Source organism: Myotis myotis, unplaced genomic scaffold (assembly GCF_014108235.1).
Source record: "Myotis myotis isolate mMyoMyo1 unplaced genomic scaffold, mMyoMyo1.p scaffold_m19_p_39, whole genome shotgun sequence".
NCBI lineage: Eukaryota > Metazoa > Chordata > Mammalia > Chiroptera > Vespertilionidae > Myotis > Myotis myotis.
In genome coordinates this window covers 489111-776216 of record NW_023416345.1, presented here as the reverse complement: position 1 = coordinate 776216, position 287106 = coordinate 489111, and the positions used below count along the sequence as shown (strand labels likewise).

The following is a 287106-nucleotide window of genomic DNA, read 5'->3' as shown; positions in this document are numbered from 1 at the left end:
ATGCCTAATGGCATTCCCGGTTTCCACTGTCAACCACTTCCTGAAGCAGAACTTAAAGGTTTCCTCTATGGGTAACAATATGCCTTTTTGAAGCAACAGAGCACTGTGGTTAAGAAGGGTATGAACTCAGGAGCCAACCTTCAAGTTCAAATTATGGCCATGCCTTCATTAGCTCTGTAATATTGGCCACAGAGACTAACCTTTCTGCCCCTCAATTTTCCCATCTGTAAAATGGGCTACTAATAATCCCTGCCTCTGAGAATGTTGTGATGAACATATGTGTTAATACACATTACATATAAAGTATTTGGTATGTTCCCAGTGTCTTGTAATATACCAGATAAATGGTAACTATCCTGATGATGATAATGATAAATAGGGAAAAAACACACAACTGTCATGACAATATTTAACAATAATGAAAGCGGAGACCCTCTTCCTTAGTAAAGCCCCTCTTGTTTTATTCCAAACTTGTCATTGCAAAGATCATCTAAGGCCGTGGTTCTCAACCTTCCTCATGCCGCAATCCCTTTAACACAGCTCCTCATGTTGTGGTGACCCCCAACCATAAAATTATTTCCGTTGCTACTTCATCACTGTAATTTTGCTACTGTTATGAATCGTAATATAAATATCTGATATGCAGGATGTATTTTCATTGTTACAAATTAAACATAATTAAAGCATAGTGATTAATCACAAAAACAATATGTAATTATATATGTGTTTTCCGATGGTCTCAGGCGACCCCTGTGAAAGGGTCGTTAGACCCCGAAAGGGGTCGCGGCCCACAGGTTGAGAACCACTGAAGGTTCCTGTCCCTGGCGGTCATGCAGGAGGACCCAGGGCAGCTCGACTCCTCTGCACAGAGAAACCCCGACCCCGGGCGCCCAGGGCAAGAGCCGCCTTCGAGAGTTTGGCTGCTGTGTAACCCGCCATCAGAGTCAACTTTCCCATAGATTCAAGGACCCCGTTCTGCCAGCATCACCTTTAAAGGAATTACGTGCAATTTACATATTTGAAGATGGATGCGGTGCAGCGTACGTGTTTAATTAAGTGCTGCGCACACTGCCAGCAAGCCCATCTCCATCCGCTTTAAATTAAATCACCTGTGTGACTAGGAAGACGTGTGCACACTTCTCTTTTTTTAGATCTTCTGGCTCAGAGGAGGTAAATGCCAGGAGTGAAGGCCATCGGGGCGCTGTTTACTGCGTGTGATTTGAACTGTGTGCGTGCCTGCGAGGACCTGAGGTTCCAGTGTGAGCGCCCCTGGGAGGCAGTGTCTGTGAGTGGAGGCTGCTACTTGGGGGGGATCCCTGCTCCTTGTGTTACGGTCAGGCACGGGGAGTCGTCTTTCCTGTGAGGACTAAGCTGTGGCTCCTTGCTTTGCCCTGAACCGAACACACTCTGAAAGCCACGTACTGTGGACATCTGCCATTTAAAGGGCGTTGAGTCCCAGCATGGCCTCCCATGGCTGTGAAGGGCGGGGCACATACATTCCCTAAGAGGCACTACAAATTCTCTAGTGGAAGCTCACGTCAGATTACAGTGCAGTGTTTGCTTCCCCCGCTCCCCCCGGGCTTCAGAGCTGCCCCAGAATGCTGCAGGCAACTGATTTTCATCTGAATTGAAAGAACAAGGATACAACTTAGATGGCATCAATAGTCAGCATTAGTCCTGAATAAATTCTTTTCAATAACTTCAATTATTCCTGATTTCCTATTGTGGCATTATTATTATTATTATTGGTTCTCCGTTGTTCTTTTCGTTCTTTAATATTTTCTTGGTGTATTTGAGCTTTAGAATTGGAGAATGATTGAAATATATGTAAAATGTACGTGTGCATGTTTATATAGACAGCAGTGTCTCCGTGGGTGTGTATGAGATTGCGTGACTTATAAACGTCACTCCCCTGCTCCCCCTACCCCCACATCAAACCCAGAATCGCCTACTAAATACTTGTCCCAACTTTGTGGCTATCACCGTGACACCCTGTTAACATCAGATGAGGCAAAGGAAAGCGGCTATGTTAACCGTGCCAAAGCGAATTAAAAACTGCCTTTGCTCAACAGTCAACTCGCCAACTAAACAGTTAATGCGTTCTGTGTTGTTCTGTGTACTTTGCTCTATAGTTGGCATGCTCTGGGGCAGCCTTATATGGAAAAGGAGTAGGAATGAATGGAGTGAATTGCACGTAACTAATCCACAGCTTTTCTTATAGTCAATGGGATGGAAAGATAAAGTAACATAAGAATCACCTTTTAAGCACTCAAAATAACAATAAGCCGTATCATTGTGTTTATATTCAGGGACATTATATATGACTAGTGGCCCGGTGCACAAAATTCGTGCACATTAAAAGGGAATTAATTAGAGGAAATATTTTAATATCGCTATTTGCCCTTTCTCTATAATAGAAGTGTCAGAGATGAAAGAAAATTAGTAAAATGTATATGAAAATCTTCCTCCTGTCAGAGTCTGGGGCACGCCGCAGGACCCAGAGTCAAGTCCCCGCCCACCCGTGTATACCTTGAAATAGCATGAGACCCGGACCCGGCCCGTCCCACCCACATTGGGTGAGATCCAGACCCGGCCGGCCTCACCCCTGTCAAGCCCCGCTGGGTGGGGGGCGCATCCTCAGTTCCCTGCTGACCACTCATTACAGGTCGTTACGGGAACCCTGCCTCTGCTGTGGGAGCAGACATCTTGTGATGGTGTGATGGAGTGAGGGTCAATTTGCATATCACCTCTTTATTATATAGGATTATTATTAGGAGGGATTTATAATAAACTAGAGGCCCAACACATGAAATCTGTGCAAGAGTAGGCCTTCCTTCCCCCAGCTGCTGGCATCGGCTTCCCTCAGGCACCTGGGACCCAGGCTTCCCTTGCAGCCCCAGCTTCATAGGAAAGGTCATTTGGAAGGACGTTCAGTCTAGTTAACACATTACACTTTTATTATTATAGATATGAAGTCAAATGGGCCATGGTCCATGGGAGTCTGTCCATGTTCCATGCTCTCGTTGGTTTTTTCACGCAGATCTACCCTAACCATGGCTCCATGTCTCCACACATGGGTCTGCCAGTCATTCCCATGCTGGACGGCTTTCTGCACCTAAGGTTCTGCTCCAGCTGTGGGAACCTCTGGGGTTCATTGCCTGCTTTTGTTTTCAGGGGGTCAGTTGGCGTTGAGTCTGGGAGTCATTGCTTTGGCCGTGGTGAGCCACTGTCACTGTGTCATTCCCTGGCCAGACACAGGGAAGGGCAGCTCTGGCCACTTGCAAACTTGGGAATAAATGCACAGAGGCATCGTGATCACAAGCTAAGAAGTGAATGTGTGTGGGCGGTGGAGTGAATCTCTCAGGAAAGACACAGATTAATGCCACTGGAGGGAGGAGGACCCCGAGGTGGGAGCAGTGCCATGTTGCTGCGGAGGTGAGACTACGGAGATCACGGCCTTGTCCAGGGTCACCAGTGGTGCAGGACGAGGCCTTCTTCTTTCTTTTTTTAAAAAAATGTATTTTTTATTGATTTCAGAGAGAAGAGAGAGGGAGAGGGAAAGAAAAAAACATCAATGATGAGGGAGAATCATGGATCGGCTGCCCCCTGCACAGCCCACACTGGGGATGGAGCCTGAAACCCAGGCCTGTGTCCTGACTGGGAATTGAACCCTGACCTCCGGTTTCATGGGTCGACACTCAACCACTGAGCCACACTGGCTGGGCTAGAACTTGTTCTTCCCATGTTCCTTCTTCTACTCTCTGCTCTGCAGGGATAGTGGGAAATTGGTGGGACGTGGAGCAGTGATGGAGCCGCCCCAGCGGAGTGCAGAGCAGCTGTGTGTGAGGAGATACCTGCAGCGATAGAGGCAAGAATAAGACACTAACCAGAGGGGAGGAGAGCTTCTCCGGGAGAAATGGTGGTCGATTAGAGAGAAGGAGGGAAGAGGCTCTGTCTGAACGTGTCCTTGTTGATCTTACGTCCAACATCAATGGGTGAAACAATATGGGACAGGTTGCTGTTCACTAGTCATCTCAGGTGCGTGAGCTGTGGGCGATGGCAGGGGACGGTCACCTGCCTGCCTTCAGTGAGAACCCTGCCAGCTCCGCTTGTCAGAAGCCCCGGCCCCAGCGGCTTCCTCGGAGTGAATTCCCACCCATCCACCCTGCTCCTTGGATGCCAGTGTCCACTTCCCAGGCTGCACCTGGACTCGCCGTCATCTCTCCCCTCGGCCCCCCTCCCCCACTGTCACTCCATAGCCTTCCTGGTAGCTCCGCCCCCAGTCTCCTGAAGAAAGGCTCCCTTAGGCCTTTAACAATCCCTTCAGCTCAAAGTCCCGGAGGAATTCGCCAGGAGCCCATCACCCTGTCTGCAGTGTAAGGTCTGGAGTGGGTGGGACCTGTCTCCAGCTCTCCCTCAGCTGCTGGCTGCCTTGGTCTGGACCACCCGGCCCCCAGAGGGCCGCCTGGTGTCATGGCCATGGCGGTGAACTTCTCCAGGGAAATGATCCCAGAGGGAGATGAAAACCACAGTCTTTCTATAACCCGATCCTGAGAGTGACTCACACGTCACATGGCCATATCCTAGTTGGCACAGGCAAGGCCCGGGGCAGCCACAGTTCAGGGAGGTGGGTTAGAGAAGGTCCGGAGCCCAGGGGGCGGGATCCCGGGTCACCCTAGGTGCTCAGCGCCCTGCGGGTTGGTGGGTAGCTCTGCACTGCAGCTGAGCCCCCCTGAGCTGGGCTGCTGATTCCTTGTCTGTGGTTTGTGCCACAGGAAGGAGACGTGTGTGTTGTGCCTGGAGGTTGCGTGAGCTAGACTGGCGTGCCCAGTTTGGGAGCCACGAAGCGCGATCACTATTTGGACTTAAATTGTATTTAAAATTAAATTGAATTTGCCTGGCTGGTGTGGCTCAATGGTTGAGCATTGACCTATGAACCAGGAGGTCAGAGTTTGATTCCCGGTCAGGGTTGTGGGCTCGATCCCCAGTAGGGGGCGTGCAGGAGGCAGCCAATTGATTGACGTTTCTCTCTCATCGATTTTCTGTCTCTCCATCCCTCTCCCTTCCTCTCTTTCTGAAAAATCAATAAGAATATATTTTTTAAAAATTAAATTGAATTGATTAATGTTCTTGATCGCATTAGCCGTCTTTCCCATGCTCCGTAGGCGCCGGGGCCCGGGCTCCTGTCTCACACAGCGGCGACGGAGCAGCCACAGGTTCCTGTGACAATGGAGAGCGCTGGCGGGGCCTGGTGCTGGGTCCGGTGTGATACCATAGTTCTCAGGGAGCAGCTCTTTCTCACAAAGGCACGGGCACATCCTCCATGCTCTTCTGTTCCTGCCTCAGGTAGCGGCTCACCTGCTCACAGGATTTGCATGATAAACTGTCCCTGATGAACCTGTTCCTGAGAGGGGGCATTAAACAATGCGCATTGCTTTTCCTTTTATTTGGAAACATTATCTATTTTGTTGGTGGTATTAAGCTCTGATATTCAAATGCAGAATGCTGATTATTATATTATGCGGAAAAGAACACAACATCTAGTGTATTGCACACAACATAATTTATGTAAAAACATGCAGACAATTGCACTCAAGTATTGATGTAAGTAATGAGAGAATCACACATAATGGGCATTTTTTAATAAACCGAGATTTAGTTGATTTGTCTTATGAATGAAGTTACTCAAGCAAATTGGATTGTGAGCACACACACACAAAGAGGATAAATTAAAGAGATGGAAATCTCAGAAGCTCAGCTCAGATATGCCAGGACCAGCAACCAACTTGGCTGCAAATATTCTACCCATTTATCTGCTCAGGAAAGAATGGGCAACTCTGGGGAATTCTTTTAAGGAAGGATGTACTTAGTGGCAAGGTGTCACTCCACGTCCAAATGCTATTGGACACTTTGTACGTGTCCCCTAAAGTGACTGTGGGTGCAAAGCTTGGTCAGATGCATGTCTGTTCTTATGACCTCCACCCTCAGAAGCGGGGTGAGTCATGCAGAAAAATGATTGCAGTGCAAATGAGCAAGCGAGTAGTGCAGCCAGATTTTTATATTATACTAGAGGCCCAGCACACAAAATCGCACGAGACCCAGACCCGCCGCACCCGCGGGATCCATCAGTGCACCTCCTGGTGAATGTTCGTTTGGTCATTACGGCATTACAGCATTAGGGTCACTGGCTTTTTATAATATAGATAAACTCAAGGAGGGCAAGGAATTTGACCTTTTACTATCATAATGCCTACACCTGGAAAAGAGCCAGGCGTGGAGTCCACATTCAGCAAATGCAAGGTGAGCCTGGCCATGGTGGCTCAGTGGTTGAGCATCCACCTATGAGCCAGGAGGTCACGGTTCGATTCCTGGTCAGGGCACAGGCCCGGGTTGCGGGCTCCATCCCTAATAGGGAGCGTGCAGGAGGCAGCCGATCCATGATTCTCATCATTGATGTGTCTATCTCTCTCTCCCTCTGCCTTCCTCTCTGAAATCAATAAAAAATGTCTTTAAAAAAATAAATAAATGCCAGGCGAGTGAGTGAGGTGGGGAATCTGCACGGACTGAGGTAAAGTCAGCTGGGAGGAGGGAGTAGACTCGAAGGGGCTGGACATGCTGGACCCGTGGGCGGCTGGAGCCCAGGCCGCGAGCACAGGCGTGTGGAGACCGAGGCTGTCTGCGGAGAAGCGTGTGACGCAGGTAGAGGCAGGGGGAGTGGACAGGAATAGAGCGCTGGGGACGGAGAGTGGGTGGTGCCCATCACAGGAGAGGGCCGCGTGCCAGGCTGACGCGAGTGAACTTGAACTCAGGCCCGCCGCATAGCACTGGGAGGAGGGCTTTCCCTAACAGCGTACACAGACAGCGCCATGCACAGATGAGGGCGGTGTGCGTGCACTCTGGGGAAAAGGCTGGAAACAGGCGGGGGAGGCAAGCTGGCCTTAGAAACACGCACAGGCGGTGGCAGACCTCCGCCCTACCCAAGCAGGACGGCCGGGAGCTGTGTCCCCGCTGCCTCCACCTACAGCACAGCCAACTGGAAGCGCATAGACTCGTGAATGCGCCTCTCCTGTGGCCCCCGCCTCCCGGCGCCTCCCCTGAGCGGTGAGCTGGGCTAGGGCTCCCCGGATCTGTGCGTGGGGACCACGTGCGGAGGGGCCCTGAGTCACGTGGATGCCCACGCTCCCTCTTGGTTTCCCCTGCGGTGGCAGAGGTCTCCTCTCACAGCCGCCCTCACCCCCCTCACGGGGCAGGAGGAGCCTTCGGCCCAGAGAGCAGCCTGTGTAACCTGTGGCTCCAGCTGCAGACATGCTCCTTTCTCGGGTTGGACCTACCTCTCCTTTCTCACAAATCGTCTGAAGGGAGGGAAGCGCCTGCGTTAAGAGGGAGCGTGTTTCCCGTCTGTCGCTGAAATGCAGGTGGCAGAGGGAAGCGGGGCGGGGTGGGGGTGGGGGGAGGAGGGTGGTGGAGGATAAGGTGGAGGCGGCACTAAGCCCCGGTGGCCCTGCGGGGAGGGGAGCGCCTCTGCTGTCCCTTCAAGGAGGTCCTGGCGATGGTGACGGGCAGGGGGCTCCTGGAGGGAGGAGGTGACCAGTACGACGAAGGGCAGGAGGGTGGACATTGGTCATGGGATGACAACAGTGCAGTGGCCTGACCAGAGTCAGCCCATGCTGTGAGGATAGGGGCCTGGGCGGCCATTTAGCGGGAAATGAAAGAAGATCGGGTTTTGTTGTAAAGGAAAGAGGGGGAGTGGCGTTTCGTTCGAGGAGGAAGTGAGGTCACGGGCATTCCTGTTCACTGTTTTGTTGCATTTGCAACACCCAAGGGCGTGGTGCCCCAGGGATGTGTGTCCTAGCGACACAACGTGGACCCCGTGTCTCCTCAGAGCTCCCCTTCTCTCCCCTTTGATTGGCCGCTGGGCTCTGGGTCTATAACCGGTGCTGAGCCAGCCTTCCAGTGGAGGCCCCTTTTGGGTCACTTTTACTACATAACCATTTATTTATTTATTTTTATTTTTTTATTTTTTAAATATATTTTATTGATTTTTTACAGGGAGGAAGGGAGAGAGAGAGTTAGAAATATCGATGAGAGAGAAACATCGATCAGCTGCCTCCTGCACATCTCCTACTGGGGGTGTGCCTGCAACCAAGGTACATGCCCTTGACCGGAATCGAACCTGGGACCCTTCAGTCCACAGGCCGACGCTCTATCCACTGAGCCAAACCGGTTTCGGCTACATAACCATTTAAAACACAGAACTCTGCAATGTGTCACCGAATCCTTAAGACATGGAATACTCTCAATTACAGTCGGTCCTTTGAACCAAGAGCATTGATCATTTTAAGCGGGCCCTGTGGCCAGTATCCTTTCTCCTTGGCCAGCCTACGTCTTCCACACAGGCTCATGACCTCAGCCCTCTGCACACTCCTCTCCCGTCCACGTATCTTTACATCCTGGGATAGTGGCTGTTCAGGTCCGGGGGAAGCAGGCTTTGCTGCAGGCCAGAGGCATCTGGGTAAGTCTCAGAGAACCTGGTAGACTTGCTTTCCTGGACCCAGCCTCTCTGTCACCCCGTGGTGTGACCCAGCATTTGCATTACATTAATCTCCTGATCTGTGATGCTTTCCGACAGTTTCTTATTGAGATTGTAGTTACCTGGCAACCTTACAAAGCCTTATTTGGAGACCTCTGGCTCCCACGAAAGGCTGTTTTTTACAGAAACTAGCAAGGTATTAAGTAGAGAGAGAGTGTGATTTATGGACCCATGGTCTCCAAGCTGCTACAAGAACCCAATTTTCTGCCATGCAAAGAAAATCTTTTCTGAAAATTAGAGCTTCAGGAATTCCGAGCACAGGTCCTCTGCTGCTTCAGAGGGAGACGGAGACAGTGATGCCGGAGCCACACCACGGGCTGTGCGTGAACTGAAGTGTTTGACGTTTACATCCACCTGTTTCAAGAGTGACCTCTCCTCTCTCCTTTCCGCTTCCTCACACGCACCTGCCTTTCTGCGGTGAACACAGAGAACGGCATAACCCCCACGGGTGGCTGGAGAGAGGACGCTCCCTCCAGAAGGATGCTCTCCAGGGTCCAAGCAGACACCTCTGTCGGCCGAGCACTGGAAATGGGACCGGTGTGTCCGAGGAACTACATTTTGAATGTTATTTCATTTTAATGAAGATTAATTCAAATTTTATGAATATATCTTTGGATGTTGATCTCTACCATTTTTATTCCTTTTGCTCAAAATTTCTGTTTTTCTAACTGCTCTCAAACATCAAATATTTTGACTATATCTTAACATATTTTCTTCTAAAATGCTATATTAATTCATTAAAGTCATAATAATTTTTGAAGTTTAAATTTTAGAATGTAACGATATAATAAAATTTAAAAATGATTCTTTTTCATAGTTTAGTTGAAATGTTTTGTTTTATTTCTTGTTCTGTTTTTGTTTGATATGTTTTAGTGAAGTTATTCGGGTAACCTTGGCTAATAGCTGTATGAAGTCCAGATGGCAGCCTTATAATCCACCGCCTCCTACTCCACCGTGCGCTGCCCCCGCGGGCCCTGTCTCCGGCTGTCACCAAAGACTGGGCCCCCTTTGCCCCCTTTTGGCAATTTTGTTAGATTTCAAGAACCAAAACTGTTCACCCACCTGGTTTAAAACTTTTTGTAAATACTGACTTCACCTTTCCTGTCACTTATTCATGTCTCATCAATTCTGCTACATTCTCAAAGGCTGACTATTAAGTTAGCACTGAAAACATTTGTAGATCTAAATTTACTTAAGAAAAATAAGAAATAAGATTGTATTTGTTGTCACGCCCATCCATTAAACTCGGCTGAGTTTTCTGAAGCAAACTTTATCATTAGGAAATCTCCTACCATCCACTGAGGGATGCTTCTTAGATGAATGCTGCTCAAGTGACAATTAAAAAGCATACATCAGACTCGGGGGGGGGAAATGGACTCAAAGCAACACTGAAGCTAATCATGATGAGGTCCCAGGCTGAGTTTATTTAGGGTCCTTTTCCATGTGTCACTTCAGTGTTTTGGTGTTGCCTGAACGCTTACTTGTTCTTCAAGGTGGACATTAAAGACAGTTGCTCAGCTGAGCGGAGTCGTGTGCAGACATAGGATGGAGAATCAACGTGCAGGATGCCACATAAAGAAGCCACTTCCCAGGCACGGCCGTGCCACAGTGACCAGATATTTCACTGCGAGGAGTATAAGCTGGTGACGTCCTGATGTGGAGAGCCACTGTCACATCTTCTAAAATAAAGATCGAAGGAATAAATCAATAAAGATACACGGTGAGGCATCTCATAAGAAATAGGTAAAAACAAATAAAACGTGTCTGTTTGACACCGATCGTAACTGTGATTGGATCGCTTGCTCCTCCTATCGGAACCAGTAAAACGTTACGCCCGCAGTCTTTTCACACACTGCACTACAGATCGTGTCTGCAGCGTGGGAGTCGTTCGCATGGTGTTGTAGTTGGAAGGAACGTGTTAAAAGGTTGATGTTTCAGAGTCAGGGGTGTATCCAGACGCGCCCACTGCAGAGGGGTCCCCACAGGAGACCAGGCCCGGTGGGAGGAGGCCACCGACATGGTGACTCAGCTTGAATGTGTTCCTTTTCTTTGGGCTCAACCACTGCAGGGCCTAGACCAGCCGTGGGCAAACTACGGCCCCGCGGGGCCCGTTTGAAATGAATAAAACTAAAAAAAAAAAAAAGACCGTACCCTTTTATGTAATGATGTTTACTTTGAATTTATATTAGTTCACACAAACACTCCATCCATGCTTTTGTTCCGGCCCTCCGGTCCAGTTGAAGAACCCATTGTGGCCCTCGAGTCAAACAGTTTGCCCACCCCTGGTAGAGCAAGCCATTGAACACTTTCTCGGTTTCAATTTTCTCTTCTCCAAAGTGAAGGAGGAATGACAAGGTGACCTCCAGGCTTCCTGCTGATTGTGGCGAAGAGCCTACACCAGTGATGGCAAACCTATGACACGTGTGTCGGAGGTGACACACGAATTCATTTTTTTGGTTGATTTTTCTTTGTTAAATGGCATTTAAATATATAAAATAAATATCAAAAGTATAAGTCTTTGTTTTACTATGGTTGCAAACATCAAAAATTTCTATATGTGACACGGCACCAGAGTTCAGTTAGGGTTTTTCAAAATGCTGGCACGCCGAGCTCAGAAGGTTCGCCATCGCTGGCCTACACGCTCACCGCCAGGGCGACACGGGGCGGTCCTCATCTGTCACCTGGTGGTCATGTAACCTGGAACGTGACGTCACCTGGCTGAGGCCCAGGCCACGGTGGTGTTCCTAGTGCCCGCCCTGCGGGGCTCTGGGGGGACTGAGTGAGACGCCGGCAGTGCCGCCCTGCAAGCCCCCCTCAGGCCTCTCGTCATGTGGGTCACAGGTTGTCCTCCACGCTGGGGGCATTCCTTGGAGCCCGGGGTGGGGGGGGGGGGGTCAGTCTCCAGGCTGGGCTGCAGCTGCCTTAAATTGGAAGAGAAAAGGGAAAGGAGTGAGGTTTCTAAGGAACGACAAATACTTTTAAACATAGATATTGATGTCAGAGAGGAAGGGAGAGGGGGACAGAGAAACATCAAGGATGAGAGAAGCATGGACCGGCTGCCTCCTGCACGCCCCACGCTGGGGATGGAGCCCGTAACCCAGGCCTGTGCTCTGACTGGGAATGGAACCGTGATCTTCTGGTTCATGGGTCGATGCTCAACCACTGAGCCACACGGGCCGAGTGGGGAGGGCGAATCCTTGAATTGCCATAATATTTGCACAGAATGGTTGATCTTACAAATACATCTGGTGGTGTCCGTGGTCACTGTGATGATTCGCCGTTTCCTCAGTGGGATCTCTGCAGAGCCTCCGTGCCAGGCAGCATCTGTAACCGATGTCCTGGCCTTTCTTCGCTTCCGGGGCCGAGACTGTGCCGCTAGCCCTGGTCAAGTGAGACGTCCGTGAGCCGGGGACTGACGGCGTTCAGCCTCAGGCTGCGGAGAATCACTGCCACTCCCCAGCGAAGTCAGAAACATACGGCCGTAGGGAATGTTTACAACAATGTATTTGAGCCAAACAGGGCTCACCTGGAAGCCAGGGCTCACCAGGTAGAGGAAAGAGCTTCAGGACATGACAGTTTGCAGCTTCTTTTATGCTTGTGAGATGAAGGATGAAGGAAGGAACCTAAGGGAGATGACAGGTGGGAGGGGAGGGCAGGTGGGACTCTGTGCTCTCAGAGTGGTTGTGGCTGATTTCAAAGGTGTGTTACCTCCATGCATAGACCCAGTGGGTGGGGCCTGCTTATGGCCTTTTACTGAGTTACCTGCCTGGGGCCTCACGACTCACCGGGACCTGCCTCACTAGGAATTTTATTTTATTATTTTTTAAAATATATTTTATTGATATTTTACAGAGAGGAAGGGAGAGGGATAGAGAGTTAGAAACATCGATGAGAGAGAAACATCGATCAGCTGCCTCCTGCACACCTACTGGGGATGTGCCTGCAATCAAGGTACATGCCCTTGACCAGAATCGAACCCGGGACCTTTCAGTCCGCAGGCCAACGCTCTATCCACTGAGCCAAACCGGTTACGGCTGGGAATTTTATTTTCGTTACTCCTCACCCGAGGATATCTTCCTATTGGTTTTTAGGGAGAGTGGAAGAGAGAGGGAAAGACAGAGAGAGACACCGATGTGAGAGAGACAGACCCACACACAGGGGACTGGTGGGCTGTCACCAGCCCGATGCGAAATGAGGCCCGGCTCCACCCAGGACGGGAACTCTGGACACGGGCTGTGCCTCTAGCTCTCCTGAGACCCCGGCTGCATGTCTTCTATGGAACACACACCACTGAGACACACCAGCCGGCTGGAAGCCATTTCTTAGCTTGGAGATTAGGAAGTCACATGACAACCCTTTCTTATTGCACAGGCAGAAGACAAACAATTGGAGTAAGCCCGGCCGTGTGGCTCAGTGGCTGAGCATTAGCCTGTGAACCAGGAGGTCAGGGTTCGATTCCCGGTCAGGGCACCTGCCTGGGTTGTGGGCTCCATCCCCAGTGGGGGGCCTGCAGGAAGCAGCCCATCCATGATTCTCTCTCATCATTGATGTTTCTTTCTCTCTCCCTCTCCCTTCCTCTCTGAAATGAATAAAAATGTATTAAAAACCATTGGAGAGAGAGTATAAAACGTGCAAAGGATCTTTTGAATGTACCAAGTGGGAGGAAGAGGCAGTCCCAGATGGCGTCTCGAGGGCGACTGCGGAGGCTTTATCAGCACCCTGCCTTCGCCTCATCCCCTTTCCTGGGGATGGCAAGCTTGGCCTTTGCAAAGCCCTGCGGAGCCTGCGCAGGGAGCGGGGAGCGTCTTTAGTGCCATCACCGTTTCAGTGCTAATGAAACTGCCAGGAAAAGCGGAGGGTGTGCTGTGGCCATGGGAAGCCTGGCCGCCCCCCCGTCCCCCCCCCCGCCCGCCAGCCCCCTCGCCTCGCGGACCTGCCTCTGGGTGTGCGGCCCGAATCCCAGGGCCGGCGTTCATCACGCTCTGATAATCCGCAGCCCGGCCGCCCCATCTGCGACAGTCTCTGCAGCTCAGCCTGGGAACTGGGCCGCGGGTCCGACTTCATTAGGCTCCGTGATGAGCACCCGCAGACCGACCGACCGCGGGCTCCGTGACAAGATGTGCCATTTCGGGCACCTGGGGCCGCGCTCCTTCCCAGCGCATCCCTGCCAGGATCGGGGACACGGAGGCTCCGAACGGCACTTTCTTTCTTCTTGCCCTATTTTCAAAGCTCTCACTTAATTTGCAGCCCTGCCTGTTACCATTTGCGGTTCTTAGGACACAGCGTGGAGTGCAGAGCGGGTGGCGGGAGCCGACCAGCGAGGATGCCTGTGACTGGATCAGCCTCCCGCCCCCGATGGGAAATTAGCTGGCGATCCCACCGGGGCTGGACTGTGTGCTGCGAAGGAGCCAGTCGGGAGGGCAGAGCCGTCAAAACGTGTCTTTATTTGCAAAAGGATATTAACAGAGAAAGCCTTCATTACGAGACCTGGCGCGAGATTAGTTATTTCTTAACCATTTAAGCTTTGCCACGGAGACTGGCACTTCCTGGCCGAGGAACTAGCGGGACATGATTATCAGTCATATGTTCGTTTCCTGAGCAAGGTCCCTGCCAGGCGGGGGCAGCTTCTCATTTGAGAAATGAAGCAATCGCCGGGCTGCGTGGCTCCCTGGTTGAGCGCCGACCTAAGAACCAGGAGGTCACGGTTCGATTCCCGGTCAGGGCCCAGGCCCGGTTTTCAGGCTCGATCCCAGTGTGGCGTGTGCAGCAGGCAGTCAGTCAGCGATTCTCTCTCAGCATTGATGTTTCTCTCTCCCGTCCTCTCTGAAATTAATAAAAATATATTTTAAAAAATAAAAATAAATAAAAAGTGAAGCACGGGGATAGGCCCATGTCTCGCTTATAGGAACAGAAAGAACTCCGTTTCTAGAACATTCCGCTCATGTTCCCAGTTCCCGCAGCCGGCGCCCGGGGCCTGGGGAAAGGCCCGGCCGTTGTCCTGAGCTTACTGCATGGAGAGAAGTGTGTCCGTGTGACTCCCAGGGGCAGCCAGCGGGATGACGGCCGGTGACCGCTGCCCACGGACAGACAGGGACCAGCTGCGATTTGAGGAGCGTGCTCCTTGCAGGAGCTCGAGGCAGGGGACGCCCGCAGTGAGCACAGGGTGTGGGCCGGGCGGCGTCACATGGTGGATGCTGAGGGTGGGAATGGCCCTATGGCCCGGCCGGCGTGGCTCAGTGGTTGAGCTTTGACCTATGAACCAGGAGGTCACGGTTCCATTCCTGCACAGGGCACAGGCCTGGGTTGCGGGCTCAATTCCCAGTGGGGGGCGTGCAGGAGGCAGCCAATCCGTGATTCTCTGTCATCACTGATGTTTCTCTCTCTCCCTCTCCCTTCTTCTCTGACATCAATAAAAACATATTTTAAAAAAGAGCCCTGTGTGCCTATTACGAAAGGACAGACGCCTCAGGCCCAGCTGGCTCACCCCCAGCCCCGAGGTACTTCAGTTTCTCCCCTGTGCTGTGTAACCTTCCAAGTTACAATCCCTAAAAAGTTCACTTCATTCACCTTCTCACTGGCAGCCACAGGCGTCTTCGAGCTGCAGCCGGCGGGGTTCTGTGTCATCCGTCCGTCCTGCTTCCCTCCATGGCTGCCCGTTGACCCGATCGCAGGCCCCTTTACCTGATCGCAGGCCCCTTTACCTGATCGCAGGTGTGCCTGGTGTTTGCAGCTAAGTCCAGCAAAGCTCTGAGCGGTAGATCACCAGTCATCACCATGGACCTGGGCAGCCTGCACAGCCATGGTCACACTCCTGATTTACAGAAAGAAGGACTCCACGAAGTGGGCATTTTAATGGCAAATTCTCAGCTGCCCTTCCCTTCTCTGTGGCCAGGCGGCCTGTGCACCTGGCGGCCCCAGGGGCACTCTGGCCAGCTTTCTGGGTGCTCTGGCCGAGGGCGGTGAGAACATATTTCTGCTGAAACGCAGCATCTCTTAGTGGTTTGCCCTTTAGGGTCGGCCATTCCCCAGGGTGAAGAGGTCGCTGGCTCTGCAGCTGAAAGCCTGCTGTGCCCCCTCCTGGCAGGACCCCAGTGGGGCTGTGGTTGGGTTCCCGGAGCATCGAAGGGCAGTCCTGCCACCAGTAGAGCTGGCGCTTGTCGAAGGCTTCAGTCAGGGTCGCATCACTCACTCCGTCCCAGGAAGCATCCTGAATGTCTGTGAAGTGTGTTTTCTTTGCAATTGTATGGAAATAACTGTTAACCTCGCTGAAAGCTCTGGAAGTTATTACCTAATATTTTTATTAGATCAGATGTTGCCTGTATATGGATGGGAGCTGCACTGGTTTTTCTTTAGAAATTCAATGAATCCGAGCTTTCTTTCCATTTCCCTCTGGAATGAGGAAAAGTGAATGCGTAGGTTTTCTGACCCGGGCACCGGCGCCGGTGGTGCGGGGGCCAAGCCTCAGGAATGCTCACGTTGGGAAGGTGTAGGCACAGCATGCGCACGTGTGACCTGGGCCCCAGGCGCCAGGCCAGGCCGAGGGGTCTCATTACCGTGATGCACACAGCGCTGCCCTGGCCATCGGACATGCCAACTGGTCTTCCCCCAGCGAGAGGCGCGTGGCCCCAGCGGCCATGGGGCTTCACGTCATGAAGGTCACACACAGAGGAGTGGCCAGGACTGACCCCAGGTGCACACACAGAGCCTGGCTTCAGACACACCGTCTACGTGCGACTCTACCGCACCCAGGGTCAGAGTGTCCAGAGGAAGGAGCCAGGAGGACGTGTGTCTGTATGTGTGTATATGTGTCTGTGTGTAAGTGTGTCCGTGTAAGTCTATGTGTCTGTGTCTATGTGTGTATGTCTGGGTGTGTCTCTTTGTGTGTGCATGTGTGTGTATCTGTCTGTGTGGAAGTGCATATTTGTCTGTGTGTACATGTATGTGTCTGTGTCTAAGTGCGTACAAATGTATGTATATGTGTGTCTGAAGGTATGTGTGCATCTCTCTGTGTGTCTGTGTGTACATGTGTGTATATGTGTGTGCATCTTTGTGTGTATGTGTCTCTCTGTGTGCATGTGCATCTGACTGGAAGTGTGCATGTGTATGCCTGTGTGTGCATGTGCATGTGTGTACGTGTGTGTGAAATGTGTTTGTGCATGTACATGTGCACATGTGCAGAATGAGAACTGGCTCAGGTGACCGTGGAGGCTGAGGAGCCCAGGATTGCCGTCCACAGGCAGGGCCCAGGGAGGTGCTGGCGTGCCTGTGGGTGAGGGCAGGGGGAGGAGACAGGGCATCCGGGCTCCAATCGTGGATGGGGAGGGGCGAGTGCTCCTCCCTCCACGTCGGCCCATTCGGGTCCTGGCAGCCGATGCCGTCCCCTCCCTGGGCGGGGTCCCTCCACCGAGGCTAGATCCACCACTCACCTCCCCAGAGATGCCCTCCTGACACCCTGAAGCCATTTGACCTGGGCGCCCCACGGCCAGGCAGGAGGCCCCATGAAGGATCCCTCACACCTGCCACCTGCTCTCCATGCACCAGACAGGCCCTTCCCATGTGCCCTAGGCCCGTGGTCGGCAAACTTCGGCTTGTGAGCCACAGGCGGCTCTTTGGCCCCTTGAGTGTGGCTCTTCCTAAGCCTTAGGAGTCCCCTCATTAAGTTAATAACAATGTACCGACCTATATAGTTTCAGTTTAAAAAATTTGGCTCTCCAAAGAAATTTTAATCGTTGTGCTGTTGGTATTTGGCTCTGTTGACTAGTGAGTTTGCCGACCACTGGCCTAGGCTGTGCCTGGGAGCGGCTCAGCCTGAGAAGAATGACAGCCCCGGGTCCCCGCGGCCGTCGGTGTCCCGGACGGAGACGTGTGCGTGGTGTTTAGTGCGCGGATCTGTATCCACCCTTAGGTTAGGCCGCGCCGTAAACCTTCCGGGACCTGCCCACATCAAGACGCTCTGTGACCACCCGCTCTCCACCTGTAAAGGCCACGACGATGCTGAATGTGTTAGAGAAACAATGAGTTCCCAGCGAGCCGGCGCTCACGGTGACTGCAGACCCGCAGCCCGGTGCAGGCTGCGCCGGTGACTCAGCTCCGTTATTATTGTCGCTGCGGTTCCTCAGGAGAACGCTATAAATCCCCAGGAAAATGCCAGAGAAGGCGGCTTCGGTTTCTTTTTTCTGAGTGGAAAGCAGAGAGGAGGTGTTTCCTTTAGAGAAAGTGAGGACCTCCTATCGGCCAGCCGGTGTGGCTGCCTCTCCTTTCGCACAGAAGTGGCGTCCAGGCTCCGGACTCTCCCTCGCTGACAGAGCCCAAGGCCCATGCACTGCCCCGGGGCCAAGATAATGCCTCGAGCCCCCTCCCGTGTCTGCGCACAGCTCCCTGGCAGACAGGGTTTGGCGCTGCTCTTCCTGCCGCCCACCTACCCGGCCTTGTCCCTCCTCCTGCACCCCAAGGCGGCTCTAGACCAGCAGTTCTCAACCTGTGGGTCGTGTCCCCTCTGGGGGTCAAACGACCCTTTCACAGGGGTCGCCTAAGACCATTGGAAAACACATATATAATTACATATTGTTTTTGTGATCAATCACTATGCTTTAATTATGTTCAATGTGTAACAATGAAAATACATCCTGCATATCAGATATTTACATTACGATTCATAACAGCAGCAAAATTACAGTTAAGAAGTAGCAACGAAACTAATGGTTGGGGGGTCACCACAGCATGAGGAACTGTATTAAAGGGTCGTGGCATCAGGAAGGTGGAGAACCGCTGCTCTAGACGGTGGGAAAGCCCGTGAACAGATCTGTGCAGGTCCCTCCCATGTCCACATCCAGGGAGGCGGGGCTCAGAAGTGCCCGGGAGGCCCCCAGGACAGAGGCCCCAGGAGAGCAGGTCAGGGCTGTCCTCCGGCCTCTTCTCGCTGTGAGTGACAGGGAGGAGGTGGATGGCGATTCGGAGAATCTAACCCGACTGGAAGGGAGAGACGGATGTGAAGGCTGGAGACACGTGTGCCCGTCCAAGTCAGAGGAACCCTACTCACAACTTGAAGACGAAACAGGAAAGAGAAATGAAGTTATGAAGGGTGGGAATCCGCATGTGAAGGGTCGGGATCATCAAAATGCAACAGACTAGGAAGACAGAACAGCAAGCGCGTCTCTTCACATGGCTGACAGCCCGCATCCCACCGGCAGACAACCTGTGAGGACGGCGAGGGCCGCGGACTCTACCCAAACTCGAGGGCTGCGCGGACTACCGAAGGTAAACCTCCTCTAAACTCTGGATCCTTTCACCAGAGTTAACAATGGGCTGTGCTTTATCTTAGAATAAAACCATTTCCACAGATGTTACGTGTCTGCCTGGCGCCACCTGACCAGCTCGCTGGTGGCCGAAAGGGGCAGAGAATTTCTTTCCAGAAGGTCATGATGCAAATCTGAAAAAGCTGGAAATACTTTCAAGTTCTGCAAAGTGAAGCTGTGACCCAGAGGACGAGTTCACGCAGCCGGCGGGGAGCAGGGCTGAGCACAGCATGGCTCCCGCCCGTTACCCGGAGGGTCCCGGCGCCAGGGCTGTGCACACACACGGCTTCACCATCCACCTGCCCGGCCGTGTCCCCCACGGCCGCCCCAGGAGAGGGCGCGGGTGTTCCAGGCCTCCGCTGCTGTCACGGATCCATTTTATTTGTAATTGAGGTGGAACTGAACCCTGCGTCTTGATTGGAGAACTCTTTTCATTCAGTTGCTTTGAAAATGCTTAGGCATCGGACATGTTCTGTCTCTGATGAAAATACTTCAACAGATGACCTCAAAATCATGGCTCTTCTTCGTTTTTATGTTTCATCAGCCACAGATCGTATTAGCAAACGATCGAGGGTGAAACAGCATGGCTCCTTTAAAAATAACTCATCGTCCCGTGTTGGACGGGGCCCAGTGCACGAATCCGTGCACCTTGAAAGGAACTGTGCGCCTCGAGGCTGTGGTGGGCACAAGGGCAGGTCTCAGCACATCCTCCGCACCCCTGTCTGGCCCCTCCTGCTGTGTCCCCCAATCCCCTGTCTGCCTGTGGAGCCGCTGCTCACACCCACTGACGGTGTGGAGCAATTGGGGCTGGCACCAGCAGCAGGTGTGAGCAGTGGCTGCTGCCCCGATAGCCCCTCAGAGCAGGGGGAGGTGGAGAAGCCTTCAGGGGCGATGGGGACCGGTGCTGGGCACCAGGCGCCAGGCACCAGCAGCGGGTGTGAGAGGTGGCTGCTGCCCCAGTCACCCCTCACACCCGCTGATGACGCCGAGTGATCAGGGCTGGTGCCAGGCGCCAGCAGTGGGTGCAAGCGGGGCCATCGCCAGCAGTGGGTACAAGAGGTGGCTTCTGGCCCTGATTTCCCCTCAGGAGCAGGGGGAGGTGGAGAAGCCCTGAGGGCCGATCGGGGCTGGCAGCCGCCACTTGTACCCGCTGACAATGCTGAGTGATCAGTACCAGTGCTGGGTGCCAGCAGTGGGTGTGAGGGGCAGCTCAGGTGCCAGCAGCAGGTGCGAGTGCCAGGCGGGACCGTGGCGCATGAGAGCCAAGAATTTTCAGTAATCACCAAAGGCTTGCCCTGATGACAGCGACCAGTGCCCCGCCTTGGTCTGGTGCCCCCGCTAACTTGCTCCACCATCCCACCTCGGCCGACACCTGCCATGTTCTGCATGCATCCCCGGTGGTGAGTGCAGGTCATGGTGACCGGTTCGGTTGTTCGGTTGTTCTGCTGTTCGGTCTATTTGCATATTAGGCTTTTATATAGAGAGCTAAGGCTTTGCTTGGGCCTCGCTGGCATTCAGCAAGCAATTAGCATGGTTAGTGTGGTCTACACAGCAGGTCAGTGTTGTCTACACAGCAAGTCCGCCACTGGGAAGGCGGCTCTCTGAGGACGCGAGGAGCCGGGGGACCCGACCCTGGCCTCTTCCTCAGGATTTATGGTGGAGCCGCCCATGCAGGCAGCTGTTGGGAACACACCCTTTCCACTCTCTAACAAAGATGGTGACATCACCGTCTGCTAAGGTAGCTAGACTGGATGGCACCTCGGACAGCTCACCTCCACTGGCCTGTGACTGGAGCAAGTGCCACGTGGAGGACCCCCGGGGGAGGAAGAGAAACATGGCCTCTGTGGTCGCAGGCAGGACTGTGGACCTGAAGGAAACCCTCGCTCCCTGAGCCTCAGATCTTTGCCCACAGGTGGGACCAGAGCCTCCGGTGGAACATGCAGGTGGAGAAAGAGGGAAGGCGTGGGGCGGGAAGCGGCTTTGTGTGAGCTGCACCTGGAGTGAACCACGCTTCCTGGTCACATGGCTCATTATGGAAATCACTGCTTCACGCGGGGTATTACCGCCCGTCGTCGGACGGCCTGTCACCACCCTCTCTGCCGTGTGAGCCTCGGTGGCGCTCGGTGACACGGCTGCTCAGCCCCAGGAAATGGCCCAGAGCGGACGGGGCTGCCTGTGTCCCCACAGTAAACTGTCACCTGTGCCAGGGAGGGAAGTGGAACTTCCCCGTTTATAAATGAGTTAGTAGAGGCTACGAGTTAGTAGAGGCTACTATTTGGGGCTGTGCCCCAATATCACACATTATATCAACTTCTCATTAGCCCTGCCAGTGTGGCTCAGTGGTTGAGCATCTACCTGTAAACCAGGAGGTCATGGTTCCATTCCCGGTCAGGGCACATGCCCGGGTTGTGGGCTCTATGCCCAGTAGGGGGCATGCAGCAGGCAGCTGATCAAAGATTCTCATCATTGGTGTTTCTATCCCTTTCCCTTCCTCTCTGAAATCAACAGAAATATAAAATAAAATAAGACAATAAAATAAAGATGGGAGGTTCCCACTGCCGTTTCTGCCTCCTTCACCGATGGTGCTGTCTGCCCCTGAGTGGTGTCCTGAATCGGGATGAGCACGGCTCACATTTCTAAGTCAGCACTGGAACCTCCAGTTCACACACGACTCCCTCGTATCATGTCGGCAGCGTGGGCTGAGGTGCTGCCTTGTTAACTGGAGAGGTGGACAACCAGAGTTGCCAATTACATTTACTTCCAGACAATTTCTGGAGAAGCTTAGAGACTTGGGAGAGTGAAAATAACTGTCGAAGTAAGGTTGCGTGGAGGAGGAATCATTCCGGCTCGGCCTCTCCTAGAATCACCCGCGGTGAAGTGTGCACACCTGAGAGCCGTGAGCAGCCACCTGGGTGACAGTGACACCAAGGGCACCACGCTCACCAAGGCTCCTCACACCGGGAGGCGCTGTGACGCGCTTTCTTCCTTTAGCTGCTTAGTATGCGCGAAGGATACGAGCTTTTTAAGGCTCTGACTTTGTAAAAAAGTAATTTCATTTCCCCCTAATTTTCGATGTTCTGTGTGTGGCTTGCCCAGTCCTTGGCGACGTCTGGAATTGGGATCTAGCTCACTCTCTGGCATCGTTTTGAGGTGAGGCGTCCGGTATCACAAGTCTAGAAATAGGTCTGAAAATTGGGGGACTCGGGTCCTGAGGCACCTGGCACCCGGGGGAGGACGCATAGCTGAGTGACATCTATGGGGTCTGAAAAGGCCTCGTTTCCCAGCTGCTGGAGACATTTGGCAATTTGTTAGGACTCAGTAAATAACAGACACTTTCTGTAAGAAGTATCCTCTTCTTTCTTTATTGGCCGTTCATTTGTTCCCATTTATAGAGGTATCATGTTTTTCAGTTATTTTTTCTATTAAGTCCTTGCACTACTGAGCAAGGGGATCGGGCCACTTACAGGCGCTCAGCACCCTGGGACAGGGATCCCACTGGAAACATAGACCAGGGTGCCCAGCGCCCCCTACAGGCAGAAGAGAAAAACCCACAAAGGGCACAGCCCTGGGGATGAGGGTGCTCGGAGGGAGGCTTGGGGGTCCCGGGAAGTAAGCAGAGGTTGCTGCCGTATTTTAAGAGTGCAGTTTCCTCCCTTAGGTCCCTGCATTCCCACAGGAGGAGCTCCACTCAGCCACAAGCCAGGCTGACAGCTGTGAGTGCACAGTGGCAGTGGCAGGAGCCTTCTCCGCCTCCTTGGCAGCTCTAAGGATGTCTGACTGACAGCTTAGGCCCGGGAGCCTTGGGGGATGTCCACCTGCTGGCTTAGGCCCGCTCCCTGAGGGCTCCTGGGCTGCCAGAGGGATGTCTGACTGCTAGCTTAGACTTGATCCCCGGGGGAGCAGGCCTAATCCAGCAGGTGGACATCCCCTAAGGGGTTCCAGAGTGTGAGAGGTTGCAGGCTGGGCTGAGGGGAACCACCCCCCCCCAGAGTGAACGAATTTCATGCACTGGGCCTCTAGTACTGTAATAACTACATCCAATGCCAGGTGGGCACGGGGAATATCTGGGGAGCACTGAGTAAAGTACATGGTTGTCTAATCACCGTGCTCTCCAGCGAAACTAATGAAAAACAACACTGAATGAAACCGTGATGGAAAATGTTGAGATAGATTAACCTTAAACATCGAATGCACTAGAGACACATATACTTTAAAGTTCTCCTTCTGAAACTTCTAAATAGTTTTGATTCTATGAAGACTTTGTCAGATGAACGTCAGGATATGCTGACCTCTAGTGATGGGTGTAGTCTACCATATTGGCATTGACTATATCGGCATCACTCTCATCGACTGGCCCCTCATTCTAGCAGAAGCAGCTGTTCACTCACACCCTGCCGAGTCCAGGAAGTTATCATCCGTCCAGTAAGCAAAGTCCTTGGACTTCCTCCTCCTGCATCGTCCCGTCCCCGGCCACTGCCAGGGCCCTGCTCCTTCTTCCCAAGCTCCCTCCTTCCTACCCCAGAACCAAGCTCCCCCTTCCTACCCTAGAACCAAGCTCCCCCTTCCTACCCTAGAACCAAGCTCCCCCTTCCTACCCCAGAACCAAGCTCCCCCCTTCCTACCCCAGAACCAGGCCCTCCCTTCCTACCCCAGAACCAGGCTTCCCCCTTCCTACCCCAGAACCAAGCTCCCCCTTCCTACCCCTGAACCAAGCTCCCCGCTTCCTACCCCAGAACCAAGCTCCCCCCTTCCTACCCCAGAACCAGGCTCCCCCCTTCCTACCCCAGAACCAAGCTCCCCGCTTCTTACCCCAGAACCAAGCTTCCCCCTTCCTACCCCAGGACCAGGCCCCCCTTCCTACCCCAGAAACAAGCTCTCCCCTTCCTACCCCAGAACCAAGCTCCCCCCTTCCTACCCCAGGACCAAGCTACCCGCTTCCTACCCCAGAACCAAGCTCCCCCTTCCTACCCCAGAACCAAGCTCCCCCTTCCTACCCCTGAACCAAGCTCCCCTCTTCCTACCCCAGAACCAAGCTCCCCCCTTCCTACCCCAGAACCAGGCTCCCCCCTTCCTACCCCAGAACCAAGCTCCCCGCTTCTTACCCCAGAACCAAGCTTCCCCCTTCCTACCCCAGGACCAGGCCCCCCTTCCTACCCCAGAAACAAGCTCTCCCCTTCCTACCCCAGAACCAAGCTCCCCCCTTCCTACCCCAGGACCAAGCTACCCGCTTCCTACCCCAGAACCAAGCTCCCCCCTTCTTACCCCAGAACCAAGCCCCCCCTTCCTACCCCAGAACCAAGCCCTCCCTTCCTACCCCAGAACCAAGCTCCCCCTTCCCATCCCACGCTTGTTCCTTGTCTCCAGAGCATCGTCAGCTCTTCTTCCTTGGCCTTTTCTGAATGCTTGGTTTTATATTTTGGGGAAATTCTGTTGAAGGTACATCTCTTTGCTCCTATAATTCCCCTTCCTCCCTTTCCCCTTCTTTCCTTAGTTCAGCGGTCCTCAACCTGTGGGTCACGACCCCTTTGGGGGTCAAACGACCTTTTCACAGGGGTCGCCTAAATACATCCTGCATGTCAGATATTTACATGACGATTCATAACAGCAGCAACATTACCGTTATGAAGTAGCAACGGAAATAATGTTATGGTTGGGGGTCACCACCACATGAGGAGCTGCATGAAAGGGTCGCAGCATCAGGAAGGTGGAGAGCCACTGCTTTAGTTGCTTCCTTTCTTCCATTTATTCACCTTTGGCTCAGAAACTCTGATGAGAAAAATACTCCCGTGGAGGAGCCCGCTTCTCCACGGGCTGGTCCGGAGGGCGAGGTAGCAGCTGTGTCCTGAGCACGCCTTTCCCTCGAATTCCAGTCACTTTTAGCATCACTGAACCTTCATGTGTGATACGCCGTGCGGCTCAGACACATTCGTGCAAGGCTTCCTTACGAAGACGTTGTTCAGGGGGCACCAGGTGAAGGCACTGTGTTGACACTTTCAGAATGGCCGCCCCTCCCCAGCAGAGTCCCAGTGCATTCTGACCATGGGGCCAGGGGGGCGTTCCTAACTTGAGCTCCTCTAGACCCGCATGAGGGAGGCTGGTGTTGAGAAATAAGACACAGATGTTCACAGTGGCCAGGCCATTAAGACGGCCAGGGCATCTGAGTGACTATCTTGGGAGTAATTGGAAGCTATTGGTGATTTGAAACTGTCCAGTTCAAGGGTTCGCTTGATGGTAAATACATCCCTCTGACCCCGTGCTGAGCGGCCAGAGGCACAGCCAGAGGCAGGGAGGCCGCTGAGGAGCCCCACACCCTCCAGGGAGCAGGATGGTGGGCAGGTAACTAGGGCGACGGGGATGGGACGTCTTTCAAAGGGGGAATCAGAGAGCAGGTGGCGTGTGGTTTATTGGTGGGAAGGTGACTGCGTTTGCTGGGCTGTGTAACAGGATCCCACGGAAGTGTGTTGCCTCATGGTCTGGAGGCCGGAGGTCTGCAATCCGGGGCCTGGGGGGCTGTGTCTCCTGGGGCCTCGCTCCTGGGCTTGTCGACGGCCGTCTTCCTGCTGTGACATCACATGGCCTTCCCTCTGTGCACATGCACGTCTGTGTCCAACTTTGTTCCGATTTTAAGGGCACCGGTCATTGGATCAGGGCCCATCCCAAAGGCTTCTCTTTACTTACTTACCTTTTAACAATCCTGAGTCACTTTTCTGGGCACTGAACGCCAGGGTCTCAGCATGTGCCTGGGGGCGGGCACAGTTCATCCATGGCAGCCGGACTGTTACACTCTACGGAGAGAAGTGAAACGAATGCGCGTAGTTAGTGTGTAAATTAATTCAGCCATGAATTCGGGGTTGATGCTCTCCCATCACTAGTGGTAATGCTGATAACACAGTAACTGTATTATAATATTTGCCCTCGTCTTTTATTAAGGGGTCCTCGTCTTTAAATGTTTTTAAAAATCATGATGAGGTATCCTCGCCCTTACCTTATGCATAAGGCACGGAGGCTGGGGAAGGTTGGTGACTCGGTCGTGCCTGGCTAGGAAGCAGAAAGGCCAGCTTTTCTCTGATTTCCCCGGAGAACTCTCAGCTGAGATTCTCATAAAAACTTAGCTCCCTGCAGGTCATACTGGTCGTCAGTGTGGCAGGTATTTCAGTCACATTATGTGAGACATCCTCTAACTTGGTGGAAACTAGCTGTGCTGTTGCACGGCCCGGGCAGTGCATGGACCACGTGGGAGGGAACAGCGCTCTGCACCTTCATTCCTAAGTAACCCTCCCTGGAGAGTTTGGAGCGGTTTCCTCGGCCGGCACCGTGCTTGGCACCGGGAACGCGTCTGCTACCCACGTGGCCCCGATCCTGGCTTCCCGTCACCGTGACGCGCGGAAGGGAGGGCGGACGAAGGCGCCAGCAGGGCGGGCTCTCCCTCCACTGGCCGAGGTGGTGCCAAGAAACCTCGTTCCTAGAACATTTCTGTAAATTCACCTTGGGAACTAGCCACAGAGGGGAGCGTCATCTGTGCTGTGAGGTGCTCCTTCCATGGGTTACAGGAGCGCTTACCGTGCCAGGCAGCGGACATTACCAGGAGGGTCACCGTGCCAGGCAGCGGGCATTACCAGGAAGCTCACTGTGCCAGGCAGCTGGCATTACCGGGAGGGTCACCGTGCCAGGCAGCGGGCATTACCAGGAGGCTCACTGTGCCAGGCAGCGGGCATTACCAGGAAGCTCACCGTGCCAGGCAGCAGGCATTACCAGGAGGCTCACTGTGCCAGGCAGCGGGCATTACCAGGAGGCTCACCGTGCCAGGCAGCAGGCATTACCAGGAGGGTCACTGTGCCAGGCAGCGGGCATTATCAGGAGTCTCACTGTGCCAGGCAGCGGGCATTACCAGGAGGCTCACCGTGCCAGGCAGTGGGCATTACTGGGAGGCCCACTGTTTCAGCGGGCATTACCAGGAGGGTCACCGTGCCAGGCTGGGGGCATGGCTGGTCCTCAGTCCGGGGTGAGCTGAGCTTTGGGAGCAAAGGGATGTCTGCTAAAATCTTTATAGCACCGTGTGACATCAGCATGCTCTGCGGTTTTCATGACTAAGCTGTAATTTTATAGAAATGTAATATTTCCACTATTCCATGTACTTCAGTTATATGTCTATGGATTTTATATCTAAGTCTATATCTGTATCTATCATCTATCTATCTTCTATTTCTATCTGTCACCTATCTACTTAAAGCTATCATCTATCATCTACCTATGTATTCCTATCATCTATCTGTCACCTATCAATACATTTCCTCTTTATCCTCAGACATACTGTATCGGTGCCTCTCTGAGCCAGCCAGCATCACCCCGTATCTCTGTTAAGATTCTGACTCGGGACTGAGGACGCCGGCACATGGAGGGTCCAGGTCTCGTTGACATGCGCGTCAGGTTGCCGTGAAGTGTGAAAATGAAATATTTATTTGGCTTCGGGATAAATGCCAACGTGTTTGCTACAATACATTATAAGCCGCTGCTAATGTATGCCAGATCACAAAAGGTCTTGTTTACCGCCACCTTTACATTTTTAAACTATACCCAGGGATGGGAAAATGCATCATAACGTGTATCAAATCACCCAAGTTCTTGTTAAATGTGAAAATTAATTTCGCTTTTTTAAACTGTAGTTTCTATAAATAGGCTCCTTTTCAGACACCGTGCTGGAGACTAGGCGTGAGGAACAGACTCATTTTTTAAGAAATAAAAAAGGTCATTTCCATTCTCCTGAGCATCCGACTCTGATTTTACCTCCAAAATATAAACGTCGCCTGGGATGAGGTTGCTATGATCCCCTCGTAGTCGATGTCAGGCCACACGGTGGTGGGTAGCTGGGGGTGAAGGGAGAAGGAACCCCCTGACATTTTTAACCAAAATGTTTGTCTAACTTTACACGTATGTTTTTAGGGATAACGTCTAAAGCTTTTGTGTAATTAAAAAAGAATTTTGTGACTAGAAAAAAAATTAAAAGCAGACACACATACAGAACATGAAGCAGCAGATGCGGAGAGAAACGGCAGATGGTTGAAAGGTTCGCGTTTCTCCGCGCACGTGTGCAAAGAACCTGATCGGCAGGCCAAGGGCAGAGCCACCGCCTCCAGGGGTGAGCGCTCTCCTGCCGGTGACAACTAAGCAGTCATTTCCAGGGGCTGAAATTAGAGCGAAACCCATCAGCTTGGGGGAAAGCGTAGCTGTCGATTAAAAATGCGTTTGGTTGGCCAATTGCGTCTCATTCCCTTTCATTGCCACCCCCGCCGGGTGCTGAGCCGCGTCCTGCGGCTGTGTGACCTGGAGGAAGCGGTGCATTTGCGTACTCAGGACCTGTTATTCTCAACGCGTCTCCATCAGCCGGAGGGAACGGTTCTCCGTGACCATCGGGAAACCTCACCTTCCCGGGTAGCCGAAGCATTTCCTCTCCGCCCTTTCACTCCGCACAGCGGGTTTCATTCAGCCCCCGATGGACTTCGCTGCAGAGTGTTAGTCCCCAAATTGTCTTCTTGATTTCTTTGTGTGTGTGTGTAATTCACATTGCCCAGAATTAGATTTTTTTTTTATTAATCCTCACTCGAGGATATTTTTCCATTGGCTGTTGTTAGAGAGAGTGGAAAGGAGGGGGAGAGACAGAAAGAAAGAAACATTGATGAGAGAGAGAGAGAGAGAGAGAGAGAGAGAGAGAGAGAGAGAGACATGTCAATTGGTTGCCTTCTGTGTGCTTACCAGGATCAAGCCTGCAACCAATGCATGTGCCCTTGGCCGGAATTGAACCTGGGTCCCTTCAATGCGTGGGCTGACGCTCCAGCCACTGAGCCAAATTGGCTCAGGTTTGGGAATTAGAGTTTAATGATCACAATGGGGATCCTTTCCCTGCCCTTCCTCCTCCTTTGTGTGTGTGTTCTCTCTCTCTTTCTCTCTCTCTTTCTCTCTCTCTTTCTCTCTCTCTCTCTCTCTCTCTCTCTCTCTCTCTCTCTCTCTCTCTCGTTCTATTAAAACCTGTGTGGTTTAGCCCATCCATCCAGGAACACAGAATCCAACCCGTCTCACGTTGGTATATCACACTTTAAAAATAACAGACAGCAATAGCTGAAGACGTTTCACAGCATTTTCTGCTCGGGAGCCTGGTGACAGATACGGCTGACACTGAAAAGCAGAGACATACGTTTGATGGTGTCTAGGGCTTTTCCTCCTGACAGCGTGGAGGACAGAGGCTTCTGGGCGGCCCCTGGTGTTGGTGGGAGGCCGGGGTGGGTGTGGCTGAGGGCTGACCGGAAAGCCCACAGCCTTTCCACCAAGCAGCCTGCCCGTGGAAGGCACCCACAGGAGAGGCGCACAGTTAGGGCGCGTGACCGCACTCTCAGGAAGGTGAGACTTGGATCCAAGCTGGGATTTTCTTCTAACAGGTCGTTATATAATGTGTCTAGTAAAGCTGTAAACCATTTCCTCCGCGAAAATGATAGCTTAACCTGAGGAGTTGGCATAAAATGGCTTCTAAATTATACCTAAGTGGGCGATTTCTAAAGGGGATGGGATTCCTCCCGTCGCCGTTTCTTACGATTTCAGGCTATTTTTGTTGAAGTGACAGATTCTTCCCAATAGGCTGTGAGGGCCAGACGCTCCGGGGTCAGTGTGCCCTGCACGGCACACGGCCAGCAGCCGGGGATCTCCCACCGCTGCACAGCCATCAGCAAACACCGGGCTCCCTGGAACCCGGACAGAGTCCCTAAGACCACGCGGGAGCAGCTGGCGCAACGCACGAATGTGCCGCAACAGAGCCTCCGCGGCTTTCAATGGCTTGGACTCCTTTCCCGAGAATATGACCTGACTGAACAGAAAATCTCCTGGCCCTGCCCTCTCGCCCCCTCCTGTCTCTGCTCTCCTTCTCTGACTCCCCCAGTTGGTGCTGCTTGTATGCTATGCTCAGACCCCAGGAGGTGGAAATTTGATGAGAATTGTTTTGAAAAATTTTTAAATATATTTTTATTGATTTCAGAGAGGAAGGGAGAGGGGGAGAGAGAGAAACATCAATGATGACGGAGAATCATCCATCGGCAGCCTCCTGCACGCTCCACACTGGGGATCAAGCCCTCAACCCGGGCATGTGCCCTGACCTGGAATCGAACCGGGGACCCCTCAGTCCACAGGCTGATGTTCTATCCATTGAGCCAAACCAGCCAGGGCAGACTGTTGTAATTTAAATTTGGCATCGCAGACGAGGGAATAATGGCTTGTATTTCCATGTGAGGGCGTGGGCGTCTGAACTCCTTATCTTATTAGCGCTATCAGATGGCGGGCGGTTATGACCAGGGGGGCGGAGAGCCATGTGTACCCACATGACAGCCGCACATCCTGTCTCCCTAATGACAGCTTCCGACAGGGGGCGTGTCTGCCGTGTGGTCTCCCCGTCTCACGGGACGGATGACGGATGGGCGCGTGCAATGAGCTGGGGTGCTCCTGGGGCAGTGTGAGTCCCAGATGCCCTGGGCGCATCCCGGGGAGCGCTGTCGTCAGCAGCCGCAGGTGCTCCTGGGTCGCTTAGACGCGGCCAGATGTCCACAGGCCTGTGCTGCGGCCCCCACGTTGCCACTCTGCACGCCTGTCTGATGCTCAGAGACAGAATCCACGCAAAGACCCTCAGTCTGCAGGCCGACGCTCTACCTGCTGGCACTGGTAGATGCCTTTAGAAGGGCACCAGTGGTTAGTGTCCCAAACAGCGAATTGCTTACGTCTGGGGGAGGCTATGCCAGGGAGGCGTCCGAGTGGGATTAAGTTGGACTGAGTTCCTGCAGGCCGGGGAGTCCATCCCCCGTGAAGTGACATTCCAGGGGTCACGGCTCCCCTGCGGGCCCTGGGCTTTCAGGGGCCCTGCCCTCACCTGGAGCTGTGGCGTCGGCCTGAACGTGACTGAGGATGCTCTTAAACGCACTATGACAGGTCCAGGGAGGACATGCCCCGAGGGGGTGGGCATGGTGCAGTCTCCAACATCAGGTTCCTGCTGTAGGAAAAGGAAAACAGACTCTCTATCTTTAAAATAAATAGAAAAGGCCAGGGCTGTGAAGTGCTAACCTTGTCTGTAAGGCAGAGGTGCTCACACATCTGGAAATAACAGCTTCTGAACACGGAGGAACACGGGGCCTACAGGTGAGGAGGAGCAGCGCATGCGACACGGGAAGGGACTCCAGGCGCGTGTCCCGACCCCATGTCCTGTCCACCCGCTCATGGCGAGGAGCCCGCACTCGGGAGAAACGCCGTGGGATGAGATGTTCTACGACGGGGGCTGGCTCGGAAGTTCCGCACTCCAGGGCCAGCAGCCACGGCCGGCGCCGGCGGACTCCTGGCAAAGGCTGACCGTCCGGCCCAAAACGGGGAGATTTCAGAGTGCCCCCCCACACTGAGCACCCTCACAGAGGGTCACTGGGAAAGTGGGGTGTAGTATGAGGGGACCCCGGCCACACTGAGCACCTCACAGAGGGTCACTGGGGAAGCAGGGTGTAGTATGAGGGGACCCCAGCCACACTGAGCACCTCACAGAGGGTCACTGGGGAAGTGGGGTGTAGTATGAGGGGACCCCAGCCACACTGAGCACCCTCATAGAGGGTCACTGGGAAAGTGGGGTATAGTATGAGGGGACCCTGGCCATACTGAGCACCCTCACAGAGGGTCACTGGGGAAGCGGGGTGTAGTATGAGGGGACCCTGGCCACACTGAGCACCCTCATAGAGGGTCACTGGGAAAGTGGGGTGTAGTATGAGGGGACCCCGGCCACACTGAGCACCTCACAGAGGGTCACTGGGGAAGCGGGGTGTAGTATGCGGGAAGCAGGTGGCTGTGGACAGAGGATGGTAAGGACATCTGAATGCTCATGTCCAGACCTGGAGCCTTGCAGAGCGAGCCCACGGCAGTCACTCTGCCGCTGCCCACGGTGCCCACAGCCGCTGCCCATGGTGCTCACAGCCGCGGCCCTGCAGGGCGTCAGGCCTCCATGGCTCAGGCCTCTCCTCTGGGCCCTGCTGCCCTGAGCTGCCTGGTCCCGTGTCCCGTGTACATGCAGTGACACTGGGAAGGCGTGTAGGTGACCCAGCGCCTGTGCAGGGCTCCCTGGCCCTGGGCCCGGTGTGTCTGACGCTCGTGTGACCTAAGGGAGGTCCGCTCTCCATGTGCCTGTCACCTCCCTAGGCTGTGGATTGGGGTCTGATGCTTTCAGAGCATCACACGGTTAAGATAACTGTGTTCCCACCTGACGGGCCCCACAGAACGGGGACCCGGCACCAGACCAGGCGGGGTGTGAGGTCCCCCCGCCCCGCTGTCTGCCCTGAACTGCGCAGGAGGCCCTCTGACATGGAACCCTGGGCAACACCGCTGAGATGGCTGGGTGGGTGCGGGTCTAATAATTAGAGAAAACCGAGACCACACACACACACACACACACACACACGCACGCACACACACACACACACGCCTGTGGGCACACAGCTGTGCAGGCTGATTTACAGAGCGCGGCTCGCTCACAGGTCAACCGTCAGGTCCTGTAAGACAGTGTGCGCACTGGCTCATGCGCCGTCCGTCACAGGCGGCCATGGCGCTGTCCCGGGCCCCCTCCTCTCATCAGCCTCTGCGCCCCTACAGCTCCGCACTCCACTGGGGGCCAGAGGGCGCCCCAGAGCCCGTGAACCCTCCTGATGTCGGGATTGTGCCCCCGGGACTGCAGAGCCCTCTGCGCACCTTGCGTTTCCTTCTTCACCTGTGAACTGTGTTCTGAGGCGCAGACGGTGTGAAGCGGGTTCCTCATCCGTCCCACATCCCCGAGGCCCCTGCTCTCGCCGTGTGCGCTGTGCTGGCGCCTTTGTTTCATTTCATTTGCTTTTTGCACCGGCTCTAAATTCAAGATCCGGGGACTCGATGCCCGGAGCCTGCACGTCTCCTCGGGGCGGCAGCCGGGCTTCGCTGGCTAGAAACAACGGTCCTGCCGCCTGCAGGCCAGTCCCAGGCGCTGTGCTCGCCCATCAGAATCGCGATTACCCTCGTCCCCGTCGTCTGCCTGGAAACTGCGGGTGGGGCTTTATGATCTGCCAGGCGCTGCGAATCTCTTCAGACGTTTTCCCTCCGCTCCCTCCACGAGTCTGTGAAACCGACATCTGTAATCAGCCCCTGGTTGATGAGCCTGTGGCTGGGCAGGCAAAGCGGTGCTGGCGGCTCAGGGCTGGTGACTTGCTGTTTCTCAGGGGGCTGGGCGGGCGCTGGGAAGGGAGAGGGCAAAGGGTGGAAGAGCGATCGTGAAATAGAAGCATCCTGAGGTCTTCCTTGAGTGACGCCCCGTCGGTCAGAGGTCCGAGGAAGTTAGAGAAGTCATGGTGACCGTCTGTAGAGCCCTCCCAGGCCCCTCAGCCTGCCAGGGCCTCAGGATGGGACCTGGGGAACCTCCCCGTGTGCCAAATGGCATTTCTGTGTCTCTCTGCACACCGAGGAGTGGACAGAGGTGTGATTCCCCGGAGTCAGAACCCCAGCGAGTGGGTCCGGTGGGGTAACCGGCCTCCAGCTCTGCCCCCTGGTGCACACTCACGCTACTGCAGGTTCTTGCATTGCCCTAGGTTTTAGTGCAGCACAAGGGGCCCTACAGGGATGCTTGTCCGGGATCAGAAACAGATCCCCCTGAGTGTTTCCCGTCTTTACTTCGTTCCCTTTGTCTCGCTTTATTTTCTGTTGTGGGACACACACTCAGCATGAGACCCACCCGCCTCGCGCACACGGTGTGCAGAGCAGTGTGACGCGTGGATGGACCTGGAACCCGCCGTGGGGGTGAAGCAACCAGGACAGGAGGACGCGTGCTGGGATCCGCGTGGAGGAGGCCCTGGGACAGGCTCACAGCAGCTAGAGCCCGCGTGGGCGGTTGCCAGGGGCTGCAAGGGGCACAGGGTTGCCAAGCAACAACACAGGCTCCTGAGGCCGGCGGCTCTGGGGATGTCTGTGCAACATGCTCCCGCAGTCATGGCCGCGGTCGGTTCCTGAAAGTTTCATAAGGGCGGGCCTGGTGCTCAGTGTCCTGGCCACACGCTGCCCCACAAAGTGAGGGAAGCAGGACAGGCATGCAGGCGGCGCGGTGTGTGGGGTGCGAGGACTCCTAGGGAGAGCCTCCTGCACGGTCTCCTCGGAAAAGCCCCGGGTGGGACCAGGCGAGCTGTCCTCCAGGGACTCAGAGACGGACAGAGGACGTGAGGCAGCGAGCTGGGAGGACAGGACTCCGAAGGGACCCAAAGGGGAGCACTGTGGCGGGAAAGGCCAAGGGGGAAGCTGCGGGGAGCTTCTCCTCTCAGGAGCAAAGAGGCCAAGAGGCCTGGGAGGGAAGTCTCAGGGGGATTGTGGTGTGTGTGTGTGTGTGTGTGTGTGCATGCGCTTTGTTTTTTATTGATTTCAGAGAGGAAGGGAGAGAGAGAGAGAGAGAGAGAGAGAGAGAGCGAGCATAGCAATGATGAGAGAGAATCATGGACCGGCTGCCTCCTGCACGCCCCCCACTGGGGATCGAGCCCGCAGCCGGGGCCTGTGCCCTGACCAGGAATCCAGCCCTGACCTCCTGGTCACAGGTGGATGCTCAGCCCCTGCACCAGGCCGGCTGTGGATTGTGTTGTTTTTATCTGTGCTTTTACTGAGATGCAGTGGGTTATTCAAAACCCAGGGAAGGAAGTGTCCCCAAAACTGAGTGGGGCTGGTTTTGAAGGACAAATGAACTCACCGAGTGATTGGTTGACTGGTTGATCTGTGCCTTACCTTATTCCAAAGTGTATCTGTTAGCAAAGGGGCTCCCGATGCCACAGAGAATAGCGGACGCGCTGAAGGCTCAGAGCGACAGGGAGGGTGTGAGGTCTGGGGGAGGGAGAGGGGGTCACAGGTGAGGCCTGAGTCGGAGCTGGGGTCTTGGGTTTAATGAGGGAACAGGCGTTGAAGGACGAGGAAGTGAGTCCAGATTCTTCAGAGAATCTGGAGACGATAGGAAGGAGACATAGGGACCGATTTTGAGATTGTGTGTGTGTGTCTGTGTGTGTTTAAACAGATATGTGCTGATGTGAGGGTTAAAGAGAGGAGCCAGCGTATTGGAGATGGAGGGCAGAGAAGGGTGATGAGGAAACGCCTGGAGGGGCGGAAGAGATCGGCTACATCATCCCTGTCTCTGCTTGTGCTGCTCCGTCTGTGAAGAGAGCCGCTCGCTCTTGGAAACCTTCACTCAGCACCAGTCCACAGGTGTGGGGTGCCCCCATCAGCCCCCACAGGGCCCACACCCTTGTCCATCCCCAAGTGGGGGGCCCAGGGCCTGCTTCGCAGTTTGCATGTAGACGTCAGCACAGGTGCCCAGTTGAACACCCATCTCATCCCTGCGATGATGCCCCTTGTGGATGCCTGGGCAGGTTGTGTCCACCTCCGTCTCCCTGGCCCTGACTCGGAGCGTGTACTCACCAGCTGTGTAACAGGTCCAATGAAGTCCGCTTGAGTTCCCGTCTCATCGAAAACACTGAAGCTGTTTTAACTTCTCTCTATGTCAGGCCAGCTCCTACCACAGGCTCCGTCTCCTCGTTAGTTCCTAATGGCTTCCTGGATATGAATAAACTAGAGGCCCAGTGCACGAAATTCGTGCATGGTAGGGGGGTCCCCTCAGCCTAGCCTGCACTCTCTCCAATCCAGGACCCCTCAGGAGATGTCCAACTGCTGGTTTAGGCCTGATCCTGGGTATCTGGCCTAAATCAGCAGTCAGACATCCCTCTCACAATCCAGGACCACTGGCTCCTAATTGCTCACCTGCCTGCCTGCTGATCTCCCCTAACTGCCTCTGCCTGCCGGCCTGGTTGCCCCTAACTGCTCCCCCCCCGCCACCTCCCGGCCTGGTTGCTCCTAACTGCCCCCCTCTGCCAGCCTGGTCACCCCACACAGCCTGCTGTTCAGTCGTTTGGTCGTCCCTCACTAACCCCCTGTCAACCTAGTCGCTCCACACAGCCTGTTGTTTGGTCGTTGCTGTTACTGTGATGGAGTCCCGGACAATTTGCATATTCCTCTATTATTAGTATAGAAGATTGGAAGGACAGGGTTGATCATGTGGCTTCGAACTTGGAAGAGCCTATTTGTCATGATGTTCTCCTCCTACAAGGAAGGGTTGGTGTTGTGAGTGTCTGAAAACAGGACCCTTGAGGCTATGTGCTGCTGAGTGAGCAGAATTTAGGGGACTGAGTACAGGGAGGAAGATCACTCATGGCCCACGTCACCACCTTCGACCCTTTCTTATGGAGGATGTGGGCTTCCCGCTCTTTGAGCCCCGATCAGTTGACTTCGGGGTCCAGGCCTCAGGTGACTGACTTCATCGGTGAGCACCTGCCTGAAAATCAAGCATGGAATCTACAAACGTTCACAGCCCCCCAAGACATGGCGCATGCCCCACTTTCAGTCTAGGACCCTGAGCAAAGGAGGAATGAGTTGATGAGGAACTAAATTCTGTAGGAAAAAAAAAAAGGGAGTGAAGACGAAGAGTATTGTGCGCCGTGTCATTTCTTGGTATGATTCTTTACAAAAAGCTTTGTTGTTTCAGAATTTCTCGCCTTTGTTCTGAAATGCCATCACATCTGAAGCTCATTGTGTGTATTTTAATATAATTAGGTTCTATTCAAAGCTCGTGGACAGAATTGTGTTGCAATTAGCTTCATTCTGAAGCGCACCCTTCTAATCTGTGAGCGTTTTAGGTGCGATCTGTCTGGTGGAGGGAATCTTGGTCCTGCTTGTGTCGCCCAGGTCTTCCATTTAACAACAGTGCCCAGCGGGCATTGTGTGCCCTGCCCTGAGCAAGCAGTTACTGGGCACCTGGGCGCACTGCTCCCTGGCGGGGGGTCCCATCCGATTTGCAGTTGTCACAAACTGCAATTAAGTTTACCTTCAAGTCTCGCCTCTTTCTTTCAAAGTTTTAATCCATGAACTCCCACGGGAGGGGACGAAGCTTCACGCCCTTGGAACAGCCCATGGTACAAAGCCACACACCAGCTTTTAGTCAGGCTGAGGGGAAGGCTGGCATGTACCCAGAGCTGGGCAACTCCTTTGAAATTCTTTCCATATTTGGATCTTGTGTCGACTGGGCTTGCATCCTCCTAAGGGCGGGTTCCCTGTATTAAGGCTTCAGGGCTCCCTAAGACAAGTTCATTAACTGGCGTGTTACTAGGGTCATATTAAACGGGACACTCTTCTCATCCACTCTCTCTATGGCTTTGAATGGGACTCACGAGGAGTAATTATTACAACAAGGGGGTGTGAACTTCTGAATCAGCAGGAGTCATGGCAACCGCTTCCAAGAAGAATGAGCGTGGTGAGCATCCAGTGATACATCTTTTCATGGTGCCTTGCTCACTCTGGTAACTGCACTGCGGGGTGGGCATCGCTCCTCGTCTCGATATATAAACGAGGCAAGTAGAAATAAGTGGCCCAGCACCACGGGGTTTTAGGAGACAAGCTGGCGGAACCCTGTGCTCGGTCCCAGGCTGCCTGCTCCGCGAGCGCACAGAAGAGGGACGTGTCCTGCCCCGGCCATTTCCCACGAGAGCTCATTCATCCAATCAGCACTGATTCCCTGAGCATATGCTATGCCCTGAGATACAGTGACAAGCACAGGAGAAAGAAACGAGTGAACGGGCCATTGTAGCGTAGGGCTCAGTGGGGGAACGGCGGAGCTTCAGTTCTGTATCTTCTTAAATATATTGGCTAGACTTTATTTCACATCAGTTTTAGACTCACCACAAAATTGAGAGGAAGGGATAGAGATTTCCCTTACGGCCCTCCCCTAACCCCCCATGCATGGCTTCCCTCACAATCAACATCCCCAGCAGATGGGGCATTTGTGATAGTCACTGAGCTTGAAGGAAGACGTCATCATAGCCCAGGTCTATAGTTTACACCAAGTGGACGCTTGATGCTGTACATTCTATACCAGCCGTGGGCAAACTACGGCCCGTGGGCCAGATCCGGCCCATTTGAAATGAATAAAACTAAAAAAAAAAAAGACCGTACCCTTTTATGTAATGATGTTTACTTTGAATTTATATTAGTTCACACAAACACTCCATCCATGCTTTTGTTCTGGCTCCGGTCCAGTTTAAGAACCCACTGCGGCCCTCGAGTCAAAAAGTTTGCCCACCCCTGTTCTATACGTTTGAAAATGTCTGAGGCACGTGTCCATCATTGAGTATCATATAGAGGGTTGCACTGCCTGCATGTTTCCTATGATCCCCCTCTCCATTCCACCCCATCCAACCCTAGGCAGCCCTGATCTGTCACTGTCTCCATCCTCTGCGTTTGGCAGGTGTCATAGAGTTGGACTCACAGTGTGTAGCTTCTCCGATTGCCTCTGTCACTTAGCCACATGCACTTAAGGCTCCTCCGTGTCTTTCCATTACTCGAGAGCTCATTTCTGTTTAGTTGCCCGTGGTCTGGATCCGCTGGCTCACGAAGGGCGTCTTGGGTGCTTCCAGGGCCCGGCATTGTGAATGCAGCTGACGCAGAGCTCCGAGGCGGGCTTCTGGGTGGACAATACCAAGGAGGTGATGAATGACAGCCTCGCTGCCTGATGGGTAATTAGGGAACACACACTTATGAATAACAAATTTATTATTTCAATCCACTCAATTAATTAAGAAAAAGATGGAGGATGGACAAATCATCACCAGCTATTGCATCTCTGTCCATGTCTTTGGATCAACGTGTAGACTCTTGCCTATCAATTTCCAATGGAGAGGCCTTTTCTCTGCAATTATTGAAGAAATTGAAATAACTCCAAAATCTACGACCTGCCGGGTGACACTGGATGGATTGCTCGCCTGCGACACCTGACACCATGGAGTCGGTTACAGACACTGGGGCACCGGGTCACCCCAGGGTGCACAGGTCGCCTCCTTAATGCAGTAAAACCCACACTATGTGCTCATCATGCGCCCAGAAGGGCAAATGTGGGGGATGGGGACTGCGTTTAGGGCCTTGGTTGGTTTGAGTTATGCCCTTTTCTGAATAATAGCTTAGCAAAGATTTTAAAAGTATCTGACCACTTTATATTGTATCCCCCCCTCCCCCCCCCACACACACAAAAAAAAAGTTGCTCTTTAATGATATGCATGATGCTGCCTTCACAGAGGATTGTCAAAGTCCAACATTTTACTCCTCGCTGCTCTTAAATGTGGAGTCTGCCTACGGCCTCTGCATGTTTGCTCCCTGGACAGTGCTCAGCTGCTGCACTTCCTCCTTCCTGCTTCACCAGGAGCCTGGCCCCAGCACAGGCACCGCAGGCCAGCGGGGAGCTCCACAGGGAAATCCCAAGTCCCATGGCCTCCTGCCTCGGGGGACCGCTCCTTAGGCAAAGGGTGATGACTCCGCCTCATCCCAGCCCCTAAGGCCTGTCTCCTCACCGCGGCCTGGGGAAAGGCTGCGACTCTTTCATTAGGGTTTACCCTGGGCTCCATCTGAGGAGAAGCCTTGAGTGAGCCTGGCTGCTGCCATGGGCCGTAGGAAGGCCAGGACCGTGGACATCCTTGAGGGCCCAGCCGATCACTCGCCATCGTTCATTTCGTCTCTGACAGCTTCCGTTTCGGTGCAGAGATATTTCTTCTCGAGCGAGTGCCTCTTCTCGCAATCGCACCTGCAAAGTCTCCAAGCGGGGGTGCGAGTTTCCATCGAGTCCTCCTCTGCCCAGGCCTCCGCTCTCAGCACTTCGGCTCTAAGGCGTGTGCAGAGAGAAGCAGGCAAGCAGGCCCACGTCAATGGCATCCGTCGGCTCCGCCTGGGGCCGCCCGTAGAGAGCTCTGGGACTGGGACACCCGCATGGGTGGGTTCCTGTGGCTTTCACTTCCCGCCTGCACTGCGCTCCCCCAGATTGCGGACTCCTCTTCAAGGTCCCCTCTGCCGCTCCCACCGCAACCCAGCAGGCCATCCTTCCCTCCAACATGGCCTCAAACCTGGGATGCCCCTCCGCTCCGCCCACCCTTTTCCTGGGGGCGGGGGAGACCTCAGCCAGGTCCCCTGGGCCCTGCAGGCTCCTGCCTCTCACCCACCTCCTCCGTGTCATCTGACTTCCAAGGTCACCTCGTCCCAGGGAGAGGGGCCAGTGATGCAGTACGGACACAAAGGTGACAGCCACCCAGCGTGGAGGCCACCACGCCCCCTCCCAGGCCTCCTTCAGGCTCTCACCAGTGCTGCCTTCCTGACCCCCTTCCCTCCCCCTCTCACCTCCCCACCCTCCCCACCCTCCTTCCCTCCCCCTCTCACCTCCCCACCCTCCCCACCCTCCTTCCCTCCCCCTCTCACCTCCTGACCCTCCCCACCCTCCTCCCTCCCCCTCTCACCTCCTGACCCGCCCCACCCTCCTTCCCTCCCCCTCTCCCTCAGAACCGGCCAAGATTCCATTTTTAAACACAAAGGAAGAACTTTCCTGGCGGATTCTCAGTGGTTAGAGCATCAGCCCAGGGACCAAAGGTCAAGGGTTCGATTCCCGGTCCAGGACACACACCTAGGTTACAGGTTCCACCCCTGGCTTAGGTCAGGCCTGTGTGAGAGGCACCTAATCCATGTGTCTCTCTCACATTGGTGTCTCTCTCTCTCTCTTCCCCCCATCCCTCCCTTCCACTCTCTCTAAAAATCAATGGGAAAATATCCTCAGGGGAGGGTTAAAAAAAAAGAGAGAACCCTCATATCCATCCATATATATTTTTTCAATTGATCTTTTTATTACGAAATAGTAAACTCCAGTAACATGAAAATTTTTTTCTACATAATCCTATGTCATTTCTATTTAATTTCTCAATTCAAATTCAAGGACATTTCATAAAAATTGTTTCGATTTGTTGGCTTTAAATAACTAATTTACCTTTCTAAGCATCATGTTAAATAAAATCTTAACTTTCACTACTACATTTGTGTTTACCTCAGGGAAATTAAAAGCTCATTAATTTATATTGTGTAGGATAAAGAATCACCTTTATGTAAATGTGGCTTAATTTAATTAGTAACACATTATGCAAATATATGCAGATTATACTTTACATATTTACATAATGGGAAAGTTAAAGTTTTCTGTTTGTTTGCTAATGGGAGCCTGGGAACAGTCAATAGGGCTCGCATAATTTATGGGAGGGCTGTAGAGGCAAGGGCAACCCAGCTAATTATATGGTTAAAACATTCACAGGGAACTGGTGCACACTCTGGGCACGTGCCATAAACGTGACCTTGTCCACAGCGTTTCCAAGTGGTCTTTTCTGAGAGGCAACCTCGCCTGCTCCCCACATGGACCCACCCGGAGAAGGGGTGAGGGGGGAGCCGGGAGTCGCAGGAGCATCTGCAGAGAAAAACCTGTGTTTGGGAAAAGCCAGGAGGATGGTGCAGAGGCCCCTGGGCAAGAGCATCTGCCCCCCAAGGGCTTGGAGCAGAACACAGGTGGACAGGACGCACGCACGGCCTGTTAAAGGAAGGATTCATGGCGACGCAGAAGCGGAGGAAGTCGGCTGAGGGTCAGTGCAGGGGCTCCTGTACTTTGAGGAGTTGGGTTACAGTCAAGTCCCTAGAAAAAGTGCCAAGGGAATTACCGTTGGACTTTTAAAAAACGATGGCATCACGGCCATTTTATGATGGTTTCCCACCCATTCTTCTTACAATCCCTGAAGAGTGTCTGCTAATGAGCAGCAGCGTGGAGAAAGAGAATCGCATTAAAAAAAATAACTTCCCAGCCTCCTTCTCCCATTTGGTGTACGCACTGAACCTTAAAGAACTGTGTTCATGATCCTTTCACCACGACCAGGGCCAGTGGCTGTGAGACCAGTTCTCCTCCGGGTCGTAAGGGGGTGGAGAAGCCGGACCTCACCGGAGGCTGAGGGAGGCCCCGGGTCAGGGGCCTGCTGTTCCCAGGAAGTCAGCCCCTGGCTGAGGGACAGAGGGGTCCCTGCATGTGGGCCTCCAATCCTGGAACAAAGGGACGGATTGTGCGTCTCCCCTTCCAATGGTCCCCTAATTCATTGTTTTATTTTGTTTTTAAACTAATTGCGTCCTCATTTTAGTCCCAAGCAATAATGCTAACAGTACCTGTTAGCAGAATAGTAGGGCACCCTCCTCCCCAACGCTTCCCTGTCATCGTCCACGTGAGAAACGTGTTCTTAACTTTTTATTCCTTGTTTTAATGGTATATGTTTTTATGTTTTTATTGATTTCAGAGAGAGGAAGGGAGAGGGAGAGAGAGAGAAACATCAATGATGAGAGGGGATCGTGGATCGGCTGCCTCCTGCACGCCCCACGCTGGGGATCGAGCCCACAACCAGGGCCTCTGCCCTGACGGGGACGTGAACTGTGACCTCCTGGTTCATAGGTTGCTGCGGGGCAAGAACTGTGTCCTTTGATCGTCTGGCAGGTAGCAGTGAATTGTAACCCATTACGCCAGGCTTTCCTGTGCATGTTGATTTGAGCTTTGAAGACAATTCCTTCTAAAACTGCCCCAGGAAGCAGGAGCGGAAACCCCGAGGAGGAGGGCCTGCAGCTCTCCCTCCTCCAGCTCCTAGCAATAGCCATCGGTCAGGGACCCGCTTCAGTTCTGGCCGTCGGGGCGTCCGATGGAGTGCAGGGCCCGGCCTGTGGCTCCGGTCGGACGGCATTAGGAGGGGGTTGCAGAGACGGGAGGCCTCTGGAGCGGCCCTGATGAATCGGAGCTATTCCTGGCCGCTGGGCATCGTGTTCCACTTCAGAGCCTCCCCGTTCTCGTCCTGAAGAACCGCACGCGTGCAGCCAAGACACGGTGTTAATTAAAGAGGAGAAGGTGGCGAGCCTGACACTCAGGAGTTTATGCTGAACGCAGAGCAGATCCCTGCTCAGGCTCAGGGTTTCCTCTCGAACAGCATGCCTGGTTGTGAGAAGTCTCCTAATTACAGTGTGAGCTCAGCCAAAGGCGGGGCCTCCATTTCCGGCAGGACCGGCCTGTGTTGTGTGTGGAATATTGCGGACGAGTGCCTGGAGCTCAGCACAGACACAGCAGCGGGCGTAAGCGAACCTCAGGTTAGCGTTTGGGTTTTAAGATCCCCTCTTCCATGTGAATCAGTGTCAACGGCCTTCCTGCCACGGGGGCTGCGGGAGGCAGTCAGTTCCTGGGCGTCATCCACCTAACACCCAGCCCCGTGGTCAACAGGGTGCATGTGCTGTTCTTCTAATGAAAGACGCTGGGGCCCGCCGGCGTGGCTCCGTGGTTGAGCATCGACCTATGAACCAGGAGGTCACAGTTCGATTCCCAGTCAGGGCACAGGCCCGGGTTGCAGGCTCGATTCCTAGTGTGGGGCGTGCAGGAGGCAGCCGATCCGATTCTCTCTCATCATGGATGTTTCTATCTCCCTCTCCCTTCCTCTCTGACATCAGTAAAAACATGTATTTTTAGAAAGAGCGCTTGGTGAGCACGCCCCGCAGGGAAGAATGACTGGGTGTCAGCAGTGAGGGCCGCAGCCCTGGCAGCCTCCTTTGCGGAGAACATAGGATGTGTGAGCCTGGTCTGAACACTTTGTCCTTAAGTCCTGATAACAATGTACTGAGCGTCATCCCCTGAGGCCCCCCGGGAGTAGGGGTAGCTAAGCGAAGTGGGGGTGCAGATGGTGCAGTCAGTGCGCTGCAGGCTGGGGTGCCTGGCATCCACCACGGCCTCTGGTTCATTAGAAATTAGGACAGAAAGGGACGCACGAATGGTGGGCAGTGAGCGCCCCTGTGTGCCTCTATTATTCCTCGCGGGGCTCCCAGAAGGCTGCTCCCCAAGACCCAGGCCTTCCCCAGCCTCTCCTCCTTCAGTCCCTTCTGAGCAACATCTACCACGTGGGAGGGAACCCCCCAACTTGCTGGCAGCTGTCTACAATGATGTGGTAAAAATAATCATTTAAAGGTAAAAATTCGTTTAAGACTTGGAGACTTAAACAGTATAAATCTTGCATTGATGAAGTTATCGATTTTGATTTATGATGTTGTTAGTCTCCCGTGGAGTTTGCTCTACTTTTTTATAAACGTCAATAATTTTTGTCTGTGTTCATGTTCAAGGTTTTCTAATTTCTGGCTTTTTTGCTTTCATTTATTTGCTGTTGTCGTTGGGGGTCACTAGTCCACAGTTAACGAGCTGGGATCTTCTCTTCATTACTTGTTTTCTTTGCTCTTAGGAAAAATAGTGGAATCATAAGCAAAACCATATCACAAAGCGCACTTATAGAGATGAAGAGACCAATCGTGTTCGCCATTGTCCACTTATCAATGCATTGGATTTGCTAATCTTTAAAGAGTGTTTTTGCTTCTGTGTTCATAAGCAAAATGGTCTGTTATTTTGTGGGGGGTTTTTTTGTTCGTTTCTATTAATTTTGTTGGTAACAACTTTGACATGTTTTATTATCAAAATTATGTTAGCCTCTTAACACTGATTGAGAAATACGTGCCTTTGCTGTTTCCTAAAATGTTTTGGATAAGATTGGAGTTATTTTATTCTTAACTACTGGACAGAATTTGTCAGTGAAACCATAGGGGCCTATCATTTTCTTTGTAAAAAGGTTTTCTTAAAATCAGAATTAAATGTCTGTCATGGATATACATCTACTCAGATTTCTCTTTCATCCATTGTCAGCTTTAGTAGTTTATACTCTCCTAAGATTTTGTTCATTTCATATAACCTGTCATGGAAAAATGTGTTCCCAGTACTTCCTCACTCTCTTTAATGTTATGTTGTACTTTACTGGCTTAATGTGTTAGCTTTCTCTTCTATTGCTAATGTTGTCAATTCATGTCAATTCTTTATTCCTGGTTAGTCTAGCTAATATCACCAATTTTTTATCTCCCCCTAAAACCACCTTTTAGCTTTGCTGACTTTATCGTTTGCCTTTTTAAAAATTATTTTATTTATGAACTTATATTTATTATTTTCTCCTTATATTGGCTTTAAGTTTTTTTCCCTTTAACTTTCTGACGCAGAATCTTAGGTAGTTGATTTTATGATAAAGCATTTAAAGCTACACATTGCCCTCTACACATTACGTTAGCTGACTTCCAGAACTTTTTATATATTTTAATTTTATAATAATTTGATTTTTTTGTCCTTGTTTCTTCGATCTATTGTACATTTAGACCATACACTTTATAACTTATGATCTATTCATTTGTCCATTTATTTAATTATTTATTTACCAAAAAACCCACCCAAACTGTACATATTTACTGTATATAATTTGATGAGCTTGGACATCTGTATCCACCATGAAACCATGGCCACCACCAAGGTCATGTCTATACTCACCGCCCCAAGCGTCTCCCTGTGCCCCTGGTGTTGTGGCTGAACACCTGTGTGACAGGAGGCGTCCGGACCCTCCAAGGGCCAGGACAGTGCTGTTAGCTGCAGGCACGGTGCTGCCCTGGCTGGTGTCTGTTCTGGTGAACATCCCACTTGTCCGTAAGCAATGTGTGTTCTTCCGCTGATGGATGTAGTGATTTGTAAGGGCAGGTTAGTGATTGTCCAGGTCGGTTAGGTCGCTACCACTCTGGTTTGCTATTCTGAACATTCGTGTCTGTCTCAGCCCTTGTGCCTGTGTCACAGCTCGGCGGCTGAGCCACAGTTAGTGTGAGTCACACGGTTCCTGTGAGCTCTGAGTGCAGGGCCGGCTTTCCTGGTCGTCACGGCTGAGTAGAGCTTGTCCTCTTGACCTGGGGCAGGGACGCTACCTCCTGATGGCTCCCTCATGAGAGCCATCCTGATGGCTCCCTCCTGATGGCTCCCAATGCCCTATTGAGAAGACGTGCCCATGGCTCCCTGCCATAAGGACCCCCCCCCCCAGGGCGGCTTCAGGGTCATCTTCACAGGGTGTCTGAGTTCCCCAGAGGGAGGGGTCCGAGCGAGCAAGAGTGTGTCCATATTCAGAATTCCTGTGGCCCCCGGTGGCTGCACAAGGCCACACCTCTGCAGTGTGGGAGGGACCACACGGGATCTGCAGGCAGCCACCCCGTCTCCCAGGACCTCCGTCCAGTGTTGTCAGGTACCCAGTGAGGGATTTGGTAACTTACTTTCAACGTGCACTGCCTCATAGCCCAAGGCCATGCGTTTGATATGGAAATGAGTCAGGTTTTATCTCCTATGACAGGAAGGCAGCGACAGGAAGTGGCACCTCGTGTACTGTAGACCAAGTGTGTCAAACTTGCGGCCAGCGGGCCACATGCCTCGTTTATGTGGCCCGTGTTGGCCTGTGAGTTTGACATGCTTGCTGTAGACCTTAACACGGACGCAGTGACACTGGAAACGGTAGCGCGTGACTCCAGGAAGGGCCCGGGGGTTACAGCATCGTTCATGTGCCTAGGACTTCGCGGCTTTGTCTCCTTTAGAAACGTGTGTGAGAAGAAACCAGGTTATGTCATTTTCTTCGGTTGCAGATGAGACGTTTAAAGGCCAGAGAGCTTATGACACTCCAAGTCCTGCCGTTATCAGGTCACGGAGCTAGAACTTGGGGCTCAGGTCTCGGACATGCACCCAAACATACTCTATGTCAGCGGTTCTCAACCTGTGGGTCGCGACCCCTTTGGCAGTGGAACGACCCTTTCACAGGGGTCGCCTAAGACCACCCTGCATATCAGATATTTACATGACGATTCATAACAGTAGCAACATTACAGTTATGAAGTAGCAACGAAAATAATTTTATGGTTGGGTCACAACATGAGGAACTGTATTTAAAGGGCCAGAAGGTTGAGAACCACTGCTCTATGTCATACAGCCAAACAGTGAGAGGAATGAGAAAGGAGAATGACTATGGGCCACTGTATTTAAATGGTTTCCCAGCAGAACGGAAGTTGGCTAATTGGGGATACTGGTGCACCATTTTCATAAAATAGCAATAACTATTTGTATCTTTTTTTCCCTTTGTTGGCATTATGTTAGATAAGGATGAATATCATTGGACACCAGGGACATAATGAAACAGCTATATACTAGCCCGGCCAGTGTGGCTCAATGGTTGAGCATCAGCCTATGAACCAGGAGGTCAGGGTTCGATTCCTGGTCAGGGCACATGCCCGGTTGTGGGCCCAATCCCCAGTAGGGGGCGTGTGGGAGGCAGGCGATCTATGATTCTCGTCATTGCTGTTTCTGCCTCTCTCCCCCTCTCCTTTCCTTTCTGAAATCAATGAAAACATACTTAAAAATAGAAGTTATAAACTACATTTGTCAGATGGAGTGCCTCCGGCCCTCCCGAAAGGTTCTACATTCAGAATCCGAGACGTTTCTCTTCTGGATTGTGTCAGGAGTTAGAGCTGTGTCTGTGTTTTGAACAAATAAAGGAAAGGATAGATCAACGTTCCAAAGTTGTCGATTCAGGGCGGAAAGAACAGTTATTGAACAGAGAGCCTCATGTCTGCTGCAGGAGCCGCATCGCTGCTCGAGGGCTTGGCTCCCACCTGTCAGAAGCCGCCCTGAGACAGGTCCCAGCTTCAGGTCTGAATGTGCCATTGCCCGCTTCCAGGGGGCAGGCCGAGGCCCTCTGGCCTTCTCCCAGGACCACTGGACCTGGAAGCCAGTGGAGTCCCCTGGGTGGCAGTGCCGGCCTCTCTCAGGAGATGCCCCTCTGCCCCCAGTGGGACTCCTTTCTACATGAAGGGCCGCTTGGCAATAAACAGCTGCTGTGATTACCGGGGACACGAAAGCTGCCTTTGCCCTCTGCCAGGGACCTGGGCAGACTGAGGGCCGCCCCGTCTGATGGGTTGTGTCTTACTTTCACGATGGTTTTAGCAGATGGGCTTTTCCCGAAAGATGTGCAGAAAGTCCATTGGAATTAGAGCGTGTGGGATAAATCGGGCGGTTTGGGCCCCAGGAGGGAGAGCGGGCTCCAACCGGAGGGGTGATGCTCATCCTGTGAGACTCATGGGGGGGGGGGTGACTAACGGGGGGCTGGGGACACCATGAGCAGCAGGAACAGTGATGCGCGCTGTGCTTGGAGGTTTATTATGAAAAAGTGTTTACTTCGTCCACTTCGTTAACCAGCATGTTGCATGTTACGGTCTGCACGCAGCTCACATGTTTAAAGCACCCAATCATGCCTGTGGCTGTGAATCCACCAGATACCTGTTCACGGAGGTGCTCTGAGCCCAGCGATGCCGGCGGGAACCGACCCAGGGCCCTGGAGAACTGCCTGGCCTCTGCGCCAGCCAGACCGCGTCTCAGGGGGTCCGGCGCTCACACGTCTGACTGTCCTGACCAGCTGCGTCCCTGTAAGCGAGACCCTCACCTACCAGAACCTCGGCTTGGCGGCTGTGATGTCACAGCTTATGGTGAATGAAACACGAGGACGCAGGGAGCATTCAGACCATTTGCCGAGGTCACTTACTACCACGTGGCCTGTCGTGGAGGCGGGTGTGGCCCCGAGATGTTGGGACGGAGCTGCCGTGGCGCTTTGTTCTGTGGGCACCTGGGCACACCTGCCTTCGCCACCGTGATTCAGGGGAGGGTGCTTGTCTAATGCAGAGTCCTGGGGGAGGGCGGACACTCATTCTCCCTGCTCTTCAGTGTGCATGTCCATTTCCTTTTCAGTTCTCTCTAAGAGTCCATCCCCTCCCCTTAGAAACGGCCCTGGAACTCTCAGGGAAGGGCTGGTTCCCCTCAGAGATCTGTGTCCATAGCACACACGCTCACGGGCAGGCCGCTGCGTTCTTTTAGGAAAGAGCCCCCGTGGGAAGAGCAGGTCTTTGCAGGACATGGACTTGAATTTGAGGTCGACTCCCTTTCCCGTGACCGTGGTGGATGCTTTCGAGCATCTTGTCCTCCGGTGGCTGTCTTAGTCCCTTGGTGCTGCTGTAACAGTATCAGGGGCAGCGCTTCGCTGGTATTTATGACTGTTACCAGCAACCCCCAGGTGGGCTCGGGCTGCCCGTCGCTGTGTCCAATCACACAGGCGGGGTTGAACCCTATAAGGTTGAGAAGGTCAGCCCACCAAGGAGACAGGTGCTTATAGGCATCAAATCCTGCCTCCCAGCAGGTGCAGGGGACGGGACTCTGAAGGGGAAGGGACTGGGGTGGGGCTGGGAACGGAATGCAGCTACGTGTCGGCCTGGGGTCTGCAGACGTCAGCTATTGTCCTCAGGCACCAGGAGATGGGATGGTGTTGATGAGATGATGGTGAGGAGATGATGGTGAGGAGATGATGGTGAGGAGATGATGTGGATGAGATGATGGTGAGGAGATGATGGTGAGGAGATGATGGTGAGGAGATGATGGTGAGGAGATGATGGTGAGGAGATGATGGTGAGGAGTTGATGTGGACGAGATGATGGTGAGGAGATGATGGTGAGGAGATGATGGTGAGGAGATGATGGTGAGAAGATGATGTGGACGAGATGATGGTGAGGAGATGATGGTGAGGAGATGATGTGGACGAGATGATGGTGAGGAGATGATGGTGAGGAGATGATGTGGACGAGATGATGGTGATGGTGATGTGATGATGTGGATGAGATGATGGTGAGGAGATGATGTGGATGAGATGATGGTGAGGAGATGATGTGGATGAGATGATGGTGAGGAGATATTGTGGATGAGATGATGGTGATGTGGATGAGAGGATGTTTTGACTCCTGGGGGGTCGGCCTGACCCTGTGTATCGGTTCTGCTTGCTGGATTCATAGCTGTGTCACCTCCTCAATCACTTTGCACAGGCCTTGAAAAGTATAATGGGATGACCTGTGGAGATGACCACCAGGCAGTCAGATCAAAATTTAGGAGCCTTTATTAAGCTGGCCAGCGACTGCAGTTACAGCACCCAGCCGAAGCAGAGGCTGAACTGCAGCGCAGACTACAGGAGTTACAGCGTTTTTATTTGCAAAAACCACAAAATTAGTTACACAATTAGTTCCCGACATAGTACTGTATCAGTACAGTGACTACCTTCTTATCTATGTGTTTTAGGAACAGACAGCACAGCGCGCCCCGTCTGGCCGAAGCGCCAGGTATGCAGCCCAGCACGATAAGGAGACTTAAGCACCTATTCACATAAGTACATGTGCTCTAAGATTTTAAATAATATGATTACATTTCAGATAAAGTCAGGTGCTCTGTCTATCAGGTCATAGGTCCCCCATCATGAACAAATTCATTCCCGTAGTCTGCCGCCCGGGTGCCGGCATGGCCAGGTTTGGGGGAGGGTTCTATCAGGTGTGGACAAGCCACTTTCTTGTGTCTTCACATGGTAAAGAGAGAGATTTCTCGTAGGGAGTGTTTATAAGGGCACTAGTCCCGTCCGCAGGACTCCATCCTCATGACCTAGCCACCTCCCCAGCTCCCATACAATGTTATCCACCGATTTTAGCTCACAAAATGAATACATACATATATACATGCATACATAAAACCCCAAAAGCAAAACAGAAATCTCTGAATGGGGCCTGGCCTCCCCTCACCCTGGTCATGTTGCTGCCTGCACTGAACTGATAGAGAAGCCGGGCCTTTAACTGCATGAGCTTCTTTTCATCGTTCACAAGAAATCCATTGTGTTGTCAGCACTGCAAAGTCAGGGTGGGATGGAATCACTTCATGGCCACCGAAGGGTAGAGAAAGCAAGCGCCTCCCTGTACCAACTCGGCCAGTTCGCTGTGAGGAAGCCTGCCAGGCTTTCCCCGAGAGAGAGTATTTAATTAGAGTGAAACACGCCCACAGCCTCTTCAGGTCCGGCCCAGACTGGCCGCTGGCTCCATTGCTTCGATGGCCTCGAGGACAGTTTGATGACAGCCGGCCTGTCGGGAAGTCAGAACTCGCAGGCTCGGCCCCTCCTCGGCGTCCGCGTTCTGTTTGGAGACATCGCCCCCCCGAACAGAGCTGCTGATGCATAAACCCTTAAAGCGCCGCAGTGGCTTTAACCAGAGACCGGCACGGCCGGCTCACATCCCGCCTGCCTGCTCACGGAACAGCACGTAACCAGCTCCCACACGTCACTCCCCCGAACCACGTCTGTCACCGGCAGCGTCCCACCGTGAGGGAGCGTGTCCCGTGGCGGCGGCCTCGCCTTCTGTGGGCTCTGGGCCGTCCCCCTTGCTCAGGGTCAGGGCGGCACGGAAATGGCCTGGGCTCCACACTGTCCGAACCTGAGCCGACCTCACCTGCAGGCGTGTGCGGGGTGTGCTGTGAGCGATCTGGCCCCAGCAATGAGCCCGGACGTGTGGCCCAGCGACAGTGTGGACACCCCCTTCTGGGGGAAACAAACGTAGGCGTTCACGTTGCACCCCAGCAAGCCAGCAGACATGAACCATTTAAGAGTGTTATCTCCTTGCAGGAAGTATTGCAACTTATTTTTCTAAAGTATAGGTAGGAAGAAACGCCCCTGAAATATAGAAAAACTAAAAGTACTCTATTTCACATGTAAGATTCTATGTTAAGAATTACTACCCAACTCTCTTATTATGACAGTTAGGTTGTTAATTTATGGCTCAAGTACATAGTAAACTGAAATGTGTAGGAAAACAAGGAAGAGAATAAAGGGAAGGTAACGTGCAAACTGAGGGTGGAGAATAGCAAACTGAACTGCCCTTGGAAACGTGTAAGCTGGTTTTAAAGTCGTTATAGCCTTTTCCATGTCAGTTATTTGGATGCTGCTGTTTTTGGCAGACAGTCACTTATTACAGACTTACTTTTCCTCCTCCCTCCCGCTGGGTCGCATTTCTGGAAATAGCACTATCTTTTTCCGACTGAGAGACAGGAGAGGCATCGAGGAGCCTGGAGACACAGGCGGGTGACGGCGGCCAGGGAGCGCCGTGGCACGGAAGGTCGTCGGCAAGGACGCGCTATATTAGGAGGCAGGTGCCCGTCAGAGTGGCAAGCGCACAGCCGGGCCCAATTAGGTGCACGACTGGGGCTCCCGGGGGACAGGCTGGGGGGCTCGGGGAGGGTCACAGCCCTGCGGCAGAGAAGGAAGAGCACACTCGAGAGTCAGGAGGCACAGGCATTAGACTTGGTGACAGGAAATGAAGAGGTGGGAGCTCAGACACACCCCGTCCTGCTGGCCGGGTGGCCCCATGATCCGCAGTCCAAAGACAGATACCCCTGAAATATGGACAAGCTAGACATGCTGTACTTCACGCATACGATTCCATGTTGAAACTTAATACCCACCTCCTCTTTAGGACAGAGTTAGACATGGGTTATTAATTCATGGTTCAGTTACATAAACTGAAATGTGTAGGGAAATAATGAAGAGAATAAAGTGAAGGGAAAATGCAACTGATGGAGGGTTGAGAATATGAAACTGAATTGCCCTTGGAAACGTGTGCATGGATTTTAAACTCACTGTACATTTGGGGCTGTTTGCTTTGTGTTGAGCTGTTGACTTCGGTTGATGATGGGCACCCATTTATACACAGTACTAATAGTGGGAACTCAAATTAACTGTTAGAGACTAGTTACTGTTCAGAATCAGGCACCGCTGAGGGCACCTCTGACGATGATGGAAATCATGGTGGCGCTCCTGGCAGGGCTGATGGGCTTTTACTCGGGAGAATGCTCACCTAGGTCCTGCTCTGAGCAAATGCGACCCTGAGCGCCCACCCAGATCCCCAGACATTCCTCCTGGGAGAGGGTGTCACCTACTATGTGCAGCTGGACACCTCGGTGAGCTTTCTGGATGTCACTGGCTTATCGCTAAGATGAGGTGGTGGCTTAAACTGCAGATTGTCTTCTTTGACCGATTTGCATAGAGAGGGAGGGCTGGCTGCTGAGCGAGGAGTGGTCCGGGCTGCTCGGGCGCTGGGTTGTCACCACTGGAGGCCCTGGCTTGGTCCTCATCAGGGAAGCCACTGTGCATGTGGGAGATGTCCCAGTAAATGCGGCTCAGAGTGCACCAGATCGCTCCTAGCGTTTACTTGTCTCAGGATGCAAAGTTAGGGAGCTGACGTCTCATCCATCTTCCCGTCTTCCTAAGCAGGCGGAGAGCTTGCGTGAGGAGTGAAAGCAAAGCAGGTGTGCTCAATAGGCTGTGCATTCTCCCACGAGGCCAGGATGGAGTGCAGGGTGGGCGTGACCAGGATGGAGTGCAAGATGGGCATGGCCTGGATGGAGAGCACAGGGTGGGTGGGACCTGGGTGGAGCACAAGGTGGGCATGGCCTGGGTGGAACACAGGGTGGGTGTGGCCTGGGTAGAGAGCAGGGTGGGAGTGGTGCACTGTGTGGCTGAAGGCAATGTCTCACAGGCTGAATAGAGTCCTATTAGGAAACTAGTGGCCCAGTGCACAAATTCGTGCACATTGAAAGGAAATTAATTAGAAGAAATATTTTAATATTGCTATTCGCCCTTTCTCTATAATAGAGTGTCAACCACATTCATGATCAACAGTGACAGATCAAAACACACATGTGCGACTGGCACCAGCGAGAGCTTTATATGTATCATGCATGCGTGAGTCAACTTAGCCTTTAATAGATATAGAATAAACTTGCTTAATTAGACCTGCTTTCTGATGTAGCTAAGCTTTTTCCAGCCCAGTGAAGCACCCCAACTTCTCTTTCAGGTAATTGTCAGCAACACAGCAGTAAATATCAACATGAAGCAGGTTGTTATTGCAGATCACGCAGGGAGAACAAAGGGTGAAATATCTAACTGCGGCCGTGTTTGACTATATTCTGTGCAGTGAGAAAACCTGAGTCACTTTCAAGGCCCACCATTTCTTACTTCTTTTCAGTTGGGTCAAGTTTCTAAACTTTCTAAATCTCCATTTTCCGGCTAATGAGAAGAAAATAGGATTCCACCAAGCCTCCTATCTACCTACTCCAGGACTTCTGTGAGGATCAAATGAGATGAGGCACGGGGAAATGCTTCACAGACATTTGGTTAGAGTGTAAATGTTTGCACCTGGCTATAAAGAAAGTTGGATTCCTGGGCTGAAGAAACTCCAAGGAGGCTAGTCGCTAGGGAGAGGAAGCTGGGTGTTGCTACGTGACATCATTACCTGGCGCCCACAGCAACCGTTTCCAGACTGGTCTGGGCTGTGGGCCGCATTTTGCTCCATGGGGTCCCGGCAGCATTGGCTGCGATTTGGTGGAGTGTCGCTCTGGGGTGGTGGCAGGGCCCGTGTCCCACTTGGGGGAAGCCGAGTGCTGGTTTGTCGGTACCAGGTCTGTGGTGCCATTTCTTTGAAAATGGCCAGTGTGCGTCATGGCAACTCCTGCGTTGAGCATCTGCTCCCTGGTGGTGAGTGCATGTCATAGTGACTGGTCAGGTGGTTGAAGGGATACTTAGCATATTAGCCTTTTATATATATAGATGTGATCTTTCTAGTACAGGCATCAGGGGACCAGCAAATTATAGGCATGGGCAGATGGTACCTCTCTTCATTTACTTTTTAGCTAAGTGTTTTGGGGGTTTCTTTTTGACTCTGTACTTTTATGTTTAATAAAATTTCAAAGCCTCATCCTTTGCTATTATTAAAACCAGGGTACGTGCACGGGGTGAGTCACTATAATTAACCCCACATGCTGGGGGCTCACAAAGGCACATGTTTATTTCTCACAGTCTGGAGGGGGGCAGTCCAGGGAGAGGGGCGGCAGAGGCAGGTTCTGGTGGGGTCCCCTTCCACACAGGACTGTGAGGGCCGTGCATGCTCACAGGAGGGAGCACCGATGAGGACCAAGCCCTCTCCTGACCCTTGTGAGGGCGATGACCCCCTTCAGGAGGCTCCCTGCTCAGATCTCATCTCATCCTAATCCCCTCCCCACAGCCCCATCTCCTAACACGGTCACACTGGGGGGTCGGCTTTCAACATGCGAGTGTTGGAAGGACCCAAACATTCATGTCATAACAGTCATCCGTAAACCAGAGAATATCTAGACCTGTATCTCCATCATATTTTTGGACTTAAAATAGCCTCCTACCCCCAAAGAAGAAACAATAACACATTTTATATGTTTGTTTTAGTTGATTTTTAGACAGAGAGGAAGGGAGTGTGAGAGAAACATTAACGATGAGAGAGAATCATGGATGCACTGCCTCCTGCACGCCCCCTACTGGGACCAAGTTCAAAAACCCAGGCATGTGCCCTGACTGGGAATCAAACCAGTGACCTCTGGGTGCACGGGACAGGGCCCAACCCACTGGGAAACACTGGCCAGTTCATAGTTGCACATTTTAGAGTGAAAGAATGCTGTCTCATTTTTTTCCAAGTACATACGTTGGGAGGTAAAGAATCCAAATTTAAATTTCTGAAGGAGAGCAGGTAGGCACTGGGCCACTGGGAAGAGCTGCCGCCTTGATGATTGGTCCTGGGAATGAAGGGCCAGGGTCACCACAGGTCCCTGAGAAAACAGGACCTGCCGGGGACACTCAGAACCGTGAGGAACAGCAGGGCAAGGAGGCCCCCCTGCACTGACCGTTTTACACCCATAAAACAGACGGAGTGCTTCCACAGGCCTCACAAATCGAGCTAATTCCCCAGTGCAGTGTGAGGTGCGCTGTAAAAGTAGATTAGCTTCACTCTAGGTGAGGACTCAACGAGTCGCTGTTCCACATTTCACCAATTACCGATATTCTCCAAGGGGACACATGACATTTGGAGTTATCAACTCCTGTGTAATTCCAGAGTCACTTTATTTGACCTGTAACCGATTTTTTGCTCAAATAATTTGCATCAGTAAATGTTAGTAGCTATGAAACCTATTTGAGTATTAGAACTAATGAAGACTGTACCTTCAATCAGTTTGTTTTAGAAAAAACCCACAAAGGTGATGTCAGTACTTGAGCTGTTCAGAACCCCCGTCACTGGGCTGCATATACACATTCTTTTTCTTTCTACACAGATACATAGCTATGTGTAATCTTTATTTTGTGGTGTTATAACACGGTCTTTATTCTAAACCCTTAAACTACAAATATCAGAATTAAGCATCATGTACATTTATTTAATGGGCTACGGGAAGGATTTTCAGCGTAGCAACATGCTATCCTTGTCATGTCCTCTCCCCGCTTCTCTGCTTGGAGTTTGCAAATGAATTGTGGGCCTGACCATTCCGAAACCCCTTTCAACCCACTATGGCGGCATTGTTCTCACAACAGCTGCACTGGGGTTACCCTAGTGAGTCAAAACAAGCTGTGTCTCCTGTGGAGTTAGTATGGTAGGAAAGGAAGAGGCAAATTGCCACACCGAAAATCTATCTATCTAAAAGGCTAATATGCAAAGTGTCCCCTCAGGAGTTCGACCCTGAGAATGGAATTCGATTGCTTGCTATGATGCGTGCTGACCACCAGGGGGCGGCGTGGAACATAGTGTGCCACCAGCGGTGGTGGCGGGGTGCTGAGGAGGCAGGGAGGTGGGAACCTGATGGGCCCTGCTTGCTGGCCAGGCCTAGGGACCCTACCCGTGTGCGGCCGTAGTGCACCGTGCCTCTAGTCTACGTATAAAGAGTGTGATCCGTCCAACCTGGTGGGAAAGAAAGCTGAGAAAACTCTGCCTGGAAGAGCCAGGCAGCTGTTCCAAACAGTCACGGCCTAGAACTGCTGTGCAAACAACGCCCCTTTTCAGACCAAGAAATGACCTGGGAGGGCGAGGTCTCACTTCCTGCCTGGGCGGGGCTCCTGTGATCCTGTTAGCGTTGAGCTCTTCTCCTGGGGGAGCTGCAGCGTGAAATGGTTTTCAGTTGAGCAGTTCCTCCCGACCCCTTAGCCCAGTGGTTCTCAACCTTCTGGCCCTTTAATACAGTTCCTCATGTTGTGACCCAACCATAACATTATTTCCGTGGCTACTTCATCACTGTAATGCTGCTACTGCTATGAATCATCATGTAAATATCTGATGTGCAGGATGGCCTTAGGCAACTCCTGTGAAAGGGTCGTTCTACCCCCAAAGGGGCCGCGACCCACAGGTTGAGAACCGCTGGATTAGAGGGAGTTAGGAGGAGAGTTCAAGTCAACTCAGTATTTGCTCAACACTGATGTGTGCTGGGCGCCCTGGAGACACGGAGACTCACTGTCGTCAGGGAAAAGGGTTAAAAATGACTTTCAGGGAAATTGGCAGAAATGACAGTTGGGTTGGATTTATTTATTGTCAATGAGTTTTCTAGCCGCTGGAGGCTCACGTGTTAGGGAAGCTTACGTGTCTAAGAAGCCAACCTCCACATGGACCTGGAGACACGTTCGTCTGTTTTTCACAACGTACGGTGTTTTGATAATTTTTGAAACACACGTGCTAATGCTTTTGTAATATTATGTGCATGTTTATTTTTTGCAACTGAAAATAAGTATTTTAGTGTATCCTCAACTATTTCTATTTGCTTGATGGCATTGCTCACCTTAAAATTTTATTTATTTTTTCTAGACGTAATTGGTTGAAAATAGAAATCTTCATTTCCTGTCATTTCTTTCCTGACATTTATCTTCCCACTACCAACCACTGACTTTACACTTTATAAATCAATTTTCAGTCACTTCCCCATTTGCTAACTTATTTTGCTTTTTATAAACTTCAGTTCATTCTCAGCCTCTGAGGCCTATTTGCATGTTTAACCTGAGGTGGAAAAAAATGTGACTTAACGTTATAAGTTGGTCCTGAGTCATTGTTTCCAAAACGTCATTTTGTCCGCCTGTGTGTTTTTAAACGTGTTGTTTTTCCCGTTCCCGCCAATCCATGGACTGCATACTAGTAAATCTTAGCTATTGTGCACATCGGGCACTGGATGGACTCGCTGTGCTTTTATTGCTAATGACCATTCAGCGGATTTGTATTTGGCAAGTCCCTGCTCAGGGTTAGAGGTTACCTGGATGTTACAGGGACACAAATGAAATAGATGCGCCCGCTGTACGCAGTGGGCTGCCCAGCACCCGGGCTACAGAGTCCACGGAGCAGAGAGGGGAGCCCTGTCCCCTCCAATCCCACCGCACCCGGGGATACACACTGTGAGGACGCGTAGGAGACGGACGGGGCCCGGGAGGGTGAGGAAGAGACTCAGGTCCAGCTCTTTCCCTCAATTCCAGTCAATTCCAAGCAACGCCGTTCAAACCGTAGGTGCTGGGTGGGTGTTTCCAGATCCTGGAGCAATTGTCCAGACGTGAAGGGAAAGGCAGCCTGTGGACAAGTACAAAAAGGAGCCCACCCCGTGTGGCTCAGTGGCTGAGCATCGACCTATGAACAGGAGGTCAGGGTTCGATTCCTGGTCAGGGCACATGCCAGGTTGTGGGCTCCATCCCCAGTCGGGGGGTGCAGGAGGCAGCCAATCCATGACTCTCTCATCACTGATGTTTCTCTCTCTCTCCCTTCCTCTCTGAAATCAATAATATATATATATATATATATATATATATATATATATATATATATATATATTAAAAAGAACAAAAAGGAGACCATTTGCTGGCCCAGGAGGCTGGGGGTGGTTTGCCGAGGAAGAGGGGAGGCAGAGGTGGCCCCAGACCTGGAATTGGCGTGGCCGCGTGGCTGTGGGCTGAGACGGCTCACGGCCGTGGATGCTGCTGTCGGTAACCTGCCCCTGCCCCGGGAAAGGGGTTCTGTCACATAAGCCATGACTCACGCTTCCATGTAACCATGGTCCAGGGACACCCTCCATGATGTAGCTACCTTCTCCGCGGGCAACCGTTCATTTTAACGTTGACGTCGTTTCCTGGGAAAGTAGCTCTCCCAGCTTGAGGCTATGGAACAGGAGGACTTGCGTTGCCTTCTGCGTTTCCCAGTCGTCCCTCTTCCCAGATGTGACACTGAAGTCTGCTCAGGGTTGTAAGACACGACTGTTTTCTTTCCAAGAGGCCCAGCCTAGTCGGGGAGACCCTTGTTTTCAGGAGTGATATGGTTCTTTCTCAAATTTTGTGAAGTCAGTACAATTCCGCACTTGCTGGCGACATCAGGGCGCGGCTGAGCCTCACAGAAGGTCTGTCCTTCCCTCTGGCTGAAATGCCTGGAATCGGCTGAGATAAACCAGTGGCGTTGGCCCGCGTACCCCCGGCACCTTGTTCACGGTTCATCGTGTTTCTGTGTGGTGACCGCGGTTCTGTGCTGAGATTTCTGTGTGGTGGTCTTGCTGTCCGTGGTTCTGTGCTGAGAGGATGTGAGAAAGCCCCTCCTTCCATGTTCAGGAGAAACGTGGTGGGAAAGCTCTGCAGCCGCGTCCGGTGTGAGAAAGGCCCCGTGTTTCCCGGGTGTGAGAGCAGCGGCGTGCGGTGTCCGTCGCGGGCTGTGAGACCGTTCACAGGTTTGTACTGACGACGCCCGACTAGGGAGCATGGATGTGGACCCTGCATAGAGATGCCTGCCTCCCGGTGAGGGGCGCCCTGACGGCTGATGGAGAGAATAAAGGCCCCGGGAGAAGGGAAGGGCTTGTTGATTCCACATGTCCCGGGCCAGGACGGAAAGCCCAACGGCGTCCATCCTCCGTCCCCTCCTGCTCCTGTAAGAATCGAACTGCCTGGCCTCTCCGACCGTGAGGCCCGAAGGCCTGCGGAGCCTACACCCCAGGGCCCCTCCGGGCCGAGCCGAAAGCCTCCTCCCCCAGCGGACCCAGGCCGGCAGATGCCCACGCACTAGACGGTGCTGTCAACACCCTTTTTAAAGACGCGCCGACTTAGACGTAGTGACTGTGATATCGGACAAAGAACTTCCTTTTTATAAGAGAAGCAAAGATGATTGCAGAGTAGGGCCGGCCGGCCCTTTTCATCTCGCGCACACAGACTGATGACTAGAATCCCGCCCGCGGCACGCCAGAACATGTATTATAGTTTTTTGCCGATCTGACAAAAAAAGAAAAATCGGTTTTATTTTGATTCAATCACACCAGACGGCTATTGTGTGGGCTGTTTCCATCTTTTACTTGACGGTCGAAGGGAAAGGGGTCGGTGCCCCTGATTGGATAGCCAGGTGCTGCAGGCTTTAAAACGTCTTGTCGCACAATGGTCAAAAATCTCTTTTCTAGACCAAAATTAACTATTTCTTTTTGTGTCTCAAACAGTTTGTTTTTTTTTTACTGTTTTTGGAAACTATTATTTTTTTTTAACTAGAATTGAACACACTTTGCTATGTAAATAGTGATTTTATAGACATATCAATTATATTAAGTATCTAAAAGGTAGTATTTTTTCTAAGTGTTTCTACATAGCTTACTTTGTTCATATTTAATGTTATAATAAAACAACTTTAGGAATACTGACATTCCCTTTCATTCACTGAACAAGATCTATTTCTTGATGTATAAAAGAACAAAACAAATAATTTCACTCTATTATACATATATTAGAGGCCTGATGCACGAAATTCATGCAACAGCAGGCCTTCCTTCTCTCAGCTGCCAGTGCCAGCTTCTCTCTGGCACCCAGGACCCAGGCTTCCCTCACAGCCCTGGCTTTGTCCGGAAGGTCGTCCAGAAGGATGTCCGGTCTAACTTGCATATTATGCATTTATTATTATTATAGATTTATATGGTTATTTTTATACATGCACTCAAAAGCATATAATTTTCATTCATTTAAAACCAGTATTTGTTTTAACGATTCCCTAACAATTTGCATCTTTAATTTGCTTATATGTACAAGTTCCATGTTAGTACATATATTCCCAAAGGACTCATGTTTTCAATATATCCTTAAGTAATAAAAGCCAAATCAACCATATCATGTAGACTAGTCAAGAATTAGATTAATAGAATAGTGTAAGAAAATTATGATGGAACTAGAGGCCTGGTGCAGGACATTCGTGCACTAGGGGCCGGGGGGTGGGGGGGGCAGTCCCTCAGCTTGGCCTGTGTTCTCTCACAGTCCAGGACCCCTCAGGGGATGTCTGCCTGCCAGCTTAGGCCTGATCCCTGCGGGCAGTCAGACATCCCCCGAGGGGTCCTTAGTGCTGCCTCAGAGGTGGGAGAGGCTCCCGCAAACACCGCTGCACTCGCCAGCTGTGAGCCCAGCTCTGGCTGAGCAGTGCTCCCCCTGTGGGAGCAAATTGACCTCCAGGGGGCAGCTCCTGTGTTGACCTGGTGATCAGTGCACATCATAGTGACCAGCCATTCCGCCTTCCGGTCGATTTGCATATTAGCCTTTTATTATATAGGATATCAACCTATCCTCTGTACCCATGCCAAAAAAAAATGCATTCAGATATGAAATAATTGGCTCTGGCTGGGTAGCTCGGTTGGTTAGAGTGTCGCCTCCACAAGCCAGACTTGGGGCTCACTCTCCAGTCAGAGCGCATACAAGAAGCAGTCAACGGAGGCATACATCAAGGGAATGACAGATCAGTGTTTCTCTCTCTCTCCCCCTCACTCTCTAAAACCAGTAAGTAATATCTTAAAAGAAGATAAAATACTGTACTTTTACTCACTTAGAAATACTTTTACTTGGAAACCATTCCTTTGAACAGTAGGACCCTTGGTTCATTGAGCGCTGCAGGAGTGCAGGTGCCTGACGGATGGCAGGCTGACTTACAGTGTGAGGGCAGAGACAACAGCCAACCACGGCCGACGGCCTCTGGTCAGCACCCGGGCGCACCCAGGAGGTCGGAGACGATTCTCTCTGGTGCGACGGCTTCGTCTCGAGGAGGTCTCGGGGCAGCTGCACGAGGAAGGAACCCTACACATACACAAAGGGAGCCGGGCAGGAAGGGACAGCGTCAGGGCCGGACTACGAAGCAAGCGAGTGCAGTACTTGCGTTGTGAAAGCCGTGGTTACCACTCTGTTGTGAGTCAGACACTGTATCCTTGCACAGACCCTCACAGCTGACTGGAATACAGTAATGGAACAATTTTATTACAGTCTGATAGATTAACAAATGATCTTTAGTTTTTTAAGTTGCTTATCCATCAGACATTGATTAAGCATTGATTAGTGGTGTGTACAGGCAGTGCTGGTCGTGGAGTGCATGTGGCATGGCTATTCATATATGCTAATTGCTTTGTCAGAACCCCAGTCCCACTGCGCTGTCTGATTGCTGCCTGTAGGAGAGGGTAGACCCTCACGATTAGAACAGTGGTTTAGACACCGTTGAGGATGGACACTCTCCTCCCCCCTAACAAAACGCAGTCATTTGTAGCTAAACACGATCTGTACAGAAGAACTAGGTGGCGGATGGGAAACATGCATGCATGTCTCTGGTCACAGTCAGGGCGGATGGGAGCATTGCTGGCTGCTGTGCTCACTGTCATCTTCAAGGAGGAGCATGTTTTGAGCGACAGACCGAACTGAATCCAGGGCCGTCGCTCACTGTCCTTTCCTTTCTCCTCCCCAGTGCTGCCCAGCCACACATGCGGGAACCCCGGGGACATCCTGAAAGGGGTGCTGCACGGATCCAGGTTCAACATCGGAGACAAGATCCGCTACAGCTGCCTGGCCGGCTACGTCCTGGAGGGCCACGCGACGCTCACCTGCATCGTCAGCCCCGGGAGTGGCGCCACCTGGGACTTCCCGGCCCCCTTCTGCAGAGGTAGGTCACCTGCGCCAGGGGCTGACCTTGTCCGTTTCCGCTGATGACAGGGGACTCGCCTGCTGGCCCTTCCCCAGGTCTTCCATTCTGTTCCCCAAAGTCGTGTTCTGTTACCAAGAAACCGTGTGTAAAGTCAGGAACACATGTAGTGATGCTCCTTGAATCCCCAGAGCTGCCTTCATTCTTATTCTCAGACCCTCTCAACCTCTGCACCGTTGATCACCGTTTATCAGAGGGCCAGTCTCCTCTCAAGGCTACATTTTCTGAGCTTTAATACATACCTTTATGTCCACTGTGATGTGGTCTTTCCTTCTAAAAATATATTTTTTTATTGATTTCAGAGCAAAGGGGAGAGGGAGAGGGAGAGAGACATCAATGTGAGAGAGACACATGGATTGGTTGCCTCCCACACACACCAGGCCCAGGGCCCAGGGCCGGGGATCGAGCTTGCAACCGAGGCATGTCCCCTTGACTGGAATCGAACCCAGGACCCTTCAGTCTGCAAACCGACGCTCTATCCACTGAGCCAAACTGGCCAGGGCTCTGGCTGCTCTTTCGAGGAAAGAACATCGAGGGGGCAGGGCAAGTGGCAAGCCTGCGGGACGCCATGGCCACCGTCAGGATGGGCGGGGGGCCCTTGGGGAGTGAGGCTGGCGGTGCCACTGGCTTCTGAGCACGGTTTGGAAAAGGAGCTCGAGGCTCCTGTTTCTAGGAGCTCCAGGGCCTGAGGGACACGGGGACGGTCCGCCAGCCCGCGGCGGCTTTGTCTCCGTCGCCACGGGAAGGTGGAGCTGGCGTCCCTGCGAGTGAGAAGGCCGACAGTGTCAGACTGGAGAAGGGGAAGACGGAGAATTGGATGTGGGGCCGCTGGGCCTAGAACGCTCTTCAGACACCCCCAGGCTGTGGCGTGCGGGTCGCTGGGAGGAGCACGCTGACATTCAGGAGGGGCGTCTGGAAGTGAACTAGAAAATTCCAAAACGCCAGCATACACATGGCATTTAAATCCCGACAGTGGAGCCTGGGCGGGGTCCACAGGGATGAGGCGTGCGGACTGACGCTGAGGCTGGAGATGGAAGGAAACTAACGAGGACGCCGAGAAGAAGCGGCGAGGAGATGAGCGGAAGCCACGTGAGCAGTGAATAGAAACAGCGGTGACCAGAACTCTGTGTCCGCCGTACGGCGCCCATGGACGCTCATTCTGGTCTTGTCTGTGTACACGGAGGGAAGCGGAAATCATGGGGGGCACAGCAGGGGGGCACATGGGACCCCTCCTCTCCATCTGCAGCTTCCTACGGATTTGCTCCTATTCTGAGATCCCAGAAAAGCGTGACACGTCGGCGAAAAAGTCTTTTGATGAAGCGGAGACGGAGGCCTGTCCGGGTGCTGAGCGCTGACGGATGGTGCGGGCTGAGGGCTCTCTTGCGAAGAGCAGGGGCGGTGGCCAGTGGGGACCAGTCGTGGCTGAGAGGGCCCAGAGGAGAAGGGGGATGAAGGGCTGCGGCTGTGGGCCTTCCTCAGGGGTGTCGCCAGGAAGGGGTTTGGGAAACAAGGCGGGAGGGAGGTGGGGGCCCCGGAGGTAAAGGTGTTTTCTTCTAGGTTTCGGGTCGCGCCCTTCAGATTCATGGCCAGCAACAGGTGTGAACAGGCGAGGTGTGCACTCACGTTGCGATGCTGTTTAGACGCGCGGACTGGGGACAGTTATCACGGGTTTGCAGCGAAGAACGGTCCCGGATGAAAGGGGAGTGACCGTTCCGAGAGGGGAGAGGGGCACAGCTTTGGCTGAAGATCCTGGTCAGGGTGAAAGCAAGAACCCAGCTGCGGGGGAATCCCGGGCCGGAGCGTGTCCGTTCACGCAGGAAGGACTTCTGTCGGCGGGAGTGCGAAGGCGATCAGAAGGTGGTGGTGGGTGATCAGGCTGCTCCGGATGGTGTGTCTGTTCGTGTGGTAGGAACCACCGCACCGAGGAGTGCGGATGTGGCAGGAGGCGCCCCCGGGGTGAGGAAGGAGGAGGGACATGGACATCGCCGGGGAGGACGGCTCAGAGGAGGGACGTGGAGTAGGGGCGCCATCGTTTACAGCTAGCCCAGTGGTCGGCAAACTCGTTAGTCAACAGAGCCAAATAGCAACAGGACAACGATTGAAATTTCTTTTGAGAGCCAGATTTTTAAAACTTAAACTGTATAGGTAGGTACATTGTTATTAACTTAATGAGGGTACTCCTAAGGCTTAGGAAGAGCCACACTCAAGGGGCCAAAGAGCCGCCTATGGCTCTCGAGCTGCAGTTTGCTGACCACGGAGCTAGACCCATGAGCATGTGTTTTTGGTTTTGGTTTTTCTCCAGCCACACATACCTGCAGGGCGGACATGTGCATTTGGTTCAGATTTGAATTTAAGAGATTGACACTGGAGTCTCGGCACATGCGAGGGGGTGATTTAAGTGATGACGTGGCCAATCAATCAATAAATAAATGAGGGCCATGGAACCGAAGGATGACAAGGGGACAGTTGAGGGCGCGAAGAGGCTGAGAAAGGACAGTGAGAGAACAGCGAGATCAGAGGCTTCTCGGTCCTGTGGGCCAGAGAGTGGTTGGAGTGAAGGTGTTCAACCACGTGCCCGGGAAATACAGAGCGTTAAGGTGGGAGCACAGGGCAGCGGGAGGGCAGCTCTGGGCGGTACCCACTTCCTGGTAGAGAGAGGATCAAGTGCCGGGAGCCGGTCCATCCTTGCTGTTTCAAGGGACCTGGCATATATGGCATATTGTTCTTAATATGTTTGCTCACCTTCTTGGCACTATGTGTTTTAACCAAGGTCTCCTCTCTGAGAAAGGTTGTTTCCCCAGGTAGGGATTTTCCCCTGAAGTTAGGGAGGGAATAAAACCTCTTAACTAAGTGCCAGGCGGGTAATTAATCACTTTAACTATGAACAATCGTGCTTAAGCTACATAATCTTTACTCCCTGGAATGAAGATAAGAAACGCCCTAACCTTTGTAATAGAGATTGATAGGATTGAATCAACTGGTATAAATACAGATACAACAAGACAGCAAGAGCCAGAACTCAGAACACAGAATGAAGAAGACAGAACTCAGAAGAAGGAACCTACACAGACAGAAGAACTTCGCTGGAGAGAACATGGCAAAAGATCCTGCACTGAACCTGACTACAGAAATTGGCAAGAGAACCTGACTAGAACCTGGTGACTGAACCTGGCTGGAGAACCTGGACAGAACCTGGCTGGAGAATCTAGCAAGGGAACATGGCTACAGAACCTGGCTGGAGAACCTAGCAAGAGAACATGGACACAGACCCTGGCAGGAGGTCCTAAGCAGAACTTCGCTGGAGATCCAGACCAGAACTTGGCTGGAGATCCTGGCTAGGCTGATGATCAACTGAACACTGTCTCCGTGTCCTTCCTTCTTCGCCGACTCCATCCACACCTTTGGGGACCCCTGGACCCGCTGGGGTTGGACCCCGGCAATCAAGGGCGACGGTGAGAATGAGTGGCTGAGCAGGAGCTGGGTTGTTGGGAGAGGGGTCAGGGAACGAACTGAGACCAACATTCAAAGGATCAGCAAGAACCGAGATGAGTGTGGACTCGGAGAGCCTGACAGGGAGCCTTCATGCGGCCTGGAGCTGACCAGGACTCAGTGGAGGACCTCAAGGAAGAAGGGGCGAGGTTCTGAGGAGCAGAGGTGACCAGATGGGAGGGTTTAGGAAGAAAGAACAAACATATCCTGGAAGCGGGTACGTGGCGTATGGTCCAGCTCCAGGCCCAGGGCCACCTGGGCTGTGGAAGCAGAATGTCGACCGCTTGGGAGGACTTCCTTGTCCCAGCTCTTCAGGGGATGTGGGGTTTCCACGGGGAAAGGGCAGGGGATACCGCGGACGTGGTTGTGATGTGGGACGTGCTGCTCATGGTTGACCTTGAGTGTCAGGGACTTCGTGGAGGGTTTCAGGAGCTCGGGAGGGGAGGGGTCCAACATCTGAGCTGTGCGATCTTTGAGGGGGTAGGGGGGGCGACCCAGGGGGAGGAGGGAGACCTAGGGGGTGGGGGCGAACTAGGGGATGGGGGCAACCTAGGAGACCAGTGCTTCTTACAGAGACCTCAGTAAGCGGGGAGAGTGTAAACGCCCCATGGTCTCGGCACACGCGTGGTGGGGAGCGCACCGGAGGAGCAGCCATGGAGATGGGGGAGGTGACCCATGTCTCTGGGCCCCTCTGAGCCCAGCCCTGGAGGAGTTCCGCCCTGCACCCACCCCAGCTCCTTGTCAGCCTCTCTGCCCTCAGAGCAGCACCCGCTCCTGGTGCAAACACTGTGTAGACCCAGGAAGGCAAGTCTGACCCGAAGCAGCAAAACCTTTAAGCCCTGAGATGAAAAATGCGTATCAATAATTTATCCAATAAGCTATCACTGCGTGATCACTGCATGCCAGGTGGTTGGAAACAATAATAGCTACTTTGATCAGATACTATTTGCCTGCCTAGTTCTAAGGGTTCTGCCCGGATCAATTCACTTCACCTCACACCAACCCTCGGCAGCGACACCTTCATTCTCGCCAGTTACAGAGAAGCAAACAGGTACAAGAAGGGGCCGAAAGCTGGTTACACAGCAAGCGGGCGGCTCCCTCAAGCCCAGACGGTCGGTCTGGCTTCTGGGGGGTCACTGGCTCCCAGATTCCGCGCGGCCCTAGGGAGGGTCAGCGCGTTAGGTAGTATCTCCCAGGTTAGAAAAGCAATGTGATGAGTGTGTGTCTGTGTGTGTGCGCGTGTGCATGTGTGTGTGCATGTGTGTGTCTTTCCTGGAGTCTCCCCCACAATCGTTAACACTGCGAAGAGACTGCATCTGGTTGCATATCCTCCATGTGGTAAATTTAACACACTAATTCGGGAAGCCACTGAGCCATGTTGAAACCCTCAGATGGTTGTGTGGTGCAGACACATCATACTTTAATGATTTACAGCTTATTAAACATTTAGTTGGTTTCCATTTTCCCTTCTGATAAATGTGCAAGGGATGTCTCTAAATAATGTTTTATTCTGAATTTTGTATTATGCCCTCAAGTTATATTCCTAGCAACGTCTATACCCAGGCGAGGCCTATGATACTTTCAGAGTTTAGAATAAAGCTTCTAAAAGTTTTGAGGTTCCTTGGGAGAAATGGTGAGCTGTGATTTCCTCTTACATTTAGAATATTTCCCCACTTACGGGAATCAGTAGACCCAAACGCATCTTTTATTAAAAACCTCATCTTCTTGGATTAACGAGATGACATTCACACTTTTTTTTAGCTGTAGAATCATTTTTTCCAAGTGCAAGATTTTGTGAAAACTCAGTATAGGAAACCGAGTTAAAGAAATAGTTGCTCTGAGGGAAATTGGGTGTCAGAGCCAAAGCCCACCCACTTGGCAACCGCTGAATCCTTCCCTCAAAGGTCCCAGGGGCATATTTTTAAAATGCTGAAGTGACTCAATACTAGTTTTCATCATTTCGTTGACAAATACTTGTTGTGTGCTAATTCTCATGGTCAAGTATTTGCACGACAGTTTGACCTAACTTAACTTTCTTTCTGTATAATGTTTAAAAAATATGGGGGGGGGGGGGGCGGATTCTAAATAGCATTTACTTAATTAGCCCTGCCTCAATTCTTCAGCTTTTAAATAAAAAAAATACTCTGGATATAGCAAAATTAATATAAAAGTAATAGTTTGACACATTATAGTTGCTTATTAATATGTATGGATTAAAAAGAGCTTACATTATATTAATACTAGAGGCCCTGTGCATGGTTTTGTGCACTGATGGGGGATGTGGCCTGCGGGACTCGGCTGCTGTGGGAACACCACTCATCCTGGTCAGCCAAGTGCGCTCCCCCTGTGGGAGCACACTGACCACCAGGGGGCAGCTCCTACATTGAGCGTCTGCCCCCCGGTGGTTAGTGTGTGTCATAGCGACTGGTCGACTGGTCATTCTGCCATTGGGTCGCTGGGCTTTTATTATATAGGATAACTGTATTATTTAAATATTGGCCAGAATTGGTTTATTTTTAATAGTTACTTATTTGTTTTAATACATTTTACTTTTTATATGTTATTTCTCAGTTTACATGCTTAACTGTGGAATTTGAAATAATTCTTCCAGGCCCAGCCAGGTGTGGCTCAGTGATTGAGTATCCACCCAGGAGCTGGGAGGCCACCGGTTCAATTCCTGCCAGGGCACATGCCAGGGTTGCAGGCTTGATCCCCAGTGCGGGGCATGCAGGAGGCAGCCGATCAGTCATTCTCTCTCACCATTGATGTTTCTGTCTCCCCCTCTCTCTCCCCTCCTCTGTGAAATCAATGAAAATATATTTAAAAAATAAAAATTCTTCCGGGTGCCAGGAAGCTGGCTCATAATCTCATTTTCTTAATGTTTTCCTTTGATTACTTTGCTTTCTCTGCCTGCCTGACTTTATCTCTTCTAGAAACTTCCTTGCTGCTCTGCTGAGTCTAAAGGAAAATTGCCAGGTGGCAGCTTAGCTACTTGTTGAAAACAAAGAGCCACACACACAGGGGCCCTCTAACCCCTGGGGATTGCTACAAGGACCCAACTTGCTTCTCCACAATTAGCTTTTGTCTAACATATTGTTCCACGTCGTCTTGCTGCAGTTGTTCTAGAATACTCTTTTTTAAACCTTGTATTTGAAGATGCCTCTATATTTCCATGACTCGGTTAACTTACTTTTTGACGTCTTTCCTTAGAAATAGCATAGTTTGATGCCATGCATGAGCCCAGAAATGTGTTTTGTTAAAATCTCACTTCTAGTACTAAGGGTGGCCGAATAGAGGCTCATTGCAGGCAGCAGAGCTGCGGGAATGCTGCAGGCTCCCACCCAAAGAGGAAAAAGCAAAACAGGAGGCAAGCTGCTGGTTCCAGGCCAGGCTGCCTTCTAGGATGGAGGGCACAAGCACATGGTCGAGTCCCTGAAACGTACAGTCTAGGACTTTGCACGTCATGAACTGCTGAGAAGCAAAGCAAAGTGAGGGGACAGTGATGAAAAGGGGTGCCTGTTTGTACCTGGCGGCCCGGGAAGGCGGCCCAGGAGTATGACTGATGCAGACGCCAAGGGCAGCAGGCAGGCCATGGGCAGCGTGATGAGTGCAAAGGGCCTGGGACAGGGACATACAGGCGCTGGTCCCGGAGGCAGGGTGGCCCCCCCCAGAGCGAGGAAAGGGAGGGAGAGGGGACAGAGTGAGGTGGGTGGGCAGGGGCGCTGGGGAGGCAGGCAGGGGTCAGCACATAGCCCATGCCTCAGGGCCTGGCCACCTTTGACTTCAGTCTCAGGGTGACATGGGAAGTTTAACAGTTTGGGACAGAAAATTTTAAGATTCAAGTTCAATTTTAAAAGGATCAATGTTGCTGATGTAAGTGGACATACTATAGAGGAAGGATGGAAGCAAGAGTATCCATTAGTTTTAGGTGCTCCTGTGTGTTGCGTGCTTGCATGTGCACGTGTGTGTGTGTGTGTGTGTAAACAGTGTAAGGAATAGTTGCTGAAGGTCTGTGGCTCTGATTTTCCTACTTCTGGCTAATGAGCTCCCATTTTCAAAAGCTTATATGTGTTTTTTAGTAGAGCATTTGTTTTTAGTACAATATGAACAATTGGAATAACATGTTTAATAAAAACATGTTACTGTATTTTTGTATTATTAGTTTTTGCATGAGTGAAGCTAAGGTGGTGAAAACACATCTCAGAAACTATAAAGTTATGAATTTCAAAATATAATCTATAATAATAAAAGCATAATATGCAAATCGACTGAACGGCTGACAGCGGAACAATCATCTGGACGACCTTCCGGACGAAGCCGAGGTTGCGAGGGCCTACTCTTGCACAAATTTTGTGCATCGGGCCTCTAGTTTGTCTTATAAAAGAGTTACATATATCAAATCCACTTTCCACCCAAATAGGATTAGAGGTATATTAAATAAAATCAACCACAATGAATCTGTTATAGCTATACTGATGTTTAGGTTTTTCTAAAGAGTTAAAAATAGTTTAGTTTAGAAAATTTAATAGTTGTTTCCTAATTAACTTCATTTATCTGGGCTTATTCTTTATGGGAAAATTGTATAACGTCTGTCAAAAATGAAACTGTTTCCAAAGACAGCTGCAGTACCTCTCATCTCTTTAATTAAGTTATTGAACATAAACAGATTATTTAGGGGAAAAATGCCATGTAGGTCTCTCTCTGTTTTAATACATTTACATAAGCCAAATACCTCATAGTAAATTATTAACCTTGACGCAGAGAAAGAGAAGTGCTGGCATGTTAATCTGGCTCGAGGCCTCCTGTCCCGGGGGCTCTGGGTAACCCCCCGTGGGAGCCGGGAAAGCACTGCCCAGTGACCGGCGTCGGAGTCTGAGGTGCTCAGCTGGACCCTGTGCTGGGGAGGACGGCCGGATCTGGGTCCGAGGCATTGCTGGTCAGCACGCTGTGGGGGCAGTTTTGGCCGTTGGTGGGCAGAGGCGGGGATGCTGCGGAACTTCCCACGCTGCACGGGCAGCCTCCCTCACAGAGAATTAGGCCCCACAGGGCAGAGGACAAAGGTGAGAAGCCAGGATCTCAGAGTCATCTGTTAATGATCCTCTGTTAACATAGGGGGCGTGCAGGAGGCAGCCAAGGGATGCTCTCTCATCATTGATGTTTCTATCGCTCTCCCTCTCCCTTCCTCCCTGAAATCAATAAAAGCATGAAAAACATCCCTGTCCTGTTCGGCTCAGTGGATAGAGTGTGGGCCCGCGGACCGAAGGGTCCCGGGTTCGATTCCAGTCCAGGACACGTGCCTCGTTTGCAGGCTCCTCCCTGGCCCAGGCCCTGGTCGGAGGCTCATGCAGGAGGCAGCCCATGGATGTTTCTCTCACATCGATGTTTCTATCTTTCCCTCTCTCTTCCACTCTCTCTGAAAATCAAGGGGAAAATGTCCTCGGTGAGGATTAAAACACAAACAAAAACACGAAAAACAAAAGAGGAAATGGCTCCCTCCTTACCCCTCCTTTTTCACAGGAGGTCTCTGCAGGGGTGAGTAGATTCCCACAGTCCGTGTCCATTAAAACCCGGCCTTGGCCTGCTCACTCCTGGCAGGGATGGGGCAGTGAGATCTGCGAGGATTTCCCAGGTCCTGGGTGTCTCCACGGTCACATGGTCCCTGGCTGTTGGCGCTGTAATGAACTGCGGGCAGAGGTGTGGAGGCGGGTCTCTCGGGTCCTCGGAGCCTTTAGATCAGAAATGGGGAACCTGTTTCCTGCTCCCTCTGTCCTTCCCTCCCTCCCTCCCTCCCTCCCTTCCACCACTTAGCACCATATCATTTACATCTTATATGTGTTTCATCTTTATTGACGTTTTACTTGGCATTTCCCCAAGATATTCCCATTTTTACGTTCCACGCAGCTGTTTCCTCCTTGGAAACTTTGGGTGAGTCCATGTGTCTGTGTGGTGCCATCTTATGGTATTAGCTTATCTGAACTTCAAAACCGAATGCACCTTCCAAGCTCCCTGGAGACGAGGGGGCGGCGCCCTCCCCTAGGAGCACGGCCTCTGAAAGCCAGCATCTTAGTGCGAAGGGACGGCGGCCACAAGCACTCAGGTCTGAATGTGGCCGCTCATCTCCTTCCTCCAGGGCTCGAGAACGTCTTGGAAACCGCTGTCCACCTGCCTGTGACTGTGGATGGTGACAGCGATGCGGCCCGGGTCCCAGCCAATGGCACCCTTTCCGATTGGGGGCCGTTCCTTAGCAACAAGATGTGACCCTAACCCTGTCCCTTCCCATAGAACGGCAGGCGCAAACCCGCAGAGACCCTCAGAGGGCGTCTCGGTCTCTGGTGAGGAAATACCGTCACTGATCCCGGTGACATTGTCGATGCCCTTGTGCCCGAGAGGATCCTGAACAGCGTCTTCCCTTTCCTCTGTCCTCCAGCCGAGGGAGCCTGCGGGGGGACCCTGCGGGGCACCAGCAGCAGCATCTCCAGCCCCCACTTCCCGTCCGAGTACGAGAACAACGCCGACTGCACGTGGACCGTCCTGGCCGAGCCCGGGGACACCATCGCGCTGGTCTTCACCGACTTCCAGCTGGAGGAGGGCTACGACTTCCTGGAGATCAGCGGGACGGAGGCGCCGTCCGTGTGGTGAGTGCGGGAGGGTGCGTCCCATTGCCACATCGGGCTTCCGCGGTGCCGTGCAGGGGCCTTTGGAGGTTGTAGGAGGTCATTGGAGGTGGTTGAGGTCATTGGAGGTTGGAAGTCATGGAGGTGGTTGGAGGTCACTGGAGGTCATTGGAGATTGCTGGAGGTCATTGGAGGTCACTGGCAGTCATTGGAGGTCACTGGAGGTGGTTGGAGGTCTCTGGAGGCCATGGGAGGGCACGTGCGTCCTTTCTCTGCCTTGCTCTGTGGGCTACTAAAACGTCGTCTATATCACAGCTGAATCCAAAGTCGATCAGATGTTGTTAGACTGTGGCCATGCCCTGTCCCTGACCCGCTGGCTGCAGGTGCACGATTGCAGGATGCACATTGGTCTCCTCCCTGGAGATGCTGCACGAGGTCATGTGACCACTGTGGGGGTCACAGGAAAACTGTGTACACGGCTCCAACACGGTACGGAGTCGGGCCCTGGTGGCTTGGCGTGGAGCCACTGCATCTGGTCAGTTGCGCTGGACTGAGGGTCATGGTGTTGGTGCAAGAACAGGGTAGCTGCGTCTCAGTGCGGTTGGAAAGCGAGAATTTAGAGAACAGATGCTGCAAGGCCTCCAGTGCGTCTTGGGTTAAGTCATCTGTAGGGTGAACTGCTTCCTTGGGTTTAATTATTTAATTTCTGAGCTTTTTAACAGTGGCACCAGAAATCGAGCTCAGATGTTGAAGTAAGAGCTAACGTGGATACATGTACATTCAAATTCAGGCAGAACACACAGGGGAGCGGGTGTTGTGTGCGCTGGTGGGAGAGGACGTGAAATGAGTGGTGTGGATATTTCTCTGCATTTAAGTTGGCATTGCAACGCCAAGACTCAAGGACAAAGGCGTCAAACCTAAAGCACGTCATCACTGGGGCCGCCCGTTTTAAACCAATTCCTGAATTTTACTTTCTTTCCTGAGACTCATGGCTCCAAGCAGAGGGCTCCCGTTCACGGGCACATCATTTCCTCGCGTTGGTTTTGCTGCGCGTATGTTCAGTGTCACTCCAGGGAAGAGAAGGGTGACCACGGCCTCTGTCGTCTTTGCTCCACAGATTCTGTATCTTGAGAAACAGTTGAGATGGAGCCAGTTGGCCCATCTGTCGATTTAATGATACAGTTTTCACTTAAACCCTCAGAGCGTGTTGATATTATCGGGGCTCTCACTCAGCCTCACATCACAGTCCGTGGATTCTGAGCTGAGAACTGAAAGTCTGAGATAATCCTCCAAGTTCTGCCATGAACAAACCTTGTGGCCTTGGTCAAACCACGCGACTGTCCACTCAGCAAAGGGCGTCCTGCGTGACCTTGTAAATGAGCCCATCGCCGCCTGCCGGGCCGGTCTCTGCCGGTCACCGGAGAGTCCGCGGTGCCACATCCTCTCGGGGGAACATCGCAGGGTTCTGGTTCAGAACATCATTGCGATGCACAGCACGGGGTGCCTGGGCCCAGAAACGATGCGGTTAGTGGGGAAAAGGCCTTAGTGACGAGGAAACCTCAGGATGGCGGGCACTGGGTGACCCCCTTGCGGGTCACATGTCAGGCGGGGAGAGAGGGAACGGGCTGAGCATCCATCCGTGATCAGGAAAGTGCTCGGACAAGCGTGGTTCATGAGGGAGAAGCTGCAGGGCGCACATGCCCACACTGAAGTCTCCAGAAAAGACGGGGGGGAGGCAGGTGCCCATCCAACGGGACACAAGCTGCGAAGGGCACGCGGCCCTGCCCGCACCTGGCGTTCCTCTGAGAAGCAGGCGCCCTCCTCCAGGCGCCGGGAGGGAGCGGGAGGGGGAGGGTGTTTTCCGTGCGGTCCTGCTCCTCTCTCCTGCCCTCCCTGCGGGTTCTCTGCTGCCTGCGTCGCTCACGGTACCTCCCCCGACACGGCCCGAGGGCGTGAATAGCAGACCCGGGAAGTGTGTGTGTGGCAGGGTCATGCGTGGGCGCAAGCTGGGTTCTGGCTGAAATGTCCCGTGGGGCTCACGACAGAGGTGGGGCCCATAGCATCGTTGTCATGGGGAGAATATGGCCCAGCAGCCGGGACCAGCCCCCAGGCTCCTTGGCTCTGGGTCAGGCTCACCTCTCTGCAGTCTGCCCAGGGCCCTGCCAGCCCCCAAGGGTGGTGATCTGGGAGCAAATTGGAAACACAGGCGGTTGTTGGGCAAGTTCTGGACCCTGTGTGCCTCCTGGTCTGACGGGCGGGCCCGCCTGTGGGCTCCCTCCGCATGCGTTCTCTCCACAGCCATCAGCAGAGAGTTTTGTGTTCATATGTATATTCTTTATTTTTAATATATTTTTATTGCTTTCAGAGAGGAAGGGAGAGGGGGAGAGAGAGAAGCATCAGTGATGAGAGAGAATCATGGATCAGCTGCCTCCTGCACGCCCCACACTAGGGATTGAGCCCACGACCTGGGCATGGGCCCTGACTGGGAATTGAACCATGACCTCCAGGTTCATAGGTCAATGCTCAACCACTGAGTCACACTGGCCGGGCCCGACATATATTCTTACATTGGTCTGGCCCCGAAGCCCGGTGGGTAGTTACCCCTGAGGAAGCTGAGAGCGCAGAGGGCTCTGACTCCCAATTACACGGTCTCCCCTCTCCTCCCGCCCCTGGCAGGACAGCCCTGGGTGAGGGGCACGCCGTCAGGAAGTCCCCTCTGCTGGGTCTAGGACTCCTGCTGCATCCTACAGCCTTGCTCACGTGACCCCACAGGGGAGGCGCCAACCCACAGGGAATTTCGCACACCCGCTGCGTCATGGGCGGTTGGGGAAGGCAGAGAGCCCTCTGGGTGACACGTTGGCCGGAAGGCGTGGCTGTGGGCCTCTTGTTCACGGAGCTCTCGTCTTTCGGTGGCGGCAGTGGAGGCGATCGGAGGAGTTTTCCCTAAATAGCTTGAAACCTGCGAGCACATTTACCTCTGAAACGGAATCCCTTGAGGTGCCTTTCAGACAGACACGCATGCACGGCGTGGCTTCTCCCTAAAACAGTGTCTGGGCGTGATCCTAGTGTGACGGGCTCCGACAGGTCCCAGGGCCCACACGGTGTGTGTCCCCCAAGTGCCCAGCCCTGAGCGGCACGAGCTCCCGGGTGGCAGCGTGGGAGGCTGTGCCCGACTCCACACAAGGTCGTGCGCTGTCACCGCTGGGGGATGCTGGTGGCCGCCCGTGGCCTGGGCGCGCCCACACACATAATTCCCAATAATCTATTTTTAAAAAGACAGGACCTACAAGCAAGGGCACTCGAGAAGAAGCTACTTGGAAAACTATTAAGACCAATAATAGGATTAGCCCTATTTTCATTTAATTTGGAGTGAAATTACCAACTCAGCTATGTTTTAGGGGAGGGTTGCCATGGCGACGGCGGAGGGGTCTAAGTGTGGCGGATGATGTCATCGCCGAGCTGGCTGCACTGTCAGTGTGAGGCTCCTGTTTCCCCGTGGACTGTAGGTCATCGCAGGAGGAGGCGTCCCGCCCGATCCTAACTGTGCACAGGCCCACAGGCCGGCTCTCCATTCCCACCCTGCCCCAGCCCCTTCTCTGCCACTCAGCCCAGCCGTTATGGGGTTCCTTACAAGTAAAACCTGGTGGGCGGCGAGGCCAGGTGGGCGGGGAGGCCAGCTGAGCACCCTATCTCCCTAGAGTGACTGGGTGGTGGCCATCTGACTCCTGACTGGTAAATACGCAGAAGAAAACAATGGCTTGAGGCAGAGTTGAGCTGCTGTGGTGTCTACACTAAGATGTGGTGGGAAAAGCTCAGGGTCCGTGTGCGGTTGGGACAGGAAAGAGCAGGGGCACTGGGATCTCCCCAGTGTGCCCTCGTGTAATGGCGGCTCCTCCCTGCTCCCTCCTGTGGCAGGGAACGTGTGGGTGGAGAAGGAGAGGACACAGGACAACAGCGCCTTTAGCACCCGTCAGTGTCTCAGACCCTCCGATGACTGAGCTTTGAGCCACGAGAATAAAGCCCAAGGTGAGCCCGGCGGCGTGGCTCCGTGGTTGAGCATCGTCCCAGGAACCCGGAGGTCAGGCTCGATCCCCTGCAGGGCACACGCCCAGGTTGCAGGTGTGATCCCCAGGAGGGGGCGTGCAGGGGGCAGCGATGGCTGTTTCTCTCTCACGCACCCTCCAGCCCCGAGAGGCGAGAGGAGGGACGGGATGAGCGATGAGCAGCACAGTGTTGCAGTGACTCCCACAGGTCCAGGAGCATCCGCGTGGTGTCAGGCTGGTCATAGCTGTGCATTGGGGAGAAAACTGTTTTCAGCTCTTTCAGGGAACACTGGGCTAGGAAGATACTAGTAAACAGGCCCTAGACAGTGTGGCCAGTGGATAGAGCATCAGCCCATAGACTGAAGGGGCCAGGTTTGGTTCCAGTCAAGGGCATGAACCTGGGGTGCAGGCTTGATCCCTGGCCTCCGTTGCGGTGCATGTGGAAGGCAACCAGTCGATGTGTCTCTTTCGCATCCATATTTCTCTCGCTCCCCGTCCCCTCTGCTTTCTCCAAAATTATGGTAAAATATCCTCGGGAGAGGATTAACAACAACAAAAACAACAACAAATATAATATATATATATATATATATATATATATATATAGAGAGAGAGAGAGAGAGAGAGAGAGAGAGAGAGAGAGAGGATAAACAGTTTTTTGCCATTGATTTCTCAGGGCTTTTAACATCATCCTAGCCAGTAGGACTCAGGATCAGGTGTGATGTGAGAGCCATCGATGCTGGGTGCCCAGGGAGCAGTTCTGGTTGGTGGGACTCAGGTCACCGGGGTGTGGGTGTGGGCGCGGCTGTTCTTGCTCAGACGGCACAGACCCTGGCCTGGCCCTCGCCTGGCTCTGTTCACACTCCGCGTCTCGCTCTGAGCCGACAGTGACTGCGCCAACCTGCGCCTCGCCCACGCCCCAGCGCCCTCTCTCCCGGGCCATCCCTCTCGGGCCAGGAAAGCCCAGCGACCTCACAGGCCAGCAGAGGCCGATGCACGAGACGGTGTTTCTGTCTGTAGCTGGGGAATGTGGCTGGTTAGTCCAATCCTCGGAGTTTTCGTGTCCTGACCATCAAATGAGGTTAATGATACTTACCTTGCTGGGCGACGATTAAAATATAGGCCAGAAACCTGCCCCGGTTCCGGCCAGAGAGGCCCCGTGAACCGCGCCCATTAGCCCAGATCCACTGTGGTGAAAAGGACAGCTCAGGGACAGAGGCCAAAGATGCCCTCGGAGTGGGGACAGGCGGACGTCCCCCGTGAGGTCACCAAAGGCTGCCTCATGGAAAGCAGGGTGTGAGAGGCTCCAAGGCTGGGAAGGGTCTGGGTGGCACATGCAGGGTGTTCTCAGCCGGGGGTGCACCCCGCAGGTACAGACGCGAGGACGCGCAGGTCCTGCAGCCACAGCGTCACCATGGTCACCGCAGCGACGGAGCAGCAGGGAAGCAGTGTCTGACCGGAAGCCGGACTTTCTCGCGATGAAACAAACGCCCATTGGGTCCCCTCTCTGGGCGTCAGGAACCAGGAGCTTTGGGAACGTGAGGCTGACATTAGCTGCGTGTGATAATATAGACCCTGAGCCCTGGGCCAAGGATGGGCAGTGGGTTCCAATCCAACTCTGGCTGTAACTCTTCCCTCTTTGAGTGAGGAATCAAACCACGGTCCCATGCGTGCATCTATTCTGGACGCACCTGGACGGACACTCGCCCCGTGACCGTCTGTGAGCCGTGACCCCACGTGCCCGCATTATCTGAGGCCACGTCCGTGATGGAACATGTGCTGACGGGCCTGTATCTGTCACCACCTACACCCGAGGGCACCACGGCTTGGACACGGGACACGCTGGGCTGGAAGACCACCACCAGTCCAGGCCGGGTCCCTCCTCGGCCGCCGGTCAGATTGTGGGCGCCGGGATTGTGTGGAGCTTCCCTGGGGGCGCGGGCCGGCGTCTGAGTGTGGCCTCCACCGGCTGCGCGTTGAGACCAGGCGCGGGCCCTGCTTGGCGAGTGCGTGTGCGGGTTTCTGAGCGGGATCCGCCGGGGCTGCTCCGAGCTGCGGCTGACTGTCCCCAAGGTGATTAGAAGGCCCCCGAGGGAGAGACCTAACGCGGTCCCCAGGGCCGTGATCATGAACTTGTAATGAAGACTCCCTCCGCGGGGCCCTGCTGAGTCACAACACGGCTGGAGTCTGAGAAGCAGAGGCTGACGAGGGAGGCGCTGGAGGAACGAGAGCGAGAGAGGAGTGAAATAAACAGGGCTCCCCACAGCCTTGGTGGGGGGGGGTCGGCCTCGGGCAGCGCCCTGCTCCCAGCTCTGCAAGGAGCTCCGCTATCTGCCTTCACCGGTGCCCAGTACATGCGCCGGGCAAGGTCTGTGATAACGGGGTCATTTTAAATGCGGGGGGAGCAGGGGATGTTTGCAACCATTTATATATTTTAAATATATTTTATTGACTTCAGAGAGGAAGGGAGAGGGAGAGAGGAAAAACATCAATGATGAGAGAGAATCATGGATCAGCTGCCTCCTGCACGCCCCCCACTGGCGATGGACCCCACAACCTGGGCCTGTGCCCTGACCAGGAATCGAACCCTGACCTCCTGGTTCATAGGTCACGATGCGCTTAACCACTGAGCCAGGCGGTTTGCAACCATTTAGATTTCTGGACATTCATTCCACGATCCAGAGCCTGCAGACCTGTCTGACCTGGCTCCACTGGCTACAGAGCTGCGTCTGCTTGGGGGTGACCCCCTCCCTGTCCCTTTGCCTGAGAAGTCTGCCTTCTCAGGAGGTTGTGAGGGGGTGGGCTTGCGCTGGGCTAGCCATGGTAATGGCTATGGCCATTGGGTCTGGCCATGGTAATACTGAGAGTCACTGTCCTGTTGCCAGCGGGACCCTCCCCCGCCCCCTTTCCTCTGTTGGCCTCTCCCCCTTTTCCCTCATCAGCTTCTCCATTCCCCGGCATCCCCCAGGGGTGCCTGGATGTCCCCCCACCTGCTGATCTTCTGGTGCATCCCCTGATTGTGTTCTGGGACGGGCCTCTCTGGGCAGCCTCTGGCCCCGCAGGACTTAATACAGCTTTTTGTAAAGTAGTGCTTCTTAATGACACGGAAACTTCTAAATGGACAGAGCAGATCTAAATGCTATACAAGGAACTTGGGGTGAATCTGCACCCTGCTCCTCATGGCGCACCTCGTAACGGCGACAGCAGTAGGTGAGATCTGTGCATTGACCTCAGGAGTCGGCCTGTGGTGCATGCTTGGCACCCATGAGCTCCTTTACCTCCACCATCGGCCCTCAGTGTCTGTGCAGTTTCTACCCCGTTTTGCAGGTGAGAAGACTAAGGCTCAGAAAGATGCACAGATCGCTCCACATCTACCTTCCAAATGCAGAGCCAGGACATACGCCTGAGCCTGTGATGTCAGCGGATTGAGGTTTGCCAGGAGCCGGCCCATCCTTGCTGTTTCAAGGGACCTGACATATATGGCATACTGTTCTTTTTTTTTTTTTTTTTTTTTAATATATTTTATTGATTTTTTACAGAGAGAAAGGGAGAGAGATAGAGAGTTAGAAACATCGATGAGAGAGAAACATCGATCAGCCGCCTCCTGCACATCTCCTACTGGGGATGTGCCCACAACCCAGGTACATGCCCTTGACCGGAATCGAACCCGGGACCTTTCAGTCCGCAGGCCGACGCTCTATCCACTAAGCCAAACCGGTTTCGGCGGCATACTGTGCATACTGTTCTTAATATGTTTGCTCACCTTCTTGACACTATGTGTTTTAACCAAGGTCTCTGAGAAAGGTTGTTTCCCCAGGTAGGGATTTTCCCCTGAAGTTAGGGAGGGAATAAAACCTCTTAACTAAGTGCCAGGCGGGTAATTAATCACTTTAACTACGAACAATCATGCTTAAGCTACATAATCTTTACTCCCTGGAATGGAGATAAGAAACGCCCTAACCTTTGGACTAGAGATTGATAGGATTGGAATCAACTGGTATAAATACAGATGTAACAAGACAACAGAACACAGAACCTAGACACAGAACCTATACAGAACCTAGGGACAGAAGAACTTCGCTGGAGAGAACATGGCAAAAGATCCTGGACAGAAACTGGAGACAGAACCTAGAGACAGAACCTAGAGAGAGAACATGGCAAAAGATCCTGGACAGAAACTGGAGACAGAACCTAGAGACAGAACCTAGCGAGAGAACATGGCAAAAGATCCTGGACAGAAACTGGCCACAGAACCTAGAGACAGAACCTAGCGAGAGAACCTGGCTGAAGAACCTAGAGACAGAACCTGGCTACAGAACCTGGATAGAACATGTCAAGAGAGCCTGACTAGAACCTGGTGACTGAACCTGGCTGGAGAACCTGGACAGAACCTGGCTGGAGAACCTAGCAAGAGAACATGGACACAGAACCTGGCTGGAGATCCTAACCAGAACTTGGCTAGAGATCCTGGCTAGGCTGCTGATCAACTGAACGCTGCCTCTGAGTCTTTCCCTCTTCTCTGACTCCATCCACACCTTTGGGGACCCCAGCAGAGGTTGGCCTCATCTAACCCCAGTCATTGCAGCCTCCCCTCCTCACGTGGGTACACTGGGCACGGGGCTTCCCCATGAACTTGGGGCACAGCTCGTCCCTGCCCCTCAGACAGAATGACCCAGCCCCCGGCCTCTCTCTGTGGCCCCTGGCCATGCGGACGCCTCCCTGCTTCTCCTCGATTGCCTGTCACATCTCCTTGCGGCAGCCTGCTACCACCCGCCTAGCTCCTCCGAACTGTGTCCAGAATAAACGCCAACAGATGGCTGTCCACCCCCAGGAAAGGGGTGCCCTACATTCTGACCTCAAACCCAGGCTGCATCGCATTGCACTGTGTGTGAGCGGAGCTGCAGGTGGGAGGAGGGACGGTGCGTGCTCAGGGGGAAGGAGAACATCTGACCTGCTGGGCCCTCACCTGGGCACACCCACAGGGGACCCGGCCCTGCCTTTCTTTTCCGCGGCTTCTAACCTTCGTGCAGTGCAGACTTCCAGGAGGCGGGAGAAGCGGGCACCTGTGGCCGCAGCCCAGTGCATGTCATGGCCCAAACCCTCTGGGCTCCCTGTTCCCGCCCCAGTTCCCTTTATTAAAGCTGATGGGGCAGCCGGTGTGGCTCAGTGTTTGAGTGAGGACCCATGAACCAGGAGGTCACGGTTCCATTCCAGGTCAGGGCACCTGCCCCTATTGTGGGCTACATTCCCAGTGTGGGGCGTGCAGGAGGCAGCCGATCCATGATTCTCTCTCATCACTGATGTTTCTCTCTCTCTCCCTCTCCCTTCTCTGAAAACAATAAACATAAATTTTAAAAAATAACAGCTGATGGGAAGGTCTGGCGGGCAGACGAGGCCTCAGTCATTAGCGGGAGCTTCCGAAAAGGGGAGCTGTGCCCCTTTAAAGCGTTAGCATGTAAGAGGCGTGTGTGGTACCCCGGGCACACACCTCTCATGCCAGCCCCCATGTTCAATTAGTGGTCATTACAGCCCAGCTGGCGGGAGGCGTGTGGCCGATGTGGTGACGCTCTTCATTCAAACGATGCCCCACAAACAGGCCGCGTCCGTCCATTAGCCCGGGAGGAGGGCGCCGCCTGCTGAGGCCCTTTGCCAGGTCAGCCGTGTGCAGGCTGCGTGGCCAGGGCAGGGACACCCTTAGGGCCGCAGAGGCCTCCTGGGCTCTCGCAATCACGCCTTCAGGGTAGGGAGGTTCCGCATCCGGAGGAAAGAATATGGTTGAATAAATCTGTGAATTATGAATATTTTATAAACGAGGTGAAATTATGTGTGCTTCGGGAAAGGAACAGATGGGAGGAGGGAGAGCAGTGTGTGAGCGGCTGGTTCCTGGGGGTGTGAGTTTCTGGGCCCGAAGCGCCCTGTTCAGTGTTGCCAGGTGCATGGGGTCGGGCCCCTAGGGTGGGGGCGGGCTGTCCCTCCGATCTGATGGTCACACTGCCGACGCGACGCTGTTTCTCCGTTAGACGGGACCTCTCCTTGCAGGCAGCCTGGCTTTGCTTTCTCATCCCCAGGGACGCTCTCGGGAACCTGTTATTGAGGGTGGAGCGGGCAGGTGTCTTGCTCAGGGCGGGCGTTGGAGGGGAAGCTGTAACGTAAGGACAGGAGGCGGGTGTGCATGGAGCCTCGACGCCTCCTGTGGGAGAAGGGGCCCACGTGGCTAAACGGCCTCTTGTTTATTAGATTTGCTCGTGGCCTGTTTGCAGTTACTCCCAGTGGCCTGGCTGAGCAGCGCAGGCCGCATAACATCGTGAAAGAGAAGCAAGCCGGGAGCAGCGGATTCATTCACTTAAGTGGACACGAATGGGATCGCAGAGGCCAGAATGAATATTTAATTTTTAATTTCCAGGAATCTATGGCAAAAAGAGGGAGCTGGCCATTCACCACAGGCTCGTCAGCAGAAGGGAGGCGTTCTAACCCCTCTCGGGAGTGGCAGAGGTTTTCCCTGCTATATTGGAAAATAAAATTTAACCTGGACTTTATGCCTGGCCCCAGAAAATTGAAAATATTTGCTGTTCTGAACAAAAGGATATGAAAGTCAACAGTAACATACCCATGAGGCTCCCTCAGTATGATTCTCAGTCAAACTCATGCTGTCCCAGGCCCTTTAGAGAAATCAATCTCTCTCTCTCTCTCTCTCTCTCTCTCTCTCTCTCTCTCTCTCTCTCCTTTGTACATTTTCCTTCAGCAAGATTTATTTATAAAATATACCTTTATTGATTTCAGAGAGGAAGGGAGAGGGGGAGAGAGAGGAGGAGAGATAGAAGCATCCATGATGAGAGAGAATCATGGATCGGCGGCCCCCTGCACTCCCCGCACGGGGAATGTAGCCCACAACCCTGGCCTGTGCCCTGCCTGGGGATCGCACTGTGACCTCCTGCTTCGTAGATTGATGCTCATCCCCTGAGCCTCATGCCAGCTGGGCGATCTGCTTATGTTTGTACCTTTTGCTCTAGGTTGTGCTGGGGAGGCAGGGTATTAAGAAAGGAAGGAAAGCTTTTCCCTCGGGGATCCCGTAGTCTAGTTGGATCGTCTTGTAGGAATTCCTAGAGCCTACTAATTAGAATATGATCAGTATATGCACCTGTGGTTCAGTCATGGGTGGTGAGTCTGGGTGATGTGCACTGCACTGGACAACTCCCGTTATGATGATCTTGTTATTCATGAGTAACGGGCACTCTGAGCACCGTCGTTCTGATATTGCAGACTCCGCATTGAAGGGCCCGGACTCATTCCAGCCGCGGCAGGAACCCCTCAGACAGGCGTGAAGCTCAGCTCTCAGCGGGTGTGGCCCTGGCATCCATGTCACTGTCGGCTCCTTTGAGAAACCCGTCTCTTGATGAAGATGATCATCCCTTTCAATACTTTGCAAACGAATCGTGCTTTTGTGCGTCCCTTTCCGTGGAAGGTTGACGTATATTCAGGGACCTCGTGGGGCCACTCTCCACCGTGCAGCGAGCTTTGTGTTTGGGGAAAAATCAGCATAGAGTGCACAGAGTGGGTCATCACGGCCAACCTGGCAACGCGTACAGTGTGTCTGTTTATGGCATAAATACCTGGGAAGGAAACCCAATACAAGGCAGCTGTTCTCTCCTAATAACATTTGGCTTTGACAAAATCTCATCTCTAAACGCAAAAATAGTTCTAGGCAACAGTGTAGCACCGGGAAGGTTTCTCGTCTTGTGCGAGGAGCAGGGCTTGGCAGCCAGAGGAACCCCCGTTCACGTGCAGGCGAGGCCCCTCGTGCAGCTGACATCAGCTCCACCTCCTTCTCTGGCGGGGAGATGGTCTACTGAGACCACGTTCATTCATTCATCCATCTCATCTTAATGTGCACCTGCCCGTCGACCACATTCATTCATTCATCTCACCTTAAGGTGCACCTGCTTGTCTAGGCTGTGGGCAAAGTCCTTGCCTTCGTGGAATTTTCAATCTAGAAACGTTGTCATCACCCACAAATAGCACCGCTCATGGGGACAATTGCACGGGTCCCTGTGGAGACCAAAGGCGTCGATGACAGGAAGTCTTGGACAGAAGATGCTTAGCCGTGGCAAAGCCCGGCGTGTCTGACCAGGCATCAGGGTGTCGTCAGGGTCCAGGGTCGCGGTGTAACTGCTCTCCTGCAGCTCCTGCTGTGTCACTTGCTCCTGATGATAAGATGGGAAGGATCCCGCAGAGCTGGGATCAGCTGTATCCATGAATATTTATTAACCACCATGGGCTGGTCACCTGCCTACGCCCTGGAAACAGATGCACAATCCACGAAAGGGGAGCACCTTGCCCCAGTGTGGGTTTCACGCTAATGATAGTAAGCAGCTTGACAAAGACCTACGTGCCTTCGCCTGCGCTGGGATGGGCACCTTTCTGGTGTAGGAACGGAGTGCTGACAGCCCTGCAGGTAAGCTCAGTGGGTTAGAGCATCATCTCATGCCCGGGAAGGGCGTCAGTTCGATTCCCAGTCAGGGCACATGCCCGGGTCAGGTCTCCATCTCCATCCCCAGTAGGGGGTGTGCAGGAGGCAGCCAATCTATTCTCCATTCTGTTCTCAAATGGATATTTCTCTCCCCCTCCCTTCCTCTCTCTAAAAAAAATCAATGAACATATTTTAAAAAACACACAGAAGTACTGACGATGTGAGGAAAATGTATGCGTTTACTCTGTCAGGTAAGAGTAATGTAAAAAGATAAATTTTATTAATTTTTTTAAACTCATTAAATATTCACAAAACCAGTACATCAGTGATTAAAAAATAAACACCCGTCATTTCTTATTGAAAATCTTGAGCTGTGCCGCTTGCTGTGGCGTTTCCACTCCAGAGTTAATGAGTTTTCTCTATTAGGTTCTGACCAGAGGCAGGCAAACACGTCTCCCATGAGGTGTAGATTTCTATCAGTTCATATTAAATACACCCCCGCTTCATTCTCATCGTATGTTTAACGGAATGACTGGTAAACATGCCGCCGATACCTTGGTGAGCCTGGCATTCGCCCCGGTGCCAGCTGATAGAAACAGGATATTGCTTTGTTGGTTAAGGAACGGAGGGCAGCGACAGCTCGGAGTGATGTATGAATAATGCATTTCTGAGTGAAGAGTGGACAAGCACCTTTGGAGAGCAGGTTGGAAGAGGACCTGTTTGAGAGCTCGCCACAGTGCCCCGTCCTCTCTGTCGTTTGCACATCATGAAGTCGGGGCCAACCCTGGCCTTTAAGTCCATCCGTGCGGGACGCTCCCTCGGCGAGCGCTGTCCACCTGCTTGAGGCTCGGCGTTCCCTGCACAGGGGCCCTGCCCCCAGGTCACGGGACTGTGCAGCCCCTCCTGAGGAAGGCTGGACCCGCCCCGGGCGGGGACCCCAGGCCCGCAGCCACCTGTGGGGGAGTGTCTCCATCCTGCTTCAGGCCACGGCAGTCATTCCTCTGTGACTTATTAGTGCATTGTATAGTTGGGTTTATTTGTATCCTCATCTGAGGATATGTTTATTGATTTTTTTTTTTTTAGAGCGAAAGGAAGGGAAAGGGAGAGGGAGAGGGAGGGGGAGAGTGTATCTGGTCCCAGAGCTGCGTGGGCCCAGGTGACCTCCTAGGTGAGCGGCACGGTAGGGACAGCACGGGCGGCACCAGTGGCCTTTGTGTCCGTCACTCGGTCGGACGTTGGCTAACAGCGTCTCCTGAGTGACAGGGGTGGGGGAGGGCTTCAGTACGGCAGGTTTTTAGATGACATGGACCTCGCATCTAATCTGACAGCTTTGCAGAAATCCTCTCATCGCTGAGCACTTCATGTAAAAGCCCCCTTTCTCCTGGGTGGTTAGGCTTCGGCGTCAGTAATTACAGTCATAATACCTATGATTCTCTTGCGGCAGCGTCAGCTGGTCATTTTAGTGTCAAAGCACCATTTGACATGTCAGTAATGCCCACCAGTGCATCGGACCAAAACCAGTGCAGACGTTCCCACAAGCATGGAGCGGACGTGTTCCCAGAGAGTCTTAAAAAACCCCATTACGTTTAGAATCCAGTCTGGGTAATAAGCGGCGGTCACTTCCACCCAACATGGTGACCTCCACCCAACAGGGTCACCTCCACCCAGCACAGTCACCTCCATCCAACACGCTCACCTCCAACACGCTCACCTCCAACACCCTCACCTCCAATATGCTCACCTTCAACACCCTCACCTCCAATATGCTCACCTTCAACACCCTCACCTCCAACACACTCACCTCCAACACACTCACCTCCAACACCCTCACCTCCAACACCCTCACCTCCAACACACCTCCAACACACTCACCTCCAACACCCTAACCTCCAACACACTCACCTCCAACACCCTCACCTCCAACATGCTCACCTCCAACACCCTCATCTCCAACACCCTCACCTCCAACACCCTCACCTCCAACACGCTCACCTCCAACACAATCACCTCCAACATGCTCACCTTCAACACGCTCACCTCCAACACCCTCACCTCCAACATGCTCACCTTCAACACGCTCACCTCCAACACCCTCACCTCCAACACGCTCACCTCCAACATGCTCACCTTCAACACCCTCATCTCCAACACCCTCACCTCCAACACACTCACCTTCAACACCCTCATCTCCAACACCCTCACCTCCAACACACCTCCAACACCCTCACCTCCAATATGCTCACCTTCAACACGCTCACCTCCAACACCCTCACCTCCAACACCCTCACCTCCAACACACCTCCAACACCCTCACCTCCAACACCCTCACCTCCAACACACTCACCTCCAACACCCTCATCTCCAACACCCTCACCTCCAACATGCTCACCTTCAACACCCTCATCTCCAACACCCTCACCTCCAACACACCTCCAACACACTCACCTCCAACACCCTCACCTCCAACATGCTCACCTTCAACACCCTCACCTCCAACACACTCACCTCCAACACCCTCATCTCCAACACCCTCACCTCCAACATGCTCACCTTCAACACCCTCATCTCCAACATGCTCACCTCCAACACCCTCACCTCCAACACCCTCACCTCCAACACCCTCACCCCCAACAGGCTTACCTTGGGCAGCTTTTTATTTTTTTTAATTTTTACATTAAGTTTTGATAAAGAAGAATGGTAGTTCTCAGGCAGGCACTGAAATTTTTGAAGCAATATCATTTTAAAAAAGCAAATTTCTTGTGATATGAATTGCATGAATCTTACTTGAACGAAAAGACTTTGTGTGATTAAATACAGTCAATGGCCAGATACTAACACAGTGGGTCAGGACCTTTCTATTTCTTTCTCCTTATAATTACAAATCCCCTGCCCTTCTCCCCCTTTGCGTAGGTGAGGCTGTGAAAATGCTACATGCCCTTTAGATCCTACATCTTGTGCAGGAGCAAAGACGTGACTCACACTAACCGAGCAGTGACTTCCGTGAGTCAGTTCACCCTGAAGGTGTCAGCTGAGATAGTAAAGCACTATTCTGTGTTCGTTGTTGGGACAGACATCTGCCTTAGCCAATATTCTGAGAATAGTTCCCTCTATAAGTACTAAAATTTCTTATGACCTAAAACAAGGCCTTAGCAGTATGTGGCCTTACTATGTTTTTCTAGGTGAGATGCATTTAACTCAAAAGATGCTTTGAAAAAAAACAAAACAAAACAAAAACAGCTGCCCAGCCAGCATGGCTCAGTGGTTGAGCATCGACCTATGAACCAGGAGGTCACGGTTCCATTCTGGGTCAGGGCACATGCCTGGTTTATGGGCTTGATCCCCAGTGCGGGGTATGCAGGAGGCAGCCCATCCATGCTTCTCTCTCATCATTGATGTTTCTCTAGCTCTCCCTCTCCCTTCCTCTCTGAAATCAATAAAATAAATATTTAACAACAGCAGCAAACATTCCATAGGCTAATGGCCGAGACCACAAGCTGAGGGTGGAGCAGGAGACTCCTGCCTCCATCTGTGTGACATTGAGCATGTCCTCCAGGGTCCGGGAGCCATGTCTCTCGTCCAGAAACTCCCCATCCTCCCTGCACCTGGCGGGCAAGGTGAGTCACAGGGGTTTTCTGGGAAGGCCCTCTTCAAGAACAGGGAGTTCTTCCATGATCCGTGCTCCCACCTAGAAGGATGCAGGATTCGAGCCTAAACAGAAGGCCTTCTGGGAGCAGGGATTGCCTCTCATGTAACACAGAGGCCTTCCTGTTCCTCCTCAGACTCACCTTTTACCCACCGTCCCATGTCCCGCTGGAGTTTAATTCTTCATCGACGAAGGACAGGAGCCCGGCTTGCACACAAGTTCAGGTCTGAGTGGAAAGGCCCGGCCTCTCACTCAGTGTACGGAAGGAAACGAGGAGCCCCGAGGAGCGGAGGAAAGAGGGGAGATCATCAGATCCGATTAGGACAATAGCGGGAGGGAAAAGCTCAAAGCAATTCAGAGACGCAAGTCAGAAGATGAAGGGAAACATGAAAGGTTTAAATGACAGGGAAATGCAAATAGCCCGATTCCTTTATGTCCCCCGAGAAACCACAGCCTTCCTCCCCTGCCACGGCTTCCTCATGTCCCACTTTGATTCCTGGGTTGTACAGCGCAAAGCCGCCTTTGGGAGCCTGTCACCAATTCAGGAGGTGACGCTGCAGCGTCGGACTCAGCCTCAGATCTTTGTGTTTGTTTGTTATAGTTGTTAATCCTGATCCTGGGAGATTGTCCATTGATTTTTAGAGAGAGTAGAAGGGAGGGGGAGAGACACAGAGAGAGGAGTGTTGATGTGAGCGAGACACGTTGATTGGTGCCTCCTGCACTTGCCCTGATCCAAAACCCAGGTGCATGCCCTTGACTGGAATTGAACCCGGGACCCTTCAGTCTGTGGGCCCACATTCTAACCACTGAGTAAAATGGTGGCCAGAGCTATTCTAAGCTCTTTAGAAGTGGATGGAGGACTTGGCTTTCTGGATCATTCTCTGTCATACCACCGACCTTTTAATTCAGTTCACTGGCATTTAATTCGAATAAAAAATGTGATACATCAAATATGCTGTATGCATGATGAGATAACTCAAATTAGCATCTGTATAGACTTGATTCAATGGATGAAATATTTTTGAGATTCATTCTCAGTCCTTCCAGTCGGACTATGTGTGGGCATGTGTGTGGGCACGTGTGTGTGTGTGTGTGTGTGTGTGTGTGTGTGTGTGTGTGTGAATGTCCGTAGCCTGCCAGCGCTGTCTGCTGTGGCTGCAGATACCAAGCAGCACACGCCTGGTCCTGCCCTCAGGGACCGTATAGACTAATTGAAAAAGGCATGATGTGAGCAGTCCAGGCCCAAACCAGGAGCCAGCGTTCACAGAGGAGCGACCGCTATCGCATGAGCCTGACAATAACAACACACGTTCTTTCCCCCAGGACCTGGCTTTTCTGTTTCTCCTGGAATATGGGCGATGGAATCGAAAAGAAGCAACATGTCAGCATTGTTTCAGAGGCCCTGCGTGTGTGTTCATGATGGGAAGAGTGCATGACGGAGGGAGTGCACCTCTGCTCCCCCTCCTCTCATTAGTTAAGCTCCCTGTGTCCATGCGTGTCTGTACCGTGCTGATTACCTGCGGGGGGAAGCCCTGTAGCTGGTAACCACGATGACCTGAGCGGAGGGCAGAGGGGCTCTGCAGCCAATGGTCCTGCCCTGGCCCGTCTCATCACACTTCCTCAGGCCTCCCTGGCTCGCATGCTAGAATGGTTTTCTTACTGGCATCTCCGTGTTGGGTATCAAATTGAACCTATTCTCATTTTATTTTCCATCAATCATGATTTTCATAGCTCTTATTTCTTATAAAATGATAACAGTTAACTTGAAGCCCGGCATTGAACACTGTCTTTCCATGACCTGTTCCTTCAGGCTCTGTCATTCAGCCAACGTGCCAACTTTTAAGACTTAGGTGTGTGTGTGTGTTTAGAGCATTTTAGATCCACATCAAATTTGAGAGGAAGACAGATTTCCCAAATACCACCTCCTTCTCCCGTTGCATGTCCTCCCCGATTACCAACACTGCCACCAGCTGGTGGGTCTGCCACAGCCCGTGAACCTGCCTGACACAGCATCACCACCAGAGTCCACAGTGCACATCAGGGCCACTCTGTGCTGCACGTCCTGTGGGCTTGGACAGATGCGTGATGACGTGTGTCCATCATCACAGCGTCACACACAGTCGGTTCTTGCTCTAAAAACCCTGTGTTACTGCCGCCCATCACCCCCCAGCCCCTGGAAGCCACTGATGGTTTTCCTGTCCTCGTGGTTTTGCCTTCCCCAGGATGGCATGGAGTTGGAATCCCACGGCGCGTACCTCCGCAGGTGACTTCTGGCACTTAAGGTTCTTCCCTGTCTGTTCACTTCTCAAGAGCTCGTTTTGCTTCAGTGCTGAGCAGTGTCTCCTTGTCCTGATGGGCCACAGCCTGTGTATCTGTCACCTTCTGAGCGGCGGCATCGTTGATAAAACTGCTATCAGCATCCGTGTGCAGGTTTGTGCGTGGACATCAGTGCTCAGGTCCCTTGCGGAAGCAGCAGGTAGCACGGTTTCTGGATCATGACGAGAGCATGTTTAATTTTCTAAGAGATTGCCCAGCTGCCTTCCAAAGCATGACTCCTGCTGGTGGGAATCTCATGCGGTCCTACCGTGCGCTCCCACCAGCGATGGAGAGATCCCTGCTGCTCCGCGTCCTCCTGAGCGTCGGTGTCGTATGCGCGCTGGCTTCCGGCCATTCTCATAGGTGTGTAGCAAACGGAAATTTTAAAAATTTTATGTTGTTTTGTCAGATCCTCTAATCAAACAGCAAATGTTACCAGCGACATCCTACCTGATCTTGCAGGGCAACTTTAAAACCAGGTGTTGGGACTCGCCCCTGATGTATATTATCTCACTTAGTTTTTACAGCCATATTAGGTCGAAATCACCCTCACTTCATGTGTGAGGACAACATGGACAGTCTGCGGTGACTCGACATAGATTGTGTGTCGAAAACAAAGTGCAGCGATGCAAATGTAAAAGGTGACTTTAATTTATTAAAATATGAATAATGCATAATCGCACTTGTCGCAAAGGTGGAAATTCCACTGGTGAACAACCACGTTTGACTCAACCTGTGATCTTTACATTTTCAACAAGTAATTGTTGAGCATGTTAGTCTTTCGTGAAAGACCCGGGATTTCAAAAATTTTATTTCTTTAATAGTTTAGATCAGTTTTTATTTAAATAATAACACAGGGAACTTCTCACCTTTATTGGATAAATTTAAACCTTTTTTGGAAACTACTGTTGACTCTTGAGCGATGCAGGAGTCAGGGCACCAACACCCATGCAGCGGAAAATCCATGTGTAACTTGGGACTCTGTCCAAATGCTCAGTGTCCCTCAGACCCTCAGGGGTGGGTCATCCATGCACACAGCAGGCCTCCTGGTAGGCGGACCCCCAACCACGGGTGGAAAATGGTGCCGGTCTTTATTCCACAAATCCCCGTGGGAGGCCCGGTGTGTTCACACCGTGTGGTGTGGTTCAAGTGTCACCTGTAACCCAGACATTACGTTTGGAGTTGAAAGGAAAAGGAACTGAACCTGGAAGCATCCCTCAGTGCCCCTGGTTCTGGGTGTTTCTCATTGCTTTCTCTCCTTTCTTTCTTTCCTTTTCTTCTTCTTCTTTTTTAAATGGTAAATGATTGTTTTATTAAGCTGCTTAGGTCACTGGTTAAGTATATTTGAAACTTATTTTCTCTCTACCCCAAAAATGTTTTTATTGAATTTATTGGGGTGACATCATAATAATAAAAGCCGTGATGCTGTAATGACCGATCAGCAGGGACCTGAGGCTGCGTGGCACTGGGCCGCCCTGGTGCCGGGCAGGGGGACCTGAGGCCGCACCCCCTGCCTGGCAGGGCTTGTGGGGGGACCTGAGGCTGCACACCCTGCCCGGAAGGGCTTGACGAGGGTCAGACCGGATGGGTCTGGGTCTCTCCCAATGGGGGTGTGACCTGCCGGGTCTCGGTCTGGCGCAATTTTGAGGTGCATGCGGGTGGGCAGGGACTTGACTCTGGGTCCCAGGGTGCGCCCCAGACTCTGACAGGAGGGAGATTTTCATATACATTTTACTAATTTTCTTTCATCTCTGACACTTCTATTATAGAGAAAGGGCAAATAGCAATATTAAAATATTTCCTCTAATTAATTCCCTTTTAATGTGCGCGGATTTCATGCACCGGGCCACTAGTTGGTTAATAAGATTAAACAGGTTCCAGGTGTACAATTCCGCATGCATCATCTGTGTATTGTGCTGTGTGTCCACCACCCACGCCAAGTCTCCCTCCATCACCATCTCTACCCCCTTCCCCCGGTAACCACAAGCTGTTGTCTGTGCTTATGAGATGGCTTTTTTCTCTCTTAATCCCTTTACCTTTTTCACCCAGAGCCCCGCCCCCTGCCCTCTGACAGCTGTCAGTCTGATTCCTGTCTCTCTCTGAGTCATTTCTCCCCTGGAATCTGTGGGAAACTGAGTTCATGCCAACCAGCATTTGCTTCTCTTTCGCCTGAGAACAGGCCTGCGTCGGACCCAGGACCTGCTCTATTACATCCTGGAATGAAAGCCAATGCCTATGCGTGTCCCTGTGTGAGCAGTCGGCTTGGTCCCGGGAAGCTGACCGCTCCATTTCTATGAAATGTTCCCAGAGCCCCAGGTTGCCGGGGGAATGTGAGGGTGTGAGCGCTAAGCCTCAAAGGGGGACGATTAGCCCAAAGCATAACTTAGGAAATTACTCCGAATTACACAGGCTTTTAAAAAATGGCTGTGATGTTTATTTGTTAAGATGAAAATTAGTTGTCACCCTGTTCTGAGAATTTTACGCCCAGCTTCTCCTCAGAAGGCAGGCTCTTCTGAGACTGTGGACAATGAAGTGATTGAAGCAAGCGTCTCCTGCTGGGCCATTAATGAGAAATAATTTATGCAAAGCAGGAAGGTTCACTGTACATTGTGGCAATGTTCAAGTCACTCTGACTAAATAGCTTTTAAATTCAAGAAGTCTCTCTTCTATGAGAAAGAAGATTAAGGTTCGAGGGAGTGAGAAACTTTTCCAGGAGTGAGTTAACACATCCCCACACCTTCAGTTCTTAAACTGAAATTGTAAGATTCAGTTTGGATTTGTTTAAAAACGGAGTTCTATGCAGCGTTTACTTCCAAATGTTAAGTTTCCGTCTGACTTAGGGTAGAAACTGTGTGATATGCATGTGATGTTTGTTTTCTCATCAGAATTCTTGCATTTTGTTTAGGAAGACATATTTAGCGTCAATAGTCTCAACTACAATGACATACCCTGTCTTTTATTATGTTTAAACCTCAGGTTAGTCTTTTTTGTGATCTCAGTATATTGTAATGTATTTAAATTAATTTATGGCGAATTTTATATTTTGAAAATATAAAGTGTCTCACTTAAAATGTTTCCAGCGCACCACTTTAAGTTCAGAGACGCCCGGGGCCCGGCGGGCGAGCAGCCCTGCGAGGTCCTGCCCAGTGTATGAGGACGCGTGGAGGGGGGGACATCCAAGGATCCTGATGTGTCACCAAGCCAGCACCCAGCACCCTCCCCAGCATTTAGCTGGCTCAGCTGGATGGAAGCCATTCATTTGTTCTTTTGTTCATTTGTTCATCACTCAAGGACTGTTAAGCCAACAAAAGGAAATTAAAACAAGCACAATCTTTGGGGTTCTGTGCCCGCAGGCTGAAGGCTTAGCTGAGCAGCAGTCCCCTGGCCACACAGGGACATGGTCAGTGGCACCAGCCCAAATCAGCCTTCTCTTATTTTTTACATGTTCATTTTTTATTGACTATGTTGACATATAACAACGTGTAAACGTAAGGTGTACAGCGTGTTCCTTGGGTACACTGATGTGCCATTGTAAGATTGCCGTCGTAGCAGTGCTCACCGGGTGACGTAGCTGTAAGAGCGTTGTTGTCTGTTCACCTGCGTGCACAGGGTCCCCATGCGTATTCCCTACTTATAATAAGCTCATGCCCTTAAACACTGTCCATGTGGGCCCTCCCCCTCCCCTGGTAACCGCCATGACACCCCTGTTCTGTATAAATGTGAGTTTTTGAGTCCACATGCGAGTGACAGCATGGAGCATTTGTCTGTCTGACTCAATCACTGGCACCGTGTGTCCAGGTTCATCGCGTGGTCACTGGGAGCAGGTGCCTTCACTCTCGTGGCTGGATGGTCCTCTGACGTGTGTGTATGGACCACGTCTTCTTCCCATTCATCCGGGCACTTCGGTTGTTCCGCATTTTGACTCTCACGGATAATGCTGCAGTAAGGGTAGGAGGGTGGGCCTCTCCGAAACCTGCTTTTATTTCCTTTGAGCATATGCCCAGCTTTGGATGGCGGGTTGTATGGGAGGTCTGTTTTCAGTTGTGGAGGGAATTCTGTATTGTTTTAAAGTGATGGGACCAGTTGCCAGAGGGAGGGGGGGTGAGGGAAGAAGGGGGTCCTAATATGAGGTCACAGGAGAAGATTTGACTTTGGGTGGTGGGCACATGGTCCTATATACAGATTTCGTAAATTAGTAATCCACACATGAAACCTATATGTTCGTGTTGACTGTCACCCCAATAAAATTAAAAAAAAAAGAAAATACAAAAAATAAAAAATAAAAAAAATAAAAATAAAGTGATTGGACCAATTTCCATCCCCATCAACTGGGCATGAGTGTCCCTTTCCCCACGTGCTCCCTGCACCTCTGGCCTCTCGTCTTGGTGTCGGCCGTCCCAGAGCTGGGAGGTGCTCGCTCACTGATATTTTGGTTTGCTTTTCTGTGACGATTAGTCATGTGAGCGCATTTCCACGTGCATGTCGGTCACTTTGAAGTCCCTTTGGAAAAATCTCCATCAGTTCATCTGCTCATGCCTATGTGTGTGTATAACATATGTAACATATACGATAAATAACATGTGGGGGGTTATATATATACATATCTATAGATATAAAAGCGTGAACGACCATCGCAACCTAAACAACCAAACGGACGACCGAACAGGCTGCATGGGGTGACCAGGCCGGCAGGGGGGTTAGTGAGGGACGGCCAAGCGACTGAGCAGCAGGCTGTGTGGGGTGACCAGGCCGGCAGGGTGTTCAGTAAGGGGCGACCAGGCCAGCAGGGGTGGCAGTTAGGGGCAATCAGGCCAGTGGGGTGGGCAGTTGGGGGTGACCAGGCTGGCGGGGGGGCGGGGAGTTAAGGGTGATCAGGCAGGCAGAGAGGTGAGCAGTTAGGAGCCAGTGGTCCCAGATTATGAGAGGGATGTCTGACTGCTGGTTTTGGCCCTAAACCAGCAGTCAGACATCCTTCAAGGGGTCCCGGATTGGAGAGGGTGCAGGCCGGGCTGAGGTGCCCTCCCCCCATTCACGAATTTCATGCACCAGGCCTCTAGTGTACATATACGTATATGATAAATAATATGTGGGGAGAGAGAGCGAGAGAGAGAGAGAAAGAGAGAGAGAGAGAGATATTGAGAGAGAAAGAGATTGAGAGAGAGATTGAGCAAGATTGAAAAAGAGAGGTTGATAAGGACAGAGATAGAGAAAGACAGAAGATTGGGTAAAAGATGAGAAGAAGAGACAGGGAGAGATGGAGAGAGTGGTGGAGAGATATTGAAGAGAGGTTGATAGAGATTTTGCGGGAGACTATGAGAAAGAGATTGATATAAAAAAGAGAGATGGAGACAGAGATATTGAGAGAGATGGAGAGACAGAGAGATAGAGGGAGAGAGGAATTGAGAGACACCGATTGAGAGAGAATGTGAGAGACAGAGAGAGTGAGAGAAGGATACACGGAGAGATACTGGAAAACAGAGAGACTGCGAGACATTGAGCAGGATGGAAAGAGAGAGGCTGGTGGAGATGGAGGCTGAGAAAGAGATTGAGAGAGTTAGGAATTGGAGAGAGGTAGACGATGTTAGAGACTGAGCTGCAGGCAGACACTGCGAGAGATTGAGGCACAGAAACGTTCACATTATACATATTCGTAATTTGCCTGGAACATTTTTCTGCAAGTCAATTTATTTCTCCCGGTGTGTGGCATGATTCTGTCTACCCTTGGGCTGCCTGTACTTAGATATGTCACCATTTTTCGTGCTTAATTTTGAGGGCTCCAGGGCGATCATTGGTATGAAAGGGGTGAAACCCCACGTGAAGAAAAGTGGACATTCCATGCCTCTGAGGACAGAGTACGTGGCCGTCAGCCAGCCCCTGCCCGTCCATGCGTTCAGTTAGGAGGCACGTGGGTGGAGTCCCTCTCTGTGTGTGGGCTGGGCTGCCCTGCAGAGGAGGACATGTCTGGGGCATGCAGACTGGGCTGCCCTGTGGAGGAGGACATGCCTGGGGCATGCAGACTGGCGAGGGCCTGGCAGAGGGCAAAGTCTGATCTACCTCAGACCCCGAGAACCTGGGTCATTTCCCACCACCTCCTCCCAGGTTCTTGTTTCAAATGGCAAGGTTTTAGCTTAAAACATTTTTTAAAATTTTTTCAATTTTTCAATTAGAGTTGAGGTTCAGTGTAGTTTCAGGTGCACAACCCAGTGATTGGACGTTTGTATAACTTACAAAGGGATCACCCCCTAAGCCTCGTGCCATCTAACACCAGGCCTCGTTAGCATCATATTATTGACTGTTTCCTGTGCTGTGCTTGACATCCCAGGACCCTTCTGTGCCTGCTAATTTGTACTTAAAAGTATTTTATTATTGGAAGTATTACCTGTGTCCCCCTTGTCCCCCACTGTCCTCTCCTAGCCCGCCCCCGCCCCCAGCCAGCCCCCACCCCCCTATTGTCTGTGTCCACTGGTTATGCTTATATGCATACAAGTCCTTTGATTGATTTGCTTAAAACTTCTTTCTTCTGAGGCAAACAACTCTGAGATGCTCCCTCCTTCCTGCGCGTAGAAATATGCTGCCATCCACACACATGAAATCCCCGATAGTATTTACAAATACCTGGAAAAGCTTAAAAGCAAATCCACTCCAGGTCAAACGTAAGACTCGGTGGAGGTGTGCTCCCGCTGCCATGGCGATGGACCACGGAGGACAGCGTGGCCCTGGCGGCAGCTCAGCGCTGTGGGGACAGCGGGTGCTCCGGTCGCATGAAGCGGTTTTTTAAAAGCAAAACAGAATGAAAGTTACCATTGTCAAAGGACTCGTCTGGGTAACAGGTTCTGACATGGTTAAATCTACTGTGATTGTAGAAGCCATCTGCTCGGTGCTGTCAGTGTGGGTTAAAAATAAAACACTGAACACGTCAACTAGAGGGAGAAGGCATGTCACAGGGGCCCAGGAGTGCACGGCTGACGGGAGGCGCGGCCGCTGCTGAACCCGAGGCAGCACAGCTCAGCTGCTCCCGCAGCACCGCCTGGGCCACAGGGAAGCAGAGTGCGTGTGCTGGCCCGTGTGCTGGCCTGTGTGCTGGTGTGTGCACTGGCACGTGTGCTGGCCCGTGTGCTGGCCCGTGTGCTGGCCGTGTGTGCTGGTGTGTGCACTGGCCCGTGTGCTGGCCCGTGTGCTGGTGCGTGTGCTGGCCGTGTGCTGGCCCGTGTGCTGGCCCGTGCGCTGGCCTGTGCGCTGGCCCGTGCGCTGGCCCGTGTGCTGGCCCGTGTGCTGGCCCGTGTGCTGGCCCGTGCGCTGGCCCGTGTGCTGGCCCGTGTGCTGGCGTGTGTGCTGAGGGCGACAAGTGTATGTGAGTGGGAACCGAGGGCACTGCCACCTCCGTGCCGTCACTGGGCACACGGACCGCTCTCTGCTCGGGTGCTGGCCCAGGAGCTGGGGCTCCACGCGGGTCCTGTTCCCGTGGCAGTGATGAGACCGGACACACGGGCTGAGCCAGTGGCCCCTGTGACGGGCATCGGCGCCTGTGCTTTCATCACATCTGCGTACACGTCACGCTCCCAAACGTGTCAGCTTCACGCTTCTCCTGCGCGAGGAGCCCCGGGGCCGGCGGGCCTGTCCTCTCACAGGAGGCCGCGTGGAAGGGGGTCCCGAAGGGCCTGCTGATACGGCGATGCCCAGGCAGCTCCTGTCCATTGCCCAGCAGCTTGGTTCCATCGTCAGCACGAGAGCAAGGGGCCCTCCTGCCCACAGGGCATGCCCGGCCCTGGCATGGCAGGGGCAGTCCCCCAGCTCAGAGCCGCCCGCCTGACTCTGCCCGGGCCCTGGCTCCAGGCCTGTGGCTCTGCAGCCTGGATGCGGGGGGGGGGGGGGGGGGAGACCGTGACCCCAGGATCCCTCAGGGGGAAGCCGTAGAGAAATACCTGCTTAAAAAAAGTGAAATATAATGAAACCTCCAGTCAGAACTGCAAAGGTTACGGACGCTGAATGTTAAGTGCAGATAGAAGGTATTCATGCTTTTTTAAATTTCATTTGCTTCTGCGTGTTTTAAATGCATTTATTTATAATAAGTTTCTTGTGGTGACGTAGGTGCATAAGATGACTCGGTGTCGAATGAGCCCTCTCTCAGCAGCACCTGCCCAGCGGGCCGTGCCCGCCAACCTCAGCCCTTCCGCCTCAGGTGTCCTGTGCGAGGATCATGGGGAAGGCCTGTGGGGAAGTGAAAAGTGCTCTGGACTCTGTTCCGAGGAGAATGCGCCCTCTCCAGGCAGGAAAACGTAATCGTAGGAAAGTCCCTGCCCTTCTGCTGTCCGCAGGGCCCGGGCCTGGGTAAAGCAGGAGGCCCAGCTGGCCGGCTCCTGGCCATCGGGGACCCCGCGTCCTTGAGGGGGGACTCGCCCGGATGCAATGGATTCAGGTGCGAGTTCAGCGGGGATTCTAGATCCTGTGACGGCAGGGCCTCCTCACGGGGGAGCCCGTCATCCGTTAAGCCTGGATTCTTGGTTTTCAGAGAACTCCTCCACAAGGAAACTCACCGGGAGGCAGGGAGGCAGCATCCTGTCCCTCACATGGCGTCGGGGCTGGGCGGCGCTGCGCCTGGGTCAGTCCAGGAATGTTTGCCGGAAGCTGTTCCCCTCTGCGCCCGCTTTCTCTTCCCTTTAACCTGCGCTCAGCGGGGCCTGGCGCAGGTGGGAAGGGAGCTTGGTTACATGAGACAAACTGGGTCAGCGCACAGCAGTGTACCTATTTCGGACTAATTGGTTCAAAACACAAGAACTAAATTATAAAAATAAAACGAAGGCGTGCGTGTGGCACCTGCATGCCCCGGCCTCCCCCTCCCCGTCTCGGGGCGTGTGCAGGCTCTGATGCCGGGAATAAACTCCAGATGGATGCCACACATTTTAAAAAATAGTTCACTCTTTGCTGAGATCCCTCGACATAGGAAATGCCAGTGTCTCCCCAAGAGCAAAGCTTTATGGAAACCCTCCAGGCACATGGCTCCCGGCCTGGGCAGGACGCTCCCTTCTCGCCAAGGCCCAGGACTCCCCCGATCCCAGAGGGGGGGAGGGAGGGCGGAGGCCAGGGCGAGCTGGGCATAGCGGGAAATAGTGGGTTTCTCTTTGAGACACACACCTCCGTGATATTCATTTTATGTCTTTATTTTAGTAAGAACTAAGCACTTAAAATGGCTCCTGTGATTTAATAATATCTTCATGGTTGGAGTAAACATTTTCAAAGCGAATATAGCCGACTGTTTTAGGCTCACCGGTATGACACGCGGTTTAAATGATTTCCTCTCTGTCTCTGCCCCACACACATTGGGGAAGAGGGACAGTGATGCGTTCCCGTGTGGAAGGTGTTCTGGGTAAATGCGTTATTACGCTGTGCGGACCCCAAGCACGGCGGCCGGGTGGTGAGCAGGATCATAATGCCGCTGCTTTCCCTTTCCTTTCTAACCAGGCACTCGATCACGATTATTTTAATAAAACATTTCTTCTGCTCGGTGCACACTCAGTACTTACCACGCTTCAGGATATCAGCAAGCAGGGAGTGAAGAGTGCGCGTATTATTTTCAAGATTTAGCATTTCTTACCAGATAGAGATACGTTCTCACTGGAATAAGGAATTCAAAGCCTTTTCAATTTCCCAAAAGAGGTGATTATAATAATAGTGTGAAAACGTGAAATGGGAGCCCTGCCTGCGGGGGGCGGGCACACGATGCACCACACAGACCCCGCATCGTGGATGTTACCCCTGAAACCTGTGTAACTTTCTAACCATCATCACCCCAATTAACTTCATACAAAATAAAATAACATTGAAAAAGCAACTAATTGAAAATTTAAAAAGAAAAATGAAATATCTTCTCTCTGCCCTTCACATCCAGTATTCACCACCTTTGTGATGGTTATGGGCCGTTCATTACATTTCCTTTTATTTTCTTACCGATTAAAAGGAAACCCACCCAAAATGAGTGATGTTCTTAGACGTTTACTGGGCAGGCGCCTCGAGGTTCCTTAACAACGTGCAACATGTCGGTATAACATTTGGACGAAGAGGCTGTTGCCGTGGGCTCCTGCCTGGCCACGTGCTCCGAAGGTGGCCCTCAGGTGTGAGACAGGACTGCGGTCGAGGGTGAACTCTGCCACTTGCCCAGGCTTTGTAAGGCCGCACCCGCCAGGGTCTCACCACCAGCCTCCGCTGGGTCCCAGACCCGCCTCCCATGAGAAACGCCGGTGCTGATGGTACGGGAACCGCTAAGCAGGAATTCTCCCGGGGCCTGGCTCACAGGACCTGAGGATGAAGCCTGGACCCGAGGGGTTCACGTGAGGCAGCAGCTTATTGTAGACAGACAGGGGCTCCCGCTCGGGGAGGGGACCCGAATGGGCTGCCCCAAAGCATGCTGCTCCCCCCTGACATCTGCCCCAGGCCCACCCTGTCTGTGCTGCTCCCCCCTGACATCTGCCCCAGGCCCACCCTGTCTGTGCTGCTCCCCCCTGACATCTGCCCCAGGCCCACCCTGTCTGTGCTGCTCCCCCCTGACATCTGCCCCAGGCCCACCCTGTCTGTGCTGCTCTCTGATTGGTTCCTGGCCTTTGTGCAACACTCTATTTTGCACTTGCAAGAAAAGCATCCTTGTCTCAGAATGCCCTGTTTTTCTGCAAAACATTTTTGGTTTCAGCTCGCTGCTTGCTTCCTCCTCCTTCCACCCCTGACCCTGCCGCCTGATCCACTGAGGCAAGAGCCGGACTCGGGACCCGCCGGTCTCTGTGTCACCCCCCAGGCTCAGCCGGGGAGGCACAGCAGTAAGAGATGGGCACGCGCTGCGTGAGCGACAACACTCCCTGGGAATTCTGAGTGAGCCAGGACTCGGGAGGCTTGGCCATCCTGTTTTTGGTGTCGCTGTAACACGACAGGACGGCCACAGCACTGGGGACCACTGTCCACCCGTGTCGCTCCTGCGCCGCCCGCCCTGCACCGGCTGGAGCATCCAACCTCCCACTCAGCCTGGGTGTGAGGGACGCAAACAGACCTGCCTCGCGGGTCCCAGGGAGGGAATTGGGGCTGGAGTCCCAGCTTCCTAGGCTCCTCCCACGGCCCCCACTGCAGAGCCAGATCTGGTGAGAACAGGATTGAAATCCTCCCGCTAGCGTGGGGTCTGTCCTTCCCTACTTCTTCCCTAAGAGCCTTGGAAACCAAAGCCACGTCTTCCCCAGAGTCTCTGCCTGAGAGCTCCCCGGGTCCCGGGCTCAGCGGGCAGGCACAGGGCCCACAGGCGGGCACGGACAGGGCTCCTCACCTCTCCTCCTGCCTCTTTAGCTCTGCGGGTCCAGGCCAAAGCCTTCTAATGCCTTCACTCTCTCCTGCTCAGTTCTCGGTGAAAGGAACAAATCAGGTATACAGGCAAAAGGAACACAGAAAGAAAAGAGAAAAGCAGCGATCCCAGATGCTTTGTTTGGCCTTTTCCTCCAGCGCTTCTGACGCCGAGACGAAGGGCTCAGCCGCTAAGTTGCACGGCTGCGCTCGACCTTCCTCCGAAAGAAGTTTCCGAAGCCAGCTCCCGCTGCTGGGACAGGCCTGGTGAGCGGCAGCCTCCTGTCAAAGTGCGGCAACCAGCTGAGCTGCCAGCATGAGCCCCGCAGGCCCTCCGTCTCCCGGGGCTCCTCACAGCACGGCACTGCCCTCAGAGTGTGCGCGTGGCAGGGACCTGCCTTCTCCTTTTTAATATCTTTTTATTGATTACTAGAGGCCCGGCGCATGAAATTCGTGCACAGGAGGGGGGATCCCCTCAGCCCAACCTGCACCCTCTCCAACCCAGTATCCCTCAGGGGGTGTCTGACTGCTGGTTTAGGCCTGATCCCGGGGATCGGGCCGAAACCGGCAGTCAGACATCCCTCTCACAATCCAGGACTGCTGGCTCCTAACTGCTCACCTGCCTGCCAGTCTGATCACCCCTATCCACATCTGCCTGCTAGCCTGGTTTCCCCTAACTGCCCCCCCTTGTCAGCCTGGTTGCCCCCAACTGTCCCCACCCCACCCCCGCTGGCCTGGTTGCCCCACGCAGCCTGCTGTTTGGTCATTTGGTCGTCTCTCACTGCCCCCCCTGCTGGCCTGGTCACCCCTCACTGCCTGCCCTCCGGCCTGGTCACCCCTCACTGCCCCCCCTGCCAGCCTGGTCACCCCACACAACCTGCTGTTCGGTCATTGTGTGAGGGTGTCCTGACCAATTTGCATATTACCCTCTTATTGTATAGGTATTGATCTCAGAGAGGACGGGAGGGGAAGAGCGAGGTAGAAACATCAATGATGAGAGAGAATCATGGATCGGCTGCCTCCTGCACACCCCCTACTGGGGATGGAGCCCATAACCCGGGCATGTGCCCTGACCGGGAATCAAACCTGGGACCTCCTGGTTCATAGGTCAGTTCTCCACCACTGAGCACACTGTTGGGCGGAAACTCGTCTTTTGTAAGCGGCTCTCTCTGCTCACTGGTGACATCCCAGCACTTCCGTGGTGATCCCTCGGAGTCAGTGAGCATCACCCTCCAGCAGGTGGCTCAGGGGTGAGCCCCTGGTGCGGGGGTGGGGGGGGGTGGGGGGGGAGTGGCGCCCCCTGCAGCTTGGCTGTGGCTGCGTGTTCCTGCTGCTCAGTGTTAATCATACCGAGCTGGCCTCTTGGACCAGCACCCTCTTCTCTCAGCTCCTGTCCACCTTCCCAGCGAGGTCCCCACGCCCTGCAGCCGACGGGGGAATCACCAGGGGCCGCTTGTGGAAAAGGAGCTGACGGGCACCCCTGACCTTCCCTGAAGGTGACTCGGCTGAGAGCCGGCGGGGGCACTGCTCAGGCTGCTTCCTCAGGCCCCCCTCAGGGTCTGGGGCAGGTGTGGGCACAGCAGGAGGCGCCCTGTGTTTTGATCTGAAGCGCAGGTGGGATTGCCAGTCTCCCCCCTGTTCCTGGGGGACTTCTAAGTCACCGGAGACTTCTCTGTCCGGCGGCGGGTCCAGTGAAGGTCACACAAAGGTCGCCTTGGGAACCATCCTTCCCCGCAGGTGGGGCTTCCTGTCTCACTCTCCTGTGACAGGAGCGGAACCTGGGAGAAACCCCCGAAAGAGGGGGCGCTTCCATGACCCTCACCCCCACCCCTTGCAGACGGGGCTGTGGGCGTTTCCCCTTAGGACACCCCTCTCCACCTCGGTGGCCCCAGCCCCTCCAGCCTCACCCCCGTCTGTCTCGAGTGCCCGCCAGACTCTCAGGCTATTTTTATATTTTTAGACTTTTCGTTCCAATCTGTTTCCTCCGCCTGAGTGTCCAAGAGTGTCATTGAAATCCTGTCATTTTTTTCTGCTCAGAAACCATGGCATTTCCTACTTATCAGGCCACTGTCTCTGGAGTCACTTCCATTTCGAGTCGCACCCGCCACAGCGCCTGCACCACGGCCCCAGTCCCTCCTAAGTGGGTTTCTGGGCGTCCGTCCATCTCCAGGGTTTCCCACAGGACACCCCTTCTTTAAAGCTCCCAGCCACTTGCCTGCTGTTCCATGCCGGCCCTGTCCCACCTGTCCCCTGACCCGGGCCCTCACCTCGGGCTCTGTGCTCTCAGCATCTGCAGGCCCTGTCCCTCCCGTCCCCCGGCCCCGGCCCTCACCTCGGGCTCTGTGCTCTCAGCGTCTGCAGGCCCTGTTCCACCTGTCCCCCGGCCCCGGCTCTCACCTCGGGCTCTGTGCTCTCGGCATCTGCCTGCCCTGTTCCACCCGGCCCCCGGCCCCGGCCCTCACCTCGGGCTCTGTGCTCTCAGCGTCTGCAGGCCCTGTTCCACCTGTCCCCCGGCCCCGGCTCTCACCTCGGACTCTGTGCTCTCGGCATCTGCCGGCCCTGTTCCACCCGGCCCCCGGCCCCGGCCCTCACCTCGGGCTCTGTGCTCTCAGCGTCTGCAGGCCCTGTCCCTCCCGTCCCCCGGCCCCGGCCCTCACCTCGGACTCTGTGCTCTCGGCATCTGCAGGCCCTGTCCCTCCCGTCCCCTGGCCCCGGCCCTCACCTCGGGCTCTGTGCTCTCAGCGTCTGCAGGCCCTGTTCCACCTGTCCCCCGGCCCCGGCTCTCACCTCGGGCTCTGTGCTCTCAGCGTCTGCAGGCCCTCAGGACTCAGGGCTGGTGGGAACGTGATCACCTGTCTGTTGCTGCTCTTCTTGTACATTTTTACATCTTTCTCAGTCCTGGGTCCTCTCCCTGGAGCTGGAGGGGTGACCTGAGAACAGAGACCAGCCACCTCCCCCCCCCCACCCCCCCGCCACCCCGATCACTCCCGGGGACTGAGGTCAGGGCCTGCACTCAGGGGTCACCTGATGATAATGACTGGGTGACGGGAGCTGCTCAGGCTGCACAGGTCGGCCCTTTGGAATGGCTGTTCCTCTCCTGTCACCCTCCCCCCCCCATTAGAGCACCTCCCACCAACACCAGCGAGGTACTGCGGACAGGACAGCCCCTGAGCCCATGGAGAGGGCTGCCCCAGCCTTGGTCCTTGTCTTCTCATACAGATGCATTTCTAGGAGAGAACCACACTGAGTGAAAAGCCAATTTCTTAGAGCCCCTTATTGAAAAAGCAAAGAAAAGCAAGTCTATCCATCTGGCTTAGAAAGCACAGCCTAGGGTTAGGGTTAGGGTCAGGGTCAGGGTCAGAGTCAGGGTCAGGGTCAGGGTTAGGGTAGGGTTAGGGTCAGGGTCAGGGTCAGGGTTAGGGTTAGGGTAGGGTTAGGGTCAGGGTCAGGGTAGGATTAGGGTTAAGGTTAAGGATAGGGGTAGGGGTAGGGTTAGGGTAGGGTTAGGGTAGGGCGCTCAGCTAATCTGAAGAGCGAGTTGGTAGGGGTCTGCGGCATTACACACCCTCCTGGTACGGGGTCCACAATCCCCTGATGAACACGTTGGTGCAGATGAATTCCCGGGTCCCTGGTGACTTGGTGGCGGCCTTCCCAGAATTCCTGAGAGGCACCTGCAACCTGATCTTGCCAAGCCCAAGGCCGCTGGCTTCTCTGCTGAGGGAGGAAAACGGCCCTTTTCCCCTCCCTCCCCCCTTCCCCTCTCCCCCTCCCCCTCCCCCTCTGCATTCTCTCCTCAGGAGGCTTTTAGCCATTTGCCCTTGTGCTGGGCTGGGGGAGATAATGGCTTGTTGGTCCAGGCTGGCTGCACGTTGCCCACACTTTCTCTCCTGCTTCAGTGTCCCTGCCTCTCCTGCCCTGGAACCTGTCACGCCCTCCCCTGGATAAAGGTCTCCCCCCCAGCATCTGGGCTTGTCATGTACATGGACAGGTACTTGCTACTTAGTGAGACGTCAGACGTCATGGGCTCCAACTGGCTCATGTTAAAATGCGGATTACCAGGCCCCATCACGCCCGCCGTGGTCACAGTGTCCCTGCAGATGCTGTGGGTTGTACACACATAACGCCTGAAAAGCGTGGGTTAGGATGTGATTCTCTTCTCCTCGGGAAATCCCCCTCCCTCCATGTGCCCGGGGTGCATAGCTGGAGCTCCCGCCTCTCTGTCCTGAGTGTAAGATGGAGGATGTGCCTGGGCAAACTTTAAACTGAATTAGTAGATGGCGACTCATAAAATGCTCCATGATCATGCAGTTCCACCCACGTGGTTTTCTGCATCACCGGGTAGTCGATATCTGTGTTGTAATAGTGAGCACTGAATCGAACTGATACCAGAAAATCAGCAAATGGATAACTAGCTTTTTTCCTTAAATTCTTTATTGTTGAGAGTATTACAAATGCCTCCTTTCCCTTCATTGACCTCTTCCCCAGTCTCTCCTACCCCCCAGCACATGCCCTCACCCCCCTGTTGTCTGTGTCCATTGGTTAGGCCTACATGCTTGTATATAAGTCCTTTGGTGGATCTCTCCCCCTTACCGCCACCCTCCCCTACCTTCCCTCTGAGGTTTGACGGTCTGATTGATGCTTCTCTGTCTCTGGATCTGTTTTTGTTCATCAGTTTATGTTGTTCATTATATTCCACAAATGAGTGAGATCATGTGATATTTATCTTTCTCTGACTGGCTTATTTGGCTTAGCATAATGCTCTCCCGGTCCATCCATGCTGTTGCAAATGGTATAAGTTCCTTTGTAGTATTCCATTGTGTAGATGTACCACAGTTTTCTAATCCACTCATCTTCTGATGGGCACTTAGCTGTTTCCAAATCTTAGCTATGGTGACTTGTGCTGCTATGAACATAGGGGCGCATGTGTCCTTTCTGATTGGCGTTTCTTGGGATTTCTTCCTGGAAGTGGGATCACTGGGTAACTAGTGCTTAATCAGCTGCTCTGTGCATCACAGAGTCTTGTGTGTTATAGTAATAAAATAAGTATTCAACACGCCTCCCTGTCTTCAGCAGGCTGTAACCAATTGGCTCATTTACCTATTTTATTCTGCTACTAGAGGCCCGATGCACGAAATTTGTGCAAGAGCAGGCCTTCCTTCCCCCGGCTGCAGGCACCAGCTTCCCTCTGGCACCGGGGACCTGGACTTCCCTCGCAGCCCCAGCTTCATCCAAAAGTCTAATTAGCATATTATGCTTTTACTATTATAGATAGTGGGAAATACCTGATTTATAAAATGTGTGTGTAGAAATTCCATAATTATTTGAATTATTTCTTCTACCAAGAGTTTAACTCCTTGGATGCAAACCTAGCAAAATCCCACCCAAATCTGATGCTTGTCACTTCCAGGTCAAGCTGGTCACCCCCAAATGTAGGTCAGACATCTCTACAGAGAGAAGAAACCTGTTGTCAGTGGTGACACTTTACCTCTGAAGGTGCAATTGTCAAGGAACCTCTTCACTTCTCATCCTTCCTCAACCCGCCTTCCTCCCCAAGATGCCCTGAGTCAGACATCAGCGACATTCCTCACCAGTGTCAATGGTCCCCGGCGTGTCCTCAACCCTCCCGACCTTCTCCACGAAGGGAAATCTGTTGTCAATGGTGACAGCTCCATGCAGCCTGTTGGTCATCAAAGCCATGCAGTGTCTTTCCACTTAAGCTGATGGTACCAATGAAACACGTTAGGGGAACCCTATGACTTTGGCAACATCCTACTTGCATTTGACCTACAACCATGTCAGTTCTACAGGGTTCAGCCTAATACCTATGACATCCTTTCAGGAGTTTGGAATAAAGACTCACTCTGGTTACTCTGTAAGGAGGAAGAGCTACCACTGAATAATTTCCAACAGCTAGAGGACAATTTGTCTCTTATCAAGATAGTCTTCTACTTTAATAAGGTACAATGGGAAACCAAATAAGAGGAAATAGTAAAATATACAAATGAAACAGTTAAATATAATTTAATTCGAAAGATTCAAAATCTAAAAGAGACCCATGCCTGTCCACCTTCAGAGCCGGAGTGGCCACTGAGATGAAATGTGCTTACACACAGCATCACCAAGAACATGAGAAGACAGTCCACAGGAGGGGAGAAAAGACTTGCCAACGACATACCCAACAAAGGTCTAATATCCAGAATACGGAATTCTTACAATATGACGACAAAAGAACCGCACGATTAAACATTGAGCAAAGGCTATGAATAGTTACTTTTCCTAAGAAAATATGCAAATGGGCAATAAGCATGCAAATATGCTCAACATCATTAGTCATTCGGGGCAATAATTTAAAGCCACAATGAGATAGCACTTCCTGCCACGGTTAGGGCTGTCGTCAGGCAGCAGGTGGCGCAGGTGCGGACAGGGATGCAGAGTTGGAGCCTCTTCATACAGGGCTGGTGGGAAATAAAATGGGAAATCGATCTCAATCAGTGATTCTTTCTCATCCTTGATGTTTCTCCCTCTCCCTCTCCTTCTCTGAAATCAATAAAAAACAAAACACAAAAAACAGTGCCCCCTACAGACAGTTTGTATTTTAAATGTTTTTATTGATTTTTAGAAACAGAGGAAAGGATAGGGAGAGAGAAAGAAACATTGATGAGGGAGAAACATTGATCAGCTGCCTCCTGCACACTTCCTGTTGGGGGTCAAGCCCCCAACCCAGGCACGTGCCCTGACCAGGAATCAAACCAGCTACCGCTTGGTGCCTGGGTCGACCCCTGAGCCGCACTGACTGGGCACCAGTGCGGATTTTTATAATGACATCCCACCCGCATGGAATGGTGTTATGTATGTGTGTGCATCTGGGTTTGTTCATGTGTTTCATTAATAGGCTTCATGGTGCATTTTCAAAATGTCTTCATATTATATTTTAAATGCATGTTTTTCTAGTAAAATTGGCCACCTTACACCAAGCGCCCACCACCCGTGTGGCATGGCCGTGGGCCACTCGCTGGGCTCGGAGGGGAAGGCGCTGGGCAGAGGAGGTTGCCACCTGCTTAGTCTGGGAGTGGAGTGCAGACTTGCCGCGGGATGGTTTCACAAGCCACCCGTGTGACCCTCAGCCGTCAGTCACGACGCCATTACGAGGCTGTCACTTCACTGCTGTAACGGTGACACTGCAAAACGCGGTCAGATCCAGCTCTTGGAGAGCTTCTTCCGTTCTAATTGCAAGACTCCCCAGGAGGACAGTGCGCGGGGGAGGGGGACGGGCAGGGGGGAGGCCTTCTTCCCTTTGCTGCAGCCGCCAGAGATGCTCTGCCTCCTCCATTGAGCCAGCGAAGGGCCTCTGAGAACCCACACCCCCACTTACCCGACGCGGCCCTTACCAAGGAGCTGATGTGACTGAGGGAAACGAGTTGTGGAAGGGCTACCAAAGACTCGAAAATGGAATATATATATATATATATATATATATATATATATATATTGGTGACATTTTCTAATGTGAAGTTTTGTATCATTTCCTTTTGTAACGACGAGGAAACAAAATCCAGAGAAGTTAATGTCACTCAGATGTGCGTGTAAAACGGAAAGCACCAAGTCAGTAAACTGACAGTCAGACCACAGAAGGGCTGTTGCCCGAGGGAGAGGGTGGGGCAGGAAGGAGAGGGTAAGGGGGTGAGCCTTGCGGGGCGGAGGGAGACTGGATCCAGGCGGTGAGCTCACTTCTACACGGGGACAAACAGTGGTCTCGCTCCATTCGTTCCCCAGTGGCTTTCCCGTTTTCCCAGCACCGTTTACTGAAGAGGCTTCCCTTTCTCCATTGTGTGTTTGTGTTACTTTGTCAAAAATCATTTGCCCGTTTCCATGTGTTTTCTCTCTGGGCCCTCGGGGCCGTTCCACTGGTCTGTGTGCCGTTTTCTCCCCACGCCGTGCTGTTTTGATTATTGTCGCTTTGTGGTATGATTTGTATCAGGGAGCCTGGCACCTCCAGCTTCGTTCTTTGTTCTCAGGATTTCTTTGGCTCTGCAGGGTCTTTGGTTCTATTCAAATCTGATGAGTTTTTTTTGTTCTGTGTCTTTAAAGAATGCCATTGGGATTTTGATGGAGATTGTTTCAAATCTGTAGATTGCTTTGGGTAATATGACCATTTTAACTATGTGATTCTTCCAATCCATGAACATGGAATATCTTTCCATTTCTTTGTGTCTCTTTCAGTCTCTTGTAATAGCTTTGTGGTTTTCAGTGTATAAGTTCTTCCATTATTTGTTAAGTTTACTCCTAGGTACTTTATTATTTGCTTTTTTCCATTTCCTCTCCTGCGATTTTAGTTGTTCGTACATAGGAAGGCAGGGGATGTTTGTACATTGATTTTGTGTCCTGCAAATTTACTGTATTTATTGTTTCTAATCGTTTTTTAGTGGAGTCCTTAGGGATTTCCATATAAAGCATTGTGTCACCTGCAAAAAGTGACAATTTTACTTCTTCCTTCCCAGTTTGGGCGCCCTTTACTTCTTTCTCTTGCCTGATAGCTGGCGTAGGACCCCAGCATTCTGTTGATGAGCGTGGTGAGAGCAGACATCCTTGTCTTGTTGCTGATCTTAGAGGACATGGTTTTGGTGTTTCACCATTGGGTATAATATCTATTAGCTGAGGGCTTGTCCTGTGTGGCCTTTATTAGGTTGAGGTTCCTGTAAAATATTTATTGTAATTGACCATTACATTGAACTTTGAATTTCATAGCAGCCAAGAAACAAAGAAAATATGTTTGGTCACGTAATCCTTAGTATCCGACCTTCGAGAGCATCGGATTATTAAGAAAGGATGGGTTATGTTCCTGGTGGCGATGGGTTGGGAAAGACGATCGCATTAGAGGTGCCGGTTGGGAGGGCTGAGGAGTGCATGTTCCCCGCCTCTGCGCCGAGCTGTAGCCGTTCTCCCAGGGGCTCCTCCGTGGGCTGGAGAGCTGTCTCCTGGTCAGAGGGGCGGGCAGCTCCACGGGGCAGCGAGCATTGGGTCCTGGAGACGGCATGGTAAGTGCCAGGGAGGGGCCGGGGCTGGACTGGCCACAGGTGCCCCCAGGACGCCAGCATCCCGGAGGACGTTGTTCCCAGAACACCATCTCGAGGGGGAGGCACCGTGTTCTCGGGAGCGCTGTGCGGCCGGGAAGGGCCCCGCTCACAGGAGCGCCCAGGGGAGGCCTCGTGGCGGCCTTGCACACTCAGAGGCCTACAGTGACCACAGGATGGCTGCTGGGGTCCAACCCCAGCAGGTCCAGGGGTCCCCAAAGGTGTGGATGGAGTCAGCAAAGAAGGAATGACACGGAGACAGCGTTCAGTTGATCAGCAGCCTAGCCAGGATCTCTAGCCAAGTTCTGGTCTGGATCTCCAGAGAGGTTCTGCTGTGGATCTCCAACGAAGTTCTGGTTAGGATCTCCAGCCAGGTTCTGTGTCCATGTTGTCTCGCTAGGTTCTCCAGCCAGGTTCTCCAGGTTCTCCAGCCAGGTTCTGTAGCCAAGTTCCCTTGCTAGGTTCTCCAGCCAGGTTCAGTTACCAGGTTCTAGTCAGGTTCTCTTGCCAATTTCTGTAGTCAGGTTCAGTCCAGGATCTTTTGCCATGTTCTCTCCTAGGTTCTGTCTCTAGGTTCTGAGGCCAGTTTCTGTCCAGGAACTTTTGCCATGTTCTCTCCAGCGAAGTTCTTCTGTCTCTAGAGAACGTTCTGTGTAGGTTCTGTGCCTGGGTTCTGTCTCTCTTGGTTCCGTATTCTAAGTTCTGTGTTCTAAGTTCTGTCTCTTGCTGTTCTTGTTGCATCTGTATTTATACCAGTTGATTCAATCCTATTAATCTCTATTACAAAGGTTAGGGCGTTTCTTATCTTCATTCCAGGGAGTAAAGATTATGTAGCTTAAGCACGATTGTTCGTAGTTAAAGTGATTAATTACCCGCCTGGCACTTAGTTAAGAGGTTTTATTCCCTCCCTAACTTCAGGGGAAAATCCCTACCTGGGGAAACAACCTTTCTCAGAGACCTTGGTTAAAACACATAGTGCCAAGAAGGTGAGCAAACATATTAAGAACAGTATGCCATATATGCCAGGTCCCTTGAAACAGCAAGTATGGACCGGCTCCCGGCAGATGGCCTGAAGGTAAAACCTCTAACTAAAAGCGGTTGTGGTGGGTGGTCAGCTCCCAGGCCGGTACCTTCCCTGACAAAGGCCCATGTTTACCCTAACCCAGCTGCCTGTTGTCTTTTGCGTCTACGATAACAGAATGTGGGAACGTCCAAGTAATGTCCCTTTTCTGGGCCCTCAAAGCGCAGGCCCCTGCAGAGACCACACACCCCTCGCTGTCATCGAGTTAAGTGCCAACTGTTAACTGTCCTGCACCCACCTAGTGAAAGAAGCATGTGTCTATCATTCTACTTCTTATACAATCCCAGAGGTCTCCCGGCTTGGCTTTGTCCCGCCCCCCTAATCTGTCACCAGTAGATTTCATGGGACCCACCTACGTCCCCTCCTGTGACTGTGATGTATAAAACACGGCGAAAACCCGCCATTCTCCGGAGCACTGTACCCACCCATCCCATGGGATCGTCATGTGATCGCACCCTTTCAGAGATGGGAAATGGAAGCTTAATTATGAGACGAAGCACCTAACGAAACGCTTTCACTATTAAACACCAGATAAAACACATTAGAGTCATTTTATCCACCTAGTTCTAACTGCTAGAAATGACTTAGCCTCGCAGCGGATTAATGCAGTGACTTACTCTGACTTCGTCCAGGAGCAGGTAGGTACTGAATCTAATGACCAGAGGGCCGTGACCTAACTCCCCACCGACCACGGCGTCTAGTGACTGACCCCACGGGAGGCCTGGAGCGAGGCCTGGAGCATCTGTGACCCAGGCTCTGAGTCCAGAGTCCAGAGCCTCACCCCCAGCTCCCTGGTCTTGCCTTTGCCCCGGGAGGGTGACCACCTGGCCAGGCTGTACCCCCAAGGAGAGCTTCACCTTTCCCCACAGCCTCTCATTTCCACCTTGAGCCAGGAGGTCACAGTCTGATTCCAGGTCCGGGCACAGACATGGGTTGGGTGTTTGATCCCCAGTGCGGGGCGCGCAGGAGGCAGCCGATCGATGGTTCCCTCTCCCTCCCCCCTCCTCTCTGAATCAATAAAAACATTCATGGAACATGAATGAAAACGCGGGGACACCGGTCACCCTGCTTCCACGCCTGGTGATTTCTCCTCCGCAGAAAGGCAAGCCGTTTACGCGCCCGCCGGCCAAGGGCAGGAGGATCCCATTTTCTCCGGGACACACAGGACCGTCACAGGAAGCGAGAGGGCGGGTGCCGCAAGCCCTTTGGGGTGATCCAGGGAGGGCTATAGTCGGGGCGGCTGTTTCCTGGGGACTTCCATGCTGGTGAGGGGAGGTCATCAGGCCAGAAATGGCAGGTTGTCTTTCAAAGACCAGTGCAGTGGCTTCCTCTGAGCTTGCAGGATCCTAATGACGTGGTAATTGGTTAATTGTGCATTTTAATAACAGACTCCCAGAGCCAGGGTTTCTTTCTGTTTAAATAACAGGATTGCGTGGCCCGTGTTTTCAGGAAACACGAGGGCGGGGGGTGCCTCCCCTGCCTCTCTCTGTGGTTTAGCTGGGCTTCTCCTCCTCAGGCTGGGATGGGCCTCGTGTCTGGATTGGTGGGGCTCATCCTGAGTACAGTGTCCAGTCCCCCTCAGAGATATTGAGACCGGGGTTCGGGCTTCCGGAAACGTGGGCCACCCCTGCTGAGGGCTGGTGCGTGTACAAATGGAATTGCTGTCCTCCGGGGCCATTGCCCAGTCCAGAGCCACCCCCTCTGGCTGAGTGATCCCATCAAAAAGGTGGATTACAACTCTGCGAGGCGAGGCGGCTGGCATAGGCGTCCCACAGGATACGCAGCCCAACCCCATGGCACTTAAAATGCTCTCAAGCCCCAGCCCACTTCTGTTTCTAAATTGCTTTTCCCCGGAAGCAGCAGCCGTTGTTGGAGGAAACGGTTTGATGATCGAAGTCCTGTGAGCCGCCGGCCATGTCACTCTGGAGCGTGTCCCTCTGAAATCACCTACGATCTCTCCAGAACTTTTTAAAAATCTATTAAAAGCCGGTTTTCAAGACATTTTTACCATGAAATGCACTGAGATGCGAGGTACACGGTGCAGCGTGTACAGGCACCTTTGAAAGGGGGAGACGTGTCCCTGTGCTAATTGGAACCTCTCGTCAGCAAAGAAAAACGCTGGCAATCTTTAGAAATTAACAGGTTCAGAGGGTTGGCTGGGAAATAGAAAGCTGTTATCAGAACAACGTTTTAATCTACACAACACAACATCTGGGGGATGATTCTTAAAAATTATGCGTATCTCTCTTTAAAAGTTTATAATCACACTAAGATTCAAAGCAGAGAGGACAGTACCTGTCCCCGTAGTCTCCACCTGTCCCGAGGTCTCCTCCTGTCCCCGAGGTCTCCTCCTGTCCCTGTGGCCTCTGCCTGTCCCCATGGTCTCAGCCTGTCCTGAGGTCTCCTCCTGTCACCATGGTCTCCTCCTGTCCCGGTGGCCTCCGCCTGTCCCCATGGCCTCCGCCTGTCCCCATGGCCTCCGCCTGTCCCCGAGGTCTCCGCCTGTCCCCGTGTTCTCTGCCTGTCTCTGTGGTCTCTGCCTGGTCTTATGGTCTCTAGGACTCATTGGCTGCAGTACTTGCCGGTTTTAATTACCTGAGGGTCAGTCAGTAGGAGCCACAGAATTAACTGTCTTTGCTCTGAGGTTGCGCAGGGCCTGGAAGCATTTATTTAATCAGCTCCCAGATTAGGCCCCGCTTGGTGACACGCCTGCACTTTCGTGGTCATAATGCATTTTGTCCGATTTGATAACATCAGGGATCCATCACCACCAAGCAAGGAAGCAGGAGATTTCTTGGGAGGAAATTGGAAATAAGCGTAGAGGTTACTTAGAGGAGTCTGTGTCCCCATCGAAGCTGTAACACAAATACATCTCTGAGAGATTCCGTTTAACGTTCTTATTAATGTTGTCATCGTTAATATTCAAATTAGAATATTAGAAAGCTATGCAAATCGCCTTGGAAAGATATGCAAATGTGCAAATACCTTTCAGTGCACGTGTTCAGTGGACGTGCCGAGACAACGTGGGATCGGATACACTGGGCTGCACGGGTCATGATTTGGGGTGAATGAGACCCAGGCCACTGGAGGAGGCTGGGCTTTCCTTAGCGTCCCAAACAGGAACTATCTTAATGGTTTCCATGAGCCCTGTGTTCCTACAACCTCGTAGGCTTTGGAATAATGTCTGAGTTCAAAGAGTGGCCATGTGATTCCTCTGGCTCAGGGGTATCTGAGGGCCTGTCAGTGTGTGAACTTGAAAAATCGCCTCCTATAGCAGGGACTACAACGCAACTCGGCTGTGTCAGGGTAGTTCCCAGGCATAATTCCTCAAGCTGCCTGAGTCCTCTAGCGAAGCTCACACGCTGCTTGCAAAGTGTTCCAAGTGGTGAAAAAGCCCCGTAGCTGACCAGTGCTCAACTCGTGCCCTTCACCAAACTGAGAGAGAGAGAGAGAGAGAGAGAGAGAGAGAGAGAGAGAGAGAGAGAGAGAGAGAGGCGCGTGGAGGGAGGCAGAGGCAACAGGAAAGGCTGTCGCTCTGCTCACACCTCCCGTTCTGACCGCGCTTGCAGTCTACTCCTGTGACACTTGGGCATCTCTGTGTTTCTGTCGGGCAGGCTCACAGAGGACAAGGACAAACGCTTTCCCTCCTCTTGCTGCTCCTCTCACTTAACAAGTCTTTGCTGTCGGGGCCGTTGGCGGCAGACCCCTTGGGGATTTACAGTGTGCGCCCTGGCCAGCGGGGCTGGTGCTGAGTGAGCATCGTCCTGTGCGAGGTTGCCGGTTGATTCCCGGTCAGGGCACATGCCCGGGTTGCGGGCTTGATCCCAGTAGGGGGCATGCGGGAGGCAGCCGATCAGTGATTCTCTCTCATCATGGATGTTTCCACCTCTCCCTCCCTCTCCCTCCCCTCCCTTCCTCTCCAACATCAATAAAAATGTATTAAATTGGGCAACTGTTAAAAAAAAAAGAAAGATAGAAAGCAACGCCGCCTGGACGGACCAAGCCTAGCCTCTCTCACTGATCACAAGTTTCCTCCTCTGGGTCCGCCCAGCGCCCTCTCTGTGTCTTTGAACTTGGAGAGACTCGCGCACAGCTTACAGATCACGGCAGCACGCTGTCCCTTTCATCAGTGGCCGTGTGTCACTGCAGCGTCTCCAGAGCCTGGGTTCCAGCCTTTGAGTCACCGCAGGCAGCTGGGATACTAGAGCCCGTTTCACTCCACACTTATTAGCCAGAATTATCACCAAACGCCGGCGGCGAGAGGAAGGGGAGCAGTGACTCATCGGGCCGGGAATGCCGTGATTCTGCTGCCGGTTTGCCTGGTGACAGCGTGGCAGCTTCACCCTAGACGTTCAGCAAGGCCTCGCTGCGGTCAGGCCCCCTGGGTCCTCTCTCCATGAGCATCCCTCCTTCTCCATGGCTCTTGGCCGCGTGCTTCCCACTCTGCTCCTGAGGTGAGTTAAGTGACAGCAGCGAGAGCCCCGGTCCGTGTGTGGAAGGACTGGCCCGGCAGCTGAGCAGTTACGTGCGGCCGACTCACCTCTTCTCCCCAAGCGAGAGAGAGCCGTGAGCTAGACCAGGGCCACCCTGTGCTCTTTGAGGCTCTTCAAATTCTTTAAAAAAGCACATTAACAGCACAAGTGGCTGATGGTTTATATTGCCGATAAGGACATATAGGGCCCTTTCTAGACAGTTCCTGGGCAGCCCCTGACACAGCAGCATCCTCATAGGTTCCAGTCCCACTGCCTGATTCTGCATGTAACAGTGTCTCGCGTCCAAGCAGCAAGAACCATCCCCATTCAGCGAGGCCAGGAGAGAGCCCTGCACCCATTCCCCCAGAGCTCCGCCACATGGAGGAGCCCAGCTGCTCCTGCAGAACACCCCGCCCCCTGACGTCTGCTCTAAATGTCAGGAGAAGCCGCATCAAGCTCACAGAGGTCGCCTCGTCCCTGTGGGACGGCCGGTCCCGAAGAGCAGGATGGGGGGAGCATCCCGAGGTCCTGGCACCCGGGGGCAGTGTCGGTGGGAGCGTAAGACAGAGGGCCGCTGCGGAAACACTCACGGAGGTTCCTGGAAGCAGTCACAGCAGCACCAGCCGTGGCCCCGCAGCCCCGCTCCTGGGAGTTTATCAGGAGGAAAAGCATCAGGGACCTGGGCGAGCTGCCCGCACCCCACAGTCCTGCAGCCTCTTCCACAGCAGCCGGACGTGGGAACACCCGGCCGCCCATCGGAGCGCGCGGACATAGGAAGTGCTGAGCCCTGCAGTGGGAGGGTACCCAGCCTTAGAGGAGGCAGCCCTGCCCTGGGGACACGGGGGACCCTGTGGGACATCTGCTGAGGGAAATAAGCCAGCGACAGAGGGACAAGTCCTACATGACTGTTCACATGGCGTTTCTACAGCTGTTCTTCTATGGAAGCCGGGAGCAGAATGGTAGCTGGGGGGGGGGGGGTGCGGGGAGGTGGTACAGGGGGAGGACTAGCTGTTGTCCATGATGCAAGAGAATAAACTCTGGAGTTTTCTGTAAAACCTGCACCCTGCACTCAATACTGTGCCGTGTAAACATTTTTGGAAGCTAGATCACATGTTAAGTGTTTCTACCATGCACACACACATGCACACACATGCACCCAGGCACACACGTGTGCACACACACACAGGCACAGAAGCACACACAGGCACACACATGCGAGCGCACACACACACAGGCACAGAGGCACACGCACACGCACACACACACACGCACCCAGGCACACAGGCACACAATGGACACAAGGACACTGGGAGGTGCTGGGTGTGTCTGCTGTCTGGTGGGGGTCCTGGCGTCACCGGCACACACATATGTCCGTACCCATCGGATTGTGCAGGTTACGCACGAGCAGTTTTCTGTGTGCCGGTTAGACGTTAATAAACCTGGGTCTGAAGGACACCGGCATGGACTTGGAGATGGGCGAGGGTGGGTAGACCGCTCACATTATCCCATTTTACGCTGTCAGACCCCTGTTGTTTTGCTGAAGAAAATTAAAGTTTAGGGCCTTATTTACCCAAGAAGGTTGCACAGGTTTAAACCTAGAGATTCATCTCCGTGGCATGTTGGAGCTTAAGCCCTGGCCGTCACGCTGAAAAGGTCAAGCAAGACAAACACAGGCTCAGAGTTAAGCTCAGCCTCACGTCTCCTGCACAGCCAGGCTCAGCCGCCTTGGCTCCTGGCCACAGAGTCACAGTCTTTCCACCCTCTTCTGCTCTGACCACCAGGCGCACCGCTCAGGACAGGGGTCCGGTCAGCGCTGGTCCACACTGGCCTCCGGTGGCTTCTCACTTTCTCCAGGAGACGGACTGCCCGGGCACAGTGTGGCACTGCCGGCCCTGCAGGCACCCCAGCCGCGGCTCCCACGGCTCTCAGAGCGCCTGCGCCTGGGGTGCTGGTGCTGGTGCTGGTGGGCGCCTCCTCGGGGATGGCCGGGCTCCAGGGCCTGGGGTGCTGGTGCTGGTGCTGGTGGGCGCCTCCTCGGGGATGGACTGGCTCCGGGAGGCGGGTCAGCACTGGGAGAGCCTCACAGACCGCTCCCCACCGTGGGGCCCATGGCAGTGCGCAGTGTGCCCAAGAGCTCGGCGGGGGGTGGGGGGGGGGGGGTCCCTCTGACGAGATCCCTGGCACCCGTGGTGTCTGAGCTGAGTCCTGAGGGGAGAGGAGGGGGAGCCATGGTCAGGGCGACACAAACAGCTGAGCAGCCAGGACCACGGAAGGCGCTCCACGGAGCTCAGGGGCGAGGAGGGGGCTCCCAACGCCCAGGCCCACTTCTCTCCCGTCACAGGGCGCAGCGCCCACTCCGTCCCACACCACGCTGGTCCTGTGACCTGTGACCGGGCTCCGGCTGTGCTCTGAGCTCGTCCTGCCATACCCTGTGTCACCTGTGCTCCTGTGTGTGTGTTGCACGTGTTTGTCCTGGAGGAGCTCAGCAGGTGTCTCTGTTCTGTGACATCCTGGGGCACTTTAGTCACCGGCCCGTGTGCCGGCCTCACACACGAGCACCTTCCCCGTCCAGCAGCAGCCCGCAGGGACCGGCTCTTGTCTCCGACACCTGGGGCAGCAGAGCAGCTAATGCACTGTGCTTAGGAAGCAGAGGAAAGAACGTGCGTTTCGGGATAGCGTTAGTCTGAGCATCTAGACCAGCGGTTCTCAACCTTCTCTAATTCCGCGACCCTTTAATACAGTTCCTCATGTTGTGGTGACCCCCAATGTCATTGTTACAGATTGAACATAATTAAAGCAGTGATTAATCACAAAAACAACATGTAATTATATATGTGTTTTCCGAAGGTCTTAGGCGACCCCTGTGAAAGGGTCGTTTGACCCCCAAAGGGGTCGCGACCCACAGGTTGAGAACCGCTGCCCTAGACAAAGAACGATGACAACAGTAAGATAGGTTCCTAACTGGGATTTAAAAATACACAGTTCAGCCCGGCCGGCGTGGCTCAGTGGTTGAGCAGGGACCTATGAGCCAGGAGGTCACGGTTAGATTCCCGGTCAGGACACAGGCCCGGGCTGTGGGCTCATCCCCAGTGTGGGGCGTGCAGGAGGCAGCTGATCCGTGATTCTCTCTCATCATGGATGTTTCTCTCTCTCTCTCCCTCTCCCTTCCTCTCTGAAATCAATTGAAAAATAATTTATAAAATACAACACACTTTTCAGAAAGGAGCCGCTAGGGACCCAGGCGTGGACGTTAGCTGGTGTCCTGCCCTCCGGCTTCTCCACAGCAGCCCGTGCCTGGCCCTCGGCCGCTCACCCGGCTCACCCGGCTCACCCGGTCACTGTCTTCTCGGGGCCCGGCCGCCCTCACCCGCCACCCGTCCCGGCTCCACGGTGTTCCACCGACATGTCCGTCTCTCACCCTGAGGCCACACTGACCTCCTCCTGGGCAGGTGACAGCTTCGGTCGTGCAGATGCTGGGGTGGATGCCGGGTTCAGGAGGGCACAGACGTGGCTCTGGGCCCTTTGGGAACAAGGAGCGGCCGAGTGGCTGATCCGTGAACAGGGCTACGGGTTTCCTCTGGATGAGTCACCCGGCACTGAGCTGTGCCTGTCGTGTGTGGGACTCCGAGTGTCTGACCTGAGCCAGAGCGCGCGGGCGGCGGGCGGAGGGCGGAGGAGGGACGCGCTGCGGCTCTGTGGCCTCGTGGAGCGACTTGCGGGTCACTTCCACCGGGGGGCCGGGTTCCCTGTGCCCATGAGGCTGAGCCAGCCGAGGGGGCTCGGCGTCCTGCCCTGCTCCCGGTGGACATGGCACAGGTTTCAGGCGGAGTGAGTCCCCTCTGACCTCAGGAGCCTCATGCACAGACGCGAGCGCCCCTGGGAGACGGAGCTGTGGCTGCGGACCCACAGCCTTCGTGTCCGCCTTTGCGCAGTGAGCCACCCCGGCTGGCACACTGTCATGGGCTGTTGGTTCAGGTAAAGAAGTAAATAGTTGATAAACTCAAAATGGTTCGATTTGCCAAAAAGTGGCAGGATTCCCTCTCTCCTGGGTACCCCCTTTGCTTGTGGGAGAAGCCAGGTCTGACGTCCACCCTTGTCGCTTTAGCTCCTGGGAAGGTAAATGTCCACAGGTTTGGGAAGAGGGATGAGACGTATTATGCAGACTTATTATTCAGGAGGATTCTTATTCAGGAAGGAAGGGTGAAATCTTGACACCTCTTATGCAATGTATTTTTGAACCATTTAACTTATTTTTTTAATATATATATTTTTTATTTCAGAGAGGAAGGGGGGGGAGAGAGAGAGAGAGAGACATCAATGATGAGAGAGAATCATGGATTGGCTGCCTCCTGCATGCCCCCCACTGGGGGTGGAGCCCACAACCTGGGCACATGCCCTAACCCTCTGGTTCATAGGTTGATGCTCAACCTCTGAGCCACACTGGCCGACCCACCCCTTTTTTAAGCAGTATTTTCTCCACATTGATGGCCAGTTACATATAACCACACTCTTTGTGAAATATTTCCTTTTCTTTAGTCCATACACTTGCCTTTGGTTCTTGCTATGGACTGAATGTGCATCCCCCCAGAATTCACAGGTTGGAGCCTAACCCCAGATGTGTCGGTCAGGGGTTGGGGCCTGGGGGAAGTGAAGAGGTCAGAAGGGTGGAACCCCCATGAGGGGGGTCAGTGCCCTTGTGAAGGAGACCCCGGCTCCCTAGGCCAGTGATGGCGAACCTTTTGAGCTCGGCGTGTCAGCATTTTGAAAAACTCTAACTTAACTCTGGTGCCGTGTCACATATAGAAATTTTTTGATATTTGCAACCATAGTAAAACAAAGACTTATATTTTTGATATTTATTTTATATATTTAAATGCGATTTAATGAAGAAAAATCAACCAAAGAAATGAGTTCGTGTGTCACCTCTGACACGTGTGTCACCTCTGACATGCATGTCATAGGCTCACCATCACTAGGCCCTCCCACCATGAGAGCACGCGGGGAGGAGTCAGCAATCTGCAGCCGGAACCCCCCACACGGGCACCCTCACCTCTGACTGCTGCTTCCAGAACTACGAGAAATAAGTGTCCGTTTTTCTAAGCCTCCCAGGTGATGGTGCTTTACCCCCGGAGCCCAAACAGCCCAGCAGAGTCCTGGCTTTTCTGCCAGTAGCTGAAATGGACTGTACACACCCTTGCAAAGTGATATTTGAACAGGTGACTGGAATCAATGGCTCCGTATAAATAGAAACAATTAATCATGAATAAAGATGAAATGATCTAAAAGACAAGCTGTTTAGGTAGCACCTGTATTTGGAGACTTTATATTTATCTGCTTGGGGAAAAAGCGCATTTTATTAAACTCTTACTTTAGAAGTTCAACACATGCCTGGCCTTTCAGGGTGTGCTTTTAAAGCTGCAGCTCCTCCGCGGCGTCTAGTTTCCCTGAGACGCTGTCATATGCCCGAGACGCGTGCTGCTAGAGCAAAGCCCAAGATAAAATGTCTGTAGCATCCATGAAACGAGCTATTCACGGGGAACCCATCTTTCTATAAAAACCTTCCAAATAAAGACATCATTTGGGAAAGGCGGTTAAACCCCAATTCTTGCCTGGTTGCTGCATTTTGTTAGGACGTGTGCTGCCAACACCCTTGGGCGTGTCCAACAGACAGTCAGGGAGCGTGGGGCGGGGAGAGACTGTCCTGGAAGCTGTTGGCGCCACGCAGAGACGGGGGCCTCAGACGCGTTCCCACTCGCTGCTCCCGGAGCTCGTTACCGAAGAGTCATTTGGACGGGCTCCATCCCAGGAGCATTCCACGTGAACAGTGCAGGGAGCACAGTGCAGGGAGCACACTCGGAACACAAACATCTCTCTGCACGTTGCTGCAAAGATAGGGATCCCAGCGTACGGGGGAGCCCCCTCGAGCTTGGCAGGAGTTTACAGCTCAGTGCATTTGTGGGGGATGTATGCCACCTCCATTTGCAAAATCTCACGCCAAAAGGAGCTTAATTGCACCCTACACAGGACTAACAGCCCATATGGCAGCCCCCGGGGGCGTCCTAATTGAAAGCCACTTAGCATTCACAAAGACAAGCGCTCTAAGCCGCAGGCGCCCTGACGTAGGCTGGAAGCGGCGCCCTCGCCCTCATGAGAAATAACTGTAACGCGGCCCAGGTTCTCAGCGCCGCCCGAGTGTTTATTTCCGTTCCCAACACCTGTCCCGGGTCCACTCAATTATAACGCATCTATAATTAAGGATCTGCTAGGATTTTCATGGACTATTTGGTTTTTAGAAAAGAATGCATTCACGTAATGTCAGATTCCGACAGCCTCTGACTTGGAACAGAAAAGATAAAAAATAAGCGTGAGTAAACGCAGAGCCACGGGAAAGAACTTGATCTTTACCGGTGTTTCCCGACCCGTCAGCCTCCGTCCGTCCTCCTCACCTCACGTCTGATTGGCTGTCTCTGGGAGGCATCTGCCATCTGCCACCCCCGCCCCCTCCCAGCCACAGTCTCCATATCTCCTATCCCAGCCCTACCCCCAGCATCATGGTCTTTCTGGGAATCCTTTTTAAAAGTATTTTTTAATATATTTTTATTGATTTCAGAGAGGAAGGGAGAGGGAGAGGGAGAGGGAGAGACAGAAACATCAGTGATGAGAGAGAATCATGGATCCGCTGCTGCCTGCACACCCCCTACTGGGAATGGAACTTGCAACCCGGGCATGTGCCCTGACCAGGAATGGAACCCTGACTTCCTGGTTCATAGGCGGATGCTCAGCCACTGAGCCACACTGGCCGGCCCATCCCCATGTTTAAGGACGGTGGCACCCTTAGTACTTGACAGAGGCCCTGGCACATGGAGGCGCTCAGTAAGTGTCAGTAAAAGTTTGCAAAAATATTTTGATGTAAAATAACAAGTTAATTCTCTACTGTGGTCGTTAGCGCAGTGTACCGCAGTTCATGTTCAGACCAGAGGGCGGGGCAGGAGGTCCTGGAAACTGCCCCCAGGTCTGCTCCGTGCTGTGCTTATTCAGATGGAATAGTCTGTTGAAGGGGGCGGTGAGTCTGAAGAGGTGTGCACGCCGGTCCCAACGCCGACGGAATTAAAATAACCAGAGACTAGTGCAGTGATGGCGAACCTATGACACGTGTGTCAGAGGTGACACGCGAACTCATTTTTTTGGTTGATTTTTCTTTGTTAAATGGCATTTAAATATATAAAATAAATATCAAAAACATAAGTCTTTGTTTTACTATGGTTGCAAAGATCAAAAAATTTCTATATGTGACACGGCACCAGAGTTAAGTTAGGGTTTTTCAAAATGCTGACACGCCGAGCTCAAAAGGTTCGCCAGCACTGGACTAGTGAGCTGCTTCCATAACGCCAGCGAGCATCTGGGGGTGTGTGTGGGGCTCGCCGTGCTCACTAAACCACAGCCCCGCTGTTTCCCCTCAAAGTCTTTGTTGCTAAAGCCGTTCGGGAGGCGGGTGGGTTACCAGGACAGCCAGCCCACCAGGCCACAGGCAGCTTCCTCTCAGGGTCTGCTCCTGGCTGGGAGGGGAGCTTGTACCCCATCCTGACCCGGCGCGGGGGCGGGGGGGGGGAGGTGGAGGGGTTGGGGAGGACTGGACATCGGGAAAAGCCATCAGCCTCTGAAATCTGACGCTGAGAATGAAGTTTCACAAATGCTTTCACCACTCAGGAGGGAAACCATGTATCTGGGGACTGCACATCGAGGGGTAGGTTTTTCACAAAATCATGTACAATTTAAACTTTGCAAGGTTGAGAGAGAATCCTGTTATTAGCTGTGTCTGCCCCGCGGGGGAGCTGAGGCTGGAGTGGGCGTGCGGCGTGTGTGTGGCGTGCAGCGTGTGGCGTGGATCCGACTTCTCCTGTAGAATTATTGTCAGCAGCCCCTGTGCACGTGTCTTCTCGGTACAAATGGCTCTCAGGCTGCCTCACTGTGACCAGAACCACATCAGCTTCTGGGAGGAGAGGCTGGGACCCTGTTAATGTGAGTGAGGAGCTCACCAGGCCGGGCAGGCGCTTAGAGATTATAGTAACACCAGGCAGGGAAGGCGCTTAGAGATTATAGTAACACCAGGCAGGGCAGGCGCTTAGAGATTATAGTAACACCAGGCTGGGCAGGCCCTTAGAGATTATAGTAACACCAGGCAGGGCAGGTTAGAGATTATAGTAACACCAGGCAGGGCAGGCACTTAGAGATTATAGTAACACCAGGCCGGGCAGGCGCTCAGAGATTATAGTAACACCAGGCTGGGCAGGTTAGAGATTATAGTAACACCAGGCAGGGCAGGCGCTCAGAGATTATAGTAACACCAGGCAGGGCAGGCCCTTAGAGATTATAGTAACACCAGGCAGGGCAGGTTAGAGATTATAGTAACACCAGGCCGGGCAGGCCCTTAGAGATTATAGTAACACCAGGCCGGGCAGGCCCTTAGAGATTATAGTAACACCAGGCCGGGCGGGCCCTTAGAGATTATAGTAACACCAGGCTGGGCAGGCCCTTAGAGATTATAGTAACACCAGGCAGGGCAGGCCCTTAGAGATTATAGTAACACCAGGCAGGGCAGGCGCTCAGAGATTATAGTAACACCAGGCCGGGCAGGCGCTTAGAGATTATAGTAACACCAGGCAGGGCAGGTTAGAGATTATAGTAACACCAGGCCGGGCAGGCCCTTAGAGATTATAGTAACACCAGGCTGGGCAGGCAGGCCCTTAGAGAGTATAGTAACACCAGGCAGGGCAGGTTAGAGATTATAGTAACACCAGGCAGGGCAGGCACTTAGAGATTATAGTAACACCAGGCCGGGCAGGCGCTCAGAGATTATAGTAACACCAGGCTGGGCAGGTTAGAGATTATAGTAACACCAGGCAGGGCAGGCGCTCAGAGATTATAGTAACACCAGGCTGGGCAGGCCCTTAGAGATTATAGTAACACCAGGCAGGGCAGGTTAGAGATTATAGTAACACCAGGCAGGGCAGGCCCTTAGAGATTATAGTAACACCAGGCAGGGCAGGCCCTTAGAGATTATAGTAACACCAGGCAGGGCAGGCCCTTAGAGATTATAGTAACACCAGGCAGGGAAGGCGCTTAGAGATTATAGTAACACCAGGCAGGGCAGGCGCTTAGAGATTATAGTAACACCAGGCCGGGCAGGCCCTTAGAGATTATAGTAACACCAGGCCGGGTGGGCCCTTAGAGATTATAGTAACACCAGGCAGGGCAGGTTAGAGATTATAGTAACACCAGGCAGGGCAGGCACTTAGAGATTATAGTAACACCAGGCCGGGCAGGCCCTTAGAGATTATAGTAACACCAGGCAGGGCAGGCACTTAGAGATTATAGTAACACCAGGCCGGGCAGGCCCTTAGAGATTATAGTAACACCAGGCAGGGCAGGCACTTAGAGATTATAGTAACACCAGGCCGGGCAGGCGCTCAGAGATTATAGTAACACCAGGCTGGGCAGGTTAGAGATTATAGTAACACCAGGCAGGGCAGGCGCTCAGAGATTATAGTAACACCAGGCTGGGCAGGCCCTTAGAGATTATAGTAACACCAGGCAGGGCAGGTTAGAGATTATAGTAACACCAGGCAGGGCAGGCCCTTAGAGATTATAGTAACACCAGGCAGGGCAGGCCCTTAGAGATTATAGTAACACCAGGCAGGGCAGGCCCTTAGAGATTATAGTAACACCAGGCTGGGCAGGCCCTTAGAGAGTATAGTAACACCAGGCAGGGCAGGCCCTTAGAGATTATAGTAACACCAGGCAGGGCAGGCCCTTAGAGATTATAGTAACACCAGGCAGGGCAGGCCCTTAGAGATTATAGTAACACCAGGCCGGGCAGGCCCTTAGAGATTATAGTAACACCAGGCTGGGCAGGCCCTTAGAGATTATAGTAACACCAGGCAGGGCAGGCCCTTAGAGATTATAGTAACACCAGGCAGGGCAGGCCCTTAGAGATTATAGTAACACCAGGCAGGGCAGGCCCTTAGAGATTATAGTAACACCAGGCCGGGCAGGCCCTTAGAGATTATAGTAACACCAGGCCGGGCAGGCGCTCAGAGATTATAGTAACACCAGGCAGGGCAGGCGCTCACAGGGTGCAGCTTCCAGAATGTCCGTCTCTTCGCCTCCTTCTCCTGCACCGCTGCTGGGTTTGCTGCCAGATGTGTCAGCCACAGACTCAAACCTCCCCTGGAAAGGCAGGCGTGGACGCCAGCGTAGTGACCCTCGTTGGGGGCCTTCTGAGGCTGCTCTCAGTGGGCAGGGCACCGCGTGGGTAGCCAGATCTCCGCTCACGCATGGGGATGGGAGTGCTGACCGTGAGGCCTCAGAGCGCCTGCCATGACGTCACTGAAGCTCCCAGCAGCGGCGAAGCCAGTTCTAATGCCAGCCACCCAGGGGCCCCTGCGCTCAGCTCCTCTCCTGGCTCAGCCGGCAGGGTCTGCAGAGTCATTAGGTTTAAGTATAGGTGTTGGGCCCACCCCAGGCTGCTCAGCGGCTGAGCATCGAACCCTGAACCAAGAGGTTGCTGATTCGATGCTCAGTCAGGGCGCATGCCGGGGTGCAGGCTGGGCCCAGTGGGGGGCGTGCAGGAGGCATCTGATGGATGATTCCCTCTCCTCACTGATGCTTCCGTCTCTCCATCACCCTTCCTCTGTGAGATCAGTAAAAGCTATTTGTTAAAGGAGGGGCATTTGGACCGTCTGTGGAGCCTTTCCCGGAGTGAGTGCCTCCACAGGCGGAGCCCACAGAACACACGGACCCGCCTCCCGTGGGCGCGGGGGTGGGAGCACTGGGTGCCAAGCCCAGGGCCCCCACTTCCTTCGTGGTTTAGCTCTCGTGCGTGTTCATGAACATGCTATTCGCTGGGGAAAGGCCTCTCGCGGACAGCGGGCTTCCCTTAAGTCCTGTTTCCTCACCACGTCTGTCCACACAGAAGCCTCGGGAGGCCCGATGCCGCTGCCACTTTGAATCTTAAAAACAGAAAGAAAGACAACACATCAGCCAAACGCTGAGACAGGTGTGCAGGAAGGGACGCCGGGGGAGGGCGCTCAGGGGCCACCGGCCCCGCGGTCCCTGTCGCAGAAGTGGCCTGAGCGCTGAGTGCACACGCAGTCTGAGGAGAGCAGAGTTGTGATAAGTAAAGTAGATAAAGTTGAATTTTTGTTTTATTGCCTGAATAGCATAAATGCCTATTTCCATGAACAAAGAAAGCATTCATCAAGTTATTGGTGGAATAAAACAAAGTTACGCACATGCAAAATGAAATGGTAGAGATACATTCACGTGACTCAATATAATTCATGTATGCAAATGTGCCTCCTATAATTTCAGGAGAAAGCGTGTCTGTGTGTGTGTGTGTGTGTGTGTGTGTGTGTGTGTGTGTGAATCTCTGTGTGCATGTGCGTGTGTGTGTGTGTGCATGTGTGTGTGGGAGGGGTGTTTGGTAAGTGGTTACCTCGATTCTTTGATTCATGGGAGTGAGATTTTAATGTCTGGACACGTGCTAATTCTCCCCACAGACATGAGACCAGCCTTAAAAGGGGATTCGCTTCTGGTGGTCACCCAGTGAGATGGAACAAACACAACAGAATTCCCAGGAAAAGCTCGCATCGCGCAGGTTTAAATAGCTCATGAGTGTGGTTTTGAACTATCCTCTCGCTGGCAGAGCAAACTGCCATCAGATGTGCGTCTGAGTGACGCCCCACTCTTCCCCGTGGGTCTCCCAACTAAAGCCAAGGCTTTTAACAGCTGTAGGGGCGGGGACGATGCTGACATTATTTCACAGTGCAGACCATGGACCGCGGCGCCCACTGCTTGCCATCACTTCCTGTGCTTTGCAAGGGCGTCGCGCTCTTATAGTCCTACGGCTGCATCTATCCATTCAATTGCTTATGACGAAAGCCACCCAATCTTCCATTCAAAGAGATAGTAGGTGGGTAACCAGTTTTTCAGATCCAACCCTTTTACCGTTAACAAACACACCCCATGATGGCCAGTCCAGTGTAGGGATCTGTTTACGGAAACACCATCGTGTCGCCGAGCCACACAGGCTCCCTGGGCTTTCAGCGAAGTGTCTTAATGACAGTGTGCACCGAACGTTCGGAGTTCCTGACCAGGAGCCGTGGTCCAGGGTCGGGCTCCAAACCCGACGTGAGGGCTGGGCCGCTCTCCCCATCAGCCTCCCCATCACTTTTTCACGTGACTTTTATGCTGAGTCTGAGACGCCTCCTTATTCCCCTTGTTGCGAGTTCTCACATGTGATGAGACGCAGAGTAAGTACAGCTAGAGAAAACGCGGCTTCACCCTGTGCAGCTCAGCCCCGTCTCCACTCTTTAAACAGTTTCTTTAAACCCTTCGTGATGGCGTGGTTCCGAGTGCCGCCGCGTTCAGGCCTCTGGCGTAGATCACCCTGGCTCCTCAGTGTCGTCCTGAGAGATTCCAAACGAACGCCCGTGAGCGTCTCAGACTTCCCATCTAGAACATTCTACCAGCACACCCTGGCTAAGATCTGTTTTGGAAAACCGTGTTAGTAATACTTCCATTTCCTACTGAATAACAAAGACCCCGTGCGTGGCTGGGTGTGTTGTCCTGTTCTCATTCCTCCGTGTTTGAAGCCGAGCTAAACGGCTCCTCCTCCCTGAGCTCACGTCCTTCCACACTGTCCTCCCGTTACGGCGTCACCCGGGCGCCCGAGGGTCCGGACCCTTGTTTGTTTCTGTCAGCGGCCATGGTAACGTCGGTTTTATTATATGCCATTTCCCTGAACGTCACAGACACTATTGACAGCCTGAAGGGAGGACTTACCGTATTAACTAGTTTTCAGAAGATTTTTTAATTGATCTTTAGAGAGAGAGGAAGGGAGCAGGACAGAGAGAAACGTCAACGCCAGAGCAAAACATGTATCGCGGCCGCCTGCAGGACCCCTGCCAGGGTCAAGGCTGCACGGGGTATGTGCCCTGGCTAGGAATGGAGTGGGCAACCCTTAGGTGCACAGGACGATGCCCAACCACCGAGCCACACTGGCCAGGGCCGTAGTAACTGTGTTTGAAACTCCACTTCTAGGGAGACCTGGGTTCTAATCTCGAATTCCTGTAGGAGATTCCCAGAGATCCTGGGGCCTAATAGTAAAAATAACACAGCGCCCTCTGCCTGCGTGGGACCCACGTGAAGAAGATGCGGACAGCTCCCCTGCCTCTCACTGGGAAGATGTGTAAGTTACATTCGATTTCAAAGAGAAAGTGAAACAAAAACCAAACTAGTGAGAAACCAGACAAAAACAAAACAAAAATACAAACGATTATGTTAACATGCAAATTTGGGAAACAGCAAAAAATAGTTACTATTCACTTTCAGAGTTATTTCTTAAAATGTGATAAGCCCGGTGGGCGTGGCTCAGTGGTTGAGCGTCCACCTATGAAGCAGGAGGTCATGGTTGGATTCTTAGTCAGGGCACATGCCCGGGCTGCGGGCTCGATCCCCAGTGTGGGGCGTGCAGGAAGCAGCAGGCCCCATGATTCTCTCTCATCATGGATGTTTCTATCTCTCTCTCCCTCTCCTTTCCTCTCTCTGAAATCAATAAAATATATTTTTTAAAAAGTGGTAAAATGTGCCAGTTCTCGAAAATGCAGCCCCAGATGGTCACTCTCATGAGTGGGGTAAACAAACTTGATGTTAAAAGTAAAATGTACAACCTCCTCGGTGAGCTAAAGGCATCCAGGAGCTGGGGGCACTGCCAGTGGCCCTCGTGCGTTCGCCCGGTGGGTCAGCTCACCAGCTGGAGTTCCGAAGCAGCTGCAGACGGACGGGCGCCCACCTCCCACGGAAGGCGGCCATGACAGTGTTCCTTCATGTCGGCATCTTTCCCTTGTTTAAACCACACAATGCGTGCACCTGGTTCAGCTGGCATCTGGGATGGCATGCGCTCTCAGTTATCCGCTCTGTAAATGCCGACTTTCCTGGAAGGTCTGTCTGCCCATTTTTTGCAGTTAACACAGCATCGATCGCCTGCGTCACTTACAATCCATTACTCGCTAGTGATTGTCTCTTTTTAGACCACTTTTGCCTAACAGGCAGGACATGCTCTGAAGGCTCATGTATTTGATATTTATTGAACGCCTACTCTGTGCACGTGGAAGCAAGGCTATTTAGAGCGCTCATGTCAGTCAGAGTAATTGGCAGTGAATGGCCGTCCTAGGACAATGATGGCGAATTATACCCGACCCTCTGCACGGGAAACGTGTCCCAGATGGGACAGACATATGGAGAGTGGAAGTGCGATTTGGCTGATTGGTTTTGAATAAAAAATAGAATAACTACAAGTGAGGAGCGCATCTGTGACATCGTGTGGTGTTCCTTTAATGAACGCCGGGCAGCGGAGCTATGGAACGGAGCCCCCGGTGCCGGGACCGGACAGAACCTGCGGGCTGCTGGGAGCTGCTTGGTCTCGGGACATACGTGAACCTCTGAGTCTCATGTCCCTCCTCTGCGAGATGGAATGACAGGAGCGGGCACTGCGGGGGGCTGTTGGAGAAAGCCCATTCGATGCGCCCTCAAGAACCATAAAGAGGACGCATCTTGTGAGTAAAAATTAGAGCAGTTCAACTTACAGAACTTTCCACTGCATCCCATCTAAGGTGTGTGAGGATCATCAAGACACTGAGCGAAGGTGCTCAGAGCGCTCAGCCCTGGAGACACGCCGTTGTCATGACGATGGCATGAAGTTAACACAAATCCCCACTCATTAACCAAGGCCATCTAGAGTGAGGACCCCCGCCCACATTTGTTATCACATATATAAAAGAGCATCCTTGCCCAGCCAGCGTGGCTCAGTGGGTGAGCGGCGACCCATGAACCAGGAGGCCATGGTTGGTTCGGTTCCCAGTCAGGGCACATGCCCGGGTTGCGGGCTGGCTCCCCAGTAAGGGGCCTGCAGGAAGCAGCTGAGCAATGTTTCTCTCTCATCATTGATGTTTCTCTCCCCCAACCCCCCGAAATCAATAAAAATATATTTTAAAAAAGAGCCATCCACGACGAATAAAACATCTATGGTTTTAGTGTAGGAAAGATCGGGTTTTATGTCTTTTCTTTAAGAAGCAGATGAAGTGTGGGCCTGGCCAGTGGTTTGGATCTTGGACAAGACTGACAGCGTGGCCAGCCAACCGGTGCTCTCCCACGAAATAAGGACTTTGGTGGCTCAGCTCAGGTCCTTGGGGGGAAGGGAGTGACAGGCACTTGCAGAAAACCCCAGAAGCTCTGTTGGGTAGACAGACGCATACCTCACTTTGCACGCAAATTATTAAAAAGGAATGGTTTGAGGGCTCTACTCCGTGGTCCACTGTGGGAGCGCCCGGCGTTGATTTATGTGCTCGGAGAGTCCAATCTGTTTGGCGATGGGACTAACTCTAACTTTATCATTTTTTTCACCGACTTGTCACTGGGAAAAAATTGGATTTTTAAGAAAGTAATGACTAGAGACCAGTGTCATATGACCAGGAGCAGGAGGGGACCTCATCTCTGCAGGTGGAGGGGTGCTCGGGGCGAGCTCCGGGGGGAGCTCCCTGTGTGAGTGCATCACTGTCAGGAGGGATGAAGCCCGCGCTCCTTCGGCGCCGGGTGTGCGACCTCCGTGACTCCTATCTGCAATGTCCTCTCCTTCCGAAATAATCAGACAGACTTTTCTTTTTTCTTGAAAGGGAGAAAATGTCCCTGAAAGGTTAGAGCTGGTTAAAGTGATGACGCCGCCCGAAATGCTGGTCAGCACTTCCCTGGGCGTTGAATGCCTGGGATCCCAATGCATCATGTTTCTTTCAATTATAATGTCAAGTAAGGAACCAGTAAGCCAGCACAGAGGTCAAAAGTCAAGGAAAGGGGTCTCCAGGTGATGCCACTAACACAGGTCCCTCGTGACCCCACTCGTGTCGGACGCAGAGGTGTGTGCGAAGATCAGTGTCAAGCGTGAGGGACGTTGGTCAGCATGGGTTTGCAGCCAGGGGCAGACCTGCTAAGAATCTGCAGTCGCATGTTCTTAGGGCGACGAGGAAGAGAGCACATTGAAATACACACTATTATGTCTGCGTCTTGATTGGCACCAGCCGACCAGCTAGACGGCTCAGGACTGTAAGGTCAGCCCCTGGCTTTCTGTGCGACCTCATCACCACCCGCCCCAGCAGACGGACAGGCGGACACACCGGTTAGTGCCAGTCACACATTCAGCTTCATGTGGAAGAGGGATACCCACAAACATTAGCTGTTACTATTAACTCCTTCTCCCCAAAGACTGAAACGTTAGCTAAAGAACTCATTTTATAACTGCATCCTCCCGTCCTCACAGAAGACCTCGTAGTTTCTCCTGGCAGTGGAGTCTCGGGCTCAGAAACCATCAGAGGCTGGGAGCAGAATTCTGTGAGGAGTTTCTGTCCTCTAAGCCCCTTCCCAGGAGGGGGCTGGACTTGAACTTGCTTCTCTCCAGTGGTGTGAGCCCGGGGGTGGTTGTCACTCCCTCGATGATGCTGTTAGAGGCCAAGGTGCAGGGGTTCTGCAAATGGAAGGCCCCTAATCAGTTGACTCGAAGTTATCACGAGGAAGTAAGTGAATGGCAATTAAACGTTTTTTAAACATTGATTTCAGAGAGGAAGGGAGAGGGAGAGAGAGATAGAAACATCAGTGATGAGAGAGACTCATGGATCGGCTGCCTCCTGCACACCCCACCCTGGGGATCGAGCCTGCACCTGGGCGTGTGCTTGACCTGCTGGCTCAACCACTGGGCCACACCTGCAGGCTCAGGTTCGTTTTATCATAAAAATTAATCACTTTACAGACACGGTGAGAGCGCTCTCCTGGGTCTGAATTTTTGAACTTGGCTGTTGGCATTGCTGTGCTTCAAGTGTAATGTGGGCAAGTGCTTTTGAGGACTAATTTTAAGACACAGTTCAACCCGAATCCTTCCCATCTCAGTATTGATGAGGCCGGAAGGCGGGGATGGAAGCAGGAAGGATACTGTGGAAGGAAGGAGCCTGTTGGGTGGCTCCGCAGAGCTGCGCCCCTCTGAACGTACCCATAACTGAGCACGGGCCACAGGCACACACTCCAGCCAAGGTTAGGTGCTGGCCACCTGCCTGCAGGCGCCACAGGGGACCTGGCTCAGGGGCCACAGCCAGGACCCAGCACGCTCTCCACTGGGCTACGGGCCCAGCAGGAGGAGGAGCAGGCGGCTGGCGGCTGCAGGACGTGCCTGTGTGAGGACTGACTGTCTCTCAGGAAGTCACGTGTGGATGGGAGGCGTCCCTGTGCCCTCCCCGTCTGGGTGACGCTGGCCCACTGACTCGTCGTGGTGAATTCTGAAGTAGAAATAAACACATGCCCGTGAGTGCCACTTCCCTCGGAATTTGACCTCCAGAAGTAAACGTGGGGGATTCTTGGAGTATTTAGGGGCAGTTATAGGCGTCAGTGAAGATGGATAGTTTTCCATTTACAATAAGGTTTCTGACGAACCAGTGGGCGGATTATGATATCATTTTCATAAAAATGAACCTGCCCATGATTACAGAAGAGGACGTCTGAAATGAGGATGGTGTGACAGGAGTGTGTATTGGAGCCCTGGAGTCTGTTTCAGGGCTGGTTTATCCCACAGGCGCTACAGACATGAAGGTGGGAGGAGTGGCCCTGGCCAGTGTTGCCCAATGGTTAGAGCAGTGATGGCGAACCTTCTGAGCTCGGTGTGCCAGCATTTTGAAAAACCCTAACTTAACTCTGGTGCCGTGTCACATATAGAAATTTCTTGATATTTGCAACCATAGTAAAACAAAGACATATTTTTGATATTTATTTTATATATTTAAATGCCATTTAACAAAGAAAAATCAACCAAAAAAATGAGTTTGTGTCTCACCTCTGACACGCATGTCATAGGTTCGCCATCACCGGGTTAGAGCGTCGCCCTGCCCACTGAAGGGTTGTGGGTTCGATTCCCAGTCAAGGGCACTTACCTGGATTGTAGTTTGGATCTCAGGCCCTGGTCGGGGCATGTGCAGGAGGCAGCCAATTGATGTGTCTCTCTCACATCAATCTCTCTCTCTCTCTCTCTCTCTCTCTCTCTCTCTCTCTCTCTCTCTCTCTCTCTCTCAGTCTCTATCCCCCATTCCCTTCTTCCCTTCCATTCTCTCTGTAAACAAAAAACCAATTGAAAAATATCCTTGGGGGAGGATTAACAACCAAACAAGTAGTATATATTCCATCGTATATATTCCAGTGATTCTTGCAAAAGGAAATGCCATCCTATCCACTATGTGGAAGGCAAGACAAAAACAGCGGAAAGCAAAGCACACAGCACCCAGCACCCAGCACACAGCACCCAGCGTGGGGAGCCCACAGTTCACACCTCAGAGCTGTCCTGATGGAGACGCGCAGGAGGGGGAGGTGCCTTCGCACACGTTAATGAGTTCAACAGCGATGCTGATGGATGGACATCGCTGGGCACCGCGGCAGATGACTGACGGGCTCATTCTTAGTCTAGTTTACTGCTGGAAACATGAATTTAATTTCCCGATGCCATTCAATATGTCCCATGTAACAACGGAACCACATCTTTGCCTCACAATGTCACGTTAAGGGATACCACCGCCCTGAATTTTTGTCAGCCCATTTTCTGAGCAAATCGGGCTTTCTGTGGGGTTCTCCCTGCGCGCCCTGCGCAAGCGCCATGGACTCGGCATCTGCCTGCCTTTACCGTGGCCTTGGGGACAGTCTCGTCTGCTTGCTTTATATTTATTCTAGAGGCCCAGTGCATGAATTCGTGCATCAGTGGGGCCCCTTGGCCTGGCCTGCAGGTTCGGGCTGAAACCGGCCGGCTCTCTGACCTCCCCTGAGAGGTCCTGGATTGCAAGAGGGTGCACGCCAGGCATAGGGACCCCGCTGGTGCACGATCAGGGCCAGGGCAGGACGCAGAAGATTGGCCAGCCAGGCAGGGACCACGGAAGGGCTCCAGGGCATGTCTGGCCCGTCTCGCTCAGTCCCAACCAGCCGGACCCCAGCAGCAAGCTAACCTACCAGTTTCAGCGTCTGCCGCCTGGTGGCCAGAGCACGTCACAGCAAGTGGTTGAGCAGCCTTAGCATATCATTAGCATATTATGCTTTCATTGGTTGAACGGCCAACCTGATGACCAGACACGTAGCATATTAGGCTTTTATTATATAGGATGTATGTGTGTGTGTGTGTGTGTGTGTGTGTGTGTGTGTGTGTTAGGGACAACAAGTCCATGGGCCTCCTCCTGTGGGTGGGTTAGGGTCAGGGTTAGGGTTTCCACATGGTTGAGGTTAGGGTTAGGATTAGGGTTAAGATTAGGGTCAGGGTTAGGGTTGTGGGTTAGGGTTAGGGTCAGGGTTAGGGTTAGGGTTAAGGTTAGGGTCAGGGTCAGGGTCAGGGCTATGATTTATGGTTAGGGTTTCCACGTGGTTGAGGTTAGGGTTAGGATTAGGGTTAAGATTAGGGTCAGGGTTAGGGTTGTGGGTTAGGGTTAGGGTCAGGGTTAGGGTCAGAGTTAGGGTTGTGGGTTAGGGTCAGGGTCAGGGTTAGGGTCAGGGTTAGAGTTAGGGTTGTGGGTTAGGGTTAGGGTCAGAGTTAGGGTTAGGGTTAAGGTCAGGGTCAGGGTCAGGGTCAGGGCTATGATTTATGGTTAGGGTTAGGGTTTCCACGTGGTTGAGGTTAGGGTTAGGATTAGGGTTAAGATTAGGGTCAGGGTTATGGTTGTGGGTTAGGGTTAGGGTCAGGGTCAGGGTCAGGGTTAGGGTTTCCACGTGGTTGGGGATGGCAAGTCCATGGGGGCTCCTCCTGTGAGTGGTGAAGGGGAACTGGGCAGCAAAGACCTGGTTTCTCATGAAAGGGTGACGCCATCCGCCCCTGTGCTTCCCCCTGAACACGGTGCTCAGCTTCGTCTTTATGTCCTTAGATTGTGTGTCTTACTTTTATTGTCTGATATTTACTTATTCAGTCCTTTCTGTGCCACCACCCCATCCCTTTAACAGTATGTTTAGTCGTCCTAAGAAAATAAGAAATGAAAAACCAGGAACATGGATGTTGTGTTAGGAAGGCTGAGGAGATGGAGGGAGGGAAGGGCCCTTCTGAACCCTGGCATCATGCCTCGCCCTATCCTATATAATAAAGAGGTAATATGAAAATTAACTGTCACATCCTCAAACAAGATGGCTGCGCCCATGTCGTCACAAGATGGCCTACAGGGGAGGGCAGTTGGGGGGACCAGGTTGGCAGGGGAGGGCAGTTGGGGGCCATCAGGCCGGCAGGGGAGTGCAGTTGGGGGGGATTGGGTCAGCAGGGGAGGGTATTTGGGGATGACTGGGCCAGCAGGGGAGCAGTTAGGCGTCGATCAGACTGGCAGGGGAGTGATTAGGGGGTGATCAGGCAGGCAGGCAGGTGAGCGGTTGGGAGCCAGCAATCCCAGATTGTGAGAGGGATGTCCGACTGCCGGTTTAGTCGGACATCCCCCAAGGGGTCCCAGATTGGAGAGGGTGCAGGCTGGACTGAGGGACATCCCCCAGTGCACAAGTTCTGTGCACTGGGCCTCTAGTCTATATAATAAAAGCCCAGCGACCCTTATGGCAGAACGACCAGAACAACCAGTTGCTATGATGCGCATTGCCCACCAGGGGGCAGACGCTCAACACAGAAGCTGCCCCCTGGTGGTCAGTGTGCTCCCAGAGCTGGAGCACCGCTCAGCCAGAAGCCGAGCTCAGGACTGGCGAGCACAGTGGCAGTGGTGGGAGCCTCTCCTGCCTCCACAGCAGTGCTAAGCAGCAGTGAGCCAAGCAATAAGGAGCGAGCAGATGGGCAGTTATGCGCGAGGGGTCCCGAATTGCAGAGGGATGTCTGACTGCCAGTTTAGGTCTGATCAGACCTAAACCAGCAGTCAGACATCCCCCGAGGGGTCCCGGATTGCGAGAGGGCACAAGCTGGACTGAGGTTTCGCCCTCCCCTCCCCCTGCACGAATTTCATGCATTGAGCCTCTAGTTTTTAATAAAACCCTCTTGTATGTTATTCCGTTTCCTTTTGGAGTTCTTGTTTTTAAAGCGAGGGAAATAGTGACACATATTTCAAAGTCACAATAACCGCCACATCCATCTCCGTGTCTGCGCTGTCCTGGGCTGTGTGTCGCGTTTTTGTGGTGATAAAGAATTTTGCATTTAAAGGCTTACGGACACCATTCTCTCCTATTATGATGTTTTATAGATGGGTCCTGACAGGATTTATGGAATAATTTATCAGCAAAGATTCACTGTTTTGTTTATTCCTGGAAAAAAATACTATTTCTGAGAAGAGGCAATAAGTTTGTAATGTGCCTGGTCTTTTATCATGGGCGATTAGAAGTAGAACAAATAACGCATAACTCATAGCGCGCTCTCCCCGACAGCGCAGTTTATGGGGATGGCACGCTTTTGTTTAAAATGTTAATTAAAGCAGTCTGTGTTCTCCCGCCCACCAGGGCGCTGGGGAGAGCCCTGCAGCCTCCGGAGGCTCAGCTCCTGGTGGAGGATCGAACCCCACATTTCTCCACCCGCTCCCCCTTCTCCCTGAAGAACCCGGGAAGGTGAGTCTGGAAGAAGGGACTGTCGCTCAGCCCAGCCCTGGCCGCCCCTGGCTTTGGGGGCTGCGCCCGCAGGTGGAGTGTGTCCCTCTGTGCTCTCTGCTCTGCGGCCAGGGCTCTGCCCTGTGGCGAGGGAGGCCCTGTGTCCGAGGCCCTGAGCACTGTGTGTTCTAGGGATAGACTGGCCTAGGCGGCTTTTTAAATAATTATTTTTTAATATATTTTATTGATTTTTTACAGAGAGGAAGGGAGAGGGATAGAGAGTTAGAAACATCGATGAGAGAGAAACATCGATCAGCTGCCTCCTGCACACTCCCCACTGGGGATGTGCCCGCAACCAAGGTACATGCCCTTGACAGGAATCGAACCTGGGACCCTTCAGTCCGCAGGCCGGCGCTCTATCCACTGAGCTATGCGGCCTTTTAAATCACACAGAAGGGTCCCGGGCTCGATTCCGGTTAAAGCCATGTACCTCGGTTGCAGGCTCCTCTCAGGCCCCGGCCCTGGTGGGGGCTCGTGCGGCAGGCAACCAATCGATGTATTTCTCTCACATGGACGTTTCTCTCTGTCTTTGCCTCTCTCTTCCGCTCTCGTGTGTGTGTTCGTGTGCATGTGTGCGCGTGTGCGTGTGTATGAGTGTGTGTTTAGTCTTATGATGGGGACTGTTCCTTTCATCTTTATTTCCATATCAAGGACACAATACTCGGAAGATGGTGAACACTCACCTATCCGTTCAGCACACACAGTTTTGCATACGATAGATCGGTTGAATTTTATACCAAAGTTACTGACTGCTGCAAAGTAATAAAAAAATGTTTTATAAACAGAGCTCCTGACCTAACAAGCATAGTGCTGCTCAATTTCATTTCCTGCCAGACGTTTCAATTGTGGCTCCTAATCCATCCGTCCCCGCTCAGAGCAAATTGGATTCCGGAGCAGGAGAGGCGGTTAGGGGAGAAGGCAATTTTAAGTCAATTCTACATGAATTACCTTCTCTGGGCGTGCGTTCCCAGGCAGATTCTCTGGCTGTTTGTGCTGAGATTAGGTTACATTTTAAAACTCTCCCCAAACGCTGCCTTCGTCCGTTATTAAGCGCTGAGTGGAAACAAGATTCCGGATTGCCTGTCACCGATCTGCCTCCCCGAAAGCAGTGAGGTTCGCAGCATCCGAAAGTTTATTCGCTGTGAATTTTAATTCTCCAGGTACTGCTCCAGGTTAATTTCCTTATCTTTATGGTACAACTTGGTTTTCCAGAGCAACACAGATCAAGATTCCTCTAACTGCTTCTGAGTAGTCCCGTAGAGTTACCTCCCGCTAAACAAATACTGCATTTTCCCAGGGTTCCCTGGGGACAGGAGCAGAGACACACATGCCCATTCACAAAGCAGAACGCCATGCGGGGATGGAATGGACCCCTCCAAAGGTGTGCGCCTCTGCGATGGCACAGGCGAGCCGCTGACCCTGTGGAACAGTGACCCAGACCCTTGACACTCCCGACTGCAGATCTGAAAGTGAAGGGACGCGTTTTCTAGCACCAAACACCAGAGAACATCTCCCTGACCTCTGAGGAGGAAGACATTGATCAAACACCAAAGGTTTGGCTCTAGAACAGGTATCCTTTCGCTTTCAGATCTGCAATCGGTCTGCACTTGTCAAGGGTCCCAGTAACTTCTCCGTGCGGGCATACGATTCACCCAGTGCCCTCGAGCGCTGTAGACCTCTGTCGTGTCCGCTGTTTCGTATCGTGTGATGATGAAGAATGACTTATGGGAGGAAGATGGGCCGCCTCGAGTGCAGGCGAGGTGGTGGAGCAGCAGGGGTGCCCTGCACGGCCCAGCTCTGCCGTGTGCCCACATATTTTGTAAAACTGTTGGACACCCTGTGACTCAACACTCCTATTCCAAGGCACACGTTCAATATATATGTGTGTCCGTTTAGTTACCCGAGATCCGTGCGAGAGCGCCCAATGCACCTTGCTTTTTGCATCGGTGAGTTGATTGAAAGAACCCCAAATCACGAATTACATACATGCCTTTCTGCAGAAGGAGAGTAAGTGATGGAATGGAATACAATGCAGCAAGGAAAGGGGGCACGCTTCAGGGGCGCCCAACTCTTAGACGGATGTCACAAACATACCTGAGGGGAAGCAGCAGAAGGAGTGGAAATATAGGAATAGATTTCCCATGTAAATATACTCGCATATGCATGTTTATTTACTGTAAATTACAGACAGACAAATACAGGCATGGAGGCTCCCACTTGTGTAGGCGCCCGGGTAGGCCGAGCTCCCTCTGCTGTGGGAGGCGGGGGCAGTCACGCTGGGTTGGGGTTTGCGATGTGAAGAAGTCATTGCACAGGAGGGTCTCACAGGGGAAATGTTCTTTTACTCAACCTTGAGCTGAAGTTTCACAACATTTCGGTGTGTGAACAGTTTTAACTCTAAATGTCTGACAGGTGTACATTTCTGCATATTTATTTTATTCTTCTGAACGGATCCAAAGCCTGGAAACATTGGAGAACCACCGAAATTAGTGTCTTGGAATCTCTGTAAGAAACTCTAAAATCTCTCCCTATAGATAAAATATAGGATGGAACCTAATCCGGCAAATGGTTAAAAACCCTTTCTATAGATGATATAGGATGGAACCTGATCCGGCAGATGGTTAAAAACCCTCCCTATAGATCATATAGGATGGAAGCTAATCCGGCAGCTGGTTAAAAACCCTCCCTATAGATCATATAGGATGGAAGCTAATCCGGCAAATGGTTAAAAACCCTTTCTATAGATGATATAGGATGGAACCTGATCCGGCAGATGGTTAAAAACCCTCCCTATAGATGATATAGGATGGAAGCTAATCCGGCAGCTGGTTAAAAACTCACAGTGCCTCACACCAACCCAGGAAGTGCAGCTGCCTGGATAAGGGTCTGTGAGTGGTTTCCATAACCTCCAAATGCCCTCCTATGAAAACTAGAGATGAATTATTCTCTACTTCCTCCGCTCATTGTGAGCTCTGAGTGACGAGGGGGAGATGCACAGAGACCTGGGAGCCCGGGGTACCCTAGGCGCCCGTGCACCTGGTTCTATGTGAAGACCCCCCCCCCAGACACACACACACATGTTCACAATTGTCCTAGTTGAATCCTGGGGATTTATATGCCGTTTAGTCACTAACGCACATGGAACCAATGGCCTCGAGGGGCAGCTGCAGAAGCTGCAACCCACTGACCATGTCAGTTTTTCGCACAAGCCCGTCTCCACCCCAGGCCAGGTGTGACTGGTCTGTCACGGTTTGGGAAGGATCAATTGAAACCAATTATTGCAAATCCACAGGGAGGTAAGTGCTACCAGATTTCAAATCATGTTACACAATTCCACTTAAGCACTGCTCAGAGGAAATAAATCTATTTACCAAGTGGGGCAGAAAAGAAGAAATAATTGTCTCTATATAAATATATCCATATACAACCATTTTATGTAAACATGTATACATACACTTTATATATGCATATATTCACCTATAAATACATATTCACTGTAAATCATAAAAATGTAAACGGAATACATACACCCCTACATGCGCACCATAGCGGAATAAACAGGCACAGTGGAAGGTCAGAATTCACTGGCAGTTTTAGCTCCTGCACGGAGGGTGAGACTCCTTTCTGTAGAAAGCTGCCACAGCACAGATTTCCCAGTAAAAGGAAACGTTGAAATGAGACAAACCCACCGAAGTCAGGGGGATACTGTGCCCTTCAGCACGCCCCTGAGGAACGCGTGCAGACAGTGAGCTCTCGTGCCGTTGGGGTTCACTGTGTGCGGAGGTGAGTGCTGAGCACGCCCTCCATTTCCTGCCTGTGCCAGGGGCTGGGTGGCCCCACCCGGGATGTGCTGGCGATGAGGTGTCCTCTGTGCCACCGAGTCCCAGCACCTGGGGTTCAGTCAACAACCAGCCAGACACACAGAGACACCCAGGCAAGGAGGGACCCTGAGGGCACAGGGGACCCTGAGGGCACAGGGGGGACTCTGAGGGCACAGGGGGACCCTGAGGGCACAGGGGGACCCTGAGAGCACTGAGGACCCTGAGAGCACACGGGGGACCCTGAGAGCACAGGGGGGACCCTGAGGGCACGGGGGGACCCTGAGGGCACGGGGGGACCCTGAGGGCATGGAGGGTGGCGCCCCTGTCTGTGGACAGCCCAGGCATAACACATGCAGTGACCTGCAGGGCAACACAGGCTCCTGTGTGTGAAGAGGATGCATGGCCATGGGGGCTTATGCACCCAAAAGAGGCTGTGGGTGGGGGCCTTTGAGTCGGGGCCTCAGGAACAGGGCAGTGAGGTAGGAATGATGCCGTGGCAGGACCTCGTGTTAGTAAAGGGTATGTCCATTGGCTCTGACATGCTGCTCATGGTGATGAGTGACAGGGCCACCTGGGGAAGGGGAGGGGCAGAGGCCCAGATGCAGACAAGAGGTGAGCCTGGGACTGGGGGGGAGCCCGGAACTAGCAGGGGAGCCCGGGACTAGGCTGTGAAAGGGGGGCACTGAAGGTGGAGAGCAAAGAGGCAGTGCCATTGGAGGCAGAGGGTGGTTCTGATTGGAGCCCCGTGGGGGGTTCTGATTGGAGCTGCAAGGGGGGCTCTGATTGGTGCCCCATCGGGGGTTCTGATTGGAGGATTCTGATTGGAGCCCCATGGGGGTATTCTGATTGGAGCCATGTGGGGGGTTTTGATTGTAGTCACATTGAGGGCTCTGATTGGAAGGTTCTGATTGGAGGGTTCTGATTGGAGCCCCATGGGGGTTTCTGATTGGAGTCACATGGAGGGCTCTGATTGGAAGGTTCTGATTGGAGGGTTCTGATGGGAGCCACAAGGGGGGTTCTGTTTGGAGCCACATGGAGGGTTCTGATTGGAGCCACAAGGGGGGTTCTCATTGGATCTATGTAGGGGGTTCTGATTGGAGCTGCGTGGAGGGTTCTGATTGGAACTTCATGGGAGGTTCTGATTGGAGCCCCATGGGGGGTTCTGATTGGAGGGTTCTGATTGGAGCCGTGTGGAGGGTTCTGATTGGAGCCACAAGGGGGATTCTGATGTGGAGGGTTCTGATTGGATCTATGTAGGGGGTTCTGATTGGAACTGCAAGGCGGTTCTGTGGGCCCTCCAGCCCTGGAGGAGGAGGAAGGGGAGGTGGAGGATTCTGGGGAGCGTGAAGTGCAGCAGGAGATGCAGAGACCCCCACCCCCACGGGCGCAGGCCTGAGGCCGGGCTGCCTGGAGACCAGCAGCAGAGTTTCACGCTGCAGCCCGCGTCCTGCGAGGGAGAGGAGGACATTGAGTTTCTAGTCGGGGAGAGGGATTGCTGCGGGGTGACAGTGTCTTCGGGAAAACAGTGGATGTGGAGTTTCAGGAAAGAGTAGACAAGGAGTGAGCCCAGACATGCTTACATGGGTGCATTAAGTGAAACGTGCCATTGTATGACCCGTGCCAACTGAAGCGTGTGCGGTTCTGTGACCATTCCCAGTCAGAAGCCAGCGGGCCTGGTTTTAGGAGGGTCACACCTGCAGGGAACAGAGGCTCCTTAGAGGAGACACTGATTTTGTTGTGTTCACAGAAAGCTCCTGGAATCCATCCAACAGGGGTGTGCGCTATGACAGGGGTGCGCTATGACAGGTATCGGCTATGACGGGTGTGTGCTATGACAGGTGTGCTATGACAGGGGCGTACACTGTGACAGGTGTGCTATGACAGGGGCGTACACTGTGACAGGTGTGCTATGACAGGGGCGTACACAGGGGTGTGCACTATGACAGGAGCGTGCACTGTGACAGGTGTGCGCTGTGACAGGTGTGTGCTGTGACAGGGGTGTGCTGTGATGGGTGTGCTATGACAGGGGTGTGTGCTATGACAGGGGTGTGCACTATGACAGATGTGCTATGACAGGAGCGTGCACTGTGACAGGTGTGTGCTGTGACGGGTGTGCTATGACAGGTGTGCGCTGTGACAGGTGTGTGCTGTGACAGGGGTGTGCTGTGACAGGGGTGTGCTATGACAGGTGTGCACTGTGACAGATGTGCGCTGTGACGGGTGTGCTGTGACAGGTGTATGCTGTGACAGGTGTGAACTGACAGGTGTGTGCTGTGATAGGTGTGCTCTGACAGGTGTGTGCTATGACAGGTGTGTGCTGTGATGGGTGTGTATTATGACAGGGGTGTGCTATGCAGGGTGTGCTGTGACAGGTGTGTGTGTGTGCTATGATAGGTGTGTGTTATAACAGGGGTGCGCTATGACAGGGATGTGTGCTATGGCTCCTCCCACCTTCCCTAGGGTGCTTCACTGAGTGACATTTCTGTTGCTAAATGAAAACATAGACGCTGGAAGCAGCCAGAGGGGTTGGTGCAGAACAACACCAATCAGGAGTGCTGTAAATTATCGGAACAAAGCTGTGTTTCAAGTTTCTCCTGTCCCCGAAGATGAACATAAATTCCTGGAAAATATCTGCGCAGTCACTCTATCGTCAGGGGATGGAGGGAGACAGGACTGCGCTCCCCGTTGGTGTAATTACACAGACTATCATCTGCATCCGAGTTGCTGACATCTGAGCCGGGGTCACTCATCTCTCCATCGCGAGCGTATTTTCATCCCTTGTTTTCTGTTCTCTCTCCTTTTTGTCCCCCTTTCCAACATTCATAGTGATCATCAGTGAGGTCACGAAACCGCATGCACACACCGCGATCTCGCACACCACACCCCCGGCTGGAAGAAAGCTTGTCTAGAGCTTAGCACTCACGCTCTGAAAGAATCAGTTCTAGAACCAAGCTGTTGCTGACCTGGCCACAGTCTCCAAGGACAGAGCAATTTGCTCTTTTGCTGGAGTTTGTTTATGAAGAAGGGTGTTGCTTTCCTATGAATCAGAATCCTATATAATAAAAGGCTAATATGCAAATCGACCAAACGGCTGAACGACCAGTCGCTATGACTCACACTGACCACCAGTGGGCAGACTCTCAATGCGGGAGCTGCCCCCTGGTGGTCAGTGTGCTCCCACAGGGGGAGCGCTGCTCAGCCAGAAGCCTGGCTCGTGGCTGGCGAGTACAGTGGCGGTGGCTGGAATCTCTCCCACCTCCGTGGCAGTGCTAAGGATGTCCGACTGCCAGCTTAGGCCCGCTCCTCCCATGGGCCTACCTAGCAGTTGGACATCCCCTGAGGGCTCCTGAACTGCAAAAGGATGCAGGCCCACCCCGGCCAGTGCACAAGTTTCGTGCACCAGGCCTCTAGTAAAATGATAAAGTTCTAACTTAAGCTATTGACTTAAATCACAACATGGCTACATTAATACGAATCTAATTATTTCTGAAGAACCTGTCACAGTCCATCGTTTGCCTGCTGAAGGAGACGGCAATGACGGCAATGCCAGAGCGTCGTGTGTTTGTACAGGGCCAGATGGACATAGCCTGGGGATCGTGGGTCTTCCGGTTTCCTTCACGACCCTGCTGTCGAGGTGTGGAGGCCATCAGAGATGCCAAGTTCACAACCAGGCGTGGCCGTGTGTCAGTAAAACTACAGGAGCCAGCGGGGCCAGTAGGGCCACCGGCTGCAGTGTTGGCGCCCAGGACACATCCTGTAGCAATTGCTCTTGTCCCTTAGGGTCCAGCACAGGTCACACGCATGCTGCCCCTCCATCTGGTGCCTAAGGTGGCGACATCATCCCTGCCCCCTGAGGGGCTGAGGGCTGGGAGGGAGAGGGATGCAGTGAAGGTGACGGGAAGAGAGGCCGAGCTGAGATGTGCACCTGGGTCTGTCCCACACGCTTCCTCCTCAGGCCGTGCAATGACTCAGGCTGTACAGCCTCGCAAAGCACAACCCGACCCTGACCCGGCCCAGTCACTGCTCTCCGCTCCGGTGGAGCCGGGGGTACGGATGCTTGCCAGCCGCGGAGCTGCAGGGAGAACCCTTATCTGAACTCTCCGGAGTTCAGGGGAGCGATAAGGTTAGATCCTGCCCAGTCACCCCACACACCTCCTCCTGGGCCTCACGACACACTTCTGCTTGATGAGAGGCGACCATTGCACCCAAAGGGCACCCAGTGGCGAAGGCGTCAGCAGAGAGCATTCCAGCCAAGGACAGGGTCCGAGCTCCTGAAAGTGCTGACTCACTTGGCAAACCGCTGACCTTGCACCTGCCGGTGAGGTGAGGACAGAGCCACCTGGAGACACGGCCCTCCTCCCACCGCCAGGGGCTCCCCTCCTGAGACCTCAGGGGACCGGTTAGAAACGAGAAAGCAGAGGTTCCTTGGGGATGTGTCGGCAACGGCACCTTCTCTCTGGCCTGACAGGTACATGCGATGAGAGGAGTCCGCAGAACTGGGACTGAGTGGGCGCCAGACCCCGGGTCTCCCCGCACCTTACAAACAGCGCTGCCCACACCGGCTCCCGAACTAATCACACCAGGGTGCTCCACGAAGCCCTCCAGCTAAACCTCAGGTGAATGCGGAGCTGAGAGCGCAGACAGGAGTCAGTCACAGGACCTCTGTAACCGCGGGAGGCGGAGGCTGCAGGGTGTGGAGGCAATAGCCTTATGGGGGGATCAGAAGACTCTGTCATGTGCCCGTGAGCTATTCCCTCTGTGCCGGCGGGACAGGCGCTTCACAGCCACATGCCTCGGATTCTTTGCATGTGCACAGAAGGAGCGGCAGTGCACGGACTCCTTCATGCTCCCGTGTGGGGTGAGTGACACACAGAGAACCCGCTGGCCCCAGATTACAGTCATGAAAACGATGCTTGCGGTCTTCTCAACTACAGGATGCATTTAAAGGAAACAGGAAAATACGTGCTTGTCAGGGTTTGTGTCAGATTCCCCACGGAGCTCACCTCCTTGGAGAGAATTGAGAGCACAAGGTATCTAAAGCAGGGCACAGGCATTATTCTGAGATACTGCACAGGAAGGAACAGATTGTCCTGCGTGGAGAACAGCATCTGTATGAAACATCTGCCCCCGTAAAAATCACATCAGACCTGACCTGAATCCGTGAGATCAAAGCCTAAAGGCCAAGTCGGGGTGATGCGCACAACGCCGTGATGAGCTCAGTCCACCCACAAAACCGGTAATGAGGGCCTGGCAACGTGACCTTCAGGGCAAGACTGTACTGGAGCTCAAACATCGGTGACCACGTGGTGAGCCTCCATCACCCATGCTGAGCCCCCTTTCTGCCTTCAGGCCAAGTTCATGTGCACAATGCACAGTGAAAAGGGGTGTCAGCCAGGAGCTGAGTGTCGGCCAGTTCCCAGGGACCGCACAGGTTTGGCCGGCACCCCCCTGGATTCCCCCGACCCTGCCGTGATTCTGCTGGATCAGCGCCGGCTGGAGAGCCCGAGCTGATCCTGGGCCAGCTGCACCCCTAACAAATCTCCGAGACACAAGCAGGCCAAGTGCCTGTCGCCGGGACTATTAATCACATTGTGCACCACGCGAGGGAGGGAGCTGCGAGAGCGGGTGGGGTTCTGGGTGGGGGAGGCCAGCCGGACTCAGACTCGGCAAGCAGAAGAGAGGGCACGTCTATATCCTGATGAAGACATCATTCTAGAGATCACGCCCGTTTGTACATGCTTAGCATTCGTTTTGCTTCAGTGCAAACAATATCTATCACACAGTTAAAAGCACCTTTACACCAATTTGGCTCAGTGGATAGAGCAGGGGTGGGCAAACTTGTTGACTCGAGGGCCACAATGAGTTCTTAAACTGGACCGGAGGGCCGGAACAAAAGCATGGATGGAGTGTTTGTGTGAACTAATATAAATTCAAAGTAAACATCATTACACAAAAGGCTATGGTCTTTTTTTTTTTTTTAGTTTTATTCATTTCAAACGGGCTGGATCCGGCGCGCGGGCCATAGTTTGCCCACGGCTGGGATAGAGCGTCAGCCTGCGGACTGAAGGGTCCTGGGTTCGATTCCGGTCAAGGGCATGTACCTGGGTTGCAGGCTCCTCCCCCGGCCCTGGTCTGGGCTCATGCAGGAGGCAACAGATCGATGTGCTTCTCTCACATCGATGTTTCTCTCTGTCTCTCCCTCTCTCTTCCTCTCTCCCTAACACTCAATGGGAAAATAGCCTCGGGTGAGGATTTAAAAATAATAATGAAAAAATAAAAGGGCACATGGGGCGAGCTGTGCGATGAGCAGGGAGGTCTGAGGCGCAGGTGGGTTGGAGGCTCCCCGTGACTGAGCAAAGCCGCCTGGCAGGAACGTTCCTGAGAGACGCCCCTGCTCCCCGCGGGCAGGCTGGGTGTCGGCGCTCCCCACGTGCCCCAGGGACCCAGCTGTTTCTGAAATTCCCCCAACACCCTGCGAGGCCATGCTCTGGCTGGTTTTCAGCTGGAAAACGAAGCCCGTCGGAAGCCCAGCAGGGCCGGGCGAGGCCTCTGAGTGTGCAGACGCATCCCTGTCCCCGCCATGGCCGCCAGCTGCCCTCCGCCTCAGACCTCAGCCGTGGTTCAGGCCCATGGGCAGCTCCTATGAGCCGGTCCTCTCTGCCATGAGCCCATGGTAATGCTCAGTAAAGGCAGCGACGGGCGTATTGATTGTTCCTGCGTGTGCGTCACCCAGTGATCAGCTCGCTGACTCTGAGAGAGAAGGGGGCGTTTACAATTACAGTGGGGCCTTGACTTAGGAGTGTCCTGACTAACGAGTTTTTTGAGATACCAGCTGTCTCTGGCCGATTTTTTGCATTGAGTTGACAGAGTAATTTGAGTTAACGAGCTCGTTAACAAGCTCCTTAACGAGCTCGGTCTCGGAACGAATTAAACTCGTAAGTCAAGGTCCCACTGTAGTTTCCAAACGCGTGTCATCAGTTATTCTGCTACGGGTGCCGGTGACGTTACCCACACGGGAGCAGCGGGAACGTGACAGTGGGTCCCGCGGAGGAGGGTCTGTGGAGCGTGTGCTGAGCAGTCCGTCCGCGCTCTGGGCAGCACAGACACTTATATGCTAAGATGACATAAGCCGGGACACAGAACAGCCCGGAATGCCCTGGTCTTGGGGGGCAGGTGGGTGTTACCAGGTTAAACCAGGGAGCTGAGGCCAAGCCCTTGCTCAGGTACCGGACCTTCACTGACCCAGCGCACCCGCCACACACCCTCCCCCAGCACTGCCCCAAAGGGGCCCTGTCTTCCTCCTCCCTCTTCCTGACGATGGGGGGATGATGTGCCTTTTGTGTCTGAGCACAGAGCTGCACAGACGGTGGGAGGAGGAACCCCTGAGCTGAGGCACTCTGAGCCCAGCACTCACAGGCCTCCGGCTCTGTCTGAAGTCCTCCCAGTGGGTGCACAGGGCCACGTGGTCAGGGGTTGAAAAAGCAAGATACACCGGGCGGCGTGGCTCAGTGGTTGAGTGTCGACCTGTGAACCAGGAGGTCCCGGGTTCAATTCCTGGTCAGGGCACAGGCCCAGGTTGTGGGCTGGATCCCCAGTAGGGGGCGGGCAGGAGGCAGCCGATCCATGGTTCTCTCTCATCATTGATGTTTCTATCTCTCTCTCCCTCTCCTTCTCTGAAATCAATAAAAATATTTTTTAAAAAAAGCAAAAGCAAGTTACCTTGAATGCCCCTGCTCAAGGAGGCTCTCTCCATTGAAAGGGCCGTCTGGGGCCCTCAGACATGGAGTGGGACCTTTGGGGTCCTGCCGGGGTCCAACCCCAGCAGGTCCAGGGGTTCCCAAAGGCGTAGACGGAGTCGGCGAAGAAGGAATGACACGGAGACAGCGTTCAGTTGATCAGCAGCCTAGCCAGGATCTCCAGCCAAGTTCTGGTCTGGATCTCCAGAGAGGTTCTGCTTAGGATCTCCAGCCAGGTTCTGTGTCCATGTTCTCTTGCTAGGTTCTCCAGGTTCTCCAGCCAGGTTCTGTAGCCATGTTCCCTCGCTAGGTTCTCCAGCCAGGTTCTGTCCAGGTCCTCCAGCCAGGTTTAGTCACCAGGTTCTAGTCAGGTTCTTTTGCCAATTTCTGTAGTCAGGTTCAGTCCAGGATCTTTTGCCATGTTCTCTCCAGCGAAGTTCTTCTGTCTCTAGGTTCTGTGTAGGTTCTGTCTCCTGTTGTCCTGTTACATCTGTATTTATACCAGTTGACTCCAATCCTATCAATCTCTATTCCAAAGGTTAGGGCGTTTCTTATCTCCATTCCAGGGAGTAAAGATTATGTAGCTTAAGCATGATTGTTCGTAGTTAAAGTGATTAATTACCCGCCTGGCACTTAGTTAAGAGGTTTTATTCCCTCCCTAACTTCAGGGGAAAATCCCTACCTGGGGAAACAATCTTTCTCAGAGAGGAGACCTTGGTTAAAACACATAGTGTCAAGAAGGTGAGCAAACATTTTAAGAACAGTATGCCATATATGCCAGGTCCTTTGAAACAGCAAGCATGGACCGGCTCCCGGCAGGGTCCGACTGCAGGGGGTGAGGCTCCGTTATCTCAGTCTGTTTCTGCGGTTGCCATAGCACCTGAGAATGACTGTTACCCCTCAGGACTGTGCTGTGCTAGGAACTCCTGGGGTCTGGGCCCAGGGGGAGCGGGGACAGAGCTGAGGACATGGCTAAGTCCAGATCCGGGAGAAGGCGGGCCGGCAGGAGGGGAGGGCGGTAGGGGCCCATCCAGGGGCCTGCCTAGGAAACTGCCTGATGGGAGTTTTCTCAAGTTCGACCGCAGGGCGAACAGCGCATGCCCTCACCCGAGCGCGTCCCCAGATGACATACGACCTGTTGGTCATGGTGATCCATGTGAGCGAGCCGGGCGAAGTAGTTGAGTAAGAAGACCCCAGATGTGCTTCCTGTTCTCACTACAAAAACATCACAAAGCCACCTGGCCTCAGGGCGGTGCTCCATCCGCACCGGCCCAGGAAAACCCAAGGGAAAATTTGGTTTTCAGAACTTTTCCGATATCCCTGATGATGAGTGTTTTTCAGCTTTTCCAGTGCGTGAGCTGTGTTTTCCTGTCTTACTCTGACAAAAATAGGCACTTTACAAACTGACTGTAATATCCATAACTTCCCTCTCCCTTTGCTTGGAGGGCCCCCCACACCGTCCGACCTTTAGGCTCTGAAAACCATTGACGGTTTGCTATCTTGTTCCAAAGGATGAAGGAAGGTGGGACCATCACATCCATGAAAATTCCTTCTGTTGCAACCGGAATTGGAGCATAAGGAGCAATGAAAGGCAGATGCTGGAAAAAAGAGAAAAAGAAAAAAAAAGAAAGAAAGGCAGACGCTGGTCCCGTGCTTCCTGTGCCTGCGGCCTGCCTCCTTCCAGTCCCCCTGGGAGCGTGGCTCTGGGTTTCCGCTCCTCCTGGTGGCACCTGGGTCATCCGGGGTCATGGGGGCCACAGACCTCGTGGCCGTGACAGCCAGCAAAGCCAGCAGGCATCCAAGTGTGTCCAGCGAACGGACAGCAGCTCTGCACGAGTTTGAGCTCTCAACTGCAGCACGACAGAGCGCTTACAATCCATGCAGTTTACACAATTCTCAGAGCCCGGCTGCTGGGCTCCCCTGGTTGAGTGTCTTCCCATGCACCAAGAGGTCACAGGTTCCATTCCTGGTCCGGGCACATGCCCGGTTGCTGACTTGATCCCCAGTAGGGGGTGTGCAGGAGGCAGCCAATCAGTATTTCTCTCTCATAGATGCTTCTCTGTATCTCCCTTCCACTCCCTAAAAAAAAAATTGGAAAAAAATTTCTAAGACATTTTTTTACTCAAAAATATGCTCTTTGAATAGTTTTTCCACCAGCTATCGACTCGCTGCCTCCATGGGCTGTTTACAGGGGAGCGGATGCTCAGTGCTCAGGCGGAAGGAAGTGCCGAGGTTCACGGGAGCCCGAGTCTAATTGAAAGGCACATCAATCGATCTCTGTTCCTGCCTCCGACGCTGCGGACCACTTCTTGATTAACTGGAATTCCCGAGGAGCCATCAGGCAGCAGCGCAGTGACGTGGGTGTGCAGGTGCCCGACTCACACTCGCTGACAGTGTTTGGCTTTGGCTCTGAGAAGGAGCACTATTCTCACACCTGCCTTCTGAGCCCACGGAATGACCACATGGTAGCAGAGCCCAAGTCTGAACGAATAGTGACTTCATTTCCAGCATGGTGTCACTCGGGAATGGCCATGGGCCAGGATGAGGCCCCTGGTGGGTGCAGGTGATCACAGACAATTGTCACAACTAGGCAGCCAGCGGCTCCTCATGGGCCGATGCCCCACCTAAGGGCGGCTTCACCTCAAGCCACAAAGCCAGGCACAACAGACGTTTCCTGTGCCCAGAAAATGGATTTTATTGAATTGATGGGTTTTCACATCATAATGGCCTCTCACCACAGCACGGCGTGTCTGCAGCACGTCACTCATGTTTCTCAGGTGACCGTGTGTGGCATTTTATTAGCATAGGCTCACGCTTGACATTTTCACTGAGAGGATTTCTATCCCAGGGAGAAAGTCCTATTTTATCCAGTAAATGGAACGCCACATGATAGTACTTATTTTTGTCCACACAATTTAAACCCTAGCAGACAGAGAGTGGGAAGTCTATATATGAGGTCTCATCAATGTGTGTGCACCTATTCTTGCAATATGTATACATATATGTATTCCTAAAAGAACATAGGCCCGTTTACTATGCACACACGGACTCCATTTATAATGCTCCCTTTCAGAGATTAGCCTGATACCTTCTCCAAAAGGGAAGAATCCTATGTTACATAACGAAAGTCACTATATGTTGCACAGAGATATTTATAGTTTGAGACTTTCATGTAGTTCCTACCTCTCCCATTTATTTCTCAGACCTTTGTTTAATTAGAATTCACTTCCACAAGAAGTCCCCACGGCCTAGTGTTCACACTTGACGTTGCAGCCCAGTGACCACACGCGAGGGCCTCCTCCTGAATTGCTGCAATAATTGTGACATGTTTTAAGTAGCATTAAATCGCACTCAAATCAATGGCTCTAGCTAGGCTGGCGAGGCTCAGTGGTTGAGTGTCTACCCATGGACCAAGAGGTCAAGGTTCGATTCCCTGCCAGGGCACAGGCCGGGGGCCTGCGAGCTGGGCGAGGCGGCCGCTCTCTGTGTGGCTGTGACCTTGGGGGCACGGCCCGCTCGCTGGCTGTGGCCTTGCTCTCTCTCCTGCCCCCCTGCATCCAAGGCCCTGCGGAACGACCGAGATAAAACCTGGGAGGCACCTAGCAGAGCACAGAGCATGGCTGCTCGTCGCTGTCAGTGCTCCCGCGACCAGGGCCAGGGCCGTGTTACTGCCTGGGTGCTGGGAGGCGTTTTAAGACCCACTTGGGGAGTCTGAGCCTAGAGCACACGTGTGTGTGTGTGGCGAGGCGTGAGTGTGCCCACAGCGCTGAGCAATGCACGCAGGTCCTCGGGCAGCAGCGGGAGGTCTGTTTCAGGTGATCAGCGATGTCCTTCCCCAGGGCTACTGAGAGGCCGGGCCCACTCTCTCCTTTCTGCGTCAGAAACATCACGTGCTCCTCCGCCCCAGTCTCCAGCTTCCCTCTCTGGAAGTTTCTGCCTTCCCAGGGCAGGGTCGTGTCTTTCCCGAACCCTCCCCGTGTGCCGGCTCGGTGATCGGGCATGTGTAGGTCGTCCTCTGAGGACTTGAGCTCGTTTCTCCCTCCACACACCTCCTAAGGCACTGGCAGTTCTTTCTATATCTATATGTTTATTGATGTCAGAGAGGAAGGGAGAGGGAGATAGAAACATCCATGATGAGAGAGAGTCATGGATTGGGTGCCTCCTGCAAGCCCCCTACTGGGGACTGAGCCCGCAACCCGGGCAAGTACCCTGACAGGGAATCTAACCGCGACCTCCTGGTTCATAGGTCGACGCTCAACCACTGAGCCAGACGGCCAGGTGCGTAGTCAGTTCTGAACTGGACAGTCGGCCTTGGAAAGTGTGCAGAACGCTGTCCCGGGCTGCTGCTCCCACGCCCTTGTGCCTGGTCCCTGGGCCCTGGGCCCTGGTGCCGACCCCCGGGGATGAAGCTGGCTCCTCAGACTCCCGTGACCGCGGGGTGTTAACGATGTTGTTAGATGTTGAAACGGCAACTAACCCAACAGCTGTCTTTACCTCGGCGTAATGTTCCTGGATGTGGACAAACCAGCCTGGTGCCTGGCATCACCCTGCACCTCATGAGGCCCAGAGGCATCACCACACGCCCCTCGCTGCGCCTTCGCGGCCGGGCGCTGGTCCTCGCCTCCGAGCGCCCCCAGCAGATTGGCCTGTGATGACCTGCACGCCACGCGATGGTTTGTGACTAGAAGCAACAGGACGAGGCACGTCGTAGCTCAGTGCCCCGATGGTGTGGAGCGGCTGCTTGCTTATTTTGCGCCTCTTTCCCTTCTGTCTCACGGCATTTATTCTATTTTGTGCTTCTTTTCTCCCGGTGGTTTGTACAAGTCACAGTCTTGTCACCTCCTCCCGCGAGTCCCCAAAGCCAGCCGACCGCACTGTTCAAACCGTTAACAAGACAGAAGTTGCAGAACAGCCCTGCCTGGGCGGCAGCGTTGCTGGGAGCACAGTGCAGGGGCGCCGCTTCGGTACTGCAGGTTCCCCTGCGCCTTCAGGTCACCCCACTTCTGAGGCCGCAGGGGTGCGCTCCCAGAGCAGCCTGTGGTCATTTTTATGGGTCTGTTTGGCGGTTGTGGGGAGGGGGGCAGAAGGCATGGCAATCCCCGGGCTGGAAGGCACTTCCACTTGTCCTCAGTTTGCTCTCACCACTAGGGGGCGCCACGGGAGTTTTAACTTTAATAGAAGATGGAGTCGGAACCCCAGATTGGGAGTCCCTGAGAACCCCAGGGCTGTGCTTCTGCCGACTTAGAGGATCCTCTGAGCACAGCAACTGTGGGAATCACTGCACCCCTGGGTTTAGGGGGCCCTGGCGTGAGGCAGGCCAGACGGGGAGCAGGAACCACTCGTTAGCCACTTTAATTGTTACAGCCCACGGGGAAGGTAAGAGGAAACTAAGCTTCAGTTAAGAAGTGTCCAAGGCCAAGAAGCTGTGAACGGAAAAGTGGAAATTCTCAGAGGGCGGTTCCGTCACCGCCCGGGCCTTGCCCGCTGCGGAGGGAGACGCCCAGTGGGCAGCGACGGGCCCTCCCTCCGGGGCCACGCACAGAGCTGGCAGCGGTGCTGACTCACCCGCGCCTGAGCCGTCGGGGGTCCCCTTTCCCTGGGACGACCCTGCCCTGAGGGACGCCCTCCCCTCTCTGCTCTGGGCCCTGAAGTTGTTTCAATCATCTTTGCTCAAAACTGACTTTCTAATCCGCTCTGCGGGGCCCGCTCCAGCATCGCGGCCAGCGCAGCTGAAGCAATACCTTGGGAGCAGCCGAGGCCTCACAGGTGTTATCCACGGAGCCCCCCAACCTCCTGCCCAGGCGTCCCCACCCAGGGCCCCCTTAGGAGGGACCCTGGCTCTGCTGTCATTTGACAAGATCAGGCTGAGGGTCACAGCCCTCGGCGTCTGTGTGGCTCGCGGAGCCTGGAGGGAGCATGTTCTTAGTGATGCTGGTCCCGTGAGACGGGCCGCCCCTCCTCATGGCGCCAGGTGAGCGGAGGGAGGCGGGGACCGGCTCTGGGGACTCTACAGGGAACAGGTGTGCTGGTGGGAGACCTGAGCCACATCCAGCTGAGGCCAGAGGTGGGTGATGATTGGATGATTGGGTCTGGCTGAGGTTGGAGATGGGTGGTGATCGGATGGTCCAGGATTGGCTGAGGCTGGAGGAGGTGGGTGGTGATTGGATGATTGGGTCCAGCTGAGGTTGGAGGTGGGTGGTGATTGGATGGTCTGGGATTGGCTGAGGCTGGAGGAGGTGGGTGGTGATTGGATGATTAGGTCCAGCTGAGGTTGGAGATGGGTGGTGATTGGACGGTCTGGGATTGGCTGAGGCTGGAGGAGGTGGGTGGTGATTGGATGATTGGGTCCAGCTGAGGTTGGAGGTGGGTGGTGATTGGATGGCCCGGGATTGGGTCCGGCTGAGGCGCAGAGAAGCCGCTGTGACCAGCGAAGAGGCGTCCGCTCAGCCTAGTCCCTCGTGGGTGGGATCGCAGTCGGCATGCAGAGGTTTGTAGGTGTGAGGCATGTTTTCCACGTGCCTCTGCCTCTTCCCATCTCCGTGGGTCCACGTGGAGCCTTGGCGGGGAAGCCTCCCGGTGGGGGAGCTGCATGGTGCCCACAGGGTCGGGTCGCGAGAGGAGAGCGAGCTGCCCCTGCCGCGGGGGCCAGGGCGGAGCCGGGCTCTGTCTGTGACGGAGGCAGGGATGTCGCAGAGCGGCCGCCGTCCTGAGTGCCCGCCTCCCAGGCTCACTCAGACTCGCTGATTCCCGTGTGTCCGGGAGCTCCTTGTCACCTGTATTCTGGTCTCCAGGAGAGGCCCGGCTAGAGCAAAGGCCAAAGGCTCACGCGGGGGGAGGACTGGAGACAAAGCCAGGCTAGTCGCTGTGCGAGGGCCAAGGCGTCCATTGGACGCGCTGGTTATGCTGGGAGGGAAGGGCTGGGTGGTGCCGGTAAATCCACTGTGAGCGAAGCCCAGCGCGTGTTGGCGGAAGGGAGAGCCGGTCAGAGGTCGCTGGTGTCCCGATGCCCTGAGACCCCACAGCTGTGCTGGGGGAGATGCTGGGATCTGCCGGCCTTTTCCCGCCAGCTGCAGTCCTTGGAGGGCCTGGAGCGCAGGCCAGTGTGCCCCCGCCCTGGGGCAGGTTCCTGCAGCCACAGGCCCCCCAGGCCCGCGATGCAGCCACACCTTTAAGTTTACTGACTCATCTTAATCTGGCATGTGGTTTAGAAGTGTGCCAAGCACACATGCTGCGTGTGCCCAGAGGTGGGATTGGAATGAGGCCGTAGAGCAGGGGTGGGCAAACTTTTTGACTCGAGGGCCACAATGGGTTCTTCAACTGGACCGGAGGGCCGGAACAAAAGCATGGATGGAGTGTTTGTGTGAACTAATATAAATTCAAAGTAAACATCATTACATAAAAGGGTACGGTCTTTTTTTTTTTTTTTTTTTTTTTTTTAGTTTTATTCATTTCAAACGGACCGGATCCGGATCCGGCCCGCAGGCTGTAGTTTGCCCATGGCTGCCCTAGAACCTGGACAGGGTTCCCGTGGCGGCACGACTGTTAGGGTCTAACAGGGCGAAGACAGATGATTCCAAGGTAACGCCATATGGTTAATGAGAAAGCAGACCCGTGTTGCTCATTGCGGAATGCCTTTTTCTCCTGTTGCTGGGAGAAGCTTTTCAGGCCAGGGGGTGTGAAAGCAATCCCATGCGTGGGGTGAGGAGAGGGAGCCGCCGCCCCCGGGGCCGACATGCGAGCCCAGGGTGCTATTGGAAAGCACATGTGACACTCCCATAGGCTGCAGCTCTGCCCACTCTCCGTCTCCCTTGGATACAATAAATTCCAAGAGAAACAGAAAAATCGGTGTTTCCCACAGGCTGCCTGCAGGTGCCCGCCTGGGCGCGGCTGACCGTGATGACCAGTGCTCGCAGGGTCGTGTTCGGTAACCAGGTCCGGGCACAGGAGCCGAGCCCCCCACCAGGGCCCCAGCCGGCCCCTGGGGACACCCTGTGCTCCGGGAGCTGGAGGTGGCCAGGGCGCGCTGCGGGATGGATCACCTTGGCAACCGCGGTTCCCTGAACGGGACGCCAATCTCAGACTCAGGGCTCCCAGAAAAGGCCAGCGTGCGGCCCTGCTCCCGCAGGTCTCTGGGGCGGGAGGTCCTAGTCCGGCTTGGACGCTCATTCCAGGAGTAAATCCCATTGTCCTTAAGGGCCTTTTTCTTCTGTTAAGTGAAATCCCTATTATCATAGAGTCTGTTTTATTCTTTTCTCCTTACTACACGGCCGGGGAAGACCAGCTTGCCTTAGTTCGGTTTGTTTCCTGGCCAGCCCTTCAGCAGCAGCCCTCCCAGCCAGGAAGAGGGTTCAGGGGAAAAGGAACCCCCAGATGGATGAAAGAAATCTGGGGAATGTGTCCCAAAAGTGAGGGAAAAAGATTTTTAGTGGAGGGACTGGCGGTGAGTCAGTAGATACCATGACTACTTAAGCGTGTTCTCCGTGAGGTGGGGCCGGAATCCAGTCATGGGAAGGTGGAGATCGGGACACACAACTTCAACACGTGTAGACGTGAGCATGCAGGGACGGCAATGGCTAGTGAAGGGATTTGGGTCTAAGGATGAGTTGTTAATGATACAAGCAACTCGAGTTCATGTAAAGGCGTCAAGTTAGGGAAGAGACTGTGTTCTTCCAGGAAAGAGAGCAGATTGTGGATTCCTGAGGACATGGGAGAGACCAGGATCCGGAGGCCAGGGGAAGGTCCTGGCAGCTCCTGAAGGTGGAGGCAGAGCCGTGCAGGTGGGGATGTCTGGGGAAGGAGCAGAAAGCTCGTTCCGAATCTTCTGTTTCTGCTGTGGGTCATTGGGCGCGATCCTGTCTTCAGAAAGGAGGGGTGTGTTACATGTAAAAGTATAATATTTTCAGCTCATAACTAAATGTCACAGTAACATTTCCACTGTTGGAATGGATATTTCCTACTTATGGTTCATGTAAATTAGGAAAATTGTACCATTGGCCCTGAAGTCAACTTTCGTTTTCTCTCCAATGTCCAACCAGTGTACAAGAGGGTACATTAAGTCAGTCTAGCTGATAGAGGTCTTTGTTTTCTTATATTCCTCCTTATTTCCCTTCCATTGACTCATATCTGTTTTCAGTCCCTTCTTCATCCATGACTGGCTGATTCCCTCGATAAACGTTCATGGAGCACCTGCTCTGCCATGTGTCCTGTTAGATTTTACATCCTCAGGAGGCACAGAGCGGACAGTCCTTCATGTTCTGCTGCTTAAACCTCCCAGGGAAGCTCAGGAACTGTTTGTTGACCTGAGAGCATTAGCAGGGGCACCAGCGTGGCAACCCAGGGACATGGAGTGAGGAAGGCTTCATGGGTAACAGGAGTGTCCGCGGTGGCAGGTTCCACATCGGCGTCAAGGGAGGTGGAGTGAAGGTGACATTGACTAGGTCATTAGAAAACCCCTGCTAATGAGGAGAGAGGACTTCCCGTGGTGCAGTGGGGTCAGAAGACCAACTTCAAGAAGTTAAGACAGGGGGCCAATGACAGGGAGATATGATGATGCCTAATCTATCACTCAATCATCAATCAAATTCTAAAACCGGTCTTTATACGGGATGAGTAAGCATGTAATTCTCTGAATAGTTCATGGAATTCTAACTAAAACATCTGAAAGGTTTACCACATGATTACTTTTAATTTTAATATAAATAGCGTGCTTAATAACGTATTAACATTACTGATTATGTAGAACTCCATCTCCCTCATAATTTATAGGTTTAACATTAATGAAGTTAGCATCTCAAATATTGAACTCTCTCAATTTCCATTGCGCCTGTTCCTAAGAATTTCACATCAATTTCATTATAGTTCTCTATCTTGCCTTTCAAGGTTTAGCATTTCAAATAGCACCCCACCTAGATCATTTTATTTGTTTTGGAATCAAAGTGAAATTAAACGCCAGATGAAGTGTCTGGCTGAATTATTTGAGGTAGAACTATGGGAACTTGCTCTAAATTTTAGGGAAACAGGCCCATAGCGTTTCAGTGAGGCTCTTAAGATTGATTCAGTGCAATTAGTTGGGAAATGTCACTGCAGACAGGAGACAAATGAGCAACATAATGCTTGGCTTTTCAATGTATCTGCTCAGGAAATGTCTTTAACTCAATGATTCTGTCAAGCTAGGTAAGTTGCCAGTAAATTTCAATGAAAACAAAACACTAAACACTCGATCACTACGAAAAATAAAGACCCCACTAAAAGGATGAAATAGTGGCTTCCGTATATTGCCAGCAATCATGTTTCTGGAGGCCAGGGAACCTTACACCCAAGAGCCCAATAGACTTGCTGTAGGAAACACCATACCCGTAGTGAATACCACTCCTCTACTCACACTGGTTAATTCCAGGAGCATATAACTCCCAACTTCTAAAGTTATTTTTTAAGACTTTGTTATTTTAGAGTAACTGCAGGGGAGCTACAGACATTCCCCATACACCTCTTGCCCCCTCCACACACAGGCTCTGCCATTATCGACGCCCCCACCAGAATGCGACCTTCGTTGCAATCAATGAACCTAGGGTGTTATCAGCTAAAGTCTACAGTCAACATCAGGGTCACTCTTGTGCTGTACATTCTGTGGGTTTGGACAAATCTATAATGACATGTGCCCACCCTTACGGTGTCATACAGAGTATTCTCATTGCCCTAAAACCCTCTGTGTTCTGTCTGTTCATCCTCCTCCCCACTAGGCTGGCAACCACCGATGTCATCACCGTCTCCCTAGTTCTGCCTTTCCCGGGGGGGGGTCACAGAGTTGGAATCACAGGGTGTAGCCTCCTCACACTGGCCTCTGTCACTTGGTCCCACACATTACTCGGGGCTCTGACACTTCTGGGTCCATTCCTGCCCTTGTTTCTAAAACCCCAAACTCACTTTTCTCAGCAGTTAATTCCAATGGCCATGATTCCTGAAATGAAGAAATGTGGGCATCTTCTATTAAAGACATCTAGATATCAGAAGACCAAAACAACTAAAAAAATGGGCCCCCAAAAGTCACAACTATTATCTTTCTCTATTTCATAGATTCAGGGAAACCTTCAATAGGTTGTTAATGTTGATAGGTTGGTATTGCAGTGCGTAATTATATTATAAACCAAATACGTTTTCGAACACACACTTTATGCTTAAACCTATTGTCAACATGGTCATTATCATCATCCTCATTATCATCATCGTCACCCCCCCCCCCACCTGTGAAGCTACACCCAGCGGGTGCACATGACCTGTTTTCTTTTGTTTTCTGTTTGTTTTTCATTACATAAATATGCATTTCCTCCCAAAAAGGTTTATTTTTTGGAGGGGCAGCATTGATTGGCAGGGCACCTCAGAGTTCTGAAGAAAGACAGAGATCTAGAACAAGGCACAGAAGCCGGGCGGGGTGGGGGGGGGGGCGACGGTAATTTTTTTATGTTTTAAAATAGCAGTAAGCAGTTCTCTGATACCTTCATTTGATATATAACAGGTCTTCAACAGCATTCTATAAATGCTCACATTGTTACTAACCATGACAATTTAACATTTTTGATAAACACTAAATAGTCATACTTGCCTTATGAGGCAATTTTGAGTTTTCACCGTTTTATTCTTTAGAGAATTAAGTCAAAGAATGAGAGAAATGTTTACCATTCTCTCGTGGATGGATAGATGGACGGATGAATGGTGGACTGTCAGGCATGAGATGAAGCAAACAGCCGATCCTGAGGTTCTTCTTTGGAAGAGAGATGACTCCCAGGTTCTGTCTAGGCTCCTGCCTCTACTCTCAGCCATTCCGTTACCTGTGCCTTTAAACCAGGAGCCCTCGTGTGGGTCTCCGAGCCTCAGCTGGGGTGGCTAAGATGCAGAGGGAGGCGTGCACAGCTCAGGGAATCTAACGTCGCATTCCTTCATCTCCTACTTTTTCTTTTTAATCAAATTGCTAAGATAAAATTTATCAAGAAGGGTGACCTAAACGTCTTAAAAGCATTGATCCCACTATCCTTAACTCAGAGTTGTGCAATGCCACATGAATCCCCCTTACACGTGACTTCCTCTCAGCTCTCAGGAATATGGTTAAGAACATGTAGAGCTAAGCGCTGGAGGGGACATACGAATCCATCTAATGACCCTTCTCCCCGATGGATAGGCTGTCGGGCTTGGCGTGTGAAGTTAAGACTTTAGCCAAGGACCCACTCCCCTTTTTCTTGAGCTGAAATTCATAGCTCTCCATTCATGGTGCAAGAATGACTCCATGCGAGACCCCTCACCCCCCCACCCCGCCATCTCACAACCACATACAAGCTTTGATTTGTGTGAAATAGAGTGACACCATCACATTCTGGAACTACTGTGTGAAGTTGGCATCACCTTCTGGAACATTCCAAGTACCAAAAAGTCCCAGGCACATGCTTGTATGATAAGAATCCCCAACTTGTCCATACAGGGCCCTTGTTTGCCTTATGAACATTACAGAGATTTCTAGTCGTCTGAAAGCTTAGAATAACTTGTCCGCAGTGTCACATTGGAATTGCCAGGCTGCCTATGTCTCCTTGGGATCAAGATGATCACCCAGCTCTGATTGTTGTAACAAACATGCCTTTCAGTAAAGGGCCTGAAAGAATCAGGGATATTGATATCATCTTAATTGGGATAAGCCTCTTCTGATAATCTGACACTCTACTTGATGAATCATTATTTTGTTTTCACAGGAACACTTACGCATCATTCAGAAAAATAATTGAAATTCATGGATTGCTTCCATGTGAGATCCTAGTTTGCTGCTTAGCGAATTGATTTTGAAAGTAAAATAGTGTCAAACATGGGACTTCTCTCCCTACACCTTCCAGGTCCAAATATTTATAAAACCTGTTTTTCCTGTAAAAAACTGTATGTGACTCTTTTTACAACTTTTTCAACTGCTTTTTAAAGTTTTTTTTTTTTTTTTTTTTTTTTTTTTTTGACTATGTGGTGTGGTTCGATGGTTGGATGTCAACCTATGAGCCAGGAAGTCATGGTTTGATTCCCAGTCAGGGCACACATTGTACCGGGGCCCCGAGTGTGGGAGGCCGTGGGAGGAAGCTGACAGGTACTTGGAGTGAGAGTTTGTGGACAGAGCCACCCCCAGCCACGCACCCTAACGCGGCCACCCTGTGGCTCCCGGGTTCATTCGCCCTGTAGCTCCGTGAAGGCACCCCCGGGTCCGCGTGGCTGCATGAACCCTATGGAACGCATCTCCCTGACGAGACTGCATGGCACGGACGGGAAACTCACGCTCATTAAATCCCAGCGGGTTCGATGTGTAGGGAAGGAGGACATAAGCGTGGTGTGAGCGTTCTCTTGGTCTTGCACGTTCTCATCTCTGGAAATTGGCAGGAGTAATGGATTTTAGGACTTTGCACGCTTGCTCACCTGGGACTTTACGTTGGATGGCCGCACGTCTTGTGTTGGGGCTGAGTTGTGAACGCCTGGACAGTTGAGCCGCATTTCCGTGCCCAGTCCCGTTCAGGGTCCAGGGTGCCCCATGGAATCGGCGTATAACTCCGCGCCACTTGGCTTTGATCTGATTTAAATTTCCCTTCTGAAATGCTTCATTCCAGGCGTCAAACAACACGTCAGGGCTGCTTCAGCACCAGGAGCTGGATGCCTTTAAGCCTCCTGACATTTGGGAAGCTGCCGTCTGATCTAAATCCTGCAGCGTTGGCGAACCCCCCCTCCCCTTGCAAGTCACAAAGTGTCCAATAAACAGAGTCAATTATTGGGGAAATGGTTTCGAGATAAAGCGCTAGGGCCGCTGATTGAACCGTTTTCTCTTAGATTGATCTGTCCATGGGAATGTCACCGGGACGGTCGATGGGCGTCAGGTGACAAGCCATGAGCCCCCTCCGTGCCGGGCGCCGCTGTGTTGTCCCCGGGAAGGGCTGGGAGCAGGGAGGAGGCCTTGCTGTCGCCGCGGCGGCTGCAAACTCGGCTGCTACAGCATCAGGCTGAGGGCGCTGAGGTGTGCTGAGGTGCGCGGGCTTGTGATAGGGATTGTGGGTGCTCATGACCAAGGTAATTCGATATTAAACCTGACGTGGCCCTGGCCAGTGTGGCTCAGGGGATAGAGTGTCGGCCTGCGGACTGAAGGGTCCCGGTTCCATTCCTGGTCAGGGCACATGCCCTGGTTCTGCTCAATCCCCAGTAGGGGGCGTGTAGAGGGCAGCTGATCAATGACTCTCCTTCATCATTGATGTTTCTATCTCTCCCTCCTTCTCCCTTCCTCTCTAAAATCAATCTATATATGTATGTGTGTGTGTATATATATATATATATATATATATATATTTTAAGCTGACCTAGTGGCCCTGGCTGGCATGTTCAGTGGTTAGAGCATGGGTCCTCACATGGAAGGGTATCAGGTTCAAGTCCCAGTCAAGGGCACGTACCTGGGTTGTAGGTTCGATCCCTGCCCCCTGTTGAGGTGTGTGCAGGAGGCAACCAGTCCATGTGTCTCTCTCACATGGATGTTTCTCTCTCTCTGTCTCTCCCCCTCCCTGACACTCTCTATAAAATAAATAAATAAATAAGTAAATAAATAAAGGGGAAAATACCCTCAGGAAAGGATTACAAAAAAAAGTAAGAAAACCGGACTTCATGGCCCTGGCTGGCGTGTCCCAGTGGGTAGAACGCCATCCCTTGCTCGGGAGGGTCTCAGGTTCAATTCCTGGTCAAGGACACGTACTTGGGTTGTAGGTTCCATCCCTGGCCCCAGTCGGGGCGTGTTTAGGAGTCAGTGAGTCTGTGTGTCTCCTCACATCGATGCTTCTCTCCTTCTCTCGCCCTCCCTCCCTTCCACCCACTCTCTCTAAAAATCAATGGAAAGATCAGGTGAGGATTAATAAAAACAAACAAAAACGCTGGCGCTGATACTGACTCAGGGTGCAGTTCTGAACCGCAGAAGCTGAGAGCGCCTTGTCCACTGAGTCAGCGGCGTCTGCCCTGTGCGTGGAGACGGGGGTCAGGAGGGACCAGGCGGCCCCTTGCTGGTTGGTGACCCCAGAACAGTCTCCCAGAGCCACTGTGCCCCGTGGGCTTGCCTGCGGGATGGGCACTGGCTGCCTCCTCCTTGGGGTGTTTCTGAGGGAGAATGGAGGCAGTTCTGAGGGGATGGCCCTGGTGGCTGGCATGGGAGAGGCGAGCGCGGCCACTCCCAGCTCCGGGCTGTCATTTTCTTATCCAGACAGTACCACTTCGTATCAGATGAGCCTCCTGATTTATTACCAGGCAGTAAGGCAAAAGGATTTCAAATGGTACCAAGGATGCTTTTCAAACCGTGGACGGGGGAGGTGTGAATACCAGATGCATCTTTGCATTTGGAGAAGGAGCTTGGAGATCACTTTTTTGGTAAAAAAAAAAAAATAAGATTTTTCAGTTTTCCGATATGCAGAGTTTTGGAAAATATAAACCTTCAAAATATTCAAGAACATCCTGAGCAGCTATTTCCTGTTCTCTGTTGGATATATCCCCACACGTGACCACTCCACACTCCTGGTCACCGGCCTTGCGTCTGAATGAGCATGAGGGCAGCTCAGGGTAACATTCCAGGAATTTCGCTATCATCTCTGTTCTGCAGGCACGCGGGTTCACCTTGGGCTCATTTCCTTGTGTCTCCCTCTCATCATGACATTGTAGAGTCTAGAATATTTAACCCTGTCGTCATCTGTATTTTATTGAAGCACCAACTTATTCACCAACACAGTTGCTTTGGGATAGCTGAGCATAATTCACTGCTAGGTTGCGTGGCTCGTTTAGTTCAGTAAATTTGCGTCGAGTATGGAATAAAATCAGTGAACAATATAAGAAGATTATTTTAAGACTCAGAAAGTCCTGAAAGAATGACAGTTTAGACAGCACTGCCCTGTGTCCTCACTGCTATGCATCCACGGCAGGCCCTCTGGGGGCCGTTACGGTGCATGGCTGCGCGGCTGCTGTAAATGGTGAACACGCTGGAAACCATCAGGCAACCCGAGGCTTGGGCCTTTCAGAGCTCAAAACAGGCAGCGCCCTGGCTTTTCCTCTCCTGGTAGCAAGTTCGTGGTCTCTTCTGCTCAAATACGTCACCAAAAAAATGAAGGAAAATATTTTATTTCTCTGAAAACCAGATTGAGGGAGTCTTTAGCATTTGGGGGAGAATAGGGATGGTCATGTGTGATAAAAGCCTTGATCACGCTTTGTTGGTGTCTGCAGTTACATGGTCCCCAAAATAGTGCCACGAAACCAGTTGTGCTCTGAGAACCAGCATCTTAGATGCTCCTCCTGAGGGTGGGTCCTTGCCCACCCTCCCTCCAATGCCCCAGAAGCACCACTCTCAGCCACAGAGCCACCACAAATCACAGGCCTCTACTCAGTCAGGATGTGCTCAGGGTATGAAACAAGGCAGCCAAACCCCATCACAGATAGTTACATCCCTATCTACCTATCTACCCAACTACCCATCCACCTACCTACCCATCTACCCATCTACCCACCTATCCACCTATCCACCTACCTATCTACCCATTTACCTATCTATCTACCCATCTACCCATCTACCTATCTACCCACCTACCCATCCACCTATCTACCTATCATCTATCTACCCATCTACCCATCTACCTATCTACCCATCCACCTATCTATCTACCCATCTACCTATCTACCTATCTACCTATCTACCCATCTACTTATCTACCCATCTACCTATCTACCTATCTACCCATCTATCTATCATCTGTCTACCTACCTATCTACCCACCTACCCATCCACCTATCTGTCATCTATCTATCTATATGCCCATCTATTTATCTATCTACCTACCTACCTACCTATCCATCTACCCATCTACCTATCTACCTAAATACCTATCTACCCATCCACCTATCTATTATCTATCTATCTACCTATCTATCTACCTACCTATCTACCCACCTACCCATCCACCTATCTATCTATCATCTATCAATCTATCATCTGTCTATCTACCTATCTATCTGTCTACCTATCTACCTATCTACCCATCTATCTATATACCTACCTATCTACCCATATACTTATCTATCCTTCTACCTGTCTACCTAACTACCCATCTATCATCTACCTTCCTGTCTACCTATCTACCCATCTATCATCTATCTACCTATCAACCTGTCTACCTATCTACCCATCTATCATCTATCTACCTACCTTCCTACCTTCCTATCTACCTATCTACCCATCTACCCATCTACCTATCTACCCGTCTATGTATCATCTATCTACCTACCTATCTTCCTATCTTTCTATCTACCTATCTACCTATCTACATACTGGATTCTCACAGATGCTGAGGAGAGGACGATGCATGGCTGGGGACTAGCAGCCCAGGCCTGGAGCTGCAGGAGGAAGGGGAGGCAGGAAAGGGGGCAGGACACGTGGCTGTGCTCTGTCCTGCGCTTGTCACCTCGGGAAGGGGGCTGGGGGAGGCGGGCATGCCTGGCAGGGTCTGTACAGAAGGTGCAGGTGGGGTGGTGGCCAGGTCCCAGGAGGACTCCGGGTCAGGTGAGGCACCTTGAAGTGAGTGGACATGGAAAGCTGTCAGGTTGGCATTGTTGGTTTTCTTTCTTTCTTTCACCCTCCCGTCACAGAATGTTCTCCAGAGCTGGTGTTGGCATATGCTACCTAATTAGAGAGAGGCAATAACAGACAGACATCCGTTCAGATGTTTACTTGCTGAAAGTTAAGGTATGATGCAGTAGACATGTCCGAGTCAGAAACAGTAAGATTTATCAGCCTCTAAGGGGAGACTGGCCACTTCCCTGCTCCTGTGAAATTAGATGATGTGCACGTGTGTAGTATGTGTGTCTATATGTGTATCTATGCATCTATCACCCATCTGTCTATTATCTATCATCTTTGTACCTATCTACTTATGTGCCTACCTATCTTCCTATCTACCTATTTATCTATCTTCATATCTACCTATCTACCTACCTATTTATCCACCTATCCATCTATTCCCCTATCCATCTACCTATTTTCCTATTGACCTATCTTCCTGTCTATCTATCCATCTATCTACCTATCAGACGATCTACCTATCTACCTATATTCCTATCTGCCTTTCCATCTATCTGTCTACCATCACCTACCTGTAATCAAGTGGTGACAGCTTCCTTGGAGGAGAAAGAAGGAGAGGATGTTGGTGAGCACAGGATATCGATACTACAGTTTCAGTGAGTCTCAAACCATGTCCCAAAGGAGAAATGGAGCCCCTTTGGGAATATCTGGAACTCACACCAGAGGGTGTAGTGATTTCAAAGGCCCAGGTGTGTTCCAGCCATAGTGAGAACCCGCTGTGCCCGGAGCTGGGTGCTGAGCAGCCGGTGGCAGGGACGGGCCCCCAGGATAGGCGTGGGGTATCAGGTCCCTGCAGAAACCTTCAGAGTTGAGCTCCACTCTTGGGGAGACGGGAATTCACTGTGGAGCTTTGTGCAGAGATGTCTTCTAACTTATGATTTGAACAAACCCTCCTGGTGCTGTGCTGGGAACGCGAGGAGGCCAGGGAGCATTGCAGAGGAGGCCCTGAGGTGCTGGGAAACAGTCAGGTGTGATCTGTGTTGCAGGCGGAACCCAGAGGATGTGCTGATGGATAGAGTGTGTGGAGTGTGAGGAGGAGGAAGGCAGAGGAGGAGAATGTGACAGGGCGCACCTGTATGGAGACCTGGCATTCAGGAGATGGGCTGGTTCTAGCGCTGCTGGACGCTGAAGGCAGCACTGGGGAAGACTTGGGTCTGTGGGCTGGAGTTCTGGGCAGAGGGCCAGGCTGGCCACACAGGTGGGCATCGTCAGGGGACAGGTTCCATGTAATGCACGGCCCAGATGATCTCTCTGAGGGGGTGCGGAGAGGGGGAGAGGCCCAAGGAGCCGGGGCTGGTACTGCCCTGCTCCTGGCAGAGCCACCAGCCACATGGTGGTGTTAACACGCAGGGCGTTCTGTGGATTTCAGGAAGAGCGAGGAATGAAAGCCAGTGGACACACAGGCATAGTCATTGGACGCTATGCTTCACTGTTTAGGAAACAGAACCGGTTTCACCAAGACTGTGCTGTGCTGGCCCCTCCCAGCCCCTACGACTCCTCAGAACCACACTGTGACCAGCACCCGGGTCGGGAAGCACGTGAAGGTGCCTTCGTGCCCAGGCCGGTGTGGCTCAGTTGGATGGGCATCAGAAGGTTGAGTGTTAGATTCCCAGTAGGAGGCGTGCAGGAGGCAGCCAGTTGATGTTTCTCTTTCATGTATGTTTTTCTCTTTCTCTCTCCCTCTCCCTTTTTCTCTAAAATCTTTTTTTTTTTTTTTTTAAATAAAGATGCCTTCTTGTCAAAGTTCTTGCTTTTCTCCTACGGATCCTATTGGGCACATCACTCATGACCTCAACCAAGGTCCTTTTCGTGACGCCCATGGGTGTGACGCTTGCTCTTCCGTCCCAGAGGGTGGTGGCTCCGGTTGTGCGCACAGAGGCAGGTGCCGGCCCGCCTGTGCGCTGAGCTCTGTCTGCTGGGAGGCAGGCGCCCTCAGGACATGGCTCCCACCTGGACTCCTCTGATCTCATGTGTCTTCCCTTTGCTGAAAGGCTTCCATGTTTCATGTAAATTTTGAACATCTCTTGCAATGTTTTTTTAAAATATATATATATTTTATTGATTTCAGAGAGGAAGGGAGAGGGAGAGATAGAAACACCAGTGATGAGAGAGAGTCATCAACCGGCTGCCTCCTGCACGCCCCACACTGGGGATGGAGCCCACAACCCGGGCCTGTGCCCCGACGGGGACCCGAGCCATGACCTCCTGGTTTATAGGTTGATGCTCAACCACTGAGCCACACCAGCTGGGCTCTTGCAGTGTTCTATGTAAACCTCCCGGAATCCCCGTTTGGACTTGCGTTGTATGTGAATGAAGGAACACTGGTTTACAAATGAATCACCCGTCCTGCCCTGACTAGAATCGTCGGTACAAACCGCTCAGCAAAACATCAGCCCAGTCAGCAGAAATCAAGACGTTATTCTCTCTAACCTCAGCCCGGGGCAAACTGACTTCCTTCAGTAATCTCCAGCGACATGTTCCCTAGTTCAAAACGGAGAGTGAGGACTCGAGAGATTCGGAGCTGAAGATTGACTTGGCGAGAGCGGAGGAAAAGGCACTCTGGCACTAACGAGGGGCAGGAAGGGTTCGTACAGCTTCACGGCTGCAGCAGCATCTATGTATTCATCCAAACCCTGCCTCGGCCCGTGAGCAGCTGGACAAGAGGCTACGCCGGCCTGTGCAGCTCCGGCAACGGGCAGCAGGCAGCAGCGGACAGCAGGCAGCGGCCCCTTCTCTCACAAGGTCGGGTTTTGCATCCCGGGAAGGGGACAGACGTCCAAATGGCTGGCCTTGTTATAAAACCTGGGGCACGGTGCTGACACCCAGAGGCCGCGAGGACGCCAGAGGTGGATGCTGACAGAGGGAATCTGAGAATTCATGCGGAAGGTGGCATTTCACCTCCTATTAACGGATAAGACACAGAGGGGAGTAAGGTTGTGGGGTCAGGTGAGGCCAGGGATGGAAGGTCTCAGGTGACATCCGAAGGCGGTAAATTTATTCTGTGTCGCAGAGGAGACGAAGGGTGAGTATTTTTGGACACAAGGAGGCATGCGTCCATCTGGGCTTTGGAAAACAGCCAGAGCGTGAGAGTTCCAGGCAGTGCGGTGGAGACCCGCCTGCAGAGTAAAAACACTCAGAAATCACCGATTCGGGGTCCATCCAGGTCCAGGCTCCTGTGAGCCCTGCCACCACTTACCGAACCTCACAGGTCCCCAGCCCTTAGCATCAAAGTAAAATACTAAATGAGCCCGGCTGGCGTGGCTGAGTGGTTGAGCATCAACCTATGAACAAGGAGGTCATGGTTTGATTCCTCATCAGGGCACAGGCCTGGGTTGTGGGCTCGATCCCCAGTGTGGGCCGTGCAGGAGGCAGTTGATTCATGATTCTCTCTTATCGCTGATGCTTCTCTCTCTCCCTCTCCCTTCCTCTCTGAAATCAATAAAAATATATTTTTAAAAATACGAATTGGCCCGTGGGAACCATTGAATGATTAAGTTATGACAGGGCTGGCACTTGGGTAGGACTCACTCTGGGTGAGCATCCATTTCCCATTTTCCTCCTCCTCCTCCTCCTCATCATCATCTGTTTAGAGTGTGAAAGATGAATTAAGGTGCTACTGCTCTCATCCAGCAAACAAATCATAAGACCGAGATCTAACAAATCTGTCCGAGTATTAACAGTGGACGCAGTCTGTCTTCTCTAAAATTATGTAAGGTGCATCCCGTAGATGCCCCGTTTCACACGGAGGGTCAGACTGATGGTGCTTGGAGACGCGCTGCGAGGGGCCTCCTGCCCACACCTGTGTCCAGGGCCAGGTGCCGTGACGGGTGACGGGGACCTGGGTCTGCAGCAGCTGCGGTCTCCAGATGTGCCTCGCGTTCTGATGGTCATGTCACAGCTGCATCTGGGCCCCCTGGGAAGCATCAGAATCAGAAAGGGCCCCCCCCCCCATCTCGGAGGGGCAGACAGCAGGTGTGGCGCCTGTGGAGAGCTGGTCACGAACGGTGCAAGTCATTGCATCATTGCACCAACTGATGGAAGACATTTGTTACGACAAAAGCTGACTCATTTCCGGACCTTGAATGGGGCTGGGCTGGGCTGGGCTGAGCTCACCTGGGGACTAAGGGAGAAGGTGGGGTTCACCGTGTCTGAGAGAATGTGTTTCTGAAGTAATGGCACAGAGAAAGGGACCGGCCGTGCGGAAGCCCAGTGTCCTTCTGCTCTGTTTTTAAAGTTCGTCTCGGAGCATGGACCGTGTGTGTGTTTATTACAGAAATCTGTTTGCGTTGTCTTCTTTAATAATCAAAAAGCAGATGGGTGCTCAGCCATGCCTGGTGCGGACGGGGTCCCCTGCACCAGGAGGCTCAGTCCCTGTGTTCCCTGGGGACATACCTCAGGCGCTGTCCTCGCCTCTGGTGCTGAAACCAGCAGCTGGGCTGTCGCAGGCTCAGGATTAGACACACCCTGAGGACTCTTTCCCAGCCTCCGACTCTGAGACACACTGGTTGGCTGCACCCAGATTGTTCCTCCCTGAGATGACCTTGTGAGCACCTGGCCCAGGTCCCTCCCGCCTGAGAGGAGGCCCAGGGCTCTCCTGCCGGTTGCGGAGAGAGAAGATGCTAGAGGCTGAGGCTGCCTTCTCGGCCTCCTTCCTCCCGGATGGAGAGGCCTGGCTTGGAGGACTTCCCTGAGCAACGCTGTCAGGGCTGCCTCTGGACTGTCTCATCCGATTGCTGGTCTGTCCGAGCCATTTCCAGGCTCTGTTCCCAGCAATTCCCTGATGTCGGATCCTTAAGCTTCAGAGGACGGGATCTGTCACCTTCCCTCCAAGGGGCCATCTGCGCCACCTTCGGGTCCAGCCCAGTTTGCTGAGTTCCGGGCTTGGCTGGGACCCACGCTCAATCCCGCTGGTCCGCCTTTGTGTCTGTAGGGTCCACGGTCCTGCTCCGGCCCTGTCCCTGGCATGACCCTTTCTCACTGTCCAAGGGCATCCCGCTCACTGTTTGGGCTCCATGGACGGCAGATCCCAGCCACTTGGCGTTCACACTCACCAGTGTTTCCACTGGTGGAAATCGCATCCACGAAGAGATCGGGTGGCCTTTCTTAACCGTCCAACCTTGTCTAGTCTCAGGGCTCGCTGATGCTCCGTAGATCACACTGGGAGCAAAGCATCATGGGGCCAGGATGCTTAATTCTACCGAGATGCTCACACGAGGAAGCTCTTTGGAGGGACATCAGTGCAACAGCTTTGAAATTCGGGAAGCATTTACACAGGCAAACTGAGTCCCAGGGCTCTGGTGGGGACACCCCACGACACAGTCACGGGAGCACGAACTTGTAAGTCGGTCGAGGGGGCACCGGAGTCCTGTGTCTTGGTTTTGTCTAGAACGGGCACTGAGAGGGGAAGGCAGGAGCGGTTGGCCGCAGCAGGCTGTGTCTTCACTCCCCCGCCTCTTCTAGGGAGGTGACAGAGCGACTGGGGTGTTTACAGGAGGGGAGGGTTTGTCATGGGCGTCCCCAACCACAACCACTGCTCTGCAACGGCAACCCTGTCCCATCTCAGCCGACCTCTCACGGCTCAGATCGCCCATCGCCTGCTGGGTCTCCCGCCTGCGGAACCCCCTGTGGGCGCCGACAGGGGCCTGGATTCCCCTTTGGAGACACTTGTCCGGCGAGTCTCTGGCCCGAGGGCAGTCTGCTCGGTTAGGCCGGAGCACTTGGTGCTCAAGGAGGCCGCTCTGTGTCAGGAGGGTGCCGGCGCTTGGTGTCGACTGGGTTGCACTGTGCATATGGGGTGGGTGTCCAAGCTGCAGAGTGGGTGTGAATGGAGTGGGCAGGGAGCTGAGGCATGAGAGGGGGCTTTCTGGTCTCCATCGTTCAAGACGTTTAAGGACAAGGAGCACCCAGGGTTTATGGCGATTTCCTAAACACGGGAGAAGTCGGCCTTATTGTCAGGAAGCGTTCCAGCATAGCTCTCCCCAGCGTGGCGAGCGTTTCTAAACACAGTTTGGAAAATGGACTCGGCAAGTTGACTCAGTAGCTCCCAGTTCCAGAAGCAAGTGCACGGGCAGGGATGTTTCTGGGAGGTGTGCTCCGCCTGACACTCCCGGTGAGACAGGGAGGCTGAGCGAGGTCCGGAGAAGGGGGGGTCACGGGTGGTGTACACAGACCCTGAGGGGACGCAGGCTATGGGAGGGGCTGGAATGGACTGGCCTGCTGTTTTGGCCCATTGAGGTCGTCTTAGTGGAAGTGCCCTGAGCCCGGTGCCCAATTCCACCGCTGCCAGGAGGAAACTCTTGCTGAACCGTTAAAGGAAACGAACTGGCCTGGATTCACGCGCTTCACTGGGCAGACTCGGGAGACACAAGCAGGAATAGGGTCCCCTTTGCGCCTCCACGGGCGGCTGGGTTCCCGCTGACCACCTGGTGACATGGGGTTCCCGACCCAGTTTGAGGGGCTCCGGAAATGAACCACGTCTGAGGCCCCCCTTTCCAGCCAGTTACTGAGATGTGTCTTTCCCTCACCTGCCTCCTTTCCTTTTAGTCCAAATGCCTTTGATTCGCCCGATTTCACCAGCTCGTTGTCCTTGGTGTCTATACGTTGATTATTTAAATAGTCAGTTAGTTTGGCTCAGTGGATAGAGCATCGGCCTGTAGACAGAACAGTCCTGGGTTCAATTCTGGTCAGGGCATATGCCTGGGTTGCGGGCTCGATTCCTGAGAATGGGCGTGCAGGAGGCAGCTGATACATGATTCTCTCTCATCATTGATGCTTCTCTCTTTCTCCCTCTCTGAAATCAATAAAATGTATATTTTAAATAATAATAAATAGTCAGTGTCTTGTGCGCAAACAGGCCCAGATTCCGGTCCCGTATTTCCTCTTTTCTCTCTAAAATGGTCTGCGTCGTGCTCATGCTCATGCTCATGATTCCTGTCCGTTCTCCACTGTGGCCTGAGGCAGCTCTCACTGCTAAAGCCTTTTCAGAAAACCAGGGCCCAGACTAAAGGCCGCACAGCGAGGACTGTGGAGGCGCCAGGACCTCTGCTCCCCGCACCTCCCTTCTTCTGCCTCCTCCTCCTACCTTTGAGGTTCGTTCTGATTACATCGGGCCCTCTGATAAACAGGGCAATCTCTCCATCACAAGATCTGTGACTTGGTCACACCTCCAGGAGGCCTTTTCCACGTGAGGTGACGTCACCGCAGGTTCTGAGAGGAGGCCGGACACTTCCATGGGAGGAGGCATTTCCACGAAGGTGTTCAGTGATTCTAAAAAAAATATATATGTACACAGCACACGGCATGCACACAGCACACGTCTTGTGGCACATAGCACGTGACACATGTCACACGTCACATGGCACACGGCACAGAGCATAAGGCACACCGCACACAGCACACGCCTCATGGCACACAGCACACAGTGCCCTTGGCTCCCGGGAGGCACGGACGCCCAGTGCCCACAGGTCCGCCGGCGGGAGTAACCCCTGGCTTGGTGCTGACAGCCGAGCCACACCGGGGAGTGGGCTGGTCTTCCGTCAGCTTCACCGGGAAGGACCTGCCTGATGTTTGAGAGGCCGTCCTGTTGAAGCTACTGCTTTCCCCAGACACGCTGTTCTTCCAGGTCGCAGCCCCTGGCCCGTTCTCATCATCTAAGACACGCCTGTCCCCACGTGTGGAGGGGCTGAGTCCTGATTGTGCAGACGGCGCTGCGCCCACTGCGTGCTGTCTATCCAGCACGGAAACTGCTTACTCGAGTCTCCTCCAGTGAAACCCTGGCTGAGGGTTCAGACAGGGAAAGGCCCGTTCTGTCACTTGTCTGTTCTCCCTCAGAGCCCATCACATTGCGGTTCTGGTGAAACAGTAAGACACGGGAGACAGTGCTCTCGCGTAAGTGTCGCTCATAAAGGAGAATTGGTGTCAGGTGTCTGAGAGCCCGCATCCCCGGGCACAGACCTGTGCGTCGGGCGGAGATGAGATCCCCCGATGGGTCCGGGCTGCACACGCAGCCCAGAGCGAGGGCGTAGCCGGCAGGGGGTTTGGCGCGGGTGTGACGTGGGCCGTTGCCCTGTTGGTTGACACGGCGTCTCTTCCTCTCTTCCAGGCTCACGGGCATGAACCTGCCCTCCCCCGTCATCAGCAGCAGGAACTGGCTGCGCCTGCACTTCACCTCCGACGGCAACCACCGGCGCAAAGGCTTCAACGCCCAGTTCCAAGGTAAGAACCTCCCTCGTAAGAAAACACGGAAAGGCAGCAAAGGATCGGCTGGGCCTTCCCCTCCCTGAGAGTGTAGGATTCTCCCGCTAAAGACGGGACAGGGGATGTCAGCTTGGGAATTCCTCTGTCTCTTAATGAACAGTTAGCGTGCGAAGTTCTGTGGATGGCAACCAGCGACTCACTTAAAACGCTTTCCTGCTGCAACGTGCGCTGTCCGTTTCTCTTGTTTTGCCGTAACTATTGCTAAGTTTTAGTCCAGTGATGGAAGACCTTTTGAGCCCGGCGTGTCAGCATTTTGAAAAACCCTAACTTAACTCTGGTGCCGTGTCACATATAGAAATTTTTTGATCTTTGCAACCATAGTAAAACAAAGGCTTATATTTTTGATACTTATTTTATATATTTAAATGACATTTAACAAAGAAAAATCAACCAAAAAATGAGTTCACGTGTCATAGGTTCGCCATCACTGTTTTAGTCATGAGTACTGGTATTCGTTTTAATTTCTCTACGCCTAACGGGGTAAATCTATGTCCCAGTGACCCGGTGATGTCTTACCCCTGCCCTGAGGCTGGTCTAGCACAGAGTCTGCATGAAAACGCGTAAGTGTGTCATCACGTGGCTCCTACCTCTAAAATATATTCGAAGGACATAAATCCAGTTCCCTGATCAGTTACCGATTCAGTGATTTGCCTATAAATGAACCTCAAAAACTGTACGGGGTTCTAGGTAGGGTTGATCTTCAAACTTTCCCTCCGTATCCAGTTTCTCATGTTTGTACCTGTACAGTGCTGTATCGTTTCCTGTGTGTTTCTAACAACCCATAATCCTCATCAATGCCTCGAAAAGAATGAAGTCTGGTAAGAGGTCCATTGAAAACAATTCCACTTTCATTTGCAAATAAAGACTGTGACTGTTCAAAAGTGAGATGGTTCCCCAAGCAACGTTCCCCAGTGTCCCCAAGACACGGCCTGGAGAACGTCCGTTCAGCTGAGGCCATGTTCTCTGACATGAGCCCCAAAGGCACCAGGATCCCCAAACGAGAAAACGATGGGCTGCCCGCCCACCCCAGAGCCTAGTGGGTCAGAAGGCCGGACGATTGGTAAGCGGCTTCCGTGAAAGGCAGAGCACCAGCCAGTCCTGCCAGCCCCCCAGGCAGATGGCAGCCCTGCTCCATTGGGTGGATCTGAAGCATGAATCGTAAGGAGAACGCCACCCACCGCCATGCAACCAGGAAGCTAAGTCTGTGTCCTGGTTTCCCAGCCACGGCCCCATCTCCTCCCAGGGCCCCGAAGGGTTGACTGGCGCCGACCTGGAAACTGAGGGGAGCAGCCCTCCGACAGCTCAGTGCCTCTGGCGTCTGCACAGGGATCCGGGAAAGGCCGGCAACAGAGCAGCCAACGCACGGAGACTAGACGTGGGGGATGCGAGGGACACGTGGCGACAGAAGGTGGCCAGAGCGTAACCGTGTCACCGGTGTTTCCAAGGACACATGCAATGACCGTGGTGAGCGGAAACATTTGCACACAAATCCAAGGAGACAAAAAGGCGCTTATTAGGACGTAATCTACACCTGGCTCCACAGTGATGGCTCCGGAAACCTCTGCAGCTGCCTTGGAACTTGGACTCAGGACCCCGTTTTGTTGTTGTTTTTCGTTAGCCCGTGGGCCTCGTTTCCCAGGGGCTCCAGGTCCAAGACCTGGGCGCAGCCGACTGAACACGGAAGAGTGGCTCCGTACTGCCCCCTGGTGTGAGGAACCCAGATGTTAGCAACAAGATAAACTGACCAGCACAGCAGCTCAGAGGCGTGGGGACATGGAACAGACTGAGGAGTTTCCGATGGAAGTCGGGGTAGGGAGTGGGGTGGTGCGAGAAGAAATTAACCAGGGAATCGACATGCATATTCGCCTGCCCGTGGACACAGACAGTAGGGTGGTGAGGGCCTGGGGCGGGGTGAGAACCAGGTGGGGGGGGGGGCAATGGGGGGAAGGGAGGCATCGATGGTACTTCAACAATAAATATTTTTTTTAAAAAAAGAGGAAGGAAACATGCACCAGAAGACCCTCAGGGCCTCCCTGGAGGGTGGCGATTCCGGTGGGAAGGCTGGGCATTGGCCGTCCTGACTCTGAGGGCAGAAGGACCCCGATGAATGGAAGCTTCCGGCGGGTCCCTGCTGAGCCCAGCACAGGCCGGGGGGCAGGGGAGGCGGGAGACAGAGCAGTAACTCCTCTGAAGTTCACCTCCAAGACCACGTGGTGCGGGGCTGACAGGTCCCTGCAGCTGCTGTCCTCCAGTGGCCACCGCGGGCCTGGGTTTATCCCGGGAGGCCAGTGGGAGGCCTTCTCCCCATAAGGAAAGAACATCGCTCGTCTCTCTCCCACCGGACGCACCCCAGGGAGCCCCCGCTGGCTCTGTGCCTGCATCTCAGGGAAACAAACCAGGAACAAAGCGCCCTTGTGGGCACCTGCACCGTCGCGAACAGGAAAGGCCCAGCGAGGAGCAGCCAGGACAGCACGAGGACACAGTGACCACAGCAGTGAGCACGCACCGCCTTCCCCAAACGCCGCCCCGTGTCCGTGCCTGTGCTCAGCCCCGGAATCCGAATCCCGGGCAATGTGGGAGGAGGGCACCTTTTGCAGAAAACACGCCTTTCCCTGCTCACGGTGCGTTTGCAACATCGGGGTCCCATTCACATCCGTGGTCGCTCTCGAGGCCATAACCATTCCATCGGGGTCCCATTCACATCCGTGGTCGCTCTCGAGGCCATAACCATTCCATTGGGGTCCCTTCACATCCGTGGTCGCTCTCGAGGCCATAACCATTCCATCGGGGTCCCATTCACATCCATGGTCACTCTCGAGGCCATAACCATTCCATCGGGGTCCCATTCACATCCGTGGTCGCTCTCGAGGCCATAACCATTCCATCGGGGTCCCATTCACATCCGTGGTCGCTCTCGAGGCCATAACCATTCCATCGGGGTCCCTTCACATCCGTGGTCGCTCTCGAGGCCATAACCATTCCATCGGGGTCCCATTCACATCCGTGGTCACTCTCGAGGCCATAACCATTCCATCGGGGTCCCTTCACATCCGTGGTCGCTCTCGAGGCCATAACCATTCCATCGGGGTCCCATTCACATCCGTGGTCACTCTCGAGGCCATAACCATTCCATCGGGGTCCCTTCACATCCGTGGTCGCTCTCGAGGCCATAACCATTCCATCGGGGTCCCTTCACATCCGTGGTCGCTCTCGAGGCCATAACCATTCCATCGGGGTCCCATTCACATCCGTGGTCGCTCTCGAGGCCATAACCATTCCATCGGGGTCCCTTCACATCCGTGGTCGCTCTCGAGGCCATAACCATTCCATCGGGGTCCCTTCACATCCGTGGTCGCTCTCGAGGCCATAACCATTCCATCGGGGTCCCTTGGAGAAAACAGGATCGCGAATGGGCTGAATTTCTCCGAAACCCTCTGTGGTCCCCGCGCTGCGCACGCCGCTGAGGGCGGCATCTCTCTACCAGAAGTCCCTCTCGGTCCAACACCCCAGTGGCTGCGGAGAAGGTTATCACTTCAGAAGCAAGGAACGCCTCGCTCTTCTCGGTCAAACAAGCAGCCACCACCATACAAATGTCCTTCTTCCCTTCCCTGATGTTTTCAGCTTTTATCTCTACATTTTTTATTCGCCAAATCTCACACTTTCTTCCTTGGCTTTTATCTCTCGTCACCCAATCATGTTACGGCAAAAGCAGCGGTAAGGTTGATTGACAGGTGCTGCTCCTCAAATGTATCCCCTTTCTAAGCAGCACTGGGAGCAGGCGAGGCGGCAGGTGCAGGGGCCGTGGACGTATCTGCATCTCTGTGCATGTGCTGAGCGCGTGGGCTGAGCGATTCATGTAGGACGCATTATTTTTTTTTAAATCAGCGGAAAATTGAGCCCATTCTTTCTGTGTTGCCTCCATCATTAATTATCATTAAATAATCACCTTGTTAGTGCCATCTGTCATCTCAACGTGTTGGACGACTACAAGATGGATTTCTGAAGGTGAATTAATCCTGGACAGCGGATGCCTCTTCCCGGTGAAGGAGCCTTCTATGTGCTGAGCTCTGGTTTTACGTACGTTTCCCGGCTGTTTATAAAAACACAGTTTTCACAGATTGCAAGGCCATTGATTCTTGTGGCTGATATATCACTTTGGAAGCATGTGTCGGAAATTTCCATTTTACAGAGGACACGCTGTCTCATAAATCATGGAAGAGCCTGGCCACGGATTTACATCTCGCGTCGACGCAAATAATTAGTGCTCCTTCCAGGCGATGGTTCTAACGACCATTGATTTCCCCGTTCACTCAAAATGATGGCCTTTCTAGACGATGAAGAGTGCCAGGCTGTTAACATGTGTTTTGGAAAATCAGCAGCTTCGTCTTTTCAGGTGAATTCCTGTTTGGATATAACATGTGCGTTCCCTGTGGCCCTTCTCTCTGACACAGGTTCTTTGGCCCCTCCTGGGCCACCAGACCTCCCGGTGCTGACGAACCCTGGCTGCCCATCCCCGAGGTGGAGGGCACCCCGCGCCGAGGGCTGAGCGGGGTCACGGTCGGAGGATGAGCTGCCTGCAGGCTGTGGCTGCTCCGGCCACACGGCTCTAGGCTCCCGTTGGACAAACACCTTTGGCCCCAAACCCTCACCTTCTGCACAGTGTGACCTCAGGCTGGCCGTGTAGCGGGGGTTTCTTAGACCGTCCCCACTTGTCCTGTGGGAGAGGGTGAAGCAGGTGTGATGCGGGTGTGCCTCTCAGGGCAGTCAGACACCGTGAAGGTGAGACTTCACCCCGAAGAGCCGTGTGGTGTGCACCAAGGCAGGACAGAGAACCTGCCTCTATTTCAGGAGCACTTTGCTGACTAGACATCGGGTAGTTTCTTGCTGACGCTGGACCCTGTGTCTGAGGCGGAGTGTGCGATTCCATTCATGAGAGCCGGTGCATCGATGGCTCAACACCTCACCCAGAGGCCGCCTCGGGGAGCAAATGAACTTCTGAGTTCGTTCCAGGCTTTTAATTCAAAGTGCTTTCGTGTTGTGGTTTATTTTTAAAGTTTTGTTTAAAATGTTAAGACCTGCCACATCTCCGCCATTGCACAGAAACCACTGGCGCCAAGGCCTTCCTTTCTCTCCACGTGGCGCGAGTGAGGCTCACGCTGGTGCACCAGAGCCCACGGCGTGGTCAGCAAAGACAGAAGTGACGTGGAGTGAGCTGTGGCCGGGCGGCGAGCTGCGCTCTGGGGCTCCAGGAGCACACAGGCTCAGAGGGCGTCCTGCGCTTCCATTGGCTGCCGAGACCAGGGCTCTGGCTCTCAGGTGACGAGTGCTCAGTGCCCTCCCTCCTCAGCTCCTCTCTGTGACTGGCGGCCGAGCCCTCGGGTCTGCAGACCAGTTAGTTTGCAAGATGCTGGCATTCACCCCGGTGGCAGCGCGGGCGAGTGCAAGCGTCACCCTGGGCTCCGCACAGTCCAGGAGGCTGTCGGCCCACGTTGCCAGCAATTACTCAGGGAAGGTGAGATCACGGTGTGTGGGGGGGGTGTCTCCTCCCGCCACTTCTGCCGAGATCGCTCCTCCAGGCGTCCCCCGCAAGGGACATCGAGCTCCATCCCAGCTCCATCGCGCCCTGAGGCAGCCGGTCAGCTTGACAAGGCACAGGCCATGGCACTTGTTCCCTCAGTCACCACGCTGAACAGCGAGGCATTGCCTCCTGTATGAGTCACCCAACCAATAACAATAATACATATACGGGGTGTCCCCAAACGCGTTACACACTTTGAATAATTATGAAGGCAGTGTTTATTTTAAAAAATTTTTTTTTATTGATTTCAGAGAGGAAGGGAGAGGGAGAGAGAGAAACATCAGTGATGAGAGAGAATCATTGACCGGCTGCCTCCTGCACACCCTCTACGGGGGATCGAGCCTGCAACCAGGGCGTGTGCCCTGACCAGGAATCGAACCCTGATCTCCTGGTTCATAGGTTGACACTCACCACTGAGCCACACTGGCTGGGCCACAGTGTTTATTAAAGTACATTTCAGTTTCAAAATTGAGCTATCAGCTGTTAAAGTGTGTATACATTTGGGGGACACCTTGCATTAAGAATATGTAAATCAGATACAGCCAGCATACTGTTAGCCTGGGCTGTAGACCAATGATTAATCACCACTGTCGCAGCCTTCAGGAGCTCATAATGGAATTAGTGGCTCTCAACATATTTGGGTCAGATGCTCCATTGAAAATGTAGCAAAAGCTACGAATTCTCTCCATCCATCCTAGACTTCACAGGCATTTTTATGAACTACAGGTTTGCCTGACATCCTGGGGTCACAGTGGGATTTCAGGTAAAGAATTGTGTGTATTTATAGCCACACAGGGTTAGAACGCGCACTCTTAGCGGTGGGCCGAGGAAGACGCGTGTGGAGTGGTGGTGGATACAGACAGGTACAGAGGCGGGTACAGGCACACGGCGTTTTTGACAGGTGTCTGTCGGTAGAGCCGGCGACAGTGTGACGAGGGCAGCGATGGGCCGTGGGTGGATGTGAAGCTGAGGAGAAAGGAGAAAATTTACCCTGAAAAGAGCAATCTGGGAGGTGAATTGGAAAATCGCGAGCGCTTGGAAGAGGTGGAATTAGGTCTGACATTTGTAGAAGATGATGGAAAGGTGTGTGGGGGCCAAAGTGTGACTGACACACACGTTAAGGAACTGGAACCAGGCCGTTGGGGACGAGGTGGTGGAGAACGCCTGGGCCGGGGAGGCCTCACAGGGGGGCAGCGGGGGCAGAAATCAGCGCGTCGTCGCCACGGATAAATGCCCTACGGAGGGCGCTCTGTTCTTCCAAGGCCGGCGACATTCAGAGAGCAGGAGGCCAGGCAGGGCTGGTCCCCCGGGGCGGGGCGGAGACCCTCCTTACTTTTCATTCGGAGGAAGTGTCCTGCCTGCATTATCCGACTACAGTGCATAATTCAGGTTTTAACGTAGAGCTACTGCTACAGTCACAGTGCTGAGCAGAAATACGTCTACTTTACCAAGAACCGTAAACACGGAAATTGTAGCCCATTTTTAAAAAAATATCTTTTATTTATTTATTTATTTTTTTACAGAGAGGAAGGGAGAGGGATAGAAAGTTAGAAACATCGATCAGCTGCCTCCTGCACACCCCTTACCAGGAATGTGCCCAGAACCGAGGTGCATGCCCTTGACTGGAATCGAACCTGGGACCCTTCAGTCCGCAGGCCAACGCTCTATCCACTGAGCCAAACCAGTTAGGGCAGCCCATTTTATACACTGAGATTCTGGTACGACCATTGCCATGTCATGGGAAGTGAACAGTGAAATGTTTGCCTTGAGACTTGGGTGAGAAAACTGAGCCATGGCCCACTTGGTGTGGCTCAGTTGTTGAACGTCGACCTATGAGTCAGGTGGTCACAGTTTGATTCCCAGTCAGGGCACAGGCCCAGGTTGCAGGCTCCATCCCCAGTAGGGGGCGTGCAGGAGGCAGCCGATCAGTGATTCTCTCTCATCATTGATGTGTCTATCTCTCTCTCCCTTCCTCTGTCTGAAATCAATAAAAACATATTTTAAAATAATAATAATAAATAAAAACATTTGAAAAAAAGAAAAAAGATGACCTTGAACCAGCCTTAGACACCCTGACTGATACGCTGTCAGCTCCCAGGAGGTCCCGAGGCCGCGTGCCCTGGGCCAGCACCGGGCCTCCTTCCTTCCTCAGCCTCCCTGTGGACTGCCCACCGGCAAGATTTCCTGAGTCAGAGGGGAGACGCTCTCGCTGCGGAGCCACTGCCCTCCTGGGAAGGAGGAAGCGGGTGGTTCGAAGCTGGGTGGGAGCATGTTGCACGCGGGCAATTCAAAATCAACATTTAAGATGGAAATCCGTCCATTCTTAGGATGGTGGGTGCGTTCCGGACAACCCATGCTCAGAGCCCCCCGCGGAGCTGCAAAGGCTTGGTCTGGCGAGGAGCTGGCTCAGCTGAGCGCCCGGCTGCCCCTTGGCCCCTCGGAGGCGATTCTCATGATTCTTTCTGTTAGGACGGCACCGTCATCTGTAAAAACCTCCTGATTGACTGTTTCTTAGAAAATTCCATTTGGATTGCAATTTTCTAATTGACAAAAAGCCTCAGAACCCAGGTAGGAAGTAGTCACTCCACTGAAAGCATTGAAAGCATTACTGTAAAGCCTTCGGAAAGCGACCACTGGGGCGAACTAAAATTACACAAATTTAAACGCAGTGACATTCACACCTTTGCTGCATTTCTGTTCCTCCGACGAAGCAGCGTTTTGTAGGTGGGTCTGTTTTTCCACAACTTCTTTTGTGTCTCATGGGTCCTTCCATGGCACCCGGGGTGTCCAGGAGAACGTTCATGACGGGAATTCTGGAGATGAAAGCGCTTTGGCATGAATTTGTCTCCACTTTTTAAAGAAAATGCCATTATCGCCCCAAGACCGGAGGCAACATTCTGTACCTCCTGGGACTCGTCCAGTGACCTACCTCTCTGAATTGCCCCTAATGTAATATGTCTGCACTTTTATTGCTAAAAAAAGGAAAGTATTTTAATATCGCACCCCTTGATCTGAACTGGCTATACTATCTACAGATCTTGATGTGTGTGGATCATAACTTAATACTTATTAATACATCTTGCACCGTTCAGTGTCTTTTTAATGTTCCTTTTCCAAATCTCAAATGACTAGCAATTTTCTTTGCCTGGGCAGCTCTGTTCTCAGAGCCGTTCCTTGTGAAATGAAGTTTGCACTCGGATGATTACTCTCTGGGTCTTATTTCATTAGCGGGTTTTAATCTGATGACTTCTAGGCGGGAAGCATGTGACTCCTCAGGTTCATGTAATTTTCTCAGCAACAGGTAGTCAAGAAGCGGGACAGGTCCTCCGTGCAGCGTGGCTAGCGTTTACCAGGCAGGTATTGCAAAGGAAAAACGAAATAACGTAAAATAAAACTCAGGGGCCATCCAGAAAAATGTCAGGTTTGCTAGTTGAAGGATCGATATTTGAAATGGAATTTGTGGACTGGCCCGCTCCTAAGCCGTCAGTTGTACATCCCCCAAGGGGCCTGGGCTGAGGGACCCCCCACCCCGAGTGCATGAATTTTCATGCACCAGGCCTCTAGTCTTAAAATAAAAGACAAGTCACACTCATAGGAACGGAGAGTGGAGGCCGGTTGCCAGGCGCTGGGAGGTGGAGAGCATAGACTCCCTGATAAAGGGCAGGGCCTTTGTGATGAGAGGAGGGAGCGCAGACGCAATGCACAGCCTGTGACCGCGTTTCCAACACTGCACTGCTCACTGGCACCTGGCTAAGTTAGATCCCACCTGGTCATAGCACAAAGAAGGAGAGGGAACCGCACGGATGGGTGTGCTGGTTGGCATGAGGTGGCCATCCTGTCACGAAGCTCAGGGAGAGCAACACAGCATGTCTCACCTGGCCAGCATGGCTCAGTAGTTGACTGTCCACCCAGGAACCAAGAGGTCATCAGTTTGATCCCTGGTCAGGGCACATGCCCAGGTTGCACACTCTGTCTACAGTTGGGGGCGTGCAGGAGGCAGCCCATCAATGATGTTTCTGCAGCCAAGGTCCATGCCCTTGACTGGGAATCGAACCCGGGACCCTTCAGTCCACGGGCTGGTGCTCTAACCACTGAGCCACAGGCTCGGGCCCTGCAACCTCCCTCAGGTGGTTTAGCTGTTTCTGATGAGAATCTCCCAGGACGGGCACTCCCTGCAGAGGTGAAACACAAGCCAGAGTTGAAGGACACCCTCACTTTGCAAAGGTAGGCGAGGCCGACAGCACCACGTGGGTGCTCCCGTAGCTTTAAGGGGACCCTGGTGGCCAAGCTTTCTTTTCTCCTTGGATTTCCAATGACTCAGGCAGACGCGGGAGCTCCCGGGAGTGCTGGCAGAGAACCTGATCTTCACAGCACGGCCTAAGTTTGGAAGGTGGAGGCCTGGGCCTGGGCAGCTGCACTCCATCTTCCTGGGCCGGGCAAAGGGCTGGTGGGCAGCCAGGGTGGCGGGAGAAGCTTAGCCACCGAGAGGGGCCCCCGGGACGCGGTTTGCGTTGATGTGGAGGGAAGGTGCTGCCCACATAAGGGGCTCCGTTAGGAGAGACCAGCCACAGAGCACGGAAAGCGGGGAAGGTCTGTACGGGGAGTTTGGCAAAGCCAGTGGGTTGCGGGCTTGATCCCCAGTAGGAGGCGTGCAGGAGGCAGCCAAGATGGTGTATAAGAATTTATGTTAGCATCGCCCTTTAATTTAATTCCAACTCAATCCCAGCGCCTGTTCCTAAAGGAGTCCTGGAGATTAAGAACTGAAATTCTCTAGGAGGACGGATTTAGGTCGGACGGGGAAACTGGGCCGGTGCCACGCTGAGGTCTTTTTCCGGAGGAGAGGCAGGCCCGTCTCCCCTGGCGGGATGTAGGGACGGGTCATTACTGCTGATCGGCTTATCGCTGGAGAGAGAGAGAGAGGTGATTATCCCTTCAGAGAGCAGCTGTCTGTGATAAAGTCGGCAAATTCCTTCACAGGAGGTAAAGGAAATGCAATTTTCAGTGAAGCAAAAACAGCCCCATTCCCATCCGATAGAAGGTCAAGGTGGAGTGGGTGCTCACGGGGGCGTGAGTGCTTTATGTGAATTAGTGCAGACCCTGGGGCCACGAAGGCCCTTTGCTCCATCCCCCCTGGGTGGGCCCCTCCCCCAGTGGCCCAGGGGAGGGCCTGCTTCCCTGGGGAGAGTGACCTTGCGGCTCCCTGTGAAGCTGCCCAGGTGGCCGTTCTCACCTGCCCGGCCTCCCCTCGCCTCCCTGAGATCATCCGCCACCTGGTTGCCACGTATCGAAAGCTCAGCCGCCTGGGAGGTGGTGGTGATATCACACCACGTGGGATTAGAACTCTGAGAGTAATAGGAAATTAAAGCCTTCTGCCCAAGGACCTCGAGTTATTAATCCAGCATGACATTTTACATAAGTGAGTCCAGTTGGGATAACGTCTGGCCTGGTTGGGAGAAAAAGAAATATGACCGTCATCCAGCCCCTAATGAAGCCACGGGCCTGGAGAGCGGTCAGGGGCTCCGCCAGTCACAGGGAGGGGCAGGCCCTCCTCTGGGGCCTCCTGAGAGAAGCACGGAGGAGCCCGTGCTCATTTCCTGGTGGTTTTCTCGCCTGGGAATCACACCTGAGCCTGTCCGGGCTTTATCCGGCGGGCAGTCTGCAGGGCGTCACAGGACGGAGAGCAGCAGGAATATCTCCACGGGGTGCCATCGGCCGGGGCCAGGGAGGTCTCTGCAGGCCCGGAGCTCATGCCACTCAGGAAGCCCGGGGCGCGGCTGGAGCGGGCAGACGTGGGGGGAGCTGCAGCTTCAGGGGGCACTGCAGAGGCCTGCCCACCAGTGGTGCAGTCTGCGCCCTGTGTGCCTCCTACAGGGATCACGAGGTTATTTGTTGAAGTGCGATAATGAGGAAACTGTATCCCGACCTGAGAGCGATGGTGTGAAGGGTTTATTGGGAGTGTGTTTACACGTGATAATGGTATTAGACTCATTTATGCTGGAAAGCATCATGATTTTTCCGAGATGCATGCTGACGCATTTATGGGCTTGTGGATTGATGTTCTGATATTTGCTTCCAAACCAGCTGGGTTGGGAGGGACGTTTGTATAAGATATACCTAAAAAAAAAAGAAAAAAAAAGAATAGCTACGAGTGGTAATTACTGCAGATGAGCAATGGGTATATGTGGGGGCAGGACACTTGTATCTGTGACTTTTTACGTCTGAAGTGACTGTTTCATGCAATAAAGATAAAGAAAACAGCAACCCCTGCAGCACACAAGAGGAAAGCAGTCAATCACTCCCGTCAGCTGCCTGGACGCCCGCTCTCCTATCACCTGCAGCATATTGTCCTTTGCACCCTCACAATATAAATGGAGTTGTTTGTGAGCGTGTCACAGCATCAGGGTGGGGGCTGCGCCTCCCAGTGAGCCCCAGCTTCTTCCAGGAGGCGGAACGAGGGGGGGGGGGGGGGAACGAGGGGAGGGGACTAGGTCTGTAGATGGAAGGAGGGCAGTGCCTCCTGGGAGAGGGGTGGATGCCAGGGAAGGCCACTCCAGGCGCAGTCTCGGCTTCGGGGGGGGCGGGGGGGGAGGGCAGAGGGAGCATCTGTAGGGCTGAGAGCTCTCGGTGTGCAATTCAGTGGTGGGTGCAACCCATCCAGTCTCATCGCTGCCGCTAACAGGTGGTCAGAGTCGCCCACAGGCCTTCGAGGGAGAGCGGCTTTGGGAGCCACGTGGGCGCGTCCTCTGCTCCCACCACCCAGAGGGCTGCTCTGCCCGTGCTCAGTGGAGACCATCCCAGAGAGTGCGAACCCACCTACCTAGTCGTCAAGGAGCCTGGGGGCATCAGGAACCCAACTAACTAGTTATCCAGGGGCCTGAGGACACCAAGAACCCACCTAACTAGTTATCCAGGGGCCTGAGGACACCAGGAACCCACCTAACTAGTTATCCAGGAGCCTGGGAGCATCAGGAACTCACCTAACTAGTTATCCAGGGGCCTGAGGACACCAGGAACCCACCTAACTAGTTATCCAGGGGCCTGAGGACACCAGGAACCCACCTAACTAGTTATCCAGGAGCCTGGGAGCATCAGGAACCCACCTAACTAGTTATCCAGGGGCCTGAGGACACCAGGAACCCACCTAACTAGTTATCCAGGAGCCTGGGAGCATCAGGAACCCACCTAACTAGTTATCCAGGGGCCTGAGGACACCAGGAGCCCACCTAACTAGTTTTCCAGGGGCCTGAGGGGCATCAGGAACCCACCTAACTAGTCGTCAAGGAGCCTGGGGGCATCAGGAACCCACCTAACTAGTTATCCAGGGGCCTGGGGACATCAGGAACCCACCTAACTAGTTATCCAGGGGCCTGAGGGGCATCAGGAACCCACCTAACTAGTTATCCAGGGGCCTGAGGGGCATCAGGAACCCACCTAACTATTTATCCAGGGGCCTGAGGGGCATCAGGAACCCACCTAACTAGTTATCCAGGGGCCTGGGGACATCAGGAACCCACCTAACTAGTTATCCAGGGGCCTGGGGGCATCAGGAACCCACCTAACTAGTTATCCAGGGGCCGGGGGACACCAGAAACCCACCTAACTAGTTATCCAGGGGCCTGGGGGCATCAGGAACCCACCTAACTAGTTATCCAGGGGCCTGAGGACACCAGGAACCCACCTAACTAGTTATCCAGGGGCCTGGGGACACCAGGAACCCACCTAACTAGTTATCCAGGGGCCTGAGGACACCAGGAACCCACCTAACTAGTTATCCAGGGGCCTGGGGGCATCAGGAACCCATCTAACTAGTTATCCAGGGGCCGGGGGACACCAGAAACCCACCTAACTAGTTATCCAGGGGCCTGGGGGCATCAGGAACCCACCTAACTAGTTATCCAGGGGCCTGAGGACACCAGGAACCCACCTAACTAGTTATCCAGGGGCCTGGGGACACCAGGAACCCACCTAACTAGTTATCCAGGGGCCTGAGGACACCAGGAACCCACCTAACTAGTTATCCAGGGGCCTGGGGGCATCAGGAACTCACCTAACTAGTTATCCAGGAGCCTGAGGACACCAGGAACCCACCTAACTAGTTATCCAGGGGCCTGGGGGCATCAGGAACCCATCTAACTAGTTATCCAGTGGCCTGGGGACATCAGGAACCCACCTAACTAGTTATCCAGGGGCCTGAGGACACCAGGAACCCACCTAACTAGTTATCCAGGGGCCGGAGCGACATCAGGAACATTCCCACCAGCCGTGCCCGAGGGCTCCCTTCCCTCCACATCCTCCCAGCACGGGTTTGTTGGTTTGTTGGCAGCCATTCTGACGGGTGCGGGGATACCGCACTGTCGTTTTAACCTGCATCTCTCTGATGGTCAGTGACGTGGAGCATCTTTGCGTGTCTCCTGGACATCAGGGAACATGTCCTGAGATGCACATGCCACCAGGTGCCGAGGGGGCGCCCACGTCACTGACCCCGTGGGCCTCCCAGAGGGTGTGAGGGCCCCCAGACACACAGGCACATGTTGAGGGCAGCAGCCTTTCGGGTCCTGGACCTTGTGGGGCCCCTGGAGGCGGTGGATCCCGGCTCGGAGCTGCAGCCTCTCTGTCCTCTTGCTCCAGCCGCAGGGACCTCAGCCTCAGCTCCCCGTGTAACGGGTCACACCCAACAAACCCACACCCAGGGCGTGCGGCCAGCGCGCTCCGTGCCCTGGAGGCCGCCCCATCGCGGGAGGGAGATTTCCATCGGTTCTTCTGAACGGAGACTCAGTTAAAAGGTTACACTCTGCCTAAGGATCTGACGAGAAAGCCTAACCTGGAGGATTTCCTCACATCTGGAACCAGAAACATCTGTCAGGGCAACTTAGAGGGAACGTTGCCCCCACACGCCCACTTCCTGCTGGAGTGACACCCCTCCCCTCGGCCGCCCTCGGGTTTCTCTCTGGGAAGTCCTGGGGGGTTCCGGGTCTCGTTTATAGATCAGGTGAGTTTCACAGACAAGGAAGCGGGTTCTGTACGTCCGAGAGGGATGGCAGCCCTGTCTCTGGTGGGGACTTACGGCCCCGTCCACATGGGATGCCTCGGTGGCTGTGGTTTCAACCTGTTAGAGCTGCTTTCAGGTTCCCTACGTCAGTGGTTCTCAACCTTCCTCATGCCGCGACCCTTTAGTACAGTTCCTCATGTTGCCGTGACCCCCAATGTCATTGTTACAGATTGAACATAATTAACGCATAGTGATGAATCACAAAAACAAGATGTGATTATATATGTATTTTCCGATGGTCTGAGGCGACCCCTGTGAAAGGGTCGTTCGACCCCCAAAGGGGTCGCGACCCACAGGTTGAGAACCGCTGCTCTACGTCGATGGAAGGTCGATGCCATCATATTAAAACCCTTGTCTTCAGATGTGTGCCTTGCAGCATCGCAAAGGTCTGTGTGTGACCCGCACAGCAGCTGCTCGCCTGCCTGTCCACCCTCCCGCCTGCGAACGGCACTAACCCCCGAGCTGCCCGGGTCCGGTGACCTGGGCGCTAACCCCTGGGCTGCCCGGGTCTGGCGATGAGGGTGAGGAGGAGAAAGGCTGTGTCTATAGCATCAGTGGGGTTTGCATTTACCGCGATGCCTGTGGAACTTGTCAGTACTAACCAGACTTTACTCTCCGATTCCTCGCGCGGCGCCTCCCAGAAAGCGCCCGTAATTAATTTCTCAGCGACGCGCTGACAGGCGCTCACAGAGAAATGTTATTATTCCCACGTAAGGAGCATCCCATTCCGTCCTTCCTTCACCACATTGAGTTTGATTTAATGGAAGCGAGGAGGCTCTGAACGCGCTGGGGAAACAGCGCAGTAATAGCACGTACACAACAGGAATAATTAACGCAAAGTGGGGAAGAGGAGACACGTTTACATTGGAAATGCCATTGGGCCCGCCTGTGGCCCAGGGGTGAGCGCCCAGCTCAGAGCCAGGTCACGGTCGAGGCCGGGCAGGGCACATGCGGGTTGCTGAGGGGCGAGGGTCAGGGCTTTAGCGGACACAGCTGGGGAGGAGACACGGTGGGGGTTATCCAGGCGGCACTTTTATTTTCTTCCTGGTCATTTTTAGGTTTTTCCCAAATTCTCGGGAATGTACAGGGAGTAGCATAATCATAAGGAAAGTACCTGTAGGAAAGTAAAACCTCCATGCGTTGTGGCTTCGGGCATATCTTTCGCTGTAAGAGGATCGATATTAGTAAACATTCAACTCAGGTCTAAGCAAATTGCATACAAATTCATCCAACGATTAGTTAGGCGATGGTAAGTTCTGACTTGGGAGGTGAGCGTTTGAGGAAGCACACGGGTGTGTAGAACAGTTCCAGTGTGACGTCACATCGCAGTCGCACGCTGTAGGGAAGAAAAGCTAAGCTGTGTGTGTGGTGAGAGCAGGCGGGAATCTGCAGGAGGCAGCGCTCCCTGGTGAACCGCGAGCAGGAGCCGGCTGAGCGGTGCCCGCCCATGGGGCTGAGCCGCCCTGGGGCGCCCCCTGGGCCGGCACTGACCCCCGCAGCTGGCGTCTCTCTGTGGGTCACTGTGATAACTGCGGATCCTGCACGCTGAGGCGGAGGGGGTGGGGGTATAGAAAGTGCGTGCATACTGCCGCATGCACAGTATTCCTAGACACATTGCGCATTCGTGGTAACATGATGACATTCCCTTCGGCTGCCGTCCTCCCACTGGATGTGCTGTCCAGGGGTGACGTGGGCACGCGAGCTTGACGGCATCAGGTGCTAGCACATCGCAGGGCGACACGCGGCTGTGGACAAGGGCGGCCAGGGAAGGAGGAGGAAAACCGAGGGAGTGGTCTGGTGGCAGGTGCGGGCGGCCCAGGGGAGGGAGCCTGGGGGTTCACTGTTACTGCTGGCATGTTCCCTACGAATAATTAGCATCTATAATCATAAAGGTGTAATATGCTAATTAGACCGGACGTCCTTCTGGATGACTTTCTGGACGAAACTGCCGTGGTGGGGGGCCGAGCCCCTTGCACGAATTTCATGCATCGAGCCTCTAGCACAGTGGTTCTCAACCTTCCTAAGGCCGCGACCCTTTAATACAGTTCCTCATGTTGTGGTCACCCCCAACCATAACATTATTTTCGTTGCTACTTCATAACTGTAATGTTGCTACTGTTATGAATTGTCATATAAATATCTGATATGCAGGATGTATTTTCATTGTTACAAATTGAACATAATTAAAGCATAGTGATTAATCACAAAAACAATATGTTATTATATGTGTGTTTTCCAATGGTCTTCGGCGACCCCTGTGAAAGGGTCATGCGACCCCCAGGTTGAGAACCGCCGCTCTGGCAGGCAGTTACAGTTCATTGGTGGCAGTAGGAGAGTGGACATCCCTCCGGCGTGCCACGTGGATGGAACGTCTTTGGCCTGGAGGGGCTTTCGTGGCATTCTGACAATCCTCTGAGTTCATCGGTTCAGTAAACAGGCTTGCAGTTTTAGCTACAGGACCAGCTTCTCCGTCACTGGCGGTTACGTAAACGTTTCCTCCGTCTGAAGTTTCTCGAGGGCCCCTGTCCCCGCGGACGGCAGTTCAGTTTGTTTAAAGCAGTTTCCATCCCGGCTTTTCCTTTGGAAATTTTTGAGCCGTATTGTGGGGAAAGCAGGGCTCCGGGCGCCGGGTCACGTTCCCTGGCGCAGGCAGCTCCGGGGACTGCAGATTCTCAAACTACACAAGGAACGCAGGTCTCACCCCAAGCGCCACACCATGGGGAGGCTGGAGTGAGGGCAGCTGATGCAGAAAAAGAGGGAGGGAGGGAGGGGGAGGGAGAGAAGGAGAGAAGGAGGGAGGGAGAGAGGGGAAAAAAGTAAATGAAACAGAACAGCTGTCCTCCCCATGTGTAGTTATCCTGTTTTTCAGCCTTTCTTGCCCGCAATCTGCAGGCATTGCCCCACAGTGTCCCTTCGTCTGTGTTGCTATAAGGAAGGAGGGCGGCTTATATGCTGGAAGTTGTTGAATCTGAGTTATGGAGACATGATCCCAGTCAGGGCAGACAAGTGAGTCTCAGACAAAAACATGAGCATGTGTGGAACCTTCCCTCAGAAAACACAGGAACAGAGTGAAAGGAAACAGAAGAAATTAAACAAACAAATAAGAACCTGGCCTCTGGGCTGATAACACCGAAGCTTGCAGGGGCCCCGCCCCAGTTCCTCCTTGGTGGGTGGAGGCGGGACCAAGGGCTCTTATCTGTCAGGACAGGGATCGCACCTCCCTTTCGGAGGCCTGGCCTGGCCCTGGGTGGCTATGTGCTCGGATAGGGGACCTGCAGGCTGTGGACAAACGCACCCTGTGAGGGACCCTCCTGAGGTGCACCCAGCTCCCTGTCTGCAGCCACACCCCTGCCGCACGGCCCCCTGGGGATCTCTGTGCTGCTGAGGGAGCTGCAGGGAGGCAGGAGGAGGGCAGGGGGGCGGGGACCCAGGGAAGAGAGGAAAGGGCCCTGGAGGGTGAGGGGCTCCTTCACTTCCACAGGGTGTGAGCCAGCTGTCCAATCAGAAGAGGGCGGCCTGGAGGCTGGAGGACCCTTCAGGACGGTCCAGGGCGGAAAGCCCCCCCACCTACCTTAGTATTTTCTTTAAGGAAGAGGGAGAAGGAGAAGCATCAAGGATGAGAGAGAACCATGGATCGGCTGCCTCCTGCACGCCCCAAACTGAGGATCGAGCCTGCAACCTGGGCATGTGCCCTGACAGGGAATCGAACCCTGACCTCCTGGTTCCTAGGTGGGCGCTCAACCACTGAGCCACGCTGGCCAGGCAGCACCTCCTTACCAAAAAAAAATCCTTGTTGCAGATGAGCCGAGCTCAGCCACACACACTTATTTGCAAAATTAAATCGATGGTTAGACATCAGGTGGGTCCCGTGTGTTCAGATCCAGTCACTGCACCGAGGCTGACTCTCTTCCTCTCCCATTTATTCTCCGAGTGCGGCGATGTGTTTGTCTGAGCTGTTTGCTTTGGGTGACATTTGCTCGGAGGAGTTCATGATCTCCACCGACTCTGTTCGTCAGTCACGGCGTCCATCTCCTGTCTCCTGAGTGAGCGCAGGGCACCGGATGTCAGCAGGAGGGGCGGCGATGGGCCAGGGAGGTGCTGGCTGGGTCGCTGTAGAGCGCGTCCGGGGAGATGACACGGGCCACACGCAGCCGGCAGGGCTGTGGGCCAGAGCAGGTCCCAGGCCCCTTCCCTGTTCTGTGTGGTCCTGGTCACGCATCACAAGCAAAGATTTGAGCCCCGATCTCCATGTCTTCAGCTCCTCCAGGCCCAGGTTCCCACATGTCAATCAGAAATGTGTAGGTGAAATATTGTTTTCTATTTCCGCCACAAGCGCCACCCACATGTTTTCCCAGACGTGAACAGGAGCCTGAGCTTTTTATTACATGTGAGGCGCATCCTACAAACATGGAGACACCTCCCCAAGTATCAGAGCAATGAGTCTAGAAACCAAGTCCTATATGTTCCCTTTAGGAGGGTCCGATGCACTTGTGCTCTGTTATTTAATACTAGAGGCCTGGTGCACGAAATTCGTGCATGGTGTGGGGGGTCCCTCAGCCCGGCCTGCACTCTCTCCAATCCAGGACCCCTTGGGGGATGTCCAACTGCTGGTAGTTGGACATCCCTCTCGCAATCCGGAACCGCTGGCTCCTAACCACTCGCATCCCTGCCTGATTGCCCCTAACCACCTCCACCTGCCGGCCTGATCGCCCCCAACTGTCCTCCCCTGCTGGCCTGAAGGCCCCTAACCACCTCTGCCTCAACCCTGCCACCATGGCTTTGTCCGGAAGGACATCCGGAACGTCTCCTGGTCTAATTAGCATATTACTCTTTTATTAGTATAGATTGTGTCCCTGATACGTAGAGGATGCTTGTCTCCTACTAACTCTCTGCCTTTGCATCTCTGCTGAACTCCGCATGATTGCATGAATATATGAATAAGTAAACGTGCAACTTTCATTTTATCTAAAATTTGTCGTGACTGTAGCAAATTTAGAAAACTCTGTTGTCACTACCCTTAAGCTGAGACGGGAATCTGCCTGAACACTACGGTGAAATGAGAGCGGTTTGTGGAATCGCCGTGGCTGGTGTGAGCAGGTTGGGTGAGGAAGGTGAAGTGTGTACCTGATTTTTAGCTTTCGAAGCTGAGGCTGTAAGACATGGCCCCGCTGTTTGATGGCTGCTGTTGCTCGTTCACGAGCCCTTACACTTCACTCACTTGGCATCACGGGCCTCTCAGCCTGTGGCCCTTTCCCGGGCGCGGTGGGAAAGCGCCGTGACGGAGCGCTGAGGGCGGACGCTGGCTGCCTCTGCCCGCTCACGCTCTCTTCTCTCTCTTCCAGTGAAAAAGGCCATCGAGCTCAAGTCCAGAGGCGTGAAGATGCTGCCCAGCAAGGAGAGCAGCCCCAAGAACTCCGTCCGTAAGTCCCTCCTTTCTGTGTGGTCCGTCGGTCGGTCAGTCGGTCGGTCGGTCGGTCGGTCGGTCCGTCAGCAGAGGGGGCGGGAGTTCTCCCTGGGCTGTTTCTGGAGAAGTCGGTCTGCGAAGGGCCCTCCCACCTCATCTCTGTCTACTTCTCTACCTTCCCCACCTCCGTCCGGGGTCTTTTCTGGAGAAAGAATGTGTGTGACCTCACGCTCGGGGGCGGGGAGGGGGAGGTCCTGTTGATTGTGGATCCTGCCTCCTGAGTGGATCTCAGCGCTGCCTCCTCTCTGCCCTCACCCGTCACCGGTGCAGCCCGAGGTTTCTCTCTTAAATAGATGTCTCCCTCCCAGGTTTTATCCCACCTTCTCTCTCCGTCCTAGTCGACCCTCCTTACCCCCGACCCCCCACGCACACTATATTGATCTCTGGGACATAGGTGTCAGGGTCTGTAATTTCTAATAAAATATCCCTGGCTGGGCCGCCGGCGTGGCTCACCGGTTGAGCGTTGCCCTGTGAACCAGGAGGTCGTTCACACACCCAGCTCTTCTACTGCTTTCAGGCACGAGCTCTGCTGTAAGGAGGTAGGTCTTCTGTTCTTATCTGAACACAACGGAACAGATTCGTGATTGCTCACTGGGTGTTAGGAAGCGTCTGTCCTTCCTCCCCACAGTATTAAACTGTCTTTTTGTCTGACGTGAGAATTAATCATTAGAGAAAATGAGGAGTTGAAGAAACGGTGAGCCTTCTGAGATCAGTGGTGAAATAAAATGGTAATGTTATTTATGCAGAAGGTGTGACAAAACTAAATTAAATGTTTCATGGAGAAAAGGGCACGGGCTTTGAAGCCAGAGAGACAGGGAGGCGAGGCTGTAAAATTATTTACCTCCTCCCAGCATTTATCAAATTAAAATGGAAATGATTTTTGTCGGCTAGACAGAGCAGGTTGTTTGTACATTCCTGCTCCAGAGGTGGCATTTCGTGGGCCTTCAGCAAAGCCAGGCCGTGGGGAACTTTCCAGATAACATTGGATAGAAGCAAAGAGCGTGTGCGTACGTGGCGGGTCAGCCGAGAACGGAGATGGCGCAGGGCCTCACTTTTCCGAGCAGGAGGAGGTGCAGAGCCTGAACTTGGTTTGTCAGATCTTAGAACACAGGTTCAGTCTCGGCGGTGAGGCCGGAACGCAGGCCTCCCCGAGTCCGTTCGGCCACGATCTGGGCTCCGGGGCTCTGACCTGGAAGCCAAGGGCCATTCATCCTCCAGCTCCAGGGACCCTGGGGGACGTGAGTTTCCCGTGAGCACAGTGAGACGGTGGCTGCGGGGGCTTCCCGGGGGCGAGTGTATGGAGACAATCTCACCAACTACAGCTCAGGGTGGATGTGGAACGTGGACCCGGGTGCCAGCTCATCCTCACGTGGGCCTGCGTCTGGGCAGCTGGGCCCAGCCCGGGTGCCGGGGCTCCGGAGACCCGCCTCTGAGGCCCCCGGGGAAGTGCAGGCACCGGGCGCTCTCCGTCCTGCAGGCGGCATGTCTGTACCTGGTCTCCCACCTGAGGGCCTGGGGAAGGAGGATATGGTCATGAGCACTGCTCAGCGCGGCCCACGGCCGTTGTCACTGCTGTCCCATGCGGGTCTCTGCTGACCAGTCTCACCGTGTTCACTCCCTACGGCTCTCTCTGACTCATGGACTCCTCTGGAGGCTGAGAGGGCAGCAGTGGCCGTGAGCCACCTTTCCCATCCAGAGGACAGGCCTGCCCACCGAGGTTCCACCTGCTGTGTCCTGAGCCCTGGCCTGAGGGCTGCGGGAGTTGGCCGGGCCGGCAGCTGAGGGGGGAGTGGGCATGTGAGGGCGGCGCTGCTTCCTCCCGGTGCCCCCGTAAGGCCCCTCCAGCGGGCTGTGCTCCGACTCAAAGGCCAGAGTTCACCGCTCTTCTCCAAGGGCGGACGCTGCGTAACCCCTGCTCTCTGGTGTCAGCACCGTCTCCCAGTCGCCCCTAGTACTGACACCCCGAGCCTGGGAGACGCAGTCCCCGCTGTCACTAAGTCCGCCTACCGCCCTGTGCCTGGCGCGTATCCAGGTTGGCTCTTTGAAAAACATATATATTTACTGATTTCAGAGAGGAAGGGAGAGGGAGAGAGAGATTGAAACATCAGTGATGAGAGAATCATGGATCGGCTGCCTCCTGCATGCCCCCCACTGGGGACCGAGCCCACAGCCTGGGCATGTACCCATGACTGGAGTTGAACCTGGGACCCTTCAGTCCGCGGGCCGACACTCTATCCACTGAGCCACACCAGCTAAGGCTCTTCCTAATTATTTTAAGCTTCGGAAAGATTGGGGCAGAAAGGGGCAGATGACGCAGCAGCGAAAACATCGGAATGAACTTGGAAACCCTCCAGCCTGCCTTCTCTGCTTGCTGAGTGACGAGTGACGGTGGCATGGCCAATTCCATCCCGAGACTGGGCCTCTGGATGCTGAGTCATCCCACCCCCTCCCGCTCGGCGTTTCAGCGATGCATGCGGAGCCTTCTCCTCTTCCTCGACACTTCAGTCTCTAACCCTCTAAGTCGCTGGGCCAGCCGACCCCTCAGTGCCCGCCCACCCCAATGGCCAGAACGAACGGAGGGAGGGGGAGGGAGGCTAGGCTGCTGTTTCTCAGCGAGATTGCTTTCCACGTGAGGGAAGACGGATGGCTGTACACACTCAGTATCGATTTGCTGTCACTCACCCGGCGAACGGATGCTCGCCCCGAGTCCCGGCCATTTGCTGTTACAACAGTTTGTGCCCGGCCGGACGGGCCTGTGGTTCAGAACATTGTGTAATGGGAAGCCGCCGAATAACAAACTGCAGGAAAATGGAGCCCGTAATGCATGGTCTCTCAGGCCCTGAGGGAGAAATAGCAAGGGGACTTTATGGGACAAATGGCCCTGGAATTCCCTGCCTTTGACTCTGAGCCATTCTGTCCTCGCTCTGTGTTTCCCAGGGCGATCCGTCTCCCCTGCCTTCAGAACCACCTGCAGGGAAGCTGAGTGACACTCCTGTCCGGGTGCCCAGGACAGGCCTGTGAATGAAACGCCGGTGACTGAACGCTGTCCTCTGTAATGTTGTCTTCCCTCTCCCCTGCCTTTCCTCTGTGACAGACGGCGTTCCTGGGGAGGGCTGATTCCAGGCTGCCTTCTGCAGCTCCTTTTGTGGCATGAAACTGCAAGTGGTGTCTTCGCTAATTTGCACAAAGATGCAGTCGTCACTGCTGGCGGTCTGAGTTGTCTGTGTGGCGTGGGGTGACCCGCTCGCCCCGCTGCCAAACTCGGCCCTTCTGAAGGATTTCTCCTCCCGCCAGCCACACTGCGTCCATCCGACCGTCGGTGCAGTGGCTAGATTCACAGTTGTTTTCTCTCAAGTTTGGAATTTGAGATCTGCTGGTGTGTAACCGTCTCCGTCTTTACACCCAACGTGCTGAGGTTGAAAGGGAGCGTGACTCTTAGGTCTCTGGCTTCTTGCCGTCCCGGGAGCCTCTACGCTTAGCGACAGTCACACACCTGGGCCGTTGCTCTCTGGCTCCCACCCGCCCTGGGCCTCTGGGCCTTGTGTGCAGGGGCCCCACAGTCTCCTGTCCCTGCCTCTATGCCTCACCCCGTCAGGGACCTTGCAGGGAGGTCAGTGGATTCCTGTCCTTCTGCTGTGGTTCCCCTCACAGCCCTACAGGCTCCACACCTCTGTTAACCTGAAAAAAAAACTTCGAACCTGTAAAGCATTTTTGTGAGCTTATTTGAGCCAAACCGTGGACAGTGGCCGGGAAGCAGAGTCTCAGTGGACGGGGACGATGCCCCGGAGAATGGCAGGGTTCACCTTGTTCTATGCATGACAGTCAGAGGAGGAGCGGTAGGCGGGTGACAGGAACTCCACTGGGGGTGGACTAGGGGGCGGGAGAAAGCAAGGGGGCACCTCTGGGATTGGATGAAGAGTGAGTGATGGACACAGGCTTCTTGCACTGGGTGGGTGCAGGACAGTTCACCGTCAGCACTTAACTCAATGGCAGTGAGGGGGTTTGTGGTCACTGGTTGCACGCTGAGGGGTCGGGAAAAGGGAAGTTACAAGTTCCCCCGCCTCCCACAGGTGTGTGATCCTAGAGACAACAGGCTCCGTAAAGATGGAAGTTGGTCTTTGTCAGGGAAGGTGCTGGCCTAGGACGTGACTGCCCGCTATAAACGGCTTTTATTTTTTTAATTTAAATTCTTTATTGTTTAAAGTGTTACCTATGTCTCCCTCTCCATTGACCTCTCCCCAGCCTCTTCTACCCCCAGCACACGCCCTCACCCCCCTACTGTCTGTGTCCATTGGTCATGCTCCTATGCATGCATACCAGTCCTTTGGTCGATCTCTCACCCCCCACTCACCCTCCCCTGCCTTCCCTCTAAGGTTTGATAATCTGTTCGATGCTTCTCTGTCTCTGGATCTATTTCTGGCATCAGTTTATATTGTCATATTCCACAAATGAGTGAGATCAGGTGATATTTATCTTTCTCCGACTGGCTTATTTCGCTCAGCATAATGCTCTCCAGGTCCATCCATGCTGTTGCAAATGGTAGGAATTCCTTCTTTTTTTACAGCAGCATAGTATTCCATTGTGCAGATATACCACTGTTTTGAATCCACTCATCTGCTGTTTCCAAAACTTGGCTATTGTCAGTTGTGCTGCTATGAACATAGGGGTGCATATATCCTTTCTGATTGGTGTTTCTGATTTCTTGGGATATATTCCTAGAAGTGGGATCACTGGGTCAAATGGGAGTTCCATTTTTAGGTTTTTGAGGAAACTCCACACTGTTCTCCCCAGTGGCTGCACCAGTCTGCATTCCCACCAGCAGTGCAAGAGGGTTCCTTTTTCTCCACATCCTCTCCAGCACTTGTCGTTTGTTGATTTGTTGATGGCAGCCATTCTGACAGGTGTGAGATGGTACCTCATTGTCGTTTTCATTTGCATCTCTCTGGTGATTAGTGACTTTGAGCATGTTTTCATATGTCTCTTGTCCTTCTGTTTGTCCACTTTTGAAAAGTGTCTATTTAGGTCCTTTGCCCATTTTTTGATTGGATTGTTTATCTTCCTTTTGTTCAGATGTAGGAGTTCTCTGTAAATGCTGGAGATTAAACCCTTATCAGATCTAACATTACCAAATGTGTTCTCCCGTGCAGTGGGCTCTCTTGTTGTTTCGTTGATGGCTTCTTTTGCTGTGCAGAAGCTCTTTATTCAAGGTTTAACTTTCAGACCATCCTTTGTGTTCACTTTAGGTCTCTGAGTTTGCAAGGCTGCTCGCTACCCAGGCCTTCCCTGAGTTAGTCAGCTTAGCACATGGCCCCTTTTCATCAACACCATCTACATAATAACCCACTGTGGCCCCAGCTGGTTTGGCTCAGTAGATAGAGCATCAGCCTGTGGACTGAAGGGTCCTGGGTTCAATTCAGATCAAGGGCACATGCCCCAGTTGCAGGCTCTATCCCCAGTAGGGGGCATGCAGGAGGCAGCCGATCAGTGATTCTCATCGTTGATATCTCTCTCTCTCTCCCTCTCTCTTCCTCTCTCTGAAATCAATAAAAAGGTATTTAAAAAAGAGGTAAAGCAATAATAACCCATTGTGTTCCCTAGTGATATTGTTAGAGTTACTACGTCTGTGATCCACTTGCTAGAAACGCAGCTTGTGGCCAGTTTTGCTTTTGGGGGACCTCGCTGCACCCTGACCATGTGACGTAGGGAACCAGGATGGAGGCAGTGGTGTGCGTGTTGCTAAGGAGGAACAGGCTCCCGGCCCCTGGCTGGGCAGGTCGCCGCCCTCCGGCCCTAGATCTGGCTTGAAGCAGATGTGGACAGTGGGGGAAATAAGGGCCCCATTAGCTCTGTGCCCTGTGAAGGTTAGTAAAACTCCAGGGGCACTTGCTCCAGGCCACTGGCTCCACCATAAAATGCAGTCATCCAGTTTTGCAGTTGTTAAAGGTCCCAGTTCTCTTAACAAAGACCAGTCCTCTGGTCCCCTGGCGGCTTGAGTATTGTGTGAATTGCTTCATAAATCAGGTGAGTAAATTATGCTTGCAGTTTCTCACCAGGCCTTTGTCACCACAGGAGCTAAAATATCTGTGAAAGTGCTGGGGGGATCCCTGCTGGGCAGGGGACTGTGGTCTACCAGCTGGCCTCCCTGGTCACTGGAAGGAGCTCCACAATTATTTAACACCCCATTTACATATATAATTCCTTAAGTAACTAGGAAAAAGCGTCTATTAAATGTGTAAAGCCAGGAAGAGGATGATGCATTATAGATGATGACATTGTATTGTACCCCTAATAGGCGGTAAAATGCTTTTTTAAAAATACTAGTGACCAACATTTATTAAGTTACTAATATATGGAAGGCATGTAACCCTTACAGTTACCTGTGAAATGATGCTTATTAAACGGATCCAGCAGACAGTCCTGTAACCGGGCAACCCGGGGTCTGGCTGCCTGTCACTACTTGAGCCGATTCAGCAGACATGGGGTTGAATCATACATGAGCATTCATTCCCATCCTGCCGGCAGCAGGGGGAGCAGCAGGTCAGCCACACACATCTGCCCTGCAGCCCCCTCTATAGGGTCAGACAAGGAGTACCTGGGGAGGAAGGGTTACAGGCATGGGGAGTAGGGGGAGGGGTGGGACCCACACCGGGGCCACAAGACTGTGAATCTGTCCGTGATGATAGGCAGTTCCTGCATGGGAGTGCTTCCAAGATTGGCTCCCAGGTCCAAGGTTGACTTCCTGGTCCAAGATGGACTCCCAGGTCCTGGGGGCGTGCAATTCCCAGCCAGGCCAGATGCCCTTTCTTAACCTACACAGGACGATCAGGTTAACAGCATCATTACTATTTCCCACCATCAGAGCTGGTCCCCAATATTCTAGTTTTGCCCCTGACAGTTCCAGAGCATAACTGATCAGCTATGTGAAAACTCACTTTGCAAAATAAGTAGAGAATGCATGCTTTTATGTCCAAAAACTCCTGGAAAACAGCCACGGTTCTGAAAGAACCCTACAGATCCTAGCATTTCCGTCACGTTTCTTAGCAGCCCAACATGTCCCGATGGTTCATCAAATTGTATAAAGTGACTCGCTCTTCCCCTCTGACGGTGACACCCCCACTGCGTGCAGGGCCTTGGATGCAGCCCAGGTGGTTCTGGCCGCAGTCGGAGGGGGATCGCTATTTTTCTAATTAAATTACCTTCTAAGATCGAATGTTGGTTCGCGAGTAACTTCAGTCAGAAAGTCGAAAGATGAAACTAATTAATTGCGGGAGCTTCTTTGAGAATTCAATCAAAGCTCCCCGTTTTAGTGCAAGGAAACGGGGTCGGCCAGGTAACTCACTCGGTTAGCTCAGGTGGAAGGAGAAACAGCAGGTTCGGCACAGTCCTCAGCACGTCGGGAATCAGCCCACAGCGTCCCCAGGCCGCCTCATGTTCTTTAAAACCCGTTAAAGGTGCAGGAGGAAACAGAGCCTTACAGCGCGGTGCTGGGTGGCCTGCTCCTGGCTTACAGGGCGATGGAGGGAGTGGCCCCAGCTCTCAGGGAGAAGCCCCTTTGCCCAGAGGGACAGCCTTCCCCCGGTGAGACATGAAGAGGTGAGGGAGCGCTCTGACCCGTGGGGCTAGGCTGATAGGAGCTGGCTTTTAAGGGGCGTGATCCGTGAGTTCAGTAGCGTGGACCTGTCAGAGGAGCAAGGGCCGAGTGCTCCAGTAGATCGAGGGGTGGAGGAAACCCCGCCCTCCCGCGATGGGGGACAGTGCCTGGAGCATCCCCCCGCCCTCCCGTGATGGGGGACAGTGCCTGGAGCATCCCCCCGCCCTCCCCCGCGATGAGGGACAGTGCCTGGAGCACCCCCCCCGCCCTCCCCCGCGATGGGGGACAGTGCCTGGAGCAACCCCCGCCCTCCCCCGCGATGGGGGACAGTGCCTGGAGCACTCCCCTGCCCTCCCGCGATGGGGGACAGTGCCTGGAGCATCCCCCCGCCCTCCCCCGCGATGGGGGATAGTGCCTGGAGCATCCCCCCGCCCTCCCCCGCGATGGGGGACAGTGCCTGGAGCATCCCCACACAGAAAGGCTGGTGGCTCAGCCCTGCCTGCAGTGCAGGGGACCCTGGGAGGGGACCCCTGGGTGTGGCCTGCACTGTGCCTTTAGACATTGACATTCCTTGCTTGGTCTGCAGGCTGTTTCTGTGTAGAATGTGTTACTGTAAGAAAACATTCAAACCTGTAAAGAATTTTGTGAGTTTATTTGAGCCAAAAGAAGAGATGTAAGTGGGTTACATGGAATCCATTGGTGACAGATTAGGGGGGAGGGAGAAAGCCAAGCCAGGAAACCTCTGGGATTGGATAAGAAGTAGAATGATAGACACATGCTTCTTTCACTAGGTGGGTGCAGGACAGTTAACAGTCAGCACTTAACTCGATGACAATAAGGGGTGTGTGGTCTCCACAGAGCAGTGCCTGTGCTTTGAGGGCCTGGAAAAAGGAAAATTGCTTGGACGTTCCCACATTATGTAGGTGCAAAAGACAACAGGCTCTGTTAAGGTAACGATGGACCTCTGTCAGGGAAGATACCGGCCCAGGATGACTACCCACTGTAACGGCTTTTTAATTAAAAGGTTTTAATTTCAGACCATCCGTTGTGGTGACTTTAGGTCTCTGAGTGTGCAAGGCCACCACACAGGCCTCCCCTGAGCTAGTCAGGTTAGAATGTGGCCCCTTTTCATCCACAAGTGTAGAACTCTACACCTTGGCAGGTGATCTGGTCTATACACAAAGGTGAAGAAACTCATAAAAGGTTCTCATTCATAACCTCATGATTGACTAATCATTCTCATGAGGATTCATGTGAGATCGTATGGTTCCATATAAATTTCTGGAGTGTTTGTTCTAGATCTGTGAAATATGCCGTTGGTATTTTAGCAGGCATTTCATTGAATCTGTAGATTGTTTTGGGTAGTGTGGACATTTTAATGATGTTGATTCTACCAATCCATGAACACGGTATACTCTTCCACTAGTTTATGTCTTCCTCTATCCCTTCTTTCAACAGCCTGTAGTTTTCCAAGTACAGGTCTTTTACCTCCTTGGTTAAGTTTATCCCTAAGTATGTTAATTTTTTGTTGCAATGGTAAGTGGGATTGTTTTTTTAGTGTCTCTTTCGGAGAAGTCATTATTGGTGTATAAAAATGCCATTGATTTCTGAGTATTAATTTTGTATCCTGTTACATTGCCAAATTCATTTATTAAATATTTAAGGTTTTTTTGGTGGAGTCTTTAGGGTTTTCTATGTACAATATCATGTCATCTGTGAATGACAGTTTTACTTCCTCCAAGTGAGATGTACTAATCTTGAAATAATGGGATTTAAATTATGAAAATGAAGTTTAATCCACATGATTTTAAAAAAGAAGACGAAATGTAGTTTACAAATTGGTATTGTTTTTCCCCCCCAAAATTCTTAACCATCTATTTCTAGTTTGGCTGCACATTTTTAGGTTGAAAATGGACAACTCCGGTTCCCGTTCGTTCTCTGCTGTCTTGGCTGCAAAGGGAAGAGCATTAGCATTCATCGTCAGGCACAGGCGCGGACGGTGGCTCCCCCGCAGAGCAGCTCACTGTTTGTTGGGGGTTGTTGTGTTTTTACCATCTCTCCAAATTAATCACCGCACTAATTGGATTAAATTGGAGGATTTAATTATGGGAGTGATTAGATGGATTAGGCAGGGTCCTTATTCGGTCAAGTCCCTAGAGTTCAATGCATTTGCATGACTTTCCTGAAGAGAAGGCAGGGGAAGCAAAGTGCTAGGAGGGCGCATATGCCCAGAAGGAAGGTGACCCTGAGTTCAGGTGAGACTCAGGGGATGAGCAGGATGAACAGACGGTGTCCGTAGGGAGCACCCCATCTGCAAGCGCTGCCTGTGGTAGTCGTTCTCAGGACAGTGGAGGGCAGCCCTTTGGCTTGTTACACCCCCTGCTTCACAGGGTGAACTCTCATTTGAAAGGTCAATAAAATAGTGTAAAGCCTGTGACATCCTGGCGGGACTCTCTCACTGTGTGCCTGGGAGAAGCATAGCTGTCAGTAAACGACCGTGTTCTGTCATTGACGTGTGAGAATTTGCCCCCAGCCCACCCCACCCCACAAGAGGACGCCTTTGCAGCTTTTGTGTGGGAACTTGCACACAATAGCGTTCCGCACGCCGGGAAGGCTCTGCCGTTGGGAAATGACCCCGTACCGGTTCATCACGTGAACGGCCGTGTGGAGCGCCCAGCGGCCGCCTCTGCGAAGCAGGAGGAGGTCCCTCCCACGAGGGGCATGTTTGCGGACGGACTGCCATCTCCCTCAGGGTGTCCTGTCCTGATGCTCAGGGCGGGGCTTCGCCGCAGACTGCCCTTCCAGCCCGGCCAGCTTTCCCACCTCCAGGCACACTTTTCTAGGCTCCACGAACAACGATTTATAACCCAATTTTAATTGTTTTAATATATATTTTTATTGCTTTCGGAGAGGAAGGGAGAGGGAGAGAGAAAGAAACATCAATGATGAGAGAGAATCATTGATGGGCTGCCTCCTGCATGCCCCCCACTGGGAATTGAGCCCACAGCCCGGGCATGTGCTGATGACCTGAATCGAACCTGGACCCTTCAGTGCGCAGGCCAGTGCTCTATCCACTGAGCCAACCGGCCAGGGCATATAACGGATTTTAATGTCACAGTCCGTGCTATTGATAGCATAGGGCCATAGTGACACTTGCTGTAGGTGAATAATGAAGTTGATTTCTGTTGTTCATGCCTTTTAACAAGGAAATGACAGGCTGCAATCTCTCCTCTGGGGTCCCGGTGAAACACGGAACACTCTAGTCCGGGCCGTCACCTGCAGGATCGCCTTCTCTCTGGCGGGAAACAAGTACCCTATCCGCGTTCTCTTCCGTGTCGGCGATGCACTGTAATGATCCGAGTGTGAAGCCAGGCGTGTGTTACTCCTGATTTTCGTAGTAATAGTCCTTCTAACAAGAGGATTCATTAGAGTGGACCTTGTGAAGAAGAGGCTCAGTGTACCCGAAGATGTGAGCGAGGCCTTTTCATTTCTTGTTCCTCGGCGTTTCTTATGGGGCATTGAGTGCTTCAGGTCAAGGACATTAATTGGCAAATTCTGACCGGCAGCTGCACTCTAATCAGCTTGAGGCCCTTGCCCTTCTGCTGAGTCTGCCCAGGCTCCTGGCACCCGGGAGGCAAGTCTGACTTTTCAACAGTGTCCTAAAGGCGCTTCCTGATCAGGTCTCTCTCTGCTTCTCAAATATCATTGCCCAACACATCAGCAGCAACCACATGCACACACACACATATGCACTCACCCTTACAAGGCACTCATGCTCTCACACATATGCACGCGCCCTTACACAGGCACTCATGCTCTCACATATATGCACATGCCCTTACACAGGCACTCACGCTTTCACACACATATGTGCGTGCCCTTACACAGGCACTCACGCTCTCACACATATGCATGCGCCCTTACACAGGCACTCACGCTCTCACACACATATGCACACGCCCTTATACAGGCACTCACGCTCTCACACATATGCACACGCCCTTACGCAGGCACTCACGCTCTCACACATATACGCACGCCCTTACGCATGCACTCACACTCTCACACATATGCACACACTCTTACGCAGGCACTCACGCTCTCACACACATATGCACACGCCCTTACACAGGCACTCACGCTCTCACACACACCATACAGTTTCCATAAATATAAAGGTATCTCCTTCTAATCTCACAAAAATGAGGATGAGGATTTTAATGTTGTGTTCACTGTCGAGCTGGGATATGGTAGGGACACAGTAGATAAAGGTTGAATGAATGAATGAATGAATGAATGAATGAGTGAATGAATGAATGTTCTTGGAGCTGCCTCCTTCTCACCATCTTACTAACAATTCCAAACCCAAGTTCTCAAACACTCCTTCCCTAAACACTCTAGCAAGGCCAGCCCACCTCAGCATCCTGACAAGTCTGACAGGACATTCGCCTGGTCTGATCACTTACAGGAATGACATCTGTCAATAGTGGAAAATGTTTACTGATTATTTTAGGTGTTTTCTTTTTCTCTGAGAATCTAAGCTTCTTGATGAAAGGCTTTGCCTATACTTGGTTGTACATCCAGAACACTGTGCATGTCACATAATAAACATGCAGTGAGTAGGAGTGATGTATGGACTGCCTTCCCCATTTATCACCATAGTGTAGTGCCAGGCACATGGCAATTCACTTTGTCATCTATCTATCATCTACCATCTACCTACCTATCACTCATCTACCTGTTATCTATCTGTATCTCATATATCTATTGTCTGTCTATTATCTCTCTATCTATCATTTCATTTGTCATGTGTATGCCATCTACCTACATATCATTCATCTATTTATCTATCATATATCATCAAGCTATCATCTATATGCTACCTACTTACATATCATACATCTATCATCTAATTATATCTCATTTATCTACCTATTGTCTGTCTATCTATCATCTGTCTACCTGTCATCTATCATGTATGTATTTATCATTTATCTATCACCTGTCATCTGTATGCCATCCACCTACCTATCTATATCTCATGTATCTACCTATTGTCTATCGTCTATTTATCTGTTTATCTCTATCATCTCTCTGTATTGTATGTATCTATTCTATGTCTGTCTATCTATATCTATAATAATAAAAGTGTAATATGCTAATTAGACCAGACAGCCGAATAACCTTTGAGACATCCTTCCAGATGAAGCTGGGGCTGTGAGGGCTGGGGCAAGGCATGGTGGCTGCAAGGGCCAAGCCCCCTGCACAAATTTCGTGCATCGGGCCTCTAGTCCTATATAATAAAAGCCTAATATGCTAAGTGTCCGGTCGTCTGTTCAACCAATCAAAGCGTAATATGCTAATGATATGCTAAGGCTGCTCAACCGCTTGCTATGATGTGCACTGACCACCAGAGGGCAGATGCGCCGACTGGTAGGTTAGCTTGCTGCTGGGGTCCGGCAGGTCAGGACTGAGTGAGATGGGCTGGACATGCCCTGGAGCCCTCCCGCAGTCCCTCCCCAGCTGGCCAACCTCCCATGTCCTTCCCCGGCCCGATCATGTACTGGTGGGGCCCTGGGCCTGGCCTGCACCCTCTCACAATCCGGGACCCCTCAGGGGATGTCGGAGAGCTGGTTTCGGCCCGATCTCACTTGCCAGACCAAGGGACCCCAGTGGTGCATGAATTCATGCACTGGGCTCTAGTATCTATATATCTGTCTATTTCTGTCTATTAATCACATGGAAATGGGATCATCTCTCTTATCTTTAAGACATAAAGAACAGGTCTTAGAATATGCTACAGTAGAAGGCACAGGGCACAAGTCAGACTTCCCATCTTTCCCTCAGGGAAGTTCCTACTCAGAATTCTTAATTCCAGTGTAAATGGCAGGTAGCCAGGTGGTGAAGACACAGTACAAGATGCAGGTGACGTCTTACAGAATCGTACACTGGAAACCGCTCTGATTTTATTAACTAGCCCCACCCTAATAAAGTCTGTGATCGTAAAGAGGCGTGTTTGGGCTGACAGCTGCCCAGAGAGCTGTCCCCCGAGTCCCTCCCCTGGGGGGCGGGAGCCACGCCTAGGTGAGCGAGGATGCCAAGCCGGGCTGGCAGCGGTGGCACCTCCGAGGCAGGCTTTTGTGCAGGGTTCGTCCCTGGCACGAAAAGGAAGGGTGTGAACGTGGGCAGGAGAGGCAGGTTACTGTCTGGTAGTCAGCGCTAATGGTAATAAAGAGCTAGGGTGAAGGTGTCAGATGTGGCGGGACTCACCGTCGCTCTCTCAGGGAGTCGCGGAGGAACCCGGGGTCCATGTGAGGTCTGGACAGAGCAGGCACGTTGCTGCCTAGCAGCTCTGCCCACCTGGGACAGGCCAGTCCTGCACCTCGTGGCGGGCAGTGGCCGTCACTCAGAGGCACCTCCCAGGCCATCAGCCATCCGTGTTGGGGCTTGGGGAGCCCCCAGGACAGGCCGTCAGAGCAAAGCAGCACACGGACAGCTCGGTCCTGGCGAGCTCTGCAGGGGGACCCCGGGACCCGCTGTTGACACGTGTGGAGGGGGTGGCGGTTGCTCTCAGTTCACGGCTGGGTTGGGGATGACCATTCAGTCACATCTTTACTAAGATGGTCCTTGAAGTGCAGCCTGTGAAATGAGTCCACAAGCCTCGTTCCACACAGGGCGGCCACAGGGAGCTGGCTTTCAGGGGTTATTAATCTTCACCTTCTTATTAGGGGTCATTTTCAACGTGCACACAAGTGGAGAGCGCGGTGCAGAGACCCCTGTGACCAACATAGGAACCAGCAGTGGTGTTCCATCTGCCACCCACTCACAGTTTCCCCTAAAGTGTCTTAAAGCAAATGCCGACATCCTATTATTCTACTTGTAAGTGCTCACATATCTCCCAGCATGCCATGGAGCTGGAATTATACGGTGTGTGGCCTTGTCAGACGGGCCTCTGTTACGCAGGGATATGCATGTAAAGTCCTTCCATCTCTCTTCGTGGCGGGGAGCGCTTTTTGTCTGAATGATATCCCGTTGTCCGGACGGACCCCGCTTATCCATCACCGGCTGAAGGGCACCTTGCTTGCGTCCAAGGTCCGTCCCTGATGAGCCAGGCTGCTGTGAACATCCCTGTGCAGGCTGCTGTGTGGACATGCGTGTTCAGCTTTGGATGAACACCAAGGCGCCCGTAGCTGGGTGTCCCAGCAGAAGCAGGCGAGTCCCTGTAAGCAGCCACCGCCATGACCCCAGGTGGCCGCCCGCCCGCCCAGCAGCGGCCAGTGAGCCGCGCGGCTCCCGTCCTGGCCGGCACTCGCGGTCCTCAGGGCCTGGGTTTGGGCCCTTCTGATGGGAGCCCAGGGGCCTCGCTGTGGTTCCGCTTGCATTTCCCTGACGAGCTGTGACGTGGGGAACGTTGATGTGTCATCCGTGTGTCCTCTCGGGCAAAGCGTCTCTCCAAGCCTTTCGCCATTTTCATTGTTTTTTGTTTTGCTTATTGTTGAATTTTAAGATTTCTGTGTATATTTTGACTAACAATTTTTATCAGATGTGTCGTTTGCAAGAATTTCCCGCCTGCCTGTAGCCTGCCTTCTTATTCTCTGAACATGTCACAGAGCTCACGTGTGCTTTTTCATCATCGCCCGCGAATGTGGTTTTTCTTTCATTTTAAAATTTTTCTTAATTTTATTTATTTAATCCTCACCAGAGGATATGTGTATTGATTTTATTTGTTTTTCAGAGAGAGGAAGGGAATGAGAGAGAGAGAAACATCAAATGGTTGCATGTGATACACTCCTCAACTGGGAATTTAACCCGCAACCCGGACATGTGCCCTGACTGGGAATGGAGCCTGTCAGCTGTTGGTGTTTGGGCACGGCACTCCAACCACTGAGCCCCCTGGCCAGGACACGGGACACGCGTTTTACATGTCAGTGATGTCCAACTTCTCGTTTTTCCCACAGACTTCACACGCCTGCTGTTGTGTTTCAAAGACATTGCCACGCCCCGGTCATTGGGTTTCTCTCCTGTCACCGTCCACACAGCCGTACGGGTTTGCATTCTGCATGGAGGTCTGTACCCTCCACAGTTCACGTCTGTGAAGGCTGTGAGGTCTGTGTTTCCAGCCAGGGTGGCTGCATGTGGCTGCGTCTGCTGAGAAGGCCCCTCGGCTCCAAGGCCCTTTCTGGGCCCCCCATTCTGCTCCCTGCCCCATTCTGCTCCCTGCCTCTGTGGCTCCACCCACCACGCTCGGGCTGTCCCGATGAGGTAGATTTATAGTGTTCTTCCTTCATAATCGCCTGTCAGAACCCGTATCACGCTACAGCTTCACCCAAACTTGTAGAATGTAAATGTGCTTCTTAAATTGAGGGTGAAATTGAAATTCAGAGTGAGGCGCGACACCGAATTTCAGTTTATTACAAAAGCCAGAATTGATGGGTGTTTTCCAAGTTTCTTTCCCAACATTTCACGTTGCACGTGGTACTTGTAAGTGGTTTCTAGTATCGATGGGGCGCGTGCATGCAGCAGAGGCTTACACATCATGGACACATTTTACTGAGCGGCAGCCATGGTGTCCGTTCTGCAGTCAGGACCAGAGGCGCACAGTAGGGCAGCGTGCCCCAGCGGCGTGTCAGGTCCGGGCTGCTTTCCGAGGGCCAAGCCCTTCTGCCCCTCCTTGTGAGGACCAGCCGGGGAGGAAACGCGGAAACGGCCACTGCATTGGCAGAAGGGAAGTTCAGGCGTCTCCACACTTCACAGCAGAGCCGTGCGTTTCAGCTACGCTCCATTTCCAAACTAAAGGGGCAGGACTCGTGATTCGGGACAAAAAGTCCTATTGGTGCATTTCCCGAATCATGCAACAGGTGTGTATTGAGCCAGCTGGTGTCCAGGGCGCCTACAGAGTTCTGCTGTATCAATTTTTTAATCTTTTTGTTTTGTTTTTTAATTGTTGACTCTATAACAGCTGTCCCCACCACCCGGTTTGCCTCCCTCCAGCCTGACCCCCCCCCCCCAGGGCCTCACCACACGATCCTCTCGCTTTTATTGCATCTGAGAACGAGGTGGGGGTGAAAGTCCCTCACAGCAGTTCCACAGACCCGGGGTCAGGGGCTTGAGCGCATCAACAGAGAGACGTCTGTCCCGTGAGCAGACAGGCCCCTGGCCTCTCACTACAATGCTCAGGGTTAGAGGGAAGGTCTTAGCATCGGGACAGCACAGCTGGGGAGAAGGGCAGGTGGGATTCGTGGGACGTGGGGAAGGGGACCTGCTCAGGGCCGACCTGCTTCCTGTCACACGATGGGGAGCCCAGCCTGTGTGGACGGAGGGTGACCATGGATTTGGACGGAGGCGCTGCCTTCTCTCTGGAGGGACCCAGTGGGGCAAAGGTCAGTTGTGTGACAGGTGGACGTCGCCGTAACTCCAGGCCTCACAGTTGTCCAGGCAACGCTGGTCTCCAGCCATCAGCTATGGACCCCAGGGCTTGGGGTCCCCAGGATGGGCCTTCAGAGCAGAGCCACAGAGGGGGACACCCCAGGACCAGCTGTTCACACTGGAAGGAAATGGCTGCCCAGGGGAGACCAGGCGACAAGTAGAGAAAATTAAAACCGAGACAGCGGCCCTTGTAAACTATGTTTTTATATATTTTCTCAATAATGCCTCTCCTTTCATCATTTAATGTAAAGGAAGCTTCATACCCTTCCGTTGAAAGTAGAGTTGAACTTCCTTTTAGATAAATCATATTAGTCAGGACAGAGACATGTTCTCTGTAGTCTACTCCGACCCACGAGTACATTGCAGTGCTGATTTTTATCTTCAGATGTAAAGTAACCACATACTTTCTGTCCACACTAGGGCTTGGTCTTGTCCACATACTGAGCTGGACATACGACAGGTCTCAGTCGGGACTGTCCCTGGGCACTGTTCCTTCAGGGCACAAAGCAAGATGTCACATCAGTATCCATGGTTTTCTTTCTTTATTTTTAATTAATTTATTTTTTTTAATCCTCACCTGAGGATATTTTTCCATTGATTTTTAGAGAGAGTGGAAGAGAGGTAGAATCAGAGAGAAACATTGATGTGAGAGAGACACATTGATGGGTTGCCTCCTGCATGCGCCCCAACCAGGCCCTGGGCCAGAGAAGAGCCTGCAACCAAGGAACGTGCCCTTGACCGAAATCAAACCTGGGACCCTTTGGTCTGCAGGCTGACGCTCTATCCACTGAACCATACTGGCTAGGGCGGTGTCCATGGTTGTAAATGTGTCGGATCCTGCATTTTATTGGGCATAGATTGTATATTTTATATCAGATACTGGAATATCTTCCACAGAACTCCTTGTCCACCACCTGCATGTCACCAAGTACACCTTCCCCAGGGCCTCATGTGTGTGAGTGCGCCAATTCGTGGGTGTGGAGAGGTCACTCCTGTGAGTCCTTCCTGCCAGACCTCCAAAAAGAAGAGGCTGACCGAACGATTCTCTTAGAATCTACTAGAGGCCCGGTGCACGGATTCATGCACCAGTGGGGTCCCTTGGACTGGCCTATGGGGATTGGGCCAAAACTGGCTCCCTGACATCCCCCAAGGGGTCCTGGACTATGAGAGGGAAGTTCTTGGGTGACGCACCCCAGAATCGGGCTCCCTCCTCTCTGGTTCCGGGGGCATCAACCGTGAACCACAGCTGCCAAGTCAACGCAGCTCGACAGCTCCTACGTCAAGCGTCTGCCCCCTGGTGGTCATTGTGCATCATAGCTGCCGGTCGGACGGTCAGACAGCCGCTTAGGCTTTCATATATATGGATGTGGTGTCCCTTCCCTACTTTGGAAAAGTGGAAACAAGCCAGAGCCCTGAGGCCCACCCCCGAGGTCACCTGCGGTCATGCTCCCAGCACCTTCCTGTCGAGTGTCCAAACCGCTGTCCATGTCCGGGCAGCCGAGAGCACAAATGCGAGGTCACTCCCGTCACAGAGCAGCCGAGCTCGGAGTCCAGTGCGGGGCTGGGCCTGTGAGCAGTTTCAGTGATTCATGGAGTGGAATGGACGGGTAGGCGGCCGAGTCACTGAACTCCGTGAAGTGGGTGGAATTGGCCCCGAGGCGATGGCGTTGTGTAGTGCCTCCCCTGGGGGACGGGCCGCCTCCATTCCACAGGCCCTGGGGCGTGTCTGCCTCCTGCAGGCACCCGACCGTTTCTCCTCGGAATGGGATTTTTCGATATTTTCGCCACGGGTTGGTCGGAACCCTGTCGAGTCAATTACTTGATGAAAATGAAGTTGGATAATCACAAAGACAAAGACACTGATTGTTTTCCTGACAAACTGTATCTCGTTTGGTCAAAACAATACAGAAGTAAAAGACTCGCCAAAACCTCACATTGTAGCAGTAACTTGGTACCGATGAGTAGTCAGAACGTAAGGTTCTGAATCCATCAGGAAATTCTTGCTGTTGTCACTTATACTGCCTACATTCCTTGGATGTCATTTAAAAATCAGTTCCATGGATAGATTACAAATACACACGCGCGTGTGTGTGTGTGTGTGTGTGAGTGTGAACTTCAAATGTATAGGGGATGGCAAAAACAGGCTTGCAGTTGTTCGTATGGGAAATAGTACAGTCACTAGTAGATCATAGTGCAAGAATAAACTCACGTACTCACAACTGTAAGCCTACTTTGGCCCACCCTGCACGTGTACAAATACAAAAGGAACCTCTAAAAAGTACAATGAATCGTGTGATGCCCAGGCAGACAGAACAGAATCCTGGGGGAATGTAATATTCTCCTGGGATTTCAGTCCGAGGGGCAGCCTGGAGACTAGGTGTGTGGTTGGTTGCCTTAGTGACGGGCTCTTGCCCCGCGGGACCCTGGCCCTCTGGGGAGCCGGGTGGTCGGCGGTTATCTTACTTGTTCTCCTGGACGCGTTTCCAGGCAGCTGTGCTCACACCATGATGAGAGGAAGGGCCGCGCACATGTGCAGCTTCTGGGTTTACTGGAAAGGAGAGAAAGGGCCCACTTTCCCGGGCCACTGACCTGCTGGCAGAGCAAATAGCACAGCACAGGGGCATCCAGAGCCCGTGCCCTCCTGGCGTTTTCCTCCCCAAAAATAAAGTAAAAACGGACGCGATGGACCCCCCCTGAGAACTCCCCGTCGGATGTGCTGTGGGTCCCGGGACCACGATGCTGAGCGGCCGGGCTTTCTCCCCGATGGCCCTTCCGGCCACACTGCCAGGGTCCGAGGGAAGCACTGACTGAGGCGATTGACAGGAAACGGGAGCAGAGAACCATCCTGGGAGAAAGAGGAACGTTGTCATTGTGACATAAAAACCTGACTCATCCACCTGGCTGATGGCTGGGCGTGGCCAGTGAGCTGCAGTGTGGGTGGGCGACACCTTTGTGTCAAAGGTGTCACATGTGCCTGGACCCCCTCTCTCCCGGCCCTCACCCTGTCTTTTCTGAGTCAATTAGAAAACTCCCGCTGCCTTCTGCCTGGTGTCCCGCATGGGGCGCACGCCCTCCCCGCGGACGAGGGCCCCCTCCGTTTTGTTGGTCTGGCGATGGGATCACGTCCCTGTGGCTCTTGGGGAACGGCCTCTTTGCTCTTTGAGACCCTGGCTCTGTGTGCGGGACACGCGTGTGCACCGCTTCTCCCGCCCGCTCTCCAGCGCGCTCTCTGCCCGGCCTCCTCGCCACCCCTGGGGCTCTGGTCCCGCTGATGCTCACGTGTTTCTCCGTCACGTCTTCCAGACACGGAAGATGGAGTCCTGACATGTGTGCGTTTCAGTTAGAGATGGAGAGGGAGCGAGGGGATAGTTCAGAGAGCAAAGGTTTGTAAACTATGAAGACACAGAGCCTTCCCCGATGGGGAGGCCCGGGGGACAGAGAAGGAGCGTGTGTGTCTCCCGTCGCCACGGCTGACGGCTGATGGCTGTTGATCCCGTGGCATGTCACTGAATTCGCTGTTGACTCAGGGCTGTGCCGACGGCGCCCGGCGCTGCGCTATGGCCTGTCGCTGGAGCCCATGGCGCGTTCGGATAAACCATCACCGCAGCCCGAAGGGCCCGTGCGCGGCTGCTCCCTGTTTACACACAGCGTCCACGCAGAAAGTATTCCGACCTGCAAAGCGTTTCTGGGAGTTTATTTGAGCCAAACTGTCGCCAATCGCCGGGAAGCAGAGTCTCAACGGGTTGGGGTAGTGTCTGGAGAATGGTGGGTTTTCCCCCACTTTTATACGTTACCATCCAAGGAAGAGGGGTGCCGAAGTGGGTGACAGGGACTCCATTGGTGATGGATTAGGGGGGTGGGAGAAAGCAAAGGGGGGACCTCTGGGATTGGATGAAGAGTGAGATGATGTGGGCGCAGGACAGTTAACAGGCAACACTTAACAGGATAACAGTAACGACAAGGGAATCTGGTGTGACCCAGGCACATTGGTTGTGCCCTGAGGGGTCGGGAAAAGGGAAGATACAAGTTCCCCACCTCCCACAGGTGTGTTATCTTAGAGGCAGAGACAACAGGCTCCGTGAAGATGGAAGTTGGTCTTTGTCAGGGAAGACGCTGGCCTAGGGTGTGACTGGCCGCTGTAAAGGGCTTTTAGTTAAAGGTTCTCACTTCAGACCATCCCGTGTGGTCACTGTAGGTCTGAGTTTGCACGGCCGCCACGCAGGCCTCCCCTGAGCTGGTCGGGTCAGCATGTGGCTCCTTTTTGTCCACAGCAGCCACGAAGCTGCTGTCCCCGGTGTTTGGCCGCTGGTAGGAACACCTGCTGCCTGTCTCCACCGGGTCTGCCTCGGCCCCTCGCACCTGCCCCCCGGCCCATCCTCTGTGTTCTGTTCTCCCCGTCGACTTGCTCTGCCTCCTTAGGGATGTGTCGTCCTCTCACTCCATGTACAGACCCTCTATGACCCCGATGCCCATCTAAAGGGTCACGTGTTGCTTGGTGAGGCCTGTCCCCTCCCAGCCTTTGCTGTTTCCTCTCTAAGCATCTCCAGCCCCATTGACGGGCAGGAGACAGGGCTCCAACCTGCTTCCTCTGTGGGTTTGTTCTCACCTCTGCTCCCTGCTCACCTCTGCTCACCTCACCTCTGCTCCCTGCTCACCTCTGCTCCCTGCTCACCTCTGCTCCCCGCTCACCTCTGCTCCCTGCTCACCTCTGCTCCCTGCTCACCTCTGCTCACCTCACCTCTGCTCACCTCACCTCTGCTCCCTGCTCACCTCTGCTCTCCGCTCACCTCTGCTCCCTGCTCACCTCTGCTCCCTGCTCACCTCTGCTCACCTCACCTCTGCTCACCTCACCTCTGCTCCCTGCTCACCTCTGCTCCCTGCTCACCTCTGCTCCCTGCTCACCTCTGCTCACCTCACCTCTGCTCACCTCACCTCTGCTCCCTGCTCACCTCTGCTCCCTGCTCACCTCTGCTCACCTCACCTCTGCTCCCTGCTCACCTCTGCTCACCTCACCTCTGCTCACCTCACCTCTGCTCACCTCACCTCTGCTCCCTGCTCACCTCTGCTCCCCGCTCACCTCTGCTCCCCGCTCACCTCTGCTCCCTGCTCACCTCTGCTCCCTGCTCACCTCTGCTCACCTCACCTCTGCTCACCTCACCTCTGCTCCCTGCTCACCTCTGCTCACCTCACCTCTGCTCACCTCACCTCTGCTCACCTCACCTCTGCTCCCTGCTCACCTCTGCTCCCCGCTCACCTCTGCTCCCTGCTCACCTCTGCTCACCTCACCTCTGCTCACCTCACCTCTGCTCCCTGCTCACCTCTGCTCACCTCACCTCTGCTCCCTGCTCACCTCTGCTCACCTCACCTCTGCTCCCCGCTCACCTCTGCTCCCTGCTCACCTCTGCTCCCTGCTCACCTCTGCTCACCTCACCTCTGCTCCCTGCTCACCTCTGCTCCCTGCTCACCTCTGCTCACCTCACCTCTGCTCACCTCACCTCTGCTCCCTGCTCACCTCTGCTCCCTGCTCACCTCTGCTCCCCGCTCACCTCTGCTCCCTGCTCACCTCTGCTCACCTCACCTCTGCTCCCTGCTCACCTCTGCTCACCTCACCTCTGCTCCCTGCTCACCTCTGCTCCCTGCTCACCTCTGCTCACCTCACCTCTGCTCCCTGCTCACCTCTGCTCACCTCACCTCTGCTCACCTCACCTCTGCTCACCTCACCTCTGCTCCCTGCTCACCTCTGCTCCCCGCTCACCTCTGCTCACCGCTCACCTCTGCTCCCTGCTCACCTCTGCTCCCTGCTCACCTCTGCTCCCTGCTCACCTCTGCTCACCTCACCTCTGCTCCCTGCTCACCTCTGCTCCCTGCTCACCTCTGCTCACCTCACCTCTGCTCACCTCACCTCTGCTCCCTGCTCACCTCTGCTCCCTGCTCACCTCTGCTCACCTCACCTCTGCTCCCTGCTCACCTCTGCTCACCTCACCTCTGCTCACCTCACCTCTGCTCACCTCACCTCTGCTCACCTCACCTCTGCTCCCTGCTCACCTCTGCTCCCCGCTCACCTCTGCTCCCCGCTCACCTCTGCTCCCTGCTCACCTCTGCTCCCTGCTCACCTCTGCTCACCTCACCTCTGCTCCCTGCTCACCTCTGCTCCCTGCTCACCTCTGCTCACCTCACCTCTGCTCACCTCACCTCTGCTCCCTGCTCACCTCTGCTCTCCGCTCACCTCTGCTCCCTGCTCACCTCTGCTCACCTCACCTCTGCTCACCTCACCTCTGCTCCCCGCTCACCTCTGCTCCCTGCTCACCTCTGCTCCCTGCTCACCTCTGCTCACCTCACCTCTGCTCACCTCACCTCTGCTCCCTGCTCACCTCTGCTCACCTCACCTCTGCTCCCTGCTCACCTCTGCTCACCTCACCTCTGCTCACCTCACCTCTGCTCACCTCACCTCTGCTCCCTGCTCACCTCTGCTCCCCGCTCACCTCTGCTCCCCGCTCACCTCTGCTCCCTGCTCACCTCTGCTCACTTCACCTCTGCTCCCTGCTCACCTCTGCTCCCTGCTCACCTCTGCTCACCTCACCTCTGCTCACCTCACCTCTGCTCACCTCACCTCTGCTCCCTGCTCACCTCTGCTCCCCGCTCACCTCTGCTCCCCGCTCACCTCTGCTCCCTGCTCACCTCTGCTCCCTGCTCACCTCTGCTCACCTCACCTCTGCTCCCTGCTCACCTCTGCTCCCTGATCACCTCTGCTCACCTCACCTCTGCTCCCTGCTCACCTCTGCTCACCTCACCTCTGCTCCCCGCTCACCTCTGCTCCCTGCTCACCTCTGCTCCCTGCTCACCTCTGCTCACCTCACCTCTGCTCCCTGCTCACCTCTGCTCACCTCACCTCTGCTCCCTGCTCACCTCTGCTCACCTCACCTCTGCTCCCCGCTCACCTCTGCTCCTCGCTCACCTCTGCTCCCTGCTCACCTCTGCTCCCTGCTCACCTCTGCTCACCTCACCTCTGCTCACCTCACCTCTGCTCCCTGCTCACCTCTGCTCACCTCACCTCTGCTCCCCGCTCACCTCTGCTCCCTCTCACCTCTGCTCACCTCACCTCTGCTCACCTCACCTCTGCTCACCTCACCTCTGCTCCCTGCTCACCTCTGCTCACCTCAGCTCTGCTCACCTCACCTCTGCTCCCTGCTCACCTCTGCTCACCTCACCTCTGCTCCCTGCTCACCTCTTCTCACCTCACCTCTGCTCCCCGCTCACCTCTGCTCCCTGCTCACCTGTGCTCCCTGCTCACCTCTGCTCACCTCACCTCTGCTCCCTGCTCACCTCTGCTCACCTCACCTCTGCTCCCCGCTCACCTCTGCTCCCTGCTCACCTCTGCTCCCTGCTCACCTCTGCTCACCTCACCTCTGCTCCCTGCTCACCTCTGCTCACCTCACCTCTGCTCACCTCACCTCTGCTCCCTGCTCACCTCTGCTCACCTCACCTCTGCTCCCTGCTCACCTCTGCTCACCTCACCTCTGCTCCCCACTCACCTCTGCTCCCTGCTCACCTCTGCTCCCTGCTCACCTCTGCTCACCTCACCTCTGCTCCCCGCTCACCTCTGCTCCCTGCTCACCTCTGCTCCCTGCTCACCTCTGCTCCCTGCTCACCTCTGCTCACCTCACCTCTGCTCCCTGCTCACCTCTGCTCCCTGCTCACCTCTGCTCCCTGCTCACCTCTGCTCACCTCACCTCTGCTCACCTCACCTCTGCTCCCTGCTCACCTCTGCTCCCTGCTCACCTCTACTCCCTGCTCACCTCTGCTCACCTCACCTCTGCTCACCTCACCTCTGCTCCCTGCTCACCTCTGCTCACCTCACCTCTGCTCACCTCACCTCTGCTCCCTGCTCACCTCTGCTCACCTCACCTCTGCTCCCTGCTCACCTCTGCTCCCTGCTCACCTCTGCTCACCTCACCTCTGCTTCACGCGTCAGTCTTGTCTGTAGCACCAGGAGCAGCCCCGTGGGTCAGCGGTGGCCCTGTGTACATCTGTCCCACCAGCCGGCTGGCTCAGTGGTTGAGCATTGACCTAGGAGCCAGGAGGTCACAGTTCAATTCCTGGTCAGGGCACATGTCCCGGTTGCGGGCTGGATTCCCAGTGTGGGGCGTGCAGGAGGCAGCCGATCAATGATTCTCTCTCATCATTGATGTGTCTATCTCTCTATCCCTCTCCCTTCCTCTCTGAAGTGAATAATATGTATATTTATATTTATATTTATATTTTTAAAAGTCTGTCCCAGAGTCTAAAGGAGCAAGAACGGTCCACGTCACGGAGCACTGGCCCTGCGCCAGGCACTGGCCTGTTCACTCGCTCCTGCTCCTCTCAGTTACCCCGCGAGGTAGACATGGCACCCCCCCCCCCATTCACAGACGGGGGGACAGGAACACAGAGGGGAAGGGACATCCTCATGATCCCAGGGCCCCGAGTGGAAGAGGGGGTTCCAGCGTGGGTCCCGGCTGCAGAGCCTCACTCCGAGCCACGCCCTGCCCCATCTCATTGCCAAGCACAGGCGGCGGGGACTGCGTCTGAAGCTGTGCGACGCCAGGCACGTCCGTGGCCGGCGCAGCTCACTTCTCCGGGCGTCCGTGTCGTCCGTCTCTCAGCCCCGGCAGCGCCCAGCGACACACGCGGTGGAGACCATTGTCCGACATCCCCCGCGTGCGGGCTGCTTTGTGCTGACGAGTTCGGATGGTTGCATTCTTCCAGATCACACAGCCAAGACAGGCTCTCACCCGGAAACTTCATTTTCATATTTGAAATGCAGGCGCCTTCATTTCTCTACAGAAGTTAAATTTTATAGTCCGTTTGGCATCGTCATTTTACCCTGCGGTTTTCCTCCCGAGGCCGGGCGCGTATGGGAATCGAGACATTGGCTGGTGTTTCTCCTCGTGGCGTTAAGAGAATTAATGTGCCAGCGTCTGAAATTGGTTAGAGCTGCTTGACAAAAGCCACCCGGGTGATGAGACAGCAGAATCCCCTCTCTGTTCACGCATCTCCCACCCGGGGCCCGCAGGGCGGGGCAGGGTCTGTTCTTGGTGCAAAGAAGGAGAAGGGGTTCCGGGGGGCGATTGGCGGAGGGTCTGTTCTTGGTGCAAAGAAGGAGAAGGGGTTCCGGGGGGCGATTGGCGGAGGGTCTGTTCTTGGTTTAAAGAAGGAGAAGGGGTTCCGGGGGGCGATTGGCGGAGGACGACTGCCCGACTTGGCTGCGGGGAGACTCCTGTTTGTGTTTCAAAGATTTGCAAACGACACGGGGCTGGGATACTCACAGAATCGCTTCCCACACCCAGACAAGCCGTCTGCACCCCAAGCAGAGAACCCAGAGCCCTCGTGTAGCAGCCGCTACCCCGGTCACTTCCAGGGGGGCCGTCTCTACTCCACCGGCGAGTCTCTGTGTCAGAAGCTTTCGGGGTCAGGCTGCGCGGCTTTACTCCCGGAGCCTCCCCGCGCCCCTCATACCGAGTCCCCGGACCTGCAACCCGTTACATTGTATTTTCATGGCGTGAGTGCCATTTACTCACGTAGCTGTTCCCAAACAGTGACATCACCATTGAGGAAATAGGAGCTAACCTCAAGGAAGTGTTACTGTTCCATGTTAAATTTAACCACGAAGCCCTAAAGACCTGGTTAATTTAGGGGGCACATGCGAGCTCTGCTGTTAGCATGCATGCCGTCACAGGCCAGGCATGGCATTACTCGTCTGACGCACAGAACGCGGGACTCCGGAGCAGTGCCCAGGGCCCTGGTAGGAAACCCTGTTACAGGCAGAATTGAAGTAAATGTGCTGAAAAGCTCTAAGTTAATCAAATGAATCTGTAATGAAAGCATGTCATAAAAACATTACTGAAACTCACTTTTAAGATCAAAATAATTCTTAAGGAATGTTATTAAACATTTTATGAAGCTTATTAATAATTCTTAAGAAAAACTATGTAAATGAAGCAGCTATTGCAGGAAGTCTGTTTGTCCGCTTAGCCACTTACACTCATAATGCCGTCATTCATAAGGAAAACATTCCACTTCAGTATTTCCCACATTTGTCCTTTAGTTTTCATTAAATAAGGGTCATGTTTAAACCAAGTTTACATAGAAGTGCCCTCTGGTGGGTGCCATATTGCAAACGAGATACCCCCTGGGGTGCTTGAACCTCCTTTTGCGTTAATGTCATGGTGCTGGCGCCCACTGTCACCTGCCTCTCTGTCGGCCTTTGTTCCCATCTGGGTATTTCACGATGAGAAGGGCATGTGCTGCTCTGCATCCTGTCCCTAATGTCTCTTTACGTGATGAAAAGAAAATATTGTTTAAAAAACGGGGGTCGGGCGGGAGGTGGGGGGAGGGGGAGCCCGGCCGGTGTGGCTCAGTGGTTGAGCATTGACCTCTGAACCAGGAGGTCACGGTTTGATTCCCAGTCAGAGCACAGGCCCGGGTTGCAGGCTCCATCCTCAGTGTGGGGCGTGCAGGAGACAGCAGGTCCATGATTCGCTCTCATCATTGATGCTTCTATCTCTCTCTCCCTCTCCCTTCCTCTCTGAAATCAATAAAAATATATTTTTTTTTAAAAAGGGGGGGAGGGAGGGAGGACGGAGGTAAAAAAATTTCCAAAGAAAATCCAGAATGAGTTTAAAGGGTATTTTTTCATGCTTTTTGACTGGTTCTGGCTTTTCCATGCTTAGGACCTTATAATAGAATCCTCCCCCCCCCCCCCCATACACAGGCCTGGCCAGCTCCTCCTCTTGCTCCTCCTCCCCCTCCTTCTCCAGTTCCTCCTCCTTCAGCTCCTCCCCCTCCTGCTCCCGGGGACTCTGGGGAGAAGCTCTCAGGCCCCTACTCAGAGGCTCCATGCTGCCCGCTGGCTCCTTTCCACTCTGCCCCCACCTGAGCCCACCAGGCCCTTAGGATCCCTTGTCCGAATCCCTTGCTATACTTCACCCCGTGCCAGCTCTGTGCCTGACATGCAGTAGGACCCAAGTTTTTGGTTTTTTAAATATATTTTTATTGATTTCCGAGAGGAAGGGAGAGGGAGAGAGAGAGAAACATCAATGATGAGAGAGAATCATGGATCAACAGCCTCCTGCACGCCCCACACTGGGGATCGAGCCCGCAACCTGGCAAGTGCCCTGACGGGAAATGAACTGTAACCTCCTGGTTCATGGGTCACACTGGCAGGACCCCGGTGTTTTAAGTGAATAGAGGGAGTGAGTGAATCTTACGCTGCGTTCAGGAACCTGCCCCCAGAAAGATGGCCTTTGTATCCGATGCGCTTTTCAGTGAATGGGCGATAGGGGGCCAGGCCTCTAACATGAAACCCCATCTCAGCTGCGGGTAAGTTAGCAAACAGGGGAAGACGGCACAGGGAGACTCAGTGTGTCTTCCTGGCACCTTCTAAGAATGCCATGCTTTGGGAGGGGATAATGTCCATGAAGCATTTTATTTTCAAGCATTTTATTTTGACCAGCAGTGCCCGGTGTACGCCTGATTTCCAAATTAATACTGAAGAGAGAAACTCTACTTTTCAGAATTGCCTCCCTCTTTGTTTTCAAAACGTCACTTTGGTGTTTTCTTACATATTAATTTAAACAGCTAAGGAACCTTTCAGAAACCCTCTTGCATATCTGTGAGCCCCCAAATTTTATGGTTTATGCATAAGAAAAAGTTAACAGTATTTGTAATTATTAATTCAAAGTATTATTTTTTCTTCTTACTCTATTTTTATTATTACACAGCTTGTTTTTTTTCCTTTGTTTTCTTTTCTTTCTTTCTTGTTGTTGTTAATCCTCACCCGAGGATATTTTCCCATGGATTTTTAGAGAGTGGAAGGGAGGGGGAGAGACACAGAGAAAGCAACATCGATGTGAGAGAGACGCATCGATTGGTTGCCTCCTGCATGTGCCCTCAACAGTGCCGGATGGAGCCTACAACCCAGGTACATGCCCTTGACCGGCATCGAACCCAGGACCCTTCAGTCCAAAGGCCAAGGCTCTATCCACTGAGCAAACCTGGCGAGGGCCCCAGCTTCTTTCTTAAAAGGAATAGAGGTTTGGACAATCCCTGATGCTCTGTGTGTGGCTGACGCGTGCTTTCTAGGCAACTGGGACGTTGGGGAGCGCGGGGGCGGAGGGGGCCTTTGGGCCGGGGCACCTCACTCCTGAGTGTGGGCCTAGGGGTTAGGGCTCAGGTGACATGACCAGGCAGGACTGGGAGGTGAGGGCAGGAAAGGCCACAGCTTACCCAGGTCCCGTCCGGTTCTCTGAGGACGGCGTTGGCGACCTCGAGCCAGCAGGGTCCGGTGTACGCCTGGTTTCCAAATTAATACTGAAGAGAGAAACTCTCATTTTCAGAGTTGCCTCCCTCTTCGTTTTCAGATTGGTACCTAAATAGGCGCCGAACGTGTGGCTTTTGAGCAAACGTGTTGTTCATTCAGATGCCTGGCTCTGAGCAGCGTGTCCCTGGGTGGGACGAGGCTGCTATTTATAACCGAGTCCACGCGGCCATGCGAGGGCGCGGGTGAGGGTCCATGGATGGAGCCCGGACCGCCCGAGGCTCTTATCATCCCCGGCACCTGGGCCAGTTTGGAAACTGGTGACGGACAAGTTATCTGGGAAGACTCCCGGAGGGGGGCCGTGGCAGCTGAGAGCATGATTGCGTGGCAGGGATGCCACACTGAAGCCGGGAAGGAAGGCGGGCGCCCACGTCACGGCGGGCAGAGCAGGGCCGGGCTGCTGGGATTAGCTGACCCACTTACAGCCCTCTCCCTGTTCCTTGAGCACATGCCCCGCGGCAGAGTGATGCCCACATGCCCAGGGCAGCAGCTTCCAGAGGACTCCTTCACTCTCAGGAGCCAAGTGCGGGGTCAGAAACGTCTGTTTCCATAAAATCACCTCTCAGAGCCTCTCAGAACAGCCTGAAGGCACATTCCCCCTCAGCACACCCTGGTGGTTTTATTGGCCCCAGGCGGAGACTTATCATTGTTACTTAATTACTCCTTTCTCTCTCTTTTGTCGTCTTTTACTGTTTTCACACCATTTATCCTGCAACCGGGCATGTGCCCTGACCAGGAATCAAACCGTGACCTCTGGTTCATAGGTCCACGCCCAACCACTGAGCCATGCAGTCGAGCCGAGGCAGTCATTCCTGGGAGTGAGAAGGGCCGTGAACTTACACTTACTTCTGTCCAGTGCCTGTTGGTCATTCGCCCTGTGCTGCCTCTCAGGGATGTGGCGTTTTCAGGACCCTCACGGGACGCAGTGAGATGTGGCCGGACTGTCACTGTTATTCTTCTAACTGGCGCTGCTCTCAGCCAGTGTGGAGGGGGGCTGTCCAGGCTGGGCGACTGATGGAGGCTGAGCTGGAATCCCTCTCGCTCCCTCTGTTTAACTAGCCCCTGGCTTCCTCCTCCATGTTTATTTACCTGAGACAAGGTATGAATAAAGCTCTAGGAATAGACTGAAAGTATGTCTCCATACATCCATAGGTAGGTGGGTAGGTAGATAGATAGACAGCTAGGTGGATAGGTAGATGGATGACAGCTAAGTGGGTAGGTAGATAGATGACAGCTAGGTGGGTAGGTAGGTGGATGACAGTTAGGTGGGTAGGTAGATGGATGACAGCGAGGTGGGTAGGTAGACAGCTAGATGGATAGGTAGACAGCTAGATGGATAGGTAGACAGCGAGGTGGGTAGGTAGGTGGATGACAGCTAGGTGGATAGGTAGACAGCTAGGTGGATAGACAGCTAGATGGATAGGTAGACAGCTAGGTGGATAGACAGCTAGATGGATAGGTAGACAGCTAGGTGGATAGGTAGACAGCTAGGTAGGTAGGTAGATGGATGACAGCTAGGTAGGTAGGTAGATCGATGACAGCCACTCTTAACCTTCAGCGTAGATCACTCGATACATAAAGCGGTGCCTGAGGAGCCGCCTATTGATGGGTGCTTACAGAGGAAGTGCTCTTTGCTGACAGAAAGTGTTTTTAAGGATCTTTCATTGGCTTAAATTGAATTTGAGTGTCATTAATAGTGCCGAGTGCTAATTATGCTTTCAAGTGGTTAAAATAAAGGGCTTCTGTCTCCAGTTGTCCCTTCAGTGAGTATCTATCGATTGAGTGCCAGCCGCTTGCCTCCTCCATGCTGGGTCCTGGGACTGCGGCCGGGACCAGGACAGATAAGCTTCCCGTGCTCCGGGAGTCACGGCCCCGTGTTGGGGGAAAGCATCATAGACCAAACATGTCAGGGCAGCGTGTCCTCCAATAGCATCATTTCTTTCGATGTCATTTCCTCACAATGTTATGAGACGCAGGAGGGACTAATCCTTCTTGCTCTCGGTGAGCCCGTGGTAAGACCGACTTTGTTGTACATCCTTGTGCTGAGAGTCACAGAACCTCTCTATGATGTCGGTGAGGACTCACCATATAGAGTATAGTGGAAGGCCGTCCATGTGCGGACGTAGAATAAACCTGGGTAAATAAAGGTTAAGGGAGATAAAGTCGAGGGGAGGGAGCACCTGGGCTTGGGGGTCCTAGCATTTGTGTGCGGTGACAGCAGAGACATGGCTAACGAGGCAGCACTGAAGGAGAGATGGGAGAGGTGAGGGCAGCTGGGCAGATGGTGGAGGGAGGTTCACCGGGAGGAGGGGCAGAGGTACCAGGGCCCGATGGACGATGTTCTCAGCAAGCCCAAGGCAACAGTGTCTGCAACATGGGATGAGAGGGAGGCACAGATCAAGGTGACCTCTGACGATTGGGGAAGGTCGAGCCCATTGGCCACAAGCAAATGTAAGGGTCTCGGCTTCTGCTCGAGGTAACACAGGAACCCTTTTAGGCATTTGGAAGGAAGTATGGCTTTATCTGGCTTATACCTCACAGGGAGCACAGGGGTTTTGTTGAGAATATACAAGACAGGGCAGGAGGAGGCCAGGCAAAGCTAGAAAGACCAGCAGGGAAGCTCTTGAACTGAGTCAGCACAGGGTGCTGGTGCTGGGATGGTGGGAAAGGCCACATGACGGATGTGTTCTGAAGTAGAACTCATGTGATTTTCCGGGGGTGAGCTGTAGGATGGAATGAGCCAAGACTCACTCCAAGGTCTGTGGTCCAAGTGAAGGATGAAGCCACATATGGGGCCAGCACAGCGGATGGAGAGGTGGGAGCAGGCTTGGGGATGGGGCAGGGAGATAAGAAGTCCGCGGAGATTCTCAGCTATTCAGAAGGAGGCGTGAGTGGTCTGTGAGACACAGGAGTTTCAGGCTCAGGGCAGATGTCAGGATTGGAGAAGCCGTAAGATATTCAGTACCATGAGGAGGAGAGAGGGACTCCCTTTTCTCTGTGGGCCACGATGGCTGGTCTTTTCATGTAGTCTCCAATGTCCTCTCCATGTGCAGCTGATGACTCGTCACTTTTGTCATCAGTGGGCAGCTCTCCATGTCCCCACCTGTTCCCCAGGGAAGTGGGCTTCACAGCGTCACGAGAAAAAGCATTTTCTGAGACTGTCATGAGAGGATGACATATGGTAAAAGGTTTGTTTCTGTGTATTTAAACCCCTGAGTTTCTGCTGCAGACTTTTCGCAGCAAGGGTTCAGGAATCTGGAGAAGGGGCTGCGACATAAATGAATACACTAGACAAGAAATATAAATGTGGAAGGCATGGGGAACCGGGGAAGGCTCACCCTCTCCTGGAGTGGCTCTCTGACTTTTCCATCCCCTTTGCTTTTATTTACTAGAATATACATATGCCCTTTAGCAAAGCAAACACACATCAATGGAAAGATTTGGTAAACAGTAAAGGATTATCAGGTTAGGGGAATTGCCTTCAGCTGTTCAGCCAGCAGCAGGTAATAGTATGCAGATTTTCAGCCCTGCTGAATATCAAAGTCCATCAGTCTTCTGATGGATTTCTCGAATTTATTATGCTAACTACTGTTGGTCTTTGCTTCCAGCAAGTTCCAAGGTCCCATTTCCCTCCATCCCAGCAAGAAAGAAGGCCGGTTTGCTTTCAGTAGAGCCATTGCCCAGAGTTGTGCTCCACAGTCTCATCTGGCACCCAGCTGGCTTAGCCTGTGTCTCCTCCCCCTGCCCCTTCCCCGCTGCCCGTCCATCAGTCCATGGGGGTGGGGTCTGCAGGGCCACATGGCTTGGAGAGAACATGGCGGAAGCAAAGAAGCAGAAACAAGGGAGCCCCAGGAGCCCAGAGCAGGCCCTTTGCCTGAGGGCTTATGCAGCCCCACATTCTCACCCACTTGCATTGGCTCCACCCCCTCTGACCAATGAGCTCTGTTTCCAAGTTTGACTGACAGGCACCTTCCCTAAGTCAGCCAAGCTTCACTGCACATGTTCCATCTCCCCCTTTATGGTACCGCTTCCCCCAGTGATCTGTGGGAACGGGCCGGTGGTTCTGGGGGTGTGCAGAGTTGCAGCTTCCTGGTGAAGGTGCCCAGACGACATGCTCCTTCCTGTTATTAATAACCAGCTCATCCCCATGGCATCTCCGTGTTGGTGCAGTGATGGTGGTTTTGCTCTTGGACGTCCATAGTCAGCCCTTTCATGAGACACGTCACGCGTGTTGAGAGTAACTACAGGTGTGCAAGCGGTGAGAGCAGAACGGGTCAAGGCCAGCAGCCCGTGCAGAGAGGGAAGCCTCATTCTCCCCGGGTTCCAACCAGCGAAGCCGAATTGAGTCCCAACTTCAGTTCTTTCTTAGGTCTCTTCTTCTTGCCCCGTCATGGTCTGTTCCAACCACAGCACACTCAGTGCTTGTGAGGAAGGGGTGGCTGCCTCTCTTCATGATCGAGGCTTGCTTACCCGTGTGTCAGCTTCTCATCATGTAAGATTATCTCCTAAAATGTAGTCGGTGTAACAGGATCGCAGGCTGTGTGTGGGGGAGGCATCCGCTAAATTGCAGTCATTTAGGTGTGGACACAGGTTACACATCGAAAAAAACATCCAGCAAGATTACGGCAACATTTGACAACCGAGATGGTGTGTAATAAGGCCGGTGCTTTTACTGATAGATTTTAATATGTTTGAAAAGTAGACATTTGGACCTTCTCTAATATTTCATTACATGCAGGTCATATTGGAAAAGTGTCTTTTATTTTTTTTTTAAGTTTGCTCCAAGATTAATATTAAATTTGAGGTCTAGATTCAAGTTGCAGAAAAATGCCTAAATCAGAGAAAATGTTGAAAGACTATGGTGCGAGCATCCAGTTGCCTGGGAGATATTTGCTGAGACCGAAGGTTGTTTGTAACTGACGTTCCTATGACTTTCCTGCTGAGTCCCCGAGGGAGAGGCTGTGCCCGAGGGGAACGGAGGAAATGGCGTTTTCCATGTAACCCTCCCGTCTCTGAGTTGCGTGACCTTGGCAGCCCATGTCGGAGATTGTGAACGTATAGAGAACATGTCAAGCACAGGCCTGGGCACGCGGCCCAGATGTTCGTAGATGTGGTCTTTCCGATAGAAGCACGCCAACACCGGACAGAGCAGATGACGTGGGTCCCCCTTGGTCACTCTGAGACATAAGACAAACAAGCAGTGGCTGTTCTCAGAGGGCCGCCTCGGGGAAAGCTGTAAATACGGTGGGTCCTGCCCGGGTGAAGATGTACAAACTGTCAGCCTTCCTCTGGACCGAGTTTCTGGCCCCTGCCACAGCCACGTGTCCCCGTGCAGTCAGCGTGGGGCTGCCTAGAGGGGAACCTGCTGTAGGAAAAGTCATTAAAATCTCCTCCAAGATCTAGACGAACTGCCAAACTTAGGTCTGTCCTCAGAGGCCAAAGGAGGAAGAAATCGGACGACTCGCAGCTGCCTTTCCAGGGCCCCGCTTCTCCACCCGCTGCGCTGCTTAAGGCCCTCTCTCCCTCCAAACAGCGGTGCCCAGGCATGCACACCGTCGTGTGAAAAGTCCCCTGTCACAGCCATTACGTCATTTAACTTGGTAACAGTTGTTGGTTTGGACAGGAAGCTTCCAGGGTGGACGTAGGTTTTACTACTTTAGAGAAAGGAAGAATATGGGAAATTGCAAACTAAAAGGAAGTTCACTTCTCTAACCATAGTGAAATATGTACACATGGTGCAAAAATGTGTGAATATTTAATTCATGAATCTATATAGATTTATTTTTAAATGTGCTTATATTTTTTAATTTGTCAATTTGTAGAAAATATATAAAATTGGTATATTTAACTTATAAATCTATAAAAATATATCCTATATAATAAAAGGCTAATATCCAAATTGACTGAACAGCTGAACAACTGGTTGCTATGATGTGCACTGACCACCAGGGGGCAGACGCTCAACACAGGAGCTGCCCCCTGGTGGTCAGTGTGCTCCCACGAGGGGAGTGCCACTCAGCCAGAAGCCGGGCTCATGGCTGGGGAGCACAGCTGCTGTGGTGGCAGCCTCTCCCGCCTCTGCGGCAGCACTAAGGATGTCCGACTGACGGTTTAGGCTCGCTTCCACCTAAGCCGTCAGTCGGACATCCCCCGAGGGCTCCCGGACTGCGAGAGGGTGCAGGCTGGGCTGAGGGATCACCCCCCGCCCCCCCGAATGCACAAATTTCATGCACTAGGCCCCTAGTTTAATATATAAATACATACATATATGTATATTTAGCTAAACATATATAACTAAATAAAGACATATACCTTTTTGTGTATCCTAAAAAACGTATACACACACTTTGAATAATGATAAAGGCAGTGTTTATTAAAATATATTTTATTTTCAAAATTGAGCTCTCAGCTGTTACAGGACGTGTGCATTTTTGGGAGAACACTATATATATATATATATATATATATATATATATATATATATATATATATAGTTTCTGCATGCTGACGATTGTTTGCCCTCATACTCTAAAATACTTCAAGAAAAATATACAATTTTTCAAAATATTAATAACTGAAGCTGCTATGTGCACCTAACATAGGAATATGCCACATAAAACTCTCTTCGTGATGATGATAGTGACATGAACATTGCTCCTTAGTTGGTGGTGAGTGGGAGGCAGGGCGTGGATGCTGGTGGTGGTGCAGGGTGAACACGGCTTCTGCAGCAGCAGCCCTACCCCCACCCCCCACCCCTGTTAGGCGCCTGCCCCTGAGAGGGGCTGCCTGGCCTGGGTGGCTGTGACAGCATTCCTGGCTCTGCGGCTCTCCTGTGGGGGGGTGGTGTGTTGTCATCCTCACGTGTGAGGAGGTGGTGCTGGGAGGAGAGGGAGGGACAAGGAGGGAGCAGAGGGAGGCCCACCGGTTCCCTCCAGGCGATGCGTGCGCCCAGTGGAGGCACAGGCTCCCGTGGAGAGGGCCTGAGTGCAGGCAGGGCCTGGGAGGCGGCGGGAGCGCTGAGGCTGGGCTGTGAACAACGAAAGAGAGCTCAGGCCCTCGCTGGTGTGGCTCAGAGGATAGAGCGTCGGCCTACAGCCTGAAGGGTCACCCACTCACAGGAGTGGGGTCACCCACACGTAGGAGCAGGGCCTGCTCCCCTGCAGCCCCCCTGGACCCTGGGCCTCCGTGCAGCGGGCAGCAGAGGCTGAGCCTGGCCTCGGGCTGGGAGTAATCGCAGAGCATGGTGTGTAGCTAACCAGGATTCCTGTGGGTGCCATCCCCCCTCCCCACGCCCAGGCAGGGCACCCCCACACTGAGGCAGGGAGGGATGGGCAGGGGAGGAGGGCAGGCAGATCCATGAAGGGAAAGGGAGGGGTGGCAGGGGCATGGCTGTGGCCCTGGGGACCCCCAGCCCCCCCCCCCCCCCCCCAGGAAGCAAGGCCAGGCTGGAAGCTCTGCCTGCAAAAGGCCTAGTGAGGCTGAAGCTGGTGGTGCAGCCCCTGAGGTGCCTTTGGCGGGAGCCTGGAGTCACTCCTGTGTAGTGGCTTCCTCACTGCTGCCTGGGCAGCCCGGTGAGGCCCGGGGAACACGGTCCTGCGTCCGGAGGTGCCACCTTGCCCTGCATCCCAATTACCACCCGGAAGATTTTTATTGCATCTCAAAAGCAATGATTATTCTCTTAATAGGGGCAGTTTTCCCTGATTGTCAAACGAGGCAGTTAAGTTTTTGAATTAGAAACGATTTTTGTTTTGGTTCCTTATTACAAAGCAGCGTGGGCCTAGAGGACATGGGAAATGCAAATAAGAAACAAGATATTTAACAAAAACCTCCCATTATGCAATGATAAATGCTTACAGTTAACAGACGGGGTACGGCTGGCTTCTTTATGTGCGTGTCATATTTTTTCATAGATGACAAAACACTGTCTAACTGTTTCTGTTGGGTCTTGCTTTTTATTTGATCTATTGTGAATATTATTCTATGTGGACAAACATTCTTTTAAATACACTTTACTGGCTGAACAGTTTTCCATTGTGTAGCTGGATCCCAGTTAATTGAATCCATTTTCTTTGGTTGGGAACTTGGAGTATTTCCAGGTCTCTGATGTTATTCTACTGAAATGGTTATAAATAGCATTATAGTGAGCATGGTTTAAACAAGTTGTCTTAATTATTTCTTTATAAATAATACATTTTCTTATTGATTTCAGAGAGGAAGGGAGAGAGAAAGAGAAACATTAATGATGAGAGAGAACATTGATGGGCTGCCTCCTGCACGCCCCCTACTGGGGAAATCGAGCCTGCTACCCGGCCGTGCGCCCTGCCCGGGAATCGAACCATGACCTCCACATGGGCCAGGCCTAATGATTTCCTTAGGATAGACCCTGAGATGTAGAATTGATAAGTCAAAAGCCAGGAAAGACATGTTTGAAGGTAACAGAATCCACACCAGATGGCCCAGCATCTGCTGCCTGTGTAACGGCGAGTCCCTCCTCTCTCAGGAGCATTATTTGATGACCCGCTTTCTGTGAGTGTGCACTGAGCATTGTTTGGTTTTGCTGTTCGAGTCACCTCACTTCCACGCCATCGCCAACGCCAGAGCCACAGAAGGCCTCTGTCTGCACAGCCCAGCTCTCAGCCCAGCTCACAGCCCAGGCCTTCCAGGGCCCCCGTCCTGCCCAGAGGTAGAAGCCGCACTCACTCCGCAGCCTCCTCCGTCCCAGCTGCGCACTCCCCCGTGACCTCTGACCCCGCTGCGACCCCTCCCGCACCCAGGCCACACCAGCGTCCCTGTTGTCTCTCGCCTCATCTGGTTCTTAATGCCCTGAACGTGACAGTGTGTCCTTGCTGTGCCATCCCGTGTCCTTGCTGTGTCATCGTGTGTCCTTGCTGTCTGTGTCATCGTGTGTCCTTGCTGTCTGTGTCATCCCATGTCCTTGCTGTCTGTGCCATCCCATGTCCTTGCTGTCTGTGTCATCCCGTGTCCTTGCTGTCTGTGTCATCCCATGTCCTTGCTGTCTGTGTCATCCCGTGTCCTTGCTGTCTGTGTCATCCCATGTCCTTGCTGTCTGTGTCACCCCGTGTCCTTGCTGTCTGTGTCATCCCATGTCCTTGCTGTCTGTGTCATCCTGTGTCCTTGCTGTCTGTGTCACCCCATGTCCTTGCTGTCTGTGTCATCCCATGTCCTTGCTGTCTGTGTCATCCTGTGTCCTTGCTGTCTGTGTCATCCCGTGTCCTTGCTGTGTCACCCGTGTCCTTTCTGTGTCATCCCATGTCCTTGCTGTCTTTGTCATCCCATGTCCTTGCTGTGTCACCTGTGTCCTTTCTGTGTCATCCCGTGTCCTTGCTGTCTGTGTCATCCCGTGTCCTTGCTGTCTTTGTCATCCCATGTTCTTGCTGTGTCATCCCGTGTCCTTGCTGTCTGTGTCATCCTGTGTCCTTGCTGTGTCATCCTGGGTCCTTACTGTGTCATCCTGTGTCCTTGCTGTGCCATCACATGTTCTTGCAGTGTCAACCCGTGTTCTTGCTGTGCCATCCCGTGTCCTTGCTGTCTGTGTCACCCCATGTCCTTGCTGTCTGTGTCACCCCATGTCCTTGCTGTCTGTGTCATCCGGGGGCCTCTGTCAGGCCAGCCCAAAGCCGTGGGAATTGCTCTCTCCCGGCACAGGTGCTGGGCCTTTCTGCACAGCCTCCGGGGTGCCCGCGGGGGCCATGTTCCAGGGCCCTACACTGCAGCCCAGGGCCTAATGGCTGCCTCATGGGCACAGGTTGGTGAGCTGCTTTGTCTATGCTGGTGGCCTCGCTTTCTGCACCTTCACACTGGGGACACTTGAGGGTCTCGAGGCTGCGCTCCCCAGGATGTCTCTGCCCCCCACTTCCTCCGCTCACTGCTGAAGAGCACGTTTTGAATTCTAGTCTCAAGGGGAGATGTTTAGGGCCTTGTGGGTCCGTGAATTCAGGTTCTGAACCCGTAAATCGCCCGCTTAGGGCTCGCAGGTCTTGGCCATCATTTCTTCTTCCGCAAACACGAGGTTGGAAGGGCAAGGGTTCTGTCTGTTGTTTGTTTAGTTCCTTTTCCTGGTTTAGTCCCTGTCAGCTCTTTTACTGTGTGAGTGACACTCCGGGGCTCCTCGCTGTAAAACACAATATAAAATACACTTAAATGGTTACATGCGTTTCATTACACGTTATGTATCACATGCTGTGTCACAGGCGTGTCCTGTGTTACGTGTGCTCCAGCTGCCTGGACTCGCTCAGACCTCCTGCTCTGGGGGCCCGGCTTTGGGTGCTGTGCCCCGTGCCCGGGCAGAGCCGTGGGAAGGAGGGCACGGGGCCCAGGCTGTGCGGGTCTGGGGGCTCCGGTCCTGCTTCGCCTCAGGATGCCCGCTCCCACCTCCTCTGCCAGGAGGTCACGCCGCGTTAGTCCCTGGCTGACCTGAGTGAGCATCGGGCCCCTCCGTGCGTCCGCCCGGCCCAGCACAGGACATTCACCGGGCGGCAGGGCCCGTGGGGAGGCGCGCACCTGCATGGGCATCACGGGGACCACGCGTGCAGCCGCTGCAGGCTGAGCTCTGAGAGGGGGGGCGATGGAGAGTCTGGTCTGGTTGGCAGGTGAGCCCCGGCTGTTCCCAGTCCCCGGCTCCCGTTTTACCAGGAAACAGTGGATGTAGGATTCTTGGCTGGATAGAAACACCAGCACTCCCTCCGAAACCGCCCCTGCGGACTCGGGTGGGGCGCCCTGCAGAGCGAGTGCGAACCGCGTGCAGATTTCCGCCCTGGCCCGGGCGCCCTTCCATTTGCACCAAAAACGGATCTCGCCCAGACACCTGGTCCTGCCTTACTCTCGTCTCAGAGGGACTCTCGTCTCAGTGAAAACCAAGCCACGGGAGCCCCTCCATGCAGAAGCAGGATACCCCTGCGCTTTCATCCCTGTCTCATCCGCTCCTTTGCCCTGTGGCTGGGGAGTGAAAGAGATGCCGGCTGGGACCCTGGCTCTATTATTAGCAACTCATTGTTTCTCCATCTGCGGGAGGAGCAGGCACTGCCAGCACCCCCCCCCCCCCCCCCGCCGCCCGCCCCCGGGATCTGTGTGGGGATTCATAAGTCACAGGGAGGAAGCGAATGGAGAGTCTGAAAGGCAATTTACTGGGCAAAGTGATCACCCAGCTCACGTGCGTGTGCGTTTTTGGAGCGTCAGGCCCTCGGAGCGCCTGGCGGATGAATGGAAACAGGCGCCCCCCCCCCCCAGGCGTCCTCAGGCAGGAGACCCCGTGGGGACCATGCTTAAGGCCACTCCTCACGCACTGAAAAGCGGCCTGGACTTGGCGAAGCTTATTTGTATGTGATCGCCCTTTCTCTTCCCTCACAAACACGGACACGTCCAGCCAACATGCTTGGGACTGAGCCCTGACTCCTGGAAGCATTTACAGATTTTAAAAACCCTCCACAGAGACTCCTGTGACGGAGCCCCTCCGGGTCCCTGTCCCCAAGACCATCCCGCCCCCCCCCTCAGGAGTCCCCTCCAGGTCCCTGTCCCTGAGACCAGCCCCGCCTCCCCCTCAGGAGCCCCCTCTGGTTCCCTGTCCCTGGGATCAGCCCCGTCTCCCCCTCAGGAGCCCCCTCTGGTTCCCTGTCCCCGAGACCAGCCCCGTCTCCCCCTCAGGAGCCCCCTCTGGTTCCCTGTCCCCGGGACCAGCCCCTTCTTCCCCTCAGGAGCCCCCTCTGGTTCCCTGTCCCCGAGACCAGCCCCGTCTCCCCTCAGGAGTCTCCAGCTGCAGGTCGGCCGCCCTCTCCTGGCGCTGACCTCGAGCCTCTCTCGGTCCGTTGACCGTCTAGTCTGCAGACACCTTTCCAGACACAGGCGCACAGTCTCCTTCTGCTCCTACGAGTTACTCTGCCAGAGAAGCCCAAGGGTGTGATCCTCTCCAGACGCTCCCGCAGGGAGTTAATGCCCTCGGCGGGCTCCTCTCCTGGCTGCCGCTGGCCTCCCCTCTGTCTCCTGGGCTCAGGGTTCCAGAGCAGTGGGGGGAGGGCGGAGAGAAGGCCAGCCATTGAGTGTACTCCTCCTGGTAGACACTGTTATAGGTTTTATTACATTAACACCAGGCGATTCCTGGCCGGCGTGGCCCCTTGGCTGAGCGTCCACCTATGAACCAGGAGGTCACAGTTTGATTCCCGTCAGGGCACAGGCCCGGGTTGTGGGCTCCATCCCTAATAGGAGGCGTGCAGGAGGCAGCTGATTCATGATTCTCTCTCATCATTGGTGTTTCTGCCTCTCTCTCCCTCTCCCTTCCTCTCTGAAATCAACAAAAATACATTAAATAATTTTTTTTAAAAGACCAGGGGACAATTCGGAAGTTATGGTAAATGATATTGCCTTTATTGGCGATCAGTAATCTCAGTAAAATTAGTAACCTCAAAGAGATTATGGGGTGCATTTCGGTCAGCAGGGGGGTTGGCACTTGAACTCGGGTCTTCATACATCAGAGACAGGGGTCAGGGACAGAGGTCACAGGAGGCTCTAACCAACAACAGGACAGGCCGCCCAGCCAGCACGGTTGACCTAAGTCTCAGCATTTCCATAAGAAAATGGTCCCAGCACCACACCCTTACAAGCCAGCACTAGAAATCCTAGTCTTTTTTTTTTTTTAAGTCGCCTAAATATGTTTGCTCTCCCAATATCTTTTTGTGTTTTTATTCGTTTTCTCTAGTGAGGACTTTAAAAGCTTGCTAAATGTTCTCCTGGTCGTGACACAAACAACAAAAACAAAACCTGACTAGGAAAGCGTCACTCACCCACGGTTATGGAATCAGCAGTCCCAGGAGCTGCCGTGGGAGGTGCAAGAACAGGCAGCACCCCTGGCGGGTCCTGTGGTCTACCAGCCACCAAGCCAGGTGGTCTCGGGCCCAAGGCGGGGCGGGGGGAGTCGGGTTTGAAAGATGTGAGCTTTCAAACTTGTGAGTGCCCAGGGCAGAAGCCCAGATTCGCCTGAAAATAAACCCTTTGAGGCACCTCCTTTATTTGCTCAGCGCCATAGCCAGGACTTTCCTGGAGCAGTGACTTGCCGGCCTGCGCAGCGGCCCTCAATCTGCCATGTCCAGCCTGGATCGCACTGGCTGAGATCACCAGTGGTCGCCGCTGCTGCCGAGCCAGTGCCCGGGTTCTCGTCGGTGAGAATCTCCGCAAGCTGCTCACAGCCTTGGCGTCTGGAGACACCCCCTTGTCCCCCGCACACCTCGCTGCCTCTCGCCCCTTCTCCGCACCGGCTCTGGGTGTACCCACCCTCTCCTGACCCCGGGTGCTGAGCTGCTGGGCTCAGCTGTGGGTTGGCTTCTGTGGTTTCTCACAGCAGCCACCCGCGAGTCTGTCTTGTTTTCCCACCGGGTGCGGTCCCCACGGAGAAGGGTGAGCAAGATAGCGAAACCCGTGGCCCCAAATACACGACTGACGTGACTTGTGATGGTGTTAGTGCCGTGAAGAAAGGAGTGTGGAGCCCCGGGTGGGAGGAGGGTGCGGAGGTGGCACTCAGCCGGGGGCAGCCCTGGGCCCAGGAGGCGGCAGGGATGCGCTGCTGTGGCTGAGGGCATTGCAGGCGGCAGGACAGCGCAGGGCAAGGCGTGTGCTCAGTCCTTCGAGGATGGGACAGCGTCCGAGTCTCGTTCTCGATCACATGGATGATCCCGTGATTGTCAACATCACCCACATGGCGGCAGCCCCACGTCCCTGACAGAGCCCGTCCCCCGGGTCAGACGCCATCCCCAGACGCGTGGCCGTGTCCACGGGGGTGTCTGCTGGCGTCTGCCGTGGGGCAGGTTGGAAACGGATGCTTCACTTCTGGTCTCCATCTGCCCCCTCTCATCCCCTCACCGTCCCTCCACTGGCGCCCACCAGTGCCCCATCGCTCCCTAGCGCCCACGGCTTCAGACAGACAGACAGACAGCTCCCCTGCCCTCAGTCCTGGTGACCAGACCAATCACGGGAGGTTTTCCACTTTCTCTCCAACGCAATGAAAATGTGTGGCTGCCCCCCCTTCACCGTGCCTCCGTGCCCACCCACGCCACCCCAGCGTGTCGGGCCCACCGACGTTTCTTCCCTCCGTCTGTGTCCAGCCTTCTCCTGCTTCTCCCCGCCCTCACCTGCTGCTCCGTCCGCTCCACCCGGGTCTCTCCCTGGCTGTGCTGCTCCCTGCTCCACGGCCCCTGCTCCCGTGAGGAGCAGAGCAGAGCAGGCCGTTGGGTTGTGCTGCTTGGTGAGGTCTCCTTGCTCCCCCTCCCCCCCCCCAGCTGACAGGGCGCCTCCTCCCGGGCAGGAGCCAGTCCCTGGGGCAGAGTGGACGCCGAAGACCTAAGGGAACTGGCCACCAATAAGTGGCTGCTTCTATTTCAAGTGCTGTTTCCATGGTGATTTGATTATTTTAATATTTCAGAAAACCACCGTGGGAACCGTTGGCTTATTGTGAATCGAAATGCAGGGTCCCTTGAAGAACCGCCTTCACGTCTCAGCCAGCCTCTTGCCCTCAGGGCAGCACTGTGGGCTGAAGGCCAACCCGGACACGCCATCCTCTGCCCTCCAAGGCGCAGGGCGTGGCACCCACGGTCCTCCCTGCGTCTGACACGCAGCCCCTCGGTTCTGAGCGAGGAGCAGGCCGCCTGGGGCCTCTGCCGCCCCGCGAGCCTCTCTCCTACCGCGTGGGAAGGGCGTTGGGCTCCGGCACAGTCTCTACCCGGGATCGCCGTGTCCCTCAGGGCGGTTCCCAGCTACCGATCGTCTCTAAAATAGCGTGTGTCCTCACCCCCACACGGCGTCTCCCTGAGGACGGGGCCCGGGCATGGACTCTGCGTGATAGGGCTCAGGGACGACCTGGCCAGCTCATTCTGCTCGAGGTGTTTCCGGAGGGGAAGGAGCGGGACAAGCACACGCAGCGGATTCTCTGTGCGAGGCGTCCACACGCCGGCATGGGTCTCCCCATGATGGAGCGTGGGGGTAGTTCAGGGGGACAGGGGGGCTCACAGAGTGTACCCCACACGCAGCCAGGGTCCGGCAGCCTGACCCCCACCTCTGCTCGCTCCCAGCCCCCCACCCCGACCCCAGAAAGCACTTCACCTTCCGGGACTCAGTCTTGGACTGAAACATAAAGAACTGGGGCTGTGTTATGTAATTTTTTTTCATTGTTATGTGTCTGTGATTTTCCTAACACGCGCCTTCTATTGAATTCTGAGGTTATGTCCTCTCACAGCACCTGCTTTCCCTCCTCTTCTTTCCTTTTCACTTTCCCTTAGTTATCAAACCCTTTACATCCTTTTAGTGTGAAAGGTGCTGCCACATGAACCTAAACGCTGCCTTTCCACCAGCCAACGCCCAGATGGCGGCTACACAGCGTTCTGGGGGACCAGCGGCACCCACCACCCCTTTGCCCACATACACCCACCACTCCGCCAGCACACACCCTTCCAGCTGCACACACCCACCCCTCCGCCCGCACACACCCACCCCTCCACCCGCACACACCCTTCTGCCCGCACACACCCACCCCTCCGCCCGCACACACCCTTCCGCCTGCACACACCCACCCCGCCGCCCGCACACACCCTTCCGCCCGCACACACCACCCCTCTGCCCACATACACCCACCCCTCCGCCCGCACACACCCTTCCGCCTGCACACACCACCCCTCCGCCCACATACACCCACCCCTCCGCCCGCACACACCCTTCCGCCTGCACACACCACCCCTCCGCCCACATACACCCACCCCTCCGCCCGCACACACCCTTCCGCCTGCACACACCACCCCTCTGCCCACATACACCCACCCCTCCGCCCGCACACACCCTTCCGCCTGCACACACCACCCCTCTGCCCACATACACCCACCCCTCCGCCCGCACACACCCTTCCGCCTGCACACACCCACCCCGCCGCCCGCACACACCCTTCCGCCCGCACACACCACCCCTCTGCCCACATACACCCACCCCTCCGCCCCCACACACCCTTCTGCCTGCACACACCACCCCCTCTGCCCACATACACCCACCCCTCCGCCCGCACACACCCTTCCGCCTGCACACACCACCCCTCTGCCCACATACACCCACCCCTCCGCCCGCACACACCCTTCCGCCTGCACACACCACCCCTCCGCCCACATACACCCACCCCTCCGCCCGCACACACCCTTCCGCCTGCACACACCACCCCTCCGCCCACATACACCCACCCCTCCGCCCGCACACACCCTTCCGCCTGCACACACCACCCCTCCGCCCACATACACCCACCCCTCCGCCTGCACACACCCTTCCGCCTGCACACACCACCCCTCCGCCCACATACACCCACCCCTCCGCCCGCACACACCCTTCCGCCTGCACACACCACCCCTCCGCCCACATACACCCACCCCTCCGCCCGCACACACCCTTCCGCCCGCACACACCACCCCTCCGCCCACATACACCCACCCTCCGCCCGCACACACCCTTCCGCCCGCACACACCCACCCCTCCGCCCGCACACACCACCCCTCCGCCCACATACACCACCCCTCCGCCCGCACACCCCTTCCGCATGCACACCACCACCCCTCTGCCCACATACACCCACCCCTCCGCCCGCACACACCCTTCCGCCCGCACACACCCACCCCTCCGCCCGCACACACCACCCCTCCGCCCGCACACACCCTTCCGCCCGCACACACCACCCCTCCGCCTGCACACACCCCTCCGCCTGCACACACCCACCCCTCCGCCCGCACACACCCTTCCGCCCGCACACACCACCCCTCCGCCTGCACACACCCCTCCGCCCGCACACACCCTTCCGCCCGCACACACCACCCCTCCGCCTGCACACACCCTTCCGCCTGCACACACCACCCCTCTGCCCACATACACCCACCCCTCCGCCTGCACACACCCTTCCGCCTGCACACACCTACCCCTCCGCCCACATACACCCACCCCTCCGCCCGCACACACCACCCCTCTGCCCACATACACCCACCCCTCCGCCCGCACACACCCTTCCGCCCGCACACACCCACCCCTCAGCCCGCACACACCCCTCCGCCCGCACACACCCCTCCGCCTGCACACACCACCCCTCCGCCCGCACACCAGGGCCGGCTCAGGACGAGGGGTGGGTGGGTGGGACCCATGGAGGACAGGCTCGGCCTCGTGTACAAACTGTGGGCTGTCACCTCTGCCCAGGTCATTGGTGCTGATGTGTCCCAGCGAATTCTTATTTTCCATTTGATGTGAGGAGCGGGGACACGTCTCGGTGATTTGCAGACACTACAGCGGGTGCTCCCCTCTGAGCGTTTGCTGCCGGGCGATTGGGCCGCCGCTCCGCAGGCCACTGCTCACCTCAGAGCCCCCCGAGAACCGCCTGCTTCCCTCCACCAGGAAGACACGGGGAGGGGTGTTCCCATCAGTTTTATTCATTTCAGAGGGAGAGAGAAAAACATAAGTGATGAGAATCAGGTGCCGGCTGCCCCGCACACCCACGGGGGATGGAGCCTGCAACCCGGGCCTGTGTCCTGACCGGGAATCGAACTGTGACCTCCTGGTTCCGAGGTTGATGCTCAGTCACTGAGCCCCGCCGGCCGGGCCGTGTATGGGCTTTCAATCCAATTCCCAGGCCTTTCCAGCCTCTGTGTGTCTGTGCCCCGGGCATGATGGTGCCTCTCGGTTCATGTCCTTAAGGATGGGCAATGAGCCTGCCCGTGGAAGAGTTCCGGTTTTGAGTTGTATCTCTGAGGTTATGACTAGAGTTTAATACTTTTATTAATCTACGTCACATGCCTCCTGAGACTTGAAAATGTAAGATTCAACTAAATTAGAGCCGAGATGATATTCACACAGTCCCTTCTCCTCTTGGCCGCGTTTCTCGGAGGCACTGGGATCCTGCTCAGCTCAAGGCCGGCTGAGCCCGACGCTTTCCGACCCTGAAGCTTCGGTTTTCAGGGACATTCGTGCTCCCCATGCTGCTGAAGCAGGAGTCGGGGTTGATGGAGCTCGTTGTTTATGGCACATGCTCGGCCCCCTGAGAGCCTGTCTTTTGTTCCAGAACCTCAGACAGGCTTTAAAAAAACTTCCCTGACTGTGTTGGGGCGACATCAGTTAACAGAATCGCATAGGTTCCAGGTGTGCGGCCCTGTGACAGGCCATCCGTGTGCTGTGCTGTGTGTTCGCTGCCCACGTCAAGGCTCTTCCGTCACCACGTACCCCCTTTCCTTCTCCCGCCGTGAGAAACGCTCTTAACCGATCTCCCGGGAAGGAGACAGATGCTGGGAAGCGGAGGGACAGGGCATTCGCTTCTGCACGGGGTGGTGGGGGGGGGGGCAGTGCGCCAGCAGCATGGCGGGCAGCACAGAGGACGGCCGTCCTCCGCCCTGCCACCCAGGAGCCGCTGCCCTGTGCGGTGTCCCTAGGGACAGGGCATGGTTTCGCACTCTGAGGACCACCTGGCCCGAGGAGGGGGTGCCCAGGGTGGGGGCTGTCCCCATGCCTGCCAGGAGAGGTACAGAGCCATGTCCTGCCCCTACAGGAACGCTGCTGTTCACTCCTGCACCTGTCACGGCTGTGGGGGCGGGGGAGCCACGCCCGTGTCCTCACCGGGACGGGCCTGGGTGGATCTGAGACACAGTGAGGGTATGAACGGGCAGTGGGGTTAACACCTGAACCACGGCTTTGGTAGAAAAGACGTCCTCATTCTCATGCTACCTCCCCGCCCTCCCTCTGGGAGCCTCCCCCCCCACTGTTGTGTGTGTCTGTGTTGTATTTGTCCTTCCCTCCCATTGCACCCCCGTCCCTTTTCTGCTCTCTCCTGCCCTCCGGGAGCCACCCGGCCTGTCCCCTGCGTTCGGGCTCTCAGACCCTCCACCCGCCCTTTCTCTCATGAACGAGCACCTGGACATTAGCTGTGAAGATGGGGAGTGCTCTCATCTGACTTGGAGGGGACCTCCCGTGCCCCCCACTTCTCTTCACTGCTGTTCCCGCTTCAAAGACGGAAGGGGCGAGGGGGCCGTAGGCCTGGGAGCCCTTCTGTGCCGTGGACCCGTGTGGGGCTCGGGAAATGGCACCAGGAGCCCAGCTGTGGGTGAACAGCCAGGCCTGTGCCCCTCGGTGAAGCCGTCTTCACTTCCCACAGGGAACCGTTTCGCTGGGGAATGTAGGCGACACGGAGCGAATGATGGTGGGAAAGCGGGCGGATGAGCGTTCTGACTGGGGCGTAAACAGTCACAACTCGAATCTCCTTGGGTGACTTCGAGAGGCGTTCGTAGGCCCTGCCTACGGACTGGGAGACGCGGCGGACTAAACCCAGGGGCGGAGGAAACCCAGTGGAACGGTCAGATGGATCAAGTGGAGTTGCTGGTAGCTTACATGCCCATGCCTTGTTGGATCTCTCTCTCCCCCCCCCCCTCTCTCTCTCACACACACACACACACACACACACACACACACACACTCACACACACACACACTCACACACACACACACTCACACACACACACACACACACTCACACACACACTCACACACACTCACACACACACACACTCACACACACTCACACACACTCACACACACAAACTCACACACACTCACACACACTCACACACACACACACTCACACACACTCACACACACTCACACACACTCACACACACTCACACACACACACACTCACACACACTCACACACACTCACACACACTCACACACACACTCACACACGCTCACACACACTCACACACACTCACACACACTCACACACACACACTCACACACACACTCACACACACTCACACACACACTCACACACACTCACACACACACTCACACACGCACACACACACACACACACACACGCACACACACACACGGTGAGATGCACGAACAGGAAAGTTACTTTCCCCCCACGTGGCACACACAGTTCTGCAGCATCAAGTGCATTCACGTCCTGGTGACCCGGCTCCACCATCATCCCCAGAATGTGTTCATCGTCCCGGACGGAGCCTCTCTGACGTGTGAACAGTCATTCCGGCCTTCCTCCCCCGGCTCCCGCACCACCGTCCTACCTTCGGGCTCCGTGACGTCAGCTCCTCTCCCCTTTCCACCTCTGTGTGTCTGTAGGTCTGAAGTGAGTGTCTGTGGCCAGCAGATAGTTGTGCATGTCATTATGTTCTTCTTCTCAGCCCACTCTGCCAGTCCATGTCTTTAGACTGGCGGGCGGGGGAGGGGGGTCAGTCTGCGGATGCTGCCATCTGCACGGCCACAGCCTGGGCGATGAAGCAGGAGACATTCATTTCTTCTCGGCTCTGGAGGCTGGACGCCCAGGAGCAAGGTGGGGCGGGGCTGGCTCTCCTAACCCGAGGCCCTCTCCTTGGCTGACAGGTGCCGTCTCCCCCGCGGCCTCGCCTGGCCTCCCGCCTGCGCGTGTCTGCGTCCTCACCTCCTCTCCTTAGCAGGACACCAGGCGTGTTGGAGCAGGGCCCCTTCTAATGACCCCGTTCAAGGCCCCAACATGTTTGTAATATTTTATTGTGTGGTTGAGAGAGAGAGAGAGAGAGAGAGAGAGAGATATTGATTTTGTTTCCCCACTTATTTTTGCATTCATTGGTTGCTTCTTGTATGTCCTCTGACCAGAGATTGAACCTGCAACCTTGGCGTTTTGGGAGGACGCTCTAAAACCCGCACCACCCACCAGCACTAAACATAGGAGTTCTGAAGGGACACAGAGTAGCTTCCATTTACATTCAAAGCAATTACAGCTCAGAAGGCACTCACATTGACCATTTTATTTGTTTTCTGTGTGTCTTGTAGCTTTCTGTTCCTCGTTTCCACCATTACTATCCCCCTTTGTGTTCAGTTTATTACAATCTTCTCTTTCCCATTTCCTTCTGTGTGTATTCTGTAGGTTTTCTTTGTGGTTGCCATGGAGACTACACTTACAGAAAACTGCTTTTTTACAGCTTTCCCAACTATTTTATACTATTGTCGCCACAAATTGCATCTCTAGCATATGCTTACTAACATAGATTTATGATTATTTTTGTGCATTTGTCTTTACGTTTTGCAGGAAATACAAATGTGGGGTTGCAATTCACGTTGACAGAATAGTGGGTCTTTAAAAGTATTTCCCCGCATTTACTTTTACCGGAGAACGCTGTATTCCCGTGTGGCTTTGAGTTGGTATCCAGTGTCCTTTAGCGTTTCTTAGAGGGTCGGTGACATAGTAATGACGTCACTCAGCTTCTGTGTGTCTAGTAATGCTCTAACTTTCCTCTCATTTCGGAAGGACCATTTTGCTAGACGCAGAACTCTCAGTTGACGGTGTTTTCCTCTGAGCAGTTCCAGATCTCGCCTCACTGCCTTCTCATCTGCACGGTTCCGGCTGAGGAACCTGCTGACAGTGTCATGGGCATCCCTACGTGTGAGGAGTCCCTTTCCTCGTTCTGCTTCAGGGTTCCCTGTCCTTGTCTTTGATGTGTGTCTTGCTGTGGGTCTTTGAGTTTTCCTACTTGGAGTTTGTTGAGCTCCTTGGATTCGTATGTCTATACTTTTCCTCAAGTTTTAAAACAGTTCGGCTGTTCTGCACTCCAGTGCACATTGAACACCTTTGCACAGGCAGTCGGATGCGTGTGTTTCTTCGGGGGTATTTCTGGAGATTGCTTTTCCTTTGCCTGGACCCTGCTTTCTTATTTCCTTGTAGGCTTCGTGCTCTATTTCATAAACTGGGCCTTTGAGAGACAAAGCTGCCTCTCCCAGGCCTTTCAGGGTGGTATGGAGGACTTGTATGAACTCGTGGGTCCCTGGGCCTGGGAACCAGCCAGAAACAAAGACTTTCGATCTTCTCGGGTCTTTCCTGGGCATGAGTCCGGTTGGTCTGTGTGTGTGCTCCCCTTACCTGCTAACTCAGTCACTTTAAAAGATCTTAATACCCAACAGCCCCGCCCCAGCTTCTTCTCGGGGCCTTAGGCATCCTGTTGAATTCTGCTGCCTGCAATTTCCTGCCCAGGTGTCCACATGGCTGCCTTTCCTGTGCACCTTTGACATGCAGGCGGCTCCTCCATTCATTCCGTGGCGTCCACTCCTATTGCCCATCTGAGCTCCAAGTTAGGCAAGACAGACACCAGTCCCTCAAGCAGCCCACAGGGGGGCCAGCACATGACAGACCAGGTCCTCTCAGCTCCTCTGTCTCCAGTAAGAAAACCAGGACTAGGCTACTTCCTCCTACCTGCCCTGCCACAAGTCAAGGAAGGTGTGAGACAGGCCACGTGAGAAGTCCACGGCATTCTCTCCCATGGACCAGGTGACTGTGGGTTTCCTCACGGGCATGTGCTGGGTTGCTCTGAGTCTCTGCATGGTGTGCAGAGCACCTACAACATGCCTTTGCCTGTGGTTGTTTATTTGATGTTTCCACCATGGAACGAGGGCATGGAGGTTCCTACTCTGACCTCAGCTTGTAGAATTGCTTTTAAATGAAATGGAGAAAAGGCAGTTCTGTCTTTCTTGCCAGCAACTTGCTCATCTGTTGGCTTGTGACTCACTTCCGTTCTCTGAGACTTGAGCGGAGGCTGTAGGAGGGCCTCTGGAAGGGGCCTCTGAGCTAATAGAGACCCTCTGAATAGAGACCCTCTGGCTTTTCCTCCGTCCTAGCTTGGAGTGGACACGTTAAATAGGGGGGGGGGGCGTGAGTGTTGGAGTGGCAGCCACTCTGTCTAATAAGCAATAGAGTCCTTAAGACACTGTCCTGTGACTGGACAGCATTCCCCCCCCGCCCCGGGGGACAGACGCTCCACGGGCCAGTCAGGAGGTGAATGAGCCCATCTGTGCAAGAAAACCGAAGCTCGCTGAAGTTCAGTGATGAACGTGTTTGATGGCTAAAATGTAACGGTCCATTTTTTTAAAATAGCTCTCGTCTAGGGCTTCATCGATAATGAGCATCATTATTTCCTCCCTGGGGAGCGAGCGAAGTCTTCCTTCTGATAAACTTAGACATCTTCCCGGGCAGCTCTCTTTTCTTGTCACTGTAGCCAGCCACAGAGTCAACCGCAGTGAGCAAACAATAGAGCCCTTCAGTCCAGAGCAGCTCAAACCAATAAAACGGGACCCTCTCATGGGATAAGGATAAGAATAATCGTTCATTTTATTGCAGCTCAACTGTCTTGATCCTTGAAGAAATAGCATTTTAAGTCATAACTTAAGAACCAAATCTGCCTAATATAAGTGTATTCTCGGGGTATTTCCCCAGTAGCTGCACACAATCATAATAATGTTTCTCTCTCTTCTATTCCAGTGAGTCAGGGGGGCGAAGCCCTCGTCTCCGACATGTGCCCAGACCCGGGGGTTCCAGAATTCGGGCGACGAGCAGGAGCTGATTTCAGGTGGGAGATAAAGGCATGACTTGAAAAGAACATTATTTTCTAACGCATGAAATGTGAGCTTGCTGTCGCTAATCTTTTTCTTTTCCTTTCGATTTAAAGATACAACTTCTCCATTATTAGGCAGCTATGTTACTAGTAGAACTCTACGTCTGTGCTGAAATTCCAGGTGCGCTGGAGTTGCCACCTTTCACTGTATGACCCAATATGAAAAATTAACTCACAATGTATATAATCAAAATGCATCTCTAGGTTTCCCCCCCGTTTTAATTTCTTCTCATAGTCTAATGCATTTGGGTTAATGTGTAAAAAAAGAAATAGATGGAGAGAAAATTTAACTGTCGCTTCCCAATTATTTCATTAAATAAGCTTTCATGTTAATGCATGGAAGTGGCCTGCTGTGCGTCTCATTTAGAAAATGTTATCATTCATTGTACGAGGGTCACGATGACCTGGAGACTGCTTTTCGGTCAGCGCATTATGATTGTGGTCCTGGGAGCAATGCTATTGGCTTGGATATTTGTATCTTTTCATTTATTTCAAGAAACTTCAACCTCCCTGGCCGGTGTGGCTCAGTGAACCAGGAAGTCACGGTTCCATTCCCGGTCAGGGCACATGCCTGGGTTCTGGATGGATCCCCAGTAGGGGGCGTGCAGGAGGCAGCTGATCAATGATTTTCTCTCATTGATATTTCTCTCTCTCTCTCTCTCTCTCTCTCTCTCTCTCTCTCTCTCTCTCTCTCTCTCCCTCCCTCCCTCCCTCCCTCTCTGAAATCAATAAAAACATATTTTTTAAAAGAAACTTAAACCTTTTCAAAATGACTCAAGATGGGAACACATATTAGGGAAAAGCTTCGCAATCAAACACTGCAGGGGAGCCAGAAACTCATTTTTCTTTCCCATTATCTCACTGGTTTTTGAGAGAGAAACAGAAAAGACACGCAGCAAGTTAGCCTCTGAAGGGAGCTAACAACTGAGAGAAAATAGCGGAGGGAGGGGGACGCGTATTTCATCGGACTCGCTGCCCAGGGGATACTTTCAAGTGCAGTTAAAGGCGTTTTAATCTTGTCTGTCCGACCGGAATGCCTTTTGCTTCCTTTGTCGCCCGAGGACACTGGTGGAGCCTGTGCACAGGCCAACAGAGGGAGCAGGCGTTCTTGCGGGCTCCCTGTCCTAGGGGAGCGAGCGCATTCTGGGTTTCATCTTCCGGAGCGGCTTTAGCGTCATGACTTTTATTGGTTCCTTGTACCAGGCTGAGGAAGTACCCTTCGCGTTTAGGTTATGGGAAGTTTTTAATCTGAAGCGGGTGTAACATTTTGTCAAAAGCTTTTCTACATCAAGTGACATGATCTTTTGGTTTATTTGGTTTGTTGATATGAATTACATAGATTTTCCTGACTCTGCACTTCGGGGTGAAATTCATTTGGTTTTGATGTGTGTGTTTTTATAAACTGTTGGTTCTTTTTGGTATTTTTTAGATTGTTTGCATATATGTTCAGAAAAGTTACTGGCCTGTACACTTTCCTTGTAATGACTTAATCTAGTTTGGTATCAGAGTAGTACTGGTCTCAAAAAATTAATTGAGAAAGATTCTCTCTTCTTGAATAGCTGGGAGAGTTTGTATAGAACTGGTAATAAATAAATATATAGATATAGATAGATAGATAGATATTTTAATTCTGGGAAATTCATCAGGGCAGCCATCTGGAATTGATATGTTCTTAAGAGAAAGTTTTTAAATTACAAATTCAACTTCATTCCTTCAGACAGGCCTACTTGGGTCATGTATCTCTACTAGAGTGAGCTTGAGAGTTCATATTTCAAGGAGTTTTTTCACTTCATCTAAGTTGTCAAATTTAATGGCATAAAATTATTCATATCATTCCCTTCTCGTCCTTTACATTATTAATGATGTCACAGTTCTCATTCCTGATGTTGGTGGTTTCTGTTTCCTCTTTTACCGGATCCATCGTCCTAGTGAATGTGAATGTGTTGATCTTCTCAACACACACACACACACACACACACACACACACACACACACACATGCGCACACACACGCACACACATACACGCACACGCACACATACACACATGCATACACACACGCACATGCGCGCGCACACATACACACGCACATACATGCACACACGCACACATACACACACACGCACACACACACGCACACACACACACACGCACACACTCAGTGTCCCTGATTTTTTCCTGTTGGCCTCGCTCGCCTTGTATCCCATCAGTTTCTGCTCTAGTCCCTCATTACGCACTTGCTTCTGATTCCTGTGTGATCTGTGTGCTCTTCTTGTTCTCCATCCCTACGATCCAAGCTGTGATTCAAGGCCTTCTGACTTCTCTAACGGGGCTGTTCAGTGATAGGAGCTGCACTCTAAGAACTGCTTTACCGCATCCCATAGAATCACAGTTCCCTGTTTTTGCCGCGCACAGCACTTTCTCGTTTTCCGGGGACCACGCCTCTGATTCGTGGGTTATTTAAAAGTTTCCAAATATCTAGGGATTTTCCAAGGATCTTGGTGCTCAGAGAGAACGCTTTATATTACTTCACTTCTTTTGAATTTATTGGTCATTATTGTCTGGCCTAGAAATGCTTTATCTTGGCAAACACGTCGCGTACCTGGAAAAGAACTCACATTGAGCCACATTTGGGTGGAGAATTGTACAGACGCCTGTTAGAGCGAGTGGGTGATGGACGTGTTCAGGCCGCCAACGCCCTCATGGGCACCTTGCCGCTCACTCTGTCACTGAGAGGGCTGCACGGGCTCTCACCGTAGTCCGCCTGTTTCTGCTCCGTGGCTTTTGAAGCTGTGTTATTAGGTACATGCATGTTTGAAATTACGTCTTTTTAAGAAACTCACGTCTTCAATACGACAAAGCGCCTGTCTTCACTCTTGATAGCACCCGTGCCCTGACACCAGCTTTGCCCGCCTGAGCATACCTCTCCAGCCGCCTTTTGGTACTGTTAGTACGGTCTGCTGTATACAGACACTAATATCTTCTCTTGCACTCAGTCTGTTAAACGGCATTTTGGGGAGGGTCAAAATATTTTTAAGAAGTATCTGCCCTCACGTACTGTTGAAAGAGGAATGAATATTTTAATAGCCTTTCAAACAGTTATGCTTATTCATATTTAAACTACCATAAAAATTGACAAATGATACCCACTTAAATGTTACCTGCAATGTGGAATTAAATCATCACAATGAACACTGAAATGTGTTCCTCTGGCTTCCACATTGAATCGAGGCTTTATCCGCTCATGGTCTTGTACCACCACGCATGGGCCATTTTCTCAAATGTTCGCGTATTTCAGAATATAATAGCAACAGCGTCACATTTATTAGCATGGCTATACAGGGGGACCTCAGTTTGTGAACTTAATTCGTTCCGGAAGGCTGTTCGACAAACAATTTATCCGAAAATGGAATTGTTTTTTCCTGATTAGAAATAATGTAAATTGAGTTAATCTTTCCCAGACTCCGAAACGATGCCGTTTTACCCTTATATATAGTACATGTTTCATGTGCTGTTTAATCTATAAATAAGCACTTCTTTTCTTAAACTTATCAAACCGCCCCTACTCGCCTTAACCACTCTCAGCACCAGGTCCTCCTGCAGCGTCGTCGTTTCTTTCCATGTCGCTGCCTCCGAATGCTGCCACCCGCTCCTTGCTTTTCCTTCACCCAAAGCAGCCAGAGTCTCCCTGCCTCTTCTCTGGCCTGTGACCACTGTTCCCTCATACCCTGAGCAGCAGTAGCACCCTTGGCGGCCCCTTTATGACTTAAAATTGTGCTAATCCTGGATTCCCCAGCAACAACAGCACTCCCTCCTTTGTTCGTGGCCTGAGAGATGCCTTTTGCCCACTGAGGTTTCAGCATGAAAGGGTTGTCTGTCTGGTGGAAAACTGAAGTTTGGGTCGACAACCGAGACTTTTTTTTTCTGTGAACAACTTAATTGAGAACTGAATTGTTGGAAATGGAGACCTTGGGGAAACGAGGTTTGAATGTATTTATCAGAAAACTTTCTAGTGCTTGGTCCCTAGCACCTCGGCAGGTGTGAGGCTGCTGTCAGTTTCGCTCACCCTTGCTTCTATGCCATTAACACATGGAAGAAAGCACGGGCATCTTAGTATTGTTATCAAAATGCCACACCCTCTGAGAAGGCCCCACGCCCCACCAGGGACCTGTGGGCCACACTTAGAGAAGAGGTGCACTCCACACTCCACGTGGAATAAAATTATTCCATCGGAATAAAATTATTGTTGGAATTATAAGGAGAAAGAACACATGAAGAAAGTGTTAGTGTAAAAAAAAACAGCAACAACAAAAACATTCAAACCTGTAAAGAATTTTGTGAGTTTATTTGAGCCAAACTGTCAACAATTACCAAGAAGCAGAATCTCAACGGATTGGGATAATGCTCGGAGAATGGCGGGTTTTCACCTTGTTTTTATAAATTACCATCAAAGGAGGAGCCGTAAGTGGGTGACAGGAACTCCATTGGTGATGGATTGGGGGGGGTGGGAGAAAGCAAAGCGGGAAAGCTCTGGGATTGGGTAAAAGTGAAATGATGGGCACGTGCTTCTTGGGTGGGTGCAGGGCAGTTAACGGTCAACAATGAACATGGTGACACTCACAAGGAGGCAATCTGGGGTCCCCATGGTGCCATTGGCTGCACGCTGAGCGGCCCTGAAAAAGGGAAGTTACAAGTTACCCGACAGCCCACAGATGTGTTATCATAGATGCAGAAAGACAACAGTTCAGTACAGATCCATGTTGATCTTTGTCAGGGAAGATGCTGGCCTAGGACATAACGACCCACCATAACTGCTTTTAGTTAAATTTTTAATTTCAGACCATCCCGTGTGGTCACTTTAGGTCTTTGAGTTTGCACGGCCGCCACGCAGGCCTCCCCTGAGCTGGCCAGGTGAGCAGGTGGCCTTATTTTTTCGACCATAAAAGCAAAGTGCCATTCGGATATCGACTTTATTGCAACTACATTAAAACTCGCTGCCATTCCTGCCGGCAGTCTGGGATGTGTGGTGCCCGTGGGCATCGGACGGGCAGGACCTGTGTCTGTGTATTGGCTGCCTCCACCCGCATGAGGGTGGAGCCTGTGTGCGCTCATGGGTGAGCCAGGAGACCACACCCGCGTGATGACACCTCGTGCCCCTTCGCTGAGATGGCACGGGAACGTGCCTGGCCTGGAGCAAATTCACTGCGAATGCTGGTGTTTTGAGCAGGGGGAGGCTTTTCTGAACTGTTTACAGTCTTTCTGAGACTGTTTTGAATGAAAGGCAATTCAGTTTCGTGTAAATTCTTATAATCAAACCTAATGGCCAGCATTGTCAAGATGAGTGGATAAACCTCATTTGTCGTTTGCGCTGTAATTATAGGTAATTTGGGGCTGTTTTTATTTGCAAAGACTTCACTTTATTAAGTTGCTAAAATAGTCCTCATCCAACGGTATTTATGCTACTATTCTTGTTTCTTTGGAAATATTTCTCTCCATAGACGGTCTAGATAGTAACTGCAGTGTCATCTCTAAAGAATCGCAGATAAACGCAGCCCCAAGTGCAAAGCTTGCTTGTTTGAACCCAGATACATCTGGGGACAGTTTTCTTCACATTGACCAACACTCTGCAAGACAAGCACACTCTCTAGTGCCAGAGACTGCGGCGGGGACTGAGGGAGACATGCAGGTGGGGTGCAGGGCAGTGGGGACTGGGGGAGACATGCAGGTGGGGTGCAGGGCGGTGGGGACTGGGGGAGACAGCAGATGGGGGTGCAGGGCGGTGGGGACTGGGGGAGACAGCGGATGGGGGTGCAGGGCAGTTGGGACTGGAGGAGACAGCGGATGGGGGTGCAGGGCGGTTGGGACTGGGGGAGACATGTGGGTGGGGTGCAGGGCGGTGGGGACTGGGGGAGACATGCGGGTGGGGTGCAGGGCAGTGGGGACTGAGGGAAACATGTGGGTGGGGTGCAGGGCGGTGGGGACTGGGGGAGACATGCAGGTGGGGTGTGGGGCAGTGGGGACTGGGGGAGACATGCAGGTGGGGTGCAGGGCAGTGGGGACTGGGGGAGACATGCGGGTGGGGTGCAGGGCAGTGGGGACTGAGGGAGACATGCAGGTGGGGTGCAGGGCGGTGGGGACTGGGGGCGACAGCAGATGGGGGTGCAGGGCGGTGGGGACTGGGGGAGACAGTGGATGGGGGTGCCAGGCAGTTGGGACTGGGGGAGACAGCGGATGGGGCTGCAGGGCGGTGGGGACTGAGGGAGACATACGGGTGGGGTGCAGGGCGGTGGGGACTGGGGGAGACATGCGGGTGGGGTGAAGGGCGGTGGGGACTGAGGGAGACAGTGGATAGGGGTGCCGGGCGGTGGGACTGAGGGAGACATGCAGGTGGGGTGCGGGGCAGTGGGGACGAGGCTCCGCGGGGGCCCTGGCCTGGTCATGCCTCTGTTTCCTGTGCGGTTAGGACGTCCCCTCAACTCCAGGCGACACCGTCATCTCCAGTTTTGCGAATAGAGCTGTTGAGATGGTTACTGAGATTTGAAATGGGATCCGCTTACTGACCTCAAAGCCCCTGTCGACCCAAGTGGTTTGTAATAAGAAAATGAGGTGCAAAATGTTCACACCTACAGGAGCGCTGAGTGGGGTGCGTGGGGTGTGCTGGGTGCGGGGGTGCAGGGGGTGCGGGGTGTGGACATCACAGGCAGCCACGGAGGCTCAGGTTTGCTGGGACCAGCTTGGAGCCCAGCCTTCTCAGCATGGGCCCTGGCATGGGCCGCCCGTGCCCAGCAGGTGGCGCCCTCCCCTGCTGGTTCCTGGGAGGGTGGGACGCACTCATTTGCACACAGGATCCAGGATCCACATGGGCCCGTGTAGCCTGCTCCTCACTGCCCGTGTTACAGGTTCTCTAAAGAGCATACAGTTGTTGTCTGTGTCAGAGAGTCCCATGTGAAGCATATGCAGGTGAGGCAAAGGTAGGATTACCTTTGTGAGTATACACAACAGAGTCTGTTCTTGTAATATTACTTATTAATTGTATTATGTTCCATACGGACAACTGTATACCTACTTTTGCCCCACACGCCCTGACATGTGTGTGTGTGTATGTATATATGTGTGTGTACACTTATGGTAAGTGTATATAACATACATTTAAGTTATACCTACTTGTATATACTTACATGTCATATTATGTGTAAGTATATCCATTCACACGTTATGGACCCCTGAGGTCTAGTCTTTAAAGAATTCTGTGTTCCATGTTGTCGATGCTGAGAGGGAATCGGAGACTCCCCTGATTTCTCTGAAACACGGCTCCGCACCTGCCTCCGCGGCAGAGCCCCACGCACCCCAGTCCTGGGTTTCTGGGAGCCACGTCACCCCTCCGGAAGCCACCCCCTCCCCAGGGGCCACCGCTGCCCTGGGGTCTGTCTTGCTGCTGCCACGACTCAGTCCAGGACCTGACCAGGAGTGGCCTCCCCTCCTGCCTCACCGGCCTGCCCTGGAGGCGTCGCAGGTGTCAGAGCCCCCACCTCCGGGAGGAGCATGGGCTGGTGGGGAAGGAGGGCGGAGCTCCGGGAAGCGGACTGGGGGGCACTGACCAGCACCCCACGGCCCCCGGGACCTGCACTGTGTGAGATCCCTCACCCGCCTCCCGCGTCATCACGCCCACTTTTCCAGGAGCTTGCGTGTGCTTGTGGCCACACATCTGTCACCGCAGAGCCCTCTCGAGTGATGGAAATACGCATTTGCCTCCCAGTTATGTTTCTATCAGGTTGGATCACGAGGTTCTGAGGAGAGAGGACAGGCTTCCTTGATTTTACTTCTTTTAAAAAATAATGTTTATAGATTTCAGAGCGGAAGGGAGAGGGGGAGAGAGAGAGTAACATCCATGATGGGAGAGAATCATGGATCGGCGACATTCTGCACGCCCCACACGTAGGATCAAGCCCGCAACCCGGGCCTGTGCCCTGACCAGGAATCCAACTGTGTCCTCCCGGTTCAGAGGCTGATGCTCAACCCCTGAGCCACGCCGCCGGTTAAGGCCCTGAAGCTCGGGCCCTCGTGGAAAACGTTCCTTCCACATGACACACCTCGCACTGGCTCCCACTGGGCAGTCAGAGGACGAGCTGCAGGTTTCTGTGAGACCCAGCGTTGCCTTAGCTCGGGAAGCAGCATCGGGCCTGTAAGTGATTTCTCCACGACTCGCCTGCACCAGGCCAAGCAGAGGAAGGAGGACGGTGTGGGCCGGCGTTGCCTCGGGCCTGCGGTCACTACGGCAGGCCGGGCGCCCCCTCCTCGGCCCCTGCCTGGGGATCGCCCCCCGGCTCCTGGAAGGTGAGAACACGTTGTGAGGAACGTACACTTTCTGTGTCCTCTGCACGATGCGGCTGCTTCCCCAGGACATCCCGGCCACTCGGCGGCCGCAGCCGGGAAACACATCCGCGTGGTCACTGCTCTGCCAGGACCGTTGCGCTTCTAAGGACTGCGTAGCACGCCCTCCTCGCTCGCACTCCTGGAACCCGGTCCGTCCCCTGAGAAGGGCACCTGTGGCTGCTTCAGACCCCGTTGGCCCAGCCACAGCTGCCTCCCATAGGGCACCCTCCACGCAGCCGCTGGCGTGGCTGAGGGGTTGAGCGTCCTCAACCCAGGAACCAGGAGGTCACGGTTGGGTTCCCCGTCAGGGCACCTGTCCATGTTGGGGGCTGGATCCCCAGTGCGGGGCGTGCAGGCGGCAGCCGATCCATGATTCTGCAGAGGAAAGAGAACAGTCAGTGCAGCGGCTTCTGGCCCCGAGGCCTGGCCCTGGGCCTCCTACTCTCCAGGGAACGGGCAGGAGCCACGGGCCTCCATGCCTGGGAGACGGGGGTGGGGGCCTTCGCCTCTGATCTTGGCAGCAGCCCCCAGAACTTGGAGAAGGGCCTGAGGACAGCCCTGCCCCAGGGGACCAGCCCGATCCCCTCCCCACTGCCCGCCCTTCCCTTCACCAAGGAGTCCTGTGTCATCATGTGGACGCGCTTCCGCCCTGTGTAAACGGGGTGAGTATGGGGTGCACTGTTTCTGCTTCGTCAGACAGAGAGCCCTCTTCTTTCAAAGACTCCCGTGCACGCGTCACATCACATACTGATGACGTTTACATTCAGTTTCTTCACAGGAGAATCCATGCGTTTTCTGAAGGCCTGGCTTCCGCGTTGGCCAGGCACGGACGCCCCTTCCCAGCTCAGCGTCCTGCTCTCGCGCTGGACACGCCTCCCGCTGGGCATGCTGGGAGGGTCTGGGTTGGGCTGTTGCTGACACGCAGTATCTAAAAATTATGTGAAACACCCGTTGCTTTTCCTTCCTGAGGCCAAAGAGCTCCCTGGCTCCCTGATGCTTTTTTGTGGTGCGCAATTGCCTCAGGACGGGAGGAGATGAGCCTGGAAATTGTCCCTGTAAAAAGGGAAAATGACCCAGAAAGGGAACGTGATGTGTGCGAATTGAAAGGGCAATGGGCATTTCAGGGCTCCCTGGGGCCCAGGGTGTCTGTGATGGTGGCGCTGTCCAGGGTGCTGAGCAAGCCCAGGCCAGACAGCGACAGCTCACTGCCAATGGTCCAGTAGCCTGTTACTCAGTTACTGGATGCCATTGGCTAAGCATCGAAGCTCCTTTCTGAGCGGAATAAGGACTTACTAACTGGCAAATCCATGAGGTTTTCTACCACAGAGCATTTTAAAGTGGAAGCCGGTGACCACAAAGACGCAGCCCATGGCCATGGACAGGTGCCCTTCACCCCGGGCTGCTGGGCATCTGCTCCCTACCGCCTCCCGCGGGGCTGCTCCGTGCTCTCTTAGGAGATGGTCTGAATCCGTGCCTTTGCCTCGGGTTGCCCGCAGGTATTCATGGCAGGGAGAGCGTCACTCGATACCCCTGCTGGAGGCCGTGAGGGGCGTCAGAGTGCGTCACACACCACGCAGGCCTCCGGGCTTTGTCCTGTGACCTGACGCCGTGCGGCCCTGTCTCCAGCCCCAGCCCGCTGTACCGCTGGGCCTTAGGCCAACATTCCTGAATAAAACACCGGAGGGAGCCCTGAAAGAACTAAGTCTTTGCCCTAACGGTGTGGCTCAGTGGATAGAGCGTCGGCCTGCAAACTGAAAGGTCCGGGTTCGATTCCGGTCAAGGGCATGCACCTGGGTTGTGGGCACATCCCCAGTGGGGAGTGTGCAGGAGGCAGCTGATCGATGTTTCTCTCTCATCGAAGTTTCAAACTCTCTATCCCTCTCCCTTCCTCTCTGTAAAAAATCAATAAAATATATTTTAACCAAAAAAAAAAAAGCAAAACGAAGAACTAAGTCTTGTACGTCCACGGGAGAAGGGAGAGGCGCGAGGAGTGGAAGCCGAGGTCATCGTGTCTCGGGGGCGTGTGGGAGCCGCCGGGCTGGGCACCATCCGTTCTGGGCAGGATGATGGGAAGGCCGTGCCGCACACTCCAGGCTGGTTGCTGTTCCCTGAACGAGCCACCGACTGTCAGCGACGGGCTTCCTGTGGGGGCTTTTAATCTGCAGCACATTTGGTCACCGTGAAAACAGTGAATCAATTGCAGAGACCTCTCCAACCCAGCCCAAGCGTTGGTTTCTGAGAGTATTGTTTCGTGGCATTTTTACTAAAGGTGAAATCGGTTTTTCCATTAACATTCCCTAGCAGTTTCTGTTCTTCTTATGCATCGGCCAGGACTGTGTGACGGAGCTGTGCTGCCCCCACCAGTACCTCCTGCGACACCCACAGCCCTGGCCCATCAAAGCTGGACCAGGGGCAGTTGCGGAACATGCAAATGCCATAGGGGCCACTAGGGGGCGCTGAAGAGCAGACGGGTTTCTTTGCCAGCATTATTTCTCAGAGCTGTTTCACCAAATATTTTAAAGATCTTTTTTTTTTAAGTAAGAAGGGGGAAGAGGAGGAGAGAGAAAACTGGAAGAGGGAGAGAGATGGGGGGAGACGGGGGCAGCAGACACGGGGAAGGAGTGGGAGAGACCTGATTCCCCACCAGGGCACATGCCCGGTTGTGGAGTCTGTCCCAGTCAGGGGCGAGCAGGGGGCAGCCGATCCATGATGTCTCTCTCTCGTCAATGCTCCTGTCTCTCCCTTTCCCTTCCTCTCTGTCTCAAATCAATGAAAACATATCTTAAAAGTTATTAAAAATAACAAGGGGAAAAGGAGGCGAGAGAAAACTGAAAGAGGGATTAAGAGGAGGGGAGGGGGGGGAGCAGAGATGGGGAAGGGACGGGACAGACCTGATAAGAGCAGTAATGTTACTGCAAAGCCAGGAACGATGTGGGATGTATATCTGAGGCCCGTGAGGTCAGGTGTGCACGTGTGACTACTTTTTGTGTCACTATCTCTATGTGATCGGGGTCAGAAAGTGCTATTGATTCACTCTTGAGGTTCGGGTCAGGGGGTTCTCTGCCCTTTGGTTTAAAGTCAGTTGTTTATGTCCCTTCTTCCCAGGTTCACCACACACACACACACACTTATACATTCATACACACACAGACTCACACGCACACACATGTTCTGTAACACGTCACATAATCATCAGGCCACAGGGCCCTCGTTCTCAAGAAAGTAGCTCATTTTATATACTTATTTATATTTTTTAATAAAATAAAATTTAAATCTATATACATATTTTATTTATTTCAGAGAGGAAGAGAGAGAGAGAAACATCAACAATGAGAGAGAATCATTGGCCGGATGCCTCCTACAGGCCCCACACTGGGGACGGAGCCACAACCCGGGCCTGTGCCCCGACCAGGAATGGAACCGTGATCTCCTGGTTCATAGGTCGAGGCTCAGCCACTGAGCTATGCCGGCCAGGCTCTCGCTCCCATCAAGCTCAGGGCTTGTCCAGTGGGAGGCACATGTGGAAGGTCCCCCTGTGGCCATGGCTTGTCCAGCTGTGACGGAACCCACTCACCTGTCGCAGACCCGGCTGGAAGCCGCCTGCGGGGCCTCGCACAGGGGCTGCCTCTCGGCAGCCAGAGCCGATGTGCGTCTCACTCGAGGCCGATGGGCTTCTTTCTACAGCAGGCGATGCTCTCCCGCGAGGCGCGATTGTGCGACACGGCGTCACTGGCCTTCCTCTGAACATAACTAATATTTATGACAACAACACAGACTCCTTCCTGGGAAATTTCCCGTTTATTTGGAGCAAGTGTTTTCTTGTAAATTTTACTTCAATCAAGACACTTAACAGGGGATTTATCTTCTTAAAGACTTTGAGGTGTTGACAGTCGGGGCAACGTGTACAGCGGGTCTGTGGAACGGACTCACCTTGGACCTCATGCCTGCTCTTTGATAACCACCGTCCCTCCCCCTCCCCACCCCCCAGCCCACCCCCCATGCCAGCCCCTGGTTCTGTGAAGCCGGCTCTTCCCAGACCTCATGGGACCAGAGCTAGGGGCTCGGCCTTTCTTGTGCTGAGACTTTCTCGTGGCCTGGACCTCTTCCGCGTGTTTCTGTGAGATAGTTGTTCGCAGGGGATGACATCCACCTGGGTTTTGTCTTCGGGATACACCGTTCACCCCATTTCCCCTTCAGCACCACCCCGGCCGCGTCCCTCATTCCCTGTGCGTCCCGGAGGGGGCAGGAAGCTCTCCAGCGACGAAGCCGGCGGGTGGACTTTGAGCCCGTGGTGTCTCCTGCTGTGCCCGCTGCTACAGGACAGGGCGCATGTGGGCAGGGCCCCGTGGTTGCTCAGGGCCAGCGTTGGTGTGACAGCACGAGGGCAGCAGGGCTGGGCGGCCTCTGCTAAGACGTCTTCCCAGGTAACGGGCTGTTTCTGTTCTGTGGCTGCGCAGGGTCGGCGCGAACGTGCAGTTCTCCTGTGAGGACAGCTACGTGCTGCAGGGCTCCAAGAGCATCACCTGCCAGCGGGTCACCGAGACGCTGGCTGCCTGGAGCGACCACCGGCCCATCTGCCGAGGTGAGCGGGGCGGCGGGTGGCACCGGGACCCCCTCTTTCTTTAGGGTTCCCGGGTTTTTCTGAATCTGCCATGAGATCACGGCACAGAGCCTTGGGCGGCGACAGAGCTGAATTTGATGGTGTATCTGTTCCCAGGGACGTGGGTAACAGAAATATTTCCTTGACATTCGTTAGGAGGCAAACATTCCCAAAGACATAGTTTAAAAATTATGGTTTAAAAATTCAGCCCCGCTGGTGTGCTCAGAGGTTAACTATCGACCCATGAACCAGGAGGTCACGGTTCGATTCCCGGTCAGGGCACATGCCCGGTTGTGGGCTCAATCCCCAGTGTGGGGCGTGCAGGAGGCAGCCGATCCATGATTCTCTCTCATCACTGAGGTTTGTATCTCTCTCTCCCTCTATCTCCCTCTCTGAAATCAATTTAAAAAATCATTTAAAAATTCAGAAAAACGAGCAAATGGAGTCATTCAAACTCACACACGCATATGCAGTGTCAGTGGGCCTTCCGCGAGCTGACTGTATTTAAATGCCCAGCTTGCACATGTATGAACTGTTTACATAACCAGACCCCTGCTGATGTGGAAGGGATCGCCTTCAACGGCAGTGGAGCGAATGCCTGGGTTGTGGTGTTGTTACCGTGGTAATGAGCTGGTTGCTAATAACAGGAAAGGAGCAAAGGGGAGGCCGTGCATTAGAGGCGCGTCAGCCTGGCAGCTTCACCAGGAACCTGCAACATCACTGTCCCCAGGGAACCACCTGTTCATTCCTTGCAGGTCATTGTGGGGAGGGGTCCGAGGAAGGGGGTGATGGAGGTGTATGCAGTGAAGTCAGGGTGAGGTAGGGAACGTGCCTGTCAATCAAACCTGGGAACAGAGGTTGTTGCTAGAAGCAGTGGGGCCTCTGCAGAGTGCGAAATCGAAGGTTAAAATCCCCAACAGGTGGGGACATGAGAGGTGCAAAGGGTTGAGTAGCAGGAGCGCAAGCTACTATTTCATTAATAAATTATCTTCAACTAATCTCCGACCTCGTTAGTGGCACCTTAGACCTAAGTTGAATCAAGCGTGTTTGTAGGAGGAATCAAGTGTGTTTGTACGGCATGAATTGCACTTGCTGCCTCTCGCATGCACTGTGCCTGGCAGTGCTGTGCATGGCCCAGGGGCATTGTACCGCCTCTCTTCTGGGTGAGCCCGGTCAGCTCTGGGTGTCAGGGGCCTCCAGCGGTCCTTGCCTGGTCCCTGAGCCCTTAGCCTGGGCCCTTCTGGGACGAGAGAGATTGCTCTGCTTCGAGGTTGTTTTACGTGGTGTCTGAGGTGGACAGATAGGGAGCCTGGTGTGAGGCTGGTCCGTAGGCCGTGCAGACCTGTAAATGTCCTATATAATAAAAGCCTAATATGCAAATCGACCGAACAGCAGAACGACCGGTCGCTATGACACACACACACCGCCAGGGGGCAGACGCTCAATGCAGGAGCTGCCCACAGGCCCCAGGCCAGTCAAGGCGGGTGTCAGTGGTGGCCCCTGATCACCCCACCGGTCACCCTACAGATCGCCCTGATCGCCGGCCAGGCCTCGGGACCCTACTAGGCACGAATTCCGTGCACCGGGCCTCTAGTTGTATACAAGAGGGTCTTTGTTGGTTGTTTCTTTGTGTCTCTGTTGTTTGGTTTAATTTGTTTAAGGAAGGGGCACTTCCCGTGTTGCTGGGGGCCCGGCTGCTTGTGGCAGGCTGACCCGTGGCAGGGAGTGCAGGAACTTCAAGGCACCAGTCGCCAGAAACTCTTTGCTAGGGAGGGTTCTTGTCTGTCTGTCTGTGATGTAACTTTGGTTGCTGCTGTGCTTTGCTTGCTTTCTATCTTTTGGGGCTTAGCTTGCACCTCGCTGTTTAGGGACGTGGGGAATCCTCTGTCTCTGCGATGTGGGCTGTGTGCCACTCAGAACCCATTTGCTGAGCTGGGTTCGTGAGATACTATTCTCAGGCCAATGTCCCAGTCCACCCTTTGCGAGCACTCGCTTGTTTACTGTGGGGGTTTTTGTTTGTTTCTGTTTTTAAGATCTCTTCTTATACGCAAGATTTCATGTCGTTGCAGTCCATTCAGAAAGAAAAATATGGGAAATAAAACCTTCGGGGCCCCCAAGTCTTTTCCTAGGAGGACCAGCTCTGCAGAGGTGCCCTCCAGCAGGCTGCAAAACAGCAGTGGGGGCGGGGGGCCCTCCCATCTCGTAAAGAAAAATAAAATAAAGTAGTACTTTCCCATTAAAGCCACTGGAGGCCAGTGAGTTATTCCTGTTACAAAACTTGCCAAGAAAATGCCTTGGGTAATAATAATCGGCTTTAAAATCTCCAAGTTGTTCCGACATAATAAATAGATGTAACTAGAATGAAGGATTTATGATAAAGCTTTTCAGTGATAATTACATATGCCTGTACATAATTTTCCAAAGTCCTTGGCAACGTAAAACCCTTTTTGTTGAGCCGGTAATGGTTGGCTCCCTTCACGTAGAAGCAACCCAGCTGGCCTGCGACCTGGTAAAAGCCCCGAATGCCACCTCCAGGGCTGCACATGGGATAAATCAAGCGCTGAGCCAGGCCAGGGAGGCAGCGAGAGGGCCGGGCAGCCATAGATGGTTTGCTTTTGCAGCATAACCACGGTGGAGAGGAATTCAAAGGAATGTGCCCTCTTAATCTTTTGGACAATTCTCAATTAATAGAAGACAACATTCAACAAATTAGGGAAGTCACCTCCAAGGTAAAACAAGGAGAAGGGCTTTTTGGATTTGACTTGTCCAGCCCGTCTGGGTTGCGGGAATTCTTTTTACTTTTTCTCCTGTTTATTTTCTCTAGCCTGACAGCTCGCTGCTGTATTCAACGTCTTCCTCTTTTTAGATCCTGTATTTGCTGTATTCCATCCCCAAGAACTGCTTTCAAGGCAGAAGCAAATGGAGTCTAACAGGCTGAGAGTTTTCTTCTAAAAATAACCTCATAGACACGAGAGGATAAAAACGGCAGTGGGGGAATGACAGGGGCAGAAATAGAATATTGGGGACCGGCTCTAATGATAAGAAATATTAGTCATGCGCCTTTAACTGTGATTGTTTTGTTCTGATTAAAGAAAACACATGCTGCCCAGCTGGCGTGGCTCCGTGGTTGAGCATTGACCTGTGAACCAGGAGGTCACGGTTCAATTCCCGGTCAGGGCACATGCCTGGGTTACAGGCTCCATCCCAGTGCAGGGCGTGCAGGCAGCAGCTGATCGATGATTCTCTCATCCTTGATGTTTCTATCTCTCTCCCTCTCCCTCTTCTCTCTGAAATCAATACATATATATATACATATATGTATATATATATATATATATATACACATATATATACATATATGTGTATATATATATATATATATATATTTTAAAAAATTTTAAATAAAGAAGACATATTCTCACCTGGCTGGGAGTTGTAGGGGACCAGGGGCTCACCTGGAAGTGCAGCCCATCCTCCCCACCAGGGAGTTGCCTGTTATCATGGAAAGATTGACGTCCTGTTGCAGAGACCAGAGCTGCCAGCCCACTGAAGACCCCGGCCCTTTGCATATCACTAGCCTTTGAAGACCCGCAGCCCTTTGTACACCCACAGGCCATTGCAAATCCCAGCCTTTGCACACACACAGGCCATTGCAAATCCCAGCCTTTGCACACCCACAGGCCATTGCAAATCCCAGCCTTTGCACACCCACAGGCCATTGCAAATCCCAGCCTTTGCACACCCACAGGCCATTGCAAATCCCCAGCCCTTTGCACACCCACAGGCCATTGCAAATCCCAGCCTTTGCACACACACAGGCCATTGCAAATCCCCAGCCCTTTGCTTACCTGCAAACTGCCCATTTGCCCTTCTGCCTACTTCCCAGGTAACCTTTGTCCTTCTCCCCAATGTCAGCAGCTGGCTTATGGGGGACAGAGCAGATGTGTGGGGGTGACCTGCTGCTCTCCCGCTGCCGGCAGGACTGGAATGAGCGCTCATACAGGAGCCAGCCCTGTGGCTGCTGAATCGGCTCCGGTAGCAACAGGCAGAGCGGCCCCCTTGGTTGTTGGTTACACTTGTGGTGTTGTACGTGTAGAGCACACAGCTGAGCAGTGCCCCTGGCACCGAGGGTGTGTTGGGGCAAGGCATGGTGTGGCGGGGCTGCAGGTGGGTGGCGTGGTGGGGCGTGGCATGGTGTGGCGGGGCTGCAGGTGGGTGGTGTGGTGGGACGTAGCCAGGCTGCAGGGGGGTGGCCGGGGCAGCTGGCGGTTTTCCGGGCAGGACACTCACCTCCAGTCAAACAGCTGTGACTGGCTGTGCCCTGGCCTGTGGCCCCTGGGCCGCTTGTATGCGGCCTCATCCTACACGTGACGTTGTTGGCTTTCAGAGGAACTCAGGGAAGCTGATGTCCCGCCCGGGGAGGTGATAGACAACGTTCTAGTCATTAATGAGGACGCGGCCCAGGTAGGATGGTTCCCCCGAGGAAAATAATGCGCTTTTATTCTTTAATGCGCTCCTTGCTGTTCTACCCCAGCAGCATATGTAACAGCTGTAAAGGCCAGACTAGACAAAACTCGTAAATCCTCACCTGTCCTCCGTGGTTACAGAAACACAAAGGGAAGGTGTGGAGAGGGTACTCCTGGACTCTTATCTGATTTATGAATCCATAACTTTCCCTCCATGGCCCTGAATCTCATCGTACACACAGACGCTGTCTCAGTGTCCGCCTACTCAGACGCTGACGTGCTGCGAAGCCCTCAGGCCTTGGCCCTTAGCCCACAGCTCCTGCATCCAGGTCTCAGGCACGTCCCCCCCCCCACACTCTGCCTCTGCCCCCCACTCCCGCTCAGAGGGGCAACGAGAAGAGGCTGTCTCCCCCACTCGCCGAGCCTCCCTGTCCCCCCGGGTCCCAGTTTCCTGGAGAAAAGCCCCCCCACGGGCCTCTGGTGGTGGCTGGCTTGGCTTGGGGTCCCGTGAAACTCTCACGGCTACTCCGACCCCCACGTCCGACTTTTATGCCCAAAGCAGAGGCTCAGCGTCTCCTCCCCATCTCCTCCTGGCAGGAGTCACTCATGCTGCTTAAACGGGAGGTCCCTTCGTGTCCGTGGCCACCCCCCGCAGTTCTTGCTCACGTGTTGCTGCTCGCTTTCTGCAATAAAGAGCGGTCGTCGCTGGAAGTCATTCCTAAGTGTTTGCATGGAAGATGCGTGTCTCAGACCAGGGCCTGCACCCGAGCTCACTGTGCGGGCACCATGACACACGGCGCTGCTGTGAGGACATGGGTAGTTTAGTGTCTTTGGATAATAAAACATTGGACACAAAGATGGAAACATACTTCCTGACGGCTCCGCAATAGGACGATTTGAGTAAACTCTTTAGAATCAGGTCAGGAAATCAGGTGACGAAAAGCCAGCCCAAGAGAAGCATAGGCCCAGGGGAAAGCATTCTCTCCTACAAGACAGTTCTGAGCAGGCGGTAGCGGGCAGGACGCGAGCTCCATGTAAGAGAGGACACTGTCCCCACGGCACTGCCATTCCCATGGCTCCATCCCATTCCCATGGCTCCATCCCATTCCCATGGCTCCATCCCATTCCCATGGCTCCATCCCATTCCCATGGCTCCATCCCATTCCCATGGCTCCGTCCCATTCCCATGCCTCCATCCCATTCCCATGTTCTCCATCCCATTCCCATGGCTCCATCCCATTCCCATGTTCTCCATTCCATTCCCATGGCTCCATCCCATTTCCATGTCCTCCATCCCATTCCCATGGCTCCATCCCATTCCCATGTTCTCCATCCCATTCCCATGGCTCCATCCCATTCCCATGTTCTCCATCCCATTCCCATGGCTCCATCCCATTCCCATGTTCTCCATTCCATTCCCATGGCTCCGTCCCATTCCCATGCCTCCATTCCATTCCCATGGCTCCATCCCATTCCCATGTTCTCCATTCCATTCCCATGTTCTCCATCCTATTCCCATGGCTCCATCCCATTCCCATGGCTCCATCCCATTCCCATGGCTCCATCTCATTCCCATGTTCTCCATTCCATTCCCATGGCTCCATCCCATTCCCATGTTCTCCATTCCATTCCCATGGCTCCATCCCATTCCCATGGCTCCATCCCATTCCCATGTTCTCCATTCCATTCCCATGGCCCCATCCCATTCCCATGGCTCCATTCCATTCCCATGTTCTCCATTCCATTCCCATGGCCCCATCCCATTCCCATGGCTCCATCCCATTCCCATGTTCTCCATCCCATTCCCATGGCTCCATCCCATTCCCATGTTCTCCATCCCATTCCCATGGCGCCATCCCATTCCCACGTTCTCCATCCCATTCCCATGGCTCCATCCCATTTCCATGTCCTCCATCCCATTCCCATGGCTCCTTCCATTCCCATGGGTTCCTTACTCTGTTGGCGGCTTCATTGATTAGAGAGGAGCTGATAAAACATTTCAAGGAGCTTTCCTCACTCTCTCTATAGAAACATTGCTAATCTCTTCTGCCTCCCCTCTCCCCACTGAGGTCTGTCAGTCTCTCCCAGCCTCTCTGTCTCTGGTCCTGTTTTGTTAGTCAGTTTATTATGTTCATCAGATTCCACTTATAAGGGAAATCGTGTGATAATTGTCTTTCTCTGACAGGCTTATTTCACTCAACATAACACGCCCCAGGATAACTTTTACTGTAATTCCAGTGAAGATGGAAAACAAATTCTGTTGCTGTTTATGGATTCCTAAGGTTTCCTTGAAGTCACCTGGGGAAAAAAGCATCTTCTCTGTATTTGTATTAAGTTGTTGGAAATGATGAAGCTATTATTGTAACTACTTCCAAACCCCAGTGACATGAAAGTCCCTGAAAACGGGGGTTCACTCAGCGCTCATCCTGTCCCCGGGACCTGCCAGGGCCTCTGTGGCTTGTCCTCGCACCCAGACCCCGTTCCCTGTGGTCCCCATGGCTCCCCTGCAGCCATCCTCAGCTCTCATCCCAAATCCCTGCCTGCCCTCCAGCTCCCATGGTCACCCCTCTCCAGATGCTCAGAACCCCTCTGCCTTCTGGGAATGTCCTCCTGACCGCAGATGCTCAGGCAGAACCTGTCCACTGCCCGGTGAAGAGGGAACTTGGCTTTGTTCTCTCTCTGCGCATCCTCAGTGCTCAGCACGGCGCCCAGCCCATCGCCAGCCACTGGCGCACGTTTCTCTGATGCACCGGCAAGGGTGCTGGGCAGTGCTCACCGCCTTACCTACCCCCTTCCCTTCAGTCCTCACAGCGATGGTAGGTGAAGGTGTGGTGAGTTTTGGAACCAAGTGGAAGGAGGAGCTTAAAGTGACACACCTTAAGATGAGATGCCCAGGCACTGCCTACCGGTGGCGGAGCCGGGTGTGATTAGGGAAGCAAGCTCGTCACCCGTGCCACCCCGTCTCCGTCCGGGGTGAGGATATGGACGTGGACATAAGTTCTGCGGTCGATGAAAGCACTTTCTTCTAAAACCACGCAAGGGGTAGAGGATGCAATTTAATTAGGAGTGTTCCTGAGAAAAGCTGCAGATGTGAGTTCGGATATCAATTAATTTAAATATAGTCAATTGGGATGTAATTTATTTAATTAAGCAGTTACGATAGAACAGCAAAGATTCCTGGAAGTGAATTCACATAAACAGATAAATTATTACTTCATATTACACGAGAGAAATTAGGTGACACCGAGGTGACATATTTAATATGTATATTGATCATGTAGAGGAATGGCATACATTGGTGTAACCATCACTCATTCCCCTTTACACTCTCCCTCTCCATGATTATGTTTCCCATTATCATTTTGTGATTCTCATTTTATTTTAAAACAGAGACGATATCAGTAAGACCTCAGCTCACAGGTGCAGCACCCTGTGCCCGGAGTAATGGTAGCTGAACACAAGGTCACAGTTATTCCCTAAGACCATTCATCATGCATTATGAGCACTCTGCATGCATCACTTCAGATGAGACATTATAAATCCCCAACAAGGTCTGGAAAAGGGAAGAGGCCTGTAGTTATTTAAGTATAACATGTACAAACATGCACTTATGCGTTACATGTATTGGACTGTTTTTAAATCTTGCTGTAAAACTTGAGTGGCGCTGGTACACTGTAGTCAGTCACGTTGGGCAATTTAAGGCTTTGGTGGCCGATTGGAACCGTGCTCAGTGAACCAGCTGCATTTGGGGAAGAAGTCCCCCCATCCCTGAGGACCCCTGGGAACTGCCTGGCCATTCTCAGGGCAGCTCTGCCCCAGGAGGTGTGAGCAGTGCCCACATCGGGGGGGGGAGGGAGCGAGGAGCCAGCAGAGGGTCCAGCGGCAGGAAGGGATGGCCAGGTGATGAAGCCTCAGTGTGCCTCCGCGTCCGCCTCCGGCGAGGCCTCACGAGCCCCCAGAACATGCGTTCGTGCCCAGTGGCAGCTCAGGGCAGCCGGCTCGCGGCACGGCTGTGGTTGCTGATAAACCACACCGAGCACCCTCCTCCAGAAGGTGAGAGGTAGGCCCTGACCACCCATCACTCCCTCTTCCTGCGTCAGACCGCCCGCTCCTGCACCCCAGTCACAGGCCAGGATCTGAGGGCAGAGACACCCCAACATCCCTCCCGCGGCTGAGACCACACACACTCACCGCGTGCGGTTCCCGGGAGCTCTGGGCCTGGTCCTCTCCCCCCTCCCCCCTCCCCTCCTGGCTCTTCTGGGTTCTTCTCTAGCTCTTCTTCTTCTTCCCGAACACGGGGTTTGTAAGGACTGTAACGCCCAGGGGACATGAGAACGTGAGCCTTCAGTGGTGGGTGCTGATGGAGCGGACGATGTGGCTGTGAGAGGACCCACTGTGGCTTCGCTCCTCTCTCTCCACTTGGAAATGTGCAGTTTAATAGAACCTCCCTGCCCTGGAACCACACAGGAGAGAGGACCTGGGGAGATGCCCTGCAGGAGGCGAGCGGTTAATGGGAGCCGGGACTTAAACCGCCATGCGGATGTGGGTAATCGCTCACGGAAATCCAATCCTGGCAGCTCCATGGACACGGGAGTTTGGTAAAGACTGCATGTGAGGGCTTGAACTCCGAGTAGTTGCTGGGGAAATCTGAGAGTCCTCTGTGGAGAGTAGGGAAGCCTTGATACGAGACAGTGTTACCTAGTGGGTGAGTCCTAGGGAGATGGTGGAGAAGCAGGTGGGGAGCTAATGGAGAAGCAGGTGGGGAGATGGTGGGGAAGCAGGTGGGGAGATGATGGGAAGCAGGTGGGGAGATGGTGGAGAGGCAGGTGGGGAGATGGTGGGGAAGCAGGTAGGGAGATGGTGGAGAAGCAGGTGGGGAGATGATGGAGAAGCAGGTGGGGAGATGGTGGGGAAGCAGGTGGGGAGATGGTGGGGAAGCAGGTGGGGAGATGATGGAGAGGCAGGTGGGGAGATGGTGGGGAAGCAGGTGGGGAGATGGTGGAGAAGCAGGTGGGGAGATGGTGGGGAAGCAGGTGGGGAGATGGTGGGGAAGCAGGTGGGGAGATGGTGGGGAAGCAGGTGGGGAGATGGTGGGGAAGCAGGTGGGGAGATGATGGAGAGGCAGGTGGGGAGATGGTGGGGAAGCAGGTAGGGAGATGGTGGAGAAGCAGGTGGGGAGATGGTGGGGAAGCAGGTGGGGAGATGATGGGAAGCAGGTGGGGAGATGGTGGGGAAGCAGGTGGGGAGATGGTGGGGAAGCAGGTGGGAGATGATGGAGAGGCAGGTGGGGAGATGGTGGGGAAGCAGGTGGGGAGATGGTGGGGAAGCAGGTGGGGAGATGGTGGGGAAGCAGGTGGGGAGATGGTGGGGAAGCAGGTGGGGAGATGGTGGGGAAGCAGGGAATGGGTTAGGAGGCAGAGACACAGGCAAGGACAAGCTGAAGTTTCTGACTCTTGCTCAGAAGGCGGTTTAAATTAAACACCTGTGGTTCGATCACGTCGTTTGAAGTGTTTCTCCTGTTCAAAAAGCGCAGGTATTTATGCGGGAAACTGCCCAGTGCCAGACGGTCTCATTTCAGAGGTTCCGCCTGTTCACGTGGCAGGAAGACATTCACATACTGGTAGTTCCCGTCTGCTGATCATTTCAACAGCTTAATTACAAATCTCAGCAAAAAGAGTTAAAATGTTAACTTATTAGGAAAGTGTCTTGTAAAGGTAGAGACACATTCAGAAGAAAGAAAGAAAAGCTCTTCTAAGGATCATTTTGGTGAGAGGTGAGGAAAGCCTCAGAAGGGCCTGGACCCACGATCGCTTCATGTGGACACAGTGTTATGTGCGCATAAAGGGTGGGAAATGGGCCGCTTCCCATGAATATTCAGCCAATAGAGTTGTCACCGGCAATCCTGTTTCCCTGAGCTCCGCTCAGAGGGATTCCCGAGAGCCGGAACCGATTTCACAGGCCAGGCTGGAGGTCAGCTTCAAAGCCGCCAGCGGGACCGGCACTGAAGGGGGTCAGAGCTCGGGCGTCCCTGGCTACCCATGAGGGGACAGCGGGCACAGATTGTCCCTGGGAAGGTAACCAATTCGTTCCCGGCGTCACACATTCCTCAGAGGAATCCTTCCCCGAGTCTGAGGCGCTGACAATGGCGCTTAGATAAGACCAAGTCAAAATGAAGTCAACAGATAGATTCTGAGTACAACGGCATCGTGCCTAACACCCGCTGTCAGGACGAGGTGTGACGCAGTGTGAGCAGGTAACACAGGTTTTGTACCTCACGTCGCATGGATGGACTCTTTTCCCCGAGGGCTTTCTAATCAACGCCGTCAGCATGCTGGGGCGTTGGAAGACTTTACCCCGGCGTTCCGCTCCCGGACCCGCTGAGAAGGCGTTTCTAAAGACAGCCCGTCAGCGAGGGACCTGTGAGGGTCCGCGATGTCCCGTTCACCCGGTTGCGTGACCGTGTGAGCGATGGCCCACCTACTGCGTTTGGAAAACCAGATGCGTCTTCAGTTAAGAAATGTTTGGTTGGAAAGCCGCTGGCGATGTCGCTGTTTGAAAGCTTGGTGACACGGGGCTTAGTTCATCCGTGTGGTGGGTGAATTTTCAGGGGATTGTCGTCATGGTGGGTAGGTATCCATCCGGCACCTGAAAAGCTGAGCAATCTCACATGTTCACGCGCCGACACCTGTAGGCCTGGGCATGATGGTGACGATGACGACGCCCAGGAGGGCGCTGTCTCCCAGGACGAAGGGCTCACGCTCAGGAACCAAGGCCTGCGAGGGAGTGATCGCGGTCAGAGAGGGGGGTCTGGGTGGCCGGCCGCATTTCCATTATTTCCGTGTCCGTGGGAATGGAAAGGAGAAATGTGCTTCCCTGGGGGCAGTGAGCAACAGGGAGGGTAGCGTTTCTCCAGACCCCGCCCCATGTGGCCCTCGGAGCACAGGATCCTGCTCTATTTTGTTTTGTGTGTTTTTTAATATTTTTTTTATTGATTTTAGAGACGGGAGAGGGGGAGAGAGAGAAACATTAATGATGAGAGAGAACATCGGTCAGCCGCCTCCTGCACGCCCCGCACTAGGGACTGAGCAGCAAGCCGGGCCTGTGCCCTGACCGGGAATTGAACTGTGACCTCCTGGTTCACAGCCGTCACTCAACCACGGAGCCACGCCGGCTGAGCCCTGGTGACCGTTCAATCAGTTTGCCTGACGTGGTGACTTAGGAAAAGGAAGCTGACCTTCTCTCCTGTTAGTTCTCACTTGTTTCTTAGTTTCTCAAACCAAGTTTAAATGATCAATGTTAAAACTGGGGCTCAGGCTGACATTTGATTTCCTATTATTGACTATTGATTTGAAAGGAAAACGCCTCCTCTCCTACAGAGGAGGTCAGTTGAAGTGTTTTATATCCCAAACGTCGTCACATATGTTGGGTTCCAACATTCCTCTGATTTGCTTGGTCTTTCCACTTGAAGGTACTTTTTCCTTTAGAGCTACTGTTTCTTTTTTTTTAAAAGAAATATATTTTTATTGATTTTAGTGAGAGGAAGGGAAAGGGAGAGAGAGATAGAAACATCCATGATGAGAGAGAATCATGGATCGGCTGCCTCCTGCACGCCCCCTACCCGGGGATGGAGCCCACAACCCGGGCCTGTGCCCTGACCAGGAATCGACCTGTGACCTCCTGGTTCATAGGCGGATGATCAACCACGGAGCAACGATTTCCATTTCCTTCCTTTAAACTTGCACCTGTTTGAAGCTCCTGTTTGCCGTAAAGGGATGGGTGTGGGTTGCTGTAGGAGGGAAAGGCTTGAGGGAGACATCGCAGCCCCCCCCCCCCATGTGCAGTGGGAGGGACAAAGCTGGGGGGCCGGGTGCTTATCTGGGGCCGTGTGTTGGTGGTTTGGTTGAGACTCTGGTCTTGCGTCTCCCTGCACCGTGCTGTCCGCTCTAGCGTATGCACCCGGGGGCACCCGATGTGCCCACAACTGCCGTGGAGTCAGAATGGGGCTCAAGATGGGCTCATTGGCGCGACGTTGTCCATGGCGCTGGCATCGCTGGGCCGTGTGCGGGGGAAAGGCTGGCACATGGACTGGAATAAAGAGTTCCAGTGGCAGCTGCAAACCGGGGTCCTGAGTGCTGAGTGGCACCCACTTGCCAACGAGAGCTCAGGAAACTGTTCCTTTAGCCGCCGGATGGGTTCCACGAGGCTGTCGCCTTCCCCGGGCGGGCGGGCGCAAGTAACTCTCCTCTGTGTGTTTGCAGCTCGGACGTGCGGGTCCAACCTGCGGGGGCCCAGCGGCACCATCACCTCCCCCAACTACCCGGTGCAGTACGAGGACAACGCCCACTGCGTGTGGGTCATCACCGCCTCGGACCCCGACAAGGTAAGGCTCGCGCCTCTGGGCGGGCGCAGCAGCACATGGGCTGGGGCAATGGACGGACAGCCAGGCGGCGTCACGCGCCCTGACCTTTGGCTGCTGGAGCTGAACAGTGAGAGCTGGGCTGTGTGTCTGTCCGTCCCCCTGGGCTGGAAGCCAGCCCGGAATCCCACCAGGGTGTGGTGGGTGTGCCCTGTTCTCTCCTGGGTGTGGTGGGTGTGCCCTGTTCTCTCCTGGGTGTGGTGGGTGTGTCCTGTTCCCTCCTCCCCGCCTCACGGAGAGCGTGGACGGCAGCGCTGCTCTGTCCCGGTGCAGGACATAGGATGTGACGTGCGCACAGATGCTGAGGCGGTCGCCACGCGCACTGAGTGAGCACGCATCGCTCACATAGTTATGGATTTTCTTGTGCTGAGAACTTCAGTGTCTTCTCTCTCAGCAACGTCCAAGCGCGTCCGTGAAGCAGCGCCACGTCCAGGTGGGCCTGGCGGAGCGGATGTGCTGAGGGGGGTGTGTTCTGCGAGGCTCTGCAGACCCCGCTTCCCGCCCCATGCGGCGTGGAACATTGCTGGCCCGTGCGATGGGGAATCTTAGCCGGGCCGAACCGGGGAGGCGTGGCAGCAAGCTCAGTGCATCCTCACGTTCTGTGTGGAGCACGGGGGGCGGTGCTGGTGCGGCTGTGGGGAGAGCACCCCAGCTGACAGAGGCCGGGGGATGGGCGGCTGGGAGCTGCTGCGGGTGCAGAGGTCACCCTCGGGTGCGGGTGACCCCCTCTCTCCAGCTGTGTGGCCAGGCAAACAGCTGACCGCGTGGAGCCCGGCTTTGCCATGGAGTCACCGGCACTCACCCCCACCCAAATCCCTGCAGCAGCTGGCACTGGCCGCCCCGCCCCCTCCTCTCCCTCATTGTTACTGAGTGACCGTTAAAGCGACGTGGCCCACCGGGACCTGAAGGCCAGGGGATGGCTTCCCGTTTGATGCCAGTGGAAGCGGGGGCCCTGTGGTGCCCAGGGAGGAACGGTGGGCGGCGTGTCGCGCCCCAGGAGGTCCCTCTGCCGACAGTGAGGCCAGAGCGGAAGGGCACAGGCCGCTGCAGGAAGCGCAGGCTGCAGGATAGAGATGGGAAGGTGGCGGGAGCTGGATCAGGACAAGAACTCGGGTTCCGAGGGAAGGAAATGTACCGGGGAGACTTGAAGGGCCAGGCAGACACAGCGATGCACACACTCACACCGCGCCGTCTCCCGGACGGATAACGAAAAGGAGGGAAGCCGCCGTAACTGTAATGCTCGCAGGAAAACGCAGCTGATCAGCGCTCTTCGGGGAAGGAGCGATTACCTCTTCAAATTATGAAATTATTCCGGGGCGTTTTTACATAATTTTAAGTAACAGATTCATAGGATCCAGAAAAGGCGCTCATTTGCATTGAGATTATGGTGAGGGCAGAATTAAATAGCATGTAAAATAGCTCACGATGTTTGAGATGGGATCTGAGTGGTGAGGGCTCCACAGGAGACCGACGGATGCTGCGAGGCAGGGGTGGGACTGCTACAGCCCTGGCCAAGCGTCCTTGGTGTCGATCCCGGACCCTGTGCAGCCCAGGGACCAGGGTGGGTCTGTTTAACCTGCACTCACTCTTTAAAAAAAAAAATGTTTATTGATGTCAGGGAGGAAGGAAGAGGGGGAGAGGGAGAAACGTCAATGATGAGAGAGAATCACGGATCAGCTGCCTCCTGCACGCCCCACACTGGGGATCAAGCCCGCAACCTGGGCAAGTGCCCTGACCGGGAATCAAACCGTGACCTCCTGGTTCACAGGACGACACTCAGCCCCCTAGCCACACGGCCGGCCCGCACTCACTCTGTCACCTGTCACTGGGCGCCCTGCAGAGTGGGCTGCAGGTGAAGTGCCCTCTGCGTGTGAGCCGCCCCCTGGTTCTGGGCCATCCCACAGTTCGTCCCTGTCACCTCCACATGTCCCCGTCTGTGCCAGCCCGTCCATCCTCATGGCCCAGAGGGCTGCTTTCCAGGAGCCGCGTGTGGCTCTCGGACAGTCTGGGGCTCAGGCCTGTGACTGTCCTTCCTGTGTCCTCTCCCTTCAGGCTCAGGGCATCTGCGTGTCTCCTTCCCACTCACCGGGTTTTCTCAGGACCCGCGGACCCCGCCTTCCTAAATCAGATGAGCTCATGTTATCACCTCTGCTTGCTGCTCCCAGGGAAGGAAGAAAGGGCCAGGCCCACGTTTTTGATTTGCTTGCAATTTGCGCTAAAACCTGAATCGCACGCACACGCATGCACACATTCACACACGCATGCACATTCGTGCCTGCACACACATGCTCACACACATTCGCACGCACACATACACACATGCACACACATGCTCACACACATTCGTACGCACACATACACACATGCACACACATGCTCACACACATTCGTACGCACACATACACACATGCACACACATGCTCACACACATTCGTATGCACACATACACACATGCACACACATGCATGCACACGCATGCACGCACACACATACACACATGCACGCACACATTCGTACGCACACATGCACACACATGCTCACACACATGCACGCACGCACGCGCATGCACTGCAGACAGCGTTTTCAGGATGGGTCTGCATGCAGAAGACACTGAGGAGATAGGGAGCCATGACAGAGACGAGAGGAGACCCCGCACCTGCCCACTCCCTGTGAGTGAAGGGCCAGGGGCGGGGCTTCGGGATGGAGTGGGCGGGGCCAGGAGCCTGGGGCAGGCTCTCAGAGAAGCCATTTACTGATGGGTTTTTCAATAAAAGTGCCTTTAGGGGCGGACACTTCCATCACCTGCGGGTGCAGCGCGGGCATCTGGGATGGGGATGGAATGGCTCTGAAGTATCTTCTCTGTGCGAGTCTCTGCCCAGAGCGGCTGAGCGTCCCGTCGCTGGAACGGCGGGCGTAGCGTGAGGCCACGCTTGCTGGGGAATGAAGAGCTGCATCGACCCGAACACCGAGGGGCACAGAGAACGGGGCATCGTTAAGGCTCGCTTTAACACTACGTCTCTGTCTCCCAGCCAGAGTCCCACGAATCTGCATATTATTTCGGTCCTAAAAACGGCCAAACCCCACATGCTCTGTGTTCCCAGCTAAGCAAGGCCTTTTCTTAGCAGCGTCTGCCGCAGGGAACGCAGAGTCCCTGGTCGCCATTGGCTGGGCTGTGGTCGCCACTTTGCAGGCTTTGGCTGTTGTATTTCTGACCTGCCCTTGGGCCCACAGTGAGCAAACCGCATCTCCACGTGGGGCCCGTGACCTGACTGTCTGCCCGTCTGTGTGAGGCGCGCCTGGTGGGTGTGAAGTCTGTGCTCACGGCCTGCTCCCTGTCTCTGGGACGCCCTGACGGGGGAAGTGAGCTGGCAGCCGGCAGCAGTGCCCGCGGGCCCGGGAGGGGCCAGGGAGCCCAGCAGACGTGTCCCCCTGGGCTCCCTGTGGTCAGAGGGGAGCAGTGTCCTTGACCTGGACACGCCCAGAGGAAGTGGGCCGTCCGCCGCCCCTTCCTGTGAAAGCTGCTGGCAAGGGCGACATGCAGGTGTAGGTGCCATTAGCAGGGGCTACAGCGTGCGCCCCCTCGCTGTGCCTGGCTCCTTGGACCTCAGTGAAGGGATGTGAATGTTTCTCTTTGTAAAATGCATCTGTTTTGTTGAGAAAAAGGCTTCTGTTTCCTTTGACACGTTTTGCTAAAGGACTGAGCCAATTCTGTCCTCTCCCGGGATCACTTCTGAATCCTAACATGACAGACAAAGGGGTTCCTAATTAAACGTCTCATGTTTAGAATATCCATGTGGGCACTCATGATTCTGAATAGTCCCCGTGTGGGATGCCATGGGCACCGCCAGGGGCCGATGTAACACGTGTGAACGTGGAGTAACGGACTTTAAATCATCCAGAGCCCAAGTGTGGGGCCCACACTCCTCTCCTCCCGGACTTGTCCTCGGTCAGCATCACAAGCTCCCGTTGTGACATCATCCATTTAACACCCGGGAAGCACCGTCCGTCCACATCTCTGCTCTACGAAAGCAGCTCTTACCCCGCGCCGGGCTGACTTGCTCCACAGATGCAGTGCGAGTGACATGTCCAGCTACAGCCCGGCCGGCGGGGCTCGGTGGTTGAGTGTCGACCTAGGAACCAGGAGGTCACAGTTTGATTCCTGGTCAGGGCACATGCCTGGGTTTCAGACTTGATCCCCAGTGGGGGGCGTGCAGGAGGCAGCCGATACATGATTCTCTCTCATCATTGATGTTTCTATCTCTCCCTCTCCCTCCCTGAAATCAATAAAAACATATTTTAGAAAATAAATAAATAAAATGTCCAGCTATAATACTTCATGGAAAAAAGGTCTGACACTCAAGTTGCGAGTCTTACAAAATATGCATATGTATGCAGATAGCTAAATGATGGAAATGGAGAGAAAATTCAAAATATGATTGGCACACTTTAAAAGCTCACATTTGAATTAAATGTTATCAGAAGCAAATGTATATCTACAGACACACATATTTTAAATTTATATGTAAAACAAGTTTATCTTGATGTGGGATTAAAGAAAATGAGCCACAATTATGTAAAACCTTCCCGGAAGCAAGCTTTTAATAAGCTCCTTCAGATGCGGAATTTTCCAACTGGAGCTCAGGTACCCGAGTTAGGTCCCTGGGCACCAGGCATTGGCCACCCTCCTGCACCCAGAGCTCCCTCCGCCCCACCCAGCCTCAGGGGGGAGGGCAGGATGCCTCCGGGCTATGACCTTCCCGTACCTGGCCAGGTGCACTCTGGCTACCCCTCCAGGAGGGCAGGGAGCCTCCAAGTTCTCAGGCTTCTTCCCCGTACCTGTGCCCCTGCCCTTATCCAGCCCTGCTCAGGAACGCTCTCTCCTGCTCCCTCCAGTCCCCATCTGCACACCCTAAGCAGGTCCGCCCTCTGCTGGGCATGGCGGCCTGGCTCACCCTGCTTCTGAGAAGAGGAGAGGGACCTGTAGCCCTGCTTTCCTAAACGCAGGCAGCTCTGAAGCATGCAGCATGGCCTTTTGCAGCCTGGGCTTCCCAACCTCCCGATCTCCTCTTACATCCATAGCGTCAAAACAGTTCCACCCCAGCCGGAATGGCTCAGCAGACAGAGCGTCGGCCTGTGGACTGAGGGTCCTGGCTTTGGTCTGGTCAGGGGCACATGCCCGGGTTGTGGGCTGGCTCCCCAGTGTGGGGTGTGCAGGAGGCAGCTGTAAATGATTCCCTCTCATCACTGGTGCTTCTCTCTCTCTCTCCCTCCCCCTTCCTCTCTGAAATCAATAAAAAAATATTTTTAACAAATGATGGAGCCGTGGACCTTTGCCGGTGTGGGGACCCCTGAGCCGCCGCATACACTTGTAACGGACGAGCAGCCCACTGTCCATGTCCAAGTTTCACAGCAACCCTTCCCATGAGCACGTATGTTACCCAGGGAACAGAATGGAGCCCAAGGCAGCCTGTGAAGTGAGATGCGTGATGAAATTCTGCATGAGAAGGCGATGTGGCTCAGTGACGGTTTCTCCTTCTAAAATGCTTCTTTGAAAACCACTTGTCTGCACTCAATGTAACAAGAGCAAACTCAACTGCTCCCCAAGTGCTCATGGATCCTGCTCCAGGATAGACCACCTGTGAGGCCACAAAACAATTCTTAAAGAAGTTAGAAGCTTGAAATCATGCACAGTCTCTTTCTCCATCACAATGGGAGGAGACGTAAAATAAATAACAGAAGTACAACTTGAAAATGCACAAATATGTGGACATTAAACAACACGCTCATCAACAACCCATCAGTAAAGAAGAAGTCACCAGGGATCTGGGAAATATCTCAGACAACTGGAAATGGAAACACACCAGACTGTATGGGTGCAGCAAAAGCCGTGCCAAGAGGGAAATTCATAGCTATAAGCAATCCCTTTAGAAGGTCTCAAATCAACAAGGTAACATTGCATCTTCGGGAATAGGAAAAAACGAGGACCAACCAAATCCAAAGCAAACAGATGCAGGCAGCTCATATGAATTAGAGCAGAGATAAGTAACATGGGAAATAGGAAATAATAGGAAGTAATCAATGTAACCCAGAGTGGTTCTTTGAAAAAATCAACGAAATTAACAAACACCTGGTGAGATGGAAGATGACAAGTGTATGTTTTGGAATTCAGTATTCAAAGTACATGATCGTCCCGTTCTTCTTATTGGCATGGGTCACGTTAAAATGCCAGGAGGAAATGGACAGAGGAGAGGCAGGCCACGTCATTAGGTGCACACATGTGTCGTGTACACGCTTGCAAACGTCCCTGCTGTGACTAAAGCACTGATTTTCACACGCAGTGGGCTGCCCTCCCCATCAACCACAGCAGACGCCCTGCCCACGGGAGCTGTCACTCACAGATCATCGAGGCTGGGACACCCAAAGGAGAGGATGGTGTGGGAGGGGGAGGACACAGGGCTCCGCTGGCAGGATCCATTTCCACTGTGTGTGGGCGGAGCCACAGCATGGGTTTCCAAGTCGTTTATAAATAGAACCCCCCGGGGAGCTGGCACTTCCCCCATCGCCAGCACCGAGCTGCTGACAACGCGTGAACAGGGAGTCGGGAGGAGGTGTGTTCTGGGTCGGTGCTGCTCCCACGGCACGAGGGGGCGGAAATCCTGTGAAATCACCTATGCGTGAATAACCCGTTTCTCCCTCTCACCCGCACCGTGATGTTTGTAAGAATTCCTGCTGGACTCTCAGTGCCTGTCACCTTCCCCCTTCCGTGCAAAGATCCCAGGACTCTCCGCGTGAAGAACTCTTTCTGGAATTAGTTTGGTACAAATGGATGGTCTTTTCCATGTGCAGGTCACATGCAACTTGAAAACAGCGTGTTTTGCACTCTTGTAAGAGTGCCAGCAGCCACGAGAAAGAACCGGCATTAACATAGGAGTGAGTGGCCCTGGCCGGTTTGTTCAGTGGTTAGGGTGTGGGCCCACGGACCAGAGAATCATGGGTTAGGCTCCCAGTCAAGGGCACGTACCTGGGGGCAGGTTCGATCCCTGGCCCCTGTCAGGGTGAGGCAACCAATCGCTGTGTCTCTCTCACATGTATGTTTCTCTCTCTCTCTATCTCTTTCTCCCTCCTCCCTCCCTCCCATCTCTCTGAGAATCAGTGGGAAAAACACCCTCGGGTGAGGATTAACAAACAATATACGAGCCGGGGGCACTTGGCATTTTAGAAACAATGCTTGGCTTTGGTCCTCTGACTCGATTGAGAAAAGCCAGGTCAACATTGTATGGACCACTTCGACCTTATAATTTAAAATTCTGATGAAATAATTATAAGTCTAGTTTGAAACAAATCAGTGTATTACACTGAAAGTGTCTAGGGGGCAGCCCTCCGCCCACTGTGTCGGGAGGGGCAGTATTGGGGGCGCCGGAGGGGTCCGCGTGACCATACATGGCGGACTTTTGCCTGAACCTCCGTTGTCAAAGGCTCAAATTACTTACCTGTTTTTGCAGATACATGCCAATCAGATGCACATTTATATGCACAAACAGTATTAAACCTTAATGAGTCCCAGTAGCCTCCTATTGGAAGAGAGGACTATTTCCAGAAATCATTTCTGCAGGTGTTTTCTGTCTGTCAGTTTTCAGTGTTGGGGGCAGACAGAGTCTAAATGATCTCACAGCCCCTGTGTCCGCCCAGGCTCCTCTGTCCCGGTACCCGTGGCCCCACAAACCCACGTGTGCAGGGACCCATTCGCTGGCCAAGTCTGCTCGGGCCCAGGGGTGCCCTTTTGAGACCTTTTACCCCACTCGATGGTTTCACGTTGGGAATGCTTTGAGGCAGATTAGCGCGGTGGCTCCGGGGGATCTCGGCTTCCTCTGGCATGTTCTCTGCTCTCTGAGAGCGTCTCTGAGGAAGTCTGTCACCTGGTCACCCAGGTGAAAGGCATGCTGGGAAAGGTGGATTTTCAGCGCGTGGGCGCGACCGAGCAGATGGGGGATCAGGTTGCGGAGAAAGCAGGAGGTGACAGTGTGGCTGTGTAGAGGACGTGAGCCGCTGGCCCCAGCCTGTGCCCTGAGCCCCACCTGCCCCGGTGATGAGAGGGAGGGAGTTTAGGGGGAGGGTTCGCTGGTGGCACGGAGGCCGTGGCTGCGCTGCGTTCGGTCTGAGTGGTTTGGTGTGTGGCTGACACTGGGCCCGGACGGCACATTCCGCAGAATAACCCGTCTGTGGGCATCTCTTTGCTGTGTCTGCAGTGCTAGGGCATTCAGCCCCTTACCAGTAAAACGTAAAATAGACTGACTGTCCGGCGGGCTTCCTCCCGCTCCCCGGGCACGGAAGGGATGGCTCCTCCACTGGCACAAAAGCATCATCACGGAGGCATGGTCCCCGCCGGGAGAAGGTGCCTCTTCCGATTTGCTTTCACGGGATCACGTCATGCTTGACGACAGTGCACGTTCTATGGAGGTTTGGGGAAGCAAACACTAGTTACCTGACGGGTTATGGAGACCTGTGGGGCGTGCCCCCATCGCTCTCTATAGATACACAACTCCAGGCTTTCAGTTTGCAAAGTGGGAATCGAGGTGGTGGTTCTAACCTGAACGACGCCTCACCAGGGCGGCTCCGTGAAGCCGCGTGGAGCCCGGTCATGAAGTGGTCAGGTCTGGGGTGAATGGCTTAAGCTCTGGCATGTCCCCATCTGTGCACGGGGTGGTCCTAGCAGCGGAGAAGGAACCTAACGCTGAGAACGATGCCTGTGCGGGAGTGGCACGGGCCCCACGTCCTGTCACGGCTCTCGGACACCTTCTGACGGAGGCCCAGTGGCGGCGTCTCACGTTAGAGACGCTGCTGCAATGCCTTGCTCCCATCCTTCCCACGAAGGGCCTTCCCACGTGCAGATGTAGACGTCGGAGCAGGTCGCAGGCAGCGGGAAAATAGAGCAGCAGTGAAGCCACCGCTCGCTGCCGTGATGCGATGGATCGGATGCTGGGGAGATGCAGAGGGTGCCCGGGACAGGCTGATGCCCAGGCGCCCGGGACAGGCTGATGCCCAGGTGCCCAGGCTGGCCGGGAAGGCGGAGCTCCCACGTGTATTTTCAGGTGGAATCCATGGCCCGATGCCCGAGTCTCATCTCCGAGGACGGCCCTCCAGACCCCTGCCAGCGACCACGCAGCTCAGCGGTGAACTCCTGGCGCCTGGGCCTGGCCGGGGCTGCATTCACCCTCTTAGACGCCTGGTCCTGGCCCTGCTTCTCAGGGGGCTGCTGAGCGCCGTCTTCCCAGAGCAAACGGCATGTTCCCTTTGACCCGCTCACGGTGCTGACGTGGCCCCTGCTCTCTCTCGGGGGCCCGCAGGCTGCAGCCGCGCCCTGGCCTACAAAGGTCACGTCCCGGGGGTCCCGGGGGGCGAGGCCCAGGCAGACCAGAAATCGCTGCTAAACACGGGGCTGGCTCACTGTGCCAGGCGAGGGCTTTGCGTGTGTCTGACAGTAAATTTGGGCTGAAGAAGGACCTTTTCGACAACATCGGATGCCACACCACACCCGTTAGGATGGTCCAAACCCAGGCACTGACCACGCCCAGCGGGGAGGGCGCGGGTGGCAGGAGCGCACACATTGCTGCCGGGGCCGCGGGGGCAGCCGCAGAGGAAGACACTGTGGGGCGTCCCATGAACCCCAACCCACCTCTCCACGCGGCCGGCAGCTGCGCTGGGCGCGGTGAGAACAGCGTTGTGCGGGGCCAGGTATGTTCTCATCACTTCCCGCCTGACGCTTAGAGCCGCCGGGTCGGAATGTCCCCCACGTGGGCGTGACCGGATGTCTCAGCAAGTGATGGACAAGGTGCGGTCCATCCACACATGGAACGTTACCCAACTGAGCAGAATGAGCGCTCAAACCAGGGGAGGTCCAGGTCCGACCATGTCCCTGGGCTGGGGGTGTCCGGGGTGTTCGTACCTCGGCGTCCCCTCGCCGTGGAGGCCCCCCGGAAGTGGCCCTGAGTATCCCGCCTTTCTTCCCACTTTGGGGGGTAAGTGTGACTGAGCGTGAAGCACATGGGTAGTAGCCATTTTTAGTTTTTAAACATATTTTTTATTGATTTCAGAGAAGACGGGGAAGGGAGAGAGAAGATAGAAACATCGGTGATGAGAGAGAATCATGGATCGGCTGCCTCCTGCACGCCCCCAACTGGGGATGGAGCCCATAACCCAGGCATGTGCCCTTGACTGGAAATGAACCTGGGACCCTTCAGTCTGCAGGCGGATGCTCTCTCCACTGAGCCACACCAGCGAGGGTGGTAGTAGCCAATTTTAGAGACAGAAGCAAATGAAGAGGGAGTAAAACCGGGAACATTTAGTGGAGATGAAGGAGGTGGCCAGTCTGGTGGTCTTGACAGCCCGCTCACGGCCAGAAGCGAGGAGGTGGAGGCCGGGCCCGTGGTGGGCGGGAAGCGCAGACGATTGGGTGTGTTTTCAAAGAAGTGCAAGAAGCAGGAGAGAGCGTGTCTCACCCGTGGGCAATCGCGTGCCCAGACCGCACTGTCTCAGAGCCCTGCCCGCAGGACTGAACTGAGAAAAGGAGCGGGCGGCTATTTTAAGGGAAAAGCCCAACACAGTCACTGATAAAACACAATTCCCGTGTGTGGGGCAAGGAAAAGAGTTGGCCGTTTTGCCCGTTGGGGTAATGAGTCGCTGAGTTTAGGATTGCGGTGGTTTGGCTGGTTCAGTGTATCTTCCTCTTTAATTTGAAAGTTACCCCAATGTTCGCACAGGGGCGGGGAGCACACCAGTCCGAGTCTGTAACTTCCGTTTCGGAAAAGCGTGTTCAGTGTGGCAAGAGCAGCACGTCCCGTGCGCGTTGTCTGGGGACAGCGACGTCCCTCCGTCTGCGACGCGCTGCTGTTCCCGTCTGAGGCGGGAGGGGCCCTGTGGCCGAGGTGGCCCTCCTGCGGCTGCCTGGCACGTCCTCGCTCAGATGGAGCCGGGCGGCGGGCGGGTGACGTCGATTGGGGTGATTTATCTGAGGCGGGCACGGAGTCTGGCTGCGACTAATAATTAATTCCAACAAACAGGACGTGTAATGAAGTGCTCCGTCCCGCGGCCCTCGCGGGAGGCGGGAATCACACCAACAACTTATTGAAACGGTTCTTCGGGGCGTGATTAGCTGTTTCTCATCTGTCTCCCCCTGACATCCTACATTAACTCCGGCTCGGAGTCGTTTTGCTGGGTCGCCTTGTCCCCTTTTAATCGCTCCTCCGTGGGACCCTGCGTCTCGCTGCGCGGAGAGCGTGGGTCCCTGCTGCTCAGTCGTTCTCCGAGTTCTCTCTCGGGCGTCTCGATGCCACGTCCCAGAAGCAGTGTTGTCCCCACACGTCATCAGCAAAGAGCGTCTCCGTGTGCAGCTGCATAGCACCCGCATGTCTGCCCGGCAGTGGGCGCTCCCGGGGACACGGACCGGCCCGCTTCTCACGCTCTGAGCTACAGAGGAACGTGCAGCTCCCCAACCTGTTTGCCGAGTTAAATTATCTTATTTAAAATTGCATATTCATGGATGAACATGGATGGGGCACAAAAGGAGAAAAAGAATGGAGCAGGGGACCGTCTGTGGGTAACGATGCCGCGTTCTGGGGTGTCTCCATCCTTCTCTGCTCCTATAAAGCAGACGTGTCACCTGCCAGGTGGGGCGCTGACAGGACCGCTCCGCAGGGTGGCTCAGAGGTTGGGGAAAGCGCCCCTTCTAGGCAGGACGCCGCGCCTGGCCCTGTGGGCATTACTCAGGGTCGCTGATCACCGCGATCTTCTCCCCCCATTATGACCAAGCGCCAGGTGCTCTGTGTGTCCTGGGTGCTAGCTCCCCCAGGACCCCTCTAACTTGGTTTCCACGTGCACAAGCCCTTCTAGAGTGAAGGGAAGTGAGGGCGCGTAGCGTATGTTCACCCAGAGGTTGCTCAGTGGACGAGGGGCCTGGCGTGCCCGGGAACGGGTGTGCATAGCATTCGGATTTCCCCTGCAGCACCTGTTCCAGGTGAGTCCCGCTTCCCGGGGCCTGCAGGCCCCTGGATCCCTCATCCATTTAACATGGGCACCGTTCTAGCTTCTCAGGCAGATGGGCAGGTGCGGGCCTCCCTCCCGACGTGTATGCGCCGTTTCCACTCTGAGCAGAGAAGGGAATAATAGCTAATTCCACCCCATGGAACCGCTAATGGAGCCTTCAGCCTGGAGGCTCGCCACACTGTGTCTGCTCCTCTCCTGCGAGTTCCCGCTAGCTCATCCGTGGGAAAGGGGTAGACGTCCCCTAATGGCAACACCCACCGAGTGTAGTTTCCTGGCCCACAGGGGCA

General features: G+C 53.5%; 1 protein-coding gene across 1 annotated transcript; it reads left to right on the top strand.

Annotated features, from left to right (window-relative positions):
• Positions 1-62015: 62015 nt before the first annotated feature.
• LOC118653230 (CUB and sushi domain-containing protein 1-like) lies at positions 62016-275240 on the top strand. The gene is made up of 12 exons (XM_036303903.1): positions 62016-62073; positions 62134-62328; positions 72284-72491; positions 175869-175981; positions 180783-180802; positions 181371-181535; positions 182517-182700; positions 195993-196070; positions 248794-248881; positions 261756-261880; positions 274623-274744; positions 275175-275240. The coding sequence occupies exons 1-12, from the start codon at positions 62016-62018 to the stop codon at positions 275238-275240; spliced, it is 1422 nt and encodes a 473-aa protein (XP_036159796.1).
• The last annotated feature ends 11866 nt before the right edge of the window (positions 275241-287106 follow it).

Bases quoted from the DNA above. Each gene is read 5' to 3' on its own strand.
- LOC118653230 (XM_036303903.1), top strand. From the start codon at position 62,016: ATGGGAGCATTGCTGGCTGCTGTGCTCACTGTCATCTTCAAGGAGGAG. The intron at 180,803-181,370 runs GTGAGACTTCAC...CTCCCTCCTCAG, and splicing joins GGCAGTCAGACACCGTGAAG to CTCCTCTCTGTGACTGGCGG. The intron at 274,745-275,174 runs GTAAGGCTCGCG...CTTCTCTCTCAG, and splicing joins CCGCCTCGGACCCCGACAAG to CAACGTCCAAGCGCGTCCGT.